Source organism: Oryctolagus cuniculus, chromosome 2, assembly GCF_051225735.1.
Source record: "Oryctolagus cuniculus isolate XC-2025 breed Fujian yellow rabbit chromosome 2, ASM5122573v1, whole genome shotgun sequence".
Lineage (NCBI taxonomy): Eukaryota > Metazoa > Chordata > Mammalia > Lagomorpha > Leporidae > Oryctolagus > Oryctolagus cuniculus.
The window spans coordinates 58,282,374-58,570,731 of NC_142868.1; the positions used below are offsets into that span (position 1 = coordinate 58,282,374).

Sequence of the window (288,358 nt, forward strand, 5' to 3'; positions counted from 1 at the left end):
GTGGGCTTTTACTAGTTTCCTTTGCTCATCCTCTGGCTTTGGTTTCCTATAATGTTCAGTGCTAAACCACCAGCAATAGTAAAGTTATATATATATATATATATATATACACTCAAATATATATATAATTTTTTTTAAACTTTTATTTAATGAATATAAATTTCCAAAGTACGACTTATGGATTACAATGGCTTCCCCCCATACCGTCCCTCCCACCCACAACCCTCCCCTTTCCCACTCCCTCTCCCCTTCCATTCACATCAAGATTCATTTTCGATTATCTTAATATACAGAAGATCAGCTTAGTATACATTAAGTAAGGATTTCAACAGTTTGCTCCCACACAGAAACATAAAGTGAAAAATAATAGATGATTTTTTTAAAATGATGATGAAATCAGAGCAGACCTATTGTCATGTTTAATCCCAGTGAGAGTCAAGTTGGGAATTGATAATTTCTTTTTTTTTTTTTTTTACAGAGGATCAGTTTAGTATGCATTAAGTAAGGAGTTCAACAGTTTGCACCCCCATAGAAACACAAAGTGAAATATACTGTTTGAGTACTCGTTATAGCATTAAATCTCAATGTACAGCACATTAAGGATAGAGATCCTACATGAGGAGTAAGTGCACAGTGACTCCTGTTGTTGACTTTACCAATTGACACTCCTGTCTATGGCATCAGTAATCTCCCTATGCTCCAGTCATGAGTTTCCAAGGCTATGGAAGCCCTCTGAGTTCTCCGACTCTTATCTTGTTTAGACAAGGTCATAGTCAAAGTGGAAGTTCTCTCCTCCCTTCAGAGAAAGGTACCTCCTTCTTTGATGACCTGTTCTTTCCACTGGGATCTCACTCACAGAGATCTTTTGCCAGAGTGTCTTGGCTTTCCATGCCTGAAATACTCTCATGGGCTTTTCAGCCAGCCCCGAATGCCTTTAGGGCTGATTCTGAGGCCAGAGTGCTATTTAGGACATCTGCCATTCTATGAGTCTGCTGAGTATCTCACTTCCCATGTTGGATCACTCTCCCCTTTATTTACTCCATTGGTTAGCGTTAGCAGGTACTAGACTTGTCTATGTGCTCCCTTTGACTCCCAGTCCCTCCACCATGATCAATTGTGAACTGAAATTGATCACCTGGAACAGTGAGATGGCATTGGTACATGCCACCTCGATGGGATTGAATTGGAATCCCCTATAATTTGAATTGCTTTTCCTAGTGCCACTTAAGACTGAAGCTATATTACACAAATGTTAGGCTGAGATTAATTTGCCTCTTTGTGCTAAAGCAATGATGCTGAGCCAAAGGCAAAAACTGTTGATGGATTAGCATTCTTCATATGGATTGGTGCATTGTGTTCACTCAGGAAATACAGATTTTGCAGAGTTGGCACTGTGACATAGTAGGCTAAGTCTATGCCTATATCACTGGCATCCCATATGGGCAACAGTTCATGACCTGGTTGCTCCTCTTCTTATCCAGCTCTCTGCTTATGTCCTGGAAAAGCAGTGAAAAGATAGTCCAAGTGCTTGGGCCCCTGCACCCATGTGAGAGACCTGGAAGAAGTTCCTGGCTCCTGGCTTCGGATTGGCCCAGCTCCAGCATTTGCAGCCATTTGGGGAGAGAACCAACAGATGGAAGACCTTTCTCTCTGTCTCTCCCTCTCTAAGTCTGTAATTCTACTCTCAAATAAAATCTTTCAAAAAAAGTACAGATAGTACTTTACCCTTTATGGTATATGGATTATAAAGCAATGAGAGCTCATAATTCTTAGAGTGCTACTAATTAGCTATATGTTTGGTTTTACCTACAAATCTCTGTTCTTTGAATTCTCCTTCCAAGAGGGTATTAAGCACTCAAATTACTTAAAGTTCCTTAACTGCAGTTATTCCTCCTTATTGACATAGGGTTCTATTAGGTCAAGGCTTTGGGCTTGAACTTTCCTTCCTTAGCAGTTTTCAAGAAGTACTGTATGCAGTGGCCAGTATTCTAAAATATCCACTCACGAAGCAGGCGTTTAGTGTAATGGTGAAGACACCTATATCACACTTCAGAGTATTTGAGATTTGTTTTCCATCTTTGGCTCCCGAGTCCAACTTCCTACTAATGCAGTCCCTGTGATGCAGCAGGTGATGACTCATGTAACTGAATCCCTGCTATTCACGTGAGAGACTCAGATTGCATTCCCAGCTCCCAGTTTCAACTCCAGTCCAGGCCTGCCCATTTGTAAGCATTTAATTAGTGAACAAATGGGAGCTCTCTCTCATTCTTTCTCTCTCTCTCTCTCTACCTCTCAAGTAAATTTTTAAAATAGTCAATTAAAAAATAAAAATCCACTTACCTTCTGAATTCAAAGATAACTAAAACTATAATATAGAACTTTATAGATGGAAGACTGACCATTAAAAATCTAGTGAAGATATCCTAGGTCACACAAATCTATAAACATAGAACTATTGGATAAAAAGTTTTACTTTTGCTCCAATATCTTCAAGACATTGTTGTAGCTAAGAGAAAAAAACCTTCTGGGATACATTGATCAGCAGTGAGCTTCTATTTTGTTTTTCTAAAAATGGCATTGGTAATAGTCACAGAATAAGTGGGAGGGAAAGGATATTCAAAGCTAGTGACTTAAGGGGATGATCACTCCTAACTGGCTGAAAATTTTACATGGCAACAATACTAAGTCATCAACTCACTGTGGAAAAACATCACAGAAAACTGAAACACAGGTCCAGTTGTATTAATGTCAAAGGGAATAAAAAAATCTGGTCTATTGAGGTTGATTGATGTTGTGGATTTGTTCTGAGAGGAGGAGCGAGGTGTGGGCAATAGGTGCAGAGTCATGACTCAGACACTGGGAATCGAGTGAAAGTAGGCTAGAGGTGAGCAGTTCACAGACTCGTTTATTTCAGTTGGTGCAGCAGCTTATCTAGCTAAGGCAGCCAATCTGGTAAAGGGGCGGTTTATGCCATTACCAATCACTGCTTGTTGCCATGCAGTCTCCTTTGCCAGGTGGGTTCTGAAGCCATTCCTGAGTAACTGATGCTCAAATTACACAATGTAAAGTATGAAATCTATTGCTATTGTAGAGAATAAGTCTTTATAATTTGAAAAAAAATGCTTCATTTTCTCCTTATGAGTTTAGTTGTAAACCTCAATGCCTATAATGGCAGTGACCAAGCAAGTATTGTATGCAAGATAAGAGAGTGGAATGTAAAGAAAAGGAGTGAATGCCTAGGAAAGAAGTTCAACTGCCTCATCTAGAGAACTGATGACTACTCAGCGCCAGCCCCTGATGGTTGCTGCCATCAGGATAAGGGCCCCCTATGATTTGTTAGAGAAGATAGCATAATAAACTTTCAATTAAATCCCCTGATTTTTAAATGTTGTTTCTTTATTGAACATACTGTATAAGTTTTTAAGCCAAGCAGAACATGTACAAGGAATTTTCAAAGAGTCCATGGGAAATGCTTATGAAAAAAATGCATGGATCTCAAAAGAGTTTTGCACCAGAATATACTAATACTAACTTGTTATAATGTATTTGAACATTTTCTATTTAGAGAAACTAAGAAGGATAAGACATCAGTATGAGAAGAACACCCATCTGAGCAACATGAATTATACTAAAATTGAAACAAGAACAGACATCAAACTCATGGTGAAGCTTTGATAGAAAAATGGTGAAATCATTGATTTTTATGAAAACTGTATAATGCCTCAAAGAAGTCAGCAAATTACAAATGGAAAATGGAAAAACTGTTTTAAGATAGAATAAGATGATGCTGAAGTTGAAACCTGTAGCAGCAGACCATCAATTTGCAAAGAAATGTTAATCCTGTTAGTACTCTAACTGAAAAGATCCCAAGATGAACAGAACAAAAAATACCTAAAATCACAGACATCTCAACTGGCTTGGCTTACACAATTCTGGCTGAAAAGTAAAATGCACAGAACTTTCTGCTTAATGGGAACAAAAACTCTTGCACCCAGGTCATCCACATACAACAGTAGAGCTTTCAATGGAAATCTTAAGCTAGTTAAGATCCTGAAGTGTTTCTTCAAAGAACTGTAACAGGAGGCTTTAGCAGTGTGATCCTGAAAACAAAACACACTCAAAGCAATGACTACCAAGATATAAAAGTCAAAACAACAGTGGATCAATCAAGAGCAAACATCATGGAAACAGTTTTTTTGGGATGTTCAAGGCATTTTGCTTGTTGAGTTTCTGCAAGTGAAAGTTCAATCACATTTGCTTATTAGAAGAGTGTTTTGAGAAAGTTAGCTGAGCTGTAGCAGAAAAACTCCTGGGAAAGTTTCACCAACGAGTCCTTTTTCATCACAACAATGCTCCTACTCATTCTTCTTACCAAGGGCAATTTTGTGAGAGTTTCTGTGAGAAATCATTAGACATCTACCTTGTAGTTTTGACCTGGCTCCTTGTGATTTGTTTCTGATTCCTATTCAAAAAGCAAAATAAGACAAAACCCTTTAAGGGGAACCAATGTTTCTTTAGTTACTAATATAAAGAAGAGTGCTTTGACATGGTTAGATCCCCAGAACCCTTCAATTCTTTAGGGATAGTCTAAATGCTTACGGAATTGGCTTGAATTTGATGGAGTTTATGTTGAGAAATTAAATTTGTTTATTTTTATTTTGATCTTTCAGTTTCACTCTATATGAGCTTTTTGAAGTCCCAGTATGGTAGACAGAAGTGGCTTAATCAATTTACAACCTCTATTTGTATCTCCAACTGTGCTAATTGTCCCTTGTTTTCAGAGGTGTACATGTGCCTCTTAAATATGCATGTTATATGTCTGTGTTTAGTTTCTCAGTGACACATTTACCAATCTGAGGAAAGGAGCATGCCTACAAGCTCCAGTACTAATAGACCTTGAAGGGAACAGATGTGGTTTGCGTATTTTTGCTAATATCATTATAGTAGACTTGGAGTTCCAGCAGTCTACACTAACACACTGACTCAGCCATTTTAGCCTCGCCCCTTACTCTATCTTCCCTCCTCTATTCCTGTACCTCGAAGAAGTGATACTTTAGAATATATTTTTCTAAATAGAGCAGTGTTCTTTAATAAGAAGAAGTTGGATTCAGGAATAAATGTAACCTTTATGGATTCTCTGGATAGTGAATAGACTGTCTGATGGCAAAATTTGGAAGGAAGAAGTAATTTTATTAAGTAACAATTACTAAGGAAGGGATATGAAGGTTAGCAACTTTATGATACCCATCAAGCAAAAATCCTAATCCTATTAAACTTTTAAGTTCTTGAGTATTTTGCCTTCATAAAGTAATGAAAGGTGTATTTAGCATGTAGATTGAAGTTGCTTTTTTTCCCACATTATAGTTCCTTTCTTACACCAGAACTTCCAAAAGATTGATATATCCTCCCCCATTAAGTTGTACTGATGCGGAGGATGAAGGGATGGAAAGGTCAAAGGAACGATGACTATTCCATATTCAGCTACTGCAGCCTTCCAGGAATGAAAACATTCCATCAGGAGAACCACACCTGTGCATCCCAGGCAGTGATCACAATGCTATAACAACCAATGAGAGAACTGACATGTTCTCCACACCTGTGCATCCCAGGCAGTGATCACAATGCTATAACAACCAATGAGAGAACTGACATGTAGGCAACTACAAGGGACACAGGCACAACCTACTGTTATACAGATATACAGATATACCCTGGAAGTGAGAAAGATTAATGCTTAGCATTCATTGGTTTGGCTCCAAATAAAATGCTAAAATCACAGCTGTTATAATCATTATATTACTTCAGAGTTGGACAAGCAAAGTTGCAATGGATTATTGGTCTGAGTAGAATTCTGTTAATGAGCAAACAGAATCAAATGAAGGGGCTCCAACTTCAATTTGGTGTGACACAACTTGCATTTCCTTCACATGCACCAAGAAATCAGCATCTACCTTTACTTCACTAAGGGTACAATAGTGTCATCTAGTGGCAATTCAAAGCTGTTTTTCACTTTAAAATGATTAGAAAAGAGACTATCTTATTGAGACAATCTATATATTATTTCAGATACCAGACACTTCGAAACCTTATTTTTAAATTTTATATCTTTTTTTTTTTTTTTGACAGGCAGAGCTAGACAGTGAGAGAGAGGGAGACAGAGAGAAAGGTTTTTCTTCTGTTGGTTCACCCCCAAAATGGCCGCTATGGCCTGCGCACTGCACCCATCTGAAGCCAGGAGCCAGGTGCTTCCTCCTGGTCTCCCATGTGGATGGAGGGCCCAAGCACTTGGGCCATCGTCCACTGTCTTCCCAGGCCACAGCAGAGAGCTGGACTGGAAGAAGAGCGCCCCAACCAGGACTAGAATCCGGGGTACCGGCACCGCAGGTGGAGGATTAGCCAAGTGAGCCATGGTGCCGGCCTAAATTTTATATCTTATTGAAGCAGATAATCACCATGCTCTTTTTTTTTTTTTTTTTTAAACAGGCAGAGTGAACAGTGAGAGAGAGAGAGACAGAGAGAAAGGTCTTCCTTTTGCCGTTGGTTCACCCTCCATTGGCCACCGCGGCCTGCACGCTGTGGCCGGCGCACCTCGCTGATCCAATGGCAGGAGCCAGGTGCTTCTCCTGGTCTCCCATGGGGTGCAGGGCCCAAGCACTTGGGCCATCCTCCACTGCACTCCCTGGCCACAGCAGAGAGCTGGCCTGGAAGAGGGGCAACCGAGACAGAATCCAGCGCCCCAACCGGGACTAGAACCTGGTGTGCCGGCACCGCAAGGTGGAGGATTAGCCTAGTGAGCCGCGGTGCTGGCCAACCATGCTCTTTTAATTAATAATAAATGAACACTTTTCCCTTGATAGAGAGAGTAAAAACAATACACACCTCTCAATTCACTGCCTTCTCCCTTCCTCCCACTCCCACCCTCCCCCAAGAAATCTCAACTAGGAATCACTTTAGTTTTGCCAATGAAAGATTTTGGAATAGCCCTGGTGAATAAATACACTAAAGTCATCTTTATGACTATTACATGATTCTAGTTTAAAGGATAGCCAATATGCTATTTTAAGCTAATCCTCAAATGCTGTTTCAGTCCTCTTATACCCTGAGATTGTCTTCTTTTACCCAATGAACTTATATATGATATCTGTTAGAAATCGATAAACTAAATTTAAATTCTACATATTTGTTACTTCAGTAAGTGGGCTATGGGTCCAAAGCTAGCTCTCCAAGTATCACCAACACAAGCTGTTGAAAAGACAATGAAATTCTATGTATTGACTACAGTGCACCCTACTGCCTGGCTGATTCTAGCCATCTATTTTTAGGTAACTGATATGCAAGTTCCATCCTGTCTGGTAAAGATTTAACTGGGGGGTGGGGGTGGCGGAGAGAGGGGCAGAGGGCTAGTGAGGTGGCACAGTGGGTTAGAGCCCTGGCCGCAGGGCCAACATGCAATATGGTCACCAGTTTGAGTTCTGGTTGCTCCTCTTCAGATCCAGCTCCCTGCTAACGCACCTGGGAAAGCGGAGGAAGATGGTGTCAGATCAGCTAGGTTCTGGCCATTGCAGCCATTTGGGGAGTGAACCAGCAGATGGAAGACCTCTCTCTCTGTCTATAGCTCTCTCTGTAAATCTGTCTTTCAAATAAATAAAATAAATCTTTAAAAAATTTAACTATCATTTTCTCCTCTCCTAAAAATGTTTTTGCCTTAATTTAAAATTTTAATGTTGCTTTACATGCCAAATAAACTTGAGATTTTGACATTTTATTTGAACTGCATGTAAGATCATCCTGAATTCATCTTATAAGTGTAAAATGATTGTACCTTGGGAAAAGTAAATCTCTCATATTTAACCACATTTTTATGAACTGGAAGGAAAAGTCCCTTCATATAACAGAAACAATTAAATTTAAATGCTCTTGAAATTAAAGTGTTAAAGAATGCTTACAAATTAATCCCTAAGGATCTTGTCTCCTGATCACCTCAGCATTTCAAGTTTTTTTAAGCATTATTTACTGCAAGGGTTTGAAAACCTAAATAAAATAATATCTGTAAGCATTAATCTATTAAATGCACATTTAAAATTTTTAACATTCATTTAAAAAAATAATTTTTTTGCTCTTTATTTTTTTAACCTAGAAACCTTTTATTTAACCTATACAAACTTCATGCATTTCATAGACAAATTTAGGAACACAGTGATCCTTCCCACCCTACCCTCCCTCCCACCCACACTCCTACCCTTCTTCCTCTTCCCTCTCCCATACCTGTTCTTATTTTTTACAAAGATCTATTTTCAGTTAATTTTATACTTACAAGATTAACCCTAAACTAAGTTCAACAAATACTATGAAGAAAGAAAAAAAATACTGTTCCTCAACAGTCCAAACAAGACTTGTAATCGCATCTCAAAGTGTCAATTTCACTTCTATAGATTACTTTTAGGTACTCTATTAGTTACCACAGATCAGGGAGGACATATGGAATTTGTCTTTTTTGGACTAGCTTGTTTAACTCAGTATAATGTTTTCCAGTAGCATCCATTTTGTTGCAAATGATGGGATTTCATTTTTAAAAAGCAATTAATGTGAGAGGCAAGAACTAGACATTAACAAGTGATTTACTTACTAACTTAAGGTCACACTCACTTTTTAAGAATTGTGGGGAGCAATCCGGACTAGACTAAGTTACTCGAATTAAGACTTATTCTATGCATCTGCTCTCCCACAATATGGCGCTGGGAGAGAAGTAAACAGCTTCCGCGCAGCTGCCTCCAGTTCAACTAATAAACTGTAGGACTTGCTCCTGATTGGAGAGCAGCGTACTCGGCGTGTGGGCAGCCGAGTTGGGATTGGCGGAGGAGGACTATAAAGGAGGAGAGAAACGGCATGCACCGGGAACATCTATGGGGAACATCTAAGGGAACCCGTGCAGCCCCCGAGAGACCCGGCCGGCGGTGTGCCGCTCCCCTGCGGAAGTGGGGAATGCGGCCAGGGGGAACTGCCCTTCCACGGAGGTGGAAGGGATAGTAGCCAACCCGGGAAGAACCAGCAGCAAACCCGGGGAGGGCCGAGCAGACGAAAGAACAGCGCAGGGTCCTGTGTTGCTCCTCCACGAAGAGGGGGAGCGACATAATGGTGCCGTGACTCGGATGTGAAGCCTAGGCAGGGTTTAGTGTCGTTCCTCCACAAAGAGGGGGAGCGACATAATGGTGCCGTGACTCGGATAGGAAACCTAGCTTGGATAGGAAACTTAGGACGGATATGAAACTTAGGAGGGAAGAAACAGGAAGAACTAGGGAAAATATCGGAGAGAGAAACTAGCAAACAGCCTAGGGAAAATATCGGAGAGACTAGCAAACAGCCTAGGGAAAAGCCGGACGAAAAAGGAGCCGGAAGAAGCTATTGAAAGCCTAGGCATAGACTCGGATACGGACTACGGGGGGAAGCTGGGAGAAATCTCTAAGGTCGAAAGCGAAAGTGAAAGCTAGAACAAACAGACTCGGACGCGGACTGTGGGGAGAGGCCAGGAGAAATGAGGGAGGAATATTGTTGGAAGAAAACTTAGGGAAACATACCGGGTAGAGAAAAGTGTTAGGGAAATTGAAGCCGCGGGGGGCAGGCCGAGGCGGATACGAAAGCCACTTTGGGATTCTCAAGTTAGCCCGGGAATGGGGGGCGAAAAGTTGAAACCAGAAGCTGAAACGTGAGCCAGATTGGGATCCGTCTGATTAGCCCGGGGAGCAAAGGACGGGAAGCCAAACCGTGGGGCGGAGACGTACGCTGGGTTGAATTCGCCAGGCTAGCCCGGGGAACTTAGATTGAATGCTAGTGGTGGACACGTAAGCTACGCTGTGTTACTCGCGGAAGCCGCCGCGTGCAGAGAGAGCACGGGGCGTGAATAGATAGGGAACGGGGCTGGCGTAGGCCGTGGTTCAGACGCGAAAGGGTTAAGCGTGGAGACCGCGGAGCGCGCGAAGCCAAGCCGCGCAAAGCCGGGAAGCTGCGCAGATGAGAGAGGCGCGCGGGCTGAAGCGGCGCAGAGCCGGGAACCCGCCGGCGGGGCGAGGTGCCGGAAAGCCGCAGGGATAAGAGAAACAGAAGTTTAGAAGTAAAGTGAGAAAAATAGGAATGCTGGAAGATAGAAGTAAAATGGGAGAAATAGGAATGCCCGGAGATAGAGAAATAGAGAAATAAAAAGGCCTCCCTACAACACTGCAATGTGAGAGCTTGGATTCGGTCTGCCTAATCAAGTGAGGCGATGAGCACCTGCGGGCGGCTAGCAGCTTATGCGCCGCAGGTCACCGAAGACAGGCACGAATTAACATCAGTAAAGCTTCCCCACAATGCAACAATTAGGAGGCTTGGATTCGGTCTGCCTGATTAAGGCGGTAAGCGCCAGCAAGCAGCTCGACCAGAGTATGAGCTGCAGGTCACCGAAGATAGGCACGAACCAACACTAATAAGTCTCCCCCACAAAAAGGCAATGAGAAGGCTTGGATTCGGTTTGCCTGATAGGTTTTGTAAGCCCCTGCGGGCAGAGCAGAGCATGCGCTGCAGGGCACCGAACACAGGCACGCATCAGCGCCTAAAAACCTCCTCACAACATGGCGAAGAGAGGACCCGGATTCGGTTTGCCTGATAGGACTTGTAAGAGCCTGTGGCAACTCTAGCAAGTAGAGCAGAGTGTGTGCCGCAGGACACCGAAGACAGGCGTGTATCAACGCCAAAAAAATAAAAAGAAAGGGGGATCTGTGGGGAGCAATCCGGACTAGACTAAGTTACTCGAATTAAGACTTATTCTATGCATCTGCTCTCCCACAATATGGCGCTGGGAGAGAAGTAAACAGCTTCCGCGCAGCTGCCTCCAGTTCAACTAATAAACTGTAGGACTTGCTCCTGATTGGAGAGCAGCGTACTCGGCGTGTGGGCAGCCGAGTTGGGATTGGCGGAGGAGGACTATAAAGGAGGAGAGAAACGGCATGCACCGGGAACATCTATGGGGAACATCTAAGGGAACCCGTGCAGCCCCCGAGAGACCCGGCCGGCGGTGTGCCGCTCCCCTGCGGAAGTGGGGAATGCGGCCAGGGGGAACTGCCTTTCCACGGAGGTGGAAGGGATAGTAGCCAACCCGGGAAGAACCAGCAGCAAACCCGGGGAGGGCTGAGCAGACGAAAGAACAGCGCAGGGTCCTGTGTTGCTCCTCCACGAAGAGGGGGAGCGACAAGAATTTTCTTAAAAGTTTCAATATTAGCTTTACAGAGAAGAATTTGTATCACTTGATAATCTCTAATTCATGCTTAAACAAACTAGATATAGTGTGAGATCAGGGTGGCATAGGAACCAGGTGGTGTAGACAAAATAATATGCAAGAAAATACGACATAATTATTCTTTATCCAACCTATCGTGTGCCTTGAAAAAGTTTCTAGGCCACAAAATTCTGTCAGTTTTGCCATCCATTTAAACAGAGTGTAACATATAGCTTTCATATTTCAAAAACTCTTTTTTCTCTTTTCCTTTTTTGGCAAGTGTCTATGAATTGAGAATAGAGTACCATAGAGGAAATCCTCTGAGGTTTACTTTCATAACTGCTCTCAAAAAGCATAGCCAGAGGGAATTTGGCAATGCTCTGAACAAGATTTTATGAAGGCTAGGTTTTTGCTTATTATTGTTTATGATTTTTAAGCTTTTAAAAACAGGTAAAAAATTAACTACCTTTCATCCTAGTGTCACTAAAAGATTAAAATCTTTTGTTCAAAGTAAGTTTGAAAACAAACCTTAAAACAAAGAAGCATTGCCTTAGAATCCCAAAGTCTTCTGAAATATTTTCAACAAATTGCTTCACATGGGACTCCCATTCATAGCAACAAGATTATCCTTTGTTTTCACACTAACATGACCTAAGGTATATTTTCTAGAATCAGAAATCTGGACTTTGCTTTAATTTACTTGGGCTTAGTCTGTTCACTGTGACAATATATTGTAGGTATTTTTTCAATCTATTTTAAAGGCTTTGAAAAATTTTTATTTATATACATACATAGTAACGCAAACACACACTCAAATTGATTGCTCATATTAAAAAGTTTTAGATTTAGGGAGTTCTATCTTTCTCACATAAAAGTTGTCCATACCTCATACAAAAATATTTATATATGGGGTATAATATACTAAAAATTTATTATTTTAAGATGAGCAGTTTCAGATTAAAGGTTTATGCTCATGTAGATGTCCATGTAACCAGGAATAATTATTTTGCCATTGTTTTTATTAATTCTCATTAGTCAATGCAAATATATATTCAAGCATCGTTTTTTACATTTTCAAAGAAATGCATTAACACCATTTCCTTTAAAATTGAGTCATTGTATATTTTAAAGTTTTATTTATTTGTAAGGGGGAGTGAGAGAGAGGGAAATACAGAGACAGAGAAACAAAGAGACACACCTAGTGACTCTCAGGGTGCACATTAGCAAGAAGATGGAATCAGAAGTAGAGCTGGGACTTGAACTGATGCACTCTAACGTGGGATGCTAGCATTCTAAGTGACATCTTAACCAGTGCCAAACACCTAAATCTTGTGTATTTTTCAAAGAAACACATACAAATATGATATAAAGTTAAAACTTGTTAAATATAGATGTTTATTGGGCACTCTCTATACTTTGTTTAAATATTTTAATTTAAAAAATTAAAACTCAATATCATTCCAGAAATAAAATCTCAAACTTTCTGCAGTTGTTAGCTAATTTAAGCCCTTTGACACCTCAAGAAGATAAAACAGTAATAAATCTTAACTTAATTAAAAATAACAGAAATGTCAATTTTTAATATATTTGCTGTGTTTAACTTAATAGTAATCTCCATAGAGAAGGTAATGCATATATCAAAAACTACTTCAATTTCAAATTATTTTACATGCAGTGACATTTTATGTATTTAGTTATATTTGTATTTACTGCCCGTCAACTTGACAACGTGCTTTGTTGTTTTGTTTTTGGTCACATCTGTTTCTGTTCTCATACCAGTTTTACATTAAAACAGTGAGTAAGGGCTTTGCAATTGGTGGATCTAAAGCCTGTTGGCTAAATTTTCCTAAAGTTTAAATTAAAGATTTCTGTGATTGATTTTTTATTCAGAATACCTATTTAAATGGTATTTGCAGCATTAAATTGCTTTGAACACCTTTTCAGAGCCACTCTTCTCATCCAACATGCCTGGCCTTGAAGACAAATTGACTTAGTCATTTAGCTTCCCTAATCACACCACTTATAAATTTAATCATGAAGAACTTGTACTTGAAGTTCTGGGAATTAATGATTGCCCTGAAACTGTCAGCCTGTGTGACTCTCATTTTTTTTTCATGTGAGATGAGAACATCACATTAAATGTTTGTTAAATAAAGAATGAAAATTAGAATAAAGTGACCAGTTCTTCAGAAATTAGGTTATGTTGTTTCTCTAGCTTTAACTTGAGTTGTAGTTGTTTACTTTTCTTGTTCAAAACTAATGAACTAAAGTAGAACATGGTAAAGGGATGGGGTACTCAATTGGGAGAATAGGATCATAATACCAGTTCTGCTTGTGAAATAGTTATATACACATTTGTATCTGTAGTTGGCTTTGGGCAAATTCTATAACGTTCCAGGCCTCAATACTTTCTTCATCTTTAAATGGTGAGTGCACAAGTAGATAATTTTGAATGTCTCATTAGGTTTTTGTTTTGTTTTGTTTTGTTTTGTTTTGTTTTAACTGGAAACTTGGACCAGTTATGTGCATAACATAAAAGATTTTTTCTATCCAATCAATGGACCAAGCTAAACATTTTGTCTTTGACAACTTTTTCTCTTGGTATGTATTATCAGTTATTCAGCACTGCACCTATATAAAATACATCACAAATAAAAATTGTGGTATATTGCTTGAGTAATATTTCTTGTGATTTTCCCCTCTTCAGCATTTTTACTTTCATTAACCTAAGTTAAGCCATTAGCATCTTTTTCATGAGCTTGAATTTCCCTTTTAACCTATAATACTTTTCATTTTTCTAAACCCTTGCTTGTCTCCAACATTTTCAAGGAAACTTTCTTCAAGAAAAATCCCTGATTTCATAAACGTTAATGGGTTCCCTTGGCTTAATGGCTAAGGTCTAACTTCTATTCCAACCTGACTGTGGAATTCTGCATCTTGCCTAATTTGGATTTCTCATTTTTCCAGTTTAATCTTGTGCTAATTTCTATCTCCCATCATATCTTTGGATACAGACCCCTGCCTCCTCCAGAGAAGTCACACAAGTCAAAATCAACAAAATCAATTGTCCACTTTCACCACTCTGTGCTTTTTGGCAATGCTCCTTTTGCCACACAGTACATTCTTTCTCCCTTTCTATCAAGTGAAACCTTATTTATTAAGTTTCTGCTCAAATAGGACTCCTTTTTTTCTTGAAAGATTCTTTGAATACCCTGGAAGAAAAATTTTCTCTTCCCTCACCGGAAGTAATTTCATATTACTTTTATATGATTCTATTTTATAGTATATATTTTATAGTATTTTATTCTATTTTATAATATTTTATAGTATTTGTCCCTAATACTTTCTCTAGTAGGTTACGTGTTGAATTTTTTCTTTCTTTATTGGTTCATGCATTAGATATTTGTTGAAGACCCGCTGTTCATCAGGCACTTTGTTAGAATGTGGGGAACAGAATTGCAATAACTGATCTGAGCTTTTAACCAGCTATTGTCCATGTGGAAAGTCAGCTTTAAAGTAAATTTTAATTTACAAAACAGGATATGGGACCTGGTAGGGAATAGTCTCTGCAAAGAACACTTTAAAAGAAAGGAGAAAAATCTGCACAGAAGGGATTCCATCTAGGGACTTCCCTTGTTTGAGATACACCACTCACTTATCAAGTATTCACAGCTTTGCACATAAAGCTTGATAGATTTTATTAAACACACTGTATTTGGAGTACATGCAGGCTTTCTCTAGGGTGTTGGGTAAAGGCCATAAGTAGTGGAGGTATTTCAGAGGTAGAAATAATCTAGTAAGAATGACGGTTCTCAAGCAACCCAACAACCATATTTCACAGGGAACATGTCAGTGTTGCACACTGTGAAGGCACATATATTATCTTCACTCAACTCGAGTAATAAAGCAATTTCAGCCGTACTGATCTGCCTCAGAGCTACTGGAGTCCAAGAGACAAGAATGGAATGCATCAGAAACAGCATTCTGCACTCACTTTGCAGGCGACAGTTCTAGACCAGTGCAGCCTGGCCGCCCAAAGCAGCTCAAAGCGCTCCTCCAAGCTCCCCACCCCCGCCCTCAGGAACTATAGATAGCGTGATTTATTGATTGTATATTTGACTCATTTTCCTCAAAAGCGCAGACTCAGTATGAAAGGTGGTGAGAACGCTGGAGGGCCGTAGTTTTTGTTCACGTTTCGGTCCCACTGCAAACCCTCCTGCGGGAAGCCTCACCCAATGCACAGACGCCCCAGTGCACATCCACCCCGTTGCCAGGTAACCACCTCACCCTTAGCCAAGTCTCCGGAGGTCGCCAGCCGCTTCCGCCTCCCCTCCCAGCCGCTCCAATCAGCGCCCAGTGTGTATGTCACGTGAACCTCAGGGGCGGGGCTGGAGGGCACAGCCCGCCTCCCAGCCCCGCGGATCCCGCGAGCCGGGCCGCCCCGCCCCCGGCAGCCCGCGACCTGGCGGCGGGGAGGGCGGGGCGGGACCGCGCGCATCCGTGCTCACTCTCCCCGGTGCCGGTTTCAGCACCTTCGGCTGTCCGCAGCAGCAGCCGCCGCCTCCTCAGGTAAGGAGCCGGTGGGGCTTCAGGGTGTGAGACCTGGGCAAGCGCAGCTTTGTGAGCCGCTGCAGTGTCGTCTAAGGAGAGTCTGGACGTCCCTTAGATCAGACTTGGGGTATGTGCGTCCTACAGGGCCTTCCACGCGGTGATGCCTGATGGGTTAATCCCCTGGGTTGGAGTGGCATACACCTGATGATTGCAAGGCACAGCAAGCAGTCAACGTGTATGTACCTGAACTACCTCTGGAATGTATGCTGACCGTTTGGCGAGACGTTTTATTTTCATTCCCTAAAATGATTAGATGTATCCAGATTGATATATAATATAGTTCAGATTGCTGATTCTCAACACTGCGCTGGGCAGATAGTTCTGTATAGTTTCCTTATCCCTTTGAACGTGGTTTTAATATTAGCATTGTAACAAGCTTTGGGTAGAGAAGGAAATGCATTTCAGAAAAACTATTGAATGTAAGAGAGGTGTAAGTAAGCCATAAAGCAAGAAAAGTGCAGACTTTTACAATCAAGAATGAAAAGGAAAAAGACATTCGAGATGACTTTTTTACTGTATTAATGAAAAGCAATTGATTGTAATGAGACTTAGTGAAAAGTTTGATTATGCATCAAAAGTCTCTCTCGCTCTCTCTCTCTCACACACACACACATAAACACACACACACACACATACATTTCTGAGTGAGAAATATTTTGACTCCAGAGAAAACTGAACAACAAAACAAGCATAAGTTCATTTTTAAAAATTTTGCAAAATTTATTCAACTAAAAACTCAACAACATGAGTTTAAAATCACCAATTTTATCATTCAAATAACATTTCTAGGTAGCAGCAACCAGAAAATAAATGAAAAATAATTTATGAGGATTTGTAAACCCAACAAGGATTTAAAATTCTGTATCTGTAGATTTGTGAATTCTCTCATCACTGCCCTGCTTGAGCAGAGCTGATGCAAGGCTGGCAGTAGAGATTCTGCCTCAGTTGCTTAACTCTGCAAGAAAATGCATAATTTATATATATATACATATACATATACATATACATATATATATATATATATATATATATATATAGTATTACCTGTTGGAAAGCAAAAGTCTGACAAGGTGTCTGACAATATTTCCTGTTCTGTGATGTGAAATTAAATAATCAGTGACTATGAAAGTTTCAATTCAATAAAATTTTTGGAAACAATGCTTTAGGGCTTTGTTTACAAATTAATGTTATAAATAGTACGTTTAGGTCATTACATTAAGAATTCCTGGAAAGTTTTCTGATTGGAATAAACCAAAGATCTATTTCAAAGGACATGCATGGAAAGGAGATTCACATACTTCTTAAGTGAGCCCCACAAATTTCTACTGCATAGAAACACCAGCTAACTTTTACTTACATTGATCTTACTTTCTCCTGTGATGGTATAAGAGGAGTGCTTAAATAGCTGTGAGCATCCATGAAGAAAACATTAAACATCCTTACTTAAAACTTTTAAAAGTCTTCTTTTTATTTTAATACCTAAGTTGGTATACTAAAATTTCTCAAGTTATCCATTATATATAATAATTCCATGATTCAACAGTCACAAATTAATTTAGCTTAGAAAAACAATCTTTTAAAGTTCCTCTATTCCCAGGAGAGGGACTAGTAGGACTAGAGTGTTTTTGTTGTTGATACAGATTCTCCCTCGCAGCCCTTAGCTGGGCCAGAGAGGCTCCTGGTGATTTTTAAATTACTCAAAGAAAAGTAGGAACAATTTTATGTTTGTTTTGCCCAGATAGATACTTGAAGTCTAATCAGAATGATTAGGTTGTCACTACTGATAAAATATGCTGCAGACTACCTAGTTTTATTCACCTAAACAGTGCCATGAGACTAAAATGCAGTTTCTCAAATGACCCTTATATAGGCCAGCGCCACGGCTCACTGGGCTAATCCTCCGCCTGTCGCACCCCAGGTTCTAGTCCTGGTTGGGGCACCGGATTCGGTCCCGGTTGCTCCTCTTCCAGTCCAGCTCTCTGCTGTGGCCCAGGAGTGCAGTGGAGGATGGCCCAAGTGCTTGGGCCCTGCACCCTCATGGGAGACTGGGAGGAAGCACCCGGCTCCTGGCTTCAGATAAGCACAGTGCGCCGGCTGTGGTGGCCACTTGGGGGGGTGAACCAGCGGAAAGAAAGACCTTTCTCTCTGTCTCTCTCTCTCTCACTGTCTAACTCTGCCTGTCAAAAAAAAAAAAAAAAAATTGACCCTTATAAGGTAGAGTGTGAGTGGTATTAATTCAAGGCGCATTATGATATTGGACGTGGTTGCTTCTTGTGCTGGTAATGTCCATGAAGCATTCCATTTTTGAAGCTTTGCTTGGGAGTACCATGAACTACTAAATGAATAGCACTCCTGAAAATGTAACAGCAAGTATATTTGATGAACATTTCCATTTCCATTGTAGCTTTTTGTACATAATGTTTCACTTTCATAATTCATTACATTAGTTCATTAGTTTAGAGGAAACTTTATGTTGACTGACCCCATAAGCTTTTAAGAAGGGGGCTATCTGGGCCGGTTCTGTGGTGCAGTGGGTTAATGCTCTGGCCTGAGGCACCGGCATCCCACGTGGGCACGGGTTCGAGACCCGGTTGCTTCACTTCCCATCCAGCTCTCTGCTATGGTCTGGGACAGCAGTCGAGGATGGCCCAGGTCCTTGGGCCCCTGCACCCACGTGGGAGACCCGGAAGAAGCTCCTGCCTCCTGGCTTCGGATCGATGCAGTTCTGGCCGTTGCGGTCATCTGGGGAATGAACCAGCGGATGGAAGACCTTCCTCTCTCTCCCTCTGCCTCTCCTCTCTCTGTGTAACTCTGACTTTCAAATAAATAAATAAATCCTTTTTTTTTTTTTTTTAAAGAAGGGGGCTATCAATGGGATTAGCAACTTATTTTATCTATGCATAAGTCCTGTCTTTGCTGATACAACATTTTACTTAGAAAATTTTAGGATTAATTTCAGGTCTCTGTCAATATATTGGATGCATATATCTAGGAAATTTTTTAGTTTAGTGACATTCCATTTGCTGTTTCCTTGAATTCTCCTGTTTGATTTCCTTTGCTGGCTTTTCTCAGTTGGATTGCCAAAAATAATTTCATATTAATTTCTTAGGTTATTTATGTATGTGAAAGAGTGTTAGAGGGAAAGAGGGAGAGAGAGAAAAAGGGAGGGAGGGAGGAAGGAAGGGAGGGAGAGAGGGAAGAAAGATGCTTCTGTCTGCTGGTTCATTCCTCAGATGGCCACAGTAGCCAATTCTGGGCCAGGAACTCTGCCCTGGTCTCTCACGAAGCTGGCAGAGGCTCAAGTGTCTGGGCCATCTTCCTCTATTTTCCAGGTACACTTAGACCAGGTCACTTAGACCGAGGACAAGGACAAGGAAAGGGGCTTAGGAGGGGGTTCTGTGGTCACCCTCACAGAACCCAACAGCACACAAAACACCGAGGGGCCTACTTGCCAAAATCCAGGGGGGACCTTCCAAGTCCGACACGCTGTCTCTTTCTCAGTCACGTTGGCACGCCAGATGTTGAGGTTGATTTCTCCTTTAAAAACTCATATACAAAATCCTACTCAAATGAGATTAAGTAGAAGAGGGAGGGAGTATTGGGGTTTACAGATTAATTTATGACACAGCTCCTCTACTCTTCCTTCATGAGGAATGGTTCTATTTATAAGAATAAAGGTAAACATTTTGGTCATGCCTATTATAGAAATAATCCTAAATCTTTTATGAAAATATTTTGATAACACTCTCAATGGATTATTTACTCGGAATTTCTTAGCTTATGGATGACAGTATGTGATTTTGTTTGACTGACTCAAAATGGAGGTATGAATGAGTTTATTGAAGTAACAGTGAATTGCTTGTTCAACCAGATGAAAAAAATCATTTCCACATTTTAGCACCAAAGACTCCATAATCTTCCAAGCAGCTAGATAAATCTAAATAAAAAAAATACAAATTTGTATAATTTTCATTTTAGTGGTTAAGATGTAGGAAAGTAATCAGATAAATATATGTAGATGTGTGATGAACACAACTACATTCACCTTTCCACATCTTTGAATCAGTTTCTTGCTTTTCTTGGCCTTCTCTGGAACCTCTGTGTTTTACTGACCAAATTGGAGTTTATACTGGTTGGTATAGGTGGTCATTTGTTGAGACCAAATGAAAACTGCCATATTGACCTTAATTTTCCTACTTAGTGCCTAATCCAGGATCTTAATGGAGGCTAATACTGTACTTGGTGTGACCTATTTTATCATCTAAGCTTTTAAGAACTTCATGATTTAACTCAATACGCAAGTATTAGGAATATTCAGATAAAAATGCCCTGACAAGCATGTAAAAGGTAAACTCAGGAATGGTAGAAATTTAAGAGATTAATCCTAGTTAGAAGATAACAGAGGCAGTTTTTTTCTGCTAATTTGTTTCTAACTTATCTCTACTATTATTGAACTAGATGAGTAGTTCTAAAGCTTTATTGTGTATGTAAATCATCTGTAAGTAATATTTTAGAGTTTTACCCCCAAGATTCCGAGTTGTTAGATTTGGGGTCTGATCTCTAAATTGGAATTTTTAGCAAGTTTCAAGGTTAATTCTTATGGAAAATCCTTGAGAACCACACTTTGAGATGCACTGATTTAGAGATCTTTAAAATATTATTTATGCGTGATTATCTATGACTCTACAAATCATAGTGAGAATAATGGTTATTTAGAATAATGGTTATTTAGAATTATGGATACTAGACCCAGGAAAACATAAATTTAGTGAGATAATGGCTGATTTTTCTAAAAAAAAGTTTTCATTTACTTAGTTATTTACTTATTTGAAAGGCAAAATGACTGGGAGGAGAATGGGGAGAAGAGAGAGACTGAGAGCGAGAGAGACAGAGAGACAGAGAGAGAGAGATTGATTTTGCATCTGGTGGTTTGCTTCCTAAATAGCCACAGTAGCCAGGTCTGGGCCATGCCAAAGCCAGGAACCAAGAACACCTTCTGGACTCCTATGTTGGTGGCTGGGGCCCAATAACTTGGACCACCAACCATTGCCTTTCCAGGTGTTTTATGGAAGAAGTGGGATTGGAAGTGGAGTAGCCTCAACTTGAACTAGCACACTAATATGGGACGCTGGTGTCACAAGCTACAGCTTAGCCTGATGTGCCACAGTGCTGACCCTTCACAATGGCTGTTTTCCAAATAATACACATGCATTAATTATATAATTATAAAAGATAATTGCTAACTTGTCTAACTTATCTCTATTATTATTGAACTAGATCAGTAGTTTACATAGGTCTGAGACTGTGGTATATTTGGATTTTAAACACTGATTTCTCAAAAGACTTTTTTTTTTTAGTATTTGCTTTTTGTTTTTAGCAATAAAGGCAATGCATTTTTATTACAGAACATTTACAAAGATAAAAAGAATATAAATGTGAGTTTGACAAAACTTCCCTGAATGTCAATATATCTCTGTATATATCTCTGAATTTCTAATATACATTTTTAGGTATTTTTATTGATTATTTTATTTCTCAAGCCTACCAGAAACATGAATCAGAATCTTTCCTTTTGCTTTTTCTTCTCCCTTTGTTTAGAAAGCTTTTCCATCAGATATCTTTATATTTTGTTCTTTCATCTCCTTCAAATATTTGCTTGATAGACATGTGAGATCTTCCCATTGCATCTTTTAAAAATTGCAATGTGAATTCCATCTCCAGAACTCTGAATCCTCTTTCCTTGCATTATTTTTCAGTGTACAATTTATCTAGTAATATATATCATTACTAATATTCTTTTCTCATTTTCTGATTTGCTCCTTCAAGGATAAAAGCTTTGGGAAAACATATCTTTTATGTTTTATTGGGTGCTTTACCTTCAGTGCTTGCCTGGCACATAGTTAATTGCTCAATAACTATTTGTCAAATGAATGAATGGAGAATTGAATATTAAATTAAAAAAGTGAAAAGAATAATAACATTTCCCGAATCCTACCACTCAGATATAGCTATTTACCTTATGATATATATTCCTCATTTTAAAATGTATATGTGTATAAATATAAATTTTAAAATACAGAGCTGTAGTACACAATTATGTTAACTGTGTAGACTTTTTTCAAATCATTGGTTCATAGTAACTTTGTGCATTAAGTATTTTATATAAATGACAGTACTTCAAAAAGTTCACGGAGCAAAAATTTTGAAAGGGCAGGCACTGTGGCGTACTAGATTAAGCCTCTGCCTATGGCACCAGCATCCCATATGGCCACAGGTTCTAGTCCCAGCTGCTCCTCTTCTGATCTAGCTCTCTGCTGGTGGCCTGGGAAAGCAGTGGAAGATGGCCCAAGTTCTTGGGTCCCTGCACCCACATGAGAGGCCCTGAGGAGGCTCTTGGCTCCTGGCTTTGGATGGGTCCAGCTCTGGCCATTGCGGCCATTGCAGAATGAACTGGCAAAGGAAAAGCCTTTCTCTCTGTCTTTTCCCCTCTGTCTGTAACTCTGCTTCTCAAATAAATAAATAAATCTTTAGAAAAATGTTGAAAGCCAAGCATATTATGGGTCTTCAAAAAGTTTATGGAAAATTTGTGTTATGGAAAAACTATTCATGTATTTCATTTTTCTGTACCAAAATAAACATATTTATTTGTGTATGTGTGTGTGTGTGTGTGTGTTGCACCAAAATAAATTTTAAAAAATTTTAGAGACTTAGAGATAGCACCCATTTGCTGGTTCATACTTGAAATACCCTCAATGGTTGGGACTGGGCAGAAGCAGAAACTGGGAGTTAGGAACTCCAAGGAGGTCTCCCTTGTAGTGGTAGGAATGCAATGACTTGAGCCATCACTTGCAGTCTCTCTACACCTGCATTAGCAGGGAATTTGCATTCAGTAATTGAAGCTGGGAATCACACCGAGTTACTCCTTTGTGAGATACAAGCATCATCATTACAGTAAATATTCACCCTCTCATCCTTTTTTTTTAAGTTGTAAGAGTGATGTTGACTCTATCTCTCTCATGATATTTTAAGTTTCTAGAAGTAAGTTGTCTATTATTTACTTTTATAAAACAAAAATTATATATGTGTTATTTTTTCTTCTTTACCTAATTCCCAATGTCTGGTTAAACAATTTGAGCTTTTTTTGGTGTTTATAACTAACATTTTATGCTGTCTATGATTCTCTTTCCATAATAACTTCGTTATTTCCATAATGGAAATGAGAAAGAAACAGTACTATGACTTCCATGGCATTGTGGAATAGACACTGATAAAAATTGTCATAGATCTGACTGAAATAGACCAAGTTTTTCTAACTGAGCAAATCTAATGAGACAATGACAGTTTAGATGTATACTAGGAGAGAGGCTTTTGAAATTTCTAGCAGATTTTTGATGGTCCACCTATGACACTCTGTTGTACCTTTTCCATAGCACCTATGATACCAATTGTAGTACCTGGGTATAATGGAAATGTCTCCCAGATCACAATGTGGTTGATGCTAAGATCTTGTTTTAAGTGTTACTGTGAGGTTTGTGTATGTGTATGTGTGTGTGTTTTTCTATGATCTTATAAGTACCATTGAGGGTTCTTTCAATTGTAGGTAACAGAAAATACAATTCTTATTACTGGCTTGTATAAATTAAAATGTCCAAGGACAGAGTTGCATGATGAGTTATGTCACTCATAGCTAGCTCTAGTGCTGAACTGCTATCATTTTGAGTCACCCACTGTGTATTATGGTAGTTTTTCCTCAAGTTTCAGGTAGAAGTTTCTGGTAATTTTATATATCTCTTCATGATGACCAAGATGAGATCTGTTACCTGTGTATGACTTCAGATGATCTATTACTTAAGTCCACAGAACAAAGCGCCTCTTTAGTTCATCTAAAATTCCTATATTTCATGATAAGACATATATGCTCTGTGTTCCTATCAGTGAACCATAAAAATGATCAGGGAAATGATTCACATAAGTCAAAATCATGTTCTTTAGTTAAGGGATTTGAATTTTTCCTAAACCTGCACAGAAGCAGAGGAGAGAATCACAAATACAGATGTAGTTCTATTTCAGAAAGAAAGGAATAGAGATGGTGGGGAGGCAAACCAATACTAACTACTGTGTTTAAATGAAAAGTTGTAAGAAGCCCTGTCAGGAGTTCCTAGAAATATTGTCATAACCTAGAACACGTCTGTGCTCCTGTAACACAGATGACTACAGGTACATTGAACCTATGAACAGAACAGGGCTTTGACCTTTATTCCTTGAGGGGAAATTCCTCCTTTGAAATATAAAAGTGTAGAATTTTTTATTAGAATTATATTTTATGGCTGGCACCGTGGCTCACTAGGCTAATCCTCCACCTGCGATGCCAGCATGCCGGGTTCTAGTCCCGGTCAAGCGCCAGATTCTGTCCTGGTTGCTCCTCTTCCAGTCCTGCTCTCTGCTGTGGCCTAGGAAGGCAGTGGAGGATGGCCCAAGTGCTTGGGCCCTGCACCCGCATGGGAGACCAGGAGGAAGCACCTGGCTCCTGGCTTCAGATTGGCGCAGCGCGCCGGCCTTAGTGGCCATTTGAGGGGTGAACCAACAGAAGGAAGACCTTTCTCTCTGTCTCCCTCTCTCTCACTGTCTAACTCTGCCTGTCAAAAAAAATTATATTTTATGTTTATCTTTCCAGTTCTACTAATACATTAGTTTTTGTCATGGGTTTTTTAATAAGTGATGGAATGTAAAATAAGGAAAAAACATTAGATTTGGAAAAACAAAGCCTAGGTTTTGTTAGTGATAAAAATATTTTCTCTTTCAGTGCTTTTAAAAATATACATGTATAGGCTATACTAAAATACAAACACACCCCTCAGTTTAAATAATTTAAATTTTGATTATCTATAACCCGAAGGTTCATATTAAGGAAAATTAAGGAAGAGTGCTTTATATATGGTCTTCAGTAGTTACTTATTATAGTTAGGTTTGTGGTCATTTGCCAAATTACAATAAAAATAAAAATAAAAAGAAGATAGGGATATATGTTGTGGGGTACATCAGAAGTTTTGTTTTGATGGTGAAGTTAAATTTAATTATAGACCCTCATCATTTCCCATCTACTTCTTTATGTTTTTACTACCCTCTCACCCTCATACCTTCTTTTAATAGTGTAAGATAATATTTGTCCATTATGTACTCTTGTAAGTTAGTTGTAGAAAAATAATTTTTACTTACAAGTTTAAATCCCACTTGTTTGTTGTAAAGTCCTGACCATTTGAAGCATATGTAGGCAAATTTTTCTTTCTTTTTCTCTAAGCATCTTGTTCATCATCAATATGCAATCAGACATTGCATATTGCTTTACACATTTATTTGTATCTATGGAGAATGAAGTCAAGTGCAAATAACAGAAAAATCAGTCGGTAAAGCAGACATTGTTTTTCATGTAACATGATGACTAAAGACAGGTGTTGTGGCACACTAGGTTAAGCCACCACGTGGGACTTCACATCCTATATCAGAGTGCCAGGCTCAAGTCTTATATGCTCCACACTGCTGATCCAGCTTCCTGCTAACACAGAGAGGGGGCAGCATCTTTCCCCCTTTGTGGTAAGCCCTAATGGAGTTCCTGGCTCCTGACTTCGACGTGACCTGGTCTTGGCTGTTGTGGGCATTTGGGGAGTGAACTAGCACATGGAAGGTCTCTCTGTCTATCCTGTCTGTCTTTGTTACTCTGCCTTTCAAATAAATGAATGAATATATCTTTTTTTAAAAAAGAAAAAATAACACATCAGTAATGCTAGGATTGTAATAGTTCCTCAGTTTTATTGGCTTTTCCTTCATGTATGCAAGGTAGCTACTGCAGCAATAGCATCACATCCACATCCAAGTCAGAAAGCAGATAGGAGAATGATGCCAGAGATTTCCATTTATATCTCATTAGTAGAAACTGGGTCAGGTATCCACATTTAAGTCCCTAATTACCCAAGGAGGATGGAATTTCTACAATAGGTTTAGACCATCGCCATTCTCCTAACGGTGGAATAAGAACCTCTCCTCCCTTAGATGAACATATTTCTACCCGTATCAAAGTGGGAGCTTTGTTAACAGATAAAGGTAAACTTTCCCCTCCCCCTTCTGGAGTAAGGGAAGTGGTTTTTGGTTAGACAACATATATTATCTGCCTTTCGATTGTCTGTCTCTGCTCTAAGCTTCTTGAAATAGTGATTTTTCTTTTCTGTTTGTTTCTTGTTCTTGTATCTTGAGGAACCTGCTTCAGTGCTTAGCCATGATACATGTTCACTACCTGCTGGAAAGGAATGAAATATAATGATGCAGCAGAGCTGTATGAATTCATATATTTTCATGAAATAATATGTGATATTAATGAAGTGGATACATAGATAAATAATTTATTATTTAGCTAAAATAGTGTCAACGCTGCTTATATGTTTTGGGTCTTATTCAGTAAATCTTCTACTTCAGAGATTCAGTATTATTATTTTAAAGCTTTACTATTTACTTTGCATATTAAAATTTTCAGTTTCGCATTTGTTTGTATTCTGTGAGATCAGTGTCAGGTTATTTTACATTTTCTCCTAGGAGTATTGAATTACCTATAAGTACTTATTGAATGTATATTCTTTACTCCAATTACTGCATTATTACCATCATTATACATTATATAACAGTATATGAAAGGAACCATTTTGTACTCAGATTTTGTTCTGTTAGTCCATTTGTGTATCCTTGCGTCAATCCCATACTGTCTCTATTGTTATAGCATTATGAAAGATATTGATAACTAGTAGTACAAACTTTCAGCTTGTTGGTGTAAAACCTCTGATTTTTCAAGAACACCTTTGCTATTCTTGGCTATTTGCATTTTCTTATACATTTTAGAATTCACTTGCAATTTCCACAAAAACCTAATAATTTGATAAGAATTGTATTGCTTCCTTTTTTAAAAGATTTATTTGAAAAGCAGAGTTGCAGAGAGGGAGGGAGAGACAGAGAGAGAGAGAGAGGTCATTCCTCCTGTGGTTCACTCCTCACATGCCTGCAATGGCCAGAGCTGGGCTAGGCAGAAAGCCAAGAACTGGGAGCTTCTTCCAGGTCTCCTACGTAGGTGGCAGGGGCCCGAGCACCAGCCCATTAGCTGCTTTTCCTAGACCATTATCAGGGAGCTAGATGGAAAGTGGAGTAACCAGGACACAAACTAACTTCCACATGGGTTGCCAGCATCCCTGGCGGCATCTTTACCCACTATGCCACAACAACAGTCCTTATATTGTTTTTTTAGATTAATTTGAGCTAATTTACATGTTTACAGTATATAATCATTTGTCATGATTTATATTTACTTATTCTACATTTGATTTAAAAGATAAGTTTCTTTGTAATTTCCTTTCTTGTAAAGTCTTTTTTTTTGAGATTTCGGGAGGATATAAATAATTGAAAGGTAATTATTTTATTATACTCTGAGAAAGTATGTAACTTTTCTTCTTTAAATAATTTTGTAAATTTTGTAAATTTACTGATGACACTATTTGGGCCTGAGAGATTATTTTTGGAAAAGTTTTAAATGTGGACTCATTCATATTCAGACTATTTAATTTTGTTGTTCTTTCATTAAATTTGGCAATTACTTGAGTAATATTTCTGTTCATACTTATTGCTACCATATTGCCGTAGAGGTGTTCTTAATATTCTTTTTTGATGTCAGTAGTTTGTATAGTGGTATTGAGTCTATTTCTAAGATTAATATTTGTACTTTTTTCTGATTTTGTTTGTTTTCCTTCATTGAACTTCTAGGAGTTCATCTAAAGGAATTGGCATTTTGTTTAGTTGACTGTAAATTTCTAAACTTTTTCATTGATTTCTCCACTTTTAGGAATGATTTCCACTCATATCTTTTTTTTTTTTTAGTCTTATTTTATTTATTTGAAAGACACAGAGAGGTAGAGCGAGAGTGAGAGCAAGAGAGAGAGAGAGAGAGAGATCTTCCATCCACTGGTTCATTCCCCAGATGACTGCAATGGCCAGAACTGAGCTGATCTGAAGCCAGGAGCCAGGAGCCAGGAGCTTCTTCCAAGTCTCCCATGTGGGTGCAGGGACCCAAGGACTTGGGCCATCTTCCACTGCTTTCCCAGGCCATAGCAGAAAGCTGGATCTGAAGTGGAATAGCCAGGACTCAAACCAGCACCCCTATGGGATGCCAGTGCTACAGTGCTTTAACCCACTGCACCACAGCGCTGGTCCCACATTTGTAGCTTTTTAAGATTCATTTCCCATTCTTTCTCAGTTTTTTGAGAACCTTCATTTTTTGAACCTTGATTTTCCTTCATTTTTCTTTTCTATTGGGAAAGCAATCAAAGCTGTAACGATCCTCAACCCAAGCATTGCTTTATCTTCAGCTCACATATTTCTGTGTGTTGTGACTTTGATATTTAGTACTAAACATTTTACAGCTTCCATTTTTATTATGTTTTTGATTCGAGGATTATTTGAAAACAATGTTTTCTAAATTACTAGCAGTTGTGGATTTTCTGGTTATTTTTCTTACTTAATTCAGACTAAATTCCACTGTGGCAAGATTTCAATATTTTGATGTTTTGTAAGGTCTTCCTTATGGTTCAGCATACAGTTCATCCTTGTGAATATTTCACATACATTTGAGAAAAGGTGAATCCAATCATTGTCAGGTATAACATTCTATATAGTAAATTGAGTCAATTTTATTGACTATATTATTCTGATGTTTTATACCCATATAGAATTTCTAGGACATGGCTACTAAAATGAATTTCTTACATTCGGTTAGCATGAAAACGTCATACCTTTGCCTTCAGTTTTTGAGGGATATTTTTATTAGGGGTGTAGTTATCTTTTTCTCAGTGTTTTAATTTCATTCCACTTTTTCTGACTTCCATTATATCTATTTTTTTTTACTGTAATGTTACCATTTTTAAAATTTAAGATGTTTTCTTTAGTTTTTAGAAATTTATTATGGTATGCCCTAATAAAATTTTGTTTAACTTAACCTGCTTGAGATTTGGTGAACTTCAGAAGCCTGATTTTCAGAATCATTTTTTTGGAAATTTCTTTTCTATTTCTCTGAATGTTGGTTCTGTTGTCTCCTTTCTGCACTTGTTCAGCATTGTTATTGTCTCTTAGCCTCTGTTCTATTTCACTCTTCCTTTCCTCTTTGCATTTATTGTGGTATGTACTATTTATTTATATTTCACTGCACTAGTATTAACTTATCCTAGATCCAACCAATGACCTCATTCTTTGAGATACAAATTCCATTTTTTTTCAGTTTTAGAATATCCATTTTATTCAAGTATCCAGTTCTCTAGTAAAAATACTTCACTTTTTAAAAATATTTATTTATATAAATTTGAGAGTCAGAGTTACAGAGAGAGCGGGAGAGAGAAAGAGAGATCATTTGTCTTCTGGTTCCCTTCTCAGGTGGCAGCAATGGCCAGGACAAAGCCAGGAGTTACATTTGAGTCTTCTGCTTGGGTGGCAAGGGCCTAAACACTTGGGCCATCTTCTGCTGATTTTCCCAGGCCATTAGAAGGGAGCTGGAAAGGAAGTAGATCAACTGGGACTCAGACTGGTGTCCACATGGGATGCCTGCGACTCAGGCAGCTTTACTCACTGTGCCATAGTGCTGGCCCTGAACACTGCACCTTTTAAGCTACTTGTTTGTAACTATACTGTAAAAGGACTATGTTGCCTAAGCTAAAGGGAAGTGTATTGAACATTTTGTCACTTAAAAATTCTGCTGTTGGGATGCTTACATCTCAAATTAAGGTGTCTGGGTGTGAATCCTGGCACCAGTTCTGAGTTCAGGTTCCTGATCATGTGCACCAACAAATGATGGCTCAATTTGTTGGTTCTTTGAAACTCTTATGAGAGACTTGGATTGAGTTCTGAGTTCTTGGCATTGGCATTTGCCCAACTTTCATTTTTATGGGCTTTTGTGGGAGTGAACCAGTGGATGGGAGCATGTGCTCTCTCTCTCTCTCTCTCTCTCTCTGTCTCTCTCCCTCACACTCCTCCTCAAAATACATAAAGAAAAGAAAAACAACTGAGAATATCAGTGACACCAAGAAGAAAATTACAAATCAGAATTAAATACCTGGAATTTGTTGTTGCATTAAAATGTTGTTACTTTAAAAGATAAGCTTTCAGAGTTCTCAAGATGTAGCTAGTACTTTGGAAAGTTTTATCTAAGTATGAATTGCGGGATGAGAACTACTTGTGTAGCAGATATTTTCAGACATTTAGGAACCTGCTAGTGGAGATATGCTGCAGTACACATTTTCAGTGGAATAGAAAGAATTAAGATTCAGAGGATCTATTGTTGATGTGACATGAATAAGGCATCAACTGTGGATGATCATGCAAGGTTACCAGATTCTCTGTAAATGTTCCTTTGAGTCCCCAAACACATATCATAATCAAACCCATCTCTCTCTTTTTTTTTCTTTTTTCTTTTTTTTTTTTTTTTTGACAGGCAGAGTTAGACAGTGAGAGAGAGAGAGAGACAGAGAGAAAGGTCTTCCTTTTCCTTTGATTCAACCCCCAAATGGCCACTACAGCATGCGCGCGCGGCGTGCTGTGCCGATCTGAAGCCAGGAGCCAGGTGCTTCCTCCTGGTCTCCCATGCAGGTGCAGGGTCCAAGCACTTGGGCCATCCTCCACTGCCTTCCTGGGCCACAGCAGAGAGCAGGACTGGAAGAGGAGCAACCAGGACAGAACCAGTGCCCCGACTGGGACTAGAACCCGGGGTGCCGGCGCCGCAGGCGGAGGATTAGCCTAGTGAGCCTCGGCGCTGGCCAAACCCATCTCTCTTGAAGCTTATTTAGATAGGATTGAGTTTTCACTCTGTCCCATCATGGTGATTATTTGTTCTTGTGTCTGCTTTGTTCATCTGCCTGTCTGTGACATTGCTTCAAAAATTACTTGTGGAATAGAGCAGTATGAGCCGGCGCCGCAGCTCACTAGGCTAATCCTCCGCCTTGCGGCGCCAGCACACCGGGTTCTAGTCCCGGTTGGGGCGCCGGATTCTGTCCGGTTGCCCCTCTTCCAGGCCAGCTCTCTGCTGTGGCCCGGGAGTGCAGTGGAGGATGGCCCAAGTGCTTGGGCCCTGCACCCCATGGGAGACCAGGAGAAGTGCCTGGCTCCTGCCTTCGGATCAGTGTGGTGCGCTGGCCGTGGTGGCCATTTGGGGGGTGAACCAACGGCAAAGGAAGACCTTTCTTTCTAGCTCTCTCTCTCACTGTCCACTCAGCCTGCCCAAAAAAAAAAAAAAAAAAATAGAGCAGTATGAGGAAAATGGAGCTAAAAGATAGGTTTATTTTGGTGCAAAATCATTTGAAATCCATTTATAACTTCTTCATAATATACATTTCAGTGAACTCTTGAAGACCCCACCTATTAGTGTTTTATCTGAGAGATAAACTTAAATATGTCTGAAATATGATGGCTGGGGGTGGTGAGTGGAGCAGGAAACTCCAAGGGAAAAATGAAACGATAAATGAAGTTTCCCAAATATAATATAAAATGTGATTCGAGTATACATTATCTGTAAATAGACTTGTTCATTCCAGCTGTTTTTCTCTCTTAATTTTGTTAGTATTAGAAATCACTACTGTGGATGATAGTGTTGTGTAGCTACCAAATTTACTTACTGGCATCCTTAGCAAACTCTGTACTCCCTGAAGTTCCCTCTCATGAGTTCTTGCTGTTAGTTATTATTTCATTTTCCCTGAAGAAATATCTCTCATAACTTCTAGTAGCATAGATTAATTTTATTTTAGAACATTTTATAATTGGAGTAATGGAGTATGTATCATTTTAAGTTTGACTTTTGATCATCCTACTTCATTTTAATGATGGTATAATAAACCCAGTGTAGGGTTATACAACAATGTTTATCTCCCAGACTGGGAGACTCTGCTTCTTAGGGTGTGTGTCTCTCTCTCACTTCAAACTCCCTTCTGTGGTACCAAACTCTGCTTTGTGTGTATATATGGTAAGTGTTGAGTAAAAGAGATCTTTTTGCACAACGTGTGCTTTGTTTTAGTGTAGGTTGTGGCCTAACGTATTTTCCTCCTCCCCTTCCAGGGGCGGACACCTTTGTTTCTTGCCTTCTCCCAGAAGCAGTCATCTCTGCCTGTTTCTGAGGTCAGAAAGAGTGTTATGTCTCCTCCACAGAGGCAAATGAGGTTTGCTTTTACTTTCTCCATTGTCCCTGGAGTGAAGGTGTTTACACTTTTCTTGCAGCTGAAATATTTTGCTTCATATGTAAGAAGCTTCGGGGGAGTATATAGTGTTTCATGGATAGCCATGGTTCCATGAATAGCCAATTGTAAAGGATGAGCCATTGAGGAAAATTGTCTGATTCTTCCCCATTCTCCTAACCATCAAATTGAGGCCTGTGGAGAAGATCATAAAAGTGAGTGCGAGCTCACCTTATGTGTCAGTATTCTAAACTGATACTCCACACTTGACCTCTAGGAATTACATATACTTTTATCTAGATTTTTACTATTAGATTTTATGGCCTACTTTGTCCCATACTCTGTGAAATACAAAAGATAAATATGTGCTGTTGCTTTCCATAGGGGTTCTAGATTCTTTGAAATTCATTAGTGTGCTCAAAGAAAGATATAATTTTTTGTTATCCCTTTTTTCTCATTATAGGATAGGAACAATGTTTATAGCTTACTGCATTAGAAATGAAAACATAATTCCCACTTCTTTTGCATTTTTACCTACCTGTTTATTATTTTAGCAAATGCTAATAATTTAAGGCTACCTTCCTCTAGAGGTAATATACTTTTACTTTGGAGAATATTAAGGTAAGATAACTCACCTTAATCCAATCATTGAAAGAATGTTGAAGTTGAGCCTAAGATTTTGTGAGATGAGGTGTGTTTTTCCCTTTCTTATAGTGTAGACCCACATGGTCCTCACTAAAAGAATATTGTTAGCAGGTAACTTTTTCCTTAACAACATCTCATCCCTATTTTGTTCCTCCAGACATATGAAGTTATCAGAAGTTCTTAGATTCTCTGAAATTCAACCACCACTTTATTTTTTTAATATTTTATTTTTAAAGATTTATTTTATTTATTTGAAAGTCGAGATTACCCAGAGAGAGAAGGAGAGGCATAGAGAGAGAGGTCTTCCATCCACTGGTTCACTCCCCAATTGGCCGCAACGGCTGGAGCTGAGCTGATCGGAAGCCAGGAGCCAGGAGCTTCCTTTGGATCTTCCCACATTGCTGCAGGGGCCCAAGGACTCAGGCCATCTTCCACTGCTTTCACAGGCCATATCAGAGAGCTGGATCAGAAGTGGAGCTTCCAGGACTTGAACTGATGCCCATATGGGATGCTGGCACTGCAGGTGGTGGCTTTACCATTTTAATATAGACAAATTTTCTAGGGGTGGAGGAGAAATGTAGTGCCCACCACCTACCCAAGCCCACCTAGATTGGCTTTCTGGACTTCCATGTCTCTGGAATCTTTGAGATTTTACCTATTTTATATACTTTCACACACACAGACACACACAGACACACACAGACACACACACACATATGTCTACTGTTGCTGGAAACCAAAGTCATATTAGTTTATTTTTATTTATTTATTTATTTTTAGTTGTTGGATGGGCAAGAAGACAGAGACAGAGAAATCTCCCATCTAATGATTCACTCCTCAAATGCCTGCAGCAGCTGGGAATGGTTCATGCTGAAGCCAGGAGCTGGGAACCCAGTTGAGTTCTCCCCTATGGTGGCTGTGACCCAACTATTTGAGCCTACATCTACTGCTTTCAAGGATGCACAATAACAGGAAACTGGTGTGGGAAGCAGAGCTGAGACTTGAATTCAGACACCCTGATGTGGGATCTGGGTGTCCCAAGTGTCAACCCAATGCAATGGCAAATGCTGTCCCTAGTAACAATTTTTCTTCAAAACTCAAAATAATTCTGACTATTCAAAGCCCACTGAGTAAACTAAGTAACTATTCTGTATCCCAGACTTTCTTTTTTTATAATTTTTTTTATTTAGTAAATGTAAATTTCCAAAGTACAGTTTATGGATTACAATGCCCCCCCCCCATAATTTCTCTCCCACTCGCACCCCTCCCATCTCCCGCTCCCTCTCCCATTCCACTCACATCAAGGTTCATTTTCAATTATCTTTATATACAGAAGATCGATTTAGTATATATTAAGTAAAGATTTCATCAGTTTGCACCCACACAGAAACACAAAGTGTAAAATACTGTTTCAGTACTAGTGACAGCATTACTTCACATTGGACAACACATTAAGGACAGATCCCACATGAGGAGTAAGTACACAGTGACTCCTGTTGTTGACTTAACAATTTGACACTCTTGTTTATGGCATCAGTAATCTCCCCAGGCTCTAGTCATGAGTTGCCAAGGCTATGGAAGCCTTTTGAGTTCGCTGACTTCGATCTTGTTCTGACAGGGTCATAGTCAAAGTGGAAGTTCTGTCTTCCCTTCAGAGAAAGGTACCTCCTTCTTTGATGGCCCCATTCTTTCCACTGGGATCTCACTCGCAAAGATCTTTCATTTAGGTCTTCTTCTTCTTTTTTTTTTTTTTTTTTTTTTTTTTCCCCAGAGTGTCTTGGCTTTCCATGCCTAAAATACTCTCATGGGCTCTTCAGCCAGATCCAAATGCCTTAAGGGCTGATTCTGAGGCCACAGTGCTGTTTAGGACATCTGCCGTTCTATGAATCTGCTGTGTATCCCACTTCCCATGATGGATCGTTCTCTCCCTTTTTGATTCTATCAGTTAGTATTAGCAGACACTAGTCTTGTTTGTGTGATCCCTTTGACTCTTAGACTTATCAGTGTGATCAATTGTGAACTGAAATTGATCACTTGGACTAGTGAGATGGTATTGGTACATACCATCTTGATGGGATTGTATTGGAATCCCCTGGCACATTTCTAACTCCACCCTTTGGGGCAAGTCCAATTGAGCATGTCCCAAATTGTACATCTCCTCCCTCTCTTATTCCCACTCTTATATTTAACAGGGATCACTTTTCACTTAAAATTTAAACACCTAAGAATAATTGTGTGTTAATTACAGAGTTCAACCAACAGTGCTAGAACAAAAAAAAATTCTAAAATGGATAAAGTATTACATTGTACATCAACAGTCAGGACAAGAGCTGATCAAGTCACTGTTTCTCATAGTGTCCATTTCACTTCAACAGGTTTCCCCTTTGGTGCTCAGTTAGTTGTCGCCGATCAGGGAGAACATATGATATTTGTCCCTTTGGGACATTTTTATATTGGTTTTTAACCTACCTTAGATGAAAAACTTCCCCAAATTATAGTGATCATTGTGTATGGCTCTTGACATTTGCCTTCCACTAATTCTGATTGCATGAGAGTGACATTTCTGAATATACTCTGATAAGTGTGTATAAAATGGAATTAAAAACAAGCTTATTTTAATGTAAAAATCCTTTGGAGAGCATGCATAGTTTTTTCATAATTTTTTTCATTTTTGAAGGAAGTTTGAGTTCACAGTAAGAGTAGACAGGTGATCTTAGATCTTGAGAAAGATCTTCTTAAGTCTTTCTCACCCATAACCCCCTCTCCTACCATGATTCTAGGCAGCACAGATACACATATGAAAGATGATTTCATATATTGTCATACATTTTATACTTGATTTTACTCTGTTTGATTAAACAAGCAATGGCCTGTGTTTATGTGTTCCCCTGGTTCATTATACAGTTTTAAATAAGTATCAGTGCTATATTAAAAGACAGAAGAGGCAAGGGCTGGATAAGAGAATCTAAGAACAGCAAATAGTGCAACAGGTAAGAAGGAGGGGGAAAGATTTAGTAGACAAAAATGATAGCCTGTAAATACTAAAATGTCAGAGGAATAAGCCAATATCTTGGTCTGAGAGATCAAGTAGAACTAAATGGAAAAATTTTAATGTAGAATCAAAGTGGAACTTACTGAGACCAAGCTATAGAAAACAGGCAAAAATTATTTTAACCAGGCTTGATTGAATAAACTGTTATCAAGTATAGGCAAAACAAACAAAATAAGCATTCTAAGCTATGAAGCAGATAGATTCACATAAATCATAGCCAGAGAACTTGTAGTGCTTTCAGTTCTAGGACAGAATGTGCATCCTGTGTCTTGATTATAGTTCCTATTTTTTATAGTAGTGAATTGATGACTGGAAGATATAACCAACTTCTCAGAATTAGAGCAGGTTCCTGTTTGTTTATAAGCACTATAATTCCTGGGTAGTCCTAAGAGAGTTCTAACACAGAGAATTGCAAAGAACTACTGTAAAAAGGATGAGGGATAACAAAATGGAAACATCATACCGTGTATGAATTGTTCACACAGCAGGTGCCATTCCTCATTGTGGCAAGACTCTATTTAACTTTTTTCAATGATTAATTGTTAGATTGAAAAAGAGAACAACTCAAATTCCTTTAAATGTCTCATATATTTAGCTAAGGGGAAAAATCCAATTTTTCACAACTATGTTTTGGCCACATAAATAAATAAAACAAATAAATAAAACAAGAATATCATTCAATGCATAAAGTCATGAAAGTATAGGACAGCATGCGTGGGAATTTCAATGGCAACAGGGTCCTGATAAGTAAATAATGATTGATCTGTACAAGATGGGTTTTAGTAAAAACAGTGACATTAGGGATGGAGCAAAGGGCCTTTTGGAAAGATCTTTTAAAGGTAGTTTGATAAAACTTGGTAAACAATTGTGGTAGGATTTGGAAGCAGTGTTAATGAAAGCATGAAAGGTGGCCTGATGTTTTCTCAGATTTTGTCCGGAGTGTAAGGATAATCATTGCAATTGTCAGTCCAAGAGAATGGATATTTGGGAATGGTAGAATCAGAAACCTCACTTGAAAGAGATAAGGAAAGTTTAAAAATGTTAATGCGCTGACTAGGCAAAAAGCTGAGAAATCTAGATCCATCAAGTAATTTGAAGTGGAATTTAAGAACTTGGCACGTGTAGAAATAGTACTGGGACAGAAGAGTGATTGGACCAGTGAATAAAGGATCAAAGTAAGGCTGAAAAACCTTACAGTTTGATTTAAACCAAGAACTGCAGCTGAACATAGAATAAACAACAGACTTGAGTAACAGCAATGAAGAGAGGGGAAATCCAAAGGGTAGAATAAAACAGGAGATACATTTGCTGAACAGATAGGCAGGAGCAAAGCATTCCATGGGAAATAAAAAGACTGGGCAAAATAGCTATGGTCCAGATTCATCAAAGGATAAACAAGCGTAAACAGGTTTCAAGCAGGTATAATTGAAAATACTGCTGGAGGATAAGGCTTCAAAATAAGATAAGGCTGTTTTCAACTCACTACAGTGATATTTATATTTCATACAAGTGAAATGCATTTCTATGCTAGAATAATAGCTGCCTTACTTTATGGCTATGAACAGTGAAACAACCAAATTAATGAAATTGCTATCTTCCTCTCTTCCTCTCTCCCTGCCTTCCCTTTGTCTTCCCCTCTTTTCCTTTTCCCTATCCTTTTCCCTTTCTCTTCCCCTTTCACGTTTCTTTCTTTTTCCTCTCCTTCCCCTTCCTGTCCCTTCCTTTTCCTCCCTCACTCCCTCCCTCCTTCACTCTCACTCCTTTCTTTCTTTTTTTTTTTTTTTTTTTGCCTTTCTTCCTTCTTTTCTCTTGTCTGTATTGCAACATAAAGATCTGATGAGATTGGTCAGGAAAATATCACTTGAGACAGTATAGGTGATATTTTTAAGTCCAAGTATTGCGCAGTGTAGCAAAACAAAAACAAAAACAAAACAAAACAAAACAAAACAAAAAAACCACCCTCATATGTTCCATAAATGGTAAATGATTTCTTCCACAAGTGAGTAAAACTGAAAATGAAATTTATCTAATTTTAATTCTCTATTGGACACATTGCACTATAAGTGATGTGGTCTCTTTAAATTTTTGAAGACAATTGGATGACTAGCAATAAACTGTAAAAATGATTCAAATCTCAAACATTGAGCTGGAAGCAAATACAAATAGGAATAACATTGTCAATGTGCACCTTTTAACCTATATGCTTTCTGTATCTTTTATGTCCAAGTGTTAAAGTTGGAACTAATCTTCTGGGCTTTTGTTTGTTTGGTTTGTTTGTTTGTTTGTTTTTTGCTTGGTGATTTTTCACCAAGTTGAAATCATTTGCTTCTTTCTTGCAAAAGTTGAACCTAAGTTTTTTTTTTTTTTTTAATGTAAAATGCAAAGCCTAGTAAAGACATTTGATATAATATTCTCTGGTACTATACAATAAAACAATTAGTATTTTACTTTTTCCTATTTCTTCTATATCGCCTTACAGTTTTTGTTATAGCATTATTTTGAGACATACCATTATTTGTAAATTATTAAAATTCTTTCAACTGAAATGTTTGTGCAGTTCTAGCTCCCAGAACTGAACCTCATATCAGAAGGTAACTTTTGGTAAAGCCTGTTTGGTTGAAACACATTGTTGTTACTTTAGGTGCTGACTGTTCTTATGCTGAGTTTCCAATTGCCTCGATTAAAGTAGAAACATTCTATGGCTTGGATGACTTACATTTCAAATTGGTTTGAGCAAGATGATTGGTATGAAGGACTACAAAGAGTAAGATATATTTACCTTGTTGTCATGATTTTCTGTGATTATTTTTCTGCTTTGCTTCTCAAACAGATGTATTTCTGTATTATTGATGTTGTGGACATTTTCTGATTTTAAAGCAGAGGTTTTTAGAATATAATTTATTAGGATAATTATATATTGGAAAAAAGATCTTTTTATCCTGATTTCAAATAAATTCTTAATATTTTCAGATTTTCTTTAGAAATACAAAATCACTTATATATATTGAGATTAATGTGGAAATATCAATAATTTTAAGAAAGCCATTTTACATAAAGAATAATATTTAATGAAATAGAAGCTAACCGTAAGATAACACCATGTATTACAATAATGTAATATAGTGCTAAAATTTTGAAGAGAGCCATGTTACATCTGATACATTTTTCACTTTTAAGCAATTATTTTTCAAAAAGAATTGCATCGTTACCATGGCAACTATTCCATAGTATTTTGAAAAGAGGTTTTCTGACCTATTATTGTAATAGTAGAAAAATTATTTAAAAACTCACTATATCAAGATGGATTTAGTTTAGAATAATATGATATGCTCTGATTATTTTCACCTTTTCAATGGTTGATTTCATAATTGAAGTAAAGACAATTCTGGATTTTTCTTTTCATTAATTACTGGAACAGAAGAGCCAGAATAACTGTGTGATTTGACTAGATTCTCGCCATTGTTATTCCAGAGCATATGCTGCTAAAGATGTGCAGCACTTTATGTTTCTTCCTTCCTGCTTCTTCAAATTCCTAATCTGTTCACATCAATTACAGATATTTTTCTAGGATTCTACATTTTAATTATAAATCTGCAGCAGTGGAAAACCTTTGGGAGTTTTTCAGGTACTTTTGTTAAAGCTGTGAATCAGGCTGGTAAACTTGTCTGGAGCCAGTAAACATCTAACTGGGCAATAAAACTCATATTGTGAATCCTAAAGCATTCTTTAGAAAAGAGGTTATGAAGTACTGAGTAACTTTCATCCAGAACCCCAACTTCATCCGCAAATGATGGAAATATTCCGTTTTATAAGTTTAATAAATCCAAACCCCACTGAACACACACACACACACACACACATATACACACACACCCCAATGTTAGTATCCTTTGTTTTGTGTGAGTGCAATTTATAGGTAGTAGCAAGTTCATTACAGATATTTTTAAACACAAGAATTGTTTTCCATTTCTCCACAGAAAGGGCATAAATGATAGTGTAATTCTGGGGGTTAGGGGACTAATTTTAAGAAAGATACTTTTTACTAAAATATGTGTTTCTTTAATGTGACTTTTAAATGGGTCATGATGAAGATTATTAGTATTCAGAATCTTTTTTTTAAAAAGATTTATTTTATTTAATTGAAAGAGTTACAGAGAGAGGTAGAGACAGAGAGAGAGGTCTTCCATCTGCTGTTTCACTCCTCAGATGGCCACAACAGCCAGAGCTGCGCTGAGCTGAAGCCAGGAGCCAGGAGCTTCTTCCAGGTCTCCCACATGGGTGGAGGGGCCCAAGGACTTGGGCCATCCTCTGCTGCTATCCCAGGCCACAGCAGAAAGCTGGATCGGAAGAGGAGCAGATGGGCCTTATGGTGTCCTTATGGCATGCCAGCACTTCAGGCCAGGGCTTTAACCCATTGCGCTACAGCGCTGGCCCCAGTATTCAGAATCTTACCATCTTTGACCTTTACCACAACTATTGGCCTTTGTTAATGAATTCCTTATTCTGAGTCCAATTTAATAAGTAGCTTTTCTTCAATACAGAAATAAATTGACTCTACAATACCCTGTTATCTTTTTGAGTTTCAGTTCCTTCTGGCTTAAGTTTGGATCAATTTTCATACAGACATAGACAAGAACAGAAGATTCTGTTCTAAACAAAGAAAACTGGCACCTGGATATTGACTTTAATTTGTTCTGAAGTTCCAGTTTTTTGTTTTTCCACTTATGTATGTATGCATATATATCACATTCCATGTAATCAGCATTCACCAAAACAAAATTTTCAATATTTCTTATTATATGTTTGCCAAAAAACATATAATGGATTTTTAGTTAAAAATTATAAATTATAAATGTAGCATGTGTAAAAGCATGAGTATGAATTTGTTAATAGAACAGTTACTATTTGTGTTTAACATCTGAACATCCACAGAATATGTTTGTATGTATGCAAACAGGCACATATTTTAGCTTGATGATTTTAATTTACTTGTGTAATTTTTATTTTTTTGCAATATTGTAACTATATCATCTGTGTTTTGAATTTCATTATGTTTAATTCATATCATAATAATCTTGTATATTCAAAAGTGAGTTTTATTTGTGCAAGACTAATGTTGATATACTCACAGCATTTGTCATTTATACTTCATTCGCTTACTGAGAACACCTTTTTACTATTTATTCCTTATTGAGCCTGAGAAGAAACCTAGAATAATTATTGTATGTGTATAGTTTGTGTGATATGAGATTCAAATAACAAATAGAATTTAGGTTAAAAAATAACAGTATATGCCCGAAAAGACTATAGTTGCCAGGCTGATAACATGGATATGAGGTGGCACAAAGCTCAGACTTTCTTCCTGAATTCATTCTACACCTCCATTATTCAGTGAGCTGCAATGTTTAGTACTTCATCTCTAAAGTGTATCTAGTGTTTCTAGACCAAAAATATTGTGTTTTCCGAAATAACAGATACTTGCAAAATATGTGAAAATTCTTATGTGGCTCACATAAAATTGAAATATGTTCTGAGGTAAAAATAATAGATAATATTTATCTGAAATATATTGTCTGTTACAATCTAATATATTTACTTATCTTTATAGGTGACATATTTTGTAGAATTTATATTTAAAATATAAATATATGATTTGAAATGGGCATTTCGTGGAGTATTCTATTTTCAGTAATGCATTTCATTCTGTGACCATTCATAATGACTACAAAGATAGCAAAAAACATCTGGGCATTCCATTTCATCTCCTTGACAACAGTAGATATCACTTAATAAAGGCTATATACATAAGTATTACATGTATTGATAATCCTTTTACAGAATTTTGTGGAAGTTTAAAATAGTACCAGGTGTTTGATTACATAGTTAAAAATTATTTTTAAAAATTTATTTATTTATTTGAAAGTCAGTTACTTACATAGAGAGAGAAGGAGAGGCAGAGAGAGAGAGAGAGGTCTTCCGTCCACTGTTTCACTCCCCAGTTAACCTCAACGGCCGGCACTGTGCCAATCCAAAGCCAGAAGCCAGGAACTTCTTCCTGGTCTCCTATGCAGGTGCAAGGGCCCAAGGACTTTGGGCCATCTTCCACTGCTTTCCCAGGCCACAACAGAGAGTTGATTGGAAGTGGAGCAGCCAGCATTGTAGGCAGCGGCTTCACCCAATATGCCACAGCACCAGCTCCGTAGTTAAAAATTTTATATGCAATGATGTTTATATAGTCAATATGTTTCTTTCTTTTTAAATAAGATTTATTTACTTTTATTTATTTGAAAGGCAGAGTTACAAAGAGGGAGAGACACAGAGAGAGATCTTGCATCCACTGATTCACTCTCCAAATGGCTGCAATGTTTGGGGCTGTGCCAGGTCAAAGCCAGGAGCCAGGAGTTACTTCCAGATTTCTCACTTGGGTGCAGGGGCCCAAGCACTTGGGCCATCTTCTACTGCTTCCCCAGGTGCATCACCAGGGAGCTGTATCAGAGGAGGAGCAGCAGGGTCTGGAACGGGCGGCCATATGGGATGCTGGTGTAGCAAGCAGCAGCTCAACCCACTACGCTGCAATGCCAGTCCCAATGTGTTTCTTATATTTCATCCATAATCATATATTTTAAAAATAAATTGCTATTGTTTGTCCTATTATTCCTTTTTAAATGTTTATGTATTAATTTTCATCTATTTAAAAGGCAGAGTGACAGAGAGAAAGATCTTCCATTTGCCGGTGGTTTACTCCCTAATTACCAGCAATAGCAGGAGCTGAGCCAGACTGATGCCAGGATCCAGGAGCTCTATCAGAATTTCCCTTGTTAGTAGCAGAGACTCAAAGACTTGATCCATCATCTGCTGCCTCCCCGTTGCATTAGCAGTAAGCTGCATTGAAAGCAAAGGCGAGACTCGATTCTAGGTGCTCCAGTATAACCCACTGCACCAGAAGCCTTTATTGGTTTAATGAATGGCTTAGACAAGTTATTTTTTACTTATTATCTCCTAGTTTAATGGATGACTTAAAAGCAGTTATTCAATTCTGCATTTTAAAAGGATATAAGTTTCTGGACTGTAAGACCTGTAAAAACTCTTTAAGAACAAAAGCATACACCAAATTTTATGTCAACACAAAAGTGCTTATATTACCTAATTTTAGAAACTTAAAACATATGAAATAAAGATATACTGATAATTAAAATATATTGCACAGATATAGAAGCATTCTGTTTTTAATGAATAAAACATTAGCAGAATGTGGCTGAGGCTGACATTTAGTCTAACAGTTAAAAGAGTCAGTTGAGATGTTTAGATCTCATGTAGTTATGCCTGGATTTAATTCTCAGTACCAGCTCCTGACTTGAGCTCCCTGATAATACAGATCCTGGGAGGTAGTAGTGATTGTCCAAGTAATTGGTTCTCTACCATCCACTTGGGACACATGGTTTGAGTTCCCAACTCCTGGCTTTGGCCGGGCCTCCTGGGCCAGTGCTTTGAGAACGTTTAAGGCATGAACCAGTAAATGGGAGTTCTCTCTCTATCAATCATATTTCTCTCTCTTTCTTTCTATCTCTCTCTCTCATCTCTCTCTCTCTCTCTGTATCTTTCTCTCTCATATCTATCATTTATCTATTAATTAATTTGTTAATAATTAAATGTTAAGAGAAGGACTTCTAGTTTCCAGTGTAGCATGTAAGGTGCTTAGGAGTTACCATTCCATACTACCAAGTAAAAAGCTGAACAAATTGAAAAATAAACACTTCTTATATCCAGCTCCCCAAATTAGAGAGACACAGAGGATCACAACTTAACTAGAGCAGAAACTTCCCTGAGAACTGTTGCCAGAGTAAGAAAATGAGAAAATGTGAACTGTAATTGAGTGGATGGAGGAACCGTCTGGACAATCTGAAAGTTAAAAACTGGAGAAAGACCTGCTTATGGTGTGGGAGCATGCTTTTTTGAGTTTCACTTTTAGGAGTTAGGTGATCATGGTGAACAATGGAGAAAAATCCACTTTTTTTTTTTTTTTTCTATCAGGGCGAGTGGAGAAGGAACCATTTGAATTACACCAGGGTTTTCTGTTCTTGTTAAGAAAATTTGCTCTCAGAAACTGTTTTATCAGAATTTAACATTCTTGGGTTTATCAGAATTTATAACCTACCTGGCAAAATATTTAACTCCAACCTGGTGTAGCTTCCCATTTTGGACATGAAGAATATACCACTCCAGCCTCCTTAAGCCACCTAACCCCACTAGACGAGTAGAGGAATGGACTGAGAAGCCTGCTAACAGGCATTGGCTCACCAAAAGATTATGAAATGCTACCCCTGCCTACATACCTTATCACTACATTACTAAAGGCCTGTGTAAAGCACTTGTACATGGTACCTTGAGTCCACTGTCACAAAACCATAGTAAAGGCAAGAAAATAAATATTTTCATTTTTAATCTAACAGATAACAGTTTGTGCAAAATAATACCCACAAGGTGCTCAATGATGTGTGCTTACATATAATTATGTGCTTGTACACATTTATAGATAAGTAAATGAATGACAACAAATGGATAGGAGGGAGGCATTTGGACTATTGTTTTTACTTTAAGGCACTTACAATATCCATGAAGCATAGACGCATATAGTGTTCTTTGAAACTGGACTAGAATTAGTCCCAAATATATATATATATACATATATATATATATATATATATATATAGTAAACTACTGAGCAACCACCTAAAGAAGTAAGCAATGAAGTATAATTGATATGCAAATAAGAGAATTTAGAATCATACAAAATGCTCAATGAAAACTACAAAAAGCAAAAAACACATGGAATGCAAAAACAAGGGATAGGGGAAGGGAGGGAAGAACAAGAAAAAACAAATGGAGTGTCCAGCTCTGTAGCATAGTGGGCTAAGCCTCTACCTGCGGCACCAGCATTACATACAGGGGCCGATTCAAGTCCAGGCTTCTCCTCTTCCAATACAGCTCTCTGCTATTGCCTGGGAAAGCAGTAGAAGATGGTCCAAGTGCTTGGGCCCCTGCATCCATGTGGGAGAGCCGGAAGAAGCCCCTAGCTCTTGGCTCCTGGCTTCAGATCAGCCCAGCTCTGGCCTTTGCAGCCATTTGGAGAGTGAACCAGTGGATGGAAAACCTTTCTCTCTGTCTCTCCCTCTCTCCGTCTATAACTACCTCTCAAATAAATCATAAAAATCTTTAAAAACTACCACCATCAACAACAACAAAATACAAATGGATAGCAGAAAGAAACATGCAAAAAATAGATCTGTCTATATCAACAATCACTGTAAATGTCATGGTCTAATTGCACCAATTAGAAGAGATTTTCAAAGTACACTAAAAAACAACCCAACAATATGCTGTCTATAAGAACAAAAAATGCATACACTTTAATAGTAAGTGGATAAGGTGAACTATACCATTGATATATACTTTTGATAATAATCAAAACACAATGGGAGTAGCTAATTGCAGATGGAGCTAACTTCAGAGTGTGAAGAGGTATCAGGGATAAAGAGAATTGTTACAAAACGATGGAGCAAGGCCTGGTGCTGTGTTGTAGCAGGTTAAGCCACCACCTGCAGTGTCAGCATCCCATGTGAACCCTGGTTGGATTTCTGCCTGCTCCACTTCTCATCCTACCCCCTGGTAATGCACCTGGAAAAGCAGCAGAAAATGGGCTTCTGAACCCACGTGAGATAACTGGAAGAACCTCCTGGCTCCTTGCTTCAGTCTGGTCCAGTCCTTGCCATTGCAGCCATTTGGGGAGTGAATCAGCGGATGGAAGATCTCTGTCTCTCCCTCTCTCTGTAACTCCACCCTTCAAATAATACAAATAAATCTTTTTAAAAAATGATGAAGCAGTCAATTCTCCAGGAAGACATAAAAATTCTTAATGTATATATACCTAATGATGGGCTAAGTATATAAAGAAAAATTAAAGGCTAGGATAAGATGAGTCTGTTATTACATTTGGAGACTTTATCACCTCTGTATCAGAAATGGACACATCTACCAATTAGAAAATCAGTAAGGACATTGTTTTTGTTTGTTTGTTTGTTTGTTTTTGTTTTTGTTTTGACAGGCAGAGTTAGACAGTGAGAGAGAGACAGATGTAAATGTAAATCCCCAAACTATAACACTATCAAAAGAAAACAAATTGTTTTCTTCAAAACATTGTACTTGACAGTGATTTCTTAGATATGATACCAAAAGCACAGGCAAATTGCAAAAGTGGATTTCATGAAAAAAATGTTTCAAAAGATACTCTCAACCCACAGAAGGGGAAAAGGATTCATAAATCATAAATCTGGTAAGAAATTAATACCTTAAATATATATAGATCTCCTAAAATTCAGCAACAAAAGCAAATGATTGTGACTGGCGCTGTGCCATCATCCAGGGTTAAGCCGCTGCCTGCAATGGGAGCAATCAATAGAGTTGCTGTTTCAAGTTTTTGCTGCTCTACTTCCCATCCAGCTCCCTGTTAATAGGTCTGGGAAAGCAGCAGAAGATGGTCCAAGGGCTTGCGCCCCTCACCCACGAGGGAGACCCCGATGAAGCTCCTGGTTCCTGGTTTGTATCTGGCCCAGCTCTGGCCTTTGCAGCCATTTGGGGACTAAACCTGCAAATGGAAGACTTCTTCTCTCTCTGCCTCTGCCTTTCCCTCTCTGTAACTCTGCCTTTCAAGTAAATAAATAAATAAATCTCCCTTTTTAAAGCAAATTACTTACCCATTCAAAATGGACAAATTACTTAAGAGACATTTCTTCAAAGCCAAATTAAAAAGAGAAAGGAGAAAGTGAATATTTTAAAATGATTCCCTTTAACATGTGTATTTAAAGATTTTTCCCTTTTCAAGTATAAAGTCAAAATTTTGTTAAACAGAAATCAGAAATTATTTTTACTTATACACAAATGTTACCAGTAATAATCATAAATCTCTGGCTTAATATACAAATCTCTGGCTTAATATACAAAGCCTAAATAATTCACATCGAGGCTGAAATAGTATCCATTTTCAGCATGTCATAATAATCCTAATTGGAAAAGGTGTACATCTTCTTTATTTTGAATGTTAATGCTTGAAGAAACATAGTTGTCATTAGAGGAAGAATAAAAGAATTTCTATAGTACTAACATTGAAAGCACTTTATCATGTCAATTTTACTTAAAATAATTTATTTACATTTTGGGTAAAATTATCAGTAGTTCTGCTCACATATCCCTAGTTCTGCCTTTATCACGCTAGAGTGAGATAAAGGTGATTATTGGGATAAAGATAGGAGAAAATGGATAAGAAAGAGAAGAAAAGAAGAAAAAGTAGATCCTTTCCAAAATTGTAAAATATGAAATGGCAAAGATAAAAAGGAGAAAATAGTTTTGTAATTAAATATGAATTATGACCAATTGGAGAAAAATAATTGATTAGAATTTGCTAATTTCTGAGTGTTAAAGAAGAAAATTTGGTTATGGTCAATACAGTTTCACCTGAGAAGGTAGATAATAAGAAGAGACACCAGATTATTTTTCCATGGCAATTCCGGATATCATTGGTTCAGAATAACCTGCTTTAAAGATAGGTAGCAGGATAGAAAGAGATGCTACTTTGAGGCAGACAGTTCCAGGGGATTCACTGAGCAAGGATCTGCAATGCTTGTGCCATAGATCAGATCTGCATATATATTTATATGTCTGTGTTTAGTATGTGTCATTTTACATGTTTTGGTTGTGACATTAAACATTTTAGCAGCATAAGCCAAATATCAACTAAATATTAATTATTGTATGTGTTAGGTAAACCAAAATTACTATGTCTCCCAGTTTCCTACTTAGTTTTCTAAAACAAAATGTGAGCACTGTAATTGTTATTTGCACTTTTTTTATTTGAATATCAGATGTAAAATTAACAGCAGTGAAAAATAGAGAATTACATGACATAATTTTGTAGCACAAGTGGAAAATGATCTCTCGTATTAGGAGGAATTGTCTGTTTCTTCCTTGATTCATTTTTAAAACTGTATCCTACACAAAGAATGTTGTTTCAAGCTCATTTATTTCCACTAGTATTTAGTACTCATTTATTTTAAATTTTATTAATATAAAGAGAACAGATTTTATGCATTTCATAGGTACAATTCTAGAAAAATAACCATACTTGTTCCCTCCTTCAATCCTTTTTCTCCCTTTTTTCTTTTTTTCTTTAATTTTTGAACAAACATGATTGCATTGTACTCTATAGTCACAGGCTTAATGCACCACTAACCATAATCAACAAGTAAAAAGAAAAAAAAAAAAAAAAGAAAAGCAGAGAGACAGCAGACAGACATCTTCCATCTACTGACTTACTCCCCAAATGCCTGCAATTGCCAGGGCTGGCAATTCATACATTTTCCACACAAAGCCAGAAGTACAGAACTTAATCCAGGTCTCCAGCATGGGTGACAGTGGCCCATCTAATTGAGCCATCGCCACTTTCTCCAAGGTTGTGCAGCAGGAGGATGCTGGATCTGAAGCAGAAGAGCTGAGACTTGAACCAGGCATTCTGATGCAGAATGTGGCATCCCAAGTGGTGTTTTAACTACTGTACCAAATGCCTACCCTTTGTTTTTATATTTTTAGACCAGTACATTAGACTGTATTTAAAAATACAACTAATAATGGTCTGGATTCCACCTTTAAAAAGTCTATTTTGTAAGTAATTTAATTTTTAATGTGATTCATTAGATAACTTCAAGTGTAATATTCTACACAAGTGTTTCTTGTTTTGGTATGATTTTCCTTTTTGATGAGATTTTAATACAATCATAGACCACATAGTCTCACTCTTCGCTTTCTTTTCTATAAAGAGTGTTGCAAATATTTAGAGTTCATACATAGATTTATAGAATTTTTGGAACTGAAAACAATCTTCCAGAAAATCCGGTTGAGAAGCTGTGTTTTAGATACAAGAACCAAGACCTACGATTAGCAACTAATAGCAATCATACCCTATTGCTTGGTGCAAAGTTGTCTCATTTTAAATCCTTAGTTTTCCTGGATAGGATTTCCTGTCCTACTTGTGTTGCATCTCTAGGGTTGTTCACTCCAATATTCTTTGTCCTTCCACATAAAGAATTTTCATTCAAATATAAACTCATTTCCAGCTTCCTTCCGTTCAATTAGCATTGAACAATGTTATTAACGCAGCTTGAGTGTCTGCCTTTTATACCTTAAATGATTTCTGTGAGCATAAAGATTCCATGTAAAAACTATGAAAGTTTTGTGACATGGGTCACAGTCCTCCTAATATTGGCCTGTAATGTTTTAAATCTGTATTTGCTGCCATGAATGAATTGCCAATATTTAAAAATTCATAATTTTCTACATAAATCTTAATATTTCTAGTTCTCTAATAAATTTCATAAATTTCACAATGTGGGATGGCCTTTTCTAATAGTAGCAAACCCTTTACATAGAATTTTTTTTTTTTTTTTTTTTGACAGGCAGAGTGAACAGTGAGAGAGAGAGAGACAGAGAGAAAGGTCTTCCTTTGCCGTTGGTTCACCCTCCAGTGGCCGCTGCGGCCAGTGCGCTGCGGCCGGGGCGCCGTGCTGATACGAAGCCAGGAGCCAGGTACTTATCCTGGTCTCCCATCGGGTGCAGGGCCCAAGCACTTGAGCCATCCTCCACTGCACTCCCGGGCCACAGCAGAGAGCTGGCCTGAAAGAGGGGCAACCAGGACAGAATCCGGCGCCCCGACCGGGACTAGAACCCGGTGTGCCGGTGCCGCAAGGCGGAGGATTAGCCTAGTGAGCCGCGGCGCCGGCCTTCTTTACATAGAATTGTACTTTCCCATCACTGCTTATGGATTTCCCAACCCTTGTCCAGGTGTTATAAGTCATTCATCATTTTATGATCTGTTTCTTCTTTAGTTTAAATTGAATTTCTTGATGTCTATAGAAATTTGAAACTTTGGTTTCTATTATCTGAAAGACATGAAGATCAGGACTGGGGGAGATAGGTGTATGCCAATGCAAAAGAAGTTTATCAGATAATGGAAATGATTGACTTGTTTTCAAATTTGTTTTTCAAGGCAAACATGTCACAGGTAAGGCAAGTTGGATTGCTGGCTGCTGGATGTCAGCCATGGAACAAAGATGTGTGTGCTGCCAATGGAGACAGGTTTGCATATTGTGCTACCCTGGCAATCTATATTTATCAGGTAAAATAAAACTAATTATTTTTAAATTATAATAGATAAAAATTAATATTTATTCAACACTTACAGCCCTTATCATGTGAAAAGCATAATGCTGTTAATTTCACTGTATGTATATTTTCTATTTTTGCTGTTTATACTATATTGGCTTTATAAGTTACACTTCTAGAACCTGTTTATATCATATATTGTCAATTTTATATGAAAAGATTCTGTCAACAATTGAATAATTTGAGTAGTCTGTATAAATAATTAGAGTAAGTGAAGGTATGATATTTATTTAAGACAAAAGCCTTTATAACTATTGCAGCTGCTTTTTAAAATATCCTATGGGCATGCAATGATTTCTTAACAGTTCCCAATTTATACAGCTGATGACCTCTTACTAAATTTTTCCATATAGAGGTTCCATAATCATCATAAATCCAAGGCCATGCTTTCTCCTTAAACTCAGAGGTAATATATCTGTGTGACCAACTAACTTTTGATCTAAACCAGAAATGTGAGAGTTGTCTGAATTCCTCTTCTGCTCACATACTATAGCCTTGGTAAACAAGAGTGAATGGTTCTAGTATTTTGTATCTTCTTTACATCCTTCTCATTTAAACAAAAAGTCTTTACTACTTCTACTCTGCCTCTTTCTAATTTATACTTCAGAAAAATAATCATCTAATACAAATCTAAATTTGAAAAATTTTAATTACTAATCACACTTTAATAGTTTTAACATCTAAACTTCACAGTATAGTTTTCAAGATTTCTTGTGATCTTGCTATCTCTGTTTCTCCTTTCATTCTGTGTTCCCAATCTACCAAACTGATTGTATTTTTCCAGAACATCTTGGACTCTTTCATATATTGCCTTCGCTTACAGTAGTTTTTCAGTTTGCCTACATTGCATATCTGAAGAATATTTCCTCATCTTTCAGATCTCAGGTTAACATATATAAATACTCTTTTCTGTATTCTGCTTTTGACCCATTTTTATTTGTGAAGGACTTTATAAAGTAGACTGCTTCTCGACATGCTTCCGTTTACTAGAAGTGAATCTTCCCCATCTTTGAATTCTCAAATGCTTGCATACTCTCAGAAACTTAGTAGACATCCATTAAATATCTTAAATGAATTAGATGATTTTTTTTAAATGTATCTTAAAATAGCAACTCATTTGGGGTAAAAGTAAAAACTAATGTCTTATTCTCCAGTAAAATCCTTTTAATTATGGTATACTAGTTAATTGTTGGTACTGTCGTGGTTTACGAATATTTAAGAAATACTTTCATTGATCCCTAAAAGATAATTTTCCATAAAAACAGAGTAAGATTTTATGTAATCTATTTCAAGACTAGAAACATTCAGCAATCAAATTGTACCTTCAATTTAATGCATTCATTCACATTAGACAGCAGCAAGCCTTCTAAATGCCTGCTTTTTTCCTCCTATCTTCCCTTTTTGTACTCTACATTTACTTCCAAGCTTCTCAAACCCAGATTCTTCCTATAAGTCCTCTACCCTAGTTTTCAGTCCCTTTCTTTTTGTCTTTTATCTTGTTCTTCTATTTTTTATTTTGTCTTTTATTTTGTCAGTCAAGACAGACTAGTCCTCTTAAAGAGGTAAGCGTGGTAAGAAACTGAGTGGATGAAAGTAGAGACCATTTTTTCAAATGTGTATACGTCCAAATATTATGACATTTTATGAGAAAAATATTGGGAAGATTAAGTTAAAATTAACATAAAGGGCCTATGTCACTAAAGACTAATGCAAACAAAACTTATCCTGATTTAGAAATTAATGCAAGAAAACTCAGGTGACAGTTCATTATTGTATTGTATTGAAGTACCCTAACCATGGAGTAATTTGTGATCCATCTCAGTCTAACAATATAATCTCATAATTCTGAATTGTAAATATAAAGGAATGTACTAATAAATTGATACTTACAAATAGTTAAATATTCTATAGTGTACTTACAGATACTATATGGATAACTTGAATAGTATAGCCAGTGAAAGGTCACTGATGTGCAACATAGTTTCCTTGTATATTTTTTGTAATTATGGATTATTCTACTGAATTTTTAACTTAAATTGCAGGTTTTCCTATTAGATACATTCACAGTATGTAGCATAGGTAACTTAAGTTGCTAAATACTTTAAAACTCAAAAATTTATTCATTTATAAATATATAGCAAACATAAAATTACAGGCCAACTCAAATTATTTCTACATAGCTAAACAGAAGAAGACACCCTTGATACTGGATAGTCTTTAATAATGTTTTCATCCACAGTTATCCAAGATTACTGAAATTACAGAAAAAGAAAGTTGGAGAAAATAATTTGGTCATCAATTAGAATTTTATATATAACATACAGCTCCATTTGTAATAGAAAAAAGTGACAATTAAATATTAAATAATATAATAAGTGCCTGTTCCTTCAATAGTATTAATTGAATGTTTTCTACTGGCTAAGCAATACTCAGCACTAGAAATGCAACTATGAACAAACTAGGCAAATTCTTCTTTTGGAATGTAATATTCTTAGTAAGAGCAGAGAACAGAGAGAAGTGATAAAATGAGTAAACAAATTAGTAAATACTTCAGGAAGAAATTTATTCTACAAAGGCTGTAAATTTAGGTAATAAGATAGAGAGTCATGTTTTGGGAAGAGTTATGAATTTGGATAGCATGATCAGAAAACATTTCTCTAAAGAGATGCTTTTGAATTCAGACATGAGTAGGATTTTGAATAATCCTGGGAAAATCAGTAGTAGAGCCTTAGAGAACAAACAAACAGCCATTATAAGGTCGAAAAACAGAAATTTTGCAATATTAAAAATCAAGATTTTCAGAGTAAAAAAGGAAGAGGGTGTTGTGAAGTTAGTTTGACAAGATAGTAGAGGTTTGATCATGATAGGGTATTGTAGGTCATGTTAGCAGTAAGGATTTTACAGAAAGTGTATAGTTAATGAAAGTGTGGTATAATAAATATTTAATATAATAGGGATTTAAAAACTTGCAAAACACTGAAAGATTCCTTAAATGTTGAAAGGCCAGTGCATAAGAAAATGACATATATGTATAATCTAAGAGATATAATGCGATGGATCAATTAGGCCACTAACTAATGGAGGCAGGTTTACAAATAAAATAGAAAAAATAGGACCATTCATTTCATCTGTTAACATATGAAAATATAAAATAATGCCCCATCTGAAAGCCAATAACAGGAAAGCATCCATAATATCATTGCACTGGAAGCTTTGGGCAGCTTAATAATGTAATAATAAGCACTTGGTTTATTAAACCTAAATTTTTTTATTCTTATATAAGTGAAAAATCACATACCGATATTTCAAAACTAAGATTATTATCCCTTAAGAAGTATGTATAACTATAGAAAGATATAATAAAGCTCTGATTTGTCATGCATGTATAAAAGGAAAACATTTATTTTTACTTATTGTCACTCCCCCATTCACAGAGGAACGACACAGGACCCTGCGCTGTTCTTTTGTCTGCTCGGCCCTTCCCGGGTTGGCTGCTGACCCCTCCACCTCCATGGAGGGGCGGTTCCCCCTGCCACTTTCCCCACTTCCACGGGGGAGCGGCACACCGCCAGCCGGCTCTCTCGGGGGCTGCTCAGATGTTATGCGGATGTTCCCAGTGCATGTTGTCTCTCTCCTCCTTTATAGTCCTCTTCCACCAATCCCAACTCTGCTACCCACATGCCGAGCACGCTGCTCTCCTCCAATCAGGAGCAGGATCAGCTCCTGCAGCTTATCAGTCAAGTTGGCGAGAGGCAGCTGCGTAGAAGTTGTTTACTCCCTTTCAGTGCCATATTGTGGGAGAGCAGATGCATAGAATAAGTCTTAATTCCAGTAACTTAGCCTAGTCCAAGTTACTCCCCACACTTATTTTTAAAATTGATGTTTCATTTCATTTCAAATGGTTTTCTTCAGATGATTGAATACTCTTGAATGTAAACCGAGACTTGTAATGTGTTCATATCTTTCTTCTTATTGCTGAACTAATTTCACTTATGTATGCTTTGTGTAATGTGATTAGTAATGCGTAGTGAGTTGTCTAAAGAGGAGCACTAAAGTGTTTTATTTATATATTTTGTTTTAGTTGGATCACCGTTACAATGAATTCAAACTTCACGCAGTTATGTCTGAACATAAAAAAACAATCACAGCAATCTCTTGGTGTCCTCATAACCCTGATCTGTTTGCAAGTGGCAGTACCGATAACTTAGTGATCATTTGGAATGTTGAGGAACAAAAAGTCATTGCTAAACTCAACAATACAAAAGGTATACTTATAACTGGGATTTATTTTACTGAATAAAATACTTTCAATATTTCTACTGGTATTATTAGTTCAGGTTTTAAAGTAATGTTTTCAGACTTTCTAATGGTAACCTATGTAAGAAAGACATTTCACTGCATATCCTATAAGTGCACCAAACTGAAACAAGATTTTGTGAATTAATTGTCATTAGACTATATTATCAACCAAGAACAAAGTCAATACCAAACAATCTCATTGATGTTTAAATACAGTATGAAAATTTCCAAAATAAATATAAAAATGAGAAGAAATGATTTTAATAAGATTTGCCTATCCATTACTCTAACCCAATTTTTAATACATGGATAATTTTGTGCATATATTTGGTACAGAGATTAACTGGTTTTATGATTTTCATTTAAATTTGGTCAATTCCTACTTCAAGTGTTTGAATTTGAATAATACCATTAAATTATTCTATGTAGTATGTGGAAATCTTTACTCAATCTTTTTAATTTTTATTTTTAAGGTTTTAACAGGTTCAATATAGTTCATAGAAACATTTCCTGAATCTAGTGATATTACCTCATGATGATAAGATTGAATAATCATTGTTCTGCATTAAATTTGCATAATTTACTCCTTTTTTGAGCACATAATATTGCTCAATTGATTATGGTTTTTGGCTACTGCTGAATGTTTTCTCCATATTCAGCTTCAAAAATGAAGATTGTAAGTTTAAGATAGAAAACTGAAACAGGAGAATCTTACTGGCTATTATGTTCAAGATTCTTTCATAAGATTCTTCTAATGTATAGCAACAATATTCATAATTCATAGACAGTTATCCTGAATTTTTTCATGATAATACCTTTTGGAACCTTTAGATATATTCAGCATATTTAGCATATTGTGTTTTCCCTTGTCTTTTCAAGTTTAAAGAATGCTAAAAAATCAATAAATGCATCTATTTAAATATATACAGTACAAAAATATATATCAGTGAAATTGACATATTGAGATTTAATTATTGTTTGTAGCCTTGTCTATATTCCTGAGGAATTCTGGTCTTTCTGCTTACTACCTTACTATCCTTATTTAGTGGAGGATTAAGATTGTAATTATAAACTAAATTGAAAGAATGTCATCAGAAAAATAAGAAAGAAAGGAGGAGAATGGTTGGAAAGTATCATTATGTTCTTAAAATTGCATATATGAAATACATGCAATATATTACCTTTATATTAATTATTAATTAATTTTAAAATGTAGACAAAACTCCAGCCAAAAATATTTGCTAAATGAGTTAATTTTTAACTAGAAAAATGTAAATCTCAATTCCATGTTCATATAACCCATTTTTAATTTTCACCTGCAGTAATTTATTAGACAATGAATAAAGTTTTCTCCAATCTCTGAGCAAAATATTTTTAAAAGTCAATTCTTCAGTGCTCTTCTGTGGACATAATGAGCAGATTTCCTTTATTTTTTTAGTACATCAAGGAGAAAAAGACAAGTTGTCTTTGGTACAAAGCTTTGTGATATATTACAGTGATTGGTGGACTCAAAATTATTCATATTTCATCATGTTTTCTGGGCATATGTCTTTCTCCACTTAGCATGTATCCTCCACAATTATATATCCTGACCAGGAATGTTATTCCCCAAATATTTTAAATTCAGTTTTGTATGAGATTAATTTTAAATAACTCAACACATCTTCATTAAAATACTTCCCACATTTTGTGGCATAAACTAAAAATGTTTCATAATATTGTTCTCTTAAAATTGCAACAAAAACCTCTGTGAGACTATACCTGCATAATAAGTATATCTTCTAAATGTTATACAAAAGTAGAGATTAGGCAACCTATTATTATATTATTTCCTAGTGTAGCCATGAACTTATCATCAAACATCATATAGATCACATCCATTTTTGGTGAAGAAATTATTTTCCTTCATCAGGTGTGAGCACTGTGTTTTCATTGACCACTGTAATTATAAATAAGACTTTCTGGTTAGCAGTCATCGAACTAATAGATAATTCTGGTAAAAATTTTTGTAAACTTCACATCATTTCTTTCTTTGAAACCTTTAAAAGACTTGTCAACAACTTCATACTTCTTAATTTGAAGATTGAAAGTTTTGGGTTTGTGAAAAACAAAAGAGCATTTTTGTAATTTTAAATAAATAATTTTGAAGTGTGCTGAATTTCATTTTCTGTTATACAATCCAACTTCAGTAAAGTAGTAATTGCTTTAAATGAACTTCTCCGCAACTTCCACATACAGTAATTGGGCTTGAAGCTATTTCTGTTTTGTTTTTCATTGCTTTTTCCAAATAAGCAAACAATACTCTTGAAGGAAAATGATTTTTAATTAGTTCAAATGTAAATGTAATTGTCACCACCTTGGATAATGTCACATTTTCTGTAACAATGTATAATACTGCTTACCTTTTTCAGAATATTGTTGAAATTATTAAATGACTTGATATTTGCAGAACACTTAGAAGTGCTTGTATGCTTGTATATAATACAAGATACTACAGAATTGTTTTCTGTTATAATAATATGGCATTGTTTCTGGCTTACTCATTTACCTGTTGCCTGCTCAAATATGCATTCAGAGAAGCCAACACTGTATTTTCCTTTGTCAACTCTGCTGTGGCGATTTGATCATACAAATTAGCATCCCTTATTGGGGAAATACATATTTTAATGTAACCTAAATCTGTATTAATTTTATATTTGCCTTATTGACTCACTCAACAAATGTATATGGAATGCGTCAGGCCCTAAATAGGCATTAGGCTGCTGGTTTCTGTCTCTTTGAGTACATAGAGTGTTGATGCAAATTGTGCTTATTGTCCACCAACAATTTTCTTTTTTTTTTTTTTTTTTGGTTGGAATTTTTTTCTTTTTTTTTTTTTTATCTTTTATTTAATGAATATAAATTTCCAAAGTACGACTCATGGGTTACAATGGCTTTCCCCCCCATACCGTCCCTCCCACCCACAACCCTCCCCTTTCCCACTCCCTCTCCCCTTCCATTCACATCAAGATTCATTTTCGATTATCTTAATATACAGAAGATCAGCTTAGTATACCTTAAGTAAGGATTTCAACAGTTTGTTCCCACACAGAAACATAAAGTGAAAAATAATAGATGATTTTTTTAAATGATGATGAAATCAGATCAGACCTATTGTCATGTTTAATCCCAGTGAGAGTCAAGTTGGGAATTGATAATTTCTTTTTTTTTTTTCTTTTTTACAGAAGATCAGTTTAGTGTACATTAAGTAAAGATTTCAATCGTTTGCACCCCCATAGAAACACAAAGTGAAATATACTGTTTGAGTACTCGTTATAGCATTAAGCCTCAGTGTACAGCACATTAAGGACAGAGATCCTACATGAGGAGTAAGTGCACAGTGACTCCTGTTGTTGACTTTACAAATTAACACTCCTGTTTATGGCATCAATAATCTCCCTATGCACCAGTCATAAGTTTCCAAGGCTATGGAAGCCCCTTGAGTTCTCCGACTCTTATCTTGTTTAGACAAGGTCATAGTCAAAGTGGAGGTTCTCTCCTCCCTTCAGAGAAAGGCACCTCCCTCTTTGAAGACCTGTTCTTTCCACTGGGATCTCACTCACAGAGATCTTTTTGCCAGAGTGCCTTGGCTTTCCATGCCTGAAATACTCTCATGGGCTTTTCAGCCAGATCCGAGTGCCTTTAGGGCTGATTCTGAGGCCAGAGTGCTATTTAGGACATCCGCCATTCTATGAGTCTGCTGAGTATCTCACTTCCCATGTTGGATCACTCTCCCCTTTATTTATTCTATCGGTTAGTATTAGCAGATACTAGACTTGTTTATGTGCTCCCTTTGACTCTTAGTCCTTTCATTATGATCAATTGTGAACTGAAATTGATCACTTGGAATAGTGAGATGGCATTGGCACATGCCACCTTGATGGGATTGAATTGGCAGAGTGGACAGTGAGAGAGAGAGAGACAGAGAGAAAGGTCTTCCTTTGCTGTTGGTTCACCCTCCAATGGCCTCCGCGGCCGGCGTGCTGCGGCCGGCGCACCGCGCTGATCCGATGGCAGGAGCCAGGAGCCAGGTGCTTCTCCTGGTCTCCCATGGGGTGCAGGGCCCAAGCACCTGGGCCATCCTCCACTGCACTCCCTGGCCACAGCAGAGAGCTGGCCTGAAAGAGGGGCAACCAGGACAGAATCCGGCGCCCTGACCAGGACTAGAACCCGGTGTGCCGGTGCCGCAAGGCGGAGGATTAGCCTAGTGAGCCGCGGCGCCGGCCCCACCAACAATTTTCAATTCTGTGTCTTTGTTCATACTATTTCCTCATTTTATATATTTAGACTACTCATCCTTCAAGATTGAATTCAAATCTAGTTTCTTTAAAGCTCTGTAATCTATGTCCATGAAAATCATTTTGGGAAGCTTGTTAAGTCAATTCCTGGGCCATAATTCACATGATCTGTTATGCTATATTCAATTTGTTGATTCTGATGCAGCTGACTAGTGTATCGCTATGGGGAGATTCATAATCACTCTGGAGTGATTTCCCTATAACTTATTTTATGTGTGATTTATTTGGTCACACTATACTAGGAATTAATAACTTTTATAATATATTTTATGATTTCAAATGTATTTTACATATATTATATTTCTTTTTCTTAATATTCATGTGTAATAGGTGACCAGCTGTTTTTATTATTAATCTCCACTTTATAGATTCAGAAAGAGATTTAAAGAGATAAAGTGACTAGTTTATTTCCTCTAAAGCAAAGATTTGAAACAAACTCCTAAAGCATTGTAACAAGTCCATTGTTATTAAATTTTTATAATAGCACTTATCTATTCACAGTTGAACCTCATCTCCCTAAATTGGTATTTATTTATTTATTTTTAATTTTTGAAATTTATATAAAAGGAACACATTTCATATATACAGTTTTAAGAAAATAATGATATTTCCCACCCTACACCCCCCCTTTCCCTTGTTTCCACCCTCTCTCCTCCTTCTTTTCTTATTATTTTAATTTTTGCAATACCCCATTGGTACTTAAAATCCTTTGAAGCAAGAATTGTATACCATATTGTGTTGTATATATAGAATGCCTAAAGAGGGTCTTATATACAAATATAAGCATTTGTTGCTTTGATATATAATTTACTAAGATAAATAACTTTATACATTTCTTTCAATATATGAATCATATATTCATATTAGTAATATTTGAACCTAACTCTACTTTTCTTTTTTATTATGGAAGTTTTTTAAATATATACCATGCATTCTGTGGGGTTACTTTATAAATCCAGTCCTCAAGTAAGAAAATAGCATATTTCTTAAATAATGAACAAGGTTTTTATTTTGCTTTGTTTCATAAATGTACCATATGAACACTATTGAATGGTAGAGAATTATGCTTCATCTCCTTATTATATACCTATGTTTAATTTACTCCAGGGATACCTGCCTGTCTTAGCTGGTGCTGGAATGCAGATGATACTGTGGCATTTATTTCCCACAGAGGTCCACTGTTCCTTTGGACCATATCAGGACCAGATAGTGGAGTCACTGTACATAAGGAAGCCCATAGCTTCTTGTCTGATATCTGTATATTCAGGTGGCATACCCAGAAAAAAGGAAAAGTTGTGTTTGGTCATATTGATGGAAGTCTATCAATTTTTCAGCCAGGTAAGAATTGAATTACTGAAGTCTCTTAAACTATATTTTATTATCATGCATAATTTCTTACTTGCAAAGTATAAGCCCAAAAGGAATAAAATTTTATATAATATTTGTGAAAATATTATACTGCATTGTACTGATTTCAAATACTGCATTGAAGGAACCTTTATTATAGGCACTGTAATATATTCAGTTCAATTGTACAGATTTTTCTTTGAAGCAAATCAATCAGTTGTCTCAAATTTTTACCTTTTGTCAATTATTTTTTATTTATTATTTGTGAGAAAGCATATTTTTAATTTACATTTTAGTCAAAGGATTATTGGCCCCACTAAATACAAAGTTCAATAAGTATAAAGATCATAGTCCAGCAAGAAAATAGGCAAAGGCTGGAAACAATAGTCGGATGAAGAGATGCCCAACTTTCTTTATTTCTGCACACTTATTCAGAAAATAACCTGGGGGCTGGCGCTGTGGTGTAGCAGTTTCTTTTTTTTTTTTCTTTCACTACTCATGTATAAATTGTGATTATAAAAATGATAAAATGAATGAGAAAGAAATAACCATAAATGTGGATGTGCTGTTTGTAATGCACGCCCCTGATCTATTTATTTATTTATTTATTTATTTGACAGGCAGAGTGGACAGTGAGAGAGAGAGACAGAGAGAAAGGTCTTCCTTTGCCGTTGGTTCACCCTCCAATGGCCACCGCGGCCAGCACGCTGCGGCCGGCGCTCTGTGCTGATGCGATGGCAGGAGCCAGGTGCTTCTCCTGGTCTCCCATGGGGTGCAGGGCCCAAGTACTTGGGCCATCCTCCACTGCACTTCCCTGGCCACAGCAGAGAGCTGGCCTGGAAGAGGGGCAACCGGGACAGAATCCGGCGCCCCGACCGGGGCTAGAACCTGGTGTGCCAGCGCCGCAAGGCGGAGGATTAGCCTAGTGAGCCGCGGCGCCGTTCACCCTGATCTAAGTACTTCAGTAAACTAACTCATTTAATCATTTTTATGTTCATTTCTTATAGTTTTTAGGTTATTTTTCTACTAGATTGTAGGTATTTTTATTATTTTTTAAAATTTCTTATATATTGTTTAAAAAAGGATTTATTTATTTATTTGAAAGTCAGAGCTACAGAGAGAGAGAGAGAGAGAGAGAGAGAGAGAAGAGAGAGAATATCTTCCATCTGCTGGCTCACTCCCCAAATGACCACAGTGGCTAGGAGTGGACCAGGAGTTAGGATCTTCTGGGTCTCCCATGTGGGTGCAGAAGCCCAGGTACTTGGGCCATCTTCTGCTGTTTTCCTGGGCATGTGATCAGGGAGCTAGATCGGAAGTGGAGCAGCCGGATCTCGAACCTGTGCCCATGTAGGATGCCGGTGTCACAAGCAGCAGCTTTACCTGCTATGCCACAACACCAGTTCCCATATATTTCATATATAAAATTTTAAACCCCTGCCTCCCTCCCTCATTCCTTTTTTTGTTGTACTTCTTAATTTTCGTAATAACATACTTTGAATTTACTTTATCATTACAGGTTTAACCCTGTGAGGTAAGTATTGTCATATCATCCATTACAAAAATAAAAAAACTGAGGGACACAGAGGCCCAGTAGCTTAGCCGAGAGCACAAAGCCAGTAAGTATGAAACTAGGATTTGGGTCTAGACAGCCAGCTCCAAAGTCTATGCTTTAATCACTATATGATGTTTTTCATTTCAGTACAAGTTTCCCCTATTCCTGTGCTGCTGAAGCTCAATGAACTTTGTAATTGTTGACATAATCAGCTATATTATCTGTGTGTTTTTTTTCTTTTGCAGTTTTTCTAACAAATAGGAAAGCTATTCAAGAACCTTAAGATTGCAAAAGCAAAGCATTTGCATATGACCTTCCTCACTTTGACAAATTCTCCTGCATCCATATGTCAGTTATGTCTTCTGTATCAAAAGGCCAGATTTGCATTCTCAGTGTTCTCAGAGCTTAGCAATACACAAGGAGAAATTTAGTATGATTGTAATTGAGGAATTTTTTAAAATAATTTTATTTATATTTTAAAGGGAATAAAAATCAGAAGCATGTTCTGAGACCTGAATCTCTTGAAGGAACAGATGAAGAGGATCCAGTTACAGCCCTGGAATGGGACCCACTGTCTATAGATTATCTCCTGGTGGCTAATTTGCATTATGGAATTCGCCTAGTAGATTCTGAATCACTTTATTGCATAACAACATTTAATTTCCCCAGTGCAGCAGCTTCTGTTCAGTGCTTAGCATGGGTTCCCAGTGCTCCTGGGATGTTTGTAACTGGAGGTAAGCTGACTGCCATCATCCAGGTTTGAACTGTCTGTATATTCTTTAATAGAATCAAGTAAATTGTAGCAATTTGTACAAAGTTTATTAATATATCTCAGATATTATCATCTATCTTGATAAATACCCAGTTTACATTTATATATGCTATATATCATTGACATAATGAGAAATAAAAATTAAATTAGATTCTTGTGTTTCTGGAAATTTCTGGAAATACGCTGCAATATTAAGAGTGTTGTGATGCTTACATTTCAGGAATTGCTGGTTGTCAGTGAAGGTACGGACCAGAAAAAAAGTTTGCCTGAATGGGAACACTGTTAGCCTCAGCAGTGATTTGATAGCCTGTGATACCAAGGCAGACCTGAACTTTCCTAGACAGTGGGAATTATGACTTTGCATTAAAAGCATGCCTAGATTTCCTAATGGTTAATGGTCTCCTAACATGAGAGCAATGGCAAAGCTCAGTGATGATGAGATATGGCAAGATGAGACAATTTAGGAATAGTAGCTAGAAGTTAAATGACTTTTTACTTTTACTGTTAAGTTCAGAGAGGCTTCTAAAGAGATAGTACACTGTCAGCCACTGTATAAATAATCCCCATATTTGGTTAATATAAACTAATACATAAAAATTCTTTATCCTATCAACATTCTTAGAGAAATGTTTTTACTTCTTAAATTCTTACATTGTACATGGGTGTAGATAGTTTTTATGTATCTTAATTGCCTTTAATTTTACATTATATAATTAATACGCATGAACATTTTAATGTTTATTCTTATTATTGAAATATACTTAACATAAAATAAATTAACCATTTTTAAAGTATACAGTTCAGTGGTTTCTAGTATATTCATAAAATTGTACAATCATCATCACTACCTAATTCCAGAATATTTCCTCTTCTCCTCATCTCTAACAAGCCCTGTACCCAATAGCAGTCACTCTTCAATACTCCTTTTCCACAGCCCCTGTTGCACAAATGCGCATTTGTAAACCACTAATCTGCTTTGTATTTCTGTGGATTTTCCTGTTTTAGACAGTCCATGCAAGTCAAAGCATTCAATATGTCTACTTTTTTGGCTTCTTTTACAGGAAAAAAAAAGTTTTAAGGCTCTTACATTTTGCAGCATGTATCAGTACTTCATTCCTTTATATTTAATACATATCTGTTAAAAGCATTTGCCAGGTTTTAGTTATCGATTCATCAGTTGATATACCTTTTTGTTTCCATATCAATGCTATTATGAATAATGCTGCAATGGGCATGTATGTACAAGGCTTTTAAAACTTTTAATTGACACATAAGAATTGTTCATCTGTATGGGCTACCATATGGAAATTCAGTATACACACACACACACACACACATGTATACACAATGTTTAATGATCAAATTGGAGTAATTACAATTTCTGTCTTCTTAAACATGCATCATTTCTTTGTATTGGGAGCCTTCAGACCCCCTCTATAAAGTACATAGTAAATTGGAGATAAACTATATTCTCTCTACTACGATTTTGTCTTTGTGTACCTGGCTCATTTCACCTGACATAATATCTTCCAATTTAATCCATGCTGCCACAAACAAACGACAGGATTTCATTCTTTTTTATGGCTGAGTCGTATCTCATTGTCTATCTACATATGCCACATATTATATAATCCCTTCTTCTGTTTTTTGGACACCTCAGTTGATTCCACATTTCAGTTTTTGTGAATAGGATATAATAGCGTTAGAGTATGTGTGTCTCTGATATATACTCATGTATTAGTCCATTTTCTATCATTATAACTAAATATCTAGGGTGGATGATGAATAAAGAGGTTTATTTAGCTCACACTTTTGGGGATTTAAGGTATGGCACTGGTATCCACTCAATGTGGCAAATCCCTTATGGCAGATGGCCTCGTGGTGGGAGTACATGGAACAGGCAGAGAGCACATAGTAAGCTAAGCAAGAGAACAGGGAAGGTTTAATCTTGCTTTTTCAGAGCAACCTTCTTGTGAGAACCACTGTGGTCCTGTGAGAACTGTTAATTCCTCTTGAATTTCATTTGCAGTACACTGCAGCACTACCCCACAAATACTGTAATGGAATAGTAGCTGTTTATTCTTTGTTGTGGCCCTTGTTTGTCAGAGGAATGTGTGTCCAGCACCTCTAGTCAGCTATCTTAGTAGTACTCAAAGTTATGTAGAAACTTTTGTATGGATATATGGTTATCATTCTGTTGACTAGCTACCTAGGAGTGGAACCACTGGGTCATAGAATTCCATGTTTCATCATTTGAGGAACTTCCAGACTGTAGGCTAAATGGCTGTTAATGTGACATTTTTGGAAGGAAGAGAATTTCCTAATTGGTCTTTGGGGGTGTTTAACAATTCTTATTTTATTGAAAGTGGACAGTGAAGCAGTTTTCAAACATTCAAAACAGAAATTATTATTTAATTCCATAATTAGATTTCCTAGAACACATGTATGTCAGTGAAGTGTTTTTTTTGGTAGTCACATTGTTGTGATCTTTATGGGAGGAAGCTGTAAAGGCAGGCAGTTGCTAGCCCTATAAATGGGATTGGAACAGAAAAACAGTGAAACTTGCCAAAACTGTAAATATTCAATTGTATTTCAATGGTTTCTTTGATTGTGCTACTTTATAGTATTATTACTTGAAAGATGTTAATAATAAATGTTAAAAATCTTGAAAGTTGAAGCTTCTATTATTTTTATATCTAGGTATTGTAATTTCAGGCAAAATTTTTAGCATGTACTTTTTTCTGATTTGAATAGATTCTCAAGTGGGAGTTCTACGCATTTGGAATGTTTCAAGATCAACACCTATTGATAATTTTAAATTAAAGAAAACAGGATTTCACTGCTTACATGTGCTTAATTCTCCACCAAGAAAAAAGTGTATGTAAAATTATCAGAAAAATTTTAATATGTTAGACTATCCTATTTTCTATAATTATTGATAGTGATTTAAACATATCAGATAGTATCAAATGCTACTTAAAAGCAATTTTAAAAAATAATATTTGACAATAAGTTTTCTAAAGGAACCATGAAAGCCAAAAAATGTATAATATTACTAAATTGAAAATATTTAAAGCCATTTTATATTTATAAATGCTACTAAGAATATTCAGATAATCTCAATTTTGGATATGAAGATTAAATGGAAATATTGGTGAAAATAAGTTGGAAATGCCAGTAGTGATGAGATTAAATAAGACTAGTCTAAACCAAGGGACTTTATATCTTAAATATGGCTTGTATATTATCTTATAGCTATAACTAAGCTAAAATAATCAAAATATTTGTTATAAGATCTAAACTATTGTTTCATGTATTCACCTGTTGTCACTGAGTTAGTAATTAGCATTACAGATATCCTATATCATCATTTATTTTTGTGTATTTTTATGATTATCACTCATTTCTTCTGTAATTAAGAAAAGATATCTGTAAGCTATAGAAAAATGTGGAAAATTAATGGGATACCTAGCATTAGAATTTCTTAAATGTAAAAAATAAATTGACTATAAGGTTATTATTGTTTGCATTTTGCTTGAATTATAAAAAATATATAGTAGAGTATTTAGTGGTTGAATATTAAAGGTAATTGGTTCCTCCTTATTGACCACTGTCTAACTTTAAAATATATTAAGTAAAGAGCAAGTGTTATTAAAATAAAGTTATTTTCATATCAAATTTAGTGGTTAATGGCAACTTGTAGAAACTCTCTGTGTTATAACTTCCAGCCTTTCCAACCTAAATTTGTCTGTGGAGTTCTAATACATTTACAGCTTGGAAACTCCAGATGTGGATTTATTAGCAATGGAGAAGTAATACACTGGAGACCTGCATGTTGTTTATGCATCCTGCATTCTTCTTTTCATTTTTGTGGGTTTCTTTATTTAGTAGCCAGTAACTTCCGTATCCTAAAATGACTGACATATCATAGATACTTTTCTTTTATATATTATTTTTCTCATTAAAAGGTAACCCAAGTCCATTAGACATAAATCAGAAAATATTAAGAAGCACATAAAAATCATCATTTATTTTTTAAGATTTATGTATTTATTTGAAAGTTAGAGTTACACAGAGAGAGAAGGAGAGGCAGGGAGAGAGAGAGGTCTTCCATCTGCTGGTTCACTCCCCAATTGACCGCAACAGCTGAAGCTGCACCGATCCAAAGCTAGGAACCAGGAGCTTCTTCTGAGTCCCCCACACACGTGCCAGGGCCCAAGGACTTGGGTCATCTTCTGTTGCTTTCCCAGGCTATAGCAATGAGCTGGATTGGAAGTGGAGCACCCGGGACTTGAACTGGCTCCCATATGGGATGCCAGCACTTCAAGCGGTGGCTTTACTCACTGTGCCACAGCGCTGGCCCCAAGAATCATTTTTGAATAATGTTTTTCAGGTCACTTGTTGTTGAGTTCCAGGTTTTTGTCTTCAATTTTTAGTGTAAGACAAGTATAACCAAGCTCACTTGTAAAGCTGAGATTTTAAATATATATATATATACACAAATTCCCCCAAAAAATGGATTACAAATAGAGGTTACAAATGTATTACAATGTTACTACAAATAGGATTACAAATGGATTACAAATATAAAGGTTATAAAAAATTAGAAAACACAGTCATAGACCATATGAATTTTTAACCAGACTGTCAACAAAATTTCATTGAACCAAATCGACTACTATTAAATGCCGCTTTTTTTTTTTTAAGATTTACTTAATTATTTGAAGGGCAAAGTGGATGAAACTTATATAACAAACAAAATTTAAAAATTTTTTTCACTGATTTGGATATTAGTGGGAAAGAGTTACCTGCTTTGAAAGAAAAGAATTCACATTTATGTATGTTTATGGGGAGGGTTAAGGCTACAATGTCAGTATTTTGAATAAAGATTATAATTAAAAAATAATCATGCTGTGCTTTACTTTATGGGGAAATATACAAACCAGATATTCTGAACAGATTGTGATTCTTCATACAATAATTTTTATCCATTTTGCTCCTTTACTCCATCTGCTCTTCTATACGCCTCTTCAAAATAATATCCAATTTGTGCTTATATTCCCATTTACTTTGGTTATGCCACAGTGTTCATGTGGCAGAAAATGTAATTATTGCCTAAGGATTTACTGAGTCGCATTCTCAAATTTAAAACAAATTAAGGCCATAGTTTCATTCCAGTTGGAAGCTGGTGATATGAATACTTGTTTTTTTCTTCTTTTTTAGTTCCAATCCAATCTCCAATCAAAAATCATTATACATCCTCTACCAGCGAAGCAGTCCCATCACCAGTTTTGACACAGAATCAAGCATTTTCTCTTCCTCCTGGTCATGCGGTTTGCTGTTTCTTGGATGGTGGAGTTGGACTTTATGATATGGGAGCCAAGAAGTGGGATTTTCTTAGGGACTTGGTATGTCTGTGGTCATTCCTTATATTACATGTACTTATTTTGTGTAAACTAGTATGTGATATTTACTTTTATCAGTATAAGAATATTGTTAAAATTATATTGTAAGCAATGATTTTGTCAAGACTTTATCTTAATTGTTTAAAGATTTTAGAAAAATGTATAGAAATAAATTTTAAATATTAAACTTTAAAATTTTTATTTGAGATGCAAAGAGACAGATATACATATATATAGAGAAAGAGAGCTCCCATCCACTGGAAGCTATAAAACAGTTACACTAGTAGAAAAAAATCACACAATTTGAATCCAGTAGATTTTCTGTCAAGTATATAGCTACACTTTAATATTTTACTTAAAGTCTGTGTTAAATTTATAATTCCAATAAATCTTAAAAAGATGTTACTTAATTGTAAATTATTTTCATTGCTTTTCTCACTTTAAAAATGTCTACCAGTAGACAGCAAGCAGCCATTGTGTTCCTTAGACTTTTTCACATCTTAACACATCCCCAAATTTGAAATTGCTGAAAATATTACTAGAAACATCTCATTGTGATCTTCTGCTCTATTTAAAGCATCTACAACGATTTCAAATTATATAAGATAGAAAAATATTACTAATATACATTCTAAAATTTGTACTTATGTTTAAATGTTTGCTTTAATAAAATTAACAAAAGGGCTATAACATTGTGCTCTTCATCCATAATCTTCTTGCTGATAAGAAGAAAACAGGAAAAAAATGCATTTTTCCATCATCTGCAAATTTTAAGGTTTCCAAAAATAAAATTTGAAGTCATGGCAGTGAGATAACATTTTAAAATTCACATACAGACAGACCCTGTCTTGAATATGTTCTTAACACTGGAAGTGACCAAATGGAACAATTCAAGCTTGGTGAACATTTAGTCACTATAACAACTTGTCTTCCTTCCCTCTTGCTAAGCCTTGAAATATTTTCCCCTAACCTTTTACCTAAAAGATATTTATAGCAGTGTTGCAGTTGCCCAGGATTGTGAAATCTGACATTAACTGAAGTACAAAGATTTTAAAAGTCTTCCTTCTCTATTTTTACTGTATTAGTTGTAGAAGAGAAAGCCCTGTCCCTGTGTTTAAACTTCCTCCCTAGATTCCAACATTTTATAATTTCTGCTGCTTAAATAGGAGTTTCTATTCCTATTCTCCAATACAAGCATTGTTCAAAAATTAAAGGAAAAATGAAACAATAATATGTTTATTTTGGTAGAAAACTTTTTGAAATCTATGCATGGTTGCAGTTGTTTCATAATACATATTTTACAAGAATTTCTCAAGTCTCCTTATATTTGGAAGAAGAAAACTTGTAACTCTAGCCATTTAAGTAGTTTTTTGTAGATTTCCCTATAGTCACGTAGTGATTCGTAGTAACTTTAAAGATACATACACACACACACATCTGTATTTACCACTTTATAGTCTTCTGGGTGTTTGGGATCCAAATGACTAAGTAATGGCAACAATTTTTCAAGTCTCAAGGAATAGAATTGCTAAAATATTTTCGAACACTGCTCAGTAATAATTGTGTCATGCTTGATTCTTTCACTTATGCCAAAACTATGACGGAATCTTGAAGTATGTCGTTAGTATTTATTTTTTATTTTTTAAAGGAATATTTTCATTAGAGAGTTTCAGTCAGTTTTTTCTTGGCCTTCTATTATACTATTAATCTAGTAACTATTAAGAGTCCATTGTTTCGGCCGGTGCCGCGGCTCACTAGGCTAATCCTCCGCCTTGCGGGCGGCAGCACACTGGGTTCTAGTCCCGATCGGGGCGCCGGATTCTGTCCCGGTTGCCCCTCTTCCAGGCCAGCTCTCTGCTGTGGCCAGGGAGTGCAGTGGAGGATGGCCCAAGTCCTTGGGCCCTGCACCCCATGGGAGACCAGGATAAGTACCTGGCTCCCGCCATCGGATCAGCGCGGTGCACCAGCCGCAGGGCGCCGGCCGCGGCAGTTATTGGACGGTGAACCAATGGCAAAGGAAGACCTTTCTCTCTGTCTCTCTCTCTCCCTGTCCACTCTGCCTGTCAAAAAAAAAAAAAAAAAAAGTCCATTGTTTCATAAAGTACTGGCATATTATTTATGCATTAAAACATAAGAGAAAGATGCTTTGTATTGGATGAAATTGAAAAATGGCACATTTCAACATCTTTGTATTTGGTTGCTGACTTAAACAGTTGTGATTGTGTAGAACCCATGTCTATACAAAATATAGATTGAACATCCCTAATCCAAAAATCCCAAATCCAAGATACCACAAAATCTGACACTTTCTCAATGTTGACATTTGTCACAAATGGAAAATTTCACACTTGAGTTTATGTGACAGTTTGCAGTTGATGCATGTGCACTAAAAATATTGTATAAAATTACCTTCAGGCAGTGTGTTTAAAGTATGTATAAAACATAAGTGAATTCCATGTTTAGGTTTAGGTCATATGCCCAACATATATCATTATGTCTAAGTGACTATTCCAAAATCTGAAAAAAAATCCAAATTCAAAACAATTGAAATCTGAAACACATCTGGTTCTAAGCATTTCAGATAAGGGAGACTCAACTTTTAATGCAAATTATAGCATAGAGAAAATTCAGTCACAGTGATAAATCCAATTTTCTGTATATTTTGTTTGTCTATATATCATTGGATTAATATTTGAGACACCACAGTATTTGTGTCAACTTGATCAGATATTATGGTTTGTTTATTATAACACAGATTTTTCTCGATAGTTGTGACATTTCATAATACATTCCTAGGGACATGTGGAGACTATCTTTGACTGCAAATTCAAACCTGATGATCCAAATCTTTTAGCAACAGCTTCATTTGATGGCACTATAAAAGTCTGGGATATAAATACATTAACAGCAGTGTATACTTCTCCGGGTAATGAAGGAGTTATTTATTCCATTTCATGGGCTCCAGGTAAGAAATATTTTATTAAAATTGAGAATTAAGTTACTTATCTGAGTTTTATTTTCATTTATATTATTTCTTTCCTTTTGATGTCTTTGTTGAGATAACTGTAGAGGCAAGTGAATACCAATGTTATTGGTTGGTCAGTTTTTGAGAGGTTCTAGAATATACTACATATGGTGATACTTTGTTTCTGAGCCCTTTTGTATAACTGGGTCACATGGAAAAGATACATCTATTTGTAGCTATATTTATATAGCTATGCCTTTAAAGATACAGCAACTTTACATTATAAAAATTTTCCTGAAATTTTTCATGTGAATCAAATTTATGAAAATAATAAATCTATTTTCAGAGTTTATAATAGATTACTTTTTCTGTTACATCTGTTTCATAAATATTAATGATTACATGAGGGTATTTCACAATGTTCATGGGAAAATCGAACTAAAAGATAATTTGCAATTTCCACGAACTTTTGAAGATCCTTTGTGTACCAAGTAGAATTAAAATTGTAAACATGTAATTCTATATGAAATACTTTTCCAGTATTAAAAACTTCTATGGCATAATAGGATCTGTTCTTTGATGTCAGAAAGATGCAACTCACACTACCTGTACAATCCAGAAGAGAAGAGTTGTCCATGAAAACCTTTGACATTAACTCTCAAAATGCTATTTCCCTATAACAAATTATTTTACACATTAAAATGGATTTTTATCTTTATAAAGTGTGTATATATATGTATAAATACTTTACTTAATGTTCCTAATAGTGATATATTTATTTAATAACCACTTAATAATCAGTATGAATCTTATCCTTAAATATTTTATGAAAAAATTTTTATTTGAAAGGCAGAGTTACAGTGAGAGAAGTGAGAGATCTTCACCTGCTATTTCACTCTCCAAATGCCCACAATGGCTAGTCTTGTGGCAAGCTGAACTCAGGAGCCAGGAATTCTGCCCAGGGCCTATCATATGGGTATCAGGGGCCCAGGTACTAGGATCTTTATCCATCACTTCCCAAGCACATTAGCAGGAATCTGGATCAGAAGCAGAGTGGCCTGTCCTCAAACCAGGCACTCTGATGTGGGATGCAGGCATCCAAAGTAGTAAAGAACCTGCTGTGCCCCAATTTTATCCCCTCTTTATTTATTTATTGTTTTAATGAAGCCATCAGGCAATATGGAGTCACTTCAGTTTCTCCTGCCACTTCATTCCACACTTTTTTTTTTAAGATTTATTTATTTATTTATTTGAAAGTCAGAGTTACACAGAGAGAAGAGAGGCAGAGAGAGAGAGAGAGAGAGAGAGAGAGATAGAGAGAGAGAGGTCTTTCATCCAATGGTTCACTCCCAATTGGCCGCAACAGCCAGAGCTGCACCAATCCAAAGCCAGGAGCCAGGAGCCCGGAGCTTTTTACAGGTCTCCCACACGGGTGCAGGAGCCCAAGGACTTGGGCCATCTTCTACTGTTTTCTCAGACCATAGCAGAGAGCTGGATCAGAAGTGGAGCTGCCGGGATTCGAACTGGTGCTCATATGGGGTGCCAGCACTGAAGGTGGTGGTTTCACCCACTATGCCACAGCACCGCCCCCTCCTTATTTTTAATTTATGTCTGCAAATGCAGGGATTCTCAACCCTGAATTTATGGGTATCTGAGGATTATAAATATCTTCAGAGAGTCTAGGAATCTCTTGAATTTTTATAAGTATTTTTAAGTGAATGGATGTGTAAACCTGTATCTATCAGCATATCATAATGATCTGACAGAGCAATTTGTGACACAAATGAAGGTAAGGATCACTGATTTTATATGTGCTTCATCTTCCACAACCAGAGATATTGAAAGGGTTCTTACAACTCTTTTCTTTTCTTATTTATTTATTTATTTTTGACAGGCAGAGTGGACTGTGAGAGACAGAGAGAAAGGTCTTCCTTTGCCATTGGTTCACCCTCCAATGGCTGCCGCGGCCAGCGCGCTGCGGCCAGCACTCCGCACTGATCCGAAGGCAGGAGTCAGGTGCTTCTCCTGGTCTCCTATGGGGTGCAGGGCCCAAGCACTTGGGCCATCCTCCACTGCACTCCCTGGCCACAGCAGAGAGCTGGCCTGGAAGAGGGGCAACCGGGTCAGAATCCGGCGCCCCAACCGGGACTAGAACCCTGTGTGCTGGCGCTGCAAGGCGGAGGATTAGCCTAATGAGCTGCGGCGCCAGCCTCTCACAACTCTTAATAACAATGTTTGTTGCTTTAACTAAAATGTATCAAAGCCTGCATTCTTAATTATTCTGATATGCAAATTTATAGCACATTCTTCTGGCCAGTTTTACAAAAATTGCGCCAAGCAGTACAGTAACATAAGTAACTATAAGTGCTTCTAGTTTATATATATATATATATATATATATATATATACATATATGCATATCCCAGACCTACAACTTTAAATAAAAAATCTATAAAAACCATTGTTTCAAATCAGAATACAAAAGGATCGATTCTACTGAAAGCATTATTTCACTATGCTGAGGATTTGCAGCAAGAAAATAAAAATGTTGCAAATGGAACATCTGTCATTTTTTTGCTGTGTCATAACTAATAAATCATGATTTTTAGATAAGTTTGAGTGAACTTTAAAACATAATAAATATTGACAAGGATGGAAGTAGAGTAGAATGTAGATGATTGCATAATTCCTCTATATTTTAGAGTAGCTACCACAGAAAAATAAAAATATGTGCAAGTAAATTTGAAAATTTAAGAACCTATAAAGGTAAGCAAAATGGAAATGTTAACAGTATTAAAGAACAGTGAAGATTTTTCTTGAGTGTTTATAATCAATCATGTATCACAAAGTAATTCCTTCATATTTTTATTCCTAGGGAGATGCTTCTTTTTTCTACAGGAGAAAATCTCTCCGTGCTGCAAAATATATTTACTTTAGTCGGCCATCTACTAACTTAGCAGTAAATTCATTTTATTGGTATTTTTTCTGATAAATGGAAAATATTGTTTATTTTTTGATATAGAAACTATTTTTCATGTACTTTTCTAATAAAAGACTCAACCATTAAAATATTACTAGATAGTCATTAAATATGAATATTGAAGAATTGTTGATAATTTTTGTGGTAATTGTGATTATCATAATTTGTTCCTTTTTTTTAAGATGTTTTATTTATTTATTTGAAAGTCATAGTTACACAGAGAGAAGAGGTCTTCTATCTGCTGGTTCACTCCCCCGTTGGCTGCAATGGCCGGAGCTGCGCCGATCCACAGCCAGGAGCCAGGATCTTCTTCCTGGTCTCCTATGCGGGTGCAGGGGCCCAAGGTCTTTACCCACTACGCCACAGTGCTGGCCGGCCCCCATAATTTGTTCTTGATAGTAAAATAGCCCCTGGCCGGCTCTGTGGCTCACTGGGCTAATCCTCTGCCTGCGGCGCCGGCACACCGGGTTCTAGTCCCATTTTGGGGCGCCGGTTCTGTCCCAGTTGCTCCTCTTCCAGTCCAGCTCTCTGCTGTGGCCCGGGAAGGCAGTGGAGGATGGCCCAAGTGCTTGGGCCCTGCACCCACATTGGAGACTAGGAGGAAGCATCTGGCTCCTGGCTTCAGATCAGTGTAGTGCGCCGGCCATGGCAGCCACTTGTGGGGTGAACCAACGGAAGGAAGACCTTTCTCTCTGTCTCTCTGTCTCTCTCTCTCACTATCTAACTCTGCCTGTCAAAAAAAAAAAAAAAAAAAAAGCTCCTGTACTTAGGCATCCATGCTGAAGTATCTGTTGATAAATACTGTGTCAGATTTTTGCTCCAAAGAAATCCTCCAAGGACTGTGCACAAAACAAAATGGGTCATGTTTTAATCATTGTTGAGGCTATATAATTGACACATTGATTTTATTATTGTTTTTATTTGATGCATTTATGTAATTCTATATTTGATAACTCTCATTTAAAAAAGTTTTGAAACTTTGCAAATCTCAAGTCTTATATTTTCAAAGATTATTTTTTCCTTAACCCACTGCACCACAATACATGCCCCGAAAAACATTTTCGAAAAGAATTATATTTATGTCAAGCATTTCATATAATGTCTAACAAATTGTTTTCAAAGGTGGTTTAAATTGCATTGCTGGGGCAACTTCCAGAAATGGTGCTTTTATTTGGGATGTTCAGAAGGGCAAAATTTTACAACGATTTAATGAGGTAAGATGTATTTATTGCTACTGAGTAATGTAAGTTTGAAGCTGATTGACATTTTCTAAATGTCCCATAACAGTAACCTGGTGGCAAGTATGTTCTTTCAGTTAAAAGAAAATGCAAGAATATATTTACATGCTAAAATGAAATTCTGAAAATTATAACTGAGCCTAAGCTACTTATAGCCCTAGTTCTGTTATTAATTAGCTGTTGACGTAGGGAGAATCATTTTGTTGCCTAGAACCTTTTTCTTCAAGTACAGAATGATGAAGTTGAAGTGTATAATTTTGTTAGATTGCCTTCCGGTTCTCAAATTCTATTATTCCATGACAGGCAGGCTCTTAAAACCTAGCAATTTTCTGTTTGCAATGTCACATATTGTATTTATCCTCAGACTCAGAGATTAAATTTTCAACTCATATTTTGCTGAGTTCCATTAATACCTTAAAAATATGTATAATCTAATTATAATATGTTAGGTATGAATTTAAGGAAAATATGATTAATATCTAGGATTGTTTGTCACTATCCTGAAACTTCATTTACTTTAAACAGTTGCTGAATCTTATTAAACATAATTTCTTTGAAAGTACTCTATATATTTGAAGATTTAATGCCATGTATTTAAAAAACTGTAATCCCTTTGAGGATACTCTTTAGTAACCTAGATTTCTCAGTAATTTCTGTAGTAATGTAGCAAATGCAAAATGTTAGACAGTCTTTACCAACCACCAGTAAGCAATTTTGCAGTCAAAAGAAGAATCTTTTACAAATGATTTTTAAAATTACATCCTATATGCAGCAAAGCAATGCTCTTTTAGTTCAACAATGCCCACACTGCCCTTTGTCTTCCATCACCAAGACAACTTAATCCATAATAAATACTAGGATATAAAAAAAATTATCCTGAAAATGGAACTTCTGACCTAGAATCAACAATTGTAATCTTACCTATCAGATCTGTTCATTTTATCTTGTGGCATTTCGGCATCTTGTGATCTAAAATGTCTGCCCATCAGTGCTTTAAAAGTTCCAACATGAGGCCAGCGCCACGGCTCAAGACGCTAATCCTCCGCCTTGCGGCGCCGGCACACCAGGTTCTAGTCCCAGTCGGGGCGCCGGATTCTGTCCCGGTTGCCCCTCTTCCAGGCCAGCTCTCTGCTGTGGCCAGGGAGTGCAGTGGAGGTTGGCCCAAGTGCTTGGGCCCTGCACCCCATGGGAGACCAGGAGAAGTACCTGGCTCCTGCCTTCGGATCAGCGCGGTGTGCCGGCCGCAGCGCGCTGGCCGTGGCGGCCATTGGAGGGTGAACCAATGGCAAAGGAAGACCTTTCTCTCTGTCTCTCTCTCTCTCCCTGTCCACTCTGCCTGTAAAAAAAAAAAATGTTCCAACATGATTTTGGCAACTCAGCATCTCAGTACAAGGGCCACCTCTTATATCCATTCACGTCTTTCGCAACATTTAGTAGCACAGATAAAACCAATATCAGGAATGCTTAAGTACTATCCAATAAAATCAGGGAAAATTAACAATGCCGGATACAAATAAGCTTCATGTGCCCCACAAAAGTAAATGCAGACTATTAACTATAAGTGTACTTTCCTTGGGAATAAATAAAGCTGAAAGAAAACTTGTACCATGTAAATTGAATAAAAATGGGAGCTAGTTTCATTTTTGTACCTGCTGTGTCAGCTCTCTTTGACCCACAAAGAGATAAAAGCAGTAGACTAAAGATTGACTTAAGAAATTTGAAACAGTACTTACAAAGTAACCTTCTCCTTAATGGTACCACAATTTCCCGCTTAATAGCAATACCATTTATGTTCTATACTAAATAGAAATGTTTTAATTAAAATTTACAAACGAGCTGATTATAACCTTTATTCATTATCACAAAGTAGAGGAAAGATAATACCATGTATAATGTGTTGTAAAACTTAGCACACCAGATGTGGTTTTACCCCTTAACCTTTCCCCAGTTCTAGAATACAGATGACAGGCAAATACAATTATAGAAATAACTTTAAAACTGCTTTTTTCACAAAAGTAAAATTTTGAGGGTTTTCATCTCTTGGAGCACCCTCCTGGCTGGTGCAGCAGGAGGTTTCTGACTTAAATATATCTTCCTTTGCTCATACTAACAAAAAAATTGAAATTTAGAGAAGCAAACAATAGTAATTATAATATTTCTTACATTATATATCTTCAAAATGTTCATGGAAATGCATATTAAAACCTATGCATGAATTTTGCAACAAACTAAACTAATCTTTTAATTCTGTTTTCTATGAACTTGTTGAATTATCCATATATTTGTAGAAATACTGAGTTTGAAAGCATATAAAGAATTATCTTCATCTCAATACCAGTGCTTCCAGGAAAAGTCATGAAGCAGAGCTGAAATACACAGGTGGCTTAAGAAGCATGGTGTCCAGCAAAAAGAACTAGAGTTGCCTAATTTATGTCTTAAAAACAGTGGAGTTATTTCTTAAGTATGACAGCTTTACAATTTCCTGGAGAGTATACATTCTGATTTCTGCTGTTGACAGGAATGTCTCTTTTAGTATAATGCAGAGTAAGTTCCTAATAGAAAAATGATACTCAGAAGAAGTAAGTAAATAAGAGAAAAAAGGGGTGAATTATTTCTTATTGATAGGTATTTTGCATTTTTTGAAGCATGGAAAAAATGGAATATTCTGCATTGCCTGGAGTCATAAAGATTCCAAAAGAATAGCAACCTGCAGTGGTGATGGTTTCTGGTAAGTACAATATATGATATTATGAAATTGCACTCTTTATAAAAAACACACTTGATTATTCCAGTTTTGTATGAGTGATGTTTTATTTTTCCAGCTCCACCAACTATCATAAATATGATTTATAAGCCCATGTTCTTTTGCTACAATATTTCACCAATAAATAACAAGGCAATAGTATTTTTTAAATGAGCCACTCATTGCCTTTTAAATGAAAACATCACATGAGTTATGACTACAAGACTGTGAATTGCCTCAAGGAAACTTTAAGAACTTTAAGAATTAAGGATGTCTATGTAATTCTCACCACATAGTCATATACTTCCTGGGCATTTTTTATTTGGTAGATGCAACATCCAGCGACTAAACATTTGTAAGCACTAGTCACCATCACTCCCAGTAACCTTAAATGTTTTTGTTGGGACTGTTGATGTTTAGTTTAAGAGTATCTCTTTAAAAGACTTAAAACTCTATAATACATTAATTTATTCACAGATTCTTTCTTATCCTGATGCAAATAACTATTATGGTAACTATAAAGTAGGGTACAAGACTTCTTTTATTTTTGCACTTATGTAATATGAAATCTATTTTTTATTGGTGGCAGAGGTCCAGATATTCTCTGAATTTCTAGTTGTATCACTGAGAATATACCATGAAAATGTTATAATTTGTAGGTCTTGGTGTCAGCACATACCACCTACTCTGTAAATTATTTGTTTTAAATACTGTAAATGTTAAACTATGAAATGTTGAAGCCTACTATCCAAAACATTAAGTTAGTTATATCAGTAAGTTTTAAAATTTTTAACCTATATTTTCCTTAACTAAAAATATAAGAAAATAGTTTCTAAATAAAAATGTATCATTTTTGATTTAAATGTATTGCTTAACTAGTTTTACAAACTTTTCATTACAAAGTCTCTATCCCAGAATACTTCTATTGAAAATTTGCAGTGCTGACTTTGTCCTCATGAATAATGTATGTAGAATGTTGTTTGTTAATGTATCATTATTAATTTCAGTATTATTCGAACAATTGATAATAAAGTGCTACACAAATACAAACATCCAGCTGCAGTGTTTGGTTGTGATTGGAGCCAAAACAACAAGTAAGTATTTTTTCCTGAAGTAATCATCACATTTCAGATATTTTAAATAATCTTAAAGTTTGGTGCTATTCCCATAGATTATACTTGTCACTTTTTTAGATAACATTTACCCAACCAGCAAATAAGTAGGGGCTTTATAATTGCCTTTTAATTTTAGCTACTTTTATCCAATGAAATTTTCACATGATTTAGAAATACTGATTTCTTCAACTCTTGTCTGTAAAATGAAGCTAATACCCTCTAGCCTGTCTTTGCCTATTAAATTATTATGCAAAATAGTAGTAAATTTAATTATTTATAAAGAAATATTTCATTAAAAAGAAGAAATACTGATTTCCTACTCTCAAAACAACTTTTTGATACTTCAGAAAAAAAGCATGAAAAACAAAAAATGGGAATAAGTCCCATTTTGTTTTTGTAGAAGCCCTATGTGTGGCTTCTACTATAGGTAAGTTGCCCTTTCCTTACCTTGTTAGAAGCTATGCAATGATATACTTCTACTATGAATTTATATTGTCTCCTGACTAATGCTAAGGGTTCTTCTGTACTAAATAATTTCCCAAGACATGGAGTTTAAATGGGTGGTTTTCAAAAATCAACCTGGCTTGAAATCTGAGTGTTTGCCATGTAAAAATCAGTTTAGATTTAAAATTAAATCTCCTCTAAAGTTGAACCTTTAACTCACTCCATTTCCAATAATTATATATTTGAAACCTCTTATTAATTTGATAAAAATTATATTTTTAAGATTTATTTATTTATTTGAAGGAGAGAGGGCAAGAGAGAGAAAGAGAGAAAGAGAGAGAGAGAACACTCCCCAGATGGCTCTAATAGCCAGAGATTGGCCAGACAGAAGCCAGGACCTTCATCTGGGTTTCCCGTGTGGGTGACAGGAACCCAAGTATGTGGGCCATCTTTTGCTGCTTTTCCTGGGCCGTTAGTAGGTAGCTGAATTGGAAGTGGAGCAGCTGGAACATGAAATGGCATCCATATGGGATGCCGGCTTGGCAGGCAGCAGCTTCACCCACTATGCTACAACACTGGCCCCATTAATTATATTTGAAAACGCAGATTTTCTTTATATTTATCAAAAATTGTGGATTATTGTATGCTTTAACATACTGCATATGGATATATAGAGATTAAAATATTGGAACCCATTTTACTTGATTCAAGTCAGATCACATTGTACAAAATGATGGCCCTATGTATTTCTTTCAGTAAATATCAAAGAATTTATAACACACTGTTAGATTATTGGAAGAGTGAATTCATGACCAGCAGATCCTCCAGTATTTCCTGGTTCAATGACTGATATTGTTAACCACAAAAATCGATAAAACTAGTATCTTTTGCCTTTTCTTTTGCAAATTTTAGTTTCTCATTTTCCATTTCTGGTCAACTATCACCTTCTGTCATATTTTTTATCTAAATATTTACTTTTTTTTTTTTTGGCAACCATTCCCTTGCCTCTAAGTCAATCACAATTGACTGATTGTTTATATACTCCTATAAAATCTCAATCATTTCCAGAATTGGCACCCTTTATCACCCTTTCTTCTCTTCCCATATTATTGCCCCTGTGTTGCAGTTAAAATGAACATTTGAAATGCAGATCTGAACTTAAATCCTTCATTGCTTTCCCACTGAGCTGTAGGATAACATTAAAACTCTTAGCAAGTTCTACAAGGAAGTTCCTATTCAATCTGATTCCTATCCACTTTATTAATCTTACTTCAGGTCTGCGCCTCCCTTGTTCCTTTCATCAAGCCACATTGCCTTTTAGCATTCCACCAGCCAGCAGATTGTTACCTCAAGACTTTCACTCATACTGACCCTTTTTATCTAAGATTCTACTACCCACCCCTTACGGTATACCCTACATGGCTTAGGCTTACATAACTACAACCTAACTTTTGGCTCTCAATTCAAAAGTCACTTCTACAGAAAAGCGGTCCCTGGTCTCTATGGTAGGTAAATTTCCTTGATAACATGCCTTTGGAGCACTTAATTAATGGAACTAATTTTTAATTGTGTCATTGTTTGCATATTGACTGTTTCACCTTCTAAAATGTAAGCCCTATGAGATCACCAACTGTGTTCTCTATCATTAGCAGTATATCATTAGCAAAACACTGTATTGCTAACCTTCACTATGCCTTGAAAATAGTAGAAATTAAATAAATATTACCTTAATATACAAATCAATCAAATTATCTTGCATCTGACCAATAAAATAGTTTGACATTTTTATTTCTACCACTTAGGATGAAAATTATATATTAATGCAGTATGTTTAGTTGGTTAACAAATTTTTAAATGGAAATGACACTGAAGTCCTTTGTACTTAAAAGTTACTCTTACTACCAAGCACACCAGTAAATTTAAAAACCTTTTAAGAAGTGTTCTAATTGCACTATTCACATTCCACTCAGCACTTTTTGTTCAAAAGGTGAGAAAGTGAACACTTACATACATGTGAGCATGGGTTTCCCCACAGAGATAAATACTTGTCTTGAGTGGGCAATGGGCCAAAAGGTTACCCAAAAGGAGGAGAGGTGGAGGAAAGGGGAGAGAGAGAGGGAGTGAGCATTGCAAAGAGCATGGAACTGCACCTCCGGCTGTGGTCTGTGGCAGAAAAGAGCGCATTCCAGTTGTTGGCCTCCTTTGTGAGGTTGAGAGGTAGTACCTCTCCAGGTGTGAAGCCACCTGGGAATTATACACAGCATTTCACAGGTTTCACGTGGAGCTCAATATTCATATTTTCATGGTTGAGCCCCCTTTAGGTCAGGGATGAAGCAAATGCATCCTGGGAAAGCAGACTTTTTGATTGACAATTAAGAGGATAGAATTAAATAGGAGCTTGTTAGTTTCACCTCTGCAGACCTAAACTTGCTCCCTGGCTAACCCACATCAACATGTTTTCCACAAGTTTGACTGGTACTCATAATTTCTTTCCTTTTAGTATTCTTTGTGTGACCACCATTAGGGTTTGAGTAGCTGTTCAATTCACTCTTGAAAGAAGAACACAGAATATTAAAAATCACATTACATTTGCAGAATACCCTTAATTACATCATACAGTGCAAGCATCTCAAGGGAGAAAATCCATCAAAGAGGAATGGGAAACTGCACTGTGACTTTCTGTCTCACGAGACAGCTTGCGTCTGCAGGGAGTCTTCCCAGCCTTCTTTCATTGGGGAGCATTGCTATCTGTACCCATGCTACCAAAAAAAAAAAAATTGGCCAGGTCATGTAATAATAATTTTCTTACAACTAGTTAGCAACATTTATTATTAGCCATCTGAGAGTCTTCTGAGGAACTGATAGTTCCACAATATAAAGTTTGAGAAACATTTGAGAAGCTATGGAGTCAACATTTTGAAAAAGAATATATAAAAATATAAATATTGCTTCTGATTTTAAATAAACAAAATACAAAAACAATTTGTTAAAAGGGAACACTGAGATAATTTTCTCTACTAGAATATTTTCTGCCAATGCCCACTGTTTTCACATGTGTAAGTGTTTTGTCTAACCTCATTAAAAACCTGTCTCTAGAAATTAGAGCTACTTTACATTGTAAAATTATTTGTAATAAATAACATCAAGTTTTCACATGTTAATAATGTTCCATTGATGATATTTCAGGGACATGATAGCCACTGGCTGTGAAGACAAAAATGTCCGTGTCTACTATGTAGCCACCAGTTCTGATCAGCCATTGAAAGTTTTTAGTGGACATACAGCAAAAGTGTTTCATGTTAAATGGTCTCCTCTGAGGGAGGGAATTCTTTGCAGTGGTTCTGATGATGGGTATGTATTTTTGTATTCTGAATTTTCAGCCATTAAAACCATGAGTTTATATTTTCCTAGAAATGTACATACTTGTAAGACAAAATAATACGGGGAAATATTTTAAATATGTACTTAACAAGTAGGCAGGTAACATGTACCTAATTGTAGTGGAGCAACACTATTTAAAGCTTGACCAAAAATCATAAGTATCATAAGTTGTGAGTACAAAACTCAACAGTGTCATAAAAGGAAGGGCAACTGTGTTACTGCCTTCTATAAATTAAATTATTTTAACACAAATCACTTTAAGTATGATTTCAACCTTAAAATATTTAAATGCTAGCTATATATATAATTAGCACAAAAATTAAGTTATAATATATTTGGATATATAGTCATTACTTGGGATCCATGGGAGATTGATTCCAGGACCAAGGATCCCCATGTGTACAAAACCTTGATGCCCAGGTGCCTTATATAATATAGGATAGCATTTCCATATAACCTCTGCATATCCTTTCATGTACTCTAAATCATGTCTAATTTACTTGCAGTACCTGCCACAAAGTAAGTGCTATACAGATAACTGTTATCCTATATTGTTTAAGGAATAATGACAAGGAAAATGTCAGTGCATGTTCACCATAGACACAATTCACTTTGAAAAAATGTTTCTGATCTAGTGTTGATAGAATCTGCAAATGAGAAATCCTCAGATATGGAGATCCAATTATATTTTACTGGGCTAGGATAAGGGTGAATAGAAAGAGTCCTTTTATATAAAAGAGAAAGAGTTATTCCTTAAAGATAAAAAATGTGTTTTATACCATGAATAACTGGTATTTTATTATTTTGGTATTGTCTAAGTCTGAGACTAAAAAATTATATTGAAATGTGAAAGTAAAATTAGCATTTGGAAATCATAATTTTATTTTGAGTTCAAATTTTAATTTTAGTAATATTTGTGTTGTATATAACAGTAGACACAATAATTAATTATTATAGTTTGTGTTTTTACTTCTTATGAGGTTGATTCTATACTAATCAAGCAAATTACTTACTGGCAAAAACCACTAAGTAATGATTTACTCTATAGGTAAAAGCATAAATATGAAATGATTTTTCAAATAATGCCCATAATTATAAATATACTTTCAAGATATGCAAGTAATTTGAGTGTTCTTAAATTATTTTATCTATGTTATTAGTCACACTTTCTCTGATTATATGTGTTCTGTATATTTCCTTTAAGATAACAATTTTTCATATATAAATTGTGAAACAGTACATTTACCATCAGTAGTAAATGACAAAAAGCGTAAAAGAAAACATATTGGAATAGACAAACTCTAACCTCATTAAATATTGATTTCAAACTGTTCTAAAGAGAATATATCATGAAACATAAAATGCTTTTAAATGTACTGAGAAATAAGCATTGGACTCTATTAAGAGTACGTTAATACTTTGGATAAATTATAATTTGAGTTATACACATAATATTCTGTTTTCAGTTCTGTTCGAATCTGGGATTATACTCAAGATGCTTGCATAAATATTCTTAGTGGACACACTGCACCTGTAAGGGGATTAATGTGGAATACTGAGATTCCTTATCTACTAGTATCTGGCAGCTGGGATTATACTATAAAAGTATGGGACACTAGGGAAGGAACTTGTCTGGATACTGTCTGTGATCATGGTGCGGATGTATATGGTAAAGTATTTTTCATGTCTTTATTATATTGATATATCAATGCTTATAACTTTTTAAAAAGTCTTTGAAGAGTTTCATTTTAAATAACGTATTTCTCGTTATGAAATAGGAATACTCATTGGTTTTCTTTGAAGATTTATTTATTTGAAAGACAGAGTTACAGAGGCAGAGAGAGGTCTTCCATCTGCTGATTCACTCCCCAAATGGCCACAATGGCCAGAACTGGGCCAATCTGAAGCCAGGAGCCTTAAGCTTCTTCCAGGTATCCTACGTGGGCACAGGGGCCCAAGGAGTTGGCTACCTTCTACTGCTTTCCCAGACCATAGCAGAAAGCTGGATCAGAAGTGAAGCAGCCAGGACTCAAACCGGCACCCATATGGGATGCCAGCACTGCAAGTGGAGGCTTTACCCACTACAGCACAGCACTGGCCCCAGAATATTTATTGTTGAGCCATCAAAAAACACAGAGACAATAAAAAAAAAAAAAAACAGTAGAAATGACAAAAAGATGACTATTGATAGCACTGTGGTATTTCTCTATTTCTCTCTCCCTCTCTCTTTAACTTTGTCTCTCTTCCTCCCTCCCACCCTTCCTCACTTCATCTCTCCCTCTTTCTCAGGTTTATATCAATGTTTCTGTGTATACACACACACACACACACACACAATGCACACATTCACTTAATGCACATATGAGGAAGATTCCAAAAGTTCATGGACAAATGGAAATTTAAAATAATGGGCTTTTTACAGCCCCCTAATTTATAACAGTAGTGCTTGAATTTCCTCTCTTCTCTTATCACTCCAGAAGTAAATTTAAAACAGGAAAAATCAGTAATAGAATAAATATAACTTATTTAGCCATTCTCCTATTCTTGTATATTTAGGGCAATGTTTTGTGTTTGAATATGATACTATTTGATATAATTGAGCTGGTTTTGGAAAATGAATTTACTTGTTATTTGCATATCAGTTTATTCTCATTTGCATTTGTATTCACTCTCATTGCCATACCTTGATGAGAAAGAAGTAGACTGATAATGCAAAAATAATTCCTTAGAGAAAGTAACTCTAATACAACCAATTAAACTTATATGGCTTGCTGGTGCCGTGGCTCACTAGGCTAATCCTCCACCTGCAGCTCTGGCACAATGGGTTCTAGTCCTGGTCAGAGCGCCGGATTCTGTCCCGGTTGCCCCTCTTCCAGTCCAGCTCTCTGCTGTGGCCCGGGAGTGCAGTGGAGGATGTCCCAAGTCCTTGGGCCCTGTACCCACATGGCAGACCAGGAGAAGCACCTGGCTCCTGGATTTGGATCAGCGCACCGGCTGCAGCAGCCATTGGGGGGTGAACCAACAGAGGGAATACCTTTCTCTCTTTCTCTCTCTCCCCCACTGTCTAACTCTGCCTGTCAGAAAAAAAAGAATATCTTATTTTTTAATACTTTAAACTGTACAGTCTCCTATTCTCTATTAATATTATGCATACTTGTTGCTTAAGCAAAAGAAACATAATTTCAATATTTTAATTCAGGGCCATTTGTTTTTTAATGATTAGAGTTATTCAGTGTTATATTCATATTTACAGAATATGCTAAATAATTTGTTGCATTCTTACACTATTTTTAGCTAAGATATTAATTAATGCAAGTTAAGGTTGACTGTGGAAACTTTTAACTTATTCACATTTCTCTATAATTAATTCTGTGTAGCTTTATGAGGTGCATACAAATGCAAACTGTTTTTTAATATTTTCTCTAATTAAAATAGGTTTTGGTGTTTTTCCATCAGGCTTAACATGTCATCCAAGTCGCCCCTTCACTATGGCCTCTTGCTCCCGTGATTCCACAGTGAGACTCTGGTCATTAACACCTTTAATCACTCCTTTGCAAATAAATATTCTGGCAGACAGACCTTGGGAAGAAATTATCGGGAACACTGGTACTGAACATATGCATGGATGAGAATTTATTTTCAAATAATACTTTAAAAGAGTCATTTTCTCACTGAATTATGTCTGTTCTTCAGATAATGCTATAGAACAAGGCACTCCTCCTCTATTGTGCGGCAAAGTGTCAAGAGATATTAAACAAGAAATAGAAAAACAAACTGGTAATCATCGAGCAAAAAAACTAAGATGGTTTTCAGAATGTTTATCAGTAAGTATTATAGGAATTAAACCTAATCATTTTCCCGTTAGCCAAAATGAATCTATGAAAATATTAAGTTGCCAGATATCTACATGAACCACTCCGATTTAGTGGATCCCTCTTAACATAATCTGTACAGATGAGATCAGCATAAAACCAGAAGCAATAAACAGAATAATGTATAGTCATTATTTTGTTATTTTTTCATTTTAAATATGCCTGCATTGTACTATTTGTAAAGATGCAAAAAGCTGTGAATTTTTTAAATTCACTGTTATATCTTTGGATATTTTATATAATCTTTTTAGCCTCCAGGTGGCAGTGACAATTTATGGAACTTGGTTGCCGTGATAAAAGGAAAAGATGATAGCTTACTTCCTCAGAACTACTGTAAAGGAATAATGCATTTAAAACATCTGATTAAATTTAGAATGGTAAGGAAAGTATGGAAATATGGTATACTCAAAATAAGGCATCTCAAGCATTTTTTTCTTTAACACTGTGAAAATTAAAAATGATATTGCATACAAACGCATACAAGAGGAGTCTGCAGAAAGTTCATGAAACTACATATTATGAAAAATCTATGCATGGAGTTCAAAAAATTTCTACACCAAAATAAACATCTTTCTTCCACCAACTTTTTGAAGTGATTTCTTTTGTATTATGAATATTTGTGTGATTAATTTGGCAGTCTGAAATAAGTGAACGTGGAGGAGATAAGTCTTGGATAAAAATGATCATGAGAACATAAATTATTTGAGAATGTATTATGACATGGTTTTGATAGGTTGACTGTCATGAAATTCTGCAAAAGTCACTGGAACTGCTTGAAATGCTATCTTTACCCTCTTCCTGGATGATAGTGACAAAATGTATTCTGATTTTGATCTTGGAGGACCTAATGGACTATATTCTGAATATGTTTTATTAAAACTGGTTATATTGTAACTGAGTGAATTTCAGTACAAAATATTAGTTACCTTATTCATGGGGCAATGTCCAGTATCAACAACAAAACTCATCCTGAGGCCAGAAAGAAGAAATAGTTTATATATTTTCAATGAAATATCAAAAGTTAACTATTAGAACATAAAAAGAATTGCACCAAGGATCTGGATTTGATGGCCACATGAAACAGTTATTTTAATAAAGTCAAAGTACTTTCTTTAATAATAAACTGTTGACAATGTAGGAGCCAATTAGAATGAGGTAGTGACTGGGGTAGGCTGTATCCTATTCTCTTTAAAATAATCTAAGTGTTGTGGTATACAGAAGTCCAGGGCCCAAAAGGTAGTGATGAAGTGATATACCATTGATCAAATACAATAAATAAAACTAAATTGAAATTAAAATCACTACCTCATTTTATTTTAGTTTAGTTAGTTAGTTAGTTTAGTTTAAAGATTTATTTATTTATTTGAAAGGCAGAATTACAGAGAGGCAGAGGCAGAGAGAAGGAAAGGTCTTCCATCCACTGGTTCACTTCCCAAATGGCCGAAACAGCCGAGCTGGGCCGATTGGCAGCCAGGAGCCAGGAGCTTCTTCCAGGTCTCCCACACGGGTTTAGGGGCCTAAGCACTTGGCCCATTTTCCACTGCTTTCCCAGGCCATAGCAGAGAGCTGGATTGGAAAAGGAGCATCTGAGACTTGAACCAGTGCCCATATAGCATGCCCGCACTACAGGCAGTGGCTTTACCCACTACGCCACAGCGCTGGCCTCCAAGAAGTATCAGGTTTTATGCAGAAAATATTTTAGTATTGAATTTCTATATTTGGTGCTTTTAAAATATTTACCCATATAGTGTTTTTATGATTATTTGTTACTACCAGGTCTTATGTAACAAAGTTTTTAAATTTTTATTTGGTTTTAACTCAGTCTGAAGCCCAAGAGCTGACAACTGTCAAGATGTCTAAATTTGGTGGTGGTATTGGTGTACCCACTAAAGAGGAAAGATTGAAGGAAGCTGCCGAAATACATTTGCGATTAGGACAAATTCAGAGATACTGCGAACTTATGGTTGAGCTCGGAGAGGTAAAATGCTGTTTAAGTAAAATTAATGAGTTTACAATAGCATTCAATGGATTAAGAATATGCTTAATTATAAATTTTAAAATATGAATCTTATTTTTGTTCACGTCTAATTGATTCTCTACAAATTTAATATCAAGTGTAAGTTCTAGAAAGGTAGTTATTATTAACAGTAGGCGTGAGTGTCAGCATCATTTGGGAACCTATGAGATAGCATTTCCCACTCCAGATCTGCAGAATCAGAACCTCTAGGGATAAACCCAACACTCTGCTTTTTCATAAACCCTCCTGGTGATTTATGTGTATTCTGCAGTTGGAAACCCCCTTTCCTAGACTAGAGCTTTGATCCTTAAAAACATATCCATCGTAGTCAATTTTCTCACATTGAAAACTCCTTGCTAGTGCTATTTGTCATAACTAAATCTTAAACTAGCCTCAAGAGGAGTTTCCATTGAGGATCATCTGATGAAGTATATTGCTTAAGGCCCTTCCTGATGTTTTCACAGAGGACTGTATCAGCAAAACATACTTCTCAAAAAGGTTAAGATTAATCTATGCTATTGAAACTTACTGCAGCGACTACCTTTACTAGGTCTGTAGTGACTGGAGTGAAGCACAGCGGCAAGTGGGAGCTCCTGTTTTGTGAGTCTGGGTGTTTGTTGGTTACAAGGGTATCTTCAGTTTTTGAAAGTTCAGAATTATAAAATTGGGCTTTTTTTCTGCATAAGTAGTTTAGTTCAACAAACTACCATACCATTCCCTACCATACCAAAACAAAGTTTGGAATAGCATGGCACATTTCATAGTTTATTGAGTTTTGAAAAGCTTTAGGTTAGTTAATTTTGTCGTTACAAAGCATCATATAATATACTTGTAAATAATATGAAATAACACCAAGTAATACAGTTACATTAAAATGTATCAAAATTAAATTTCACTCACCTTTTTACTTTCCCATACACTTAGAGACAGTGCATTACAACTTGCTCTAAAATAGTAAGTACTATTAAAAACTGTTATTGGAAAGACATTGTAAATTTAAAAGTATTTAGGAGCAATGCAACACTGTTACTAATGCAGTAATAACGATTTGATTTAAAAGTTCCTTTTTTAACAGGACATTACTAAACAACTTATCAAAAGTCAAGGAGAAAATGAATAATTTTGGTGTAAAAATGTAATTTTGTCTCTAAGTTTCATATTTGGGTATTTGTACTTTAAACTCTCTTAACTCAAAACTTATCTGAATCAAATGCCTGTCTATTAAATTTAATAGTTATATTGTTAGGAAAGCTCATTTATGGACTGATGGACTTAATGATTCATAAAACTTTGCTTTCAATTGTTTAGAATTATGGGTATCCTTGTAATTGTTCATAATCACTTGCTTATTTTTTCTAGTTCTGTAAGCTTTCTACTATGAAGTTAGAAAAACTTTTAATCCTTTCACTTTTAAGACATTTATATTAAAAGAACTTGGTGACTTCAAAGTTAATTTAGTCTACATTTTAACTTCATTTATCCAGTTTCTACTACATTAGAGAAGAATTTCTCCCAAAAACATGTTTTAAGTTATCTTTTAGGTAACATAATTTTAAATATGTAGTATTAAAATTTAACATATTTTCAGTTAATTATTTTTATACTTATTTCAGTGGAATTTTAGTTTTTTGGAGAGCTTTAATTAAAATGAAATTTTGATTCATCTAGTTCTTTTTCAGAATATTTTCTCCTCAGTTCCCTTCTAGCTTTGAATAAAGTGAAACTCATTTTTTCAAATAAATGTCACAGTCACCTTGGATTGAACATGAGCTGCTTCAATAATAGTCAGTCCAGTTTTTTTATAATATGAAGACAAGTATTACCAACTGGAAAAGAAGAAGTGGCAATAAATAAAGTTTATAAAAATCAATAGAGAAATAATAAAATAGAAACAACCGACATATATGTTAAATATAAGTAAATGTGAAGTAAGAATTTCAGTGTTATTTTGACAAAGAATATCATAGAATGGATTGTTCTCGTATTGCATTATAAGAGTTAATCTGTGTATATTTCAAACCTCATATTTGTCACTATTCCTTTCCTCCCTATCATTTCTCTCCTTCTTACCACCTGCATCTCTTCCCTTTTTATTTTCTATTTTTTTAATATAATGAGGACAGGTTTAAATGTAGTTCATAGGTACAATTCTAAGAATATAATGATACCTCTTTCTATCTCTTTCTCACCCTTTACATTTGGAATTGAATTTTTATTTTGAATTTTGCATTTTTTCTTTTACTTTAAAATATCTTAACTTTTATTCTGAGTGGAATTAATGAGATAGAAAAATATACATTGAAATCTAGACTTTAAAATTCTATGTTATAAATATAACAAATTGACTTTTAAAAACGAGTTCAGAATTACACAGTGCAATCAAAACAGATATGCTTCTACTCTTCGTTCTTTCTATCCTAGTGGGACAAAGCCCTGTCCATTGCACCAGGGGTATCTTTGAAATACTGGAAAAAGCTAATGCAGAGGTAAGGCCGTAAGTGTGTGTATAAATATGTTTTATAATTACATGTAAAATAGGAACAGTATATAAATGTGATAGTAGTTATTGATATTTTTTACCTTTTTTGTCTTATGTAATAACTAAATTTATATCCATAGATAGAACAAAGGAAATGAATCAGTTGTAAGTCATTTTGGTATTCTTATATTTTACTTTAATTCTGTTGAAGACAGTAAAAAGCAAATTTCCTCCATATCAGTGGACAAAAAACATACTATCAAATTATTAACAGGTTATTGTATTGCTATTTAAATAGAAATAGTAAGATTTTTTAAAGGTTTTCAGAAGTCCACAGAATATTGCTTTATAAATAATCTCCAAAATGCTCTGTGTAGACACTAACTCTTGCCATTTCCTTCCATGGTTAGAAGGGAGATACTGTTGAAAAAGAAATATCTGACCAGTAAGGAAACATTACTAGGTGTCCTTGTTTTAGAATCCAATACACACACACACACACACGACTTTTTCACAGATGTGTTAATTTCCAAGGATTGCCTTCACAAATTACCCTAATCTGGATGACTTAAAGCAACACAAATTTACTCTCTCACAGTTTTGGAGGCTAGAATTCCCACTGGTAGAGTTTGTTCCTGCTGGAGTTTCTGCAAAAGAATCAGTTCCATGCTTCTCTCCTACCTTCTAGCACTTGTTAACCATTCTTGACCTCTTACAGATTATAGATGCATCCCTCCAATCTCTGCCAGATCTCCACATGTCTATCTTTGTGTGTCTCTGTGCCCAAATTTCTTTTTCTTATAATGACACAAGTTAGATGGCATTTAGGACCCACCATAGTCCAGAATAATCTGAATAATGTAACTAATTACCTAACCAGAAACCCTATTTCTATGTAAGAGCACATTCATAGGTTCCCTGGGTTAAAGCTTCAACATTCCTTTTGAGGGGACGCAGTACAACCTGCAGCTTACAACTATTTTAGTCTGTTCTTTCAACAAATACGTATTTAGTGCCCCTGTGTGCTAATCCCTGTGCTATGCCTGTGGAGTACTATTTAGTGAGTAGTTACCTTGCTTCTGGCATTGAAAAGAGAAATTTTGATTTCTAATGGTTTAGGAGAAAACTAATCAACTACTGCTCACACATGCAGAGAAAGAGAGAGAGAGAAGAGAGAGAGACCAAAATCTAAAAGGATTAACACATTTGCCATGGGAAAGTAGACTATTCCCTGTCATCTCTTCTCCCAGTAAGTTAAGCAACAGGCTGTCACTAGCTTGCTGACTGAATACTCTCTGTTCTAAGCTCTAGAATCTCGAATACTTCTATGTTCCTGTACCTTTACAGCACACTTGTGAATGCTAATTCTCCCACTGGATCCTTAATAAAATCAAGACAGCAGGGGATATTTATTTGACAAGACATTCTTTCAACCTCACCACAAGCTTTCTTGAATGTCACTTAGGCTAAAAGTATAGTCAATCTATGGTAATAATTCATAGAATGAAAGTAATAATTATTTTGTAATTTTTATAACTATTGACATACTTTTAAAGAGGCTAGTAATATTAATATGCTACTACATTGCTTTTTATGGTAGGTACCTAATGAGTTTAAAATATGGGGTATGCTCAGATATGGTAACAGGGGAATTGTGACCTAAATTAGTGTATTTGAATTGAACTATAAGGGATACACAGGAGATAGCCAAGAGGCTAGGAAAGCATTCCAGGCTTACAGAACAGAGTAAAGGAGCTAAAAAGAGGTATCATAGCTGACATAGGTAAGCCTTAGAAGCGGTGAGTGAGAGTGAAAAGGTCAGTTATGGTTTTACTTATTAGACCCAAATTTTCTTGTTATAGATGTTTAGACATAAATTTATTAGAAATAATTTGCAACTTCCCTAGGCATTTGTAACCAGAACCAGGATTGAGAGACTATCAATCAATTATCTAGAGTGGTTGAATCTATCAAATATAAACCCCAGAGTTGGGAGGAGGCAATTTAGCTTGAGTGATAGTTAAACGGTCAGGAGGAGCCAGCATTTTGGCAAAGCACGTTGTTTGCAATGCAGGCATTCCATACCTATGAGTTCTGGCTACTCTATCAGAACACACCTCCTGCTAAGTGCTGGGAAAACAGAAGTTGACCAAGTAATTGGGCCCCTGCCACCATTGTGGGAGACCTGATGGAGTTTCTGGTTCCAGCTTTGGCCTTGCCCAGACCTGGCTGCTGGGGGCATTTTGTGAATGAATCAGTAGATGAAGACTTCTCTTTCCTTTTTGTTCCTCCTTTTTTCCTCCTCCCCCTCCTCCCCTTCTCCTTCTTCCTCTCTTTCTTCTCTTCCTCTTCCCATCTCCCCTTTCCCCTCCTCCATGCTCTGCCTTTCAAATAAATAAATCTTTTCTGAAAAAGGAAAAACAAGGCAAGAAATAGATGTTTTGGAGGTTTGTACACATGTTAAGCTTGTTTTTTTTTTTCCTTTACCCTAAGTTCAACAACAAGAAACATTAAGGGTCTTAAGGCAGAAAATGACCTGATCAGATTTTCATTTTGGAAGTTTGCACAACCTGACATCTCAGGAACAGATTAGACAAAGTCAATAGCAGATATGAGGAGACTAATGTAAGGGAAGCTGGAGTAGCCAAGTCAAGATATAATAACAGGATGAAGTCTTAGGTGGTAATTAGGAAGATGGAGAAAAGTAAACAGATTTATTATATTTAAGACTTAAAATTAGCTGAACTTGGTAATAAAAATAAGAATAATATAATTCCAGATTTTTTGTTTGAAAACTGAATAGAAGCTGTGGTATTTACTGAGATTTTGAGATAATACAAAACAAATAATAACAAAAGCTTGCGGATTAAGATTATTAATTGTTGTTGGATATATTGAAATTGGAGTTCCTTTGTGATTTAAATGTCAATGTCTAATATCTAATCTTGGTTCTGTAGCCCAAAGAGAAAAATAGGGGCAACATAGAAGATATTGTTGACCATACTGAGAGCATTTTTTGGCAGGAAGAAGGAGACTGAATCAAAATTAGAATATTAAGGGGAAAAGGCGGGCTGGCGCTGTAGCTCACTTGGAGTTAATCTTCTGCCTGTGGTGCCGGCATCCCATATGGGGGCCGGGTTCTAGTCCCAGTTGCTCCTCTTCCAGTCCAGCTCTCTGCTGTGGCCCGGTGTGGTGGAATAAGAAATGTGGTGGAATGAGAAGGCCATGCCAAGATGGCTGCTGGCAAGCGAGCATCAGTTGCTCGGGAGTGGCTTTGGAAACCCCCAAAAACCCCTCAGGAAACCACCTGGCAACAGAGCCTGCCTGGCAACAGGCTGTGATTGGATGGCTTCAGATACTGCCTGGCAACAGGCTGTGATTGGTTAGGGCATAGACTGCCTCTTGACTGGATTGGCTGACTTTTTTTTTCTCTTAAGACTTAGAATAGGGCGGGTGCCGCGGCTCAATAGGCTAATCCTCCGCCTAGCGGCGCTGGCACACAGGGTTCTAGTCCCAGTTGGGGCGCCAGATTCTGTCCCGGTTGCCCCTCTTCCAGGCCAGCTCTCTGCTATGGCCCGGGAGTGCAGTGGAGGATGGCCCAGGTGCTTGGGCCCTGCACCCCATGGGAGACCAGGAGAAGCACCTGGCTCCTGCCATCGGATCAGCGCGGTGCACCGGCCACAGGCTGTGGCCATTGGAGGGTGAACCAACGGCAAAAAGGAAGACCTTTCTCTCTGTCTCTCTCTCTCACTGTCCACTCTTAGACTATCTCTCACCATTCTCTTCTAGCCTATAGGGTTTTTTATGAGAAGTCAGCTGTGAATCTAATTGGATATCCTATGAAAGTAATCTGGCGTTCCTTTCGTGCACATTTTAGAGTATTTTCTTTATGTTTTACTGTGGAAAGCTTGACTACAATGAGTAATGGTTAAGATCTTTTCTGGTCATGTCTGTGAGGAGTTCTATGTGCTTCCCCTATTTGGATATCCCTTTCTTTCTCCATATTGGGAAAGTTTTCTATAATTATTTCACTAAATAGGCTTTCTTGTCTATTCTCTCTTTCCACACCATCAGAAACTCCTAAGACCTATATGTTGGGTCATTTGAAAGTATCCCATAGTTCTCCAACAGTGTTTTTTTTTTTAATTTATTTTATTTGAAAGGCAGAGAGAGTCAGAGAGAGAGAGAGGGAGGGAGGGAGTCATTTCCATCTGCTGGCTCACTCCCCAAATGGCTGCAATGTCCAGAGCTGAACCAATCTGAAGCCAGAACCCAGGAGCTTCCTCCAAATCTTCCATGTGGGTGCAGGGTCCCAAGGACTTGGGCCATCCTCCACTGCACTCCCAGGCCACAGCAGAGAGCTGGATTGGAAGTAGAAAAGCCAGGACTTGAACCAGCACCCATATGGGATGCTGGTACTGCAAGAGGTAACCTCACCTGCCATGCCACACAGAGCTGGCCCCTCCCACACTGTTTCTAATTTGTTCTTTTTTTATTTTTTTGGTCTGACTGAAAAATTTTCAAAGATTTGTGTTCTAGTTTAGATATTCTTTCTTCTGCCTTACCAAGTCTGCTGTTAAGGCATTCCACTGCATTTTTTATTTGATCTATTGAATCCTTCGTTTCTAGTATTTCATTTTGATTTCTCTTTAAAATCTCAATTTCATGGTAAAAATTTTATTAATGTCATGTGCTGTTTTCTTACATTCGTGAATTTGCTTGGATTGCTTTTCAGTAATCCTATGATTCATTTGTTGCATTCCATTTCTGGCATTTTCTCAATATCTTCATCTTCACATTCTAATATGAAGATGTTGTGTTTCTTTGGTGGTGATGGTCATGGTATCTTCCTTATTCTTGTTTCTTGAGTTTTTGCATTTATTTTAGGCATTTTGGGGAGTTGATTGTTTTTTCTTCTGATGGCTTTTATTTTTGAGCTATTCCTCAGTGGCTTAGTGGAATGTCTTCACTTTCAGTGAATACTAAGAGCTGTGCAGTGGGTGTCACCAGGGAGCAACAACAAGCTCTGAACGTGATTGCCCAGAGACTCAGCTACACCGTGCACCTTCTCATGTAACCACCAAGTCCCCACAGTCTCAGCACACAAGCCTTCCTCAGTCACCAGGTGCAGAGGTTTTGCCCTGTCCTGCCATCGTGTCCAGTTAACAAAGAGGCAGATGTTCCCAGAGCCATCTTACCTAGGCATCTGGATTCTGGGAGGCTGGGTATGCCTAACAGCCCTACATGGATGCCCTGTCATCTCTCTGCAAGGTGCAAAATCAGTGGGGATTGTAGATTTTTCCCTCCACTAGAATCTTTGGATCACATGCATACACAAGAGCCACTGACCAAATGTTGCTCTCTCTGCACCGCTGCTGCTAGTACTTCCAAGAAGGCGTCCTGTCTCTGTGCACATGCACAAAAGCTACCACAGCTGCTACCCAAACCCAAAATGTCTCCTGCCCTTTCTCAGCCAGGCAGCAGGTGCTGTTTTGGGGAAATTGGGGTAAGATAAACATGTCCCTCTATCTCCACTACCTCCGCTGGCAACTCTAGCACCCAGGGCTCCAGTCTGTATTCATGCCATGCTTACCCTTTTGCTATATCACTATGGTTTGCTGCAGTCCAGTCTCACCCCCATATCTAAGCTGCCACCCACTCAGGCTTTGCCAATTGCAGTCATTTGTTGTGTTCACATTTGCTGTATGTCCACACCCTCCACGGCATTCTTCTTCCTTTTGTAGGATTTCCAGTGCAGTTTTCTCTCTAGTTCTCCCCTGAGAGTGCACTTCCTACACTTTTTTTTGGTATTTATTCCTAGTTTAGCAGAGTATGTTATTCCCTAATCCGTGATCTTGGAATCCCCCAACTACACTGATTTTCAGATCTACCATGTTTGGGGTATTTAAAATATGGAAATATGTAGTGCTCTAAGGGCCAACAAGTACCAATAGTATATATTATTTTACAAAAATTTTATTTGTCTCCCCTATGTATTGGACTACAGAATATAAATCTTTTAAAAAATGATTTACAGGATGGGATATTTTGGGGCAGCAGGTCAACCCACTGCTTGGGCTGCCTACATCACATATCAGAATGCCTAGGATCAAGTTCCACATCCACTTCTGATTCAGCCTCCTGCTAATGTGCACTCTGGGAAGGCAACACATAATGGCTCAAGTAGTGAGTCCCTGTTGTCTATATGGGAAACACAGATGGAGTTCTTGGCTCCTAATTTTGACCTGACCTAGCTGTTATGGGCATTTGGAGGATGATCCAATGAATAGAAGATATCTCTCTTTTTCTTCTTTCTCTCTCTCTTTCTACCTTTCAAATGAATACAATTTTTTAAAATAGACTTGCTAGAATGTTCTTTGAAATCTGCCAAAAATTTTAACTATCCTTTCGGAAGAATCTCAGTCCAATTTAAATTAATGTTTCAATCAAAATTAATATTGTTAAAAATTACCCTTATTTTATTAGGAGAGCTGACCAATTAATACAGGAAGATAAAGATGATGTCATACCATACTGCATAGCTGTTGGTGATGTGAGGAAACTTGTTAATTTTTTTATGTCAAGAGGCCAACTTAAAGAAGCTCTGCTAATTGCACAGGTACAACTACATTATTATACATGCCACATATGTTGGTGGGTGGACTTCCAGCAGGGAGAAGATTATGTTGATGGATTCACCTTCATGTGATTGATGACTTGGCATCTGTCTACCTCTCTTGACCTATGCCTCAATATTTCAGTCATACTATCTTTGTTCTAGTCACATTGAACATATTTTAGATCTTTAAGTGTACAAGCATTTTTGAACTCTGAATTTTTCACATGCTGAATGTTATATTTCATGTATTTGGACAGCTTCTTTTTTTAGTAATCACTTACTGGAACCTCATTTTTCTCAAAATAATGTTCTGAAATTATCAATACTATCTAAAGATTAATTAAAGGTTTAATTAAATTCTAGGCAGCATGTGAGGGAAACATGCAAACCTTACACATTTCTACACCTAAAGGAGCTTCATATACTGATGATATCTACAAAGAAGATTTTAATGAGTGAGTGATTTATTCTTTGTTTCTGTTCCATATTTTTTTAAAGATTTTATTTATTTATTTGAGAAGTAGAGTTACAGGTAGTGAGAGGGAGAGAGAGAGAAAGGTCCTCCCTCCGTTGGTTCACTCCCCAAATGGCTGCCATGGCCGGAGCTGCGCCACTTCGAAGCCAGGAAACAGGTGCCCCCTCGGGGTCTCCCATGCGGGTGCAGGGGCCCAAGCACCTGGGCCATCCTCCACTGCCCTTCCAGGCCACAGCAGAGAACTGGACTGGAAGAGGAGCAACCAGGACTAGAACCCAGTGCTCACATGGGATTCTGGTGCCGCAGGCAGAGGATTAACCAAGTGAGCCATGGCACTGGCCCTCAGTTCAATATTTTTTAAGGTTGCTTTCCCTTGATGAGTTTTTGAAGACATGTAGTTCATCTGTCTGTATCCTGAGAACTTGGCTATCTGTGTCCTCCACTGCATTTCTCATTATGATCTAGTTCCATTACAGCATCCATGCCTAGACAAATCAGGAAATAGTTGGCATGTAGACACAGCTACACACATTTCACATAGCTTTCCATAAAAGCAAAATGCATTTCAGTAGAGAAGTTGTTTGTAAATTACCTAAATACTTAAAAACTTACGAATCTGTTGGGGAGGGCATGCAGTGAAAGAAAAAATGTGCTGCTTATTAATGTTTCACTGTAAAGCAAGTAAATATAAAATCATAGTAATGCAGTTTATAAGCCCATGAACCAGGAATCCATGTTTGAAATAACAGTTAGTTCCCATCTAAAGAAGAAACTTATTTATTGTAAAAAACCTATAGACATTAGAATTTTTCAGCCTTCCAACCCTTTTTAAATATCTGACAGCCTACCGTCTACTTACTGTTAGTTCCACTTAATGCCCTAGAAATTGGATATTTAAACTTCTAGGACACTCATCAATTATGTTAAACAAATGTTAAACAAATAACATGGTGGGAATATGTATCCCTTCCTGGATCTTTGCTGCTATTCTCTGTCATTTCTAAATGTGGCACTGTAAATATCCACTACATTAGTAATAACTTGATTCCAACTGAATTTTGAAAAATTTCAGCTCAACCTATTTTTCTTCTAAGGTTATCACCTCTGTAGCTGAGCCATAATTATCCAATGAGAAATAGGAAGTTTTGAAAGCCAGGCTTTTCTTCTGACACTTTATAGGAGCCAGACATAAAGGGAAGCTTCTCAGATCACGTATTTGGGAAGACGGCTTCCCTGATTTATTTTTTCTGAAAAATAGGGTTTTAAGGACCAGTGTTGTGGCTAAGCCTCCGCCTGTAATGCAGGCATCCCATATGGGCTCTGGTTTGTGTCCCAGCTTCTCCTTTTCCGGCCCAGCTCTCTGATAGAAAGCAGTAAAAGATGGCCCAAGTGCTTGGGCCCCTGTACCCGTGTGGGAGACCCAGAGGAAGCTCCTGGCTCCTGACTTCAGATCCTCTCAGTTCCGGCCAATGGCGGCCATTTGGGGAGTGAAGCAGAGGAAGGAAAATTTTTTTTTCTGTCTCTCCCTCTCTCTGTCTGTAACTCTACCTCTCAAATAAATAAATAAAATTCTTTAAAAAAATAAGGCCTTGTACTAAATCAAGGTTGTCTAATTAAATTCTATTTAATCCTTTATTCACCATGAAGAAAGGGCATTGGTTCACTTTTGTGATGGAATTCTTGTGTTTATATAGAATATCTGTTCTTTTCTTTCTAGACTCCTGCACAAAGTCAGTAAGGAACTTGCAGAGTGGTATTTTCAGGATGGTCGAGCAGTACTAGCCGCATGTTGCCATCTAGCTGTAGATGATATTGAGGTACAACATTCAAATTGGCATATATATTTTAGCGATTCCATAGTGTTTAGGGAGATATGGTAACTTCATAAAATCTAGTTTTGCATTTTTCCAAGCCTGAGTAATAGCATCCCTAATAAGCACATATACAGACTGTGAAATCTTTTTTATCGTAATATTAATATTTATAACAACATCCTTTAAATATTTTATTATGTATTAAAAGTGGTAGTGTGGTGAAGGGAAGATTAACTGAACTTGGACTCAAAAGATCTGACTTTGAGTCTTGTTTCACATACTGACTTTGGTATGTCATTTTAGCTCTTGAAGTCTCAAAAAAATAGACATATGAATAACTGTTTTACCTTATCCACATATACTTGTTAGGTTATACAAATACAAATTAAAGCACTCATTTTTGTGTATATTTTTATATATTACTAACAAATTTTATTTTAAGGTACTTGCCATTTGACTCATTCATGTAATAGGGAAAATATTAAGCTAAAAATTCCATTTTACATTTATCCTTAGGTAGATTTACTTTAGAGAATAATTGGTGATTGTAATATATTTTTTCTTTTTCTTTCTTTATTGATTACTTAAATTTTTATTAAAATAAAGAAAGCAGATTTCATGTAGTTCCTGTGGTGTATAATCTTGAAGAGTCTTTTAAGAATGTTTGTGTTCTTCTGATAGGATCATTAAAGGATGTGTTGAGGATATTGCTGTGTTACTACTTAATTACAAAAGTAGGACCAAGAGTTCTGAATTCTTATATTCTGACCTGATGAAATTTCCTGTATTCTGTTATCACTTTTCCATGTGAAAATTTCAATTACTCATTCATAAGTACTTTATAGGAATGTTACAATCAATATTTTATAAGAATAATTGATTTATAGGTTAATGCTACTTTATCTACTTTATGAGCTTGGAGGGGAATGATGATCCTACCCTGCATCTATGCAACTGAAGAAATTATTTTCTTATTGAGCAAGCTTGCTATGGCATACCTGATTCGTGGAAATGAACTGGAGTTGGCAGTCTGTGTGGGCACAGTACTAGGAGAGTCTGCAGCACCAGCAACACACTATGCCCTAGAATTATTGGCACGAAAATGCATGATGATTTCAACATGGTAAGAATTGCTAAACTCAAAGAAAATTGTAAACTACATTTGATAAGATATGTGTTGGGAGACTATAGGATCTCCTTTTTCGTGAATGATAAGATTGATAAGATCGGCCGGCGCCGCGGCTCACTAGGCTAATCCTCCGCCTAGCGGCGCCGGCACACCGGGTTCTAGTCCCGGTCGGGGCGCCGGATTTTGTCCCGGTTACCCCTCTTCCAGGCCAGCTCTCTGCTGTGGCCAGGGAGTGCAGTGGAGGATGGCCCAGGTGCTTGGGCCCTGCACCCCATGGGAGACCAGGAAAAGCACCTGGCTCCTGGCTCCTGCCATCGGATCAGCGCGGTGCGCTGGCCGCAGCGCGCCAACCGCGGCGGCCATTGGAGGGTGAACCAACGGCAAAGGAAGACCTTTCTCTCTGTCTCTCTCTCTCACTGTCCACTCTGCCTGTCAAAAAAAAAAAAAAAAAAAAAAGATTGATAAGATCATGGCAAGAAATGGCAATACAGGAAGGAATTACTGATGAAAACTACCATGTTTATATAATGAAATCCGCCATATCCCATTCTGAAGGATCTTATATCTTAGTTTGATGTTTCAAACCACCTACAATATCATGACCAACAAATATGTGATTCACTTTTTTAAAGATTTATTTATTTATTTGAAAGTCAGAGTTATACAGAGAGAGAAGGAGAGGCAGAGAGAGAAGAGAGAGAGAGAGAGAGAGAGAGAGAGAGAGAGAGAGAGAGAGAAAGGTCCTCCATCCGCTGGTTCGCTCCCCAATTGCCCGCAATGACCGGAGCTATACCAATCCAAAGCCAGGAGCCAGGAGCCTCATCCAGGTCTCCCACGCAGGCACAAAGCCCCAAGGACTTGGGCCATCCTCCACTGCTCTCTCAGGCCACAGCAGAGAGCTGGATTGGAAGTGGAGCAGCCAGGGCTCGAACTGGCACCCATATGGGATGCCGGCACTGCAGGGGCGGCCCCACCCACTATGCCACAGCGCCGGCCCCAGCTGTGTGATTCTTAAGATCATCAGAACAACAAATTCCACATCTTAAAAATTCTTTATATCATCAGGTATTCCTTCCAGATCATGTGTCCTAGTTGAAACTTTATAAAATAAAGTTGCTTTTCTAAGAGAAAACAATATCAAAAATTGTTTTGCTGAAGACGTGAAATGGACCATCTTCCAAAACTGTGGCTGTATACTAAGAATTAGATCCTGGGAATTCCACATCCAAGCAATTGTAGCTCACATCTTCAGAGCCACAGTCTTAGGTCAGACAATCCAATCACATTGGAGTCACCTTTAGGAATTATGTGGTTCTATCTTCCAGAGAAGTTTGTTGAATTAAGACGATTTTAGAATTGTATCCTTTTTCCCTAAATACTTCCATACCCCACCAAAATGTGTTTGTACCTTACCATCTTCTCATAACACCACTGACCTTCTGTTAAGAACTATGTAGCCAGTTACATAGTTAAAATGATTTGCCTTAGACTCATCCCAAAGTATGAAATATAACTCAACTTATTTATTCACAAAGGTGGCTGACTCTATGCTAAATCATCATCTCATCTAAATCAAATGGGTTTAGTTTTAACAAAGTAAAAATAAAACATAACAAATATAAAATAAGCTTTTTTAAAAGTTTAAATATCACCTGATGGACTATGTATCATCACTTTTAATAAAATCCAAACTTCTCTTTACCTATAACCACTCCTCTGCAAGAATTCTTAATTTCTGTGACCATCGATGTGTGTAGTAGAAGTTAAGATAAAGCTCAAGTTCTGAGAAATACAGTGCTTAATTTAAAATATTAATTTTAAATATAGTGGTTAATTTCTCAAAGAAATCTAGAATCCTCACAGCTAATAGTAGAATTTTACAGATTAAAAAAACTTGATTAATTTAAAGAGAGTGTTCATAATTCTATAAACTAAACACAATTCAATTTTAATGTTTATTGGGTAAATTTGTTGCTTCTTGGTATTCATTGTATTTTCATGATATTAATACTGAGTATTTTCTTTTTAGCTTTCCGTCTGTTGGATACAGGTATTATCTATTTTTATTTGAAAGCATGTTTATTACAATCCATGTACTATTTTATTCATTTTGAATACTACCTCTATAGTAAAAAATGTTCATTAAATATTTTCAGTTTGTTTTACAATATGCCAGACCATATGTGCATGTGTATACATATATAGAGAGATAATTATATAACTGAAACCACAGAAAGACTAACTATAGAGTAATATGAACTATGTACAATATCATTCAAGATTTTATACTTAATATTTATACAACAAATGAACTATGGATCTCTACAATACTGTACCATAGCCAACTCAACTAAGCAAAATAAAATACCTGACCCTATGGTGAAATGTAATAGTTCAGATAATTTTATTTGTATGTATTTTATATTTATATACATATACATATATTTATTAACTTTATTGGTGTATCAAATTCTTATGATGGTGAATTAGAGAATGAATAAATTAACTGTTCTGTTATAATTTTCACTACATGCCAATATAATTCTATAGTAAGACAGTTGTAGTTTGTCTGCAGTTCATAGAAATTTGAACAGAATTTTAGCATTGCTATTTTATATATGCTGAAAGAAAAGGATAAATCTGTATTCTCATGGACATTATTTAAAATTCCTACTAAATTTCCTATCACAAAACAGATAAAGTCATTCATACTTTTCAGTAACAACATATAAACTATTATAATTTGAAATATGGAAAAATACTTAAATATTTACTTGTTCAATGATAATAGAAAATATGGCAGGTTGGACATTATATTTAATGTTAGATAACTTGAGAAAATATTATAATGATTCATTGAACTCTTGGTGATTCTCTATTGACATCATCCTGAATATTAGTTATTAGTAAAATGTTATGAAAATAGGAAAAATTTTATGAAACCTCATTAAAGTGTTTTTATTGTCAAAGCCTTAAAATAAGCTTACTTCAGTGCTAATTATCCCGTTTGTGATGTGTCTGTATTTTTTTAAATAAAATTTTTGATTTGACACCAGATGTTGAAAATTACCTCTATGTCCACTTTAGGCTCACCATATATTTGATTGGGCACCTCTTACGTTTTTTGTTTTTACCTTTTATGTTTTCAGAAACAATTGGTTAACATAAATGAATGACCAATTGAAATTTTGCTGAAGTTTTCACAAAGAATAAAGAAGATTTTACTTTCAGAGCCCTTGACACACAATTTTATAAAATCTTGAAATAGCATCTGTTCTAACATCATACTGAATGAATATCTATATTTCAACTTATTAAAAACCAAATAATATCATGAATAATTGAAAATAATGTGGTTTCTCAGTTATGATGCATGCAGCCAAAAACTCCTCAACCAATAATTTTAAATATATATATATATGTATATATATAATGTTTTAATGTGAAACTGCTAAGTCCGTATTCTTATATTTTAAAAAAAATCTTAAATTTTATATTCCACTGTCTGAATCTGTTGAAAATAAGTAAGAAAACTATACTTCTCTCTTTGATTTTTTTCACCTAAACTTTAGAAAAATGTGCAGGATACCTAAAATTCTAAAGTTAAAATAGTTAAGTATTCTACTAGTTTCAATGATCTGGCTAAACCAATTTTCCACTGTTAATAAGTATAACAAAAGTTGATAAAATTAGGCTTCACAAAGTTTCTTTTATAATTTTCTCCAAAGAACTTAGTTCAAACTACTTAGCTTGCCTAGGGAATTAATTTGTAATAATAAAATCTATTATACAAAGAATTATATGTGAGCTAAAACTTTAAAATTATTTAGCAATTTTATAAGATGTTTCTCTTTCACACCCTTTGTTATCTATTGTTTAAATTAAAACTAATTTCATAATTAGGTAGGAAGTTAGTACTACTTGTGTAAATAGAAAAACAAATTATATGTATGAGTTTCTTGCCCATGAAATATTTTAAAATAGTAGCTTTTTCTCCAGATAAGTTTTCCCTTTTTTATGTGAGCAGGAATTTGGCAGCTGATCTTCTTCTGATGACTCCCAATAATGAACTACATTTAGTAAAACTCTGTGCTTTCTACCCAGGATGTACTGAAGAGATAAATGATCTTCATGAGAAGGTATGCTGATGATATTAAATATCCTGGTTTGGAATGCAATGCTAGTATTTAATTAGTTTTAGGTTGTAATATAGAGAAACACAGTATCCCTTTGAGATACTTTTAAATCCAATAAAAATCATAACAAGGAATAACATTTGTTGAGCTTCTAGTATGTGCTTGGTATTGTTTTAAATTTCTACATGCATTAGTATCTTTGATAATTCTTTTGATATCCTAGAAAACAAGGGCCGTTGCTATATTTTTACAGATTCAGAGAGGATAAAGAACTCGCTCAAAACATTTAATGCTGGGGTAAAAATTTCAAGTTCAACATATCTAATTCCAAATTTTAGGTCTTTTTCACTGTACCACTTTGCATATTAAGCTATTATATGATAAATTTCTTAAATAGAAGGCTTAGAATCTTTAAAAGAACACATATAATACAACAAAATTCACCAGCATTATTCTAAGGTGAATAAGTATTAAAAATAATTCTTTTCAGAATATAAGAATCTGTGTATTTGTATCCAATATTATATAAAAGACAACCAAAATGTCTAACAAAAGGGAAGTTATTTATATAAATTACAGTACATTTCTGTGTTTCAATGCTATTAGTCCACGAAAAACATCATGAGGCTCTATTTTTATTGTGGTGAGTAGATGACTTTAAAACATGGCTAAATAGCAGATTACTGTGCAATTCGGGACATGCTCAAGCTGACTTACCTCAAATGGTAGAGTTAAAAACATACCAGGGGATTCCAATTCAATCCCATCAAGGTGGCATGTACCAATGCCATCTCACTAGTCCCAGTGATCAATTTCTGTTCACAATTGATCATAATGATAGGACTAAGAGCCAAAGGGAGCACAATAAACAAGAATAGTGTCTACAAATACTACCTGATAGAATCAAAAAGGGAGAGAATGATCCAACATGGGAAGTGAGATACACAGCAGACCCATAGAGTGGCAGATGTCCTAAACAGCACTTAAGGCATGCGGATCTGGCTGAAAAGCCCATGAGAGTATTTCAGGCATGGAAAGCCAAAACACTCTGGGGAACAAAAAAAAAAAAAAAAACTAAATGAATGAAAGATCTCCGCGAATGAGATCCCAGTGGAAAGAATGGGCCATGAAAGAAGGAGGTACCTTTCTCTGAAGGGAGGAGAGAACTTCCACTTTGACCATGGCCTTGTCTAAATATGATCAGAGTCAGTGAACTCAGGGGGCTTCCATAGCCTTGGCAGTTCATGACAAGAGCCTAGGGTGATTACTGATGCCATAAACAAGAGTGTCAATTTGTTAACAACAGGAGTCACTGTGCACTTACTCCTCATATAGGATCTTTGTCCTTAGTGTGCTGTACATTGAGATTTAATTCTATAACTAGTACTCAAACAGTATTTTTCACTTTATGTTTCTGTGTGGGAGCAAACTGTTGAAATCTTTACTTAATGTATGCTAAACTGATCTTCTGTATATAAAGAGAATCGAAAATGAATCTTGATGTGAATGGAAGGGGAGAGGGAGTGGGAAAGGGGAGGGTTGCGGGTGGGAGGGACGTTATGGGGGGGGGGGAGCCATTGTAATCCATAAGCTGTACTTTGGAAATTTATATTCATTAAATAAAAGTTAAAAAAATAAAAATAAAAAAATAGAAACCCCCCCAAAAAAAATAGCAGATTACAAAACAATACACATGCCATATGACTTCATTTTGAAGATAACTCAGAATGCACCTATTATTTGTTTATAGCACATAACAGAAGATACCTAGTGCCGCGCCGCGGCTCAGTAGGCTAATCCTCCACCTTGCGGCGCCAGCACACCGGGTTCTAGTCCCGGTCGGGGTGCCGGATTCTGTCCCGGTTGCCCCTCTTCCAGGCCAGCTCTCTGCTATGGCCCGGGAGTGCAGTGGAGGATGGCCCAAGTGCTTGGGCCCTGCACCCCATGGGAGACCAGGATAAGCACCTGGCTCCTGCCTTCGGATCAGCGCGGTGCGCTGGCCACAGCACACTGGCTGTGGCGGCCATTGGAGGGTGAACCAACGGCAAAAGGAAGACCTTTCTCTTTGTCTCTCTCTCTCACTGTCCACTCTGCCTGTCAAAAAAAAAAAAAAAAAAAAAAAAAGAAGATACCTAGAGTTTCTTTTTTAAAAAAGATGTAAGTAGAACATTTGCTCATCTTTGATTTTCAAAATAACATTTTGTTTCACTTGCTTGAACCACCCCAGTTGGTGAGTGGCTGTATTCATTCAACAGATTCTAGTTCCTAACTAAGTGTAATGTAAATACACTTGATCTTGTATAGGTGGATGTATGCATGTAAATGTGTGTGTGTGTGTGTGTGTGTGTGTGTGTGATTATCCAGGAAAAATCTGTGAGAGGATAAATGTCCAGTTACCTATGAGTTGTGAGATTATCAGTATTTTTGTAGTCATTAAGTTATTCTTTATATAAAGCAAGGTTTGCTTTTATTAACTTGGCAACCAAAAGCTATTTTTATGTTTAAATTTAATTGCATTTAGAAGGTAGCAGGAATTATAATTTCTTCAACTGTGCTTTGCACTTACTGTGTAGTGGTTGAATATACACTAATAGATATATTGTGAGGACAGAAGTGCAGATGTTAGTATCAGGGCCTAGAAAAGCGAAATGACTTACCAATAAGTTCATGTAGTTTTTAATGAGGGGGCAAGAATAATATTCACCTGGTCTTTTCATGATACATTCTAAAGATATAATTATATCTCTGGTATGTGAAAGGTATTAATAACTTTGAACAGTTTCATAATACTAAAATTATCTGTTCACATTGATGTTAACTCATATGGCTTTTAAAATTTTAAAATAGAACAAGGATTACAGGAATGACCTTAGCTTTCTTTTTATATTCTATTTGAGAATGAAACTTTAATGACAGCCTTATTTATCCCCTCTATGCTGTGGATATACATCAAAATGAAGAAGCTTTTTTCTATTTCCCTAGGCCAAACACTTAGCACATTATCTGCTCAGTAGATAACCTACCTCAATGTGTTCTGATTTATATTTTGAAAGGGATAGGAAGATCTAAAATGTTCCATTTACCTAATGTTAAACAACAGAAAATAGGGACTGGCATTGTGCCATAGCAGATAGAGCTGCTGCCTGTGACACCCACAACCCATATGGGAGCTGGATGCTTCACTTCAGATCCAGATCCCTGCTAACAGCCTGGCAAAAGCAGCAGATTTGGGCCCCTGCCACCACTGAGAGACCCGGATGAAGCTTCTGGCTTCTGGCTCCAGACAAGCCCAGCGCTAGCTACTGTAGCCATCTGGGGACAGAACCAGCAGGTGGAAGATCTCTCTGTCTCTTTGTAATTCTGACTTTCTAATAAATAAATAAATATTTACAGAAAAATAAGAAACTAAAATAAATGCATTATAAGTAAAACAAAACATTAAACTGTATGTTAATGTACCTTAGAAAGAAATCATTTTTATTCATTTTTATTTCTAAGGAACATTAACATACAGTTTAATGTTTTGTTTTACTTATAATAAATGCGTAAGGGGCCAGGCTTTGGTACAGTGATTAAGCCACTGCTTGGCTGCCTTCATCCCATAGCAGAGTGCCTATCACGAGTCCCAGCTCCTCCATTTCCAATCCAGTTTTTCTGCTAGTGCATACTCCAGGAGGCAGCAGATTATGGCTCAACGACAGGTGTCCCCGCTACCCACCTGGGAAACTCAGGTTGAGTTCTGGGATCCTGACTCACCTCTTGGATGTTGCAGGCATTTGAAGTGTGAAGTGGTAGATGAAAGATATCTCTCTCTCGTCTCTCAGCCTTTCAAATAAAAACTTAAAAATAATTAAATATTAAAAAGAAACAAGTTACAAATGTACCAGAATATAATATAAAAGATATCCATACTCTCAGTTTTAAGCAAAAATACTATAAGGAAAATTGGGGAGTGTTGCTTTTTGTTTTATGTTGATAAAATTTCATGTACTAAAAGTTTCCACTTTGTAATATTTCAAAATGTTAAGTGCAACATCTTTTACAACTGCTGCATTTTTGGCCTCTGAAATAAATTTACATTTTCCCAAAAATCCAAGTAAAATTAAATTATAAAGTAGAGGACATTTAATAATGTATCTTCTTTTAGTTTGCTACATTTAATGTAGTTTTTGACAACAATCAAGATATTTGCCTAAAACAACATATCCCAAAATTTTTTTGCCCTATTTTATTTGTGGATGCTAATTCCAAAATTACAATCAGAATAATTTGATTCCACCACTTTCATTAGATATTTATGTATTGAAAAACTACTGACTTAATAGCTAATGACACCACTTTTAGAAAGTAAGGAAATTCCGATGCATGTATTCTATAATTTACATCTGTTGTGGCCAACTTTAGTGAGAAAACTATACTGAGTATATTGTAAATATATTTACAGTTACTTTTATTTTAGTGACACTGTCTTCATATCAATTGTTTTCTAGTGCAAGCTACCCACAGTAGAAGAATGTATGCAATTAGCTGAGACAGCCCACACAGATGGTAATATATTTGAAACTGTCAAGTATTACTTGCTAAGTCAAGAACCTGAGAAAGCCCTTCCTATTGGCATTGATTTCATCAAAGGTAAGTTTCTGGGTGATAATATAATTTAAAATCTACTTATTTATTTGATCTCCTCATTTATAGTGATATTCAGCCTTAAATAAAGCACTAATGATCCTAAATTTTAAAAGGAGAGATTATTGATACAAAATTTGATACCCCTTCTGATTTTATTGTATGGGAACCTGAGAAAGGGTGAATAGGAAAAATACTCGTGATCTAGAAAATAAAACAGTAGGTAGACTAATTAGCGAAGATTTTATTATGTAAATTATATATTGGATGAACAAATTTTAAATATATTCTTTAAAGAATGTATCCTTTGATTTTATTTTACCAGAATACATCAGTAGTTCAGATTGGACTTTGGATACCATTTACCCTGTTCTTGACCTCTTAAGTTATATTCGTACTGAAAAATTAGTCTTGCATACATGTACTGAGTGAGTACTTTCTCTCCAAATTACAAATGTAAATCTGTGTGTTTTAAAATGATTTTGTTTTTCTGAAGTACAAATGAAGAAATAGAATCATCTTGGAATGATACCTACTGCACATGTAGAAAAATTCTTTAAAAAAATACAGAGGATGGGGCAGGTGTTGTGTCATAGCAGGTAAAGCTGCCACCTCCAATGCTGGCTTCCCATATAGGCACTTATTTGAGCCCCGGCTGCTCCACTTCCAATCAAGCTCCCAGCTAATGGCCTGGGAAAAGCAGCAAAAGATGGCCCAAATGTCTGGGCCCCTGCCATGCACGTGGGATATCTGGAGGAGGCTCCTGGCTCCTGGCTTCCAGCTCCCACGTCGCCAAGCTGTGGCTGTTGTGGCCATCTTGGGAGTGAAACAGGGCTCAAAAGATTCTCTTTCTCTCCCACCCCCTCTCTCTCTCTCCTTCCCTCTTCCTCTGTCTCTCCTTCTCTGTAAATCTAATTTTCAACATAAATAAATAAATCTTTAAAAATATACAGAGGTCAATCTGAAACAAATATTAAATGATGGTGGCAATACTTACTGATAGGGCCAGCGCTGCTGTGCAGCGGGTTAACACCCTTGCCTGAAGCGCTGGCATCCCATATGGGTCCTGCTTCAAGTCCCAGCTGCTCTACTTCCTGTCCAGCTCTCTGCTGTGGCCTGGGAAAGCAGTACAAGATGGCCCAAGTCCTTGGGCCCCTGCACCCATGTGGGAGACCCGGAAGAAGCTCCTGGCTTCACAGCTCTGGCAGTTGCGACCAATTGGGGAGTGAACCAGCGGATGGAAGACCTCTCTCTCTCTCTCTCTCTCTCTGCCTCTCCTCTTTCTCTACTCTTTCAAGTAAAATAAATAAATCTTTAAAAAAAATACTGGTATGTAATACGTGTATGTTCATATATATGTGTATCTGTACACACATACACACTTGGATCAAAGAAAGCTAGTTAAATGTTTCAGATGGTTTTGAACTTCAAGTCCTCAAGAAACTAATGGTTATATTTATTAAATATCCATTGTGAGTAAGGCATCATACTAAACTTGGGGTAAAGAAGTAAAAATGCATGGAAGTAGAAAATAGGCATCATCCTTGAATTCAAGAACCATTTAAAGACATTATTATCTATATAATTGAAGCCATTAAAAACTCGTGTATAACTTGCAAAAGAGGCATTCACCTCTTTGTTTTAATACCTGCATGGAAAAATGATGCAACAGCCTGGGAAATAAGCAAACGCCCCGAGCAGAAAATGCGGGAGATAGCCTTTGCCCTTTCCTACAGTCTCCACAATCTGTCAGGAATTCCTAAATCTCACCAAAGGAGGTACTTAGAGATAAATCACATGAAGAAGCAGCCAGGGAATAGAGAAAAACAAGCAAGCAAGAGTTAAGTACAACTTAAATATTTTTGTCATATATTACAATTTATGATATAGGATAAATGTCTGAATAGGAATTATTAGCTGATGAATAAGTTATCTTCAAATTCACAATACTTTCAAAGTATCTTTGCATGTAAATGCTGCCATAATAATATAGAGATATCAGTATATGAACTATGTGAGAAAGTAGTGTTTTTTGCCTCTAATTGTGGAATTTAAAAAATATGTATATAAATATATACATATATATATCTTCTCTTTTAGAGCTAGAAATGAGTTGCTCATCTTATGTGGCTATATTGGTGCATTATTGGCTATCCAAAAACAGTACCAAAGCATTGTTCCAGCACTTTATGAGTATACAAGGTAAAAATAATTTTTCTCCTTCCATGACGTTAAAATCATTTCACAAAGATGATCATGAAAGCCACCAAATGTATTATTATGTGCATCTTTACACTTATTCACTGTGTGCTTTATATTAAATCAGCAATTAACTGTATGAATAATACAGAATAACTGTATGGCTGCAAATAGCAATGCTAATTGCTTAAACACATAGGATTGATTGGTCTTACATGTCAGGACACTTGAACGAAGCATTTCTTGGCTGTTACATCTCCACTGATTCCATCAAGTGCCTAGAGTCCTTCCTTCTTTCCACTCTGACACTCTTGGCTTCTTTCCTCCTGCTTGAATTTCCTATGATTACAAGAACGTGTTTTTTCCACATTCTGAACAGGAAAGAGAGGTAAGGGTGAAACAGATGACAAAGGACTTTCTCATGGTAAAACCATCTTACCTAGAAAAGAAACTCCTCCTGAGGGTTGTATGCCTACATCTTATTGACCAGATTGTGCAACAGTACTTTTTTAAAAAAATGAAACTTGGTTATCTGAGCTTTCCAAACTCCCGAATAAAAAAAGACAAGGTAAAGGGGGCATTTGTGCAGCAAATATTTATTTTATATTCAACTATAACCTACCAAACACTCCTATGTTTTATAATAGCTTGTTGACCTCCAATCATTATGCTTAAAACTTGAAAAAAAATTCACAGTGTTTCCCATAAAAAACCATTGCCAAATCTACCATTTTGCTAAATGGCATAGTAAGTGAATGTTTTAACTCAACAATATCAAGAGTCTTACAGATGAGTAAGCAGTTTTTCATAAGTGCCCTTCAGATGACTGAGAGAATTCTGAAAGAAATTAAAGCCTTTAATATCCCTAATTTCTCCCAATTGTGTCATTAAAGCAGGGTCTGTCATCTAGTTCTAATTAAGGATTTGAGACTTAAAACTATGATGACAAAGAAAACTATTTCTACACAGACTGCATAGCCAAATGTTGAAAGCAACTTTATTTTACCACCAGAAACCTTTTATTTAAGGTATACAAACTTCATGCATTTCACAAGTACAAGTTTAGGAACATAATGATTCTTCCCACTCTACCCACCCTCCCACCTTCACTCCCACCCTTACTCCCCCTCCCTCTCCTGTTCTTCTTATTTTTACTAAGATCTGTTTTCAATTACTTTTATACACATAAGTTTAACTCTATACTAAGTGAAGAGTTCAACAAATAGTATGAAAAAAAAGACTGTTCTTCAACAGTAGAGACAAGGTCTGTTCAAAGTCATCACATTTCAAAGTGTCAATTTCACTTCTACAGATTATCTTTTAGGTGCTCTATTAGTTACAACAGATCAAGAAGAACATATGGTATTTATTGTTTTGGGACTGGCTTATTTCACTAAGCATAATGTTTTCCAGTTTCACTCATTTTGTTGCAAAAGACAAGATTTCTTTTTTTAACTGCTGTGTAGTATTCCATAGAGTATATATCCCATAATTTCTTTATCCAGTTTTCAGTTGACAGACATTTGGGTTGATTCCATATCTTTGCTATTGTGAATTGAGCTGCAATAAATATGGAGGGTACAGATAACTCTTTCATATGCTGATTTCATTTCCTTTGGGTAAATTCCCAGGAGTGGGATGGCTGGGTCATATGGTAGGTCTATATTCAGATTTCTGAGGTATTTCCGTATCTTCCACAGTGGCTATACCAGGTTACATTCCCATCAACAGTGTACCTTTTCCCCCACATCCTTGCCACTATTTGTTGTATGTTGATTTCTATATGAAAACCATTCTAAAAGGGGTGAGATGAAGCCCCACTGTGGTTTTGATTTGCTTTTCCCTGATGGCTAGTAATCCTGGGCATTTTTCATGTGTCTGTAGGCCATTTGGATTTCCTCTTTTGAAAAATGTTTGTTTAAACACTTTGCCCATTTCTTAACTGGATTGTTTGTTTTACTGTTGTTTAGTTTCTTGAGCTCTTTATAGATATTGGATATCAATCCTTTATCAGTTGTATAGTTTACAAGTAATTTCTCCCATTGTGTGTGTTGCATCTTCATTTTACTGAGTGTTTCTTTTACAGTGCAGAAGCTTCCCAATTTGATGTAATTCCATTTGTCAATTTGAGCTTTGATTGCCTGTATCTCTGGGATCTTATCTAAGAACTCTTTGCCTATGTCAGTGTCTTTCAGGATTTCCCCAATGTTTTCTAACAATTTGATGGAATCAGGTTGTAGATTAAGGTCTTTGATCCATTTTGAGTGGATTTTTGTGTAAGCTGTAAAGTCAGGGTCTTGCTTCATGCTTCTGCATATGGAGATCCAGTTTTTGTTGTACTATTTGTTGAAGAGACCTCCTTGCTCCAGGGATGGATTTTAGCTCCTTTGTCAAAGATAAATAGGTTGTAGATGCATGGGTTGATTTCTGGAGTTTATTATCTGTTCTATTCATCTACAAGACTGTTTTTTTGCCAATACCAGGTTGTTTTGATTATAACTGCCTTGTAAATGTAGTATTTAGAAATGTAGTATTCCTTGAAATCTCGTATTGTGATGCCTCCAGCTTTATTTTGGTTGTATAAGATTGCTTTAGCTATTCATCTGCTGTGTTTCCATATGACTTTCAGCATCATTTTTTCTGTTTATGAGAAGAATATCCTTGGTATTTTGATTGGTATTGCATTGAATCTGTAAATTGTTTTTGGTAGTATAGACATTTTGATAGTATTAATTCTTCCAATTCATAAACATGGAAGATTTTTCCTTTTTTTTTTTGGCATTTTCTTCTATTTCTTTCTTTAATGCTTTTACTTCTTTTTTTTCTTTTTTTAACTTTTAGTTAATAAATATAAATTTCCAAAGTACAACTTTTAGATTATAGTGGCTTTTTCCCCCCATAACTTCTCTCCCACCTGCATCCATCCCATCTCCCGCTCCCTCTCCTGTCCCATTCACATGAAGATTCATTTTCAATTATCTTTATATACAGAAGATCAGTTTAGTATATACTAAGTAAATATTTCAACAGTTTGCACCCACCCACACTGAAACACAAAGTGTGAAGTAGTTTGAGTACTAGTTATACCATTGATTCACATAGTACAACACATTAAGGACAGAGATCCTACATGGGGAGTAAGTGCACAGCGACTCCTGTTGTTGATTTAACAATTGACACTCTTGTTTATGGCATGAGTAATCTCCCTAGGATTTTGTCATGAGCTGCCAAGGCTATGGAAGCCTCTTGAGTTCACCAACTCCGATCTTATTTAGACAAGGCCCTAGTCAAAGTGGATGTTCTATCCTCCCTTCAGAGAAAGGCACCTCCTTCTTTGATGGCCCATTCTTTCCGCTGGGATCTCACTCACAGAGATCTTTCATTTAGGTCACTTTTTTTTTTTTTTTTTTTTGCCAGCAATGCTTTGATTTCTGATCGTAGAGATCTTTGATGTCCTTGGTTAAATTTATTCCAAGGTATTTAATTTTTGTTGCTATTGTGAATAAGATTGATCTTAGAAGTTCTGAAAGCTACTTTTAACAATATCAAAACATACTAGTGGAATAATAGGCTACATAACATAGAATTGAAATAATGCTTAATTAAATATGTTGTATTATATATATATATGTAAAATTTCAGTAATGATGAAGATAAGAAAGAAAATGGTTGCTCAAATTTATATCAAGAATAAAAACGAGGAGGACCAGTGTGGTGGTGCAGCAGATTAAGCCACTGCTTGCAACAGTGGCATTCCATATGAACAGCAATTGCAGTCCCAGCTACTCCATCTCTGTTCCGGCTCCCTGATAATGCTTCTGCAAAGGCAGTAGAAGATGACTCAAGTACTAGGGACCCTGCTGCTCCTGTGGGAGACCCGTATGGAGTTCCAGGCTCCTCCTGACTTGACTTTGGCCTCGCACAATCGTAGCCATTGTGGCCGTTTGAGAAGTGAACCAGCAAATGGAAGATTCTCTTTTCTGTACCTCCCCCTCTCCCTCCCCTTCTCCCTCTCTTCCCCCATCCTGTAACTATGCCTTTGAATAAAACAATCTTTTCTTTAGAAAAAAAGAATAACAAAAAGGGTTTTCATTTGTGAGGTGAGACATGAATTTGAGAAACATGTTTGTTTCAAAAGAGAAATTTAAGAATTCCCTGATTTTAAAGAACTTTTATGATAATTCCATCTTTGTTGTCTTGTCTTTCTACCTGTATTTCTTTCCCTAACCCAATGGAATATGATGACCCAATGTTTTTCTTTCATTCCATTCTCTCCTTCCCTTTCTCCTGCTCCCCATCTCACTCTCCTCTCTGGTCTGCACTCCTTTCACATCCTGCCTCTCTACACTCTGTCCTTCAGAATCCTCATCACTTTTCAGCTTCCATTGTCATCTCTATGGAGATAATTCACTATTGTATAATCTGATAGCCTCCTCCTCGTCAAAGCCCTTTGTATGTTGCTAGCAGTTTGCTGATTTCCAGCCTTAACCATAGGGTGCTCAGAATTAAAATCCTCTTCCTTCTCTATTCTACTTCTTCTCCTATTTCTCTCTGTTAATCATGTCATTAATCTGTCTACCAGAATTAAATGATCAGGGTTATGATTAAGTGTTCTCACTGTGGCTATTACTCAGCATTGCTAGCCTTGTCTAACTGTTCTCCGTACATTATACAGTTCATTTATTCATCCAACAACTCATTCAATCACTCATCCAACCAATACTTATGGAATACCTTTGGCTTCAAAAAGACTTAAAATGCTAAATATACAAGTGTGTGTATGTGTGTATTATAATATGAATGGATTTAAAATTGTTTATACCAAAAATCTTATCACTTAATTCCATTTTCCTTGAACATTTAGAGTACCCTCATACACACATATTCTTAGCAATATTTAATCTAAAATTGCAGTTATTTTAAACATTTTTGCTTTTTCTGATATCCTGGGTTTTTATGTCAAATTGGCTAATTTATTTTTAATGTTTCAGTCAGCTACTAAAACGTCGGAAGGTTTCAGTACCCTTAAAACTTGAGCGTCTTTCTGAGGAACTGGATGCATGGAGAGCTTGCACACAATCTACCAACCGGTGGGTAAACATAGTGTAAAACTGGAATAAGGAAAGCAAGGTTACAGAAAAGGAAAACATTGGAAATGTGCATGAATTCATTACTAAACTTAGCAGCACAATGACTCCTAATTCATTCAGCATATAATCAAGAAAAATTTGCCATGCTATTCTTCTCTACCTTTTTAAATTGATTTGCCTCCTTCCATAGTGGAGACCCAGTAGTCATCAGAGACTGTTCTAATCTAAATCTATTATTGTATGATTCTGAAACAATGAAAATTTAACATTTGTTGAAAATACAGATCGTCAGAAGAATTCACATATACACCCCCTTCTGATTCACAAAGAATGATTTATGCAACTTTATTAAAGAGACTAAAAGAGCCATTCACAGGAATTATTGGACCAGACTATGTGACTGGATCAAATCTCCCAAGTCATTCCGACATTCACATCTCATGTTTTACAGGATTAAAAATCCAGGTACAGTTTCTCAGACATAAATTTGCATTTTATGTGTTTTTAGTTTTGGAAATGTTATCTTAAAATCAGCATAATTTGAATAAGAATTGGTGACTATGAAGATGTCTGTGGCTCAGTAAGAAAACATTGCCTTAGTGCTTCCATAGTTGGTATAAACGGTTTCTTTGCTCCTTAGAATAAATTCAAAAAGACAGTTAATGTATTATGACAGGAACAATTTATGTAACACATATACATAGTAACCAAAGATTATATACTTAGTAACAAATGTTTTGAAATCCACATAGGTCAAGTCCTGAGGGAAATAAAATAAAGAAGACAAAATTGACTGACAAACAGTCAATACAGTTATGAGAGATTAAATCATAATTCTAAAAATTAACTTTCTTGTCTCTATTTGTGTTGTACAAACATAAGGCAGTTAAATACGGACAGATATATATTATTGATATACTAGGCATGTTATTATATTGTCACTGTACTTTTCAGTATTTAAAAATTATTCAAATTAATCATGGCAAATGGCAATTCCCAAGGAATAGTCCATAATGTACAATCAAGTTAATGATGATGAACCATGCCAGAGCTTCCCAGTGTGACCCAAGAGTGTTATTATCTTGAATAGAGAATTTCTCACCACATTCTCATGAAGCAAACATTTAAGCTGAGTCCCTTTAGAATGCTAATTTAGACTCAAAATTGTACTAAAAGAGCTCCACCTCTTAGTAATATACATATTTTATTGAATATATTTCTAATGTAGTCAGGAAATTACATTTCTCATGCTGACACACTAGGCTAATGAAGAAAGTATTTTTAGCACAATCAGAATTAATGAAATCACTGATATTAATGAAGATGATAACCAAAGCTTAACCTGCCACTGCAAGCTAGTAAGTGTTCAGCATGTACCAATCTGTTCAGAAAAATAGGGCATATAGTTGTAAACACTTTTATTATCCACCTACATGCAAAAGTAACCAATTAAAAGCAAGAAATTCAAGGCCGGTGCCGCGGCTCACTAGGCTAATCCTCCGCCTTGCGGCGCCGGCACACCGGGTTCTAGTCCCGGTTGGGGCACCGGATTCTGTCCCGGTTGCCCCTCTTCCAGGCCAGCCCTCTGCTGTGGCCAGGGAGTGCAGTGGAGGATGGCCCAGGTGCTTGGGCCCTGCACCCCATGGGAGACCAGGAGAAGCACCTGGCTCCTGGCTCCTGCCATCGGATCGGCGGGGTGCGCCGGCCGCAGCGCGCCGGCCGCGGCGGCCATTGGAGGGTGAACCAACGGCAAAAGGAAGACCTTTCTCTCTGTCTCTCTCTCTCTCACTGTCCACTCTGCCTGTCAAAAAAAAAAAAAAAAAAAAAAAAAAAAAAAAAAAAAGGCAAGAAATTCATTGTTATAATTAGAGAAAAAATATGAAGTTTTCAGAGAATGTCGTCACTAACACTGCCTACCCATTATGTATAATTTTTACTGCTCAATACATTTATGTTACTTCTTTTCTTCTCCTAAAGTTTCTTTTTTCTGTCTGAAATAGCCAACCTCTTAGATATGATCTAACCCCTCCATACCCAAATCTACATTCAGGATCTGCGGAAAAGTGCACATGATTAATGGAGATTGAGTGCTACCTTTCCAGATTTCAAATTCAACAGAAAATTAATGCATTTAGAGTATAATTATCAAATGTCAAATACCTACTAATGGGAAGTTTATCTGTTTCTATGATGAGCTTTCAAATATCTAAAAATACCATACTAACAACAAGGTGTATCATTTAAGACCATGACAAAAAACTTGATAGCTTTAGAACCACATTAAGAAAATAGAATGTGTTGCATATTTTTTTCTTCTAAGAGTTGAGTAATATAGATTAAAAGTATTTTTATCTATAAGTATATTTGGTACTTTATAAGTACCCTTGCTATGCATAGTAGCCAATGCAACTAAATTATTAATATGTTGGTAAATCACATAGTGAAACATAATTCTAATTATATACATATACATAAAGCAGTATAGTCATCTTCTGGAAAGCAGGTTCAGAGTTTGTGGCATAAATAATTTCTGCAGCTGTGTTGACACAGGCTACATGCTTAAAATAGGGAAACGCATTTAAATGTATTATTAAGAGAAGGTGTTTTCATAAAATAAGTTAGTTTTGTGGGAATCAATTTGTTAAAAATACCTACTGTTATTGGCAGAAAGTCTAAATGAACTATTTAGATGTTATATTGTCATTGGTTGTATTTCACTGAAAGAAATTATGAATGACTAATTGACCAAATAACTGTATATGGGTGAAATGGTCATTTATACATTCAATTATTGTTTATAGCCATTGTCTATATTCCCACTAAATTAGAGTCCTTTTGCTTTTTACTTGCTAAACCTCTTATTCAGTGAAGTATTAAGCTTTTTTTTTACTATAATGTAAATTTGAAATATGTTATCTCCAAAACTGAAAAAAAAAGGGGGAGAGTAAAAGGAATAAGGGTAGGAGGGAGGGAGGGAAGAGGGGAATATCATTGTGTTCTTAAAATTGTACCTACAAAGCATACTGAGCCTGTTAAAATTAATTAAAATTAAAATTAAAATTAAAAAGCACAATAAAAAAGAATTCAAATTATGAAACTAAATCTTATTTTGACAGACATCAGGAAATACCATGACATAATGTTAAGATATTTGAAAGTATCTCTATATTTGATGACAGTTCAAAAACTAATTTTTCTCATATTATTAAATTTCCCACTAGTGTGGCCTAAATATTTTTTTATTTCAGTGGTTGTGTTTCTGAAAGTTTACAGATATGTTGCAAATTTATAATCTCACTTTCTCTTTCTTTGTTTTTTCACCATGTGCAGGGTCCTGTATTTTTCCTTGAAGATGGGAAGTCTACTATCTCTTTGAATGATGCTTTGATGTGGGCAAAGGTGAATCCATTCTCACCTTTAGGGACTGGAATACGACTCAACCCATTTTGATAGAGATTTTTCTCCAAGCTGACTTGTTTTTTAAAACAGCACTTGTGGATTAGTAATACCTTAATTTTGATTGTTCAGGAGCCAGAAGTTGAAAAGAGGATTGGGGCTTGAAGAGGTGGAGAGGAACAGTGAAATTTATTCATTAACTCTGAAAAATAAAATATTTACAAAACATAAAGGAAAAGGAGGTGTCTCCTTTATAAAATATAATAGCCACATTTGGGAAGAAGGCAAGAATAATCTAAAATGCAAAAGTTTCATAAGACATAAAAAGTATCAAAATATTATATTGTTGGAACATATAAGAGTACAATACCTAGGAAAGTGCTTGACATAGCAAGTATTTAATGAATATTTGAAGATTGAATTATTAAAATAGCAAAATGTGGCTGGCACTGCAGCTCACTAGGCTAATCCTCTGCCTGCAGCGCCAGCACCCACGTTCTAGTCCCGGTTGGGGCGCTGGTTCTGTCCCAGTTGCTCCTCTTCCAGTCCAGCTCTCTGCTGTGGCCTGGGAGTGCAGTGGAGGATGGCCCAGGTCCTTGGGCCCTGCACCCGCATGGGAGACCAGGAGGAAGCACCTGGCTCCTGGCTTCAGGTCGGATCAGATCGGATCGGCCCAGCACACCTGCCATAGCAGCCACTTGGGGGGTGAACCAACAGAAAAAGGAAGACCTTTCTCTCTGTCTCTTTCTCTCACTGTCTAACTCTGCCTGTCAAAAAAACAAAACAAAAAAAATATATATATATATAGCAAAATGTGAGGTGTACACAGTTGATCTTCAAGTTAACACCTATGTTTGTCCTTTACAAAATATATAAAAAGTCACTCAGTTTAGCCATACTTTACAGAAGTTTTCAATGTTTATTACATATCAGTAAATGGATACACAGCAAAAACACTGCTAAATTTATAAAGAGAAAATATTACCAAGTTTATTTGAAATTTAACTATCCAATTATGATTATATAAACAGTAAAAAAATAGGAGGTGAAAGCATAAAATGCCGTTGAACATGTGAGAATGTGCATCAGATTATAACTGACTTAAAAATACTGTGTATGGATATTAGTTTTGATTAATGCATTTAATATTTATAATAATAGACTGGTCCATTGGTCCACTTACACTTTATCTGACAATTTATATGGCAAAAATTAATTTAAAATAAATTTCTATAAGTAAAAGATAACTGAAATTTTAGACACATTATATAAATTTAAACTTTAAAATATTTTTATGAGTATAAAGCTCTGAAAAGCCTATCAATGTTAGAGTTTGAGTAGAATTTTGACTCTGAAACTTGTGAAATCAATTCATACCACAAAGATGGTACTTTGATACTCAAGTTATTTTGCAGGTTTTATGTTAGATTTTTTTTTTTTTGCTAAAGAGTAAACTCATGTACTTAGAATAATTTTACAAAAAAAAGCTTTTCTTAAAATTTATTGTATTTAAATATTTTTAAAACCTTGTCAAACAAGCTTCTTAAGACCATATATATTTTGTGTATATATATATATGTATATATATATATATGTCATACATATTTAGCACATTGGACACTTCTAGCTCCTCAAAAATAATTTTAGGCTTAAGTTCCATTTTATAAAAAAAAATCTAGAAGAAAATGTTTTCAATGTATTGATGTAGTGAATAATATAAAGTGCACCTGAGAAGCACTTTTTTAACACTCACTGATACCTAATAAGTCAAATATTTCATACTTGAAGATTATTGATTGGCACATGTATACTAAAATCTCCACTAAAAATTAGCAGCATAAAACTCATTTTCAAAAATATATTAATAATTAGAAATTATTTGTGTTTAAAATACTTCAAAGAATATCACTAAATTTAAGCTACATATAAATAATTATTACCCTCTGTATTTGTAATGAAGGAGGAAATTATATATTTATCAATAAAATATGAAGAAAAACTCATACACTCTCACAAATGAATACAACGGAAAAGTGATTCACTTTTCATCTAAAATATAAATTAGATTTATTCAATTACCATTCTAATATACATTGACTTTTACCATTTTCTTAATAGTTAGTATTAACTAATAATTCTTCATAGAATTTTAAACCTGTCATTTGACTCCATCAATCTATGTATATATTGTGCCTTAATATGAAAAAATATAGAAAGGAATTTTTGTTAGGCTTCATATATTCATGAGAAACCAAACTATTAACTAATAGTACTTCATTTTACTATTTGAGAGTGTTCATATTACCAACAATGTGGACACATTATTTTACAGGCTTAAATATGCCTTTATGAAAGAAAAAAAACTGATTAGACAATGATTCTTGAAACATTGAAAACATATTTTGCCTACAAAAGTTACCAGGTGGTTAACTAAACTATAAGATCACACTTAGTTACAGTCAAAATATATGATTTTAATGTCAAATGTTTCTGTGAATTTGTCCAAATGTGTTGAAAAATATATTTACATTGGAGAATGACTGTATTTCATTGTCCTGATATCAAAATTTACTTATTTTAAGTCAAAAGGCATTCTGAATATACTTAAACCCTACAGATTATTTGTAAAATTTGTGTCTTATATTTAGTGTACCAGTCGTGTAGAAGACATCCTTATGGACAAACTTAATAAATGGTTGGTGTACTAAATCTTCCAGACATTTGTGCCTGAATAATTGAAACCTGTACCTTCTTGCTGAATTTAAATACATATGACTAAGCAATGATATGTCATTATCTGGTAAATATGTATGTGCATATCTCAGGCCCCCTAATTTTAATAAATTACATAGTTAAAACCTGATGTAAGATGAAGAAAAATCTTTATAAAACCACCACTGAGAGACCACTGTTTCTCCATAAACAATAAGCCAAGTTGGAGTCATCAGATGTATGAAGGACTGAGTTCTCTGAGTTGTTACCCTGCTTAAAAATCTAGGAAAATAACTGCTTTGGCTTGTTCAAGGTCTTGAGTCTCCACTTGTAAGAAACATTAGACGACAACATATCCTAAATCAAGTGTAAGAGGGGAAAGCACTTACTAATCAATACAAATGCTAACCCTAATCACAGTAGTTTTTATGCCCATGATAAGCATTCTGCCAACTGGGAAGTTTCTGTACCTCCAGATGCTGCTGCTGTTGCTCTATCTCCCTGAAAAATGTCATTGCTTCCCTCTGCCAAACACCCTTTGTGAAGTAAATGGTTTTCCTGAAACATGGCCAGAACTGTTAAGTTCTGTTGACAAAATTTATCTCAAGAAGTTCTTTAGGTTACCAACTTCAACTATACTTGCTAGCTTCATCTGCTCTCTATATAATAATACCTACAGACTATTTTGTATTTTCCACAGTCTCCATGAGCTCCACAGGAGTCTTTGAAATTTAACTTAGTCAAGCCACGGGTGGTTAGCTCTTCCACAGATTGAACACAGCAACAAGAGAACAAAGAAATTTATGATTTTATTGTCTAACAAAACCTAACTCTACTCTGGAAATTTTCTGGAGCTGAGTTTGATGATTTGTTTCTAAACCTATTTCCTAAGGAACTATGTTTAATATGTTAAAAAAATTATTCTCGCAACTTTTTTAGATTGTCCTATTAAAATGCAAGGTAAAAGGTAAATTACCTATAGCTCATTAAGATACACATTTGAACTACATCTCTTGCCTCAGATAAAACTAGATTCTGGACACATTCCCAAGAAGTTATTTATGTCATCAAGGCTCTTTAAGTTCTCTTCATAAAGTTACCCCAAAAATGTAAAACTTAACAAGGAATTCTCTGGAAATAAAAACACTGATAAAATTGAACCATTAAAAATGCAGGAGGCCGGCGCCGTGGCTCACTTGGTTAATCCTCCACCTGCGGCGCCAGCATCCCATATGGGTGCCAGGTTCAAGTCCCAGTTCCTCCTCTTCCAGTCCAGCTCTCTGCTGTGGTCCGGGAAGGCAGTGGAAGATGGCCCAAGTGCTTGGGCCCCTGCTCCCGCTTCAGATCGATGGAGTTCCGGCCATGGCGGCCAATTGGGGAGTGAACCAACCAACTGGGGAGTGAACCAATGGAAGGAAGACCTTTCTCTGTCTCTCTCTCACTATCAGGTGAAAAAAAAAATGCAAGAAAACTGGTAAGCTTAATGGGAAATATTTATATTGTCAAATTCAGAATTAGTAATATTCATCTTGGAATTGAAATTTATTGTGATTAGATTAAAACATGACTAATTCCAGTTGAAGAAAATTTTCCACATATGAATATAGGATTACCAAGAATATACGAAAGATAATTAAGAATTTCATGGTTTCAGTCTGCTTTTGTTTCCCTTAAAAATAATTACAAGGCAGGGCTAGCACTGTGGCACAGTGGGTTAACACCCTGGCCTGAAGCTCAGGCATCCCATATGGGTGCCGGTTTGAGATCTCGCTGCTCCACTTCCCATCCAGCTCTCGGCTATGGCCTGGGAAAGCAGTAGAAGATGTCCCAAGTGCTTGGGCCCCTGTACCCACGTGGGAGACCCAGAAGAAGCTCCTGGCTCCTGGCTTTGGATCAGCACAGCTCCGGCTGTTGTGGCCAGTTGGAGAGTGAACCAGCAAATGAAAGACCTCTCTCGCTGTCTGCCTCCTCTCTCTGTGTAACTCTGACTTTCAAATAAATAAATAAATTTAAAAAATAATTACAAGGCAGCAGCAATCATTAGGAATTTTTTAATCGAACCAAACAGATTGCTAAATGCCCAAATCAAATTCCAAGCAAAGTATGATTTTGTCTCCCCACAATTCATTATTAATAAGAAGGGTATCTACTCTTTAAAAAATAGTTGATAAGTATATTCATGTAGAGGTGAACTATTTACTAAGAACTAATGCACAATAAATAATCGTTCAGAATAAATTAATGAATATGACATGTAAATATATCAGGCAAAGTTGTCATTTTTAATGCTAATGAAGAAAACATATTACATCATTCCTATGAAATTCATAAGAATTCTTATACATCAGAATGAATTATTTTTAATCCTACTTTTAAAATTATTTTTGCTCATTCTGTACTAATTTATTTGATTTTCTATTTTCAAAGTACATACACACAGGTGTTTAATAAACAATTGTTTAACTGAACAGAAAAGAAATGTTCTTTAGCACAGTTATGAATACAACAGCATTTTCTTTATTATTGAAAGATGTCCAAGATTAAGTGATCATGTCCCTTTTGTATGGCAAGAGATGGTAACATCACTTCTTCAAAGTGATTTGACAGGTGTTTTTCAAAGTTCTTTTCCATGTTTCTCATAGAAATCATAACAGTCACAAGAATCTTGTCCAGCTTGCTTCACATGAATTTCTTTACATAGATTGCCACAATTACCTATATTTGCTGGGATATTTAAATAAACAAAATTAAAGGCCATTCATAGTTAGCAAATATACAATCACCAGTGTTTTTAATATTGCAAATGTATGCAGAATGGGAACAACAGGCTGAGTACACATTAATCTAAGTGCCTGGAAAACAGAATATTTAAATCATGTATTTTAGTAGTCATGGGTTTAAAAAGATATCTGAATGTCACCCACCTCCAAAAGTCATAAGCAGTACTAAAAATATTCAGGGTTTAATCTGGAGTATCTGATACTGAATATGACTCAACTATTTTTAGACATTGCTTCAGAAAGCAGCTGAGGCAACAGTGGCACAAGTTTGTACTTAGATTTGGCAAATGTACATGATTCATAATTCTGTTTAGGAACTCTGATTACACTGAGGCATCCAAGCCATCCACCCAGACTCTTTTAAGTCACTCAGGTCTAATGTAAGGCGCCAGTGGGAAAACAAGAAATCTGAATATATTCCATTGGCCCATAATTTTGCTAGACACTAGATATTATGTAAACAAATAAAGGAACTCAGACTGAAAACAGAAAAAAGCTAAGTTAAAAACCTGCCTTACAATTAATTTGGGTCATCCTGTTCGCTAATAAGATTTTCAGATAAACAATCTGTGATTTTAATGCCATTTTGTGCAATGTTCGATGGTAAAAGCCAGTTGAATTCTTATAGTGCTAGCCTCTTTCCATTAGCTTTCAAATTATAACTGACCTTAACTAATTTCTCTACCCTTTTATCAGAAACAAATGAAATGGAAGTCCTTTAATAAACTTAGACAAATCATTTAACTAGTTAGCAAAATAGTTTGTATCCAAATAACTACAAAAGTCTAATTACCATTCATTATTTTCCAGACTAGACTAAAGGAATACAAAGCTCTGCAACAAGATTAATAGAAACTTTTAAAAAATATATTTGTTCACCTTCCTGTCCTGGTATGGACAGTCTAGTGAAGGCTTTCATAAACCCATTAATTATTTTAGAAAAGAAGAAAAAAAGACCATTGGTGTGAAAGAGAATCATAAAAGAGAGCACTGAAAAAATGAGGAAGGGATTATTTTTAAACTTTTATACATTATTAAAAAATTTAAAAAACAATAATGAGTTCTAGTTGGAGCCTTGACCTTAAGTAATTATACCATACAGTTTCTAGAAACTCACAGCTAAGCCTTGACAACTTCCCAGAAAGATTCCAACCGTGAGAAAGATTCTTTAGCATTTCAAATATCATCAGGCATCATTTCTGTATGTGGTCTATTCATGTCTGTTTCTTACACGGGAAGGAAGTCCTGCTGTGACTCATTACTACTCCTTCCTATCTTTTCAAAGCAAATGCCCTAACCACCCCATCAGCACAATGATCCCACTACTAGCGATCCACCCCTAGTGAGACCCAATTTGTCATAAGTGGAAAGAGGCAAGAAAGTTAGGGATGGGGGTGGAGGAAAGGGAAAAAAATAGAACCCACCGGCAGTCTCCTTTCCATGCCTACTCCCATTATGATGCCCTCTATCCAATCCCTCTACTTCGCTGGTTTCAGCTTCCATCCTGCTGGATCTTCATGCAAATATCACTAACAGAAGAGAGTTTAGCCAAGTTGAAGGAGTCAAAGGTGAAACTGTATGTGTGTGTGTATATATGCGTGTGTGTGTGTATACATACATATATAATTTTTTCATAGAAACATTGTTACTTGCTTGCATTGCATTCCGTTAGGAGGCCTCGGATCTATGATGAGTTAAAGGGGCTTTGATGGGCTGGCCTGAAGTCTGGATGTTAAGAAATGTGCTCTAAGGAACACTAGTTCTACAAGGCTATTAAAGCAAAACTAACAATGATGGGTGATCAAACAGACTTTGGAAAGCACTTCATTCTGTACTTATGTTTAATATTTATGCTGCATATTAGCATATTAAAGGCTCTGAGGAGCTTTAAGTTTAAAAAAAGCAATCTGTTGACCTTGTTATCCTAGACCTTACTTAAGCAAGGAATTTCACCCCCCCCACACACACACAGTGAAATCTTTCTTAACACTAGGCAACATGCTTTATAGCAGAAGCCAAGAAACAATTTCTGTAAAGAGCCTGATAATAAATATTTTAGCCTTTGCTGTATGGTTCCCAAATGAAATATGAGTTACACACAGTTAAATCTGAATTCCAGATAAACAATGTTATTAATAATATTTATTTCATTAGGAAATGTGTCCTAAATTATTTGTTGTATTTCCCCATGTTTCAGTTTGGTAAATCTGGCATCTCTGTTTTGTGGACCACATTGTCCCAACCCTGATGTTGTAGTATGCAAGCAGCATGGACAAGGCATAGAAAGAGCAGTGGTCTGTATTTTTATGAATATTGACATATTCAGTCTTGTGGCTCAGGAAATATTATTTTATTTTGACATCTATCTTTTGCCACTGAAACATCAAAAGTAAGTAGGAACAGGCTGAATGTGGCCAATGAGTGGTAGTTTTCTATAATATAAAAGTGTTCTGAATTAATAGGGTTTAAATAAGTGAATTCTTATAATACAACTGATAAAGAAGTCTAGCTGTACGAATATTGATACTTTAGAATTATGTTTGAAGATTTATTTACTTATTTGATCAGCAGAGCAACAGAGATTGAGAAAGAGATACCTTCCAGCTGCAGGTTAATTCCCAAATGGCCATAACAGCCAGGTCTGGGCCAGGCCAAAACCAGAAGCCAGGAACTTCACCTGGGTCTCTCACATGGATGGCTGAGGCCCCAGTACAGGGCCCATCTTCCACTGCCTTCTCATGATATTAGCAGTAAGATGGATAAGAAGCGGAATAGCCAGGACTCAAATCAGCAGTCCAATATAGGATGCTGGCATCACATGTGGCAGCTTAACTTTCTGAGTCAACACCAGCCCCAGGACCTGAGTTTTCAGTGCTATCAGCGAGCTTTCCTGGTTTCAAACTCACCTATTTAAGGTTAAACAAGAACTCAAATGGCATCAAAAATAAAAGTAGGTGGGGGGGGGGGCGGTGGGAGTGATTTAGAACACATGTCTCTCCATCTATCAGAAAGCACAGCAGAGAGCAAGAATTTAGCCTAGTAGTTAAGACATCCACATCCCACATGAATGGCTGGGTTTCATTTTCAAATCTGGCTCCTGATTCCAGCTTCCTGTTAATTCAGACCTTTGAACGGGTGATAGCTCAAGTAACTGGAGTGCTACCACCCACACGGGAGACCTTCCTGGTTTCCCATGATTGGCCCTGGTTAAGCCACAGACTAAGTTCCACCCACTGCAGGCAATGAGGGAGTGAACCAACAGATTTGCTCCCTTGCTCCCCCTCTTCCTCTCAAAGTAATATTTGATAAAATGCACTTAGCATGTCAATCTAATACACACAATTTTTAAAATTTTAAAGTACAGTAATCATTTTAACAGGCAAAAATTTGAAACAATAACTTACCTAAAGCAGAAGCAACTTTTTTCTTTGATACTTTTGAATTGCATCTTCGTAGAGAGGCTTGGACACGAGGAAGTCGATCAAGAGTGGCTTCCCCCACTGTTGGTTTGACGTCAAACCAATCTATAAACATGAAAGTTATTTTCAACAAGGTTACAATGGCCATTGTCAAAATAAAATACTATAACCTAAAAAATTAAGTGGATTATTTTGAAACATTTGTTTTATCAGTTTCCTAAGAGTGATATTAATTATATCACTCCCACTTTGCTTATAATATTTTGATGCACAAGTTACTGAAAGTAAAAAATATTTTTGTTCCTATTAATTTTTGTGAATTTTTACTTAATGATTATATATAGACAAAAAAGTAAACAAATCACATCCTTTATTCAATCTAGTGAGTTTTTGGAATGAATAGACCTGAGGACCCATCACCCAAATAAAGAAATGATGTACTAGTAGTATCCCCCAAACCTTTTCCCATCTCTCTCAGATAGTATCTTAAAAGGAAAGACCTATTTTGATTTCCATCAACATAGGTTATTCTTGTCTATTTGTTATATTTCATATAGATAAAACCATATAGCACTTATCTTTCAAAATTTTATACTATTAAACAATGGCAAAATTATTAGCACATTTCCTATATTTCTTTTTATCTAAGTCTATGAACTGCAGAACTTGAACCATTTTCCTGTACTTGTAAAAATCACTTCCTCCTCTACAGCTTACCCTTCAAAGAGGCTGGAAGTAGGCTTGGTGAAGCTTTCTTCTGCCAAGGGCTATTTGGAAATTTATAACATCATTTTCAGGCCACACAAAATTATCAGCTTAAATATTAGCCTGATAGAGATTTATTTTGAGTCCAACCTGTTGTTGCCTTGGCAGAGCAAGACCAAATTGATTGCAAAGGCCGTAAATGCGCCATGGGCCAGACATTCCCCACCCGTGTTCCACTTACAAGCCATGCCCTGTTAACCCTAAATGTAATTCTGGACAGTAACATTTTCAAACCCTAATTATCACAGTGAACTAATTTGGCAATAGATAAGAACCTTTAAAAATCAACAATCTCAAGAACCAACACTAGAGAATGAGGCCAATTGGAAACAGAGGTGATTGTGGCTAAAGACAAGATATATTCAAAAGAAGACAGCAGATGTACAGGATAGCTTGGCACCAGGATGAGCTTTAAGAATTAGAATAAAAATAATGATGTCTGATATATGCTGTTTTTTTAAAATTCATTTGACAGATAGACAGTGAGAGAGGTCTTCCTTCCGTTGGTTCACCACCCAAATGGCCACTACAGCCAGTGCACCACACCGATCCGAAGCAGGAGCCAGGTGCTTCTTCCTGGTCTCCCACGCAGGTGCAGGGGCCCAAGCACTTGGGCCATCCTCTACTGCCCTCCCAGACCACAGCAGAGAGCTGGACTGGAAGAGAAGCAACTGGGACTAGAACCAGCACTCATATGGGATGCCAGCACCACAGGCAGAGGATTAATCAAGTGATCCACGGTGCCAGCCCCTGATATATGCTGTTAAAAATTAATTTGGGGGGCGGCGCTGTGGCACAGCAGGTTAATGCCCTGGCCTGAAGCGCCAGCATCCCATATGGATGCTGAGTTGAGTCCTGGCTGCTCCACTTCTGATCCAGCTCTCTGCTATGGCCTGGGAAAAGAGTGGAAGATGGCCCAAGTGCTTGGGCCTCTGCACCCGCGTGGGAGACCAGGAAGAAGCTCCTGGCTCCTGGTTTTGGATCGGTGCAACTCCAGTCATTGTGGCCAATTGAGGAGTGAACCATCTAATAGAAGACTTCTCTCTCTGCCTCTCCTCTCTCTCTGTGTAGCTCTTAAATAAATAAATCTTAAAAAAATTAATTTGACATAACTAAAATTCAAGATAAAAAAAGAACTTAAGTTAGGCGTGGAGGTGGCAAGAAGTGTTTATTAGAGTCACAGTGATCTAAGGTCCTTATAGTTTGAAGAAGTAATTTTCCTTGAAGATAAATACTCATGCTAACTAAAGAGTAGAAATTTAAAATTTTTCAGAGGCAGGCATTTGGCTCAGCAGTTAAGATACCAATAGAGTGGTAGCATACCATAGTGGAGTGGTTGGAATCAAGTCCTGCCTCAGTGCCTGATTCCACCTTCCTGCTAATGCATACCATGGGAGGCAGCAAGTGATGGCTCGAATACTGGGTCTCTGTCACCCATGTGGGAGAACCACATTGAGCTTCTGGGTTTTGGTTTGGTCCAGCCCTAGCTATTGGGTGCAGTTAGGGAGTGAACCACCTGGAAGATCTCTCTCTCTCGCTCTCTCGCTCTTGCTCTCCCACCCCCACCTTCACAAATAAATACTTTTTCATAAAATGAAAGCTCTAATATTAGCAATGGAAAAAAGTCTTTAGAAAAATATTCTCTCCAAAAGCGAAGATATAAGAAAACAAGAGGGGCCAGCGCTGTGGCATAGCAGGTAAAGCCGCCGCCTGTAGTGCCAGCATCCCATATGGGTGCCAGTTTGATTCCCGGTTGGTCCACTTCCAAACAAGCTCCTGGCTGAAAGCCTGGGAAAGTAGTAGAAGATGGCCCAAGTCCTTGGGCCCCTGCACCTGCGTGGGAGACATGGAAGAAACTCCTGGATCCTGGCATCTGATCGGCACAGCGCCGGTAGTTGCAGCCAATTGGGCAGTGAACCAGCGGATGGGAGACCTCTCTCTCTACCTCTCGTCCTGTCTCTCTGTAACTCTTTCAAATAAATAAATAAATCTTTAAAAAAAAGACCCCATGTGACTTGACTGGTTGCCCAAGAATAATCCAGCATACATTCCCTATAATAAGGTTCATAACTTTGCATCTAAAATTCTCTTTTGCCCTGTAGTGTAACATATTTTCTCTGCTTTCAGGGATTAGATCATGGACAATATGAGAACCCATTCTGCCTACTACAAAGTTTGATGAAAGCAATTAAAGTTAAGAAATATATATGAATGAAATTAAGAACAACATATAGTATGCATAAGTAAAATTATTTAAAATGTTTTCTTTAAAAAGATTTGAAAAGCAGAGACAGACAGACCAGGCGAGGCTGAAGGGAGGGGCCCAGAACTCAATCCAGTTCTCCCAAGTGAGTGACAGGAGCACAAGGGTTTGAGCCATCACCTACTGCCTCCCAGAGTGTGCACTAACAGAAAGCTAGGTTCTGAAGTGTAGCAGCAAACTGAGAGGGGATGCAGGTAACCCAAGCAGTGCCATAACCACGGCAGCAAATGCCCATTCAAAAAACTGTTTCTTTAATCAAAGAAATTATGAACAAAGGCAGCCGGGCAGGAAGGGGGTATGAAGAATACAATCAGGAAAGGACACACAGGAACGGTAAAGCTATCGGTCGTGTTCCATTTCTTAAACATCTTAAGGGCTGGGGCCAGTACTGTGGTGTAGCAGGTAAAGCCACAGCCTGCAATGCTGGCATCCCAATTGGGCGCCAGTTCGAGTCCTGGCTACTACACTTCCAATCCAGCTCTCTGCTATGGCCTGGGATAGCAGCAGAAAATGGCCCAACTCCTTGGGCCCCTGCACCTGCGTGGGAGACCCAGAAGAAGCTCCTGGCTCCTGGCTTTGGATTGGTACAGCTCCAGCCATAGTGGCCACCTGAGGAGTGAACCAGCAGATGGAAAATTCGCTCTCTCTCTGCCTCTCCTCTATCTGTGTAACTCTGACTTTCAAATAAATAAATAAATCTTGAAAAATCTTAAGAATAAAAAAATGTTAATTCATTGTCATTAGCTTTCTATAAATTCTACATATACATTATGTGCATGTATGTGTGATAAGTTGATCATCAAAAATTTGTTAGAAAACATACAAAAAATTGAACATATAATTTTACAAAAGGATTAATGACTTGAATTCTCCCTTTACTCACAAATTCATGAGTCGAGCCAGAAATGAGAAAAAGAAGGAGACACAAAAAATATAGGAGATTAAAGAACAGACACTGTAAGAGAAAATAAAACCCAAAATCTCTCTCTCAATTTTGGATGATGAGGGGGTTAGGGGAGGCAGGAGTTGGCAAGTCACCTCCTCCTTCCAGAGAAAGAAGATAATCTGTTCTCCAGAAAAAGGAGTTGAAAAGGGGATAGAAATTCTAACAGCCTGCATCTGCCTCATTCGTGAATGATTTGGGTGCTTTGGAAATGATGAGGTCTGTAGGTGTCTGGAATTAAGTTTAGATAAGATTCTAACACGAGTGGTGTCCTGAATAAGTGTAAGAAAGCAAAAGCAAAAAAAAAAAAAGTCTCTGTGACACTTTAACCTATGCTCTCATCAACAAGAAAGAAAACTGTGAATGGAACCACTCCAGTGATGTAAGGACACTCACTTCGTGTGTGAGAAGTATTTTCCCTGTAACCACTACCAGAGGGTAGCAGAAACGAGGTTGTGAGTCTTGTTTTTTCGTCTGTGCTCAAACAGCCTCATCGAGTTTGAGAGAACTCACTGGCCTCTCTGAGGAGAACTTACTTGGATTCAGTTTTCTGCTCAGTGTCCTTTGCAACATGTGTAAAAGGAAGAGGAACTTTATTTTAAGTTCATTGCTGAGCATGTTGGGATTGCTCATTAGTTCTGAAAGCCTAATGTTATCTTTAATTGACTTGGAAGCTGTCGACCTGGGAACCAGGGGTAAATGCATCTGGTAGCTGTAGTCGGTAAAATTCACACGGTCATCCTGGATACTTTTAATTCTGAAAATAAGAAATAAAAGACTGTTCACAAGCCATATTTTACTCACAAAACATGAATTACCAAAAATTTCACATTAAATTTTATTATTAGAAAATTCCAAATAACTTACTCTCTCTGTGTTAATAAAGTGTAAATCTCTTCTATCAGAATTTCAGGTACTCCGGCTTTACAATGAATTGTCCCATGGATTAGTTCTTTAGGTAATTTAAATTTTTTTCTTGCCAGGAACTTTAATAATAGAAAGAATATATTTTCATCTTAAGAAGTTCTATAAAAACCACCAATTACTATGAATTCACTTTAATCCCCAGCTAATTTTCTGATGTTTAACAGGTTAATTATTAAAATACATCATTAGGCTGGCGCTGCAGCTCACTAGGCTAATCCTCCTCCTGAGGCACCAGCACACAGGGTTCTAGTCCCGGTTGGGGCGCCGGATTCTGTCCCGGTTGCTCCTCTTCCAGTCCAGCTCTCTGCTGTGGCCCGGGAGTGCAGTGGAGGATGGCCCAGGTCCTTGGGCCCTGCACCCGCATGGGAAACCAGGAGGAAGCACAGTGCACCGGCCACAACGCGCCGATCGTAGCTGCCACTTGGGGGATGAACCAAAGGAAAAGGAAGACCTTTCTCTCTCTCTCCCTCTCTCTCTCTCTCTCACTAACTCTGCCTGTCAAAAATAAATAAATAAATAAATAAATAAATAAATAAATAAAATACATCATTGTATAGCAAGAAAAGCTATTATACTCTTTACTAACTGAAATAAATATGCTCAGCTGCATAGGTGACTCCTGATATAAACTTGGCAATACATGGGAACAAGCTGACAACACAGGCCCACTGTTACCCTCGTACAAAATCAACACACATATATGAACTCATCCAAGACATTAGGAATGCCCCCTCTTTTTAAAAATATTTTGTTTATTTATTTGAGAGGTAGAGTTACAGACAGTGAGAGGGAGAGAGAAAAAGGTCTTCCCTCCCCCAAATGGTTGCAACGTCTGGAGCTGCACTGATCTGAAGTCAGGAACCAGGAGCTCCCTCCAGGTCACCCACGCGGGTGCAGGGGCCCAAGAACCTGGCCCATCCTCCACCGCCCTCCCAGGCCACAGCAGAGAGCTGCATGGGAAGGGGAACAGCCGGGACTAGAACTGGCACCTGCATGGGATGCCGGCGCTACAGCCGGAGGATTAACCTACTGAGCCACGCACCAGTCCCAGGAATGGGCCTTTTAAAACAAACTTCTTAACTATTAAACTCTAAAACATTGCTGACTTACCTTCTCCAACTGTGCCCAGTTATCCAACTTGACTTTTAAAGAGGTTCCATTTTCAAAGGATGATAATTGAAGGTCCCAGGGATAATACATACTGAATATTTCTGCAATCAGGAAGCCATTTGAAAAATCTCTGGTCCGTAGCAACAAGGAAATGAAATAAATTGTAGTTAATTATACAGCTTGCATTTTATGGTTAACATCAATCTGATATTCCAAACTGACAGAAAAGGTTCTTGTAAAATCAGTTTTGTTGGATCATTGCTTTGAGGATGTCCTACTGTGGAATTGCATTTTGTCTAAATTATACACATATGAAAAGCTTTTAGTATTTCTTAAAGAACCCAAACTGTTCATTTGTACTGAATGTGCATGTTAACAAGATCCCTAGGTGATTCATGTGCACATTAAAAGTTTCAGGTCCCTCTTTGTAAGGTACACAGAATGCCACAATTGGTAAGCCAGAGACTTTTCCTGCAAAACATTTTGTTTCCTAGTTCATAGGTTTTATATTGTAAATATTGTCTTAATTTTTATGGAATTTAGTTTGCATTTCAAGAAAATCTGCCAGTCACTTTCAGAATGGTAAAGGACAAAATTTTCAAAGATCCTTGCTTACCGTCAAACTAGAGGACATCTCTGGTGGAGATTAATTTTATTCTAATATTAATGCCTAGTGTCCCTGAAGAATGAGCCTTGACTATTTTAATATTTTTGTAGTCACACTGAAGTTTTCTGTACTCACTTAGGTGTGTGGTTTAATGACAGCTCTTCTGAATCAATGAATGAAATGCTTCATGGTATGTTTCTTAAGTCTGGGTCCCTGTTTGTTTTCTTGTGTGTGCGAGTGTGGTGGGTGAGTGGGAGCATTCATCAGAAAACAGAAACCCTGCCAATGCAGGGAACCCAAGGCGCAGGGGCCCGGTGCGCCCACCCAAGCGGCTTGGGACCTGCTTGCTTGAGCACCTTTTGATATTCTTTGGAGAGAAGCTGAGATCCAGGCCTTGGAGCCATCGAAGAACGGAAGGAGACAGACCGGAGCGCTTTGGAGGATGTGGATACACCAGGCACTTCTTGGGCTTCGCTCGATGGGCAGCTGCTGGCTGTGGCAACAGCGACGGTGATTTGGATAAGGCTGCCGCCGGCTGTCTGGAACACTCCTCTTCCTGGCCGGCGGCGGCCATGGCGCTTCCGGGGTTTCTATGGCAACTGCGCCTGCGGTGACGGGGCGGGGCCTGTGGGGCGGGGCCTCCAGGAATGGGGCGGGGCTCAAAGCCCGCGCAGGCGCCGCTGTAGCCTGTGGTAACTGTAGTCCTTAGCGGAATGCGTTAAATGTGAGCGCAGTACAGGGGCTTAAAACTTGGGCGGAGCTTTCCATTTCAGATTTAGTGGACCTCACCACTTAGGGGTTTAGGGCTTGCCCTACCCCAATTCTGTTTCCTGGTTCATAGGTTTTATATTGTAAATATTGTGATTTCTGATTAGCCAAAAACTTATTTTCAGTCAAGCAATTTGGCAAGTGGTGTAGAAGGCTTCAGAGGACTTGGACAGATTGTACTTGGAAAGACAATGTTTTTACTCCAAAGCTGTAAGGAAAAAAATCTTAAAACTTGAATGTGCCAACAGAACTTAAACTGCATTAAGTATTGGAGCTGGTGTTGAAACTTAACTGAAAATTGATCACTGTTAAATATAAGAGTGGGAATAAGAGAGGGAAAGGATGTACAATTTGGGACATGCTCAAGCGGACTTGTCCCAAATGGTGGAGTTAGAAATGTGCCAGGGGATTCCAATTCAATCCCATCAAGGTGGCATGTACCAACGCAATCTCACTAGTACAAGTGATCAATTTCTGTTCACAATTGATCATAATGATAGGATTAAGAGTGAAAGGGGGCCAGCGCCCTGGCTCACTAGGCTAATCCTCCGCCTAGCGGCGCCTGCACACCAGGTTCTAGTCCCGGTCGGGGCGCCGGATTCTGTCCTGGTTGCCCCTCTTCCAGGCCAGCTCTCTGCTATGGCCCGGGAGTGCAGTGGAGGATGGCCCAGGTACTTGGGCCCTGCACCCCATGGGAGACCAGGATAAGTACCTGGCTCCTGCCTTCGGATCAGCGCGATGTGCCGGCCACAGCACACTGGCCGCGGTGGCCATTGGAGGGTGAACCAACAGCAAAGGAAAACCTTTCTCTCTGTCTCTCTCGCTCTCTCACACTGTCCACTCTGCCTGTCAAAAATTAAAAAAAAAAAAAAAAAAAGAGTGAAAGGGATCACACAAACAAGACTAGTGTCTGCTAATACTAACTGATAGAATAAAAAAGGGAGAGAACGATCCAACATGGGAAGCGGGATACACAGCAGACTCATTGAATGGCAGATGTCCTAAACAGCACTCTGGCCTCAGAATCAGCCCTTTAGGCATGCGGATCCGGCTGAAGAGCCCATGAGAGTATTTTAGGCATGGTAAGCCAAGACACCCTGGAAAAAAAAAATGAAGAAGACCTAAATGAAAGATCTCTGCGAGTGAGATCCCAGTGGAAAGAATGGGGCCATCAAAGAAGGAGGTACCTTTCTCTGAAGGGAGGAGAGAACTTCCACTTTGAGTACAACCTTGTCTATGACATATGATCACTTTGAGTACGACCTATGTCTATGACATATGATCAGAATCGGTGAACTCAAAAGGCTTCCATAGCCTTGGCAACTCATGGCAAGAGCCTAGGGTGATTACTGATGCCATAAACAAGAGTGTCAATTTGTTAAGTCAACAACAGGAGTCACTGTGCACTTACTCCTCATATAGGATCTCTGTCCTTAATGTGCTGTACATTGTGATTTAAGGCTATAACTAGTACTCAAACAGTATTTTTCACTTTATGTTTCTATGTGGGTGCAAACTGTTGAAACTTTTACTTAATATATGCTAAACTGATCTTGTGTATATAAAGAGAATTGAAAATGAATCTTGATGTGAATGGAAGGGGAGAGGGAGCGGGAAAGGGAGGGTTGTGGGTGGGAGGGAAGTTATGGGTTGGGGGGAAGCCATTGTAATCCATAAGCTGTACTTTGGAAATTTATATTCATTAAATAAAAGTTTAAAAAAAAGAATCAGATTAGGCCATTTTGTGAGGGATAACATTCTCAAAGCCAAAGCAACAAAAGCAAAAACAGACAGGATTATATCTAAAAAAGTGTATGTGTGGCAAAACAAACAACCAAGGCAGTGAAAAAACAACCTACAGAGTAGGAAAAAAATGTTTGCAAAGAATGCATGTGAAAAAGGACTAATGTCCAGAATATGTAAAGAACTTAAAAAAAATGAATAGCAATGAAAGCTCTAATTTTAAAATGAATAAAGAATCTGAATAGAGATTTCTCAAAAGAAATGCAAATGATCAGAAATACATGAAAAATACTCATTATCAATAACTGTCAAGGAAATGCAAGTCAAAGCTACAGTGAGATATCGTGCCATAATCAGTATTATCAAAAAGATAAAAAATAGCACACACTGGCAATGATGTGTAGAAAAAGAACCTTTACATACTGTTTTTGGAATGTAAATTAGTATGCCTACTATGGAGAAAAGCACAGAAATTCCTGCCCAGAGTATTAGTAGATCTACCATATGACCCAGCTGACTGAATGTCTGCATTTGCATGTTCCTTGCAAGACTATCCCTAATAGCCAATATATGGAATCAACATGGTGTCCATCGATAGATGAACAAATAAAGAAAATAGGGAATGCATACAAAATGGATTATTAATCGGCCATAAACACAATAAATATTATCATTTGCATTGAAATGGATGGAACTGGAAGTCACTATGTTACCTGAAATAAACTAGACACAGAAAAAACAAATACTTTATGCTTTCTCTAACACATGGCAGCTAAACAATTCAATATAAATGTAGATTGGTGATTATTAGAGGCTAGGAAGGATGGAAAGCAGGATATTGATAGTATAGAGGTTGGGTGAAGGGCATCAAAGCACAGAGGAAAGGAGTAAGTTCTAGTGTCCCACAGTACGACAGTACCACGATGTACCTATAGTTTACACTAATGTACTTTATGAAGAACTGGAAGAGAGGAGCTGGTGGACTCCAAACAAAGATATGATAAAAAAAATAAGAAATGTTAATTACCTGATTTGATCAGTTCTCATTGTATGCATGTGTTGAAGTACTACACTGTACCCCATTAAAAGTACAAGTGTTATATCTTGCCCAAATTCTGAAAATAAAAAAAACCTTAAATTGTAAAAATAGTTGTTTCTAAAGTGATGTTGAAACTCTGTTGGATGAAGAGAGGAGCGAGTAATTTAGCACAGAATGACTAATGTCAGTGAAGGAAGTCATGGCCATAGGAGAGCTTTCTTAGGAGTTTCAGGAAACAAGTAATAAACGAATAAAGTTACTGAAAATTTTAGCATGAAGGCTAATGCAAGATTTGGGTGGTAGTTGCTAGAGAGGTGTATTAGGTCTATGTATTGTGATTTAATCTTGTAAAGGAGTCAAAATGTTTTCTGTAATAAATATGCCAATTGTTATGTTAATTCCACTCTGTCACAAACACACTCTTCTATATTCTGCTCTGTGACACTGGAGTTGGAACTCTGCAGCCTATTCTCATTTGCTAGGCATTTGGTACATTCTGCCAGGAGGGGGAACTAGAGAGGGAACAGGAGGCCCGAGGAGAGGAAAAGGGATTTGCTATTTCCTATTTGCTTGCTGTTCACTTTGATGTCTCCACAGTGACAAAGCTTCACCTGGCACTGGTAGATGTTTCCAGCCTCCAGCTGTTTTTAGCACTCCTGGGGCAAGTTTCATCACACTCCTTCACAGAGTTCCCCTCTTTCAAAATCAAGATCCAGATTTTTCTGTGGCACTGCTCCCTTGAGTTCCTGAAGTACCCACATAAGCAGTGTACACTGGCTCCTCAGAAGTCTAAGTCTACTGAGCTTTTCCTCCATATCCTGGGTTCTTATAGCCAGTGTATTCTCTAGGAATACTAACTGCTTCCGGAAACATTTATTTTGTTGTTAATTTGACAGTCTTAATTTAGTTTTTCAATTCGACATCTTTTAAACCAGTTTCTTTTCTTAAATTCTCATTGTTGCCTCTCTTTTCCTGACAGGATGTTGGATGATATGTGAAATGATGTTTTACTCCACTATGAGCTTATCTACATCTTACTAAAGCATCTAAGGAATTTCTTCTTCCTCTTCATCAGGTCATGTCAGCCATATACCAATGCACCGGACTAGTGGAATGTGTGACATGCTAAGACACAAAAATCTCTACCAATCTTGTGACAGAGAGCAGGAAAATCAGTTTGACCTTAGGCAACAACATGAACGTGTACTGTTGATCCTGACAGGAAAAACCAAATTGCCTTTAGTGTTTTTGCAGATATTATAGAAGAGTAAAGCACTTTCTGGATAACAATTGCTACAGAGTGTGATGATTTATTTCAGTATAGACACTTCAAATGAAAAAGGAGATCTAATTGAAGTCACCTCGCCTCATGAGTAAGTTTGCAGTGATTCAGTCATTCTCTAAGATCCATCCAACTTCGGTATAAAGTAAATAGCCAGGAGCTTCTTCCGGGTCTCCCATGTGGGTGCTGGGACACAAGCACTTGGGTCATCTTATGCTGCTTTCCCGGGTCATAAGCAGAGAGCTGGATCAGAAGAGCAGCAGCCAGGACATGAACCATCAGTCATATGGGATGATGATGCAGCAGGTGGAGGCTTAGCCTACGCCGTGGTGCTGGCCCCCAAGATTATAATATGTTTTAAAGATGGAAAAGAATATTCAAAACTTTCAAGAAACTTGAAGGGAATGAGTTTCTACCCCCAGATAGATATTTTAAAATGTTAGTCTTCCGGCTTCATGGATAGTATCAAGAAACACAAGACTCCTGGGTCAGAGATAAACGACTTTATAAAATGCAGCAGAGGGAGCAGCATGAGCCACACGTTCATGCCAGTGCTCTTGCCTCCAGGTCTTATGGATGACACTAAGGGGAGCAACCGGAAGCTTTGGACACAGTGAGTTTATGTCAATGCTGAGGAGTCCTAGCTTAGGAATTCCATGGTTTTTTTTTTGTTTTGTTTTGTTTTGTTTTGTTTTATAAATGGATACAAGAAAACCTGCCTAATCCTTGCCCCAGATGGAGACATTACCAAACAAGCTGGTACTTCCCTGTGAGACAGGACACTAAATCTTCTAATGCTGTTAACTATAAAAATGTTTTTGAAAAAGATTATCTGGTACAAAAGCTGTCAGTTTCACTGCTCCCAAAATGTGCAGAAACACAATAAATCCACAACAGATGGATCTACTCACAGGCAAAAATCAAATAAATGTCTGTTTTCTGATCACCACCATCTATTTTGGCTGCAACATTACACTGCGTTTGTGTTCACCAGTATTTTTGGTTAAGTATCTGTATATATGTTATGTATGTATAATTTCATAATTGTCACCGGACTGTGGATTGTCAGGGCTGGTTATACTAAAGTGCTTGGGTACTTATAAAGAAGAAAAACCCAGGAACCTGTGCTGTGGGTATGTTAAGCCTCTGCCTGCATGGCCGGCATCCCATGCTGAGCACCAATTTGCATCCTGGATGCTCCTCTTCTGATCTGGCTCTCTGCTAATGGCCTGGGAAAGCAGCAGAAGATGGTCCAAACGTTTGGGCCCCTGCACTCACATGGAAGACCCAGAAGAAGCTCCTGGCTCATGGCTTTGGATCAGCCCAGCTCTGGCCATTGTGGCCACTTAGGGAGTGAACCAGTGGATGGAAGACCCCTCTTTCTGTAACTCTGCCTCTCAAATAAATAAGTTGTTAAAAAAGAATAAGAAAACTCCACAGTTTCAAAGGTTCTTATAAAGTAGAAAACACTTTTAACATTTATACCATCTCATAAAACATTTTTTTAAATTATTTATTTATTTATTTGAAAAGCAGGGATTATTTATACAGAAAGGCAGAGGCAAAGAGAGAGAGAGAAAGAGAGGACTTCAATCCATGGTCCGCACCCCAAATGGCCACAAGGGCCAGAGCTACGCTTACCTGAAGCCAGGAGCCAGGAGCTTCTTTCAGGTCTCCCACGTGGGTGCAGGGCTCCAAGGACTTGGGCCATCTTCTACTGCTTTCCTAGGCCATTAGCAGAGAGCTGGATTCAAAGTGGAGCAGCCAGGACTCAAACCAGCACCTATATGGGATGCTGGCTCTGCAGGTGGCAGCTTTGCCCACTACACCACAGTGCCAGCCCCTCATAAAAATCTTTTTGAGTTGAAAGGCATAGCCATAAGAACGCAATAAACTGGGACCTGAAAAACGGGCCGGCAGTGTGGTGTACTGGGCAAAGCCACCACCTATGATGCTGACATCCCAAATGAGCGCCAGTTCGTGTCCTGGCTGCTCCACTTTTGACCCAGTTCCATGCTAATGGCATGGTCGAAGCAGTGGAAGATGGCCAAAGTGTTTGGGTGCCTGTTACTCACATAGGAGACCTGAAAGAAGCTCCTGTGTACCAGCAGATGGAAGATCTCTTTCTCTCTGTGTGTGTGTCTCCCCCTCGCTCTCTGTAACTCTGACTTTCAAATAAATAAATAAATCCTCAAAAAAGACATATGAATTAGAAACGTCACTTAAACAAGCAGAATTATAAATGTAGCAGGAAGGTATCTGCCATTTATATGACTACTTCAATAATGTGTATTATGAAATTGCTATCAACCTCTTAAAGGTGAATATGAGATTTAATGACTTAAAAATTTTGGTATCTCAGATGCTAAATTTAGTTTTGACTAGTTCTGAAGCTAAATAGTGGGGAGCATTGGTTGTTTATCTACTCTCAATGTGATTTACTGTGTCATATTCAGGCCAGAAGCATTTTCCTCAATAGTGCATTAAAGATGTATTTCACAAGTTCTATCTCTGTCTGTGCAGCTGGAACTGCAGATAATGTTCTGTAATGTAATTATAATTACAGCTAATGGGCAAGTCAATTATAATTGATAATAACTAAATGAGCTTTAACCATCACTATACAAATAAAAACTACAAATTTCAGTAAAAACAGATATCTCATTTGCCTCATAAATACACAGACTTCAAATTAAACCTTTCTCACTGTGTTGTAAGTTTGTATGGGGATGAATCAAGCAGCTTGAAAGTGATTGGCAAGGAGAAAGATCTTGAGCTTTTAGTCTAATTTCTGAAGGGCAAAATCAAAAGGAAATTAGTGTATTAGTCAAGACAAATAATCACAGCTACAGCACACAAACTAGAAAATATATCCGCATGGCTTAACACATCAAAGGTTTATTTCTTGCTGATACTTTCTAGTTACTATGGCTCAACCAGAAGGGAAACGTTTCCACATGCAGGGATCTAAGTTGGTACAGATGGCACCGCCTGGGACATGTGGTCTCTGAAGATACTGTGGCAAAGGAAGAGACGCGGAGGATGCACAATGGTTCCTAGGCTGCAAATAACGCATGTCCCTTTTGCTCATGTCTGTCGTATAGTCTCATCCTACCTTCTTGAGCATCCCAGGATAGTGGAGGGGTCCAGGGATATTTAGTGAGCATGAGCACTAGTCATCTCTAGCAGGATTAGAATCTCTTTTTCAAGAAAGGCTAATCCTCTTTGGCGTGCAAATTTTTTGAAGGAAACAGAGGAAAGTATCCTTATACTTTCCCTTTACATGGGACAGGTGTATGTGGGGCAGGGGTGCATGGCTCTAGTTAATGAATGTTGTCAAGGATTTTGTCCCTTTTCTCTCCTGGTTTGCTAAATTATAATTTTGGTTTTACCTAAATAAAAAGATGAAGCTGTTAAGTTGGAAACATTTCTTGTAGTATGAAGATAATACTTCTACATTCAATTATTATCACAAGTAACAGACTTTAAATATCCCACAGACTTGTAAAGGGGTCCTCATAGTTACCTTTTTTTTAAAGGAAATCTAATATATTAGATTCTCAGGTTCACAGAAAATATTTAATAATTACTGCAATACAATTCTCATCAATTCTAATGTTAAAGTGATATTAATACAAAAAGAACAGATTCAATGTAGTTCATTGATAGAATTCTAAGAATGTAATGATACTTCACTTCTCCTTCCTTCCTTCCTTCTTTCCTTCCTTTCTCTTTTTTAATGTTTGAGGTATGATTTTAATTTACATTATAATTAAAGGCTTAATGCTTCACTAAATAAAGAGTTCAATAAGTAAAAAGTATAAAGAGCATAGTTCAAGCAAGGATGTAGGCAAGAGCTGTAAACCATAATCAGATGAAAAGATGTCCATTTCATTCATATGCAGTAAATTTTAAAATAATCAGACTGTTACAAATATAGTTGTATATCTCTCTATATATAAACAACCACAAGTAAGAGACAAATGTGATATTTTTCTGTTTGGGTCTGGAGTATGTCACTCAGTGTAATGACCTCCAGATGCATCCATTTTCTTGCAAGTGTCAGGATTTCATTCATTTTTGATGGTTGAGTAATATTCTATCTGTATTTTCTTTGCCAGTCATCAATTAATAGATGTCTAGTTTGGCTCCACATCTTAGCTGTTGTGAATTGAGCTGCTGTAAACTGCTGATGCCACAGGTGGAGGCTTAGCCTATTACACCACAGTGCTGGCCCCCAAGATTATAATATGTAACTCTTTCATATGCTGCTGTCGTTACTTGAGGATATATTCACAGGAATGAGAAAGTTGAGTCCCAGATGGAAGATCACTTTAAATTTTCTGAGGAATCTGTCTACTGTATTCCATAATATTTCTATCAATTTACACTCCCACATACAGTGTATCCTTTCCTCTACATCTTCACCAGCACTTACCATATTTTTTTTTTTATTTTTGAATGATTGCCACACTGGAGTCCAATAAGGCAATACCTCATTGTGGTTTTTATTTGCTGTTCCCTGATGGCTGGTGATCGTGGGCATCTTTTCATGTGTCTGTTGGCCATTTCTATTTCATTCTTTGAAAAATGCATGTTTACAACCTTTGCCCAATTTTCAACTGGATTTGCTGTTTTATTGTTGTTGAGTTTCTTGAGCACCTTATGTATTCTGGATATTAATTCTCTATTGAGTGCATAGTTTGCTAGTAATTTCTCCCATTATGTTTGTTGCCTCTTCACTTGGATAATTGTTTTCTTTGCTGTCCAGAAGCTTCTTAACTTGCCACGGTCCCACTTGTCTATTTTTGCCCTCATGGACTATGCTTCTTAAGTCTTATTCAAGAAGTCTTTGCCTAGGCCAATGTCTTACAGCATTGCACTTATATTTTCCTCTAGTAATTTGATGATTTCAGGTCTTACATTTAGATCCTTGTGTCTATGTGAGTTGATTTTTGTGTGTAGTATAATGTAGGGTTCTTGTGTAAATCCAGTTTTCCAAACACCATTTGTTGGAGAAACTGTCCTTTCCCAAGGAGTGATTTTAGCTTGTTTGTAAAAGATTAGCTCGTTGTAGATGCATGGATTAATTAAATAAAAGCAAGGACTGCGAAGTGAGGAGACAAAAGATGAAATAAGAAGAAATAAGAAATAAGTAATAACCCTTTCTTATAGGATATATATTATCTAATAAAACCATTCCAAAAATTAACAGTTTGATTTACTCTAAAAATTATTTTTCAGGGCTAGCACTGTGGCATAGTAGGTTAAGCCTCCACTTAAAGTGCCAGCATCCCATGTAGTCACTGGTTCAAGTCCTGGATGCTCCTCTTCCAATACAGCTCTCCACTGAAGGCCTGGGAAAGCAGAAGAAGCTGGCCCAAGTACTTAGGCACCTGCACCCACATGGGAGACCCGGAAGAAGCTCCAGGCTCCTGGTTTCAGTTAGACTCAGCTTTGGTATTGTGGCCATTTAGAGAGTAAACCAGCGGATGACGATTTCTCTCTGTCTCTCCCTCTCTCTGTCTCTAACTCTGCCTTTCAAATAAATAAATAAGTCTTTAGAAAAAGTTTCACAATGACATAGAACTGTACTTGGGGTGGGCCATGTTAGTTCTTCTGCTGGTCTTGCTTAATGTCCCTCAAGTGATTCAGTTCTCTGGCTGCTGGAGCTGGGATGCTTGGAGTCAGATGGCCTCACTCACACAATTGGCCATTGGTGTTGGCTGTTGGTGGGCTTCTCTCTCCATATGCTTCCTCCTGCTTAAGGAGAGAGTCCAGGATTTTACACTGGGTTTACTCAGGCTTCCAGGAGGACAAAAGCAAAAGTAGAGAAATCATTTTTTCTTTTTAAAGTTTTAATGTAATTTTTATTATTTAAAAGAGAGAGAGCAATAGAGACAAAAATACATGTTGAAAGAGATCTATCATCCACTGATTCACTCCCCAAATGCCTTCAACATCCATGGCAGGGCCAGACCAAAGCTGGGAGCTGGAAACTCAGTCTGGTTCCTGCTATGGGTGACAGAGACCTAACTACTGGAGCTGTCACATGCTGACTCCCGGAGTGCACATTAGTATGAAGTTGGAATCAGAAGCAGAACCAGGACTCAAACCCATGAGGTTCAGTGGCTTAACCACTGATCCCATCCCTCAGATGTGTCTTGAGGCCTAGGCTTAAAATTAATGCCACATCACAGGAAAGAAACAGGACCATTCTGAATTCAAGAAATGAGGAAATATATTCTACCTCTTGACGGGAGGACAAGGAAAGTCACAGTGAAGAAGTCTGTGCATAGGAATGGGAGGAATTGCTGTGACTATGTTGCACAAAATCTTCTGCAGCTCTCCATTGCCCTTTAGGTCTTAATCAAATATAATTCAGTCGAAAATGAATCTTGATGTGAATGGAAGGGGAGAGGGAGTGGGAAAGGGGAGGGTTGCGGGTGGGAGGGACGTTATGGGGGGGAAGCCATTGTAATCCATCAGCTGTACTTTGGAAATTTATATTCATTAAGTAAAAGTTTAAAAAAAAACAAATATAATTCAGTATGGTTAAGGTAATTTTCCTACAAAGGATTCAAGAGAATAGAGGGACAAGTTACACTCACAGTCGTAAAACTTAATGCTATTTTTGTCCTGTGATTGTGCTCTTCTCTATCTACTTGTTTTAAGTTCTAGAATAGGTTAAAGGGATTGTCTGCAAAGTTTTCACCTGACTTAAGAAGGAGAGTCTCGGAGCTGGTATGGTGGCATGGTGGATTAAGCCACTGCCTGGGATAACAACATCCAATGTGAGCAATGAGTCTTGACTGTTCCACTTCCAATCCATCCTCTTCTGGGAAGAAAGCAGAGGATTACTCAAGTGTTTGGGCTACTGCACCCAAATGGAAGACCTGGAAGATGCTCCTGGCTCCTGGTTTCTAACTCTTTCAAATAAAAATATAAATCTTAAAAAAAGTAGGGTCTCCACCAGATGACAATTTACTGGTATAGGAATCATTGCAAAACAGAACTGGATAAGCTACATAATTTGTGGGGCACAGTGCAAAAATAAAACTATGAGACTCATTTTCTTTGCCTCTCAAACAATAAATAAAATTATAATTTTAAAATTCATAGAAATGGATTTTTAAAATTTTATTTTAACAGAAAACAATAATTTCATTCCATAAATATGAGAGGTCTTCTAAAAGTCCATGAGAAATATATATTTTGCATGGATTTTAAAAATTTGCATCGAAATAAACATCTTTAACTCCGTTTTTCACAAACTTTTTGATACAATGTAGTATGCATTTTACAGTGAGAACCATGGTAGGAAATAAAATTTATAATTTGACACCTGTCTTTGCAAATCTTATATTTTGTTTCCTGCTATTACTAAACATTTTGGCAGCAAGATAGTTAAAAAGTTGGCTCCTGGTTATGAGGTGTGAGTCTTAGGAACAAGTTACTCAGTCCATCTATAAAGGGAATCAAAAACATTCTTTCCACCTCTCCTGAGTTCTGGAACAATTCTGACCTAAGACAAAACACTGAGCAGTTGCAGAAAACTCGTCTGTGTCTGGTGAGCATTTTATTTGAGATATGCTTTAAGTCTATAAGCAAGAGACTCAGACCAAAATCTGAGTCATGGACATGCTGAACCTGGGCAGCATGATAACTGCCACTGTAAACTGTGTGGACAAAAAGGCAGAGCTGAATGTTTGCTCCCTGTCAGTAGCTCAGTTCAGAGGAAGGAGATTGCATACTCAATGTCCCTCCCAGGTTAACTGATCCCCTTCAGTTGTTCCTTCCGTTGTGAGGTGGGGAGCAATGTGGTTGGAAAACCAGCATAGGTGCGTAAGAACAGAGCAGGTGGCTGCTATAGTGGCTTTGTCCAGGTAGGAAAACAGCAGGAGTGAGAGCAGGTCACAGTATTCTGGGCAACCAGTCACTACCCTTGGGGAAAGAGAATCGATGATAGTCAAGCTGCTCCTGCTAATGAGAATGGAGGAGAGAATAGTATTGAGGAAGGGTCAACTATAAGATTACATCCTTGCCATAGATGGAACTGCTGAGGAAATAATCCCCTGAAACAATCCTGCTTGAGTGCAAAGAGATGGAATCACAGTTTCCTTCATTTCCCACAGTGTCCCTCCACCCCATAGAACCCATACTTTTTAAAAAGCTTAGAGGTGCTTTAAGCCTATGGCTGTAAAGTAAACTGGAAATATGTTATTGCAAAAATGAAAGGAATAAAAAGAAAAGAAATGAAGGAGGTCAGGGTTTGGGGGAAAGGGAAGGAGGGAAATCTGGTTATCTTCCTAAAATTGCATCTATGAAATACATGAAATCTGTTCTTATATTAATTTAAAAACTATAAAAAAGATGGGGCCGGCACTGTGGCGCAGTGGGTTAACACCCTGGCCTGAAGTGCCGGCATCCCATATGGGTGCTGGTTTGAGACCTGGTTGCTCCACTTCTTATCCAGCTCTCTGCTATGGCCTGGGAAAGCCGGAGAAGATGGCCCAAGTCCTTGGGCCCCTGTACTCACGTGGGAGACCTGGAAGAAGCTCCTGGCTCCTGGCTTCGGATTGGCACAGCTCCGGCAGTTGTGGCAAATTGGGGAGTGAACCATTGGATGGAAGACCTGTCTCTCTCTCAGTCTCTCTCTCTCTCTCTCCTTCTTTCTCTCCCTCTTTTCTCTCTATGTAACTCTGACTTGCAAATAAATAAATCTTTAAACTAAATCTAGAAAAGATAAAATCATAAGAAAAAATTTGGAATACTTAGAATTGAGTGGCAGCAAGAGCAGTGCATGTCAAAATTTATAGGACACTGCCAAAGCAGGGGGAAGAGAAATTTATGATTCTGAATACAAGTTCACTCATTAAAAACTTAAGAACTTGGGGCCAGTGTTGAGGTGTAGCTGGTAAAGCCACCACCTGCAATCCCAGCATCCCATATGGGCACCAGCTCGTGTCCTGGCTGCTCCATTTTCTACACAGCTCCCTGCTAATTAGGAAAAAGCAGTGGAAGATGGCCCAAGTGTTTGGACCCCTACCACCCATGTGGGAGATCTGAAAGAAGCTCCTGGCTCCTGGCTTCAGCCAGACACAGCACTGGCCATTGGGGCCAGCTGGGAAGTGAACCGACAGATGAAGACCTTTATTTTTGTCTTGCCCTCTCTCTTTCTGTAACTCTGCCTTTCACATAAACAAATAACTCTTAAAAAAAGGTAAAAAAAATGAATAGAAAGTATAAAAAAAAAAGCTTGGTATAGAATGTGATATTATGTGTGTGAGTAAGAGAGAGAATATTGCCAAACTTTGTCTTCTGCACATTTTTATTCGTTTGGTCTAATTCAGAATGCTCACATCATGATAAAGAAAGTGTGAAGCCAGCTGGCACTGTGGCTCAATAGGCTAATCCTCCAGCTGTGGCACTGGCACCCCGGTCGGGGCACCAGATTCTGTCCCGGTCGCTCCTCTTCCAGTCCAGCTCTCTGCTATGGCCCGGAAGTGCAGTGGAGGATGGCCCAAGTCCTTGGGCCCTGCACCCACATGGGAGACCAGGAGAAGCACCTGGCTCCTGGCTTCAGATCAGCATGGTGGGCCATCCGCAGCGGCCATTGGAAGGTGAACCAATGGCAAAGGAAGACCTTTCTCTCTGTCTCTCTCTCACTGTCTAACTCTGCCTGTCAAAAAAAAAAAAAAAAAAAGTGATGCCAACTTGCCATGCAATTTACCCTTGGTGCTAGTTCCTCACACTATACCCTTTCCTACATTCCTCATGTGAGATAATTTTGCAGGACCCATGGTGAGGCCTGTGATAGGACCTGCCCTGTTGTTGAATATCGTAACAGATTACTTCTGTACTGCATCAAGAAGGGATCTCTTTCCTAATTCTCCTCTGGTAGATTTCAGGTCATAGGCCACCAGGAATGCTATCCTTTTTCTACTTAAGTCTTTGGAAAATCCTCATTGGTTGGTGGTTCATTAGCATGCTACTCTAGTGTTCTGGCACTGTAATACTAATATCTCATATTTCTAGGAACTGAACAGCTTTGCTTGTGTGGTACAGAGTGAATGAATGCACTTAGAATAGCAATTCCACTGGAGATTTTCTTCCATCTGTTTAGGCTATTTATGTTTCTTATAGTGTACCTCTTCCATTATGAAAAATTCTCTTTGATAATTATTCTGAGAGAATTTCAAAAGCAAAAATCCTGATATATTGAATTTTAAAAAATATATTATTGGCCTCACAAGACAGGCATTCCATCCTTAACAACATTCAAGATTTTACTTCTGTAATTTCTAGAGCTACTGAATCACCATTGTCTAGGCGCTGGTGCTTAGCACCCCTGCAAGGGTACGCAATTCACATCAGGGTTTCCAATTCCCATCAAATGTTGACTGCTTGGACTTAATAAAATTGTTTTTCACTTTCAAGCACTTTATTACTTACTGTAAATTATTTTATATAACATATACAGGGACCTCAATGCCAGAGCCAGTTAAGCAGGGAAATGGATCCTTAACTAGAATACTCAATCAATAGGAGGATAGCTTCCTTCTGAGCTTTTTGAGATATTTATGGATTTACTTTTCTAGAAAAGTCCACACGAGATTAGCATAGAAGAAAACAAAATCAGTTACCTTCCTACTGCAAAGATTTCAATAATATATTACTAAATATTTTTGCCCCTGTTTTTCCCCCATCTTCACTATGGATATTTTGGACATGTTTAAAATAACCACTTACCCACCACTCTGTCCTTTGGCACTATTTTGATCCTGATCTGAAGAGAAGTAGTGATGAGTGATAGAGATCAAGAAGCTTTTGATCTCTGTGATAATCTCTTGCTGACTTCGGACCAGTTACTAACATAGGTGCAACCAAGCAAGATGTTCTTTTATGAGGGAATATGGAAGCTTCCATTTATCTTTTTATTTTGATTTTGTATTTTAGCTATTTTTTTTGTTTCAAGTCCTAGAGACCCACTAACCTCTCTAATGATTAGAGAGGGTGGATGCTATCTGAAGGGCAGAAGAGTTCACATTTACTACTCAGCTCTCAGCTATTTGTTTTTCTGTGTTCAGCTTATTTCATTCAATATGAGGTCCTCCAGTTGCAACCATTTTGATGTGAATGGTAGAATTTCATTCTCTTTTGTAACTGAATAATATTCCAATGAGTGTGCATCACATTTTCTTTATCCGTTATCTGATAAAGGACACTTTGGTTGAGTTCAAACTTTGGTTATTCTAAACAGTGCCACTATAAACATGGTGGTGAAGGTATCACTTTGATACAAGATGTTCATGTCTTTTGGTTAGATACCCAGTAGTGGAACTGCTGGAATATAAGACAAGTCTATGTCTAGTTTTTTAAAGAAATCTCCTTATTGTTTTCCACAGCACTGCACTAATTTACATTCCAACCAACAGTGTATAAGTGTTCCCCTTTCTACACAGTCTTGCCAGCATTTGTCTTTTGGATAACAGCCAACTGACAGGGGTGAGGTGATATCTTATTGTGGTTTTGATTTGCATTTCCCTGATGGCTAGTGATGTTGAGCTTTTTTTTTGTATATTGATTGGACATTTGTATTTCTTCTTTTGAGAACTGCCAACTTCAAAGCTGTAAGTATTTCAATTATATTTCTAAATACACAAATAGACACAAATCTAATCTGAATAACAAAGAAAGCAAAATGTTTTATATTATTCAAGTGTATTTAAAGATGAAGAATATTTAGTAATAACTTTTTATACAACATTGTGTTTTGCTTTTACTTTCAAATACAGTATACTCTGAATCCTTGCTTTGTGTAAAAAGAATTAGAAACAACAATATTAATGTATAGATGTATGTGTGTATATATATATAGAGAGAGAGAGAGAGAGTAATTTTAAGGTCTTTAAGTGTGCATTCCTTTTTACTTTCATTAAAAATCCCAGGATATAAGGACCTGTTTTTAAATTTGTTATTCAGGTACTTCAGAAGCAAAGAGACAGTTGGAGAGAGACCCATCCTCAGGGTTACTCCCCAAATCCCCACAATGGCCAAAGTTGATCTATAGCTGAAGCTGAGAGCCAAGAATTCAATCTGTCTCCCACATAAGTGGCAGGAATCCAGTTACTTAAGCCATCACTGTTGTTGTCCAAGGTGTGTATTGGTGGAAAACTGAGATAGGTGCTAAAGCCCAGAATTAAACCCAAGGTACAAGATGTGGGATTCAGGCATCTTAACTACCAGGTCAAATGCCCTGCCCCAGTTTTTATTTTTTTTCTCCTTGTCCCTTTTTTTTTTTTCCTTTTTGTCTGCCAGTGTCTACCACCTTGTACTCATCTGATGATTCTTGGAATATGACCCAGGGATTTTTTTATTGATTAGATATGAAGTTCAATTTCTTCAGTGCAGCTATCACAGCAGTTGATACTTTCTGAAATGGAAAAGACCTTGAATGATATATAAAAGCACTGAAGAGAATCTTTAAGAAACTATGCTTGAGGAAGGGGTCTTCAAATAACCTCAGCAGGCATATAATATCTCAAATATCTCAGGGAGATAAGATAGTATTGGTTTATAATCCAGTGGTATCTACAACAGGTCCATTTCTTGTGGAGAAGTGACATGTGAGTTTTTTGCATGGTTAGGACAATTTATCTTTTCTGTATGAATTGATAATATAATGACAAGTACACATTCAAAAAAGTGAATTTCTTGAATAAAAGTCATCTTTATTTCAAAAAGCATATTCATTTTTCTTTACCTAAACCATACTTATATGCTGTGTCTATACAAGGTAATGAATTAACATAACCAATATTAAAAATTTGACAAATATAGTCCTTTTAAAATACAAAATGAAATTTATAATTTTATTAAGAGTTCATATTTTTTCCATTCTGATTAAACATACAATGGAGAACTTCTCATGTTTCCCTAAATCAACTTTTCCTTAAATCAACAAAAGCATATATTGGGATAGCTGATAACATAGATATAATAAATATATTATAACCCAAAGACAGTAAAAATGCATAAAATAATAGTACTAACTAGTACACTTAAGATGAAAATTGATATTTCACTGATTCCCTGGGTGATCTCATACTCACTTTAACCCTATCTTTAGTATAATTTTATAGTAAGTATTCATAATGAGAATAAAGTAGAAACTTTTGATTTTCAGATTATTTAGAATTATTTTACTGCTTTATCGATATTGTAGGAAATTCTGCAGTAGTGTTGGCAGCTGGAGCTGTGGGATGAGATGCAGTCTTGGTCTCCCTATGTAGTTTCGGATACAGAGTCGGCAAAGCTGGCAAAGAGAGCTTGGTGTAGCTACAAGGAGACATGAAAATTTTTTTTTAATTTCTAGATTATTTAATTTAGTTAATTTCATTTTTACTTGAAAGAGATGTAGACAGAGATATTCTATGCACTAATTCATTCCCCAAATGGCCATAGCCACCAGGGTAAGGCCAAGTCAAAGCCAAGAGCCTGGAAATAGGATCTTCCAATTGAGTGAAAAGAACCCAAATACTTGAGCTGTCACTTGATAGCTACAAAATCAGACATGGAGAAGCCTTCACTCAAATCAGACACTCTGATATTAGATGCAGACTTCCTATGCAGCATTTTAACCACCGCATCTAACGCCTGCACCTGAATTTTTATGTGTTGTATGATACATGAAACAAGGCCATAAAAATTATGACATTAATAGGATAGTATGATCGCCATAATAAAAACATTTATATAGAATTATAGTGCTTTTATTTATGATATGTTATTATAAATGAAATATATTCCATTTATAATATTTAAAAACAATTTTCAGGCTTATGAAGTTATTCTTGCATATAAGGCCTCAAAAAATTCTGCTTTTTGAAGGAGAGATAAATCAACATCCCTAAAAAGTGTTATATAATAAAAGGAGAAAATTTAAAATTATATATTTTTCCCAAATAGGGTTTAATAGCTAAGATAAAGGGGGTTTATCGTAGTCTCTAAATTAGGCTTAGGGTTTTAGAACAGAAATTTTAATGTTTGAAAATATTTACTGATTACATTTCTATAACACCTTACAAAAGTACATGCTGTTAAAATGGGATATATTCTCAAAGACACATTAACAAATATTATATCAGAACTGTATATTATGCCTTGCTAGAATGAATGAAACACATTTAACCACAGGAATGTGAACATTTGTATACAATGAAAGAAGAAAATTAAAAATCACCATTATCTCTCTTTTATAGATAGGATTTAAGTTAAAAATGTTCCTACATTCACAAGAAAATTCCACATTTATTCCATTATTTCTTATGTCTTTCAGTTTCATCTATTTCAGACAAATATATTTTTGTATCTATCCATTTCCACATGCATACTTCATACCTTCATGTTGAAGCAATATTCTTTCTACCATGCTGCTAGTTGTAGCTACATCTACAGGTCGCAGAAGCTCTGTATTTTTGGCATTGATATCTGCTCCAAATTCTATCAGTAAGTTTACAATTTCTGTACTGGATTGTTGAGCAGCAGCATGTAATGGAGTATCCCAATATTTGCCTTTCTGTACATCAGCACCTGCATTTAAACAGGGAGTGATGATAAATACAAATAAAAAATAATCAGGTGAAGTCAATTACAACAGCAAGGGCAGAAAATGGAAGGCAATGGAGGGAGGGTCTAAAGGGGCATTCAATTCTATCTATATAATTAGTTATTTCTTTTATGTCTGCTTTTATGGACATAATTTTTGCAAAAAGTTCAAAAAACTAAGTTAAAAAGGTCTTACACATTTTTGCTGTACATTTCTCAATGTTGCAACTTTTATGTACTGGAAAAATACATACTTAATTTTCATATATGCCACATTTACATATATATGTATATATTTAAAATCTTAAATTATAGTATATATAGATATGCATTGGCATATTTGTTATGTTGTTCTCTAATACTTATGGTATTATTATGTTTGAAAGATCTCACAATAAAAAAGAATCTTAAATTTTTAATAATTCCAAAGTAACCATATCCTTTATTATAAACTGTACAGGGTTAAGTTTCTCATGTCTGTTTTAACATGGTTGATAGCTCTTAGGAAAAATCAAGAGCTTATTGCTTTTGTACCTTCATTTATTTTAGGAAAATAGACCTCTTTGGTGTCTTGGAAAACTCATTAATCAAGTTATGTGAGTAATTTATGTAAAAAGTATAAGTATTTATATTTTCTTCCACTTCTCACTTATACATGTAAGACAATAAACACATAAAGACACTGAATCTTTTAACTGGAAAAGCATATTAATGATACCTGCATGCAAAGTAAAAATTTTAAGATACTAACATTGAAAAACAAAATCCTACATGTGAAATTTCCTACTCTATAGCTATTTTATCTTAGTGCAAGCCCTGGCACATGGTGGTCAAACAATACATGTGCAATTAATAAATACTGTTTTATGCTGTAAAAAAAAAAGTCCCATCTTCCAGTACATGAATAGTTACAACACAAAGAAATGTCTAGTGATAAAAATGCACAAGTCTTTTTAACTTTGCTATAAAATTAGTAGAAATAATGTTGCCTGCAAGAAGCAGGACATTTTCAAAATATTTTTATGGCCCTCCTGCTACTTTCAAATTTGAGTAAATGTAATCATTTTCAATATTTATAAAACAAATACAAAATATTTAGTGAAAAAATATATTCCGCAGCAAAATATTTCCACAAAGAAGCATAAATTTTATGGGTTTTATCAATTTTATGGGAGAACAGAGCCTCAAAATAGTAATTAGTCAACAGCTACCATCTTCACCTTTTCAATACTTTTTAAAACACATTTGGTGGAAAGAATAATATTCTAACAAAATAAAAAAAGATGATAAAACATAAACTCTATTGGTTATATTAAATTTCTTGGTGAACATGGGCAGGAAATAATCTGTCAATGATTATTAACAGAACTCGCATATATGACTCTTACTGGTATAATGAGAATTAAATAGTAGATGCAAATCCTGCTTGTAAGAAGCTAAGAAGGCCGGCGCCATGGCTCACTAGGCTAATCCTCCACCTGTGGCGCTGGCACCCCGGGTTCTAGTCCTGGTTGGGGCACCAGGCACTAGTCCCAGTTGCTCCTCTTCCAGTCCAGCTCTCTGCTGTGGCCTGGGAGGGCAGCAGAGGATGGCCCAAGTACTTAGGTTCCTGAACCCGCATGGGAGACCAGGAGAAAGCACCTTGCTGCTGAACCAATGGAAGGAAGACCTTTCTCTGTGTCTCTCTCTCACTGTCTATAACTCTCTCTCTCTGTCTTTCTCTCTCACTGTCTAACTCTGCCTGGCAAAAAAATAAACAAACAAAAAAAGAAGCTAAGAAAATGAAACACATACAGGGTTTACTAAAAATATGTCTTATATAGCAGAGATCAAATAACTGTCAAGAGTAATAAATATCATAGAAGTCCATTAACTCATTATATAAATATCTTCTAAGCATTTACCACATGAGAGGGAGCCATAATGTTTTTTAAAAAAGAGATGATGGAATAAAAATACATAATACAGGTCCGTGGCCGGCACCGTGGCTCAGTAGGCTAATCCTCCACCTAGTGGCGCCAGCACACCAGGTTCTAGTCCCGGTCGGGGCGCCAGATTCTGTCCCGGTTGCCCCTCTTCCAGGCCAGCTCTCTGCTGTGGCCCGGGAAGGCAGTGAAGGATGGCCCAAGTGCTTGGGCCCTGCACCCCATGGGAGACCAGGAGGAAGCACCTGGCTCCTGGCTTCAGATCGGCAGCGCGCCGGCCGCGGCGGCCATTGGAGGGTGAACCAACGGCAAAGGAAGACCTTTCTCTCTGTCTCTCTCTCTCTCACTGTCCACTCTGCCTGTCAAAAAAAAAAAAAAAAAAAAAAAAAGGAAGACCATTCTCTCTGTCTCTCTCTCTCTCACTATCCACTCTGCCTGTGTCAACAACAACAACAAAAAATACATAATACAGGTCCTATAGGAATTCCCAGTCCTATGGCAGGAGAGAGGTCACTATGGTCTCAATAGCTTAGGAACACTTCTTTGGGGGCTAAAGTTGAACCCTGAAGGACCTATTTGTTTCAGGTGAGGGCACTGAGTTTTTTCAAGCAAGCAGAACAGGCACTAAAGTCTGAGAATGTATGGTTGGTAGAACATAAGGCTTTATGGTTGGTATAAAATAAGGTTTTCCAAGCAGTTACTATCTCTAAAATTGCTTTTGATGGATTTAGTCACAGGTATATATATTTATACATAATTCTGCCAAATATATATATATTAAAATTTGAGAATCTTAATTTCATAACCTTTCACAGGCACAGGTAAGCTTTAAGAGTCCATTATACATATCCAAAATCTGCTACTGCTGTTTATACAAAATATGTTTATGAATGTATTTATCTACAAGCTTTGAAGCAGACTTATCAGGAAAGAGGTTCTTTTTTGTTGGCTATATACATGTGAGAATTTTTACAAAAAAGCACAATTTGAGCAATGAGATCTATTGTTAGAGAAGCTTATTTATAGAAATAATTCATTGTATGTATGAAGAAAACAGATTTTGTCAATACAAATACCGGCATAAAGAAGCTTCCAGATGCAATGGAATTGCTGTGACATACAAGCTACATAGAGAGGAGTTCCCAAATGAGGAATGTCTTGGTCAACATCTATGCCCCAGGATATTAATAAGTCGAGACATTCGTGGTGACCTGCCAATGCAAAATAGACATGAGTTTATGTTGACTTAATGCCCACCCCCCATACATACCCCTCAGCCCATGCAGCCCCTCTTGGGATATTATTCATTGAAAAATAAGTGGAGCACTACAAGCTGCTAAAGGAACTTTCTCCTCTAGTCATTTAATCTCATAACTAAGTTACCTTTACTGGCAGCCTCATGTGTGGGAGATGGAAGACATGACTCGAGCTGGGCTTTGGCACCATATTCCAAAAGAAGTTCTGTACAGCTTGTGCTGCCTTGTGAGCATGCATTGAATAAAGGAGTCACACCATCTATTGTGATTGCGTTTACCTAAACCAAACCCAAAATCTAGTAAGATCCATAAATCATACATGAGTAAGTTAAGTTACACATTTTTTCGAAAGTTATGTGATCTATTGATAGAAATGAGAAAATGTGTACAGTAAATATGACAAAGTATAATTAATTCATACACAGCAAAGACAAAAGCTTGACAACTTCAAGAGGTAAATAGAAATAGGATGTGGCAGATAATCACAGGAATGAATATATAGTAAATGAAAATCATAACAAAATATCTGCTTAAGTGTCAATGAGCAGATACTTCTTAGTAAGAAATATAATGCAAGCAGACAAACTATAATGGAGATATGAGAATGAAGCCACTTTGTTCTGTTTTTAAAAATGAGTCATATATTTATGTATTTTTAAAAATATTTATATATTTATGTATTTGGAAAGGCTGAGTGGCACCGAGGGGTAAGGGAGAGAACAATAGAGAGAGAGAGAAAGAGAGATCTTCCTTCAGTTGGTTCACTCCCCAAATGACCACAATGCTGGGGCTGGAGCAGACCAAGACCAGGAACCAGTAATTCCATATAGGTTTCCCAATGGGTGGCAGGAACTCAAATACTTGAGACATCATCTGCTGCTTCCCAGGCACATTAGCATGGAGCTGGATTGGAAGCAGAGTACCTGGGACTCAATGTGATATGGGGTTTTGTTGTCCCAAGCAGTAGCTTAACCAGCTGCACCACAATACCTGCCCCAGCTGGTTTTATAAAGTGGTTAAATTGGTAATTCCATTCTGAGAATTAATCTAAGAAAAATCATCTAAAGGATGGACAAAAGCATAAAGACATCCAACTATTGCTATTTATAGTCATGAAGCAGGAAATTATCTTAAAATTTTATATATTATTATGCAGCAAGCTGCCCATTTATGAAATGATTGGAAATCCTCTTTAGAGTGCAAGGGGAAATCTGCAGCGACTTTAGAGCTATACCTCTATTTGGCTGTTATTGAAAACTATTAAGAAAGAAGGAAAGAAAATAAAAATGAGACCTTTCTTGATTTTCTCAGTCAGTAGGTATGAAATTATTCATGTTTCTAAAAGATACTTACATTAGCTCCAGCTTCCAGAAGTGTTCTGGCACATGCCACATGATCACCAAGGCAGGCTTCATGCAATGGAGTGATATGGTCTATGGTTACTGCGTTTACATTATAGCCCTATATATGACATAAATAAGCCACAAATTACAATCATCTCTATAAATTTCATTGGGTAATTAACGTTAAATATCCTGATTTGATTAGCATACATCATATACATGTATTGAAATGTCACACTGTGTGCCACAATATATACATCTGTTATTCATAAAGTTTTTTATGCTTTAAAAAAGAAAAAAATCCAGGGGCTCACTTGGTAATCCTCCAACTGTGGCGGTGGCATCCCGTATGGGCGCCAGTTCTAGTACCGGTTGCTCCTCTTCCAGTCCAGCCCTCTGCTGTGGCCCCGGGAGTGCAGTGGAGGATGGCCCAGGTCCTTGGGCCCTGCACTCGCATGGGAGACCAGGAGGAAGTACCTGGCTCCTGGTTTCGGATCAGCACAGTTCTGGCAGTACCAGCCATTTGGGGAGTGAACTAACGGAAGGAAGACCTTTCTCTCTGTCTCTCTCTCACCACTGTCTATAACTCTGTCTGTCAATTAAATAAATAAAATATTTAAAAAAAGAGAGAAAAAATCCAGAAAACAACAAAAAAAAATCATTACAGAGTGATATATTTTGAAGATCAAAGAATCTCTAACAAAAGCATGGCAGTAATGGTCAGTTCAAATGCCTTAGAGTCTGTGAGTTGTCCAAATTATTTAACGTAATTATTGCAGGAGCATTGTGCCCTTCAGTATTTTGCTCAATGGATTTTGGTGTGTTTCTGGAAAATTTTGCTTTTTTAATTTTTTTGTTTTTTTTTTATTTTTAAAATTTTATTTATTTATTTTGTAGAACTAAATATTGTGCACAGGATCACTTGGTTTGCTTGGGGCTATATAACTAAAGTTCAGCCAAGAGTGGGAAAAATATTTTGAACTATAATAAACTGCTTTTTGAACTTTTATCACTAAATAGTTATGATTATGTTATGATTTAATTATAGACTTAGTGGTTAAGATCTCTGATTATGGAGTCATTTAGAGTATGCCTGACTCCATGCCTGACTCCATCACAAGGTAACTGTTGTTTTATTTAAGATTTTATTTAGGCCGGCGCCGCGGCTCACTAGGCTAATCCTCCACCTTGCAGCGCCGGCACACCGGGTTCTAGTCCCAGTCAGGGCTCCGGATTCTGTCCCGGTTGCCCCTCTTCCAGGCCAGCTCTCTGCTGTGGCCAGGGAGTGCAGTGGAGGATGGCCCAAGTGCTTGGGCCCTGCACCCCATGGGAGACCAGGATAAGTACCTGGCTCCTGCCACGGCGGCCATTGGAGGGTGAACCAACGGCAAAAGGAAGACCTTTCTCTCTGTCTGTCTCTCTCTCTCACTGTCCACTCTGCCTGTCAAAAAAAAAAAATATTTATTGATTTCAGAGGTAGAGTTACAGACAGAGATAGGGAAGCAGAGAGAAAGCTCTTCCATCCTCTGGTTCACTCCCTGTAAATGGCTGCAAAGCCCACAGCTGGACAGATCTGAATCCAGGAGCTTCTTTCAGGTCTCCCACCTGGGTGCAGGGGCCCAAGCACTTGGGCCATCTTCCACTGCTTTCCAAAACCACAAGCAGGGAGCCAGAGTGGAAGAGGAGTAGCCAGGACATGGACTGGTGCCCATATGGGATGCCAGTGCCACAAGTGGAGGCTTAGCTAACTATTCCACAGAGCAGATCCTGAGGTCACTGTTTTAATTTTGACAAATACTAACCTGTAATTTTAGGATGACCCTTAAATTAGATGATGCCTGTAAATAATTTTTTTACTAGTGTCCAGCACATAAAAATGCTAGATTTTATTGTATTGTTACTCAATAAAAGCTAAGTAAATACTTTAAATTATATTTTAATCAAATTAACAATATCAGACTAAACTAAATAAATATTATTAGCCTTCTTGCTCTGTTTGGTAATTCACGGTCTACTGATAATCACAGTGAACACTATAATAGGAGCAATATCCATACTACCTCTTCTCAACATATTACAGATTACCATAATCTGTTATTTCATTGAACATGAAGGATTTTACACTGAGGAAAGAAAATAATTATTCTAAATCTTTGTCACTGACAAGTAGAAAAATTTTAAGACCTTTTAATTCTCTTTTCAAAGGTATCAAGTTGGTTGCCCAGAAGTCAGGTTTGGAGAGCTAATCCCAACTGCCACACACTAGAGTGACCAAATGACACAATCAAGAGAGGAGTTTCCTACAAGGAGTGACTCCCTTTCCTATCGGACTTTGGGGGCAGCGGCTCCCTCTTCTTGGGCAACTCATCCCTGGATGTGAGATGTACACACACTGAGAAATGCCTCTCAAAGAACGGCCTGAACCTTTCCAAGGGATGATCCTTTAGAAATTACTGACCTTTTACCCCTCCATTGAGTAAAAAGCAAAACAAAATGGTCACATGGTTCTCACAGAATTGGGCAGCCCTACAGGAGCATCCCATCCTACATCTTCACATCACAGCTGAGAACACGGAGACTCAGGCCATGGCTCACATCCAGGACCAGCCTGGGATCCAGGTCCGCCTAGCCCCAACCACTGTCGTTCAAACTTTCTTCACACTCATCTGAGAACATTCCCTTCTCCTTCATACTGGGAAACACTGGATGCCATGAATGATGACTATGAAGAACACTTGTGTGTACATATGAACCAAACTGTAAGCTTTAAAAAAGACTATCTAGGTCCAAGGCAGGGTGCTTTCCCTTTCAGTGAAGATCTATGCTTTTAGTTTTTTCCTTTGGTGAGTCTGATGAGCAGGCAAGTGAGGAAACCATTCCTACATCACTTCCATAGACAAGGTCTCATAAGATATCTCAGACTACAGTCTAATCACTATATTTTAGGTATTTTATGACTGGACAAATTATGTAATAATCTGTGCACATTGTACAAAGTTAAACATATTTAGAATGTCTAGTAAATAATACACAATCCTATTAGTACTTACTTAAGTAAGTCTATCAATGAACAAATAGAATGCATGAGAAATTTAAAACACTAAGACTTATAATTATACTAAAGTATTTACAGGAAATTTCAAAGATAAATCGGAAACCATTAAATGGCTGAGTTAAGATAAAGACAGTAGTAAATTGTAAGCAGTTTTCTTACTTGTAATTGATTTTTTGACAACGTTTGATGCACATGTGGAGGGGACCCATTTTAAGCCATTTGTAATCTCACCTGTGATAATAGTGTTCTGAGAGCAAGCAGACGACCTTGACTTGCTGCTTCATGTAGTGGTGATCTATCTGCCCAGGAACCTGTCAAGAAGGAAAACAAAAATCTGTGAGTCAAAATAAGCCCTAATAGGCACAATCAATTCCATTGGAATAAAAATTATTCATACTTAGCATTCAGCAAGGTGACACAGATACTTATCATATACCAGGAGATTTGATTCTTATGCGTAGGGTCTGGTTAGGCAGTTTGCAAATCTGGAGGGTCATAATGGAAGTTCTGCAGTTGAACTATCCCAGACTTGCTGTTTTGAATTATCCCCCAAAGCAGAGGAGTATTTAAATCACTGGATCAGCCAAACAATCAAAAAACTAAAAACCTTTGTTGCCTGATTTTTCAGAAACCAGAAAAAACATGACTTTTAGCAGGGAGAGCAGCTGGAATGCTCATCTCTGTGCACCCTAAGCTTGCCCTGTAGTTCCCCAGCTTCTCCTAGAGGCCACAACATGTGCCAAGGAGGGGAAATGGCTGAGCCCCATTTGAAAGGTGGAGAGGTTGGGTGGGCTTTTTGGAGGGGATATTATGGGTTCTGAGGGGGCATATTGTCATCTATATTTAAAGAGGGCAGACAATACCAAGGGTTCACTCACAAGTCATTGGTTCTCCATGTGCCAGGAGTGGGTAGACTGGTGAAACCATGCTGGGTTAGCATGCAATGTCCCTTCCCTTCAACTTTTGCTTTTGTTATGTGGCTTTTGCAACCCTCCCTTTAGAAATATTGATCCCCTCTCACATGGCAATCCCCCTCTCCTTCTCTCCTACAGCCTCTCTTGACTCCCAGCCACCACCCACAGGCACACCCTTTCCGCTCACCTGTCTCACCTTTGTGGTCCACCCTGGGTGGGTTTGTAACAAAGTGGGTTGGTACACAGTGCTTTTCATGTAATTTAAATAGGACCAACATTGATTTAATGAACAGAGATTATGTTAGAAGTTTTAAAGTGATTAACTGAGTACAGACTATGCCTACCAGAAAAAAAATAATTTAATGATGTTATTGGTTGATAAATGAGAGCAAAACTGACTAAAGAGAAAATCTTCCAATGTCAAATGATTATGGTTACTGATATCTGCTTCCCTGCCATTCCCTGCCTCGCATTTCTAAATCCACAGGATGCAATAAATAAAACTATCTTTTTTAAAAGATTGCAGATCAGTTTTAATATGAAGTCACTTAGTTGTTAGAAAAAGATTGCAGTAGAGGTTTTTAGGAACCATCTCATTACCCTTACATTTCATACCTTTGAAGAGGTCTATACATGTATCTATGACCCTATACTTTGGTCTTATTGTAGAACTTTGCCACAGCAGCCTAAGTGGTGATCCAACAACTCCACTGAATTAAGATGTGAGGCACATAACACAAGGCTCATGAAACAGCCAAGTGAGCCTGGGGCAAGGGATAGAAGTAAGTTGCCAATTATTAACCTTTTAATTTCTAATGATATTTTAGGGTTTTATTGAAAATACAAATCCCAAGGAAGAGGGGATAGAGTCTGTCTTCTCCTTGCTGTTGATTTATAAGTAATGGTAATAATAGTTAATATTGAATAGATTTACTGTGTGCAAATACTAGTATAGACTCTATGAACATCATCTTACTTAGTTCTCACAACACTTTGAGGCATATACAATTATTACTTCCATTTTAAAGTTGAGAAACTAAAGTCTAGGAGAAATCAAATAATTTAGAAGATCACATAGTCTAATCCCAGAGCTGATGCTCCCTACTGGCACCCTGCACAGTGCCCTTTGTTTTGGTGTTTGTGTATGAAGAGTGATTTTACCACAGAAAAAGTACTAGCTGTCTCCATGTTCTTTACTGAAGCCATATGACCAGTTTTATGGCAACAGGTCGATAGCACACTCAGTCACTGTGACATGGTGAAGTCAATTCCTGGAGTTTGGGAGTAGTAACAGTGGTACTCTTAGCTCTCAGTGTTTTACTAGTGTCAGAAAACTAATATGAATTCTACTCACACTGAAGTTTGTGAAGAGTATTCTGTAGAAATTAAAACTATCTTCAAAAAACCCAGTGATTCTCCAAGGAAAGACACTGCTGAATGCTTTTAAATCTTATCACATACATCTAGAGATCTGTGTTAGGAGACACCTCTCCTCTAATTCTTCCAACTCTCCGTAACTGTTAATTCACAATTTCTGCAGTCTGCTTTTTTCTTGTGACTGTATTCAGTGTTTCCTTTAACTCCAGCTACATTAAGGTTTATTTTAAAAGTAACTTCAATTTTCATGTTATTCTGAAAATTCTAGAGTTGATAAAAAATTAGATTGAGCAATTACAATTTGTTCCCTAACACTGAGATTATGTCCTTATCCCATGAAGTGGGGAAGATCCAACCTATTAACAAAGCATGAAAAACACACAACCCACTTCCACTAATAGACTTACAGTCATCCTAAATGTGCTGGATTACTGTTTCAAAATGTATGTGATTAATGAAAGCAATTCTTGTGGCACAGTTAGGTCTTTTGGTCATGAAATATTTTCTCCTTCAACATGCAGTGAATGAAAAAGTTGGGGACAATTTCTTAAGTCCTGAGTGTTACTGACAATTCTTGGAGTAACAGTTTTGCAGTTGAGAAAAGTGAAGTTTTTTTCTGTGATAGCATGCCTAAATAAAAACAGCACAGTTACTCAGTCCCCACCATATGCCCTATCACTGGGCCTAAATTTACTTTTATTAACCCATACACTGCTCCTTTGAAGTGGTCATTACTAATGTCCCTGTTTTCCAGTTGAGGAAAATGAGATAGAGGTTAAGTAATTTGCCCAAGGTTACATAGCTTCTAGTTGCAGTTGTAAAATTCCAACTGCGATTTCCAAAGACAATATTTTGAACTCTGTCTTTGCAATCTTTTCTCTGAACACACAAATACATACATACACACACAGTATGCTAAACATTTCAGTACCTTGTAAAATGAAATTTTCATGGGAATTTTTTGTTGCTATTAATTTATTGATTTATATTTCCTTCCAAAATTCTTCTAACTCTGCCTGTCAAAAGAAAAAACTTTCTAAACAGTTTCATTTCATGCTTTCAATAGCACAAGAAAATGAAAGTAGTTAGTTGTCCATTGCTGTGATAAGATAAGGCTTTCAGTGGCAGGATACTCTAGGGTACCATAGAAATGGTACAGGAAGGTTTCCATCCAAACCAAAATGTAACTATGTAAAAGACTAAGTCAGAGAAACAAAAGCTATACATGATTTTAAATTTTGACTGAAAATTGCCACTAACTTAGTTGGATAAAAATTAAAAGCAGTTTTCTGCTATTTCTGCTTATTAATAGTTTTCTGCTATTGGAGTCCATTCCTTCAATATTCAGGGAATTTCAATTGTGGGCAGTCTTTACTAATCATATTACAGCTTTAAAATATAGCCCTTTCATTCAGATTTCCTTTTTATCATATTTTTTTCTGTACTCTGACTTAAGGAAAAAAGGGCAGTGAAAATTAAGTCATCAAATATTTATAAGAGAAAGAGAGAAACTCCTTAAGTATGGCCTGGAAATAATGAAACTCTTAGTTTCTTGTTCAGGTTTACCTTTAGTCCCAAAACAATAATAATTGGGATTTAAAGTTGGGCCTGGCATTGTGGCATAGCAGGCAAAGCCGCCACCTGCAATGCCAGTATCCCATGTGGGCACCAGTTTAAGACTAGGTTGCTCCACTTCCAATCCAGCTCCCAGCTAATGCCCTGGGGATAGGAGGGGAAAATGGCCCCAGTGCTTGGGCACCTGCTACCCACATAGGAAACCTGAAAGAAGATCCTGGCTCTTGGCTTGAGCCTGACTCAGCCCTGGTCATTATAGCTATGTGAGGAGTGACCCTGTGGATGGAAGATCTCACTCTCAATGTTTCTCCCTCTCTCTCTCCGTAGCTCTTTCAAATAAATAAATAAATCTTTTAAAAATGTAAACAGTATCATGAGTCTCAAAGAAAGATTAGATTATATTTTCTCTCTTTATAGATAGATTGGTAGATAGACTTTAAAATGTTGATATAGTATCATTTCTTGCTTTTCTAGAAAAAAAGTAAGTCAGACATCAAATCTGAATTTTAAGTTGAAACAAGAAATATTGTTACTAGCTTTTTTATATTACTTCTTTTGAGTGTTGCATGGTACTATTACATATTCAAGGAATAATTACAATAATACACACCAATAAATGATTGCTGGCAGGACAGAATTGGTAGGCAAACTAGCAATTTGTAAGAAATTGAAACACTATGTTCTCACTAAAGTGCAGAAATTGCCATCATAAATAACATTTTTTAAGGAAATGGACCTATTTCAAGTTCCAGCTTATAAAATGCAATCTAATGTTTTAAAAGTCATTTGAAATCGCTTGTTTTATCATTAAGCAACTTGACTGCAAAGTGAAATTCTGAAGAGCTTCAGAATATATATAAATTTTCAATTGTGAATATTTAAATAAGAAAACATGAATAATGTAATTATTTTCCAGGTAGGTTGCATATGTGACACCAGTATGGTCAGTTTAATTAGTGGAGCGATAGTAAATTAATCAAGTCTAAGTAAGCACTGCTTGCATATGCACTAGAATTTAAATAACCACAGTATTTATAATACGAGGTCTTCCTTTATAATGACCTAATGAATTTCATTGTCTTAATTTATCCTTAAAAGATACATGCTGAGTCACTTGAAGCTGACCCATTATCACTGTCTATTTTTCAATTTTTATTAGTTGACATAACTAACCAGATGATGGGAATGGCAAAAGCCTAGAGAAGACATTAATTTTGGGCTCATTCATTTCTAATATATTATGAAGGCTTTTAAGGGGGCAGCAAAGCTAACAATATTTGTAGTTGAGGGCTACTTGGTATTCCTCCCAGACAGCTCTCTTTCCTTGCATTCTAATATATTTGTTCATCAAACTGATTGCATGAGTCTTCTGAACAATTTCTGTGTTACTTGCTAGTGTTCAAAAGAGAGAAAGTGAGAGAGAGAAAAGGAAAATAATCTTTTAGAAAATAGAGTATACAAGGGACCAAATAAATAACAAATATTCAAATTCATCACTCCATATCCATCTCCTAGTTTTCCTCCTGAGACTACCAGATAGCTTGCTGTATCCTTTGTCATTCTTTGTCATAAAGGCTTCAGTCCAACAAGATAAAGAAAAACTGAAGCCAGATTTTATTTGTGTATAGATATAATTTGCTATTACTTGTATCAATATAACCTCCATTGCCATGGGAAAGAAGTTCGATGTCATTGTAATCTGCAGAAGTGTACTGTGGATACTGAATGAGCTGCACCTTGGTCCACAGAGCAGGGGAAAAGCTTGTAAAACTGTACTGTCCTGTTCTTTCTCCAGATGAACTGAGCTCTGTATAGCAGCCTCAAAGCCTCTCACTATTCTTAAAAGAAGTGGAATAGAGTGGAGGGTACAAGGAAAGAAGAAAATAAAGACCAGGAGTAAGCAATGAGATGTTGTCCGGGGCCCGGAAGGAAGAAGACTAATGGAAGGCAAGCCTGGATTTGCACCCCGGCTCAGAACAGTGGCCTTCATTAAGTTAGCTAACCTCTCTGTGATTCCATTTGCTCACAAAATGAGAAAGCACTATCCATGAAGTAGGGTTTTTGAGAAAGGTTTAGAAATGAGCATGCTAATTGCCTCCTATATAAATACATAGTAAATAACACCTAGTACTGTTGGCTGGACATAAACTGATAAACATAAGAGACTTTCATACGAATCTTAGGGAACAATCTTTTTCCCCAAACTAGAGAAACACAAGCCATAAATGACAGCTTCTATTGACTAAAATGCTTTACAGAGCTGTCAGCTTAATTAAAGAAACAGAAAGCAACAGAATGGGTTATAAGTGTATTTAAACTAGTAGCTATCACAATGTTGCATTTGAACTTCTGAAGAAATGAGAAATAAAGCTATATCAGTGTATTAAAGGAATAATCTTTAATGTCACACAGGCCACCAATGAATAAAAACGTTTTGTTTTTAGCTTTGCTTCTGAACTCTCCAGCAACTGCACCTCATTTGCTTACGTGTAGAAGAGTTTCTGTAATTAATCTGGTAACAAGTGAGAATCAAAGTATACTATATCAAGTTCCAATTTCTGTTTTGAACTAAGCTTTTACTTTACTCCCTATTTCTTCTCTTCAAAATATGAAATTCAGCAAATACAAATTTATGTTCAAATGTCTTCAATATTAATTCAATATTATTTTGATATGATTTATATTAGAAGGTTTATAAACTTTCTCAATATCGAACAAAATATAAGTATCTTCAAGAAAAACTATGTCATAATTTTGCGGTTGTGTTCTACTTTAATAGGGTATCTAAGATAAAAGCAATGTTAGCCCTATTTTAACAAAATTCTGCTGAACTCTTCAGGATAAATTACTCAGTGAAATTGTTTTACAAAATATCTGTAACCTTCACTTTTTAATCTAATCCTACTGTTACCCTCTCTCTGAAGCAACACAGGAGGTGACTCTGCCTATATTTAGAAACAACACAAGTTCCCAGACATCTGGTAGATAATTTACAGAGAGTATCCACCCTGTTTTGTAAACACCACTTTGCTGGAGCAAAAAACATTTGCATTTTTAGGTACATACAGTTATGTAAGGTCCATACCTTACCTAAATCACCATCACCCCATGGCACTTCAAGCCAGCCACTGTTGAGATAAATCCGACTCATTTTTTTTTTTTTTTAATCAGCACCAAAAGAAAAAAGTCACTTGTCACTTACTAGTTCTGTTCAGCCATTTTAGGAAGCTCTAAGCTCCTTGTAATATGACCGTCCACCTCCAGAAAGAAAACTAGCTTTCAAAAACCTGATTTATTGTCACAAAATTACCTTTTGTTATTTATTGCTTCTTTTTATTGGAGAAATTGATAATTCTAATTTATTTTTTTCTTACAGTTTGTGCTTTGCATTGAAATAAAAACATTACAATTAGCCTCTGTGAGGCTACAGTGAAACCATTTAATAATTTAGGAGGTCTTTGTTCCAATCTCAGACTTTTAACTTAAGTTAGACTCTTTTGAGAACTAACTTAGCACTGGTACAGAGCGCCCCCTGGTTTTGGTCACATCCAAGTTTCCTCATTGTTAGAACAGGAAATGCTGGACACTTTTCTTGGATCAGGAATTAAAAGAAGAGGTAACAGAGGATATTTGCATATAACACTTTCATTTCTCATATATCTCCCTCAGCTATAAAATAGTAAATCAATAATCTGCTTCACAGTATAGGCAGCTTCACCATAAAGCCGATGAAATTTTAACTCCAGGACCCCTAACTTGCAGGAACCCTTTCTCAGTCTCTCTATCTAATTTCCTATCTTGTGTTTCTTAAAGAACCCCTCCAAATATGTATTATATAAGCTTCAGACCCAACAACAACCAACCCATCCCTACTCACAATTTTACAAGCAAATTAAAAATCACCAAGCATTGACTGACATTTATTGTACAGTTTAAGACAACTTGATTAACAAAGCCACAGAAATTCTTTAGGGCGTGGTTCATAAGGAGGGAAGCACAGTGTTGCCAAAACCAGACTCTTCAAAGATTGAGACTATCCTTGTCCTTCAAGTCTCATCATCTCTCTGAAAATGTCCTCAGAATAATGCCTTTCCATATATAACATCACCATACTTAGCTGCATGCAGGGAGCTAATGGTATATGAGGGTAACTTTATGAGGGTAACTTTTTGAAATTCAAAGGAAATATGTGTTATGAAAAATGTCTGTAAATATATTCAAAATTCCACAGACCTTTTTTCCCTAGTTTTTTACCATAAACTTTTTGAAGTTCTCTCATCTATATGAGTTGCATGCAATTTATTCTAATTGATTTCTTGTTGTTCATTGCCTATATGCCCTTCATTATTTTATAAGAAAATAACGTATATGACTGGGCAAGAAAATTACAAGTGAAAAAATTGCTACAGATTATCTCAAGAAAAGGAACTAAATATTCAGCAAAGTGAACATAGTGGTTTCCTCCATGTATATCCAAAATGAAGACAGAAAAGAGTTTTAAGAACTTTTCAGAAAATAGTGCTGCTATTGGAGGATATTACTCAACCATCCCAATGAGCCATTATTAATCATCACTACCAGGAGCACACCATGCTGACCCAGGTCATCAAAGAGATCTCAGTTCAAATTTCAATATACTAGTCCTGTAACCTTTGGCAGTGAACATCTTGAAACTCAAGTTTCTAAACTGTAAAAGTGAAAATAATTCTAATTACCTTATAAGAGAGGAGCGAATGTAAAATACTGAACATAGCACAGAACACATTTGAGAAATCACACGTACAACTTGAATTCCAGTGTAAACAATTTCTTCCATATATCTTTCTAATAATCTTTTAAGTACATCTTCTAAACAGAAGAAATGATAATTTATTTAAGATTATGAAGCATGGGCCAGTGTTGTGGCATAATGGGCTAAACCTCCACTTGTGGTGCCTGAATCTTGTACAGGCACGGTTGTGTCCCAGCTGCTCCTCTGCCAATCCAGCTCTCTGCTATGACCTGGGAAAGCAGTGGAACATGGCTCAAGTGCTTGGGTCCCTGCATCCGTGTGGAGACCCAGAAGAAGTTCCTGGATTCTGGCTTTGGATCGGCTCAGAGCCAGCAGTTGTAGCCATCTGGGGAGTAATCCAGCAGATGGAAGACCTTTCTGTCTGTCTGTCTCTGTCTGTAACACTGCCTCTCAAATAAATAAATAAATAAAATGCCTTTTTAAAAAGATTATAAAGCACTATCTCACCTTATTACTTTTTCCTAAAGATAGGGAATGATCAAAATTTAGGGACAATTATCAAATCTGTATGGATAACTCTACAATTGGTAGTTTCTACCCTAATGTAATCCATGATTTTCACTGGGTTTTCACTTCAGGGCATTTTCCTGGGTACTTTGCTGGCATCTCAATACTTTCCAAAAGCAAATTTAAATTGTACCTTTAACCTAGCTATTTCTGTTTTGCATGGTTTAAATAGTATTTGTGTATTCACTGCATCATCTGGAAGTAATAATATCTTAAATTTAAGTACAAGCCTTCATATATACTATTTCATGTGCTTCTTTGAAAAGTTATTCATCACAGCTGGTGTTCTTTTGGTTTCTCTCTCCCTTAGATCCTTATCATCCCAAATTTAGTCTGCATCTATCTGTATTCCATCTTGATATCTCTCTTCAATGCATGAATAGAAATATTATCCACATGCTGGTTAACCAAGTTTATACCTCCAGGCCAATCCTCTAAATGTAAAATGTTCATTTCCAAATAGTTGCTCTGATTTATTTCTAATTCTCACATCCCACAGGCCAACAGCCATATTCCTCTTCCCTTATTAGTTAAATGTTAGCCAAACTTTGAGTATTTCTTAACCTTTACTGAGACTACCTCAATCCAAGCCACCATTATTTTCACTTGACTTATTCTAACGAGCTCCTAACTGACCAGTGTGTTTTCTCCCATGATCTGACAATAGTCTGTGCTAAAGACACAAGCCACAGCAATCCGTTTTAAGTCACAAAGAATCCAATGTCTTGCTTTCCCACCCATAGTGAAATCCAAATTCTTTATCATGAACTACAAGTGTATGGTTTTCTTCCATTTCAATTCTATTTGTACCATAACCTCCTAAATGATTTTCCATAGTCACCAATCTTTATCCAGTGATTCTTGTCTGTATACAGCATTCAGAAAGAGATCAAGCTAGCCCAAGTAGTGCTATTTGGATAATTAGAAAAAATCACTCCCTTCCTTTGGCAGACAGGCCCATGTCAGGTGCACATGCCCAATCTGTGCAACAGCACACATACCTTGTCACTCTTGTCACTCTCTGTCACAAAACGCCAATGGCTTCCAACTGAATATAATCTAACATTCTTACCCTATTGTTAAAAATTATTGGTGGTGGAGCCTCCTTTTTTTTTATAATCTACTACTGCATTCAAAGATCCCCTACTGGGCTGTGTTATGTATTCTCCAAAACATCTTTTGTCTTTCCTTTTCATATTATCTTCTTTCTGCTCAAATTGTGCAGTAATCTGAGTGATATTTGTTATTTTATTTCCCTTGTTTTTCTTACTCAGCTTAAAGGGGTTTATGAAGTCTGAACAGCATAGTGGTTTGAAGATAGTTTCATTAAGTCAAGAGTGAAGTTGTTGGTGTAAGAAAGACACATTAGTATGGTGAGAAGGAGAGATTGAAGAATGAAGAGGTGGAAAGGACTATGTGGGAGAAGAAAACTCCAAAGAATAGAGAGGAAGAGGCAGAGAGCAATAAAGAATATTTTTCATGCTGCTCTTGAGTAATCATAGGAACCTAGGTCTATGCAATGGTCATGCCCCAGCGAGATGAGAAGACCTCACATTGAAGAACAAGATTGATCCTGGGTTTTCAGGTCTTTACATGCAGGATAGAGTTGCTTGCAAACCTTAAGTTTTGTATAGACACAACAGATTTGCAAGAGCTTTTTTTCCTTCCTAAAAGATGAAATGGGATTAGTCAGTGTTTCATGAACAAGTAAGATATAGGGTGAAGGTTAGTTGTGTTCCCTATGCACCAGGTTCAGTTCCAACCTTTGTACAGATCTAAGGAAGAGAATGGGAGGAGATACCATTAAACACGAAATTTCCAGACTGCCTGGTAGGAAGGGACCCCAGTTCGACACTGAACAAGCCTATCATGTTTTGACCATGTCAAATTTTGGAATATAGTTCTTTTTACACCAGATCAAAATGTTTTCTCTCTGATCTCCACCCTGCTCATGTTGCAAAGCCCCACTCAAAAGCTTCCTCCAGAGTGGGTACTTAAGCTGGCAAATAAGATGCTCAGATCCCATATTGGAGTGCCTCAGTTTGATTTTAGGCTCCAGCTGCTAATTCCAACTTCCTGCTAATAAACACGCGGGTAGGTAGCCATGATAACTCAAGTAACCACGCCCTCCTCAAATTACCCCCAAGAGAACTGGGCCTATTTACATCCTCATTACCAGTACTGGGGATATTGGAAGCTAAATCTAATGAAAGTTTGCCAGAACTTGTCCTTTTGCTTTCTATGAAAACAGAGTGTTTATTACAGTTTCAAATTTAATTATGTTAAAGAAGATTGTATAAAAATGTGTTGTTGGAGCCAGCACTGTGGTGTAGCAGGTAAAGCAGCCGCCTGCAGTGCAGGCATCCCATATGGGTGCTGGTTTGAGTCCCGGCTGCTCCACTTCCAATCCAGTTCTCTGCTATGGCCTGGGAAAGCAGTAAAAGATGGACCAAGTCCTTGGGCCCCTGAACCCGCATGGGAGACCCAGAAGGAAGCTCCTGGATCCTGGCCATCTGGAAGTGAACCAGTGGATAGAGGACCTTTCTCTCTCTCTCTCTCTCTGCCTCTGCCTCTCTGTAACTCTGCCTTTCAAATAAATAAATCAATCTTTTAAAAAAGTATTGTCTTTTACAAAATTGGATTTTTGACATAACATTATAGCTTATTTTTAGCTGTCTCTTGAATCTCTCTGTGCATGGGACTCAACCAAGTGAATTAATTTACTTATTTCTGTATTTTTTTTACCATCTCTCTCATTTCTATTATGTTTCAAATGCCTATGATGTGCATAGTCGGGTAATTTAATCTTCATGTAAGAATCAACAGGATTCTCTTTTCTTCTGTTATATTGGAGATCCACTAAGCTGTATGCTAATGGATAGATTGTTATTTTAAAAAAGAATCTTTCATATAGCTTCTCTTTGGTACTGTGTTCATTTTCCTTTATTCCTTTTCTATTTTTCTACCACTGAAATGAATAACTCTGTCAGTACTTTAGGAAGTTCCTCTACTCACTTTATTTCATAAATTCTCCTACTTGATGATCTGATATACATGATCTAAAATTTCTATATTGCCTGTAAAGGATCTTTTCTTTCTTCCATACAAACACACACCTGCCGACTTGAAAATGTAAATAACCCAAGGAGTTTATTGTATTATTTTAATGATTTTAAAGCTACTAATTAAATGTAGTTAACATTATAATCACTATATTATGATTATTATTAGATAATTCAATGCTATTATCAGATCATGTTTAATGTATAGCCACAAAAATGAGTCAGCAGATGCATTTTCTATATACTTAAAAGGTAAAAACACAGTACAGCCCATTACTATGCCGTATATTTCCATTTCAGAACCCACATTTTAGAACGTACCCACAATTTAAAGTTAGTATTAGCGGAATCAGGTCAATATAGTTTATTTCAGGACACCAATAGATTTGAAATGGCTGCTGTACTAACCTTGGCTGGTCAGAATACCCCAGCTAATGTTTCGCTCAGAAGAACATTCCTCTATATTCACTAGCCTTCTTTTCGTGAGGATCTGCTCAAGGCAGTCTCCCTTCACAGCAATAACTGCGGACATAATTTGGTTGCCGTTTCTATCTGTGAAAACCAAGTGTCCTAAGGACAAGTGTTCCAGCCAAAAGAAATAGCAGCACTTAGATTTCTACCTGCTTCTCTCCTTCCCTTGAGACTTTCACAGAGGTTCCTGGGTGCTAACTGGAGAATGGCTTCGGCATGGAAATCTATTCAGAAACACATGGAACAGGGCTGCTAGGTGCAGTGTGGGGGATGGGACAGAAATGCTGTAGCATTTTCTATTTTTGAAGTGGAGACTCATGTTGGCTTTGGCAGCACGTAAACTAAAGTGGAGACTCCCTGCAGCCGGAAGTGTTTAACTATTTGTGCTATATAGAAAGTAAAAAAAAAGGGGGGGGGTAATATTGTTTTTTTGGGGGGAAGTAAAATGAAAATAAGAGCTGTCTTTAAAACATAAAAGCCTATTTGAAAAGTGTACAAATCAATCAAATGGAAAATTGCCTGATGATAATGGCTGCAGAAGCCAGAACGCTCATCAGTGATCAGTGACTAGGTAGTCTTTCTCCTTCATCCTGAAGAATAAATATTATGTGTGCATTAGAGTCAGCTGCTAGCTAGCTCATGCTTTCATTTTTAAATAATCTAAGTTTAGAATTGGCCTCAGAACAAAATCAGAGACCTCTCATTTATATAGACAAAATTAATTATTGTGATTTTCCTGAAGTCATTTTTAAACCAAGAGACGTCAGCAATCAATTTAAGTACAGCTGTGATTTTTCACCGTAAAAGGCAGAAGAAAGCGTAGCTGGAGAGTTGAGAGGAAAAAACAAACATGTGCCTGGCATTTCTCACTGGCATGTAGAGTTGAACAAGGCACACAGTCCATGACTGAACTGTGATGAGACTCCAAGGATTAACTGAGCTGGTGATCACGTTACAGGGTATTAACATATTGAGATCTGTCTTGATGAAAAATGGTGACAGATTCTGTTTTCTGTCTTTAGTTTTTATCATTATTTGTTAGACTTTATCTTCTAAAGGTATATGTAGGAAAAAAATGATTGAGGTATTGCCTTCATGTAACAGGTAGGAGAAAAAAAATTAAACCAGTAAAATTATTTCACATGCACTACCCTATTTTAATATTTACTGTCAGTGTTTACCTCAAAGATATTACTAATGGATACTAGGAATATCTTTTCCTTATCTTCAGTTGGGTCCTAACCCTACCAACTGTTTGTGTGACCTGATGTAAATCGCTTAATGGTGACTGTTTCTTTTTCAATGAAATGAGGAGCTCAGATACCATCATTCTTTTCTAACTCTAGCATTCCTTGATTCAGAATGTATGATTAAAACACAAAGGGCAAGGCAGTGTATAAGATTTAGTCATAATATGTATTATCTCAGAAGAAGCTAGATATTCCCAGTGAAACTGAAACTCAGAGCTAATTCAGTTAAGCCAATTTTTATGGGTAACAATTTTGTCGATTAAGTTAGAAAAATGTTGAAGGAGCCTATTCAGTACAGCATATTTACAGGATCCAGTTTTCAATATACTGGCTTTTTCTCCCTTAGATTGTTCTCATGAAGGGGATATCATAATCTAGACAAACTGTACAGTAAAAGCAAATGCTAATATTTGATATTAATTTTTAAATTAAAATTATTTTTTTAAAAAATTGATGAAACGAAAAGAGATTTCGATTTTAAGCTTGTGACTTTTCAGCCTTATATGCTTGTCATTGTAAAATAAAATAAACTTGGGAAAATCTTCATTCTTAAAGCCGTTTTAGGCACCATCTATTATAATGTAGTATTTCTGTGTCTGTCTCCCCCCACTAGGTTGTGCACTGCTATTGCAGGGACTGAGTATACACATCTGTTATTGCACAGGCTACAACTGTGCCTCTCAAATAGAGGGCACTCAAGGAGTAATTTGAATATGGAATTCCCAAGACTACTACCAGAAGGTTTTCCGTAATCTCTTTGAAATTAAACCAATTTCCAGTACAGTGAGGGGGAAAATGAAGCCACATACTTAGCTCAGGTGTACTCATATGCTGTCTGCAGGAAACAGATAACAATTCTCATAACAGTCAGGCAAGAAACAATAGTTACTGACTTCTTTCAAGAAATGTAAGTGATCCAAAACAAAAGTAATTTTAAAAAGTAACCCCTTGGAATTGAGTAAAATTGTTAATTTACTAGAAAAAATAAGTAACAAAATATTGAACAGATTCAGAGTGCTCAGTGCTATATACTTTCATTAAAAACAATGAACAGTGAAGAAAACATGTTTTGAACAGAATCATTTAAATACTGGTATCTATGATTGATAAATAAGAGTTCATTGGGAAACTTCTAGGTACATATAAGAAGCTAAAACCCTATTGTGTAAATACAAAAGCTAGTTGGATAAATTGAAGGATATTGTTAGGTTCTATGAGGGCAGAAGTTTTAAAGAGAACCAGTATCTGATAAAACACTAAAGAAATCAATAAAAATTATATTCTATAGAAGATAATGGACTCTGAACTATTATGTCTCAGAGAAGTCATCTGAGATAAATTATAAATTAGAGATAGTACAATATTATACCTACAAAGGCTAAAATAAATGTTTTAAACTTGTATAAAGGATATGGTATATGAAAAAGGGGTAGTTCTATTCCCAAGAAATATTCTATTTCCATTTTAACATATGATCATGTATCTGAAGACATGCCTGGGAACCTATTTGGTGGGGACACCATTCCTCAGTGAAAAAGTAGTGTTAAAGTTGGTATAATTTCAAATAAGGGCATTGGAAACCATTGAGAAGTAGAGCCACTTCTTCATGAAAGCACCCGGACTGGAAAATTGTTATCTATGAGATATTTAGTCAGAATTCTCCATCATCATGCAAGGCATAGTTAGGAGTGAATAAACATTTTAACGAAATTCCCCCAAAAATGGAGACTGTAGAACCACCATCTATCAAACGTAACATCCTCAGACTGTTTTGAAGCAAAACTCAGGGTGTGATTTCATCCACAAATAGTTTAGTATGTATCTCCAAAAAATGAGGTATATTTGTAATCATAACTGTAGTACCTGAATCATATATGAACAGAGTATCAGCAAATGCAAGTTGGCAAAACTATTTTCTAAAGAAAAGCTCAGTTTATAAACTGCCTTCTGTAATGATATCTGAATTGATATAACCTTAAATGATTATATTGAAACAAAAATCTGTGATCTCTCCATTTTCAGAATGTCTTTTTTCAAAAGGTAAGATTCTCACCCTTAAATGAAATTAGAATCTATTTTCTCTAATTACTAAGGACTAAATAGAAGATAAAATCTTTATTTGTGATCATCACAAAGATATCTAAGTTTTATTTTACCTGTTAGTGCCACATTTTCACCCTTGCAAAGACGCATCTGGAACAGGCCATTATTCAGTTCTCAGAGGGTGTGCTTTTGTGTGCCTCTTTACAAGGCCCTGCATTCGTACAATCACTAAGAGCCATCCTTGAGTCCCATTCTTGCTCCATTTTATTCGTTACTTTATTTTATTTAAACATGAGTACCTAAATCTGTTGGCTTAGTGATAGTGAATGAGGGCAGATGGAACCTCTGGGCAAGTCTGACATAAGTCTTTGGGAAAGGAGAGCAATTGTTATCCAACAGTTAACCTTTGTTTCAAGGGCCACTCACTTCTTATATAAAGGTTGCTGGGATACCTGAAAGTGTCAGATCTTGTGATTCATGAAATTTTCTCTCTTAATTGGAATTGATGGTTAGGAGAGGCCCCACAGGCTTGAAAATATCACAGGTGGAGAAAATTTGGTTGAGATCATTAGAGAATCACACATGCAACACTAGGGCCTATACCTTGTGGGGGGCGGGTATTTATTAGTATGTGTGGGTATGGCTTTGAGTAATAATGTTACATAAGAAGGTATTTTCAGTTTTGCAAACTTTAGCCCCATTTTAAAAAGTTGTTAGAATAGTATTAAACCTAATTATAGTTAGGAATAATAAAGTTACATGGTTTCCAAAAGTATTAGTTTTTGTCACAGATCTTCAAACAAAATAGTAAAAGCTTCTGTTGACGAAAATGGACCTGTCCCTAATGTCCAGAGAACTTAACCAGCAATGAAGAGTAATTCTCCTTTGACTACTACTCAAAGATGAGTTTTATTATCTGCAAATGTTTATTAATATTGATAACTAAATGTAAGATATCTTGTATAATTTTATAAAAGAAACTATATCCTTGAATTGGGAATTTTTTTCAAACTAAATCAAGTAATATTTATGATGTGTTTCAAAAGACACAAATAATCCCTATATTCAGAAAGAAAACAAGAACATACAATTTTAATTCAAAATGCATAAACATATAAAACCTGATTGACTCAAATTCTAACTACTAAATACAGTAATTTTCAGTTGTATGATAAATGAACGAGATGGCTGAAAGTCATTTATTCATTCCCCCATTCATTTAATATTTGTTAGATGCCTCTCAAATGTTGTGTCCTGGGAACACAGAGGGGAAGAGAATTGTTACCCCATTGACCTTAACCTTTAGTGAAGCATTTTAGAGTTGCATGAACCTCAACCACAGAAGGCAACCTTTATAAATCAAAGAGTCAAATCTTCTCATGGTCATGACTAACTCAGAAATGACCATAGGTAGCAGAGAAGGTCCCTTAGAACTGTGCCTTACACACAATTTTCACTGAAGTTAAGTAAATTGTAAATGGCACCTTAAAACAGAAATTCCCAATACAGATGATGATGCTATCATAGACAGTACATTTTCATTAGTACAATTCTCAGGAAGCACATTAGAGTTGTGTGGAACAGTAGGGTAAAAGGCTACTGCTGATCTTTACATGGTGTCCTTGAAAGCATTTGGCTAGCAAGTGTACTCTGAGATTAACAATCATTTGATCTGGCAAATTGGAGTGGAGACAGCCAGAACTACACATTCCAGTAGACTATAAGGTTAGGAGCCTCAGCTACACAATCAGAACTGGGTTTGAATCCTAGCTCAGCCAGATACTGAATTTGTTCCCTTGGGAAAGTTACCTAATTTCTTTATGCTTCAATTTTTTTTCTCTGAAAAAGTGAGGATAATGGATTTACTGAATTGAAGGGTGCTTCAAGGGGTTTCTGGATTAATGTATAAATTTCAAATAATTAATAAATCAGAACAATGCTTAGGAATATAGCCAGTCCTCAATTAATGTTATATTTTATGGCATTATTTTTATTAGTGCATAATGTAAATATGAATGTACCATTCTTGCTTTCTTCATCCACACTTGTGTTTCTACTGACAGATAAAGTTAAAAATCAAATTAAATACAATTATCAAGCACTTGAGTTATTGCTAATCCCCACAAATATGAGGGTATTTCAAAAAGCATGTGGAAAATAGAATTCAAAGATAAATTTATTTTAATGTAAAAGCATTAAACATTTTGAAATCCATGCATTTGAGTGATTTTCAGAAAGTTCATTGAGAATGTATATTATGAGAAAATTAGGCATGAATTTCACTTTTTTGCATCAGAATAAATCTGTCTTTTAATTTCAGTTTTTCCATAAGCACTTTGAAGTAGTCATATATAAAATAGCTCTTGCAATGCTAGTATACCTTCATAAATAAAGCAAAACAATTCAAATGAAAACATCCCATAAAAATCAAACAACAACAAAACCATACAGACTACGGGAGACACAGAGACTCAAAAATATATCAAACCTATGTCATGGGTGAGTCTACAAGCTGCAAATACATATATTTTGTTTGATATCATACACAATAGACTAGCTCTTTTCACCTAAAAATAAAAAAGAGGAAGTACTCAAAATACTAGAAGTGAGAATTTTTCAAAAATAGTCAGGGGCTGGTATTTGGCCTAGCAGTTAACATGCTGTGCCCATACACCTGCATCTGATGTTAGAGTACTCGAGTTCAACATCAGGTTCTGTTTCTGATTCCAGCTTCCTTCTAATGCAGATCCAGAAGGCAGCAGGTGATGGCCCCGGTAGTGGGTTTCTATGACTCTAGTGGGAGATCTGGATTGAGCTTTTGGCTCCTGGCTTCATCCAGACCCAGTCCCACTGTTGTGAGTATTTAGGGAGTAAGACAGTAGATGGGACTTCACTGTGTCTATCTGTCCTTCTGCCTCTCAAATAAAAAATCTTAAAATTAAATTTAAAAAAGGTTCAGGAGGAAGTCACAGATTTGATAAGTTGTTCCTTTTACTATTGAGGAAAGCATTTTTTTTTTCTTCTTACTACTTGTTGAACTCTTTACTTAGTGTAGGGTTAATCTTATGAACATAAGATAAACTGAAAGTAGATCATTGTAAAAAATAAGAGAGGGAAAAAGAGAGGAAGGAGGAGGAAGGGTGGGAGTATGAGCAACAGGGAGGGTGCGGTGGGAAGTATCAATATTTTCCTAAATCTGTATGTGTTAAATACATGAAATTTGTTCATCTTAAATAAAATATTAAAAAATTTGTCACGTGCGGTGCTCTGGCATAGCAGGTAAAGCTGCCGCCTGCAGTAACGACATCCCACATAGGTACTGGTTTGAGTCGGGTCTGCTCCACTTCTGATCCAGCTCTCTGCTATGGCCTGGGAAAGCAGTGGAAGATAGCCCAACTCCTTGGGCACTTGCACCCACATGGGAGACCCTGAAGAAGCTCCTGGCTTCAGATTGGTGCAGCTCCAGCTGTTGTGGCCAATTGGGGAGTGAACCAGTGGATGTAGGACCTCTCTCAGTGAACCAGTGGATGTAGGATATCTCTCTCTCTCTCTCCTCTGCCTCTCTCTCTCTTTTTTTTTTAATTGTCTTTGGATTGTTATAGAATAACAACTTTTGTAAAAATCTCAGCAAGAACTGCTATTATGTCCCCTTATTATTAATGCCAACTAATGCCTATTTGAATCTTTTTGTCACTGAATGGTTGACAGAGGCATACTAACCTTATTATGATCTCAGAGGACCATTTTTTGGATATGTTGATCCTCCTTATCTTTTTTTATTTTATTAATTTTTAATTGCAGTTTTCATGCTTTATCCTTTAATTTTTGGAAGTTTATTATGCTGTTCTTGTTATTATTTTGATTTCTTGGCCATACCTAATAACTACTTAAATGTATTTTTTTTCATTTGCAAACATGGGAGTTTTGTACAAATTACATTATGTTAATGATTCCTGCATTAATTTTACTGAGGTCAGTGAACATGTTCCATATCAGAAAGCCTAGCAATCTGTGGCTCAGGGGCCAAGTTTGATCCACCACATGTTTTGTGAACGAGGTTTTACTGTAATAGAATCACACTTACTTTTTTACATAGCATCACTGTTTGTGATTTACAGAACTGCAGAGTTGAAAGCATGTGATTTACAAAGACTAAAACATTCTCTAATCGTACAGAAAAAGTTTATCAACCTCTGAACTACAGAAAACTGGACTCAATTTTCATAAATGTTCAATATCTATATGAAAAGAATGGGGATGTGAAGTTTCATATATAAATTATAGCTCCCCTTTAATTTATTCTGTGTATTTATTTATTTGGTTAGTTAGTTAGTTTTATTTGACAGGTAGAGTTATAGGAAATGAGAGAGACAGAGAGAAAGGTCTTCCTTCCATTGGTTCACTCCCCAAATGGCAGCTACGGCCAGCGCTCTGCCGATGCAAAGTCAGGAGCCAGATGCTTCCTCCTGGTCTCCCATGCGGGTGCAGGGCCCAAGCACTGGGCCATCCTCCACTGCCTTCTTGGGCCACAGCAGGGAGCCAGACTGGAAGAGGAGCAACTGGGACTACAACCTGGCATCCATATGGGATGCAGACGCCACGCGCAGAGGATTAGCCAAGTGAGCACTGGCCCCTATTCTGTGTTTTTATATAATTAAAATGTTGTCAACTTTATCAACTATTATGATAATTCCATTAAAATTTTTCTTTCCTGGTTTTGCTATTTATACTTTAAAGCAAATTTATCAGGTAAATACACAGAATTGTTAGAACTTTTTAGTTTACACGTGTAGCCTTTCATCATTCCATAGTGGCTGTCTGGTAATTTTTTTCTTTACTTTGTTAATACTGTTAATGCCTGTCTTAAACACATCTTTCTTGATCCTCCTATTTTCCAATTTTCTCAATCTTTTTTTTTTAATTGGCAGCTTCCAAAACTATGTTACAAAATTTCAATGGGAAAACTGTTATTTTAACTGGAAAATTCAGTCAATTTATAGTTATTTAGTAACTGTACATGTTTAGTTTCATTTTCCCATGTTAATTTCGTGCTTTGTATTTGACCCACCATTTTAGGATTTCTTTGCTCTTTTTCATTAGGTCTTTTAAACTTATTGTTTGCAATTCAATTTTCCTCCTATTCTGAATGATGTACATTATTTTTAAATACTCTGCTTAAACTTGTATTCAGACTGAAACATTAAGGGAAATTAGGATAAAGTTATGGCCATGAACATGTCTGCAGAGAGGACATTTTTCAAGTATAAATCTGTCAGCTGCCTTCTGCACCAGAACCCAGGTGGTGTGCAGGGCATCACACATAAACCACATTCACATTCACAGCACTGAATAAATAAACTGCCGGGCTTTTTATCTGCCAATGATCATTCCAAATTACTGATTATAATTTAAATCTGGAATAGTTCTTTAGAAACAAGATTTCACACCCAATGCAGAAAAATATTCTTCCTCTAAAAATGGCTACCTCTCTGATTTTTTTTTTTTAATTTGACAGGCAGAGTTAGACAGTGAGAGAGACAGAGAGAAAGGTCTTCCTTCTGTTGGTTCACCCCCAAAATGGCCACTACAGCCGGCTCACCGTGCGGACCCGAAGCCAGGAACCAGGTGCTTCCTCCTGGTCTCCCATGCGGGTGCAGGGCCCAAGCACCTGGGCCATCCTCCATGGCCTTCCCAGGCCACAGCAGAGAGATGGACTGGAAGAGGAGCAACCGGGACTAGAACCCGGCGCCTATATGGGATGCCGGCACTGCAGGCAGAGGATTAACCAAGTGAGCCATGGTGCTGACCCTGCTACCTCTCTTATTAATTCAATTAAATCTCCTACCAAGTAAAAATGGCCCAACTGTCAACAGTCATTACAATTAAGACGATTCGGGCCTCACCTCAGCCACTATACTCTATGTAATTTATCACTCCAGAACCCAGCTCTTTAGGAGTTTCTGTATCACTTTGAGTATCTATCAGTTCATTATCAGGAAGAAATGACATACATGTATTAAGAAGTTATGCAAATATAATAAAATCTCCCAGGGCCGGTGCTGTGGCACAGTGGGTTGAAGCCCTGGCCTGAAGCGCCGGCCTCCTATATGGCCACTGGTTCGAGTCCCAGCTGCTCCTCTTCTGATCCGGCTCTCTGCTATGGCTTGGGAAAGCAATGAAAGACGGCCCAAGTCCTTGGGCCCCTGCATCCATGTGGGAGACTTGGAAGAAGCTCCTGGCTCCTGGCTCCTGGCTTCGGATCGGTGCAGCTCCGGCCATTGCAGCCATCTGGGGAGTGAACCAGTGGATGGAAGACCCTTCTCTCCGTCTCTACCTCTCTCTGTAACTCTGCCTTTCAAATAAATAAATAAATCTTTAAAAATAAAATAAAATAAAATCTCCCAAAAATCAACCCTCAAATTGATTGTGGTATAAAATTGGACATATAATGGGTATTTAATTTACTCTAAGACTTACTGCACTGCTGTTAAAAATCAGAGTTGAGGATGGCAGGAAGTATTACTATATTAAAATTATTTAAACTATAAGGAAAAAGCCTTTTACAGATAATGTGAAAACAATGGGCCAAGATAAAGGAAGAACAATGCTGTTACATGAGAAAGAATCTCATCTTCAAAAACAAAAGAGAGGGGCAGAACGTTGGGGCAGTTTAACATGCTGCTTGGGATACCCAAAACCCATATTGGACTGCCTGGTTTTGAGTTCCACCTCTGCCCCCTATTCCAGTTTCCTGTTAATGTGCATCCTAGGAGGTAGCAGGTAATGGCTTAAGTAATTAGGTTCCTTCTGCTCACATGAGATCTGGATTAACTTCCCTGCTTCTAGCTTTAGTCTGGCCCAGTCCTGAATGTTACAGGTATTTGAGGAGTGAATCAGCTGATGAGAGATCTCTCTGTCTGACTCTATTTCTCTGCATTTCAAATATAGTTGATCAATCAATAATAAATATTAAGAGGAAGAAACTTCTAGATCACCTGTCAGAAATGTTCAGTGTATGGTCCGAGATGTAAGTAGTAAACTCTTAGAAAGATCATACAGTTTAAACCAGGGTCGCAGTACTAGATATGACTACAGAATGAAAGTGTAGGCAGCCTATTTTACACAAAGGTGCTTATATAGTGTGTTCAGGCACTGTGGTTTTGTCTAGATAATGCAGTTGAAACATAAACTACATCATTAGTGTTATGAAGAATGCTTTAAGAAAGGCATTTGTAGAAGCAAGTTCTCCTTTGAGTAAACTGAATATTCATTCAGATGTATGAACAGCTGGAAGTGAAATTCTTTTGTAAAAATCTGCTAACCCTTAAAAATAGTGGGAGGTAGCTACAAAAACAAAAAGTTTTCTGTACAAAAACAGACGGATAAACCAATGGAACAGAATAGAAACACCAGAAATCAATCCAAACATCTACAGCCAACTTATATTTGATCAAGGATCTAAAACCAATCCCTGGAGTAAGGACAGTCTATTCAATAAATGGTGCTGGGAAAATTGGATTTCCACGTGCAGAATCATGAAGCAAGACCCCTACCTTTCACCTTACACAAAAATCCACTCAACATGGATTAAAGACCTAAATCTACAACCTGACACCATCAAATTATTAGAGAGCACTGGAGAAACCCTGCAAGATATAGGTACTGGCAAAGACTTCCTAGAAAAGACCTGGGAGGCACAGGCAGTCAAAGCCAAAATTAACATTTGGGATTGCATCAAACCAACAGAATGGGAAAAAATATTTGCAAACTACGTAACAGATAAAGGGTTGATAACCAGAATCTACAAAGAAATCAAGAAACTCCACAACATCAAAACAAACAACCCACTTAAGAGATGGCCAAGTACCTCAATAGACATTTTTCAAAAGAGGAAATCCACATTGCCAACAGACACATGAAAAAATGTTCAAGATCACTAGCAATCAGGGAAATGCAAATCAAAACCACAATGAGGTTCACCTCACCCCAGTTAGAATGCTCACATTCAGAAATCTACCAACAATAGATGCTGGAGAGGATGTGGGGAAAAAGGGACACTAACTCACTGTTGTTGGGAATGCAAACTGGTTAAGCCACTATGGAAGTCAGTCTGGAGATTCCTCAGAAACCTGAATATAACCCTACCATACAACCCAGCCATCCCACTCCTTGGAATTTACCCAAAGGAATTTAAATTGGCAAACAAAAAAGCTGTCTGCACCCTAATGTTTATTGCAGCTGAATTCACAATAGCTAAGACCTGGAACCAACCCAAATGCCCATCAACAGTAGACTGGATAAAGAAATTATGGGACATGTACTCTATAGAATACTATACAACAGTCAAAAACAACAAAACCTGGTCATTTGCAACAAAATGGAGGAGTCTGGAAAACATTATGCTGAGTGAATTAAGCCAGTCCCAAAGGGACAAATATCATATGTTCTCCCTGATCGGCAACAGCTAACTGAGCACCAAAGGGGAAACTTGTTGAAGTGAAATGGACACTATGAGAAACAGTGACTTGATCAGTTCTTGTCCTGACTGTTGATGTACAATGTAATACTTTAACCATTTTAGTATTTTTTCTTTGTTTTGTTCTAGTACTATTGGTTGAACTCTGTAATTAACACACAATTATTCTTAGGTGTTTAAATTTTAACTGAAAAGTGATCCCTGTTAAATATAAGAGTGGGAATAAGAGAGAGAGGAGATGTACAGTTTGGGACATGCTCAATTGGACTTGCCCCAAATGGTGGAGTTAGAAATGTGCCAGGGGAGTCCAATACAATCCCATCAAGATGGGACCCCCAGATCCTATCCTGGGAGTTACAGAAGCCTACAAGAGAGACACAAACAGCAAAAAGATGAATCTGGGAGTTGGCGCCTACCGGGATGATAACGGGAAGCCTTACGTACTCCCTAGCGTCCGGAAGGCAGAGGCTCAGATAGCTGCAAAAGGTCTCGACAAGGAATACCTGCCCATCGGGGGACTGGCTGAGTTCTGTAGGGCATCGGCAGAACTAGCCCTGGGCGAGAACAGCGAAGTGGTGAAAAGCGGCCATACTGCAAAAATGGTGTTTTGTGAAAACCAAGAGTCTGTTGCTACTGCAGCAAGAAAAATAAAATGTGTTTCTTGTCTTTTTAAGAAAAGATACTCTTTTTCCCTTATCACTGCTATTCTTTTCTTTAAGTCAACAACGGGAGTCACTGTGTACTTACTTCTCATGTGGGATCTGTCCTTAGTGTGTTGTCCAATGTGAAGTAATGCTATAACTAGTACTGAAACAGTATTTTACACTTTGTGTTTCTGTGTGGGTGCAAACTGATGAAATCTTTACTTAATATATACTAAATCGATCTTCTGTATATAAAGATAATTGAAAATGAAAAAAAAAGTTTTCAGAAAACATTGTGTCTAATGGCAAAATGCTAAAAACTTTACCACTGAAGTGAAAAACAAATGGACACTCACTGCTATTCTATTCAACATTGCATTAAAGGTTTTTTTTTTAACTTTTGTTTAATGAATATAAATTTCCAAAGTACAGCTTATGGATTACAATGGCTTTCCTCCCCATAACTTCCCTCCCACCTGCAACCCTCCCCTTTCCTTTTCCCTCCCCCCTTCCATTCACATCAAGATTCATTTTCAATTCTTTATATACAGAAGATCAGTTTAGCTCTGTCCTTAATGTGCTGTACATTGTGATTTAATGCACTAAAGATTTTAATATACAGATCAAGAAGTAAAAATGTTTAAAAAATTAAAAAGAGGAAGAAACCTAACTGTGATTAATAACAAATTATATAGTTTTCTACATAAGAACTCTTTGTAGGGGAAAGCAGCAGATGATGCTCCATGTACCTGGATCCCTGCCACCAATGGGGAGACCTGATGTAGTTCCGGCCTCCTGACATTGGCCTGGCCCAACCCTGGCTGTTGCCAGTCATTTGGGGAGTGAACCAGTGGGTTGAAGACCTCTCTCTCTCTCAAACATATACAATCTCTCTGCCTTTCGAATAAATGAATAAATAATAAATCTTTTTTAAATTAATTCCAACACAAAGCCAAGTATTTTGTGAACTGTAGAAACTTCTTCCAAAATTGATATATGGAATTTCAACTTGCCAAGAAGAGTCAAACTGAAAAAATTGCAACACAATGGAGGTTTGCTCTATTGGGATCAAGACATACTTAGAAGTTATAGAATCAGTGTAGAATACTTCAAGAGAACTTAATTCATAAGAGAACCCATAAACAGACCCATGCAGACACTAGATTTACGGTGAGTGAGCATTGTATTGACATAGAATATGTAACTGGCTTTCCAATAAATTATGTACAAATAATAGAATATATACTTGGGAAAAAGGGGCCTAAAAATTAAAAAATAAATTCCAAGTGAATTCTTTTGAAAGAAAATCTTTAAGAGAATGGAGAAAAATGTTTCATTATTTGAAAGTAAAGAAGGATTTTTAAAATAAATTACTCAGGGGCCGGCACCATGGCATAGTGGGTAAAGTCACCACCTGCAGTGTCAGCATCCCATATGGGCACTGGTTCTAGTCCCAGCAGCTCCTCTTCTGATCCAGCTCTCTACTACAGCCTGGGAAAGCAGTAGAAGATGGCCCAAGCACTTGGGCCCCTGCTCCTACATGGGAGACCCAGAAGAAGCTCCCGGCTCCTGGCTTCGAATTGGCACAGCTCCAGCCATTGCAGCCATTTGGGGAGTGAACCAGCAGATGGAAGACCTCTCTCTCTCTGCCTCTGCCTCTCTGTAACTATCTTTCAAATAAATCTTTAAAAAATTTTTTTCTAGTTCTAGTTTATTTTATTAAGAAAATTCAAATGACCATAAAAGCCCAACCCAAAACATTTTAAAATTGAGAATAATGTTAACAGAAAATGCAACACCTCAGTAAGACACCAAAAGAAAAAGCAGTTAGGTCTTCTTTATTCTGATGTCTTTATCCTAAGCTGCCGTGTTATTGGAATTCCCTGTTTGCAGTAACTGCTTAAAGCTGCTGGTTATCTACTGTACAGCTGAGGGCCATAGGAGACTTCAGCTCTCCTCTCATTGGTATTGAGGATAACTTCATCTCTGCGGAGCCAACAGAGCACTCAAGCTGGTCTGAGAGTACTCAGAGCTCTCTCTTACTATTGAAGGTGCTCAGTGGAGAAGATGACAGCATTTTTAGTTGAAGCATACAGAGTGGCTGAGGAAAATCACCAGCAATGAGCTGCACGTGAGCTTGAATGAGCCTTGACAGGCGGTGATAAAGAGAAATGCTAGGTGGGAAACTAGAAAGAGTGTTCCAAAGTAATTGTCATTTGGTGACTTGCAGCAAGCAGTTCAGTCCTGAAGATTCTCCACATTCTGGCTGAAGGTCATGGGTGCAATGGATTCACAAAAAGTAACATGGAATTCTTTGTGGTAAAAGCTTCTCTAGTATAAAAATGATTCACCAAAAGTCAAAATAACATGAAAGAACTATAGTGCTTCATAGCTAAATGTGGGCTTGGATATCATCTATTTTAGGGATTTACAAATGGCTTCAAAGTGTCCTGTATGGAGCTGCCTCAGAGAGTGATAGTCAAGTGTGGGCTCCGTCTTCAAACAGCACAGCTGCACTCTGTCCATTTTACAGAACGAGCTTCCAGATCACCACAAAAGAAAGGGTCAATGGCTGAAAACATTAATCAAAGACCACTTATCCTAACTGCTACATTTTTCAGGCAAAGAAACAGAGGTTGAAGGAAAACAGGTGGCATGCTCAGAGCTACCCACAGGATCACCAGCGAAGCAAGATTGGAAGCAAGAGTGACTGCTGGGGCCAGCGCTGTGGCATAGCAGGTAAAAGCTGCCTCCTGCAGTGCCGGTTCTAATCCCGGCTGCTCCACTACCAATCCAGCTCTCTGCTTCGGCCTAAGAAAGCAGTAGAAGATGGCCCAAGTGTTTGGGGTCCTGCACCTGTGTGGGAGACCGGGAAGAAGCTCCTGGCTCCTGGCTTTGGATCAGCTCAGCTCCAGCCGTTGCAGCCATCTGGGGAATGAACCATTGGATGGAAGCCCTCTCTCTTCTCTGCCTCTGCCTCTCTGTAACTCTGCCTCTCAAATAAATAAACATATCTTAAAAAAAAAAGGGGTGACTGCTTTCCACTGGTATTCTTTCTAAAATATTCTAATACTACCTAACACCATTTGCAGACAAATTTAAACTAACACATACAAAACATCAGACAAAATCATTTCTGATAATCAATGGCACTTAATTATGTGTTTTGTGAGAATTCAATGAGTTTGTAATGGCACATGTTTAGAATAGTCCCTGTTCTAAAAGGAAGAAGTACATGCTTACTATCCTCATAAATTGACACCTTTTTGAGCTTTTCATTCTCTTTACTGATTTTGCTAACACTCAGTTCCATCTCTACCAATTGCCAGCTTGAAATAGTACTAAGGTCACAAACCCATACAAGAATAAAAGCAGCAACCTGTGTTCTCTACTCTGAGGACAACAGCTGCATGGGAGAAAATTTGATATGCACCATGGATAAGGACTTAATGTAAGAACAATTTTACACATAATCCTCCTCCTCCCTGTGGTTCTAGCCACAGACAGTTTAATCATCAACAAGGCAGTGGCATCACTTAGGGTGTTTTGTGTTGCAATTTTCCATCAAAATGGAACATGTTTTCAGAAGCTATTTCCAAAGAGGGGAAAGCATAGAAAGTTAGGCCCTCCCATGTGTGCTGACTTCAACTCCAATTTCACATGCCGAGGTAGCAGCACGTCCATGCTGGCAGACTGGCTCTGAGTATCCAGCAGCCAGGTTTTGAATAAGCCAGTTGTCTGTATAGGCCAAAGCAAGATTCTAACATTTTTGTTTTAATCATTCCAACTACGTTACTAACTGGAAACAGATAAGAAAGAAATCGGTGTACAGATGGAGTGGTTCACAATGTGAATATCTGCAGTCCAGAGGTACTGCCCTCAGCAGGTGTCAATTCTCTGTTTTGTGTCAGCCCTATCCCTCCTTGTCACACCTTCTAACACCTGACAGCTTTCGGATCTACTTTAGATTAAAAAAGAGCAATCTCTTGTCAGTCATAGTTCAAGTATCTGGTGGTTTTTTGCAGTTTGAAGTATCATATTCCACATTAAGCAAAGAAGTATTATTTAATAATAGTTCAAGACAGTTCAGAGAGTTTAAAATATTAAGAACGAAATTGTATTTACTTACAATGGCAAGTCAAAAGGTGAATGAAAAGCCTTCTTCATAAAAACACCAGCAGTCTTTTTGTTAATAAGACATCAAGAAGATAGTTGAGTAGGTTAGCAACCATTAACTGGTTTTACTTAAAAGAAATCAAGGGGGTTGAGGGGTTAATGCCAGTTGTGTGAGGTTAAAGGGAAGTGAGTAAAGGAATAAGTCTAATTAAAAAGCAGTAGCAATGGAAAGCATTACATACAGACCTCTTTTCTGTGTAGTTTTGATTTTCTGTCTTGTCATTTGAAAATTACCCATTATCATTATTTAGTGGATATATATCAAAACATTGAGCCATACACAGTTAGAATGGGTGCACCCTGTGCTGAAAGTGGTAATAAAATCCATTTACTAAAGTTGGAATCCCCTCACTACCCTCCTTACTCTTTTCCTTCTTCCTTTATGCCTTCCTTCCTTGAATACTTATTAAGTACCTGGCACGTGCTAGGTATTTTTCTGTGCTCTGAGAATGAAGTAAGTCCCTGTCTTCATTAGGCTTACAAGCTAGTAATATGCCAGCATAATGGTGCAGTCAATGTTGAATTTGTTCAGGCTATTAAGAGGATGGGTAGCCTGCAGCATAGGATGTATTGAGTAACTTTATTTTGCTAGGATTGCTCCAAAGATCTTGAAAGGTAGAAAGTGACCTAATACAGAGATTATCTCAGCAAAAAGGACATTGCCAGTTTTCTAATATAACACAAAGAAACAACTTTCACAAACGGTAAGGATGAGTGATGGCAGAAGCAATCAGAAGGCCAGTGCTCACATTTTTACTTTCTTTTAAGTATGTCAATAATCTTTAGCAACTGCCTCTACATTTCCAAGCTTTGTTTCCTTCTCTGCAAAAGTACAATACAGTTTACTTGTGTTTAGTTATGTGTATGGAAAAACTTTGTGAATTACAAACACACAGCATGTTATTATTAGAAAGTGTGAGGTAGCACACACATCAAGTGAAAGTCTCGGAGTAGAAAATGTCAAGAGGCTTGCTTGCCTCACTCCTGTTAGGTTCAACTACAAGGAATTTGAGACACAGAGATTATTTTTATGTTGAAAAGGATATTTACTTTTTTCCATTTCTCATTATCTCCTCTGTCTGCAATACTAATCACATAATATTTACTGGAAAAGCAACATAGAAATGTATTTAAATTTAACAAAATGCAGTATAGTATACAAAAATTTATATTTATAAAATGAATAGATTATTTCCAAAGGGAATTCATTAAGTAGCAAGTTGACATAGTATGACAAAATGCTATAATTTGCTAAAAGCTGTATTATACACAATTTATAAAACAAAACTGTACACAGATTCTGGCATTTGTGAATATATTGGAAGACTTCAAATGGAACTTGGGAGAATGAAATTAAAATATTACTTAATTTTGATGCAAAACTTTTTAATCCATGTGTAGTTTTATAAATACACATTTTCCATGAGTTTTTCAAAGGCCTTTTATATTTGAATGATATTTTACTAAACTATAAACACAACTTTTAAAGTACCTAAGATTTATTCTCTTTAAAAATAGCAATTCTATTAGAATACCATTATTCTAATATCATATGGAAGTGGCGTTCTGTCATCTCAGGGAACAGATGGCCATTATTATATGACCAACATTATATCTTAGGCAACTATTAAAGATTAACGTGTACTCAGTTATTCTTAAGTGTTGAAATTTAACTGAAATGTGACCCCTGTTAAATATAAGAGTGGGAATAAGACAGGGAAGAGATGTACAATTTGGGATATGCTCAAGCTGAGTTGCCCCAAATGGCAGAGTTAGAAACATACCAGGGGAATCCAATTCAATCCCATCAAGGTGGCATGTACCAATGCCATCTCACTAGTCCAAGTGATGAATTTCTGTTCACAATTGATCATAATGAAAGGACTAAGAGTCAAAGGGATCACATAAACATGTCTAGTGCCTGCTAATGCTAACCGATAGAATAAAAAAAAGGGGAGAGCGATCCAACATGGGAAGCGGGATACACATCAGACTCATAGAATGGCAGATGTCCTAAACAGCACTCTGGCCTCAGAATCAGCCCTAAATGCATTCGGATCCGGCTGAAAAGCCCATGAGAGTATTCCAGGCATGGAAAGCCAAGACACTCTGGCAAAACAAAACAAAACAAAACAAAACAAAAAAACAAACAAAAAAAACCCTAAATGAAAGATCTCTGTGAGTGAGATCCCAGTGGAAAGAACAGGTCTTCAAAGAAGGAGGTACCTTTCTCTGAAGGGAGGAGAAAACTTCCACTTTGACTATGACCCTGTCGGAATAAGATCGAAATCGGCAAACTCAAAAGGCTTCCATAGCCTTGGAAACTCATGACTAGAGCATAGGGAGATTACTGATGCCATAAACAGGAGTGTCAATTTGTAAAGTCAACAACAGGAGTCACTGTGCATTTACTCCTCATGTAGGATCTCTGTCCTTAATGTGCTGTACCTTGTGATTTAATGCTATAACTAGTACTCAAACAGTATTTTTCACTTTGTGTTTCTATGTGGGTGCAAACTGTTGAAATCTTTACTTAATGCATACTAAACTGATCTTCTGTATATAAAGAAAATTGAAAATAAATCTTGATAAGAATGGAAGGGGAGAGAGAGCGGGAAAGGGGAGTGTTGCGGGTGGGAGGGAAGTCATTGGAGGAGGGGAAGCCAATGTAATCCATAGCTGTACTTTGGAAATCTATATTCATTAAATAAAAGTTAAAAAAAAGTCTTTGCCTAAAAAAAGTAAAAAAAATAAAAATACATAACTCTAGAAATATTATTCTGTAACATTCTCAAGGAACACTGTTGTATATTGATTCAATCTTGACCCTCCCCTTAGGAAGTGTTATTCAATAAATTTACTTAAACTAAAAAAAAAAAAAAAAAAAGATTAACATGTACTGAGCCATGTCAGATACTTCCCTGTTCTCAGAATTGAAACACTCAAGTCTGTGAAGTCACCATGAGACACTCCGCTTGCCTTCATCACATCCTGCAAAGCTTTCATGAGGAAACCTTGTTTCCGCCTTGAGGGTGACGTGCACACCTACCAGTACATACCATAGGAAAAAAGCAGGGGTCTTGGATATCGCAAGTATCAGCATTAATTTTTCTGTTGTTTTGATGGTAACTTTTTCCTTGATTGTAAATTTATAATTTAACAGTCTCATCTTAATAAGGAAAACAAAAATCATTATTTGTGATTTATTGTTTACTGAAAAGAAGTTAGCCATATTCAGATAGCCTTTGCAGTGGGCTGATGATGGACCAGGTACTCCTGAGAACCATATCTCTTGGAAAGCACCTATGCAAACCTGAGTATAAGGTCCCAGATAACTTCTAATATGGATCAGAGTTTGAGATTTTTCAATGATTCTGTGAAATAATTCTGCATCCTTATCTTCAGATTTCATCTATAACAGTTTATGTTGCTCCTTCTTCACAAGAGAAAAAATAAAGCCTTCTGAAAGATCTGTCTAGTGAAAAGCTATGTTTTGGTCACTTCCTGGAGAGACCAGCTGGCAGAAGGGGACAGAAAAAAAAAAGGGAAAAAGCCAAATGCCTGAACTAGCTGACTCAGTGCTTCTCTGTTAATGCTGTCATTATTTGTTGTGTTCCATTTTCAGCTGCCAGGGATTAAGAGAAAAGAAAATAAAAGGACAAGAGCCTTTTTAGAAGGATGGTTTGGCAGAGGATGTTGATATCCGGTGCTTTGGTGTGTCAGAGGTTAAGCAGCCTCAACTCTGTGTGGCACTGATTCCAAGAATATCCAGAAATTTGCCATTGTAGGCCACTGTCGCACACTGTGACAAATTATCACAGAAGCCAGGAGGAACAGCTGACTACTTACAGCCATGACCAGGAATTTGGCCAGGTTTGCCTGAGAAAACATTTCTTTCCAAAGAATTTCAGTCAAGAAAGTTTCTTCTTTTTGTTAAAGATTATTTGATTGATCTGAAAAGCATAGTTATAGAGGGAGAGGGAGAGACAGAGAAACAAAGAGATCTTCCACCCACTGGTTCACTACCCAAATGGCCACAACAGTGAGGGCCAGGCAGAAAGCAGGAGCCTGGAACTACTCAGGGGTCTCCTACGTATTTGGCAGGGGCCCAAGTCCATAGGCCGTCTTCCGCTGCTTTCTCATGTACATTCGTAGGGAGTTGGATTGGAAGTGAAGCCACTGGGACTCAAACCAGCCCTCTTATGGGATGCTAGAGTCACAGGTGGCAACTTAACCCACTGTATCACAATGCCAGCCCCAAGAAAAGGATTTTTTCTTTAGACAGAGTAAAATTGTAAAAACAAATTCTGTGAGTAATTGTACAACTACCAGTTCGGGACTAAACTTGACAACATAACTTTCTGCCTAGGTCCTGGTTACACCAGCCAGACTCTACAGAACTTTGCTCCAAACCTCCGTCCTGGCAGAGAACGTTTGGCTTTGCTTCATGAAGCTTATCAGAGGGAGTATCTGAGTGACAGTCATAGCTTGAGTCTTTACAGGCATAAATTGAACTGTTTATTTTTACTAGTGTTTTTGGCCAACTTTGAATATTGTACACTTTGTAAGTGGTTATAATTCTCAAGTGTCCTTTTGGCTGCATGGAAAAGGCCAATAAACAAAACACATGGGTGGCACAGAGCTTATGAACTTGAAACATCCTTTTTCCACTCACTATTGGTTTCCTTGCATGAAAGACCAATATGTGCGGTAGACACTGGCATATGGGTTAAGCCTCTGCCTGTGATGCCAACATCCCATATGGGTGTCGGTTTGAGTCCCAGCTGCTCCACTTACAATCCAGAATCCTGGCTAATGGACTGGGAAAACAGTGGAAGATGGCCCAAATGCTTGGGCCTCTGCACCCATGTGGGAGACCTGGAAGAAACCCCTGGCTCCTGGCTTCAGATTGGCTCAGCTCTGGCCATTGCAGCCACCTGGGGAGTGAATCAGTAGATGGAAGACCTCTCTTTCTATCTGTAACTCTGCCTCTCAAATAAATAAATAAATCTAAAAAAATAAATAGACCAAGAAGAGTAAGAGGCTATTGATCTAAGAATAATTGCTTGGTCAATGAGATCTGAGTTGAAATTTCATTTCTTTCAGTTACTAACTAAAAAAGTTGACAACTTACTAAACATTTCTGAGCTGCAATAGGTTATTATTAAATTAGTATAACAATAAAACCAACCACTTAAGTTCTGAAACTTTCTACCAAATGAACTAACACGATGCTAAATGGAATATGTTCTTAGTAGATATGCACTGGTATTACACACTTGTAGCAACTTTTTGGCAAACTAATTAATTTTAATTTTACTATGTTTTATGAATGCTTCTTTAGGTCACTAAGTTTTGGGCAATTCTGTATTGTTATTGACATTTTTAATGAGAAGTTAATATTTCTGAAATATAAAATCTATGTCCTACACTGAGATCAATGGTTTAGGTAACAAATTATATCTCATAGAAGATTTGCATTAATCCTTTGAAGTAAGCATCAGTATCTCTATTTTATTAAGCAACTGAGGTCTATACCTGTAAAGCAACTTCTCTAAGATTAAATAGGTAGAAAGTGGTAGAATTATAAGAGCAAATCACTATACTGCATGCAATGAGATTTCAGCTTCTATTTTCTATTTAGGGTATTATATTCATTTTATAAATATTTGCTGAATTTCTTCAATTTCAAGGCATTGTTTGTCCTGTATGCCATTTATAGGAGTTTTTGTCTAATAAATTATAATTTCCTTTTCCAACATAATTGTAATTTTGACAGATCTACTTTCCTTGCTGTTCTGTTACAATTCAGTTGCTATTCAATTGTTTGTCAAGAATCACGTTTGCCTTATGGACTGTAGAATAATTACAAATTACCTTTTCCCTTTCTACTTCCTTTGTGTTTCAAAAGTAATCAAATAATAAAAATCTTTATAATGCTGTAGAAACAGATTTGTGGTTATTTTGTGTGCTTTTTAAAATCAAGGCTTTTTTTCCTTTTTTATTTATATAATGGGAACATATTTCATGTATTTCATATACACAGTTTTAAGAGCATAATGATACTTCCCACCAACCCCTCCCTCCCTTCCTCACTCTCACCCTTTCTTCTCCTTCCTTTCTTATTTTTCTCATATAAAATTAAGTTTAAAAGATTATAACAATCTCAATCATTGACTCCACATAACTTCTACAAATAAAAATTCTTTTTGAAAAATATTTCATCATTTCCATTTGAAACTGAATATTGAGTTTAATTAAGCAGACTTCTCTTTCTTTCACATTCTGGGAATTCAGATAAATTAGAATAACTAGATAAATTCAGATAAATTATCTAATTAGATAAATTAGGTAAGTATTGCCTTATGTGAACATGCACTATACAAGGAGATTTTTCTCTTCGTGCAGTCCTGCTTTGTTGGTTTCTTTGAGTCATGGTAAATTTACATAAAATTTAGCTTCTGTTTGAGGTTTTACTGGTTGAGTGCTTTCATTGTAACTACAGGAGATGGGAGAAAGAGATGCTGAAATTTTTATTTAGCTCCTTTTCTTTTAGTTCTTGGATATGAAGAAATATTCCTTCTTTCCCAGATGCAATAGTTATTCTGTTTAAACTTTAGTTCCAAGGAATGGAACTTTATTCCTTTCTAAATTCATCTTTCTGGATCACAGTTCAAGAGTGAAGCAAGGGCCGGCGCTGCGGCTCACTAGGCTAATCCTCTGCCTTGCGGCGCCTGCACACCGGGTTCTAGTCTGGGTCGGGGCACCGGATTCTGTCCCGGTTGCCCCTCTTCCAGGCCAGTTCTCTGCTGTGGCCAGGGAGTGCAGTGGAGGATGGCCCAAGTGCATGGGCCCTGCACCCCATGGGAGACCAGGATAAGTACCTGGCTCCTGCCATCAGATCAGCGCGGTGCGCCAGCCCCAGCGCACCGGCCGCGGTGGCCATTGGAGGGTGAACCAACGGCAAAGGAAGACCTTTCTCTCTCTCTCTCTCTCTCACTGTCCACTCTGCCTGTCAAAAAATAAATAAATAAATAATAATAAAAGAGGGAAGCAAGACACAAAGCTTCCAAATTCAGGAATGCATTTGGTTCATCATTTCATACTAAAAATGATTTCTGACTTTCATGCCATGGTCGACAGAAATCATTATTTCTCTAAAGAAGGAGAGAAAGTTGGGAGAACATATAAATCTCAGTGGTTCATCAAATATGTGTTTAGTGAGCAGTCACTCATAAAATTATCATCATTTCTCTAGTAATGACTACTTAAATGTCATGGTATATTGAGAACTTTTTCGAAAAAGGATGGCTTCCTCTCACATTTTGGCAGCTGCACCTGATTCAACCTGTGAACACAGGCACTTTGCAGCATTATGATGTTGAAGAGCAGATTACCAGTGAATGAGCTTTGCCTTCAATACTGTCATTGTCAGTTTTCATTTAAATCAAGCGGCACACTTGACAGTTGAGGTGAGCCAATGTTTCTATTTAGGAACATGAATGGCATTTCGGTATTAAATTTCAGTTTGTTTGTACTCTACTCATAGTTTAAGACTATAAGCCTTTGGGAAAGAGCCTATGTATTTCTGAAGGTTTCTATTTTCCTCAGCAGGTAATGGTGACAAGGAAACTTTAGCTGCCCTGATGGACAGAGGATGCCTTCGTGCCATTTCACGTAGTTAGGCACATTCCTGAAAGGCCCCAGATGTTTACTGTTCTTCTAATCCCTAGGAAAGAATGTTGAAAGGATATTCAGTTACTACCTCACATTATAGGGTGGTTAGGTCTGCAAAGATGCATGTAACTTAATTAATATTTTAAATATACCTGGACAGTTTAAACATTATTTTATCTTTTCTTATGGAGAAAATTTCTCTTAAAGCCCAACACTTTAAGATTCATGAGAGCAGAGTTGTTGTTTAAAGAAAGAATGGAGATCTCTAAGAACCTTGGCCTTGTGCACTGTCTCCAGCCTCTCAGGCCCTGAGGCTATTCTAGAAAACCCATAAATCTGCTCAGAGTAAAGATTTTAAAAATCTTGCCCCATACAAACAAGTGTGGAATTACAGATTGAGGGAAAGAGTATTTCTAATACATGTCTATTACATGTCTGTTACAGAGAGTTGATTTTATAAATCACAGAACACCTGATAGATTATTTTAATACTAATAATTTTTTTTAATTTGGGCTACAGATAGTGAGAGAGAGAGGCGGAGAGAAAGGTCTTCCTTCCATTGTTCACTCCCCAAATGGCCGCCAAGGCAGGTGCTGCGCCAATCCGAAGCCAGGAGCCATGCCTCCCTACCCCCCGCCCCCGTCTCCCATGTGCGTACAGGGGCCCAAGCACTTGAGCCATCCTCCACCGCCTTCCCGGGCCACAGCAGGGAGCTGGACTGGAAGAGGAGCAACAGGGAACAGAACCTGGTGCCCATATGGGATGCCGCTGCCGCAGGCAGAGGATTAGCCAAGTGAGCAACAGCTCTGGCCCGTAATAATAATAATTTAACAATTTCTGATACACTCTAATTCTCTCCCTCCATGACCTGATCTTTAGATATTTCCAGTGTAAAAGGCCAACGGTCTACTTTGTAGTGTTGCTGAGGAAAGCCTGGAAAGAATGAATGACTTGTTTCCCATGCAGCTGGCGAAAAAGAAATGCCAACATTTCTACGTATGCTGAAGCAAACTCTCTCTCTTTCTCCCCCTCCTTTCTATTCCTGCCTAATTCCATCCCTTTCTCTATCTAATTGATTGCAACTGCAGAGAAATAGACATTCTAGTACTCCATTTGCTTTCAATGATATGGCTTGTCTGTCACTGGGGATAATCTCTTTCTGCAGTCCAGAACATGGCTTTAATGTTCTAAGATTGTTCTAGGGATCCAGGACTGGCCATGGAGTCACTCTGAGGATGCGCACTCTTGAGTGCATGTAGAGAAGGTACTTCAACTTCTCTGAGATGCAGTTCATAAACAACACATTAGGACCTAGTCAATCATATCACCAAGGACTGTGTAAATAAAATGTTTTTGATGGTAACAAGTTCCATCATTAGCTAATGATTCTTTTGCATGTTAAATTGAGTGAAGGCATTGGAGAGCTCTTAAGAGAACTGTTTACTTTTGGGTGTATGATTTGAGAAAACATCTTCATTTTACCCATTAGCATCAACGACTAAATTATGTATCCTTATTTCTATCATTCATGCTTCAATTTTGGCTCAGGATGAACCAGGTTTATTTGATTCCCCATTCTAAACTTTTATTTTTCTTTTCTTTGTATCAGCTTGATTTTATTTCCAGTTCTACATAATTAAATGTGTCTGCCTTTGAATTTCTGCCTGAAGTAATGCCTTCTCTGTGGAGTGCTTTATCTCCTGCCTGACCTGTCTCTCCTGACTTCTAAAACAACATTAGACAAGCAAATATGGCTCTTTTCCATCCAGCTTCTTATGACTTTGTACTTCTTTGCTGTTTTGCTGTTCTATGTGTCTAACATTTGACTTCTCTCATGTAAGTTTTGTATACATAATATATAATGTATTTAATATAGATTTATTAGTTGTATGCAGCTAATACATATTTTTATTTATGTACCATAGCACATAACATTGTGCCAGGAATAAACTAGGTTTCTAAGTATTTATTGTACTGTGTTAAATTTAAACTGCATCAGTTATGCCAATGAATAAGAAAAAATAAATTTCATTAATTTATCCAAATATAGAAGAAGAGGAAAGATGTTTATATATTATAAACTTAGAATTTGACAAAGTCATTATAGCTTGCAACCTTATTCCAAGATTCCATTTTTAATTCAGGAAGTTAAAATGTGTTCACAAAAGTGTTCTAGCATCAGTGAAAAAAATAATAGAGCTTGGAGAAAAATAAAACTTCTTTTAAAAAAAATTTAGTAGCACTGTTTAATATAGTGGCTTGTCTTTGTCATAAAAGGGCAATCTATTGACTCTAGTTTTTGTTATGGACAGTTAATTCACCTAAGTATAGAAAATGTATTCAAATACCTCTCAGTTTCAGGATATTTTTATACAATTTTATAACAAACACTTTAAAGAAATTATCCTTCAGATTTGCCTCCTGAGAGTTTTCATTGCTGAGATTCTGGAAAATGTTTCTATGGAAGTAACCTCATGCATATCTGGCACAGCAACACCCAGACTCACACGAAACAAGTTGTTCCTCAGAAAGGGGTTAACGGGGCAGGCTTTGGTGCTGCAGTTAAGCCACTACTTGGAATGTCCGCATCCCAGATCAATGCACTTGGGTTTGCCTCCCACTTCTGATTACAGCATCCTGCTAATGTCCACCCCTTGAGGCAGCCTGTGATAGCTCAAGCAGTTGGGACCCTGCTACCTACGTAGGAGACCTGGATTGAGTTCCAGGCTTCTGACTTGCTTTCACAGTCATTTGGAGAGTGAACCAGTAGATAAGAGCTCTCTCTTTCTCTATCCCCATCTGTTTCTTTACCTCTTAAATAAATAATTTAAAAAATAATAAGACAGGAGTGTTATGACATTACTTTTGCAATTGCTAACATTGACTGTAAAGTTAAATTCCTAAAGTCAGTTTTAAACCTAGGGCAGACTTTATTGATGGAGAAATAAAAGATGTTACATCATATCACATTCTAGCTGCTTTTCATGTCCAGATTAAACCATTACTCACAATGAAAAAGTTTTTTGCCATTTGAGTTGAGGTGTCATATTTATACAATAGCCTCTATTTCTCAATATCAACCATAGATTTGACAACACGCATTCATGCTTCATGGCAACCCTAAATCCAAAGCTCAGAAATGATTCTATTACAGGGTTTTACATGCATCCTGTATTCAGCATAAAGTCTCAATCAGGAAAGGAACGCCTCAAGAATGTTCTTGTCACCATATTGTTTCACAAGTAGCCCCACATAGTACATTGATGAACTTTCACAATTTTGGTCCTTGGCCTTACAGCCCCAGAAACCTGACCTACCAGCACAGCTGGAGCAAACTCTCATCTCAAAGGCAGACTTAGAACTCAAAGACCAAGAAATACTGAAAATTGATATCCAAATGCAAATATACTAATTTACAACAAGAAATGAAAATAACAAATTGACTAAAACATTGTTTAGGGAAAGCTGCCAGCACATTCCCTTTGGGTGGGCAGATCGAGATGAGGAGAGAAATCATAAGCAGAAGGCTACTTGGTGATTTTTAAAAAAAGTGGAGCAAAGAGAATATGTTTAATAATTCAAAAATCCAGTGAAGACTAGAATTTGGGCCCTAGTTTTACTATTTCCTAATTTGCATTGACATTTCATAGTGGAAATCAGTAAGTGACCCACCATACTCACCAAATAGTCAAGGATCCAGATCCCAGGTGTGTCTTGGCTAGGGACTGGAGGTTTTATCTATGCGGTTAATCAAACTCTTTTCTGGGAGCATACTAGTATTTAATCTCGGGAAAGTAAGTTACCCTAAGGTAACGTCTGATTTCCCTGACAATGCTATTTAAAGACATCACTAGTTTTGTTTATTCTTTTATTTTTTCTTTGGTTTGTGATGTTCTTTCTTTTCTACCCAAGCTACCACCATCAAATCAGTCTAGGTTCTCTTTTAGGATCTTTGATCCTATCTGCTCTACTTACTTTAAGCTTGTCCTATTGTTCAATTCCAGAGATTACTACTACACAAATTGACCTTAAATGATTGCTTCAAACATGTCCTTTCTTATTTTCCCACCTCCATTCAGACCAAAGCTCCCAATGACTTCTATTGTCTTCAGGGTAAGTCTGGGGGTGAGAATTTAACATAGTGGTTGGGATGCTCACATCCTATATCGGAGTGGCTGAGTTCAAGTTCTAGCTCTGCTACTGGATCCAGCTTCCTGTTGATGTGTACCCTAAGAGGCAGCAGGTAATGGTTCATGTATTTGTGTCCCTCCTGCCACCCACACTGGAGACACAGATTGAATTCCTAGCTCCTGCTTCAGTCTGGCCCAGCACCAGATGTTGTGGGCATTTGGGGAATGGTTTCTCTCTCTCTCCCTCTCTCTCTCTCTCTGTCTCACACACACTCTCATGCTCTCTCTCCCCCCACCTGTCTTTCAAATAAATAACTTTAAAAAAGTTAAATCTGAATTTCTTAGCTTGTCCTTCAAATTCTTTTGTACCTAGGCCATATTTATTATTGTTTTACTACTGCCTAAACTCTCTACTCCAGCCAACTCTACTCTCTTCCAATATTCTATATACACCCCTAAATTCATGCCTCTGCTCATTCCTTGTGTTAACAACTGCCTTCTTCAAGAAGATATGTTTGAATGTCCAAATCTGAAATAGCCCTCTTTTACTCTTTAGCTCTTTGGTGTTTACTATGCCTGGAGGTATTTATTTATTTTTATTTTTTTTTATTTTTTTAAAATATTTTTTGACAGGCAGAGTGGACAGTGAGAGAGAGAGACAGAGAGAAAGGTCTTCCTTTGCCGTTGGTTCACCCTCCAATGGCCGCTGCGGCCGGCGCGCTGCGGCCGGCGCACCGCGCTGATCCGATGGCAGGAGCCAGGAGCCAGGTGCTTTTCCTGGTCTCCCATGGGGTGCAGGGCCCAAGCACCTGGGGCATCCTCCACTGCACTCCCTGGCCACAGCAGAGAGCTGGCCTGGAAGAGGGGCAACTGGGACAGAATCCGGCGCCCCAACCGGGACTAGAACTCGGTGTGCCGGCGTCGCTAGGCGGAGGATTAGCCTAGTGAGCCGCGGCGCCGGCCTGGAGGTATTTATTTATTTATTTATTTATTTTTTTTTTTTGACAGGCAGAGTGGACAGTGAGAGAGAGAGACAGAGAGAAAGGTCTTCCTTTTGCCGTTGGTTCACCCTCCAATGGCCGCCGCTGCAGCCGGCGCACCGAGCTGATCCTGGCAGGAGCCAGGAGCCAGGTGCTTTTCCTGGTCTCCCATGGGGTGCAGGGCCCAAGCACCTGGGCCATCCTCCACTGCACTCCCTGGCCATAGCAGAGAGCTGGCCTGGAAGAGGGGCAACCGGGACAGAATCCGGCGCCCCAACCGGGACTAGAACCCGGTGTGCCGGCGCCGCAAGGTGGAGGATTAGCCTATTGAGCCACGGCGCCGGCTTGGAGGTATTTATTATATATAGATATACTTGGGCCCTGCACCCCATGGGAGACCAGGAAAAGCACCTGGCTCCTGGCTCCTGCCATCGGATCAGCGCGGTGCGCCGGCCGCAGCGCGCCGGCCGCGGCGGCCATTGGAGGGTGAACCAGCGGCAAAGGAAGACCTTTCTCTCTGTCTCTCTCTCTCACTGTCCACTCTGCCTGTCAAAAAAAAAAAAAAAAAAAAAAAAAAAAAAGAAAAGAAAAAAAGAAAGATATACTATCTCCTCATTTATAATACAAACCATAATTTATAATAATTTATAATTTAATAATTTATAATGTAAACCATATAATATAAACCATAATTTATAATACAAACCACAAATACTTAAGGGTAGAGAACAATACATTTTGCCTCTTTTATACTCCATCTCCTCGGTGTCACAATATCAAAAAGCAGGTAATTAGAACTGACTCTGTCCACTTCCAGGTAAAGCTGTTGACCTTCTATTAGTGCTTAGGAAAGGATTTGAAAAGAACTGTCTCTAAGGAAAGGAGTTGCTCCTTAAAGCATCCCAGACATATTAGTAGCTCATGGTTTGTTCTAGGCCCTTGGAGTGCTTCCACCAAATTAAGGTTTTTTTTCCAACATCCCCATTTGCTCTCTGTTTTTTAATATCACAGTTGGAAGTGTCTTTCAACTTTTGTTAGTATTACTGTCAGTCTCAAGTATAATGCTAAGTTCAAAAATGGATTCGAACTTTAAAATATAAAGATTGTAATCAGGACATTTATCAGTGAGAACCATACAGGAGGGTGCATTACAGAAAGGCACAGCAATGAATAATTCCTTTTAGTTTGATGGTGGGGTAGACAAAAGTCTTCAAACAGATTTGTAAAGTTTATTGGACTAGCAATAGAATCAAGCAGGAACTGTCCTAAGTTTTTTAGCTACTATTTAGCTTTTCAGCAGTCTTGTATATAATACCATAGCAGTGCTTGGAAAAAACTACACTACAGTTGTCTGATACAATGAGGTGATTTGCAATAGCAGCTAGGAAAACTAACAGTTTCCTCTATTTACACCAAAGTACTACAGTCAATGGGGAGGACATCCAGAATAATGTCAGCAGATCCTCTATGATTATGAAAGGTATAGAAATACACACATCGTCTCTTATTTCATGGAATTTGGCAACTCCACATCAGAAATGTTGGGGAGCAATCTGGCTAAGCCTTGGAAGTAGGATTGAGAAACCTAATTCAAAATGGAATGAAGGTGATAATCTTTTCTAGGAAGGAGGAAATTACTAGATTAAACAAAGATAATTAAGTCTAACTAGTTAATTATAATGGCATAAACAAAATTTAAATATTGTAATTATAGTACATAAAAAGGGGAAAAAGCTATGTTAAAATGGAGAAAGCAATAATTTCCTGGGCAAGAAAGAATTAACTATTAGAAGCAAGAGATAAAGAAAGAATTCTTGTTAAAATACTTGGTTTGTTCTCTAACGTTAAAGTAACAACAGAGATTAATTATGTTCTGTGATATAAGAACAATGTTTCTACTGTTTACTATATAGATTGATGCATGTTTTTGGAATGCAGAATTTTATTAAATATATCTAGCATTAAAAGCAACAGAAAATTGTTTTAAACTTTATTATCATTTTAAATTTCCAGAAAAAGTATTTTCTATTAGTGAATATTGATTTCTTTCTTTCAATTCTTCTTGTAAAAAAATCCTGGAATTTTAATATATCCTAGGATAGAATCATCATGATTTCCCACAGAAGAGCACTAAAATCAGTCTAAAGAAGGATGATTGTTTCTTTTAATTTTTAAATATGTAAAAAAGAATTTCCATAGTTTTCCTGTAAACCCTTTAATAACCTACAAAAAATGTCTTCCTTTTAGCTGATGTTTCATATTTTCTTGTATGACAATTTTAATAATACGCAGAATTTGACAAGAAGAAATGAGCTATAGGTTGCCTACAAGAGTGAATTTTATCACCTTGTTATCATAAAACATATTTAGTTTTATATTTAAGCATAACTTTTGTTTAAACGTAGTTTTCTATGTTTGCTTTTTTGTGTACAAATGTTCTATAAAACAACTGAATTTTTAAACTTTAGTTGGATCACTTAGTACGTACATCACATTTAAGCATATTACACCTGTTCTGAGATGATATATAAAGGGTTAAAAGTGTAGATTTCATATTTCCTGTGAGAGTTTTATATTGTAATTTGGATTTTCCTCAATTTGAATGAGTACATGAATTTCTCACTTTGCTCAAAAGCAATCCTTCCCAGGAAAATCATGTTCATTTACCTCAAACATGTGAAATAGTTTCCACCTTCACTCATATTCTCATTTACAGACAGAGAGGATTTTGAATTGAATTATGTCATAAATTGGAAAATATGGTATACAAAGGTGACTTTCTAATTTTAAGTTTTTTAATTAAAGATCTGTGTAGTAGTAAGTTTGATTCTGAAAATTTAAGTTGCTTTAGAGGTAGTTGAACTGTAAAACATTCATTTTTACTTGATGATTTTCACTTAGAAATTAATTGAAAGGCTATAACCAATTAAAATGTCACTTGAAAGTCTACCATTTTTATTGTGCATATTATTGTTCCCATAGACTATAAATGATTTTTACAAGTTTTTAAAATCTACAGCTAAATTTATTGTTTCTCATTGGATCTCATACTTCTAAGGAATATGTGAATACACTGCTCCACAAACATAAAAGTATGTTCTTATCCTTTTAGAATTAAAGCAATAAAAATATCATCAGGAAAAAAAATGCCATAAATTCCATTTTTTGTGCTTTACTTTTGAATGCAATGTCTAATCTGATTAAAATAAAATTGTGAGAAACAAAAATCTTGAAACAAAATAAAATTGTGAGAAACAAAAATCTTGCAACAACCTCCATTTAATACACTTATTTTAAATATAATCAAAGATTTGATTTTAAAATCCTATGATCCAGGTACATCTTAAAGGACAATTGGAGTGTGATTAGTTACCTCTAAAACCAATCTATAAAACTTAGTGAATGAAACGTTTAAAGTTCTTACATATTTACTAGTAGAAACATGTATTTTAATAATATATTTTCATTATTTATTTTGTAATACTACTTGGATTTTTAACTTAATCATTGGCACAGAACAATAATTTGCTTCTTCATAAAATTATGAAGTGAATTACAAATATTTTCCTTAAGGGAATTTACAAAACATTCACTTTGAAGCAGTCCATAAAGAAAATCATGTGATGTTTTGTTGGATTGTGGATCAAACGATAGCTAAACTCAACAGCGCATTATCATAAACATACCTTGTCCTTGAGTTACTCCGTAAAATTCAGCTGCTATCCTTGCCGCTTCCTTGCGGTTGCCTTTCACAATGTAGAAATGACTAAGGATGGCAAGGCTGATTTTCACAAAAAGCTTAAAACAGAAAAGTGAAAGTATTGTAAAATAGACATTGGATAACTGTTGAGCAAACGGTCGGCTCTCTTCTAACACCGACATTGCTGCAGAAGAATCTGCGGCGGTCTTCAGTTCGATCCAAGTCTCAAATGTGCCTGGCTCTCGTCCGGGATGCTCCTGAACAGCTGGTCCTGAAGAAAGAAAATATCAGCTGGTAATGATGCCTACAGCTCAAAATATTTATACTGTCCATAAAAGTTCTCCACAAACTCCTATTGGCCTGACAATATTCCATGGAACCAACCGCATCACGTGTCTCAAGTCTCCTGACTTTCCATTCTCAATATAAAATGACACCCCACCTCTCAGCTCTGAATTGCAAAACTCAGATATTGAAATATATATACCTATTCCTCCTATTTAGATCTGCTTGTCAATAACAATTGGAAGAATTTGTGTACAGAGTGCCCATGTTAATGTAAATCATGCTCATAATCAAGGAAGATAAGATTAAGTCCATCACTTCAAGGCTTTAAAATTGTGCTATTTGTAGACCATGAGGTAAATCAGCACATGGTTCATGAATTGAATCTTAATGATTACTCATCAAATTAGCCAATTAAGTTGTTTTCAATGTTATTAGAAAAAAATCCCAATTTTCTTACATGTGGTTAGACTGGCATATCATTGACAAATAACTTTGCACTGGAAATTCACCCAATGAATACTAAGAACCTGTTATATGTCAAACATTTTGCTAAATGGTGGGCAAAGATGAATATAATGCCCCTGTCACAAGGATTTCATAGTCTAGACAAGAAGACAGACAAGAAATCAGATAAATACAATACAGGTAAGGACAAGGTGTCAAGCCAACAAAAAGAAGATGAGTCTAATCCTTATAAGATTAGGGAAGAGCCAGAAAGGGCTTCCTGGAGGAAGTAGCATATGCAGAATTACCAAGCAAACAGAAATGTTTCACCAAGACTATCCTAAACAAAATAAAGCAATATATGTTTCAGCCCAAAGTCTGTGTTAAGTACAATTTGATTTATTCTTCAATAAAATGCAACTGCATAAATTGGCCCAGTTAGGCAGGCTGTAATTTTAATAAGAAATAGTAAATTATTCGGAAAAATAATGTGGAGTGGCAATATTCTAGCATTCAACCCAGAAATAATAGCCAAAATGTAAAGTATTTTTCTTTTTTATATGACCAGATTTGGGGCCTGTTAATTGTTTTAGTGCTTCCTTGTTTTTCTGAGAAGCTTCAAAATAAGAAATAATAAAGACATGAGAAAACAGAAGTCACTCTTAAAATAAAGGATATATCAATAATCTGTCATACTGGTGTTATACACTTATCTATCTTGGTGTGTACTTGTTATGCTATATTATCTTGCATGGTTAGGCTGATTCATATGAAACCTTCCTAAGACAAGGGATAAATTATCATAAAATAAATATGTTGTTGGTGGGTGTAGTGGTACAGCAGGTTAAACCACTGTTTGGGACACCCACATCCCAAGCAAACTGCTGAAGATGGAGTCTCATCTCTGCTCTCATTCAGCTTTCTGCTAATGCACTTAAGAGGCAGAAGATGGTGGTTCAAGTGTTTGGATTCGTACTACACATGTGGCAGACCCAGATGGAGGTCCTGGCTCCTGGCTTGATTCAGGCCCAACCTCTGCTTTCACAGGCATTTGGGTAGTGAACCAGTGGACAGGAGCTCTGATCTCTCTCTCTCTCTCTCCCCCCCGCCCCTCTCTTTCTCTCCCTGCCTCCCTCCTTGTCTCCCTCCCTCTGAGTGTATGACTGTGTGTCCCTCTCTGTGTGTCACATTCTACCTTTCAAGCAAATTTAAAAAAAAAAAAAAAAAAAAAAAAACCTTTAAAAAATCTATCAAATAAAGCAGGGTCCTTATTTCCGTGGTGAATGAGTGGCTTCTGAGACAATAAATTGGATCAATACTTTAGAAAGAAATTACCAAGATCTTTGAGAAAGTAGACCTTAGTCACAGTCAGAGGCAGAACTAGTTCAGCAATCGTTGATTGGGTCCAATGTGTCATTTCCTGCGTGCTTTATGAATCATTGAAAATTATCTTTGCTCCTCTTTCGCTAGTGGTCACACTGTGACAGGTAAGTAAATCCGTGACGACTACTCTCCAGATAGTCTTCCTTCAGGCTGGTGATGCCTGACCGCACAGTGGGCACACATGCCCATGGACAGCTGGACCATCACAATGCTCTGAGTCACTGCATGACTTCCACTTCGGTGCTTTCGATTCAAAAATAAAACCCGCCTTAGTCACAACTCACTGCCTGTCTAGGGTTTCACTCCTTTCTCTTTACCAGTAAGTGCTATTATAATTACCTCCATGTCAGCTAACCAAGAGTGTGCATTCTTTTAGGAGAAGAAGCACTCATTTCACCACAGCTGCTATCATTAGTACATCGAGTTCAAATCCTCATAGTTTCACTATTAGGAAAATATTACTTTACAACTTTTAGGATTTTCTGTCAAGAGATCAAGTTTTATTTTCATAGTCCTACTTCTATTTCCTATGTTGGTATACTCCACATCCACAAATTTTATCATTTCCATCAATCATCAAAAGTCAAAATCAAATCAAATAATTCAAAGTGAATTCATCAAAAATAAATTAAATACTCTGTTTTCATGTTATAGATTCTTCCAAATAATACCCTGGATGACTGTTGATATTTAAAAGACACATAGAAGTATAGTGCATTTTTTTCCTGGAATTCTCATTTCCTTAAAAAATAAAATATTGATTAGTAATTTAAGTAACCTTTTGAGTTAAATGCCTTTATAGTTTACTATTTTGAGAGTATATGGCAGAGGGATTTTGTTGATTAGTCTAGTAACCCCAACTGTTATAACATGGCTCATTTCAATCAATGGATCAAGCCAAAATGAGCAAATTGAGCTTAACATTATATTTCTAGAATGAGTAATGTAAGGGAAATTAAAAATATAGGAACAGGTCGGCGCCGCGGCTCACTAGGCTAATCCTCCGCCTTGCGGCGCCGGCACACGGGGTTCTAGTCCTGGTCGGGGCACAGGATTCTGTCCTGGTTGCCGCTCTTCCAGGCCAGCTCTCTGCTGTGACCAGGGAGTGCAGTGGAGGATGGCCCAAGTGCTTGGGCCCTGCACCCCATGGGAGACCAGGATAAGTACCCGGCTCCTGCCATCGGATCAGCACGGTGCACCAGCCGCAGCGCACTGGCCGCAGCGGCCATTGGAGGGTGAACCAATGGCAAAAGGAAGACCTTTCTCTCTGTCTCTCTCTCTCACTGTCCACTCTGCCTGTCAAAAAATAAAAAATAAAAAAAAAATTAGGAACATAGAGGAACATAGAAATCATTTATTGGGGGTCAATTTTATGATATGTGGGTGTGTTTGTGTGTGTATGTACACACACTACTTTTTTTCTGTCTTGGTACAATAAGTGTATTGTGAGCAACAGCACTATTAGAACATAGTTCTGACTCTAAAATACATGCTTAAGTTAGCTCTAACATTTTCTATTTTTAAGTACAATCTTATTGCGTAAATATGACTCATGCATGCAGAGACTGAGACAGTGCTTATGCTTTGAATATGATTGGAGTTTACTTCCCATTGTGAACTACTGAGAGTGAAAATATAATCTGGTATTTACAGGTGAAGTCTTTGGAAAGGAATTAGGGTTAGATAATGTCATCAGATGGGAACCCCTATAGCTAAACCTTGGTGGCTTTATTAGCATAGAGTTAGAGACCAGAGGACAACCCATATGCTCTTCCTACATTACCCTGTGCCACTTGGGACTTGCCAGCAACGAGGTGGTCATCAAATGCACCCTCTCAACCTTAGATCAGAAATGTAAGCAAAAATAAATCTCCTTTAGTTGTACAAGGGTGCTTCAAATATTCATGGAGGGATGGGTGTGTGGCACAGTGGATTAAGCCACCACTTGAGACACCCTTTTATGATATCAGAGTGCTATTTAGACTCTCAGCTACTCTATGCTTGTGATCTTGTTTTATACTAATACACCTAGGAGGCAGTGGATGATGACCCCAGCACTTAGATTCCTGCCACGGATGTGGGAGAGACTTGGATGGAGTTCCTGGCTCCTGGCTTCAGGCTGGCCGAATCCCAGTTGTTGCAGGCATTTGGGGAAGGGAACTGATGGGTGAGATCTTGCTTAAAGATCCTGGGGATTATCACTGATGATAAAGAAACAGCTTTTCAGGCTGGCTTTTTGGCCTACCAGTTAAGCTGCCTACATACCCTACTGGAGTGCCAGGATTCAGCTTGTAGCTCTGATCCTGATTCCAGTTTCCTGCTAATATGTACCCTGGGAGGCAGCAAGTAATGCCCCAGGTACTAGTACTTGACTCTGCAACCCATGTAGGGGAGCTAGACTGAGTTCCAAGTTCCTGAATTTGGCCTAACCTAAAACCCTGGCCATTAGGAGTATCTGGAGAATGAACCACTGGATGGAATTTTTCTCTCTCTCTCTCTCAAATATTTTTTAAAGAAATTGCCTATGAATTAATCCACTATAATGGAAAGCACAATCAACTTTGGAAAAGCAGTATCATGGTACCTCCATTTGAACTTTTGGATCTAGTTGCACTTGAAGCAGCTAAATCTCACAGTAATAGGGATTTGACAGTATATGAGGTATTACATGTCTTTTTATTGTTGTTAACTAAACAACAATGGAATTGTTGAGGGTTTCATTTGTGCAGACAAGGTTCTCGCATGTTTATACTTTCTGGAGTCCTTGTAAATTATGAAGTGGTATTATTATCTTTTGGTGCTATTATCTTTTCAGTACAACAGATGAGAAACCAGACTTACAAAAGGTAAGCATTTTGCAAGATTACGTATCTTGATGTGGAAGTATTAAGATTTCAACTTAGGTTTTCCTCACTGCAATTCTTCTCAGGCTATTGTTCAAGCATTAGTGTTGAAACATTGACATTGACCCACTGCCCTCTCACTCTACCACACCCTGTGACTCATTGCATATATTTGTGCAATCTGTGGGTTATTAATAGCCTTTGGCTAAATACCTGTGTATTTTGCTAGGCAGAAGCTAACAGGCCCCACTGAAATCTTTTGTGATTAAGAATTTATTACAACCATCTCACTTTAAAAGTCTTGTATTTAAGAAACTAAAGGGATACCTCTCACCACGGCATTGTTTTGAAGATCCAGAGTGTGGGGACAACATTAGAAGTAAAATGATGTTACAATAATTCTTCAAGTACTTCAAGCATGACAATTTGATGAGTATTTTTGTAAATTTCATGAAATCAACTATAGTTATCTCATCTGAGAGATAAAATATATCATTTACCCTGGAATGTGGCCAACTGGCTAATAAAATTGGGATCTAGAGTGGCCCTCCTTAAAATCCAACAATCACAGCTTTTAAAAAAGAAGATTTACCTATTTATTTGAAAGGCAGAGTGATGCAGAAAGAGGAAGAGACAGAAAGAGTGAACTTCCATCTGTTGGCTCACTTCTCAAATGACTGCAACAGCCAGGGCCGGGCCAGGCTGAAGCCAACCAGGAACTCCTTCCAGATCTCCCACATGGGTGGCAGGAGCTCAAGAACTGACGCCATCTTCAGCAACCTTCCTAGGTGCATTAACAGGAAGCTAGATTGGAAGCAGAGAATTGTGGACTCAAACCAGTACCCTGATATGGGATGCGGGTGTCACAAGTGTCAGTTTAACACACTGCACCACAATTCCAGTCCCTTGTATAAGTTTGAACAAACTGGTAATCTCCTGGTGCTTCAACTTCCTCATCTGTAAAGAGCCCTAAAATAAAGGAATCTATTTCGTGTGTTGTGAGGTTTAAATGTAGTAATTTATATCAAGCACTTCATCTGCTGCACTGTACGAGCTCAGCAAATGTTGGCTAAATTGTAACGATTTTTACTTATTACTTAATTGAAATTAGATCCCATTACACCAGAGTGTTTGTCTAATAAAATGTCTAACTTCCAGTGTACTATACTTACTGCCTGCTGTAGACATGTGGTTATAAAAGAGAAATCTAACAGACTCTGTTTGGGATTAGAAAATGTGCATGTTTCTATGACTGGAATTCATAGCCAATGTTATATGCATAAAATGATGTACTCTTTTGCTTCATGATATGAAGCATAGCTGTAACTTCTTAAGAAATTTATCACAAGCCCCATGACAGTTACTCAGCTGTTTGAAATACACTGGCAGAGAAGATTTGTTGGGTTTTAGAAATAAAGATGATCTCACAGTGGCAACCTTGGCTGCTGGATGGTTCCAGAAACTAGGATTCTGGAACTTCAAAACCTCATGACAAGGTTTGATAATAGCAATAGTTGTAAGAATGGAAACAGTAAAATATATTTTGCTACATGTCACTGAGACACGAATCCAATCCAGGAGTTAAAGTTGTGCTTGTAAGGGAATGAAGACAAGGGAACCTGCAGGTCCACTGCAAAGCCTGGGCATTTGTTCGGGTGACTATTTGCTCTGATTAGGTCCCAGGATAAACAGGGCGTGTCAGTAGGAAGTACAATGGTAAGGTCTTTAGAAGAACTAGTTAAAAATCACAGTTCAATTGGGTAAGGTCTTTAGAAGAACTAGTTAAAAATCATTAGTTCAATTGATATGAGTTGTATAAACTTGGGAAAGTTCTTTAACTCCTCTGAGCCTGTTTTCTTATCTGTAAAAAGAAAAATAACAGTTATATTACAAACTTATTGGAAGAGTTTATGAGAATATGACCTAAATTTTGTTTTATTTCCTTTTAAAAGCAATTCCACACTTTGTGAGTTCTAATTTTTATTGCCATTTTAAAAATAATAGTCTTTCCCCAAACAATAAATCAAGTTCCAATTTACTGCTGTTGGATAACTGCCAGCTACTGTTCTGCCTTGCAAATCCAAATATGGCTCCTTCATCCATACTTCTTGAATACCTCCTCCTGATGCTGGCATGGTTGGAAATTGGAATACAGCAGTGAGCAGACAGATAAGGTCTCCGTTCTCCTCGTGTAAAATTCAACATCATTTGATTTAATCTGGCTTTGAAACTAATAAAATATCCAGTTTTTCTATCAACATTAGTGAGGAATCTCTTTACTTTGCAGTTTGTTTCATTCTTTATTGTTCTGAATGCCAAATCAAAAAGTAAATTGAAGCGTTCAACTGAAAACCAACCTCAGTGTGTAGCTTTTGTAGTCTCACCTTTCTCACTTGGTGCATGGACATTTCTCAAGTCTCCATTTTTCCTTCCAGTTACATTTTGGCTTCATCTTTTCATTGTCTCTTAATTTCATTTCATTTTTCATGGCCTCCTACTTTGGCTGGGTCAAGTTTTCTAATATAGTGTCTTTGAGGAGCTCCCCCACCTGGCCTTAGTCTGTAATATCACCAAAGGCAGTAGTGGCTTTGTGAATATTTTGAAAACAAAGATGGATATGCACTGCAATGAGGTCCATGAAACCAAGATTAGATTTCTTTATAAAGGTCAAGGAAAAGAAGATTCCACAAGAACACTGAGGATGCTGGCAAGACAAGAGCTTGCCTCTTCTCCCCTTATAGGAGGATAGTTTAAAAAGTTTGTGGAAAATTTGAATTGAAAGGTGTTTATTCTGTTGCAACAACATGTTTCAAGCCTATGTACATTTTTTCATAATGCATATTTTTATGAAATTTTTGAGACCTCTTTTATACAGGGATTTCAAAAAATTTTTGCATCAAAATAAACATTTTAATTCCATCTGCCTGCTAACTTTTTATTTTATATTTTAAAAATATTATTTATTTACTTGAAAGGCAGAGTTACAGAGACACAGAGACAGCTCTTACATCCATTGGTTCACTTTCCAGATGGCCGTAATGGCCAGAGCTATGCTGATCCGAAGCCAGGAGCCAAGAGCCCCCTCGGGGTCTCCCATATGTGTGCAGGGGCCCAAGGACTTGGGTCATCCTCCTCTGCTTTCCCAGGCCATAGCAGAGAGTTGGATCAGAAACGGAACAGCTGGGATTTGAACCGGTGCTCATATGGGATGCCAGCATTGCAGGCAGCAGCCTCACCTACCACACCACATTTTTAAAGTACCCTTGTATTTGGCATATGCTTTTGAAGATTCATATGTAGAGAAAATGAAAGATCCCTCTCTGAATAAGTGGACAAACATTAGTGAGGAATCGAATGAGGTCAGTAGGACTTTAAATTGTTTCTTTTCCCCATCTTTGACTTGTGATTTCTTCCGTTTAACAACTTTCTTGCACAAATATAAGTACATTATGTATTATCTAATTTTTACTATAGAGAACATTGTAGTAATTCTTTTTTATTTGAGAGACAGAGAGAAAGGGAGAGAGAAGAGAGAGCCCACTTCCCAGATTTCCACAATGGCTGGGGAGCCAAAGCTGGGGGCTGGGAATGCAATTCAGGTTTCCTATGTTGGTGGCAGAACCCAATTACTTGAGCCATCCTGCTGTCTCCCTGGGTCTGATTTGACATGCAGCTAGAGTTAAGGAGCCAGAGATGGCACTGAACCCACGTACATGAATGTGGATGCACTCGCTCTTATTTGCAGCATATTTAATGGACCTAGTTATTGATTCTTAGGTTACATAGGGCTATATTGAGGGTATTCCCCACTCAGATGTGAATGCTTCCAGAGAACAGCACTGCATCTGGAACCAGAGTGCCTGAGTGTGACCCTGACTTTCCTCCCTCTGGCTTTGGGCTCCAGGAAGTTAGCCTTTATATGCCTCTGTTTTTTCACTTGAAAATGTGAAAACTAATAATGCATATCCTAAGAAGTTGCTAGGCTTATGAAATAAGTTAATATTTTAGAATGTTTGGAACAGTGTCTAGCACACATTAAGTGCCTTTTAAGAATGTATTAAACAAATATTAAAATAAAAATATGACAACTAAAAGCACTGATAAACAGTAAGTTGGAGGATGGAACATAGTGTAGTTTGATGTAATAAACTTCAAAAACATGGATAAGCCTTAAATTTGAATATGAATATCCTCTCATTTACCATGGAAAACTAAATTACAAAAGATATGTCCTGAGAATGTTCACAAAAGACATTTGAGGATACTAAAAGAAGTTCATGGAAAAATGGAACTAAAATATACATTTATTTAGTCATAAAAATTTTTGAAATTTATGCATAGATTTATTTTATAATACACATTTTCATAATTATTGAAGAGCCATCCTATACTAGTCAAAACATTTTGAAACAAATAAACCTAACCTTTAATTTCGTTTTTATGACATTTTTAAATTACCTTTATATTTACATTAACTAGAACTGGAAACATATCCATCAACAGGAAATAGATAAACAAATGATGGAATACTCATGTAATGTAGTAAAATTGAACAATAAAAAAATCTACTGATATGTTCAGAACATGGCTATATCGAAAAATATGTTGAACAAAATAGGACTTGTTATATTACTGTTTCTGTATTAAGTTTAAGGTCAACAATATAATATGTGAGAGAAATAAAGACTGCTTAGAATAGAAGGAAGTAGGAGAATTGACTGGAAAGGAGAATGAGGTAAATTTCCAGCAAGATAGAAACAACATTTATCTTGTTTAAAAAAAAGATTTAATTATTTTATTTGAAAGGCAGACTTACAGAGAGGCAGAGGAGGAGGAAGAAGAGGTGGAGGAAGAGAGAGAGAGAGAGAGGCCTTCATCCACTGGTTCTCTCCTTAGATGGCCGTAATGGCTGGAGCTGAGCCGATCTGAAGCCAGGAGCCAGGAGCTTCTTCCAGGTCTCCCATGTGGGTGAAGGGGCCCAAGGACTTGGGCCATCTTCCACTGCTTTCCCAAGAGAGCTGGATCAGAAGTAAAGCAGCCAGGACTTGAAGCAGAGCCCATATTGAATGCCAGCATTGCAGGCGGTGGCTTTACCTGCTATACCACAGCTCCGGCCCCAACATCATTTTTGTAAGAGTGACAGTAACATGGGATACATTTGGGGAAAAATAACAACATCATAAATTGTCCATTTATGATCTGTTCATTTTACTTTATGTAAATTCTACTACAATAACTATATATCTATCTTGAAAAATAATATATCCTGGTTTCCAGTAATAGAAAGTTACCTAATTCAGAATAACTATACCACTGGAGACAATAACAATTTCTACATGAAATATTAAAACCATGTTCCCAGTAGCATCAATGATATATAAAGAAAGTGAGAAATTATTGGACCAAGAATCTAGGACAATAGGAGAATTTAGAAAACAAGAGCTTGGAATTTAGAACATTTGCCTATCAGGAATACTCCTATACTGCAGATAAATTAAGCAATCTAGTAAAATGTCTTGGGGGAAAAAGGAAATAAAAATTGAAATAGAAGGCCCACCAAGATGGGACAATGGCAACATAAAGCTGCACACTTAGACTTGATATCCAAAAGAGCTGAAATCTAGGAGTAAGAATGAACAGCTATAAATCATCCCCTTTCAATGATCACAACTGGCATATCTGGAAAATTTAGTTCCTGAAATTGGATTAAAGTCATTCAAGATTGCTAGTTCTTTAGTAACTTAATAGCAAGACAAAAAAAAAAAAAGCTCTCTGGACAAAGATAATATTCTAGGCCTTAAATAATTTCTATACATATTTTTCAGCTATGTCAAGCAGTTATTCAAAAATAAAAAAAGCAAAAATACAAAAATACATATCAATGTGAATGAGAGCCAATACAAACAACAAATAGAAACAAACCATAGGTTTTCCAGATAGCAGAATGTCCAACAAAAGAATATATATGAAGTATTACACTAAGCATATATGGGAAGAAGCCAAATTCTCAACAGGAGACTCTGATATTTAAAAAAGACATTACAGGCCGGCACCGCGGCTCTCTAGGCTAATCCTCCACCTAGTGGCTCTGGCACACCTGGTTCTAGTCCCGGTCGGGGTGCCGGATTCTGTCCCAGTTGCCCCCCTTCCAGGCCAGCTCTCTGCTATGGCCCAGGAGTGCAGTGGAGGATGGCCCAAGTGCTTGGGCCCTGAACCCGCATGGGAGACCAGGATAAGCACCTGGCTCCTGCCATAGGATCAGCTCGGTGTGCCGGCCACAGCGTGCCGGCCGCGGCGACCATTGGAGGGTGAACCAACGGCAAAAGGAAGACCTTTCTGTCTCTCTCTCTCACTGTCCACTCTGCCTGTCAAAAAAAAAAAAAAAAAAAAAAAAAGGAAAAAAAAAAAGACATTACAGATTTTTAAAAGAAATCAGAAAGTAAAAGAATGGATGGGAGTGGTGTTGTGGCACAGTGGATTAAGATGCTGTCCCCAATACCAGTGTCCCATATAGGTGCCAGTTGGAGCCCCAGATGCTCTACTTCCAATCCAGCTCCCTGCAATATGCCTGGGAAAGCAGCAGCAGATGACCCAACTCCTTGTGCACTTAAATGTGAGACCCAGATGGAATTCCAGGCTCCTGGTTTTGGCCTGACCCAGCCCCAGCTGTTGTGGCCAAACCAGCAGATGGAAGATCCCCTGCCCCCCCCCCCCCCCCGCCTTCTCTCTCTCTCTCTCTTTGTAACTCTGCTTTTCAAGTAAATAAATACATCTTTAAAAAAAATATATCATCAACACGAAACAATGTTAGCAGTGGAAGTACCACAGAGAGTCCCAGGAGAGGTTCAACAGTCTGATGTAGGCACTCTTCCAAAATTGGGCTGGGGCATGCATCATGACAGATAGCCTTGTTCACTGGGGACAAATAAGTCAGCTTCTGATAGAACAAAAGCGTAGAATCCTTTGCTTGTCCCTAGTCTAGGATGATAGATATGCTGCCATAGTCAGTGTGACAACAAATGTGGCAAATGTTGTGTGCAAAGTAAGTAATGCAGGCTCTGTCAACAGATTGGTTGGTCTTATCTTGCTGGTCTCATCACATACCCAGATTCACATGAGTGACCTAGATGGTTCCTTTGGTAGTTTGGATTTGCTTCCGAAGTGTGTGGCCTTAAAGAGGAGCGTCACTAATTTGCTAGTCTGCAGTGTTGCAATTGAAAGATCAAAGAGCTAGGCTACTGGCAACAGCCCAAGAATCAATAAAAAACCTAACAATGTTCATCAAGTGGAATATTGGCCAGGACTATGAGAATGGAAGTAAAATCTCACAAGTAACAGTCACAACCATTTTCAGTTCTTTTTTTTTTTTTTTTTTAGGTCAATGACTTTCTTTTTTTTTTTTTTCTTTTCTTTTCTTTTTTTTTTTTAAACTTTTATTTAATGAATATAAATTTCCAAAGTACGACTTATGGATTACAATGGCTTCCCCCCCATACCGTCCCTCCCACCTACAACCCTCCCCTTTCCCACTCCCTCTCCCCTTCCATTCACATCAAGATTCATTTTCGATTATCTTAATATACAGAAGATCAGCTTAGTATACATCAAGTATGGATTTCAACAGTTTGCTCCCACACAGAAACATAAAGTGAAAAATAATAGATGATTTTTTTTAAATGATGATGAAATCAGAGCAGACCTATTGTCATGTTTAATCCCAGTGAGAGTCAAGTTGGGAATTGATAATTTCTTTTTTTTTTTTTTTTACAGAGGATCAGTTTAGTATGCATTAAGTAAGGATTTCAACAGTTTGCACCCCCATAGAAACACAAAGTGAAATATATTGTTTGAGTACTCATTATAGCATTAAATCTCAATGTACAGCACATTAAGGATAGAGATCCTACATGAGGAGTAAGTGCACAGTGACTCCTGTTGTTGACTTTACCAATTGACACTCCTGTCTATGGCATCAGTAATCTCCCTATGCTCCAGTCATGAGTTTCCAAGGCTATGGAAGCCCTCTGAGTTCTCCGACTCTTATCTTGTTTAGACAAGGTCATAGTCAAAGTGGAGGTTCTCTCCTCCCTTCAGAGAAAGGTACCTCCTTCTTTGATGACCTGTTCTTTCCACTGGGATCTCACTCGCAGAGATCTTTTGCCAGAGTGTCTTGGCTTTCCATGCCTGAAATACTCTCATGAGCTTTTCAGCCAGCTCCGAATGCCTTTAGGGCTGATTCTGAGGCCAGAGTGCTATTTAGGACATCTGCCATTCTATGAGTCTGCTGAGTATCTCACTTCCCATGTTGGATCACTCTCCCCTTTATTTACTCCATCGGTTAGCGTTAGCAGGTACTAGACTTGTCTATGTGCTCCCTTTGACTCCCAGTCCCTCCACCATGACCAACTGTGAGCTGAAACTGATCACCTGGAACAGTGAGATGGCATTGGTACATGCCACCTCGATGGGATTGAATTGGAATCCCCTGGTATGCTTCCAACTCCACCACTTGGGGCAAGTCAGCCTGAGCATGTCCCAAATTATACATCTCTTCCCTCTCCCATTCCCACCACCATGTTCAACAGGGATCACATTTCAGTTAATTTTCAACACTTAAGAATAACTGTGCATCAATTACAGATCTAAACCAGTCATATTAAGTAGAACAGATAAAAAAAACTACTAAGAGGGATAATGTATTAAGTTGTTCATTAACAGTCAGGGCTATGCTGATCAAGCCACCGTTTCCCATAGTGTCCACCTCACTCCAACAGGTTTCCCTCTTGGTGTTCAGTCAGTCGTCACCGATCAGGGAGAACATATGGTATTTGTCCCTTTGGGACTGGCTTATTTCACTCAGCATGATGTGTTCCAGATTCCTCCATTTTGTTGCAAATGACTGGATTTCGTTGTTTCTTACTGCGGTATAGTATTCTAAAGAGTACATATCCCATAATTTCTTTATCCAGTCTATCGTTGATGGGCATTTAGGTTGGTTCCAGGTCTTAGCTATTGTGAATTGAGCAGCAATAAACATTAGGGTGCAGACCTCTTTTTTGTTTGCCAATTTAAATTCCTTTGGGTAAATTCCAAGGAGTGGGATGGCTGGGTCGAATGGTAGGGTTATCTTCAGGTTTCTGAGGAATCTCCAGACTGACTTCCATAGTGGCTTGACCAGTTTGCATTCCCACCAACAGTGGGTTAGTGTCCCTTTTTCCCCACATCTTCGCCAGCATCTGTTGTTGGTAGATTTCTGCATGTGAGCCACTCTAACTGGGGTGAGGTGAAACCTCATTGTGGTTTTGATTTGCATTTCCCTGATTGCTAATGACCTTGAACATTTTTTCATGTGCCTGTTGGCCATTTGGATTTCCTCTTTTGAAAAATGTCTATTGAGGTCCTTGGCCCATCTCTTAAGTGGGTTGTTGGTTTTGTTTTTGTGGAGTTTCTTGATCTCTTTGTAGATTCTGGTTATTAACCCTTTATCTGTTGCATAGTTTGCAAATATTTTTTCCCATTCTGTCGGTTGTCTTTTCACTCTCTTGACTGTTTCTTTTGCAGTACAGAAACTTCTCAATTTGATGCAATCCCAATAGTTGATTTTGGCTTTGACTGCCTGTGCCTCCCGGGTCTTTTCCAGAAATTCTTTGCCTGTGCCAATATCTTGAAGGGTTTCTCCAATGTTCTCTAGTAACTTGATGGTGTCAGGTCGTAGATTTAGGTCTTTAATCCATGTTGAGTGGATTTTTGTGTAAGGTGTAAGGTAGGGGTCTTGCTTCATGATTCTGCACGTGGAAATCCAATTTTCCCAGCACCATTTATTGAATAGACTGTCCTTGCTCCAGGAATTAGTTTTAGATCCTTGATCAAATATAAGTTGGCTGTAGATGTTTGGGTTGATTTCTGGTGTTTCAATTCTGTTCCATTGGTCTATCCATCTGTTTCTGTATCAGTACCATGCTGTTTTAATTACAACTGCCCTGTAGTATGTCCTGAAATCTGGTATTGTGATGCCTCCGGTTTTGTTTTTGTTGTACAAGATTGCTTTAGCTATTCGAGGTCTCTTGTGCCTCCATATAAATTTCAGCACCATTTTTTCCAGATCTGAGAAGAAGGTCTTCGGTATCTTGATTGGTATTGCATTGAATCTGTAAATTGCTTTTGGGAGAATGGACATTTTGATGATATTGATTCTTCCAACCCATGAGCATGGAAGATTTTTCCATTTCTTGGTATCCTCTTCTATTTCTTTCTTTAAGGTTTTGTAATTTTCATCGTAGAGATCTTTAACGTCTTTGGTTAAGTTTATTCCAAGGTATTTGATTGTTTTTGTAGCTATTGTGAATGGGATTGATCTTAGAAGTTCTTCCTCAGCCATGGCATTGTCTGTGTATACAAAGGCTGTTGATTTTTGTGCATTGATTTTATACCCTGCTACTTTGCCAAACTCTTCTATGAGTTCCAATAGTCTCTTAGTAGAGTTCTTTGGGTCCCCTAAATACAGAATCATGTCATCTGCAAAGAGGGATAGTTTGAGTTCTTCCTTCCCAATTTGTATCCCTTTAATTTCTTTTTCTTGCCTAATAGCTCTGGCTAGAACCTCCAGAACTATATTGAATAGCAGTGGTGAGAGTGGGCATCCCTGTCTGGTTCCAGATCTCAGTGGAAATGCTTCCAACTTTTCCCCATTGGCACTGAGGTTAAACAGCTGCAGCAGCCCAGCAGACACCATCTGGTTTCAGCATATCCACACCAGCCTTGAACCAAACTCAGGCACTTAGTCAGTTATGAAAAAAATTACCCAGGGTTGGTGCTGTGGTGTAGCAGGTAAAGCCTGTAGTGCTGGCATCCCATACAAGCACCACTTGGAGTCCCAGCTCCTCCACTTCTGATCCAGCTCTCTGCTATGGTCTGGGAAAGCACTGGAAGATGGCCCAAGTCCTTGGGCCCCTGCACCCACATAGGAGACCTGGAGGAAGCTCCTGGCTCCTGGCTTTGGATTGGCTCAACTCTGGCAGATGCAGCCATTTGGGGAGTGAACCAACAAATGGAAAGCCTCCCCCACTCCCCCCTTCTTTCTCTCTCTGCCTCTACGTCTCTGTAACTCAATTTTTTAATAAATAAATAAATCTTTAAAAAAATTATAGCTGCACACATACGACTTTCACAAACATCATGCTGAAGAAATGATTCCCATACCCCCAAAAATACTGCTTAATTTTGTTTATATAAAGCTCGTCTAAAGGTAAAAGTGAACCATTGTGTTTAGGGATTTATACTTAGGTTGTAAAATCATAATTGTGTGTACCAGGATATTAGTTATCGTTAGGGTTCAAGAGGTATGTCAGTAAGGGGCCATGTCCTATTTCTTGAGCCCTTTTACTACGTTATAATAATTTTTAAGATACATTTTATTCTATTTATCAGTATGTTGTTGAATTTTACATGTTCTAATAAAAAGGAGTAAATTCCTTAATATGTCAATGTGTAAGTAAGTTAATCTCCAAAATCAAATTCATTTGCTCTTGTGAGTTACCAAAGTCACAAAAACTTAAGATCTGAACATGACTTTCCTAAGTTCTTATTCTGCTCAGTCTCAGTTAGGGAATCTCAGGTACTGGATAGACTTAAAGTTCTAGCAACAGCCTCAGCTTGGGTTCTCATTTGAAGAGCTGTAATACCTTTAGAGCATCAGAAGTCATGTTAACACCATGGCAGGTCTCTGGTGTTCCACCCTTGTCAAAAGGCTTAAAGAGATGGAGGGTAATGGAAGATTATCAACAGACCTGTCCCCATACCCAACCAACCAACCAACAACAGCCAGTCCTCTGCTGCTGGCAATTATCCCAGGAAGAATTACATCGCTCTGATCTAGGAGTGTTGCCACAAGCTATCAAGGAAACTCAATAGTATTATAAGTGTAGGAGAATGATCCCCCCCCCCCAAATCTATATTTTATCTTTACCAGATTGTCTATGCCAACAGCATAGCATCCAAAACTGTGAATGTAAATAGAAGAAGCTTCTCAGAAAGCTTATTCAATTCTGGTGTTCTAAATTTATTACTTCTGGAAAGAAAGCCTGTCCATACTATCTCTTTTCTTGGAGAGCGACATTTGTGAGTGAATTTTTTTGTAAAGATTCAATACAATGGAAACAGTCCCAATCACCAGGTCTTGTTTCAGGTACTTGTCGATCCATCCAAAAAAACATCATAATTTCCATTTCCCCTTTGAGCCTCATATTGCCAACAATTACTGTTATGTGTGTGAGTTCTATAAAGTAATTGGCTCCCCAGAGTATCTTGTAAGTATTAATTTTTGGCCTTGTGCCCCAGAGGCTGCAGCCACTGTCATTCTTGTGGAAATGCTTAGGCTTCAGAAACTTGTGTAGGCTGGGTGTTATGGTTGGGTGTTATGGTTAAAACACCACTTGGAACACCCATACCCCACATTGGATCATCTGCTTCAAGTGGCTATTCCATGCTTCTGATCCAGCTTTCTGCTAATGCACACTTGGAAGGCAGTGAATGGTGGACCAGGCTTGGACCCCTGCCACCCACACAGGAGACCCAGATGGATTTCCTGGCTTCTGGCTTTGGCCTGTCCTAGCCCAAGCTATTTCAGGCATTTAGGAGTAAACTGTGGCTGAAAAGTCAGTCTCCCTCTCTTTCCCTTTTAAATAAATAAAGAAGTACTAAACTTAAAAAAATCCAAATTTAGCAAAAGAAACTTGTATCTTAAAGAAAGCATTCACCAAACTCCCCACATTTTTCTTAAATGGAAAATCACCTTCAATAAACTCCTAAACTATTTCTCATTGGCAATTTTTATTCCACATCCCATGAAAGATTTAGGAAGATTCATGTGTATTTGTCCAGATACTTTTTTAAAAGATGTATTTGTTTATTTATTTATTTGAAAGAGTGACAGAAAGGGAGAGACAGAGACAGAGACAAAGAAAGAAATCTTGTATTCATTGGTTCCTTCCCCAAATACCTGAAACAGCCTGGGCTAGGCCATGCTGAAGCCAAGAGCTTATTAGTATATCCAGGTCTCTCAAATAAAAGGAGGAAACATACATGGTATAACCTTCCAGGAACTCTGAAAGATGGGAGAAACATTTACAATGTAGCATTCATATGTTGTTGCATCTGCAAATATCTTGCCCATATCGGACATCCCTGAGTACTCTGGGAATTTCTTTGCAAAACAGGCTACTTTGATGTCAGTCCCCTGATTGGCCCATGTTGAATGCTTCATTAGCATATAGCTCAACCACTCAGATGAACTTCCTCTTTCAGAAACACATAAAAACTATACACAGCTCTTCATTGGCGGTCCCTTTTGGGGAAGCTCCTCATAGCTGCTGGGCGCTTTCTCTGCTTCTTTCAACAAACTTCCTTTGCTCTGCTCACTCTTCCTTGTCTGTGTGCCACATTCTTCATGCCATGGGACAAAGAACCTGGCAGAGAACAGAAGTTGTAGCAGAGAAGACCACAATATCCCTTGCAAATCTGGCAAAGAGAAGCTTTACCCAATGGGAGAGGAGAGGCTATAACAGACAGAGCTGAAACAGATAGAACTGTAATATAAATCAGAGTCCTGGCATTTCTAAAGAATCCAGTGAAAAGAAGAATCTGCCACATTTCTTGGGGACGAGATACAGACCTGAGAGACTGGAGCCACAGACTTCCTGCCACTACCATTTCTGCCACAATTGAGTCATCATGCTCTGCCTCCCTAGGCATATTAGCAGGAAGCTGGATATCAAGTGGAGTTGCTGGGACTTGAACAGGAACTCCAATAGGATGTGGGCCTCCAAAGCAGTGGTTTAAACCACTGTGCCATGTTGCCCACCCCTCCAGATGTTATCTTTTCCCTTAATCTAGGTGGTGTAAATCCATCCAGCAACTTGATTCTGACCTTCATGTGCACTGTCACTTTGAGGTTTATTTATTGATTCTTTGTGTACTTGTATATTTGATCCCATGGATAGCACCATAGAGTCAATATTATTGCTCTATAGTGCAGCTTGAAACTAAATGTAGAATATGAGACACATCAATTTTAAGTTAGAACCTTACTCATGATTGAAAGGAGCAAGGCAATCAGGTGTCATGCATTATGAAAACAAAAAATGGGTTCTTCCTAGTATCTAGAAAGATATCTAAATATCTTTCTCTATAAAGACCTTTCCCTCTAATGAATCCCCTTTTGTCTTGTCACACTTGCAACACTTAGCTCTTGTCACACTAGCGACTGTTGAGTCCCCTTGCTCTGAAAATGTATGCAAAGTATACTTCAAGGACAAACTGTAGCAACCTATAAACCAAGACTGTACCTTTGCTTCTAACTTGTACTTCTGCTTTGGAAAGATGCAGCTCAAGTGCTCTTTGCTTTGACCTCTCAGACTTGGAATTCTAGGAGTAGTCACTCTAGACAGAATAGAATGATCAACAGGGTCAATATCACAGAAACAACTTAACCTTGATCAAAGTAATTAAAATCTGACTGTAGCAGTGTAAATGACTGCCAGCCTAATGGAGAATCCTTTACAGGCCATCACGTAGGGCTGCATTAGGCATTTTGTAGGCTCTGAGCACATTTACCCTTAGGGACCACTTTCAACAAATAATTTTTTTAATATTAAAGCTGCATTTTACTATTGCATTGTTATAAAGACAACTTGAAGCTACATTTTATGTACTTCTTCAGAGTCGAAAGAAATGAAAACATTTTGTGGACTCCAAAAAGAGTCATTAGCCTTGGGCTCTATGCCTGCTGTGACTACAAGATTAAGTCAGCCTTGACACCAAGTCAACTTGCCCTGCCCACACATGAAAGTGTGAAGTCCCAAGCCCAGGTTTTGATCAATTCATGCTGGGTTCTGTTCCTTGTATCTTATTTTTCAGTGATGTTGGCCAGTGTAACAAATGGTGAAGCTTTGAAGAAGTCCAAAAAATAGCACTTTTATCCTTTAATGAAACACAAAGCAAGATGAGGGTCCAAATATCACCATTATTGCCAATAGGTAGGTTAAAAGGATGACATCCATTTGACTCTTACATTGACTATAAGAATTAGGCAACTGTATCCCTGCAATTTCAGGAAATACTGAATGGAAACAGAGCAATGAGTCAGGAAAGAACTTTCCTACAGAAGCAGAAGAGAGTGGCTCCTACTGTGTAGCACTCAGAATGGAGAACAGAGGTGAACATATCCTCATTTCAGTCCCCATATGACACAGAATTAACCATTGATTCTGGGGACAGGAAAGAGGTGAAGTAAAGAGCTAGGGAGGGAGGGGCTGGCGCTGTGGCTCAGTGGGTTAATCCTCAGCCTGCAGTGCCCACATACCATGTTTTTTGGTTCCAGTTCCAGCTGCTCCACTTCCAATCCAGCTCTCTGCTTTGGACTGGGAAAGCACAGGAGGATGGCCTGGGCACTTTGGCTCCTGTGTGGGAGACCCTGAAAAAGCTCCTAGCTCCTGGGTTCAGATTGGCCCAGCTCCAGCCATTGTGGCCATCTGGGGAGTGAGCCAACAGATGGGCAACTATTCTCTGTAATTCCCTCTCAATGTCTGTAACTCTACCTCTCAAATAAATAATAAATAAAATCTTAAAAAAAAAGAGCTAGGGAAGGAAACCAGTGAATCGCTACACTTAGGAAAAAGCATCAGCTGAGAAGATGCACTCCCCTCAAAAGAGTCCATGTCAGATGTCAAGAATATTTGAGAACTCACACAGAATTGGAAGAACAGGCAAAAAATTAAAATCAATATTATTATTTTTACCTTTTCAGTATATTCTGAAGGATCAGAATGAATGAAGCTAAAGTTTTTTATAACACACACACACACATACACACCCCAAAACAATAATACTTATTTAAAAGGTTATGCCTAAATCATTTGAAAGAAAGAGAATTAAAAATTTTAAAGCAGTTTTTTCAATGCATATGACAATAGAAGAGTATTAATTATTTGTGTTTTGTAACTTTTTTATTTATATAAAGGGAACAAATTTCATGTATTTCATATATACAGTTTTAAAAGCATAATGATACTTCCCACCCTACCCTCACTCATTCTCAACCTCCCTCTTCCTTCTTATTTTTCTTTTAATTTTTACAATGACATACTTTCAATTTACTCTATAGTCACACACTTAACCATCAACTAAATAAAGACTTGAATAAGCAGTAAGAAGAAAAACCACTGTTCCTCAAGGCAAGGGTTATATAATAATCAAACTTCAAAATGTCAGCTTGCTCATTACTTTAAATTTTTTGTACTCTGTATATCACAAATTAGAGAAAAAAATATGATATTTTCTTTTTGAGGACTGGCTTATTTCACTAAGCATAATGGTATCCAGTTGCATTCATTTTGTTGTGAAAGACAAGATTTCATTGTAATTTAATAAACAATTCTAGCATATATAAAGAGGAAGAAAATAACTACTTATTTCTGTTGCTGAAATAAGTATCAGTGAAAATAAACAAAGCACATAAACAAGTCTTTTAAAATTCTATTTATTCTAAAGAAATATTATATTCTAAATCCATTTTTATATCTCTATGATGTCCATCCAGTGAAAAATAATCATTAAGGAATATCTATTCAATAACTGAGAACACAATGATAACAATATGTAATTCTTGTTTTCGTTGAATTTCACTTACATTCTTGTATTTTTTTATATATTATAAAACAAAAGGGACTCAGAACTCAAACACTAAAAGGAACGTGTACACCAAAATTTCATATAAGTTCTACTAATGAGACCTAAAACAATGAATATTATTCGTGAAAAGTTGAAAAAACGAAAAAAAGCTTTTGCATCTTTGGGGACTACTATGATTAGTAAAATTTATATTTATTGGTTAGCTGTGGGTCATAAACATTATTAGTTGCTAATCCATTTTTTCTCTTTCACATATGTGTGTAGATGAAAAAGTACATGCTTGTAGTCTGACAGCAAAAAATTATCATAATCAGGTTTTGGTCTAACAGGGGAAAACTTGTTCAATAGCAGTGTAATTGGTATAAATATCCCACAACTATTTTGGAGACATTTTCATATTTAAAATCTTTTGGTTTTTTCCTTACCCAGTTTTATCTCATGATGATCCATACTTTATCAATCAATGTCCAGCTTAATGGACTGTTCATCTGTTTCATCAATAACTGTCTGGCAAAGTTGGCCAATCAAATTTATGTTATAGGTCTTATATAACTGTATGAAGTGACCTTGTCAAATTATTATCATTTAAGTTTTCTTCAACCAGATACCCATCCAGAAACTACACACCTACATATCAGTCTCTTCTCAAAACCTATTTGTTGCCTTTTCAATATTATCCCTGAATAACCCTTTAGTTAGGAAAGTTCTATTTTTAACTAACTTTAGTATAATTAATGATAACAATATTGTTATTTTATTATAATACAGTCACTGTAATGATTATTTTATTTTGATAATCACATTAAAATGGTTTTATAAATTATTAGTATTAATCATTGCTAGTGTCTGAATGTTGCCCACAATCAATTTGACCAGTCTGAAATGGAGCATAATGAAGCTTCCAAAATGGGAAAACATATGGTAAACATTTATGTTCATTTATTCCATAATAAGCATTATAATTGAATAATGAGCATCTATCATGCAGCAGCACTATATTAGACAAAGTAAGTGTGAGCAAATATAATTTTCTTTTGTCATGGAGCTTATATTCTATGGAGAAATCAGGAAACAATGATATAAAAGATAAAGACTGTGATGAGTTCAATGAAAGAGATAAAATCAGTGTTACAATAAAGAATAACCGTGGAGATTCACAACTGTAGAAGATTTGGGTTCTCTTTTGGAGAAAGCAGAATTTAAGCATAAGGCTGAAGACTGAGAGACTCAGCTAAGTCAAGAGCTGTGGAAGAGTATTCCAAGGCTCTTGGGCGAGAATGTATGAATCCTGGGACAGTAAAAGATTTGTGGTTACTGGAAATGAACAGAAGGCAAGTGTGCCTGAAGCATGAGTGAAGGAAGTGGTGCAGAATGGTACTTGAGAAGTTAGCAGGAACCATTGGTTTAGGTCCACGTATTGTGGACCCTGTAATACTCCATTAATTCTTTCAGCTGCTAGTAGTGGTGCCCAAATGACTGCACTCAACTCTGTTCTTATTAGAATTTACTTTGATGCTGCTTCTATTAGTCTGCTTTTTATTGCTATGAAAATATCTGTGGGTCGGTACTTTATAAAAAGAGGTTCATTTAGTTTGGGCAGTCCCCATATTTTCGGCTTCTGATAACAATTATGATGTCTGTGTCACTCCATGGCTGGAGTACATACGAGAAGGAGATATCATATTGTAAGACAGGAATTCACAGTCAGGAGAATAGCTGATCTAGTTCTTTTTTAACAACCCTCTCATGAGAACTAACGAGGATCCCACAAGAACTACCATAATCCCTTCCCAGGACAGTGCCCCCAGTGACCTAATGACTCCCCATTAGACCCTACTTCTAAAAAGCTCCATCGCCTTTTCACATTGCCATACTGGGACCAAACTTCCAACAAAGAACCCTTGAGGAACACACTGAAATCATAGCCAAACTACTGCATCTCATAATAAACCTCCTGTATGCTAAACCTTGTCTCAGAGACTTCTTGAGGAACCCAAAATGCAGCTGCACAGTAAGTTCATAAGATTTTATTCTAAGTTAAGTGGCAGGCTACTGAAAGGCTTTAATGAAACCTTAGAGAGGATCTTGACATGACTAGAACTAAAGGGCAAGAATAGAATCAGAGGGAAAGTTAGGAGGATTTTGCAGTAATTCAGGTGAGATGATGATGGCTGGAACTAGGATAATGGGTATAGAAATTGAGAAAATGGAGTAGAACTGACAGAACTTGATGACTAAATTGTGAGAGAAAATAAGGCATCAAAAATAACACCAAAGTGATAGCACAACAACATTCTGGATGTGAAGAAGCAGAAAATTAGGTCAACAGAATTCACAATCGGGGAGGCTTGGATATAACTACATAAAAGAAAGTAACAAGAAAAGACCTGTGCTAAACATCATGTGAAATAATATTTGGGCTTCATTTTTAAAATTAGCCCCAAAGAAATGTGTAATCAGTACAAATTGAAAAATATAACCACAGATGATTATGTAACATAGTTTAACTCTCTATATTACATGGAGTTTGCCTAATATATAATTTGCAATTTGTTGCCATCTGGCACACTGTAGTCACATTAAGCCTAAATGTTTTAAACTGAATTACTGAAACTAAGAAACACGGTTCATGTTCATTATAATTCATTAACCTAGGCACAGGTGTCAATAATGCCTTTATATTCTTTATAATATAGCTGCACTGATAAATCTGATGCCTCAAATAGTCATTTTTAAACAGGCGTTACATAAGGTCAGTATATGTGAGTGAATATGGAATAAAAAGAGTTGAAATAGTCCCAGAAAAATTAGCAGTATGCTTGCAGTAACCTAAAAACAAAAATTAATTTTTATTTATACAAACCTCTGGTTTAACAATTCTTGTTCACTTAGACACCTGGTCTATCATATTGTATATACTTGCCTTTCCATGTTCCTGGTTGCAGAAAAGAGAATCCATAGTAGCTAGATTAAGCAGAAAGGGTTTTATGAAAAGATGTTAGGAAGTCCACAGAATCACTATAAGTCAAGGCAGAGTATGCTAGGTTGGCCTTCCAGAAACACCTTCCAGGATCACACAATAAAACTGTCCTATTAAGGGAGTGACTGCCTCATCTGACCTCAGACATATGGTGCCTCTTCCATGACCTAGAACTTGCTGCAACCACCATCACCAACTCAACTTTCACTGCCCCTGATGTGACTCCAGAGTGCTTCCCTAAACCTTCAAACTCAAGGATACTCACACCAGCAAATAGGTGGTTGGGGAGATCACATCAAATGTCCATTAAGCTAGATCTGATTCAAAGAATCTAAGCCACATGTTTGTAACCTAACAGAAAGACAGGTCGGGAAAAGTAGGTTTTTGGATATTCCACTGGAGAGGCAGAATGTACAATGTGGGGTACTATCATCATAAATAAAAAGCATTATAAAAGTTCATGACTGACAGATGTAATGATTGATGTCTACCATAATTAACATTCTAAAATCTCCACTCTTAGAAAGCCTTTTTGATAATATCATCAAGGTGTCGCTCCCCCTCTTCATGGAGGAACGACACTAAACCCTGCACTGTTCTTTTGTCTGCTCGGCCCTTCCCGGGTTTGCTGCTGGTCCTTCCCGGGTTGGCTGCCGACCCTTCCACCTCCGTGGAAGGGCGGTTCCCCCTGCCACTTTCCCCACTTCCGCGGGGGAGCGGCATACCGCCGGCCGGCTCTCTCGGGGGCTGGTCAGATGTTATCCGGATGTTCCTCTTAGATGTTCCTGGTGCATGTTGTCTCTCTCCTCCTTTACAGTTCTCTTCCACCAATCCCAACTCTGCTACCTACACGCCGAGTACGCTGCTCTCCTCCAATCAGGAGCAGGATCAGCTCCTGCAGGTTATTGGTCGAACTAAAGGCAGCTGTGTAGAAGTTGTTTACTCCTCTCCCAGCGCCATATTATGGGAGAGCAGATGCATAGAATAAGTCTTAATTCCAGTAACTTAGTCTAGTCCGAGTTGCTCCCCACACAAGGTACTTGGGCTTTCACTGAATAATATAGAGGTACTGCTGAAGTAATCAAAATTAGGAACCAAAGAATCGCACAAGCTTGATTCAGAATGTTCCTGATAAATAATGATTATTTGAGAATCTGCATTAACATCTTCAGTGAAGAATTAGCTGTGCATAATCCTTTCTGCAAAGTTAGATATTAAAAGTTTTTCAACAAAACTATAATTGATTGAGCTCACTGGATAGGGTTTCTGTATAAGGAAGTTATTTGTAGGACGTCAGATCTAAAATTCACTGGGAACTAATGAATTGCTTCTTTTATAATTCCATAAGCTGCAGAAGCTTACTCCAAGATAAATCAGGGACAGTGAAGATTGTTTTCATGAGACATTCTATGCACAAACCTGAGTCAATGAGCTCAGCAAACGAGTTTCAGGGTTTTCTGTTTTCATTATTTCTGTATTTAATCTGTATTTCTGTATTTAATCTATCAGTGTATGAGTATTTAGAAGTAGGCAGACCGACATCAGTTCTTATAGTATTGTCCAAAGAAGTTTTTCTTTTTTAAGGTAATCAACTGAAGTTTTCAGTAGCAGGCTCCATATGAGTCCTTCCAATAGTAATAGAGAATTTGTATTCCATTGTTCAACTTTCTTTTCAATTGGCTTTTTTATTACCAAAAATGTGTCTGCCAGGCAGCAATAAAACAGATAATGAACAAATTAACATTAAAGCAGTCTTCTATACACTCAGAAACCCTCTGGAATAATAACCCTAAATCAGATATAGAAAGGAACACAATGAAAACATCATGCTAGTGGCCTATAAAACAGACTCCTACTTTTGCATGATTGACTCATTTGAAAAGTTGTAAGTTTTACCCAGTCTAATAACATATTATTATATTTAGAAAGATGATTCCAGCAGCTCATATATCTATTTATCTGAAATATATATATATATATATATTTAGATAGGTCCCAAATAGTTTAAAATACATTTTATTATTTAACACACATATCACACTTACTGAATTAATGACATTGTGTGGACTGAACTTAGACTACAAATAATAAGGGCAATTTAGCTGTTCTTACACTACATTATCTGAAAAGTTGTTTTGAATCATTTGAAATCACTAAATATTTTGGTTTTACTAAGTTGACATGCACAGATACTAACGTGCTCCTTGTTCTGAGTTCTCTACTGAATAGTTCTACGTAAAATAGCAGTGGTTTAGCAAACATGAAAATTCACTGTGAGAGTGAGCAGCAAAAGACTCACAGAATTGTAAATGTAAGAAGTCAAAGACTTTAAAAGACTGATAATAATGTACAACTAATTAGAAGGTAAGCATACATCCCTACCATCACTTACTTGCAGTATTTCTTTGGATCCCAAATGTTCCATACAGATATTCTATAATTTTACATTGATGCACACGCTTGGATCATACCTACTATTTTTCATTGTTCCATAAGGCTGTTGAGGGGGCCTGCATTATGGCACAGCAGGTTAAGCCTCAATTTTGATGCCAACACTCCATACTGGAGCACTGGCTAAAATCCCAGCTGCTCTGCTTCCAATCCAGCTCCCTGATAATGCACCTGGGGAGGTATTTCAAGATGGTCCAGGCACTTGGGACCCTGCCACCTGTGAGGGAGACCAGGATGGAGTTCCTGTCTTCAGCCTGGTCAAGACTTGGCTGTTGTGGCCATTTGGGGAATGAATCAGCAGATGGAAGATCGATCTCCATTTCTCTCTCTCTCTCTTTCTCCTCCCCCCTCTCTGTGTATGTGCATCTGTGTGTGTGCATGTTCATGTGTGTCACTTTGCCTTTTAAGTAAATAAGTACATATAGTTTTAAGCTGTTGAGTTTTAATTTATGTAAAACTTCTGAATGCATTTATCCAGCTATTGGTTTACAAACCAGTGATTACAATGTTATAGCCTTAGTTTTCCCTTGTAACCCTATATTTAAGGCTACATTTTGCTTCTGAGATCTTTGTTCACCATCCCATCTCTTTTTCTTTCTTCATAGTGTTGGTACAAATGTAATTTTCCAAATATAAGTGACCAGCAAGAAGGTTCCCTTAGTTTCATCAGCACATGGATTATGGGGATGTTTATTTTTAAGAGCAAGTTCCCAGCAATAGCTCTTATCTGTGTATTAAAAGGCCACAGCTCATCCCAAAGTAATTTAAACACTGTCAGCAATTCTCTCTTTGGAAGTTCTTTTGGCCCACGTTAATATGCCAGAACCAGTGTGGGACATTCTATGAAATAGTGTCATACTCTCTGCCTGTGACCTGGATCTCCCACAGAGTGGCATTGACGCTCTCTTGCTTCCTGTTCTCCTTTAGCATTTTCTCTTTCTGCCTGCACCTGCTCCCTGTGACTCTAGACCTGAGTAATCTAAATTTTCTGCTTCAGCCAGGAGGTAGGAAAACACTTTTTTTCTTTCTTCTGCACTATTCTTGGCAAGGCAGGGTAGATGAATGTTTGGTTTTTAATATTCATTTTATTAATTCTTCCTGAATGTGCATATGTAGTGTTCTGAATCAGAAAGTTTTGTTATTAATTATTTTACAGTAAATAGGAAGTGCATTGGACTCTTTCCCTAGAACTTTTATCTGGAGGAAACAGACAGAAACATCTTCTGCATGTGTGGATTCTCCCAAGGTGTGGGCAGAGAACAACAAATCTTCTACTTTTATATAAGGTGCTTCAAAACGTTTCTGGAAAATAAAATTATTTATTTTATTTTGTTGCAAAAAAAAGGTGTGAAATCCATGCTTAAGGTAGTGTTCAAAAAGTTCATGAGGAATGTGAACCATGAGAAGCCGAATAGATTTCAATTTATTTTATTTTACTTTATTTGTACCAAAACAAACTTCTCATCCCACTTCTCCATGAACTTTTTAAGTAGTAGGACCACTCCTTCCCCCCAAAGTTAGAGAAAAACAAGAACAAAATCATTGGGAATATAAACCTCTATAAATAAACCTAGGATGTCCTAGGCCTTTGTAACCTAGAGAACTGACTTAGATCTGGTGTTTACCTCTTTTGCAAAGCAAATACTATCTAGCAGTTGGTGCTACAGGTATTCTGACACCTTGGGGGTTAACTTAGGGACCAAATCCAGCTGTAACCATTTGTTCCTAGGAAGACAGAAGTGTTATCTTGGCAAACAAAAGCAATTAACCTCTCTGAATTAGGTGAGAGTGCAATGTTGCTGGAAAAGTCAAAGCAAACATCAGGTGACTTAGGGGAAGGGCTTCTCCTAGGAGCAGAGAGAAGGCCAGGGAAGTTTTCTTTCCCCCAGGTAGCCAGTGTCCTGTTCCCAGAGCAGAGTTGCTTAATTCTTAGTAACAGAAGTTTGTTTTGTTTCTGATGTTTTTCTTAAAAAGTCTTTCCATTCCATTGCTTCCTCCTATGGCAGAAGCAAGGGTGGGAGGTGGTGGTAGTGGCTGGAGCTCACCTCTTCGCTTCTCTCCATACATGTCCTCTCTTCCTTGCTGCATTTTAATTTTATCCAAATCTTCTGGATCCTACGATTTATTGTTCATAAACCACAATTATAGGCACTATTCAAGTTCTATTCTTGAAATTCCTGTTTCAATTAAATCTGAAGTTATGAATAAATATGAAGAGTGTCATCAAAATACACACATTGGCATTTGTGAGCCTTAGCCCTTACTGTTTTAAACCAAAAGAGGATGAATAAAATGAATACCGTTTATAATAAAATAATAAAACTGCATATATCATAACTGTGTCATTTATGATGAAGGCACTTTTCCAAATTGACAGATGATAACAGTAATCACCTTATTGTTTGCTTTATTCTTTCAAATAATACTTGAATGATTTTTATGCTTTATTTCCAATTCCTTTTGTATAATATCCCCCTACACTCTGGCACAATAAAGCAACTGACTTATGTTGCAACTTTTAATTTTCTTATAGACAATTATGATATATGAAATCTTATTATTTTATTATAAGCTATATTAATCTTATTCAACATCTCTAGGTTTTAAATAGTGACTATATTTGTATATAAATGCTTTTTAATTATCTATCAAATATGTTAAATGTATAAAGAATATACAACTATTCTAAGTGCATTTTATGCAGTATCTCATTTATTGCTCATAATGGCCCTGTTTTGAAATGAATTGTGTCCTCCCAAAATTCATATGTTGAAGAATCTAAGCCTGTTTGTATTTGGAGATGTGGTCTACAAAGAGGCAACAAGGGTTAAAAGAAGTCATAAAGGCAGATCCTATTCCAATAGGACTAGCATCCTTATAAGAGGACGAAGAGACACAAGAGAACTCCCCCTCTCTCCCTGTGTGCACACAGATGAAAGGCCATGCAAAGAGAGTGAGGAGGAGGTCATCTACCCACTAGAAACCAATCCTGAGAGCATTGTGAAGTCAGACTTCTGGAATTATTATTTACAAAGCAGACAACAGATTGATACCCAGCAGACTGGATGGCTGGAGGATCTGGTAAAGTTAGAAAAGATTTGGAAAGAAATGTCATAAACAATAATATTTAAAACACGTATAGTTCATAACAGCAAGAATGCATATACCATTACTTTATTTTAGGATGAGAAATCTAGGCAGACAGAAACAATCTTGTAGATTGACAGGTGAATCAGAAAAGACTGAAATGGGCCATTATCTGTTTTTCTGAGGCTGGATAACCCTTGGAGTCAATTCAGTAAGATTTTTCTAGAAACAGAAACAAGGAAGTAGGTAGAAGCTAAAGTCTGAGAAAACTGTAAAACCTGATGCCTGTATTGATACAAATTGAGAAAAAATACTGCTCGAATTCCTTAACATGGACTGTATTTGCAGTATAATGATATAATTTATTACCCAAACAGGGACATTTTTGCAAGTGAAAAGGGGCACTATTATAGTTTGTTCAGGAAAGTATAGATAAGCTAGGAAAGTTCTAGGCAAACATGGATATATAGTTATCTCAGCAACAAGGCTCTGTATCAGCTGAGCCCTGTCGTATGTCATATTATCCTTTCATTTACCATAGGGACTTTCTTTCAGTTCTCTGTTCTTGCTCAGCTCCTTTTGGTTATTTTTTAACTAAGTCTCTGCAATGGTCATACCCTGTAAGACAGTGATTGAGCAACATTACCCACTCACCCACCCCCCCTTTTTTTTTGACAGGCAGAGTGAACAGTGAGAGAGAGAGACAGGGAGAAAGGACTTCCTTTTTTGCCGTTGGTTCACCCTCCAATGGCCGCCACGGCCGGCACACCTCACTGATCCGAAGCCAGGAGCCAGATGCTTCTCCTGGTCTCCCATGCGGGTGCAGGGCCCAAGGACTTGGGCCATCCTCCACTGCACTCCCGGGCCACAGCAGAGAGCTGGCCTGGAACAGGGGCAACCGGGACAGAATCCGGCGCCCTGACGGGGACTAGAACCTGGTGTGCCGGCGCCGCAGGGTGAGGATTAGCCTGTTGAGCCACAGCGCCGGCCAATCCCCCTTTTTTTCTTGATTAATTTCACCTTGATTTTGTCCAGCCCTCCATCACACAAACCCCATTGCTCAGAGAACTTTATAATCACTTCCTTAGTCCAGGGAAATAAATACTGAACTAGTCAGTACGACAATCCTTTGTCCGCACAATACCTTACAGAGAGTATATTAAATTGAAGTTGCACGTAGCAAAAATTACTCCCACTTAGTAGTTAGAACAACATAGAAATGAATTTCTTTCTCATTTAAAAGAAGTGTGAGGGAGACGTTCGAGTGATGATACGGTGCTTTAGCTGTCAAGCACTTAGTATCTGTACTGCTTTCTCATCTCTAATATTTGGCTGAAGATCTCCAGTCATCAGATTCATGCCAGGAGTAGGAAGGAAGAAAGGACAAGGAAGGGCATACTTTCTCCCTGTAAGGATATATCCCAGCAATGGCATAGATTACTTCCACTTAAATCTCATTGCGAATGGAGTACCGAGGCCAAAAGGAGTTCTTAAAAAGCAGAGAAATGTAATCTTTACTGAAGTGGCTATGCACTCTGCTAAAAACTGAGGCTAATAGGACAACTAGCAGTCTTTCTGCCACAGTGGCCCAATTAAGGCTGAAGGGGAGAACTTACTCTGTAAACTCATTTCTCTTTCCTTCTGTGGCATTTCCACAAGAATGAAAGTAATCCTAGTTGCAACTAACTTTAAGTGAAAGGCAAATACACTTCATACATTTCTAATTCTTTTAGGAGACAGCTTATAAAAAAAGACTCAGAGAAGACTCATAGAAAAGACTCAGAGGTAAAAGGAAACTGATAGTGTGGACAGCAGAGCTAAAAGAAAAACCCATACTGTGGTCACAAGGTTGAGCCAACGCATCCAATCCACTACCCACGAAAGCTGCTGTACCTCTACATGGCCTACTATACAGGAGATATGAGATACCTTTAAGCCATTCTGGTTCAGTGTTTCTTTTTCTTGAAGATGAAAGTGCCCTAACTGAATTCCTGACGGGTCTCCCTAAACACTCAATCTCTGTTACAATCTTAGTAACCTCTTCTTCTCCTTCCCAGCACTGATGTCAAAGTTGAGCCATTTATTTTCAATCTAGCTCCACTGCTGGGGTGTAAGGCCTATGCTTTGGAACCAAATCTGTTTTGTCCACTACTAGATACTTAGCAAACGAAATGAAGTGTCTGACACAATGTGTGCTACCCAGCGACTTCTCTGTCAATTTTCATAGAAATGATGTCGACTAAAAAGCTTCATTCATTGGAAGAGATCTTTTCTCCTTAATGGTAGAAGTAGAGCCTCATGAAGCTTTGTTACTCTTTAGGCTTGTGTCATATACTATTTACTATTTCAACTCTATCGAACGCTTGCCACACAGTTTTGATTTGACTTCAAATTTGAATAGTGGGATACTTACAGCTTCAGCTTGCAGTGTTGAAGCAGTGAGCTTCCAAACACTGAAGACCTTCATTTGTTACCCTCAGAAGGCATTCCCATTCACAGTTGGCTTTCAGATACACGGTTTTCTTCCCAACAACCTATTTCCAGACAAGTTTTCTTATTTCATTCTCTTCCTACCTGACTTCAAACATTTCTTTTTTATATTTCAGTTAAAAGAAATTAAATAATTAATATTTTATCAATGAGTAAGCACTAACGTTTCTTACATGCCACTCTGGAATGTGCTTCTAAAGCCTTCATTGTGTCTCACACACTCACTGTTTCTTCATATATCTATGGCATTAAAAGTGTAACCATGCTGCTGATCATTGATAAATCTGCTTCTGTTCCAGTTTCATGCTAATTCGCCTTGGAAGGCAGCAAATGATGTCCCAAGTGCTTGAGTTCCTGTTAACCACATGGGAGACACTCTGGTGGAGTTCTGGGCTTCTGACTTCAGCCCGGCCCAGCTCCAGCATTTGCAGGTATTTGGGACATGAACAAGAGTATGTTAGATCTCTTTCTCTCTCTCTTTCTCTGTCTCTGTCCCTCTGTCTCTCTCTCTCTCTCTCTCTCCTTTTCTGCCTCTCTGCCTCTTTCCCTCTCTCTGCCACTTGGCCTTTCAAATAAATAAATAAATCTCAAAAAAATTAAATGGAAATAAAAATAGACTGTTTAGTGCACCAGTTGAGATACTGCCTAAGATGCCTGCATCCTATAACAGATACAAGTCTGATACAAGTCTCAGTTCCTCCATTTTTGATCCAGTTTGCTGCTAAAGTGCACCCTGGGAGACAGCAGATAATGGCTGGAGCAGCTGCATCCCTGCCACCCATATGGGAGACCTGGATGAAGCCCTTGGCACTTGGCTTCAGCCTGGCTCAGCACTGGTCACTGTGGCTACCTGAGGAGTGAACCGGTGGATGAAACATCTCTCTCTGCCTGCCTTTCTCTCTCGGTCTCTGTTTCTCTTGCATATAAAATGAAAATAAATAAACAGGACTTTAATGTCAGTTCCTCTACCCTGATTTCTTTCCCTTAGGCCCTCTGTTTCCCAGCTTTCATGGGGATAGCTATGATCCACAACTTCCTCTCTACCTCTAACCTACATGTCCAGTTGTGTAGCTATTTAGTCAGTCCTGACTGTGGCAAAAAACATATCAACAACATTGACACCCTCATGCTCTTGCATTCAGCATTGATAATCAAAGATCACTAATAGGGATTTGGGAGCCCAGCTAGGACAGCTTAGCTTCTTGAGCCTCCTTAGTGAGTATTCATGTATGTTTACAAAGAGCAATTTTTCCTTCTCATTTCTCTCCCCAACCCTCTCATTCCTGCATTATACAGAACTGAGAATCTGATATGCTCTCTATGTCTGAATTCAGCCAGCTTATCCAATTTATTACCTTTGGAGTCTTGTCCTGAAAACCTACTCTTATCCTATAGTGTGCCTCAGTACATCTTATTTAGCTATTATTTACCTGCTTAGTGCTTCAGAAAAGCTTCTATTTTAACTCATTCAACACTGAATTCTTTTCTTACAATCATAATTTAACTCAATTAGTGTATGTCAACATTATGTGCCTAGAAAATATAACTATAGAGAAAAGATTCAGTAAGAATTATTTTTGTTTGAATTAATATAAATGCTCAAGAAATATTCCCAGATCTACATCATCTACTAATACTATATTATCTACCTAGCAGCTCTCTCCTCAAAACTTTAACTTTTTAAATTAGTTACCTAAACAATTAGTGTGTGTGTGTGTGTGTGTGAGAGTGAGAGAGAGAGAGAGAGAGAGAGAGAGAGAGAGATGCTGCCATCCATTGGTTCACTTCCAAAATGCTCACAATAGCCCTGGCCCAGGCCAGGTGCTTTGAAGCCAGGAGCTGGGAACTGAATCTTGTTCTCCCATGTGGATGGCAGAAACCCAATTGCTTGAGCAGTGATGGCTACCAGAGCCTGCATTAGCAAAAAGCTGGATTCAGGAGCGAGAGCCAGAGCCAGGTGTTGAGCCCAGATACTCTGATGTGGGAAATAGATGTCTTAACCAGTGTTTTACCCACTAAGCCAAATGCTTGATGCTCTCCTGCTCAGAATTTTGATTCCTTTAAAAATGCTTCACATGCATAGGAAATAATTGTTATCTTTTTTTTAACTTTCATTTAATGAATATAAATTTCCAAAGTACGATTTATGGTTTACAATGGCTTCCCCCCCATACCATCCCTCCCACCCACAACCCTCCCCTGTCCCACTCCCTCTCCCCTTCCATTCACATCAAGATTCATTTTCGATTATCTTAATATACAGAAGATCAGCTTAGTATACATTAAGTAAGGATTTCAACAGTTTGCTCCCACACAGAAACATAAAGTGAAAAATAATAGATGATTTTTTTTAATGATGATGAAATCAGATCAGACCTAGTGTCATGTTTAATCCCAGTGAGAAGCCGGCGCCGTGGCTCAATAGGCTAATCCTCCACCTTGCGGCGCCGGCACACCGGGTTCTAGTCCCGGTTGGGGCGCCGGATTCTGTCCCGGTTGCCCCTCTTCCAGGCCAGCTCTCTGCTATGGCCAGGGAGTGCAGTGGAGGATGGCCCAGGTGCTTGGGCCCTGCACCCCATGGGAGACCAGGAAAAGCACCTGTCTCCTGGCTCCTGCCAGGATCAGCGCGGTGCGCCGGCTGCAGCGGCGGCCATTGGAGGGTGAACCAACGGCAAAGGAAGACCTTTCTCTCTGTCTCTCTCTCTCACTGTCCACTCTGCCTGTAAAAAAAAAAAAAAAAAAAAAAAAAAAAAAAAAATCCCAGTGAGAGTCAAGTTGGGAATTGATAATTTCTTTTTTTTTTTTTTTTTTACAGAGGATCAGTTTAGTATGCATTAAGTAAAGATTTCAACAGTTTGCACCCCCATAGAAACACAAAGTGAAATATATTGTTTGAGTACTCGTTATAGCATTAAATCTCAATGCACAGCACATTAAGGATAGAGATCCTACATGAGGAGTAAGTGCACAGTGACTCCTGTTGTTGACTTTACCAATTGACACTCCTGTCTATGGCATCAGTAATCTCCCTATGCTCCAGTCATGAGTTGCCGAGGCTATGGAAGCCCTCTGAGTTCTCCGATTCTTATCTTGTTTAGACAAGGTCATAGTCAAAGTGGAGGTTCTCTCCTCCCTTCAGAGAAAGGTACCTCCTTCTTTGATGACCTGTTCTTTCCACTGGGATCTCACTCACAGAGATCTTTTGCCAGAGTGTCTTGGCTTTCCATGCCTGAAATACTCTCATGGGCTTTTCAGCCAGATCTGAATGCCTTTAGGGCTGATTCTGAGGCCAGAGTGCTGTTTAGGACATCTGCCATTCTATGAGTCTGCTGAGTATCTCACTTCGCATGTTGGATCACTCTCCCCTTTATTTATTCTATCGGTTAGTGTTAGCAGGTACTAGACTTGTTTATGTGCTCCCTTTGACTCTTAGTCCTTTCATTATGATCAATTGTGAACTGAAATTGATCACTTGGAATAGTGAGATGGCATTGGTACATGCCACCTTGATGGGATTGAATTGGAATCCCCTGGTATGTTTCTAACTCTACCATTTGGGGCAAGTCAGCTTGAGCATGTCCCAAATTATACATCTCTTCCCTCTCTTATTCCCACTCTTATGTTTAACAGGGATCACATTTCAGTTAATTTTCAACACTTAAGAATAACTGTGTATTAATTACAGAATTAAACCAGTCATATTAAGTAGAACAGACGAAAAAACTACTAAGAGGGATAATGTATTAAGTTGTTCATTAACAGTCAGGGCTATGCTGATCAAGTCACCGTTTCCCATAGTGTCCATTTCACTTCATCAGGTTTCCTTTTTGGTGTTCAGTCAGTTGTCACTGATCAGGGAGAACATATGGTAAGGAAATAATTGTTATCTTAAAAATATTGATCGCAGATTTGGCAAAATAATTTTAACTTCACTCTGAGCTGTTAGACCAGAGGAAAGTGCAAATGTCATTCATGTCTCTCTTTGTATTCACATTTATATCCAAAGGCTCAATGAAGATCAAAAAATGAAGAACTAGGGGCCAATATTTTTGGTGTAATGGGTTAAGCTGCTTTTTGCTACACAGGCATCCCATACTTATGCTGATTCTTGTTTCAGTTTCTACACCTCCAATCCAGCTCACTGCTAATGGCTTGGAAAAAGCAGAAGATGGTCCAAGTGTTTGGGTCCCTGCATTCTGCATGTGAGACCCTGAATGTGAGTTCCCAGCTTCTGGCTTCAGCCTGGCCCAACACTGGCTATTGCAGCCATCTGGGGAATGAATCAGTGGATGAAAGATCTCTCTCCCTCACTTTCTGTACTGCTGATTTTTAAAACAAATAAATAAATCTTTTTTACAAATGAAGAAACATAGTTTGTATATTGAATAAGGGTTAATTCTTTATGTTCGTAAGAAAATAAGGAAGAAATTATCTATTCATTGCTTTCTTCTAAGTGTCACCTTTTTACGAATCACTTGGAACCTCTTCCAGAAAAAACTGTCATAAAAATTATTATCTGCTAAATACAATAAACTACAGGCATTGTACAAATGATCAACCTAGATGCAGAATGATGTCTGCAAAGTTCATCTATACCTCAGAACACATATTTTGGTTGTTACCCAGGTCACAACTGTCCTTACCCCATTCTTGGGCACTGGGTACTGACTGCCTGTTTGGTAAAATAAGTGTGCATAGCAAGATTAATGTCTTGGCATCTATCAACAAGGCTCAAGTTCTCCCCTTCCTCCTTTTCTAGAATATCATGCACTTTATGACTGACTCCCATTATATAATAAATGATCAAACCACTAAATCAAGATTTGTGCTTCAAGAATTTCCATTTTATTAGTATGTTGACAGAGTACTTTGTACTTCTTCCCAGTGTAGGGGTTCACAGACAGGTAATAGTACAAAGAAAAAAGTCAAGCACATGTCAGCACCTAGAAACTAAAGTCTAATAAAAATATAAAGCCTTTTTTTTTTTTACTAGAATAGACCTTTCAAAGTAAGATACAAAGAATTCAGATATTTCTTCATAAACACTTAAAGTTAGAAAATGAAATAGTGGAGTTGCATATGGAATTTTAGCTTTGAAGATATGTTCACCAACTAATAAACCATATATATGGGATTTTCTAACCTTCTCTGTTATGTGTATTTATTTAAAATTCTTCTCAGTTTATATACATAAAAAGGAGCATGAATGTGGCAATAGGTCTACACAAAGAATACTCTTATCTACAATAGTGGATTTGGCTTGGTAGAATACTTTCCTGGTAACGTTCCTGGATTCCAGCCAACAGCCAACCTTGTGAGAAGATCTTTCTAAGGATAGAAGTCTCCAACAGGTTATGTTAATTGTTTCTATGCAGTTCCTAGAATCATTTTCACCTTCTATTTCCTTTACAGATGTAGCTGGCTTTGTTTGCCAATGATCTGCAGCAATTTTTCTATAATAATAAAATAATTCTTTTAATAGTATGCCATAATCCCCTCTATAGGCATGGTCTGAATTTTGGATCTTACTTATCTAGAACTTTGGTTGTCTGAATGAATAATAAGTGGGAGCTAACCCAAATTCATGTAGCACATATGGCCCAAAAGCAAGCCTTAAGATAGCTATTTTATACACCCAATGATCTCAACAAGAACTAGTTTCTTGGGGCCAGTGCTATGGCATAGTGGGTAAAGCCCCTGCCTGCAGTGCCAGCAACACATATGGGCACCAGTTCATGTCCCAACTGCTCCACTTCTGATCCAGCTCTCTGCTATGGCCTGGGAAAGCAGTGGAAGGTGGCCCAAGTCCTAGGGCCCCTGCACTCACGTGGGAGAACCGGAAGAAGCTCTTGGTTCCTGGCTTTGGATCAGCGCAGTTCCGGCCGTTGCAGCCAATTTGGGGGTGAACCAGCGGATGGAAGACCTCTCTTACACACACTCTCTCTCTCTCTCTGCCTCTCCTCTCTCTGTGTAACTCTGACTTTCAAATGAATAAATAAATCTTAAAAAAAAAAAAAAGAACTAGTTTCTGTGGATGTATTTTGAGTGAGACACATTAGAACTTCATTTCTCCTATGACCAGATGTCCACCATGGCATATTAGACAGAGTTTCAATGGTAAGTCTCTGGGTGAATCAGAAGAAGCCAGGAGTAGAGAAAAGTTGATTAGATTATTCAACTAAGACAATGCTGCAGGCTTAACTAGGTGCCAAGCAAACCCTTCACTTTCCTGAAAAGGATAACTGTCTAGATGATATAAGCAGAGAAGCTGGACAATAATTGCCTAAACTATTCAAATAATTCAATTTGGAGGTATGTCTTTAATTGTCAGTAGAGTACGGAAGGGATTCTTGTCCATTTCCCTTGGGAGGATGTGATGTAATTCTTCAGAAACCAATGGTCTCTCTGGTGTAGTTCTAATATATAGCTTATCAGTGCTCAATAAACTAGTCTGACATGTGCAGGTAGGTCAGGCAGCCATGAATACATGGACTAATTTACCAAGCAAGCTAATAGTCAAGTGCCTGTAAGTAGGCCCAGAGACAGTGGTGCAAATGGCTTGGTTCAGAATGCCAAGTCAGTGAAAGGAGGACCTGAGAAGGAATGCAGAAGCACAGTAGAAAGCCAAGATGCAAGACAGTGACAGTGGTGAGAGGATAAAGTATAAAGTATAACTAATTGATTCAAACAGTAGACCATGGGTGAGCTTACAAAAGCCATTTTAAACCACAGGCTTAAGTATCCCAAGCAGCTTCTGTTTGAATCAATTAGTTTCATTTGAAGAGCTTTGGACCAAACAGGCAGTTTTAATGTAAGGGGAAAAAAAAAATAAAGGAAATAATTGTAAAAAATAAAAATAAAAATACATTCTTAGATTTCTATACATTCCATAGAAATAATTCTTGGAAAAATTTTCAATGGTAAATGACATGAGACTAAAATAGGTCTGAGCCTTCTACCCTTAAAAAGGCCTGCTTGCAAGGTTAATCTTGTTGGTTATCTGGGAAGTTGACTAGCATACCAATCCCTAAATTCCCTTAAGTGGTAAGAGTGGTCTACTTTGCCTAAACTGTAGAAAAATACAGTTTGGAAATACTTATTTTTTTCTTCTAGGAATATGGAATTTTAGTGTGTGGGAGACAGAAATGGCTTTTCTGTGTGTGTGTATGTGTGTGGGTGTGTGTCCCTCTCTTTAAAGAAATTCATGAACATAAGACTCCTGGAATTATCAGATTGGTATAGTCTATATACAAATCTTGTGTATTATAGATCTGTTAATTAACCAAATGAGTATCTCCAAAACAGTGAAGTCTGCTGCAAGTATCTCTCACCTGGTCTACCCGTTAGCAATGTCATCCTTCCCTTATCCTTACTTATCCTCAGAGTCTAGTGGTCATGGCATTCAATTTATCTAAAATCTTCTCTTTTTTATTATTTCTTTATTTATTTTGAAAATCAGAGTTAGAGAGAAGCAGAGACTGAGAGACAGAGGGAGGGAGGGAGGGAGAGAGGAAAGGAGAGAGAGAGAGAGAGAGAGAGAAAGAGAGAGAGAGAGAGAATCTTCCAGATGGCTACCACAGCCAGTGCTGAGCCAGGTTGAAGCCAGGAGTCAGGAGCTTCATTCATTTCTCCCATGTGGGTGGCAGGGGCCCAAGTACCTGGGTCATCTTCTGCAGCTTTTTCCAGGCCATAAGCAGGGAGCTGGATTGGAAGTGGAGCAGCCAGACACGAACTTCTGCCCATAAGGGATACCGGTGTCACAAGTGGTGGCTCTACCTACTATACCACATTGTCAGCCCTAGTGATCTAATATTTCCAACGATAGCTGATAGTCTCTGAATATTTGAACAATACTGGCCTCATTTCAAGCCTTCTACAATTTGTCTTGGCCTACATATTCAATTTAGCTTTATATTTTTCCAATTTACCAATTTATAGTTTAAATGTTTGCTACCCGTGTATGACATGTATTCTTTTCATGGAAAATTCTTCAAAAATATCACAGTCTGGATTCAGCATATCTCAATTCAATAAGAATTGTTTTGAGTATCAAGTATACACGAGATTCAGTGTCCTGGGCATTGGAAAATGCTAGAAAAGTGTATAAGATATGATCCTCTCTATGATGAACAGTGTAATCTATTATCTCCTTTAAAAAAGATTCATATATGTACTTGAAAGGTAGAGTTATACAGAGAGGGAGAGAGAGAGAGATTGATTGAGTTTTCATCTACTGGTTCACTTCCCGAATAGCCACATGGCCAGAGCTATGCCATGCTGGTGGCAGGAGCCAGGAGCTTTAACTGGGTCTCCCACATGGATGACAGGAGCCCAAGTACTTGGGCCATCTTCCAGTGCTTTCTCAGGTGCCTTAACAGGGAGCTGAATCAGAAGTAAAGGGGCAGCTGGGATTTGAACCAGTGCTTGTATGGAATGCCTGTGTCACAGGCAGTGGCTTTAACCTGATGCACTACAACACTGTCCCCTATTATCTCTTTTTGAAAACCATTTCAAATTTGAGACCTTAGTGTGCGTGGCTTGTAACCTGCTTCATTGGAGGAACTTCCTTAGGTGGTTTGATGCTTCAGATACTGCTAGCAATAGTATATGTGATTAGAATATTTATATCTTTGGGTTCATCCCCTTTAAAGAACTGTCCACATGCATGCAGTTTTATTGAAAGTCTTTCAATATAAAATTATTTATCCCTTTCTTCCTTGATGGATGTTATAGATGGATAATGATTTGCAAATAAGAAAACTGAAATTTTACTTTTTATTCTAGACTGCTTTCTTTCCTTCAGCAATGTAATTAGCTTGCCTTCCTCATTTGGCTATTTGCCATTTATTCAAGTTTGATAAAGCATGTCAATTGCTAACCTTATTGTTGTCATTGAGTTGAGTAGAAATTAAGTATAAGACACTTAGTATAAAACCCCTGCATTTTACATTGAAGTCCATAGTATTATTTCAAATAAATAACTACCTCAATCTCCTTCTGTGAAATCTTGGACTTTGATAAGCTAGAATTTGGATTAACAAGCATTAGCAGCATAAGAAAGATACTCTATAATACTAAAGACAATCATTTATAATGAATATGTAAGAGTTATTAATACAATACAGCCTATCAAGTTATCTAACAATTTTTATAAAACAGAAACTATAGGAAATGTGAGGCAAAATATATCAATACGAGAGCCTTTAACACATCTCTCTTAAGCCAAGAAAATCAATATAACAAAAAAAATCACTAAGGCTACAAAAACATAATAAGGCATATTTCATTAATATATATCAAATTTTGAATACTAGTAACAGAAAATACATCTTCTTTCAACTGCAAGTTGAATATAATAGTTCCTGCTATTTGTGGTTTCACTTTTCATGATTTCAGTTACCCAAAGTCAACTGTGGCCTGAAAATATTAAATAAAAAATTCTAGAAATAAGCAATTCATAAGTATTAAACTCTATGCCATTATGAGTAGTGGGATGCAGTCTCAAACCACCTATTTCCTCCTCACCCAATGTATCCATCGTGTATATGCTATGGACCCACCAGTTTAGAAGCCATCCCAGTTATCAGATCCAAGTTGGCAATATTGGTATCAAAGTGCTTGTTTTCAAGGAATACTTATTTTACCTAGTAGTCAATACAAAGTGCAAGAGTAGTGATGTTGGCAATTAAGATATGCTAACAAGAACCCATAAATTACTCCCTTTAAATGAAATGTTCAGATAGAGACCACATTCTTTAATCATTTTTCCGGTATATTATTATAATGATTCTATATTAATTACTGCTAACAATCTCTCACTGTACCTAATTAATAAGTTAACTTTTATCATAGGTATGAAAGTATTCACATAGGAAAACATATAGTATATACACAGTTCAATAGTACCTGCAGTTTCAGGTGTTCACTGTGGTTCTTGGAACATCTTCCCAGAGGGTAAGGAAAAGATTATTCTATTCACAAAAGTGAAACTTCAGGCCACAAAGAAGACCTCAATATTCCAAAGAACAGAAATATTAACAGGATTTTTGGCCTACATGAAATAAAGTCAGATTTTAATTTAAAACAATCAAAAAGAATAAGTTCCTTCCTCTAGGAAATTCACACACACACACACACAAAACACAACTAAACAACTCTGCAGTCAAAGGGGAAATATAAAATTTAAACATATCAGATATTTTAGGATATAGCTAAAACAGTTTTCTGAACGATGAAATTGAAAAATATATCAACTAAATACCCAGTTCGCAAAGCTAATAAACCAAGAAAAATGGGATAAAAAATGATGCTAATAAAAATATTAATGACATGGAAAACAAGAAATAGCAGAGTTAATCAGTAAATGCAAAAACTGATCTTTGAAAAAATCAGCACAAGAACAGTAATTAAAATAATAAATTTAAATGGTAGAAGGCACAAATATATATATATATATATATATATATATATAATGGGAATTACTTTTTTTTAAAGGATTTTATTTATGTGAGAGGTAGAGTTACAGAGAGAGAGAGATAGAGAGGTTTGCCATCTGCTGATTCACTCCCTGGATGGTCTCAACTGCCGGAGCTGAGCCGATTCAAAGTCAGGAGCCAGGAGCTATTTCGGGTCTTCTGCACGGGTTCAGGGATCCAAGTACTAGGGCCATCTTCCACTGCTTTCCCAGGCCATAGCAGAGAGCTGGATTGGAAGAGGAGCAGCTGGGACTCAAACTGGCATCCATATGGGATTCCGGTGCCAGAGGCAGAGGCTTAGCCCACTATGCCACAGTGCTGGCCCAGGGAGTTCTAAATATCCATTAAAACAAAAGAATAGTACCCCACGGGAATTTCTACCCAACTTTTAAAGATCAGATAACTCAAATGCTATTTAAAATATCCTAGTGCACAAATATGAAAAACTTGAAAAAATTCATTTTCTCATATGAGTGTAATAGCACAATAAACACATATCAATTTCACATGAATATTAATAACAGAAATTTTTAAAAAATAATCTAGGAAAGCTCCAAGGCATATGAACAAATAATTTACTGGACCAAATGGAGTTTATTGCAGGAATGCTTAATGAGTCAGTATCATTTAATCATATAACCTATCATATTAGCAGAAGAGAAAAATCATATGATCACATCCAAAGGTATAGAAAATGTATTTGAAAATAATTCAGCACTTGTTCATCTTTTTTAAAAATTTCCCAATAAAATAGTACTAATGGTATCTTCTTAATATCAACATGCAGCTTATGTTATATAATGATAGATGCACACATACATTTCCTCAGTTCATTTGATATGGAGATGAAGGAAACTTTCTTCTCAAATAAGGAACAAGTCAAATTTTGGTTGTTGCCATTATTACTGCATATCATGTTGGAAATATTAACCACTGAAATGGATGATTACAAGTATAAAAAATAGACAGGAAAAGGTAAATTATATGAAATATCTAGAAAATCCAAAGAAATAATGGGGAAAATATAACAGAATAAGAGACTTCTCTACCCGATCCATAATCTACTCCTTTTGTGGATTTATATGTGTTTTTGGCACACCAAATTATTCAGGTTCAATACCATGGTGTCATAACAATATAATTAATTTCACTTGTGCTTTCATAATCTACATTTACTCTAAATTTTGCAGGCCCCACCCTTATCTAAGCAGTTGCCAAGTCAGGTAGATTTTATCTTTGAAATGTCCCTCTTTTTCTTATGCCATCACCATTATCTTCCATCGCTCACCCTCCAAGTATGAAGGTACTTCAAAAAGTTTATGAGAAATGGAAGTAAGAGGTAAGTTCATTTTGACGCAAAATTTTTGAAGCCCATGCATATGAGGGGTCTTCAAAAAGTTCACAAAAATCTATATTATAAAAAAAAAACTATGCAAGGATTTCAAAATTTTTGCACCAAAATAAAATTAATTCAATTTCCCATGAACTTTTTTGAAATACTCTACCCTCCTATAATTCATAAATGGCTGCCTGTTTAGTGATGTCACTCTTGTTCAACACACAATTTCCTTGACATAAAGTCCCAATTTCTTGGCCTGATTTTCTACAAAAGCCTGTTATTTTTGCTGGCTTATTCCCACCTAACCAACATAGTTTAGTTGGACCAGATTATAGATATCCCTTAGTTATTCTATACTTATAGTTCATTATCTTGTGGAATAGTCTTTCTAGATATCACCACCTGTACCAATAAGCATCTTATTTCTAAGTCACCTATACTAACAATCGAAGTGTATTTTTCAGGCAATGTGTTAAATACTTGTCATATGTTACTTTGTTCCACATTACCACAGATGTGATTTCTTCCTCTTTGGAAATTCACAGCACTCTGTCACTGGCCTTGGTATGCATGTTTCACATTCAGGATTTCTGTTATGTAATCAAGTAGATTAGCTCTATCTGATTACATGCTTCATGAAGGTAGAGAATAATTACTGCATAACTCTGCACCACTTACAGCACGCCAAGCATTCAATAAATATTTGCTCTATTGTATAAACTGTGGTAGCACAGATAACAGAAACTAAGGTTTTAAACTCAATTAAGGTTCTCTCTGTGGTAGGGAGTTAATACATTTTTTATTTCTTGGTTCTATTCCACTGGAGCAGGCAGTTTGCTTTATTAATGCTGTATTCTCAAGGTCTAGAACTGTTCCTAGTTTGTGGCAGGCACTTCGTAATAATCCCACCTGTATAGGTGTATGAAAATTAATTTTGAAAGCTAATAGGCCGGCACCATGGCTCAATAGGCTAATCCTCAGCCTGTGGCACCGGCACACCGGGTTCTAGTCCCGGTCGGGGCGCCGGATTCTGTCCCGGTTGCCCCTCTTCCAGGCCAGCCCTCTGCTGTGGCCCGGGAGTGCAGTGGAGGATGGCCCAAGTCCTTGGGCCCTGCACCCCATGGGAGACCAGAATAAGCACCTGGCTCCTGCCTTTGAATCAGCGCGGTGCGCCGGCCGCAGCGGCCATTGGAGGGTGAACCAACCAACGGTAAAAGAAGACCTTTCTCTCTGTCTCTCTCACTGTCCACTCCACCAAAAAAAGCTAATGAATATGCAAGGAACCCAAGGCTCAACCACAGTCAACATAAACCAGGGTCAGTTCTTCAGCACTTTCTGGTTTGTAGCTGTCTAGGACAGATATTCTTGACTTCTTGGTTTGTGTATACAAAACTTAAAAAATTATTTTGGTGGATTACTGGACTCTCTGATTCCCATTTGTATAATCAGAAAAATCTCTAGCTGTGACAAAAACAAAGCTTTTGGCAGACATGATATTTAAAGTCTAGCACTGGCACCCTAAAACCCTTCCAGATATTAGGAATGTGATAACTGGTTTCCATTATTTGTTGGTGGCTTAACTTTAAATTCGTATACATTGTGCTGTGTAGCAATTCCACAACTGTTCTCCCCATCAATCCTAAGATCCCAGGGCGGCTGTCTTTTCAAGTTGTGGAAAAATATCCCTATTTTAAGATGCACGTATTTAAAGCATCAGTTCTTACTAATTGAAACAGCTTTATCTATTTACAGAACAGAGCGTTCATTGGAATTAGACTAATGACCTGGGTAGCCTCAATTTATCACTCTCCTCAGAAACTCCCCAAAAAGCTCAGTATAAAGGGAAATCACCGGGTGCTTTGCAGAGTGCTGCTTCCGGACTTGACACATTGAGGGCAAGCTCCAAACCACCTTCCTCTGCCGCAGGTTTTCACGGAACATTAATGGCCCTAAGGATTCAAGAAGCCCCCGTGTTAAACCACCTACTCTAACAATCAGAGAGCCTGGCAGGCAAACCCTACCCGCTTCTGTGAGCCAACCAGCCTAGGAGGAGAAGCCGGCACTGAAGGAGGCGGGTCTTCCGCGACGAAACCCCGCCCCTCCCATGCCCGTCGCTGATTGGCGGCGCCGTTAGGCCCGGGGAGCAGGGGCGGGTTCGCGGCTCGGGAGCCCCTTTCCGAAGCCCGATCCTTGACGCCGGGTGGGTGTGTCCGGGGAGGCGGGTGCGCGCGCGCTCGCGTCGGAGGACCGGAAAGGAGGCGGGGCCGTGGCGGCGCGCGCCCCCGGAACGTGCGCACCGCAGGCGGCGCGGATCGCTGGGAGCGGGTCCGCCTCCTGACCGGGAGCCGGGCTAAGCGTGTAGCGCCAGGGCTCGCGGGAGACGGTCGCGATGAACACGGTGCTGTCACGGGCGAACTCGCTGTTCGCCTTCTCGCTGAGCGTGATGGCGGCGCTCACCTTCGGCTGCTTCATCACCACCGCCTTCAAAGACAGGAGCGTCCCGGTGCGGCTACACGTCTCGCGGATCATGCTGTGAGTGTGGCCGAGGCCCGGCCAGCGGGGCAGGGCTCCCGGATCGGGCCCGGGCTGGGACCGGGGCTGCCGGCAGAACGCCGCGCCTCCCCGTGGTCCCCTCCTCCCGGGCGGCCATTCGTCGGCGAGGGTGGACGTCAGGGGTGGACTTGGCGGGCTTTTCCGGCTTCCCGTCGGAACTCTCACTCCTCCACCGTAAATTCCCGGGCTTGCTCTTAAATTTTAATTTTGAGTGTTCCTCGGGTCAGCGCCTCGGCTTCCTTCCTGTTCCTCACTTCCCTCGCCCGCGCTGGCCAATGAGGGAGCAACACAACAGCAGCGCCGCGGCGCCGCCCGCCCTCCCTGCCGGCCGGGGTCGGACGCGAGGCCCCAGGGGTCCGCCGCCCGGGTCCGGCCCGGCGTCGCTGGCCTCTCTCGGCGGCCGAGGGGCGGCTTGTAGGCCGACTTCGTCCCGTTTGACATGCCCGTGGCCGTTGTCTCGCCGTCTTGCGAAGGCGGTGACTCCTCGCATCTGCTTCGAAGTTGGCCAGGGAAAGTGGCAGGGTGCGCGGGGAGCACTGGACACCCCAGCCTGCTGCTAGGGCAGGGCTTGAGTTTCTTCATTCGTCGTCTTTTCCAGAGCCCCCCGCTTAAATAACTCTGAAAACTTCCAACATTCGGGTTTTGCAATGGCAGTGTCCGTTCTCGATTGCAGATTTTTTCTTAAGTAGTTTTTTCTCTCTACTGCTTTTATCTTTGATACGCAGCATTTCCCTCCCAATTCTCATCCCCTTTCTACTCAGTTCGTTCTTGCTCATTCTTCAGCCTTAGTTTACTTAATTCCTTTGTCAGAATCCCTGAAGAGCCAGTTATGTAATAGCGACCCCCTCCTTCCCTCCCTTTGTCCTCTCCTCCCCTCCCATCCCCTCTCCTCGCTCCCTCTCCGTCTGTCTTCCTGTTTTTCTTTTCGCTATATCAATATTTGGTACATACTGTTTGACATCAGATAGCCCTGGGGTGGGAAGCCGCACTGCCCTCAGCAGCCATATGGGGGCTTAAAAGACCTTGACACATACTGAACATTGAACACATGTTTTTGTGGTCTTAAACAAGTTTCTTACCTTTTGGGGTCTTAATTTCCTTTTGTTTAAAGTGAAAGTGATACCTGACTGGTAGGCTTGTTAGGATTGTTTGGAGTAATTTTGAAAAATGCACAGTGGATCAGACACACAGTAAGCAGTAATAAACACTCAGTAAATACGTGGTACTTCAGAAAGTTCATGGAAATGGAGTTAAAAGATTGAAGTTTATTTTGGGGCCAAACGTTTTTGAAATCCATGTGTATGAGTCCTCTCCAAAATCTGTTAATGAAAAATGTGTAGTATGAGGAAACTATGCATAGGTTTTTTAAAAAACGTTTGCACCAAAATAAATGTATATTTTGATTTGTTTTCCCAAGAGCTTTTTGAAGTACACTTGTAACACGTGTAATGTTTCACACCATATTGAAGTCATCTGTAATTTTCTTCTACCTGTTCTACAAAAGTGCTTTTACATAAAGTATAGTTCCTTTTAGCGTTTTTGTTGCTGATGATGTTAGAGATTCTCTCTTATTTTTAAAAATTTTCTTTAAGGTATGTGAACTTCATGCATTTCATAAATACAAATTTAGGAGCATAGTGATTCTTCTTACCCTACCCTCCCTCCCGCCTGCACTCCCACCCTTCTTCCTCCTCCCTCTCCTATTCCCATTCTTATTTTTTACTAGGATCTATTTTCAATTAACTTTATACACATAAGATTAACTCTGTATTAAGTAAAGAGTTCAACAAATAGTATGGGAAAAATAAAAACAAAACTGTTCCTCAACAATACAGGTAACAGGCTGTTCAATGTTCAAAGTCATCCCATCTCAAAACGTCAATTTCACTTCTATGGATTACCTTTTAGGTACTCTATTAGTTACCATAGATCAGGGAGAACATATGGTATTTGTCTTTTTGGGATTGGCTTATTTCACTAAGTGTAATGTTTTCCAGTTGCAACCATTTTGTTGCAAATGACAGGATTAGTATTCCATGGTGTACATATTCCATAATTTCTTCCAGTCCTCAGTTGACGGATATTTGGGTTGATTCCATATCTTGACTATTGTGAATTGAGCTGGGAGAGATTCTCTTAAGGCACATGAAAACAGCTGAAGATCTACTTTGATATTTGATTACAATGTTTATCCTGTTTTTAATTGCAGATTTCTGTGGATTTTACTGGTTTCTTTATGGGGTTGCTATTTCACCTGTTCACACAAGTGGATCCTGTCTTTAATTTTATTTAGAAACTATATGGATTTTGCATGATGTTATGTTTGAAGGATGGTAAAACTTTTATCTTCCAGAAAAAATGTGGAAGACTTCACTGGACCTAGAGAAAGAAGTGATCTGGGATTCATTACATTTGATATAACTGCTGATATCCTTTAAGAGAATATTTTATTGCTTTTTCTGTAGTTTTATAGTGAGTAGGATTGTCCCTCAGAATCTGTCAAACCTTGGAAATTCCTGTACCTGTATTTTTATTAGTAAGATAACAGTCACTCACACTTTGAGAAAATTTGCAAATTTCTATGTTAGTTGTATGGGCATTAAATTCTTCATGAAAACATTAAATTGATTCAAATATAAATGAGAAAAGATTGATTCTTGTATAGACAAGAAAAGATTGAATCTGAGTTTGGAGGTCATTTGGCTGGCCCTAGTGAAAGCCGGGACTCAGTTCATTTCTGTGCAGTGGGTAGCAGGAGCCTGATTACTTGAGCCATCACAGCTGTGTCTCAGGAAGCTCATACGCAGGAGTCAGGAGGTAGAACTTGCTTGGAACCTAGGCATTATGATATGGGGTGCAGGCATCTTAACCACTATGCTTATATCCACCCTTTCTAGAAGCATTTTATGTAAAGTCCCAGCAAATATATTCATTTCTTCTCATAGCTGAGAGAAGCATGTTTAAGAAGTGAGTTGTATTATTATAATTTGAAAGACCATTATCAAAATGATTGTTTTAAACCACATTAGCATTTGACCATTATAATTCTTTCTTTAATAAGAATCAGAGACGTCTTAATTTTCTTTTTCTTGGATTTTCATCTTGATAGCTCAGATTACTTTGGTTACTTTGATCTTCTTAGGATCATAGATTAATATGCTGACATTTTTGTTCTCTGCCATATCAGCCTGATCTTACCTGCCTGTTAAGACTCTGATCAAAAACAGTTATGGAGACTCAAGTTGGAACTTATATAAAGCAACAGTCAACAAATGGAGTAGATCATATGCTTCACTTTACTTGATGTGCCTTTCTTACTTGCATGGAAAAACTGAATTTTTTAAAGAAATAAATGATTGGATTTAGACAATAGGTGGAATAAAAGAGGGAGCATGTGAGTGATTGAGATGCAGGTTTAGATGCTCTGGTCCTGTATCGGTACCTGGATTTAATGCTCAGCTCCAGCCTACTCTTGACTCTAGCTTTTTGCTAATGGGAAGCAGCAGTGATGACCAAAGTAGTTGGGTTCCTGTCACCCAAGTGGGATTCCTAGACTTTGTTCCCAAGCTCCTGGCTTCTACCCTTGGTCTAGGTCATTGTGGGTATTTTTGTGAACAGTAAATGGAATCTTTCTCATTTTTTCCTTTGTCTCTCTTGCTCTCAGTGCTTCTCAAAAAAATTAAGTAGACTGCGAATTAGTTGATACTGACATTTTAGGCAACACAGTATATATCAGAAAAATCTTAGACTAGACTTTGTACTTTTAAGTCTTCATGTCATTTAAGAAATATTGAGGGAATTTAAATTTAGTGTGAAAGTAGTAATTTTGTGTTCAGGGAATTGCCGTGAAATTTTCTAATACAACTAGCATATTTATGTGTTATCAATTTCATTGTTTACATGTAGTTTAGATTTTCACAATACTGGAAATAGTACCTGTACTTGTAAAGAACTATCCACAACTTGCCAGTTTTAAAACAGTAATTCTTAGTGATTATACATATTTAAAAGTGGAATATAACAGATGTGTTGCTATTAGTATATAAATGCACATAATAAAATGATTTAGCACTTTTCATATAAAAATAAGATCCAAATACTCAGCTCATTTCTCAGTAATGACAACAGCCTTGTAGTTAATTTTGGTGAAGTTTTTTGCTTCCCATCCTGAAAGCCAAATGGTGCCAGACTGGTGCTGAGTTAGTTGCATTTTACTAAAACACTTCCTGTGTTGAGACATTTTGACCTCTGCTGGTATTTATGTGCAAAAGTAACTTGTTTAATTTATTATTCTTGCTTAATTACTTGGACCTAATTTATATTTGTTTATTGTTAAATAGTGGTGGTTGATTATACTTAGAACTTTGGTGGAATCATGTATTTCATATACTAAGTCCATACTTTTGGACTTAATTGCTGTTACAGAAAACTGAAATTTGGATTTCTTTTTTTATTTTCTTGTTAATAAAAGTATCTTGGTTAGTAAGGCTTGGAGGAGCAAAGGAGGATACTGATTTTTGTGTTTTTTGCTTCAGAATGCACTGATTTTTACAGTATATCTGCTACAAATTTTTATTAAATTAGTGGTTCAGTATGTTTCTGGGCCACTTTTTTCTATTTTAGTACTAATATTGCTAAGAATATCTATGATCACTTTAAAAGTTGTATGCTGCTTTATGACTTACATATTCCTTAATTTATTTACATCTTGAGAATATATTTGATTGGAATGTGAAGCAGTTATTTCTTTATTTATCAGCTGAATATTCAACAAAAAATAATGTAAGTATATGTATTTGTATATATACATCATAGCTGTTTAAAATATTATTCTTTATGAAGGAATATACAAAACAACTGACCTGAATAGCCTAGTAAAATCAAGTCACAAACCTATGGAGAGGTGGCTGTATTTAGAAAACTCCTTTGGTTGCTTCTCTTTTTCTCTCTGTGTGTGGCTGTCTGATATTATGGTCTTCAGAATGATGTACATGTAAAGAAATTCATGAGTATAAATTAAACAAATATGTAATTCTAGTAATGTATGAAGGTACCTCAGAAAGTTTGTAGAGGGGCAGACGTTTGGGGCAGTAGTTAAGATGCTGGTTGGGATGCCCAAATCCGTTGAAAGAGTGCCTGGAGAGTCTTGACTCTGTTGCCAATTCCAGCTTCGTGGTAATGCACACCCTGTGAGGCGGGAGGTGAAGGCTTAAGTGCTTGGGGTCCCTGCCACCCATGTGGGAGACCTGGAAGGAATTCCAGTCTCCTCGCTTCAGCTTGGCCCAACTCTGGCTGTTGAGAGTATTTAGGAGTGAACCAGTAGATGGAAGATTTCTCTGTATGTTATCTCTCTGTTATTCTGCCTTTAAAATAAAAGCAAATATGCAAAGGTTAGAAGTTTGGAAAGTGAAATTAAAAGGCATGTTGATGTTGGTGTAAATTTTGAACTTCTTGCATTTGTGGGGGGTCTTAAGAAATTCATTGAAAATGAGTATTCTGGAAAAAGTATGCTTGGATTTTGTAATTTTTTGCACCAAAATCAATTTCTTTTAATTTCCATTAACTTTCTGAAATACTTTGAAATATCTCAACTTAAAGTAAAAGGGAAAGAAGTTAAGCTTTCCTAATATTTGCTACTTAAACTGATGTTAATACTCTTGTTAAGTCCTTAAGTCAGATGGTCATGTCTTCTGCAATACTACATGTATTCAGAGGAAATTTATAGGGCAAGAAGTTAATCAGTGGGTTTTTGTTGTTAGCATTTTGCTGAATATTGCAGTGTAGAAATGGATTATATTACTCGATTTTAAATAACCCTCACAAAATGTAAACATTTCTTTCATCCTCCAAAGAAATTACAGTTTGAAGATAATGATAATGGGACACAAATACGTGTAAACAATAGGAAAATGTCAGAGCTGCTACTTCTGTTGATCTTGCTAAGTCATATTAAAGGATTAAAAAAAAGTAATATAATAAAGGGTTGACTAAGACAATTGAACATTGGATAAGAAGACTATTTGAAATGAGAATTTTATTCACTATCAGTGATACTACTTAACTACTACATGTGTGTTTTATATGTGTATACACACACATATCATTTATAAATATGCATGTTTTGGGGGTTTGTGCTCCAAACAATTTGTGATCAAAATGCCTGGAGACTGTTTCACATGGCAAGATCAGAAAGATTGTTGCTAAACTGTGCTGTGAATTACCTAGGAAATGGGGTTCTAGTCCCTGTGTTCCTCTTCCGGTCCAGCTCTCTGCTGTGGCCCAGGAGTGCAGTGGAGCATGGCCCAAGTGCTTAGGCGCCTGTACCCGCATGGGAGACCAGGAAGGAACACCTGGCTCCTGCCTTCGGATTGGCATAGCTCCGGCCATAGCAGCCATTTGGGGGGTGAACCAACAGAAGGAAGACCTTTTTCTCTGTCTCTCTCTCTCACTGTCTAATTCTGTCAAATTAAAAAAAAAAAAAAAACAACAAAAAGCAAAAAACAAACGCTGTGCAAGTTATTAAAATTTTTTGAATCATCTGAGATGATTTTAAAAATCCATTTTAGTCTGAAATAAACACAGATCAAGTGAGCTCTTTTGCTAGCTTATTAGCCATATGTCTGCAGTTAATTAATTTTTGTTTACTGAGACCTATTTTCCTTTATTTCAGAATTGTGTGGGATACATCAGTCTGAGTACTTGGACTATACTGTATAATTCTAAATTATAGTTATAATAAATTTTAATTATATTGCTAAAAATTACCTTAAAACCAATCTAAATGATTCATTTAAGGTTGAAAGCTATTCATGTATTGTAATAGACCTTTTGTTGCAGGTAGGGGAGAGATTGCCACATGTATTTAGATTATTGCTGAAACAAATCTTAGGTTCTGCTTCAGTGTTGACACTAAAGGTACCAAGTGATAAGCTTACAAATATGAAAATGAAATCTTTGGAAGTAAAATGTTGTTACATGTTGTTTGTCTTCGAGTTATCCTTATATTTATCATTAGTGTGACCTGGAGATAAATTTATTAAAAGGTGAATCAGCATTTTTTTTTTTTAATTTAAATTGGAATGACACATTAGTGAGATTTGTTTCATAGTTTGAAAAGTTAATTGGAGTCTTTGGTATTCATTTCATTATATGTTTACTTTGAGCATATGGGTACTCAAAATGCTGGATACTTTGTTAGACACTGGAAACATTGGGATGAATAAATTTTGATTCTTGCCCTTGAGAACCAACAAAATGTTAAAAGAAGCAAACAGAAAATTCGGTTTTTGAAGTTTAGAGTAACAACTCAAAGGAGCAGACATTTGGTCTGGTGGTTAAGACACCTGCATCTCAGATTGGAGCACACAGGTTTGACACCTGGCTCCAGCTCCCGACTCCTATTTCCTGATAATGTATATCTTGGGAGGCAGTAGTGTTAGGTCAAGTAAGTAGTTGGGTTCTTACCACTGATGTGGGAGACCTGGTTTGTGTTGCTGGCTCCTGGCTTTGTCCATGATCCAGACCTGGCTGTTGAGGGATTTTTGAGGCATGAACCCAGTGAATGAAAGCGATCTCTCTCCCTCCCTCTCCCTTCCTCATGAAGTAGAAATCAGTCAATCAATAAATAGAATGAATGTATACATATTCCTTGAGGTTCAATAGAATTTTTGAAATAAATGTACTCTTATGATGAGTATACCTAAATTTCTAATTATTTATCCTGGCACAACTAGTATGTTGATACTAATTTCTTTATTGATTCCTTGATCATTTACAAATCATAGCGATTCATGAATTTTCTTGGCATAATCTGGCAGAGTAATTTGTAATAACAGTGTGATGGAGCAAGGATTTTGTCTCTGTTTTCCTGGCACCATCAATCTCTATTCTGAGCTGGGGGGGGGGGGGCTCTGAAATTGAAGAGAAGAATGATTTAAAAGGATACGTACCCTCTGAGGATTTTTTCTCTAGTATCTTTGTTTCTCCAAGGATTTTACTTCTGGGAGAGAACATATGAGTAGGTCTAACATTTTATGAACTGTAAGAGCCCCAAGCAATACAGTTGACCTAAGTGAAGAAATGAATTCCTTTATGGCAGTATCCTTTTTTACTCCAAGAAAAGTTTGCCCCTTTATATCTATGTCACTTATTGTCATTTTCTGTACACATTAGTGAGTCCAACTTTGAAAGACTTGTTAAAATTACAGTTGGATTCACTAATATGTGAAATTATTTGCTTTTTAATGCTTTAATTTAAAGTGATAAAATGTCATTTCTGATAAGTTATCTAATTAATTTTCATTTTAATGTAGGCTCTGAACCAGGTTGTCCTCTGGGACAAGATTGTTCTGCGAGGTGATAACCCGAAGCTGCTGTTGAAAGATATGAAAACAAAGTATTTTTTCTTTGATGATGGAAATGGTCTCAAGTGAGCATTCTCTTTTGTCATTTTTTTACGTTTTATTAAGATGTGAAAGTGAGTGAAAGATGTATTTTTATTTTGAGGAAAAACATTAGGGTAAAAAGAAGGAATATTGAGAAAGAAGTATTTATACAGATCTGAACTGAAAGATTGGGTAAAAATACAAATTGGAGATAACTAATCAGTTCTTTTACAGTATGTGAAATGTAATAATCAAATTTCTACAGGCCTACTGTGTCTACCAATGTATATAGGAAGAATGGGCTTGTTGGTAGGTGGTTGTGATTGTCAGATTGAAGGGCTGCTTTCTGAACATGACTTAGGGAAACCTTAATGAGGAAGCAGTGTGTTAGGTCTAGTAGTTGAGTGTGAGGTTTCTGTTTGTTCTCTTAGCTTGCCTAAACTTCACTGGGCATTGGAATGATTGATCTCTCATAATTTTTATATGGAATGCTCTGTGACTAAACTTAGAAGGGATTTTTAAGAAGAGAGTTATTTTGACCAAACTAGGCCTGTGTTTCCAGATGGAAATATCAGGCAGTAAGATGTTTTAGTTTGTTCAGGTTTGCTCATCTAGATAATGCCAGAATTAGGCTTTTAAGAATCATCTTCTGATTCCTGGCTTATTATTCGTTTTATCTTTGCTGTATTTTACTCATTTAAAACTTTTGGTTAGTAGTTCCATTAATTTCATCAATGAGTGAGTTTTGGTCATTAAGAGATACTTGTAGTTGTGAGGCTGGTGTTTTCCACCATTGTCTTTGGATTTCAGATGACATGAGAAAATAGTTCTTTTCGGAAGTAAGGATTCCTAATAGGAATAGCTAGTTATGATTAAAGTACCTAATACCTCAGTATTTGATTTAAAATGCTTTTATTGAGCAACAAATATTTGTACTAACTTCTCTTTATTATTATGTCTTTTTACAGGGGAAACAGGAATGTCACTTTGACCCTATCTTGGAATGTTGTACCAAATGCTGGAATTCTACCTCTTGTGACAGGATCAGGACATGTGTCTGTTCCATTTCCAGATACATATGAAATAACGAAGAGTTATTAAATTATTCTGAATTTGAAACAAAATATTTTTATACTTAATGAATTGTGTCTCATTTGTCTCTTCCCTTGCATCTTCATTTGTTTTCATTTGTTTTTGCTTGTTACTTTTTCTTCTTCTTTTTTTTTTTTCTTGGTGTAAGAACTAACATCAAAAGGCATATTTGAAGAAAAAGGTTAGTGCGCTACTTAAACCAAATTTTCCAAACAAAGCCACTAAGAGTGGAGCATTATGAGACTAAGGCAACTACATAATAACTATATGTTAAAAAAAAAAAGTTGGACTATTCCCTCTATTTCCATTATTATTTATGGGAATTTATGGAAATTAAAGTGAGCATGAAGGGTGGTTAAACTTCCAGGTGCCTGTAGAGTCATAAGAACTCTGTTTTATGCCTTGCGTTCATGCAAGTTCACATTGGATGTGATTTAGAAGTAGACATTTTCTTTCTGTCTCTTAGATTACTGAAAGAATTAATATGGTTATTTGTTAGAAGCCTGGTTTACAAAAAAAAGCCAAAAGTAATGGAATTTTATTCCACTTGTCTTTAGAATGCCCATGACACTTGTTTTTCTTACAGGTGACTAGTAATTTTTTTCACTTAAAGACTAAATACCTCTTTATATTTAGCTATAAAACATTCTAACTCATTTTAAATCTCTTAGGTTAACCAAATGTGTGTCTTTCAGTGCTTTCTCTAAAAACATTCCATTGTATTATATCTGTATAATTTTTTTTTAGCATTGCCATTGAAAGTTGAAAATGTTTGCATGGTTTACCCTCAGAGTTTAAGTTTGTTCTAGTGAGCATGCCTAGTGCCACTAAGTGCTAGTTATTTACACTTTTTTTTAGGTCCACACTTTAATAACTGTTGGGGTAATAATAATTACCAGTATTTGTGGTGTGCTTTTCTATTTACAAAGCACTCGTGTATTTTCTTGTATTCTATCCTCAGTCAAATGAGATAAGTAGTACAAGTGTTAGCTTTTTGCAGATGAAGAAAGTGAAACCCAGAAGTTTATTGAGTTTCTACAAGGTTATATAGCTAGCAAAAAAATGGGAGTTAAAACTTGAACCAGATATTCTGATTCTATAAGCTTACCTTTTTATAATACCTCAGAATACAGACTAGTAAAATTTCACTTTTAATTTCCATAGTATGCTTGGTTATCCTGAAGCTTCCAATAACTCATATAATAGGGATATCTTATTTATTTCTCTGCGTAAATTCACTTTACATACATAAAATGTATGAGAAAAATCTGAATGTAATTAAAATAATTTAGAAATTAAACACAATACATTCTTGAATATATAATCATATTTAACTTTTTTTTTTTTTGCAGTGGACAAAGAAATATACTTAAAGGTAGCAACTTCAAATCAGTTACCCTCAAGAGCAAAACTAAATACTATGGTTACACTGTTAGTAGTAACCAAAAGGGCTAATATTTTCTAAGAATAGTTTAAATTAATTGCTAGCAATTGTTCCATTTATCTCATATGAAAATCATCACTATTTAATTATATTAATTTTAATAGTTATTATATGTAATTGTATAGTTCATATAAAAGCATGTAGATAAGACTTTTTCAAACTAGCAGGAAAGTCAAAGAATATCATGGCTACCAGCCTTTTTATTAAGCTTTTTAGGGTCTTAGTTTTTTTTAATCTGTAAATTGGCAGAATTGAACTAGTTAACTTAAGTGGTGGTCCTTTTACTATACACCTATAAAATTTGTTTTAGCTGTTTGGCAAAGAGATGGAACAGGAAAAGCACCTTGGTAATGGGAGGTCAGGAAGATATTCATACTGGTCAAACTTTATATTAGATTTTACACTAGAAAGTTTATTTGATACAGATACATAGGCATGGAAACTCAAAATCTGCAGGTGTCAGTGCTTATAAATTGGGTTTGTTCTCGGAGTTTGGTGAGAAAAAAAGAGAGGCCCAACTAGTACAATGTGGATGAAGTTTTGTTTTTATCTAACGGAAACTACTCAGGACAGTGTTCCAACATGAAAGAAGGAACCTGTGTCTCAGGAACTCATTTTTGAGTTTGCACAGCTTTATTAGTTCATCTAATTCTACATTCAAAAAAATAAAGTTGTGTTCAGTTTGGTACCCATTTTCTTTGGTCTTGACATTTTAAAGGTAGCTCATAAAGTCTGTACAAAGACACAATGCTTCAGAATTCTGAAAATCTTAAGTGTGATTAGAAAAGTGGACACAGAGATGATTGTGAGAAAAGCAACTGCAAGACACTTACTTGAAGTAATTACAGTTAGGATGAATTAATTTTAAAATCTTGGGTTCATTATACCTTTTTCTCTGGCAGTTTGACCTAGAATAAATGACATTACCAGTGTTTTTATATTCCCCTAATTGATTATAATTTTGTGCTTAAAAAGAACATAACAAAAAGCTTCAGAAATTCTTAATATAAGAGGACAGTGTTCTATTTTAAATTTCTTTTCTTGAAATCACAGCTCTTTGGTGGGTCTAATCAGCAAATTAATAGCTGTAAGAGATGAGCTTTAAAGTGATAATGAACTTCTTTTCTTTTTCTTGCTATTTTCTGTCTAAAGCTAGAAATCTAAAGCTTTGAGTCTTTGAGATATAGGCTAACATAACAGAGGTATTTTGTAATGGTTTGAATTGGCCTGAAATGGGTTTGTGGGGGTGGAACATAAGCTGGGAACTTTGGTAATAAGCACCTTCATAAGAAATTCATGAAAATACTGAATATACATTTGAGGATTTTCTTAATTGCAATAAAAACTCAGCCTTTTTTCTAATGAAAGTGAATTTTGTTTACAAGTAAAAGTATGCATTTTAAAAGACTTTCAGATTTATGCTTTTATGTGAAGAAGTTACTGGAAAAAACCAAGTATTGTCAACTGAACAGTTTTATTTTTTTCTAGTGGGAGTGGGTGGTGGGAGGTGAACTGCGCCTAAAATACCTTCTCCAGAGACTGTATGCTCCTGTTCTAGACTGTAAGCTCTGTGAGGGCAGTCTGTCAGATTTTCCTTTGTTTATTCCCTAGCACCTAGCTGGTGCCTCACACATGATGGGCACCCAATAAATATTGATGATGAATGGAGTCATGTTTCTGATGTGGCCAAACCACAGGGACTGTAGGTAGCACTCTGTGTATGTGCTACCATTTTTTGTTGTTTTCATTCTTGAGTTCCTGTTGACATTAGATATGACTGGTTTTCCTCCTTCAAGTTCAGTTGTACTGTGCTACTCTTGCCACAGCTTTTATGACCTGTGTTTTCCCAGACTTTTCAAAACAGAACCAACAGTTCGTGGCTAGTGATGAGACAGATATTTGCTTTACTTTAAAATAGCAGTGGAAAAACCCCAACAGACGCAACTTTAAGAAAACAAGCTCAAGATAATGTTTTATGTATAGCTTAGGAAGAAATGGCTTCAGCTGACTCAGTTTGAAGGACTGGTATATTTGCCGAGGCTCTACCAGCTTCTTGGGCATTGGCTCTGTTCGCTTACTGCTACTGCACATCTGGCTTGCCTGCCTGACCAATACATTACTGAATTGTGGGATTTTTATTCTGTCTCAAAACAGTAATTCTCAGAACATTTGCCAATGAATTCAGAGAAACAGAATAAATACTCCATCAAAACAATAGAAAATATTTTTTAACTTGATTTTGTTCTGTCAAGGATGATATAGAAGGTCAGCTAGAGATCCAACCTGAGGAATCCTATGCTGGACTTTCTATGTAGTCCTGAAGTGGATACTCCTATACTTTTTTACTTCTTTCCAGATGAAAAGTTAAAGCAAGAGTTCTGGTTTCGGTATGCTCTTGCCTGATTAATGGATTATGGCTACAGAAAGGAAACATCAATATGTGTACCTTTGTATATTCCAATAAACTACAAGGTTGGAGAAGCTTGGAAGCCCTTCCTTAAGTGCAGTTTATACACACCCCACTTAGGAATATTTTCAGTGTGGTTGGAAGTAAGTCATATAGGAATTGAAAAATAGAGGGGCTGATGAGTAGTATTAATACTTGAGACGAAATGAACCTGTGCCTATGCTAAAATCTCCCACTGTGCCCCTAAGCCCCACTTTGCTTGTTGGGAATTCAGAATGGTGGTAAACCTTCCCAGTAAATGAATATGAAGGGGTCCAGGGGAGGAATCTAAAGGCTGTGAATGGGAAGGAGGAGGGCCTTGAGATGTACTGAGGATCTGAAATAGTCAATCACAGAGAGGATTGGGTCTTCATAAAGTCTAAAGTTGTGGGTATTGCCCAGCTGTACTTAAGAAGTCTGGGCTTCTTCCGCTTTGGCAGCCTGCACTGCTGCTTTAAGAATGCCATAAATGCTTTTACTATTCATGTATGCAGACACAACCAGGGACTGTTAATTGGAAATCATACTTTCTATTGCACGTTTGCAAATGCCATTTTATAAGAATGCACTGATTACTATTTGAATGTTACTCTCAGCTCAATATTTGAGAGCCCTATTAAATACTATTACATGGCATTAAGTGCTGTTAATAGGTAACATCAAATTGTAGTAGCCTAAGGAAACAGACCAATGAGATTCAGGCAGCTTTCCATATGAAGTGACTGAAAAACCCAGGTGCCTGGTTATCTAGTGACTGTGACTCAGAGTTTACAGCCATTGACTAAAAGCTGGCTGATGGGTTGGAGGAAAGGAGCAGAGAAGACACACTTCCTTGGCCTAGGAGTGTCACCCACCAGCAACTCAGATGAGAATGATATGCACTACTCTGCAAGCAGTATCTGGGGAATCTTACGGGTAGTCGTTTCTTCAGAAGCAACTTTGCTAGGAAGCAGAAATCTGTCTTCCATTGCTAGTCGTCTGTTCCTTTCTGCTCATGTGTGCCAGCTCATACTGATTGGCCACTTGTATTTCAACAAGAAATAACCAGTTGAGTACTGTGAGTGGTTTTTCTGTGTCTTGTCTAGTGTATAAGCATTAAGTCTTTTCAGAAGGTGAGAGTATTAGATTTAAAGATTTAGGGCTTTGTTTTCTGGTTTTGCTTTTAAGGATTGGGTTTTAAAGCACTTGTCAGTTACCTGATAGGTCTAATATTTCCACCCTAGTAGTAGTCCACTGAGAACTTAATTCTGATTTTGACCTAGTCTATAATTCTGTTCCTCTCCCGTAACATTTATTATTTAATGCAGTTCAGATATACAAAAGATCTCTTGCTGGATACTGCTTAATGTTTGTGACAACTTTGATCTAGAGTTGTCCAGATGGGTTTGAGAGTTTGAGAAATCCAGGTGGATTTGATAACTGAGAGCAAAACTGTCATGTGCAGGTACACGTGGACCCATCAAAAACTGCTGGATTCCTACAGCTTTGATAAAAGGAGCATCAACAAAATTTGCTTGACTGAAAGCACATCATGATATAGCATATACCACAATCACTATTGACTTCCTTGCTTATCCTCAAACTTGCCAAGCAGAATCCTGTTGTGGGACTTCTGCACTTCATGTTCCCTCCTCTTTATTTCCTTTCCATCATTTTTTTTCTTTTTATGATTTTATTTATTTGAGAGGTAGAGTTACAGAGAGAGGCACAGAGAGAAAGGTCTTCCATCTGTTGGTTTACTCCCCAAGTGGATGCAACGGCCGGAGCTACGCAGATCTGAAGCCAAGAGCCAGGAGCTTCTTCTGGGTCGCCCAAGTGGGTGCAGGGGCCCAAGCACTGGGCAGTCTTCCACTGCTTCCCCAGGACATAGCAGAGAGCTGAATCAGACTAGATCTGGTGCCCATATGGGATGCTGGCATCACAGGTGGAGGCTTTAATTTACTGTACTACAGCATCGACCCCTACATCATTCTTCAAAGTACTTGTGACCTGAAACTAACTTATACACAATACATATTTGCTAAATGAATTGAACTAACAAAAAGCAAGAAAATCAGTGTGGTCAATTAATATTGCTTTAAACAGGTGTTTTGTCTGGTTTCTCAATAAACTTTTCAAGAACAGTTGAATTTATTTTTTGTATTTGAGTCCCTCTCTCTTCTCTCTCCTCTCTCCTCTATCTCACACACACAAAGGGTGACCCCCACCTGCTGGTTCACTCTCCACATGTTAACAATGGCCAAAGGGCTGAGCTGGGAATCAGTAACTCTGTGCGTTGAACTGTGACTGTGACTGACAATAAAAGGAAGCTGCAATCAGGAACCTGAGTTGGGAAAGGAACTCAGATACTTTGATGTGGGATGTGGGCACCCTAACTGGCAACTTAATCACTATGCCAAGTGCCAGCCCTTGAATTGGTTGTTTACTTTGAAAAGTTAACTCGAAATATCTTTTGGTAGTAATGGCTTGACAATGCAAGAAGGCTATGAAGGAATTTATATTTGAAATAGATTAGGCAGAGAACAATCAATGCATTTTTCATCTGTTGCCTTTTTAATGTTTCAATTGGATAAAAGAATAAAAGTACATGAGATATTTGCATAGAGTTGAGTTGTTATAAAGCAGGCACCTCTGTAACCACTACTCAAATCCACAAATGGAATAATAGCACTGCTCCAAGCCTGCCAGATCACTCAATACTCCCAACTGTCTTTACTTCTATGTTTTTTTTTTTTTTTTTTTTTTTCTTCTTTACATGGACTTTTTACCACCTATGTTGCATTCTATCACTAAATTCCACTGGCATTATGAATAGTAGGGCAATCTTAGTGGCTTAAAACACATGTATCTCGGGTCAATGAGTGCTTATGGTTGATTTAGCATGTACTCTTCTTTCCATCTGGGTTCAAAGAACACTTCCTTTTAGGACAGCAAAGAGCAGTAGAACTGATGAAAACTCTTGGAGCCTCTGAGAGAGACAAGTTTCATGTCTACTCATTTAATTGGCTAAAGCATGTCACATGGCAAGAACTGGGGATATCAATTCCATAGGGAAGTAGCCAAAGACATGGCACAGGATGCTCCTGTCATGGGGAGGCCGTTCTTAAAAGTGTAATATGATTTTTAACAGATTTCCTAAGCAATATAGTTTTAAGTTTGGTTATGAATAAAAGGGATTTTACCATAGGACCTTTTGTATTTCTTGCTGATTTGACTAAACACTAAATTTGATTCTTTTGTGATTTTGTGTGAAACTGGTTTATTTTCATTGTTACACAGTAATTCGTTGTCATCCAGAGCAATCCATTGTAGGTCTAATAGGCATAGTTTATTTACCTGATATGTTGGTTGGCATTTGTTGGGAGCACTTTTGCACAGGTAGCCATGTGTAAGTATCCAAGAGTTTCTTTAGGAAAGGGATCTTCAAAACATGCTTAAACTTAACAAAACAAAAATTTTGCTTGCATTAGTGGTTTTTGAAAAACTAAATATTAAAAACTTTAATTTTGTTAAAATAATTTTTGGCATATTGTAAATGTTAATATTTCACAGTACAAACTTACTTTTGTTTGTAATTTAAAATCAGTGTTTAAATTGATCTTTCGAGCATTTTTTGTGACTCCAGTGTTCTAAGGTTTAGAGTACTCTGTAATTGTTAGTAGGGTACAACTGATCAAAACATTGTGTATCAGACATTTTGATAAATAATTGCTAAGTAATTATAACTTGATGAAATTAGAGATGTTGGAGGGATAATTTATGGTGCTTTATTCAGAGAATTGTTTCAATATTCTTGTCCCCAAGGTTTTATAGCTTGCAGCAATGCACCATAGTAATTCTGCATGGGACATGCCTTTCTTTTGTGAAGGCTGATTTTGAAGAGAATAATGGGAAAGAGACTGTCAATCCTGGCCCCATTCTCAATCAATTCAATTTTGAAAAGTACATGAGAGAGAAGAGCTGACCTCCACAGCACAGTCCATCCCTATATACAGAGTTTCATATTACTCCTAACTGAAGATCATTGCCCTGGAATATGTACCCAAGACAGGGAATTTCTCCGTCTTGGGACATTCCTATCACCATCTTTACTCATACTGCTGCTTTTTCTCAAAGTGGTTATTCCCAGTGTGAGTTCTCTTTCTACACTTAGCTTACATTTGAGTTTGCAGACTGGTTTTTGCCATCTGGTAAATGTCTAAATGAAAGCTTATTTGGGTTACAATTTGTGTTTCCGTGATTACTGAAATGTTAGATTTTTCATATGTTTGTTGCTCATTTGGATTTCTTTCATAAAGTGCATGTTGCTCTCTGGCCTATTTTGCGTTGCCTCTTAGTGATTTTTTGGAGTGTTTTTTTTAATATATTCTCAATTTGAATCCTTGGTAATTACTTGTGTTACACTCTCTACCTTACACTGTCCTTTCTGTGGTGCATTTTGATAAGTCAGAGTTCTTAATACAATCACATTTATCTGATTTTTCCTTGAACTTTTCTGCTAGTTTATGTGGTGCTGATGTAACAAGGGATTGAGCTTTGAAGTCAGAAATATCTATGTATGGATTTTGATAGTGCCACTTTTTAGCTTTGTGAACTTGGGTAAGTTAGATTCAGTTTCCTAACAGAATAACTTGCTTGAGTATTTTGCTTGATACAATTGAGTTGGATGTGCCTTGCATTGTTATGTGTGCTTTACCTATATTTAACTTATTTAATGCTCACAACATTAGGTCTTATTATTGTTCCTCTTTTCAAAACAAGAAAGTAGATGTAACCACAGGTAAGTAACTTGTCTAATGTCAATAGGGAAGGTAACTGTAAAGCTTTTAACCCTGGAATTAAACAGGACATATAGAGTCTCTTGGCAAAGCACATGCTTTTTCTTTTACAAATAATTATAAGTTGTATAGTTGTTTCACATTATGCAAAGCAATTCTTACCCCAGTGTCTTTGCATTAATTTAAAGACACACATACTCTGAATATCAAAGTTATTTTTTTCTGGTAATGGGTAAAATTCATTTCTTAGCTCAGTTGTCTAGATTAATTTATTAATAATCCTAAAAATTGGGAAAAGTGTTTCCTACTTTTAACTGTGTTGCACCAAAAGGTCCAGAAAAAAAAAAAAAAGGAAATAGTAAAACTTAAACTGGAAGTTGGTGTAAAAGACAAAATGAGAGATGATTTTCTTCTGGCTGTTGCAATAGGAAGAACATTCATTTTTTTCAGAAGAGTGTCTTCAAGCTAAGGGAAGTGGCTTGGAGTTTTATAGAAACAGGCAAACAAGGGTGTCATGAGAAAAGGTTCAGAAAATATTCAACATTGCCATCGGTGTTAGGAGAGCTAAGAAAAACACAGAATCCTCTGTTTTAACAGCAGGGCCATCTCGGAAATCAGGAAGGTACAATGGTCAGGGTGATTTGTTAGAATCCTAATCAAAGTGAAAAGGAACCTGAAGAAACTCCATCTGAAATGAGCTGTAACTTTTATGGATTAATATTTTACTGATCCCCAAGTCTTCATATTCTACTATAAACCAACAAATTTAGTTAGATGAATATTTACTCAGTATCTCTATTTAAATTCTTATCTAATTTTTTTAAAAAAAATTCTTTTTTTTAAATTTTGATAATTCATTTATTTTTAAACCTTGAATCATCAATTTTATTTTTGAAAGGCAGAAAGAGAGGGAGATTTAGAGAGAGATCTTCCATCCACTGGGTTGCTCCCCAAACACCTGCAACAGCCATGAATGGGACAGACTGAAGTCAGGGGCCTGGAATTCAATCCAAGTCTTGCACATGGGTGTCAGGGATCCAAGTACTTAAGCCATCACCTTCTGCTTCCCATGATGGTTAGTGGGCAGAAAGCTTGAATTGTCAGTGGAAAAGCTGGGCCTCTAACCCTGGCTCTCTGATACAAGATGCGGTATCTTAACCCTTGTGCCAAGCACTCATTCTTCTCTAAGGTTTTTAAAGTTATTAAAGGCATGTAAAGGAATGGTAAATTAATTACTTTAATCAGCTTACATTTTGGGGCTACTTGGAATTGTCTAAAAATTTGACATTGAATGTATAAGTTGGAGGGCGAGAATCATTTGCTTGTGCTCAGCATAGAGAAAGTCATTGACTGATCCCCTCCAAAGTAGGTGTCCCCCTCCTTTAAAAAAAATTCTTTTAAAGGCAAAGAGATAGGAGAGGGAGATGGAGAGATAGATGAAGAGAGATCTTCCATTTCTGATTCACTTCCCATGTGCCCACAATAGCTAAGTCCAGGCTAGCCTGAAGCCAGAAGCCAGGAACTCCAACCAGCTCTCCCATGTGAGTGGAAGAGACCCAGGTACGTGATCCACCACCCGTTGTCTCCTAGGGTGCACATTAGCAGGAACCTGGAATTGGAAGTGGGGCTGGGACTCGAACCTTAACACTCTGATAATGGGATATGTTAATTCCAAGCAGCAACTTAACTGCTGCATACCATGCTTGCCCCTCAACATAATATTTTTTCTTTTCTACCAATTCTAAATGTTTATTTTCATTTAAAAATATGAGTATTACATTATTATTTCCTCTATTGATCATTTGTCTACTTAACAATTCTTGAGAATCATTCCAATAAAGAAATCTTACTATAACACTATTAATATATCCTAAAATTTTCCCTTTGTCTACCTGTTTCTACTAATTAGAAATACATTATTGTTAAGTAACTTAACAATAATTTCAAATTTTAAAGAGGCTGGTGGGTGGAAAGGGGATTCTGTGTCATGTAAAATCATTTATTGGAGCTGGCACTGTGGTGCAGTAGGTTCATCGTCTGCCTGCAGCACTGGCATCCCATATGGCCGCCAGCTTGAGTCTCAGCTGCTCCACTTCAGATCAGCTCTCAGCTAGGTCCTGGGAAAGCAGTGGAAGATGGCCCAAGTGCTTTGGCCCCTGCACCCGCACGGGAGACTTGGAAGAAGCTCCTGGCTCCTGGCTTCAGATCAGCCCAGCTCTGGCCACTGGGGCCATTTGGGAAGTGACCCAGTGGATGGAAGACCTTTCTCTGCCTATACCTCTCTCTATCTGTAACTCTGCATCTTAAATAAATAAATAAATAAAATCTAAACCCAGCTTGCTTCATTAAAAAAATAGTCATTTATTAATTCTTGGAAAAATGCTTACTGGGTCACTGGAAGCTGTAGCATTAAAAGGTCCCATGTATCCCTTTGCCTGGTTTTCCCTCATGGTGACATCGTATGTGTACATCAGTATCAAAACCTAGAAACTGGCATTGGTACAGTTCATAGGCTTTCCTCAGCCTTCCTCAGTTTTATATTACTCATTTGCCCATGTCCCAGCACCTGTAGTGTGCTTACACCTTGTGTTGAGGTGTGATAACCCAGAGAGCTCCTCAAAACACTCTGTACTGTCAGTGGGGACGAGGCTTGTTTTCTACTAAAGTGGGGAGTCTAACAGCCCTGCCTTTCAGATTGCCCCAGTTGTCCTAGAAAGTTCAGAAATGAAGTAAAAAAACAATTGCAGTGTCAGTCAAAGAATAAAGATATTAACATGAATTGGAAACAAGGGTATAACATGTCACTGGTCACATCAAATCGCCTTGCCAAAATTCTGATGGATTAACAAGGAAGTTTAACTTCACAGATGGTTGACAATCTTTGACCTGCATGAACATACCAAGGAATTTCACTTGCCCAAGTAACTTATACATGGTGCTTGGGCTTAGGGTGGCTGATTTTCACTGAATGCTATTGACCATTCTGTGATCTGTCAGCTGATAAGTTTTTCAGACTCTAAGGAAAAACTTGGAAAAGTTGTCAGTGTTCCAATTTCACAGATGACTTTTACTGCTTTCTTTTTTTTAACACAGTTAAAATTTATTAGATGTGGGGAGCAACTCGGACTAGACTGAGTTACTGGAATTGAGACTTATTCTATGCATCTGCTCTCCCACAATATGGCGCTGGGAGAGGAGAAAACAGCTTCTACACAGCTGCCTCCAGTTCAGCCAATAAACTGTAGGACTTGCTCTGATTGGAGGAGAGCAGCATACTCGGCGTGTGGGCAGCCGAGTTGGGATTGGCAGAGGAGGACTATAAAGGAGGAAAGAGATGGCATGCACCAGGAACATCTAAGGGGAACGAACACCTGTGCAGCCCCGAGAGAGCCGTCCGGCGGTGTGCCGCTCCCCTGCGGAAGTGGGGAAAGTGGCCAGGGGGAACCGCCCTTCCACGGAGGTGGAAGGGACAGTAGCCAACCCGGGAAGAACCAGCAGCAAACCCGGGGAGGGCCGAGCAGACGAAAGAACAGCTCAGGGTCCTGTGTCGTTCCTCCACGAAGAGGGGGAGCGACAATTAGACAAAGAAAAGATAGACATCTTCCATCCACTCATTCTGTCTCCAAATGCTCAAAACAGCTGGGACTGAACCAGGCCAAAGCCAGGAGCTAGGAACTCAGCCCATGTCTTCCACATGGTGGCAAATACCGAACCCTTTGAGCCATCACTTGCCGCCTCTTATGGTGCACAAGAACAGGAAACTGAAATTGGGATCAGAGCCCGAACTCAAACTGAGGCACTCAGTGTGGGCTGCAATTGCCCCAAGCAGTATCTTAACCACTAAGCAAAAAACCTGCCTCATCACTGTCTTTATGAGTGCTGCATTAAGTGCTAAGTGTGGGGACATGTCAGCAAAGTTTTTATAAAAGGAGACAGATATGTTGCACTACATGGTTGGGACTGCCAAACAATGCCAGTGGAACATACCCTTCCACATCCAGATTCTCCTGTGCTGGTCAGTTCTCTCCCAGAAAAGAGCCCTTCTATAGGAAGTAAAACGTCCAGCAGGGACCCGTGTTGTGCCATAGCAGATAAAGTCACTGCCTGCAATACTAGCATCTGTACGGGTGCCAATTCGAGACCCAGCTGCTTCACTTTTGATCCAGCTCCCTGCAATGCACTTGGGAAAGCAGTGGAGGATGGCCCAAGTCCTTGGGCCCCTGCACCCATGTGGGAGATGTGGAAAAAGCTCCTGGCTTCTACCTGGCCTAACCTCAGCCACTGCGATCATTTGGAAAGTGTACCAGTGCATGTAAGATCTCTCTCTGTCACTCTGCCTTTCAAACAAAATAAATCTTCAAAAAAATGTCCAGGAGAATTTATGAAAGGTAATTGACCTATATCAGCATGTTTTGTGCATTCTTGGTGTACTCAGACCACACACACAAAATTATAGTTAGCTTTTCACAAAATAATACTTGGACTATGGGAATATTCTCATTTATTCCAAATTATTTTTAAAATATTGGTTGTCATCTAGTAAATCATTATGAATACAGCTCCTTTAAAAAAGAAACAAATTAGTTCAATCAATAATAGAAACAGAAATTAATAATAAAAATGCATTTTTAAAATTTATTTTATTAAATTTATTTGAAAGAGTTACAGAAAGAGATAGAGACAAATAGAAAGAGGTCTTCCATTTGTTGGTTCACTCCCCAAATGGTCAGAATGGCTGGAGCTGTGCTGATCCGAAGCCAGGAGCCAAGAATTTCTGGGTCTCTCACATGGGTTCAGGGGCCAAGGACTTGGGCCATCCTCTGCTGCTTTCCCAGACCATAGCAGGAATCTGGATTGGAAGTGGAGTAGCTAGGACTTGAACCAGTGTCCATATGGGATACAAACGCTGCAGGCCAGGGCTTTAACCTGTTGTGCCACAGCTCCAGCCCCACAAAAATGCATAACAGCTAAAATTTACTGGTGAACTATCTATGTGGCAGGTGAATTACAAACAATATGGTAAATCATTGTCTTCTTGGTATGTGCGCATTATTCAACAAGTATGTATTGTGCTCCTCTTTGCCCAGCATTGTTGTACTAAAGATAGCAGGAACTACAGAGGGGGAAAACGTCTGTTCTCACAGAACTTACAGGGTGGTGGAGAGAACATCTAATGGACACATGAGTAAGCAGAGTATACCTCACATAATATTATAAATATTACGAGGAAAAATAGGGGAAAGCAATGAGGAACACTTGGGTGCTAGTTTAAAGTGGGTTCTGGGAGGTCTCTTTCAGAAGGTGATACTGCAAAGAGATAGGAGAGGGAGGTTTTTGGATATTGGGAGGAAGAAAAATCCTGGCTCCAAGGCAATGCTACTGGGCTTTGTACATTAACTTTGTGTCCTGAAATTTTGCTGAGTTTTCTTTACATAAGATTATGTCATCTGCAAACAGTGACAATTTGACTTTCTCTTGTGCAGTTTAGATGGCTTTTATTTATCTTGCTTAATTGCTCTAAGAGTTCCACTATTATAGAGAAACAAATTGGGCAATTTTGTTTTGTTCCAGATCTTAGAAAGTCTTCAGCTTCAGAAAGTCTTCAGTAAGGTTTTACTATTGGTTTATTATATATGATATCAACTATGTGGAGGTATGTTGTTTCTTCACCTAATTTGTTGAGGTTTTAACATTAAATGATGTTGGGTTTTATTAAATGCCCTTTCTGCACATATTGAGATAATCATAGGTTCCTTTTTTCTGTTATTAATTTGTGTACGTTGCACCATCCCTGCATCTGTAAGGAGATTAGTTTACCATTTTAGCTGTACATATTTATGGGGTGCAGTGTGAGAATTGAGTACATGTATTCAATGGATGATAATCAAATCAGGTTAGTTAGCGTTTCCATCTCAAGCATTAACTTTTTTTTGATTAACATTTAGTAGTTGCACATATCTTTGGGTACAGCATGACATTTTAACAAGTGTACACAATGTGTGTTTACCATTTTCACCATGCTTTTCACTTCTATCTGTTCATGGAATATACAATATGTTATAAAATAATTTTTAAGCCAATGCAGTCTGCAAAATCACTAGAGGGTAAGTAATTTTCATGCATATAAGCTAAGAATAGTTTCTTGGCTCTAACGTTTGTTTGTTTCCAATAATAATAATGATAATAATAATACCAAAGAGCCAAACCAAAGGCTTTCATATTATTTTAATAGGCTTATTATATTATTATAATAATACCAAAGAGCCTTTGTCTCACTGTCCAGAAACTATAGCTTGAACTGTTGTATTTCACATTGCTTTTAGGAAGTGGAAATTCTTCACACTGGCCAGATCTGTTCTTGTGAAAGTCTGGAGGAAAAAAAAAAAAAAACCCAGCGTGAAGAATCAGTATAGTGGTCTTTTCTGTTAGTAGTCCTTTGGTGCCCTCTGGTGATGTAGCTGGGTAAAACAAGTAATAGTGCCCTCTATATACACAGTTTTCCTGTTATATGGAGATGCCCTCTACAGTGTACAGTTTACAACACTGAATGGCACAGAGAAAACTTACGTGTAAGAGTATGTATTTGTCAGATCATTTAGTCATGCCTCACATAATAATTTTTAAAAGCCTTCAGAGTGTTGAAGTAAGAAAAAGCAATGTCTAACTTCATAAGTTGAGGCTATGGCTCAAAAACTAGTGTCAGAAAAATATTACACACCTTTAAGACTGAGACTCACAGAAGTAAATCTGTCTTATCTCTTGTGGGCAGATCGACAGTAAATTTCCTGTCATTGAAAAAAGACAAGTTATTGGAAATCAGATTAAAAACAAAATAACTTACTAATCATAAGAGAATGGCTCCCCTGCCCCAGGCAGTCTGAACTATAAACTAATGGACAACAGCAGATGTAAAGTCCTTTGGTTTATAATTTTCATCACTCTTCCTTCCTTCCTTTCCTCATTCCTTGTTTAGGTGTGACTCTTCAATGGCATAAATCTGGCTTTTAAAAATAAAATCTGATAAACTCTCTTCTACTTCATGCTTACAGTGATTATCAATGTGCTTGAACTTGCATCTCCCCTCTTTGCACTTTATGTATCATGTATTTCTATGCTTTTTAAAAATTAATTGACCTTTTTGTCTTTGTTCTCATTTTATTATTTTTTCTTTGGTCCAAAAAATTGGTATGAATTGAGAAATATTACCATACATTTGTAACAAATCCTTACATTAATGATTCTTAAATTAGTAGTTAAGAATGTGAGGTGCGCACTTCTCGGACAGCTGTCATGGCTGTGCCTGTGTGTAACCACGGGGTTCTCTTCTAAGGCAAACAACAGCATGTGCTCTCTTTCCCTAATAGAAGTGCTATTTCTTTTATATTGACAATTTGAGAGCCATTTGAAAGTGTTTCTGTGAACAACAAAATGAATAAGAAAGCAGGCTCCTTTTTCTGGAACTTCAAACAACTCAGTACTTTAATTCCAACAAGCAGAACCATGAGGCTATATTCTTTGGGATTTTGCAGACCAAAAATTGTTTGTGCAAACTGGAAACTAAGAAGCCTCTTAAATGACTTAGGTAATAGAAAGCAATCATCTATTAGATATCTCTTTCAGGATGCATTTATTTTTAAATCAAGAGAAGATAATTGTCAAGCAAAAGGCATAAGCACTGTAAGGATCCCTACAGTTCATAGACTGCTTTGTCCCAGAAGAATATTCTTTGATGCAAAATATTCTGTTGTCTGTGTTGATATACCTGATAATGGACTGAAGAAATTAAGCTTTCATCATGAGGCCTCCAGTGAAGATGTTCTCATCAAGGAAAGAAAAGCAACCCCTCTGAGTTCCCGAAAACTGTCTGAGGAGTGTAATTCCCTGAGTGATGTGTTAGATACATTTTCAAAAGCACCTACATTTCCTAGCAGTAACTATTTCTCAGCAATGTGGACAATTGCCAAAAGGATGTCCGATGATCAGAGGCGCTTTGAAAAACAATTGATGTTTAATCACCCTGCCTTTAACCAGTTGTGTGAACAACTGTTGAGAGAAGCCAAGATCCTGTACTTTGACCACCTGCTGTTCAGCCTGCATGCCTTGGTGAAGCTCGGCGTCCCTCAGAACACCCTGCTGGTGCAGACCTTGCTAAGGACCATCCAGGAACGTATAAATGAGTGTGATGAGAGATGTCTTTCGATTTTGTCAGCTGTTTTAGAGGCGCTGGAACCATGCAAAAATGAACATGCTCTTCGATCAGGATTGCGGATACTAGTTGATCAACATGTTTGGAAGATAAAAAGCATCTTTACGTTACAAACTGTGATGAAATACATTGGACAGGATACACCAATTGCTCTGAAAAAGAAACTGGAGATGAAAGCCTTGAAGGAATTAGACAGATTTTCTTTGTTGAATAGCCAGCATATGTTTGAGGTGCTAGCTGCCATGAATTACCGGCCTGTTGTTCTCTTGAACGAGTGCAGTGCGAAGGTCATAGATAATATCCATGGTTGTCCTTTCAAAATATTGAACAACATATTGCGATCCTGCAAAGACCTCCGATACCGTAATTTAAAACTCTTTGAGGGAATAGCAGATTATGTACATACAACTTTTGACATCTGGACGTTGAAACAAGTACTTTTTCTCCTCATTTTATTTGAAAACCTTGGCTTTCGGCCTATTGGTTTAATGAACTTGTTGATGAAGAAAGTAGTAGAGGAACCTGGATCCTTAAACATGAAAAGCATTGTCTCTATTCTTCACGTGTATTCTTCTCTCAATCACAGCTGCCAATCTCAGGACAAAGAGTTCCTGGATGTTATGGCTGCTGCTCTGACTGGTTGTCTTCACCACATCTCTTCTCAAAACCTACTGAACGCTGTGTATTCATTTTGCATGATGAATTATTTCCCTCTGGCTCCTGTTAATCAGCTTCTCCAAGATGACGTCATCAGTGAGCTGCTGGCATCAGATGATAGGGAGAAGAATGTTCACAGACTTCATATTCTGGATACTTGTCTGAAACTTGATGATACTGCTTATCACAAGGCCTTAGACTTAGCCTTGCCACAGCCACCTTCGGTACCATCATGTCCAAATACAAAGGTGGCGGAGGTGTTAAGTAGACTCCTGGGAGGTGAAGGATACTTCTCAAAAAATGTGCAGTTGCCACATAATTATCATATCGATTTTGAAATCAGAATGGATACTAAGAGGAGTCAAGTGCTTCCATTTTCTGATGCAGATATAACTTGTGCTACAAATATTCAAAGAGTAGCTGTGCTATGTGTTCCTAGATCTTCTTACTGTTTGTATTCAAGCCACCCCAGAGGGATCCTTGCTATGAAAATGCGGCATTTAAATCTAATGGGTTTTCATGTGATCTTGGTCAATAACTGAGAAATGGACAATCTGGAGATGGAGAATGCAGTAGCATTTTTGAAAACTAACATCTATTCAGTTGAAGCCCTTCCTACTGTTAATGCAAATTGTCAAAGCACATAGTAAAGGAAGTCAGCCTTTCACCTTAGGACACATAGATTTGTAAAAATGACTTAATAAAGACTATAATTCAGTTTTCAAAAAAAAAAAAAAAGAATGTGAGGTATTGGAAAGGCGCTGTGGGTCACTTGGTTAATCCTCCGCCTGTGGCGCTGGCATCCCATATGGGCGCCGGGTTCTAGTCCCGGTTGCTTCTCTTCCAGTCCAGCTCTCTGATGTGGCCCGGGAAGGCAGTGGAGGATGACCAAAGTGCTTGGGCGCCTGCACTCACATGGGAGACCAGGAGGAAGCACCTGACTCCCCGCTTCGGATCGGCACAGCGCTGGCCGTGGTGGCCATTTAGGGGGTGAACCAATGGAAGGAAGACCTTTCTCTGTCTCTCCCTCTCACTGTCTATAACTCTACCTGTCAAATAAAAAAAAAAAGAATGTGAGGTATTAAGAATATAAGCTCTATTTGCTGAGATTTTTGTCTTTCTCCAGAGCTATATTCCCAGCACTCAAGAAAGTTCCTGATGATGCATGGTCCCGAGAACATTTTAACCCTATTCACCTGCTCTTGTCCATTATTTTAGTTTTACTTAACTTAATAACACAAATTTTGCATTATCCCTGCAGAAACATTTTTCTTTGGAGTACTTGTATATTTACCATGTTCTTGATTTACTGTAACTGTTACTTTTTGCTTTTCACGTTTTCTTAAAGTCCATCTGTTAAATATTCCTTTGATGGGCATGGTGCTCTTAGTGTATGTTCATCAAAAGTATGTGTTGTTATGTTTTGGAAAAGATCTACTGGAGAATTGATATTAGATTCATTGCTATTTTTCTCAACATTTTCATATGTATTTGTGTGTTAGCTTTTAGGAATATATCTGTCATTCTAATTGTGTCTTATTCTGCATTTTTTGGAGATATATTTTATTTGGAAGGCACAGTTAGAGAGAGAGAGAGAATCATCTTCTATCTGCTGGTTCATTACCCAAATGGCCATAATGGTCAGGGGCTGCGCTAGGCCGAAGTCAGGAACCAGGAACTTTTTCCAGGTCTCCCACGTGGATGCAGGAATCCAGGCACTTGGGTCATCTTCCACTGCATTCCCAGGCACATTAGCAGGGAGCTGGATTGGAAGTGGAGCCCTGGAGACTTGAACCAGTGTCCATATGGGATGCTGATGACACAGGTGGCAGCTTCACCTGCTATGCCACCAACCCTCTGCATGTTTTCTCTGGTGGATTATAAGGTCTTTTATTTCCTTTTCAATTTCAGTTTTATTTTTTGTGACCGTGGATTCTGGAAATTTCTTGTGAAATATTTCTTCAAATAATGATGCTTTTCTCATATTCTTTCTTTTTTAATATTTATTTATTTATTTGAAAGTCAGAGTTACGCAGAGAGAGAAGGAGAGGCAGACAGAGAGAGGTCTTCCATCCACTGGTTCAGTCCCCAATTGACTGCAATGGCCAGAGTTGCAGCGATCCAAAGCCAGGAGCCAGAAGCTTTCTCTGGGTCTTCCCATGTGGATTCAGGGGCCCAAGGACTTGGGCCATCTTCTACTGCTTTCCCAGGCCATAGCAGAGAGCTGGATTGGAAGTGGAGCAGCCAGGACTTGAACTAGTGCCCATATGGGATGCCTGCACTGCAGGCGGCAGCTTTACCTGCTTCACCACAGCACTGACCCCTCATTGTGGTTTTGATTTGCATTTCCCTGATGGCTAGTGGTCCTGAACATTTTTTCATGTGTCCGTAGCCCATTTGGATTTCCTCTTTTGGAAAATGTCTGTTTTAAGTCCTTTTCCCATTTCTTAACTGGGTTGTTTGTTTTGTTGTTGTGGAGTTACTTGATCTCTTTATAGATTATGGTTATTAATCCTTTATCAGTTGCATATTTTGCAAATAATTTCTCCTATTCTGTTGGTTGCCTCTTCAATTTCCTGAGTGTTTCTTTTGCAGTATAGAAACTTCACAATTTGATGTAATCCCATTTATTAATTTTGGCTTTAATTGTCTGTGCCTCTGGCATTGTTTCCTCAATGTTCTCTAATAATTTGATTGTGTTTCCTTGTTGATTTTTTGTCTGATTCTTCCATTGCTGAAAAGTAGGATAATGAAGTCCCCCTTACTATTGTATTTGAGTCTATGTCTCCCTTTAGGTCCCTAACATTTCTTTTAAATAGCCAGGTGCCCTGTAATTAGGTGCATGTATGTTTATAATAATGACATCTTCCTGTTGAATTGATCCCTTAATCATTATATAGTGCCCTTCTTTGTCTCTTTTAACAGTTTTTGTGTTAAAGTCTATTTTGTTTGATGTTAAGATGGCTAAACCAGCTCTTTTTTTGGTTTCTGTTGGCATGGAATATCTTTTTCCATCCTTTCACTTTCAGTCTGCGTGCATCTTCGTTGGTGAGATGTGTTTCTTGTAGGCAGTAAATAGATGGGTTTTGTTTTTTAATCTATTCAGCCAGTCTCTGTCTTTTAACTGGAGATTGAGACCATTTACATTCAAGTTGACTATTGATAAGTAATGACTTTGCCCTGCCATTTTTCCAAAAATATTCCACATTTTTTTACTTTGGATTTCCATTATTTTTTTTAAAGATTTATTTATTCCTTTGAAAGTCAGAGAGAGAGGTCTTCCATCTGATGGTTCACTCCCCAGATGGCTGCAATGGCCGGAGCTGCACCGATCTGAAGCCAGGAGCCAGGAGCTTCTTCCAGGTCCCCCACGTTGGTGCAGGGGCCCAAGGACTTGGGCCATCTTCTACTGCTATCCTAGGCCATAGCAGAGAGCTGGATCAGAAGATGAGCAGCCAGGACTAGAACCAGTGCCTATATGGGATGCCGGCGCTTCAGGCTAGGGCATTAACCCACTGCACCACAGTGCTGGCCCCTCCTTTTACTTTCACTGGGAGATTTTCTTCCGTTACTTTCCTTTGCAGTGATGACCATGTTTTTGTGATTCTGTGTGTAGCACTCCTTAAGCATCTTTTGCAGGGCTGGATGGGTGATGACAAATTTTTTCAATTTCTGTTTGTTATGGAAGGTCTTTATTTCACCTTCATTCATAAATGAGAGCTTTGCAGGGTATATTATTCTGGGTTGACAGTTTTTTTTCTCTTAAGACTTGAAATATATCTCACCATTCTCTCCTAGCCTGTAGGGTTTTTCATGAGAAGTCTTCTGTGAGTCTAATTGGAGAGCCTCTGAAAGTAATCTGGTATTTCTCTCATGCACATTTTAGAATCTTTTCTTTATGTTTTACTATGCTGTGTTTGATTACAATGTGTTGCGGTGAAGATCTTTTCTGGTGTCAGTTAGGGGTTCTATGTGCTCCCTGTACTTGGATGTCCCTTTCTGTCTCCAAATTAGGGAAGTTTTCTATTATTATTTCACTAAAAAGACTTCTAATCCTTTCTCTCTTTCCACACCCTCAGGAACTCCTAGGACCCATATGTTGAGTCATTTGAGAGTATCCTGTAGATTCCCTACAGTATTTTTTAGTTTTCTAATTCCCTCTTCTTATTTTTGGTCTGACTGTATAATTTCCTGTGCTTTGTCGTCTAAGTTGGATATTCTTTCTTCTGCTTCACTGATTCTGTCGTTAAGGTTTCTACTGCATTTTTATTCATTCTATTGAATTCTTCATTTCATTTTGATTTCTCTTTAAAATCTCAATTTTGTTGGAGAAATTTTCTTTCATGTCATGTACAGATTTTAGTAGTTCGTGCATTTGCTTCTAATTTTCTATGTAATCTTATTATCAATGTTTTGAATTTCATTTCTTACATTTGTTCCATCTCATCATCTTCACAATCTAGCACTGAAGGGTTGTGTTTTTTTGGGGGTGTCATGTTGTCTTCTTTATTCTTGTTTCTTGAATTGATGCATTTGTTTTTTGGCATTTGTAGAGATACTTGTTGGTTTATTCTTTATTTTTTTTAAAGATTTATTTTATTTATTTGAAAGACATAATTACAGAGAGAGGTAGTGACAGAGAGAGAGGTCTTCCATCTGCTGGTTCACTCCCCAGATGGCCACAACTGCTGGAGCTGTGCTAATCCGAAGCCAGGAACTTCTTCCAAGTCTCCCACGTGGGTGCAGGGGCCCAAGGACTTGGGCCATCCTCCACTGCACTCCCTGGCCACAGCAGAGAGCTGGCCTGGAAGGGGGGCAACCAGGACAGAATGCGGCGCCTTGACCGGGACTAGAACCCGGTGTGCCGGCGCTGCTAGGCGGAGGATTAGCCTAGTGAGACACGGCACCGGCCTCTTCCTGCAGCTTTATCACCAGCTTGGACAGCTGCATTCTGATCTCACCTCACTGTCTAACACTGGTGCAGAAGCTCTTGGCTGCGAGGGTCTTGAGTTGTGGGCATCCATGCCCTCCATGTGGTCCACTGTGTCCCTCTAATTTGCATAGCATTTCCTTTGCTCTTTGCTCCTCAACTCTTCCCTGAGACTGCACTCTCTCCACTTTTTTTTTTTTTTTTTGACAGGCAGAGTGGACAGAGAGAGAGAGAGAGAGAGAGAGACAGAGAGAAAGGTCTTCCTTTTGCCGTTGGTTCACCCTCCAATGGCCGCCGCTGCCGGCGCGCTGCGGCCGGCGCACCGCGCTGATCCGATGGCAGGAGCCAGGAGCCAGGTGCTTTTCCTGGTCTCCCATGGGGTGCAGGGCCCAAGCACCTGGGCCATCCTCCACTGCCCTCCCTGGCCACAGCAGAGGGCTGGCCTGGAAGAGGGGCAACCGGGACAGAATCCGGCGCCCCGACCGGGACTAGAACCTGGTGTGCCGGCGCCGCTAGGCGGAGGATTAGCCTAGTGAGCCGCGGCGCCGGCCTCTCTCCACTTTTTTTAAAAGTTCTTCTCCTAGACTA

General features: G+C 37.5%; 5 protein-coding genes, 1 long non-coding RNA gene and 1 pseudogene across 12 annotated transcripts; 4 read left to right on the top strand and 3 right to left on the bottom strand.

Annotated features, from left to right (window-relative positions):
- Nucleotides 1–15,605: 15,605 nt before the first annotated feature.
- Nucleotides 15,606–123,113, top strand: WDR17 (WD repeat domain 17). Of its 3 annotated transcripts, XM_051832497.3 has the most exons (31): nucleotides 15,680–15,817; nucleotides 38,436–38,558; nucleotides 49,887–50,015; nucleotides 54,144–54,327; nucleotides 59,806–60,036; nucleotides 62,080–62,331; nucleotides 65,124–65,246; nucleotides 67,593–67,777; nucleotides 70,571–70,739; nucleotides 74,842–74,933; nucleotides 77,603–77,685; nucleotides 78,708–78,794; nucleotides 82,446–82,610; nucleotides 84,107–84,309; nucleotides 86,097–86,246; nucleotides 86,334–86,464; nucleotides 86,764–86,889; nucleotides 88,335–88,490; nucleotides 90,951–91,015; nucleotides 97,495–97,627; nucleotides 97,991–98,082; nucleotides 99,820–99,919; nucleotides 100,900–101,039; nucleotides 103,075–103,095; nucleotides 105,073–105,184; nucleotides 109,672–109,813; nucleotides 110,133–110,235; nucleotides 111,908–112,009; nucleotides 116,998–117,096; nucleotides 117,381–117,561; nucleotides 120,427–123,113. In XM_051832497.3, the coding sequence occupies exons 2-31, from the start codon at nucleotides 38,493–38,495 to the stop codon at nucleotides 120,544–120,546; spliced, it is 3,942 nt and encodes a 1,313-aa protein (XP_051688457.2). In that variant the 5' UTR covers nucleotides 15,680–15,817; nucleotides 38,436–38,492; the 3' UTR covers nucleotides 120,547–123,113. The 3 variants fall into 3 exon arrangements, 2 of the variants coding, with proteins under 2 accessions (XP_051688468.2, XP_051688457.2); XM_051832508.3 differs by lacking the exon at nucleotides 38,436–38,558 and having other exon boundaries at nucleotides 15,620–15,817; XR_016229932.1 differs by lacking the exons at nucleotides 38,436–38,558; nucleotides 105,073–105,184; nucleotides 109,672–109,813; ... (3 more) ...; nucleotides 117,381–117,561; nucleotides 120,427–123,113 and having other exon boundaries at nucleotides 15,606–15,817; nucleotides 100,804–101,039.
- Nucleotides 123,114–125,698: 2,585 nt separating this feature from the next.
- SPATA4 (spermatogenesis associated 4) lies at nucleotides 125,699–136,598 on the bottom strand. Its single transcript, XM_002709324.6, is given in 7 exon segments — nucleotides 125,699–125,833; nucleotides 125,836–125,928; nucleotides 129,389–129,508; nucleotides 133,911–134,131; nucleotides 134,242–134,360; nucleotides 135,412–135,541; nucleotides 136,375–136,598. Coding segments are annotated over 7 exon segments (948 nt in total). The 5' UTR covers nucleotides 136,593–136,598; the 3' UTR covers nucleotides 125,699–125,786.
- Nucleotides 136,599–153,559: 16,961 nt separating this feature from the next.
- Nucleotides 153,560–209,110, bottom strand: ASB5 (ankyrin repeat and SOCS box containing 5). 2 transcript variants are annotated; one of them, NM_001163067.1, is given in 7 exon segments: nucleotides 153,560–154,191; nucleotides 155,254–155,445; nucleotides 158,462–158,596; nucleotides 158,769–158,919; nucleotides 159,995–160,102; nucleotides 163,271–163,350; nucleotides 208,801–209,110. In NM_001163067.1, coding segments are annotated over 7 exon segments (990 nt in total). In that variant the 5' UTR covers nucleotides 208,997–209,110; the 3' UTR covers nucleotides 153,560–154,063.
- Nucleotides 209,111–236,655: 27,545 nt separating this feature from the next.
- SPCS3 (signal peptidase complex subunit 3) lies at nucleotides 236,656–265,341 on the top strand. Of its 2 annotated transcripts, XM_089327257.1 has the most exons (6): nucleotides 236,656–236,893; nucleotides 241,766–241,897; nucleotides 258,187–258,260; nucleotides 260,539–260,615; nucleotides 264,146–264,261; nucleotides 265,186–265,341. In XM_089327257.1, exons 2-6 carry the CDS (start codon nucleotides 241,770–241,772, stop codon nucleotides 265,316–265,318), a joined length of 528 nt encoding a protein of 175 aa, XP_089183383.1. In that variant the 5' UTR covers nucleotides 236,656–236,893; nucleotides 241,766–241,769; the 3' UTR covers nucleotides 265,319–265,341. The 2 variants fall into 2 exon arrangements, with proteins under 2 accessions (XP_089183383.1, XP_002709526.1); XM_002709480.6 differs by lacking the exons at nucleotides 236,656–236,893; nucleotides 241,766–241,897 and adding an exon at nucleotides 255,555–255,812.
- LOC138848471 (uncharacterized) lies at nucleotides 243,797–255,270 on the bottom strand. Of its 2 annotated transcripts, none has more exons than XR_016229934.1 (3): nucleotides 255,132–255,270; nucleotides 251,373–251,517; nucleotides 243,797–244,186 (listed from the first exon to the last, which is right to left on the bottom strand). It is a non-coding gene; the product is annotated as an uncharacterized LOC138848471 (long non-coding RNA). The 2 variants fall into 2 exon arrangements; XR_011386286.2 differs by lacking the exon at nucleotides 243,797–244,186 and adding an exon at nucleotides 244,256–245,314.
- On the top strand, nucleotides 255,819–257,948 carry LOC149127767 (uncharacterized). Its single transcript, XM_089327258.1, has 2 exons — nucleotides 255,819–256,355; nucleotides 257,669–257,948. The coding sequence occupies exons 1-2, from the start codon at nucleotides 256,109–256,111 to the stop codon at nucleotides 257,812–257,814; spliced, it is 393 nt and encodes a 130-aa protein (XP_089183384.1). The 5' UTR covers nucleotides 255,819–256,108; the 3' UTR covers nucleotides 257,815–257,948.
- A 14,251-nt stretch (nucleotides 265,342–279,592) lies between the features above and the next one.
- Nucleotides 279,593–284,501, top strand: LOC100351224 (FAST kinase domain-containing protein 2, mitochondrial pseudogene; annotated as a pseudogene). Its single transcript, XR_016229933.1, has one exon. The product of XR_016229933.1 is annotated as an FAST kinase domain-containing protein 2, mitochondrial pseudogene (transcript).
- Nucleotides 284,502–288,358: the final 3,857 nt, after the last annotated feature.

Excerpts from the sequence above, each read along its gene's own strand:
- WDR17 (XM_051832497.3), top strand. The coding sequence starts at position 38,493 with ATGGCTTGGATGACTTACATTTCAAATTGGTTTGAGCAAGATGATTGG. Across the intron at positions 78,795-82,445 it reads GATTGGAGCCAAAACAACAA|GGACATGATAGCCACTGGCT; the intron begins GTAAGTATTTTT and ends ATGATATTTCAG. Across the intron at positions 99,920-100,899 it reads TAGCTGTAGATGATATTGAG|CTTGCTATGGCATACCTGAT; the intron begins GTACAACATTCA and ends TTATTGAGCAAG.
- ASB5 (XM_008274050.5), bottom strand. The coding sequence starts at position 175,798 with ATGTCCGCAGTTATTGCTGTGAAGGGAGACTGCCTTGAGCAGATCCTC. Across the intron at positions 163,351-175,674 it reads GGGTATTCTGACCAGCCAAG|GTTCCTGGGCAGATAGATCA; the intron begins GTTAGTACAGCA and ends CCTTCTTGACAG. Across the intron at positions 154,192-155,253 it reads AATATTGCTTCAACATGAAG|CTACACCAAGCTCTCTTTGC; the intron begins GTATGAAGTATG and ends GTCTCCTTGTAG.
- SPCS3 (XM_002709480.6), top strand. The coding sequence starts at position 255,670 with ATGAACACGGTGCTGTCACGGGCGAACTCGCTGTTCGCCTTCTCGCTG. Across the intron at positions 255,813-258,186 it reads CACGTCTCGCGGATCATGCT|AAAAAATGTGGAAGACTTCA; the intron begins GTGAGTGTGGCC and ends TTTATCTTCCAG. Across the intron at positions 260,616-264,145 it reads AATATTCAACAAAAAATAAT|GCTCTGAACCAGGTTGTCCT; the intron begins GTAAGTATATGT and ends ATTTTAATGTAG.
- LOC149127767 (XM_089327258.1), top strand. The coding sequence starts at position 256,109 with ATGAGGGAGCAACACAACAGCAGCGCCGCGGCGCCGCCCGCCCTCCCT. Across the intron at positions 256,356-257,668 it reads TGGCCAGGGAAAGTGGCAGG|GTAACAGGCTGTTCAATGTT; the intron begins GTGCGCGGGGAG and ends TCAACAATACAG.